Raw genomic sequence first — 288,358 nt, forward strand, 5'->3', positions numbered from 1 at the left:
TGTTGGGAGCCAATTAACCTACCAGTATATCTTTGGATTGTGGGAGGAAACCGGAGTACCCGGAGGAAACCCAAGCAAGCATGGAGAGAATATACAAACTCCACACAGTTAGAGCCATGCTGGGAATCAAAACCATGACTGCAGCGCTGTGAGGCAGTAATGCTAACCATTACTCTGTCTGTGCTATTGCATAAAGGTCCGTGCAGATAGCAAATGTTCTTAATGGGCTGTATGCTATGGTCACCCAGCACTGTTCTGTTGGACAGGGGTCAGTAGGATGTAAAAGTGAGGAAACACAAAATATGTAAGGTTATGTGTGGACTGTACAGAGTGTATGTGTCAAGGTTATGTGGGTGGGTCCGAAACGTATAAGACCTTGCATGCACACTTTCACCTGAAGGATTGGGAAGTGGTAGTTGGGAGGGGGGGGGGGCTGAAGTTTTGCCTAGGGTGCCAAGAAACCTTGCACCGGCGCTGACCGCACACACTGCACCCATTATAGATACGCCAGTGGCAACGAGTCTGATTGAAACACCTTGTATGCTGTGTTGTGTTGAAATACACGTTTATCTTTATAAAGTCTCCGAGTGCAGCCATGCCTGTAACTGCAATATATATATATATATATATATACACATACATACAGGTACAGGTCCCCTGATATTATCTATTTATCTATCTATCAACAAATATAAAACCACAGCACTCGCCACCCCAGAAGCGGGTTGCAGTATCTGCACTCACCACTCATAGGGTGGGGTGCATGTAGCCCATGGCCACCTTCTTAAATACATACAAACAGAAAATTCAGCACTCACCATAGCAAGCTTACTTATCCTCACAACATCAATAAATAAATGATGGGGGTTTAGTTAGTAAATTGGCCAATGCACGAAAGCCTGCAAAAAGCTCGCCAAGGTATCCCACCTTCTTGCAGGTCCTACACTATCACAGAGTCTTAAAAATTAAGGCGAGCGGTTTGCAGGCTTCCGTGCATTGGCCAATTCACTAACTAAACCCCCATCATTTATTTATTGATGTTGTGAGGATAAGTGAGCTTGCTATGGTGAGTGCTGAATTTTCTGTTTGTATCTATCTATAAATATATACAGTCAGGTTAATAAATATTGGGACATCGACACAATTCTCATATTTTGGGCTCTATACACCACCACAATGAATTTGAAATGAAACAAACAAGATGTGCTTTAACTGCAGACTTTCCGCTTTAATTTGAGGGTGTTTACATTCGAATCAGGTGAACGGTGTTGGAATTACAACGGTTTCAATATATGCCTCCCACTTTTTAAGGGACCAAAAGTAATGGGACAAACTAAACAATCCTAAATCAAACTTTCACTTTTTAATACTTTGTTGCAAATCCTTTGCAGCTAATTACAGCCTAAAGTCTGGAACGCATAGACATCACCAGACGCTGGGTTTCATCCCTGGTGATGCTCTGCCAGGACTCTACTGCTAATGTCTTCAGTTCCTGCTTGTTCTTGGGGCATTTTCCCTTCAGTTTTGTCTTCATTAAGTGAAATGCATGTTTAATCGGATTCAGGTCAGGTGATTGATTTGGCCATTGCATAACATTCCACTTATTTGCCTTAAAAAACTCCTTGGTTGCTTTCACAGTATGCTTCGGGTCATTGTCCATCTGCACCGTGAAGCGCCGTCCAATGAGTTCTGAAGCATTTGACTGACTATGAGCAGATATTGCCTGAAACACTTCAGAATTCATCCTGCTGCTTTTGTCAGCAGTTACATTATCAATAAATATAAGGGAACCAGTTCCATTGGCAGCCAGTCATGCCCACCCCATGACACTACTACCACCATGCTTCACTGATGAGGTGGTATGTTTTGGATCATGAGCAGTTCCTTTCCTTCTCCATACTCTTCTCTTCCCATCACTCTGGTACAAGTTGATCTTTGTCTCATCTGTCCATAGGATGTTGTTCCAGAACTGTAAAGGCTTTTTTAGATGTTGTTTGGCAAACTCTAATCTGGTCTTCCTATTTTTGGTGGCTCACCAATGGTTTCTATCTTGTGGTGAACCCTCTATATTCACTCTTGTGAAGTCTTCTCCTGATTGTTGACTTTGACACATATACACCTACCTCCTGGAGAGTGTTCTTGATCTGGGCAACTGTTGTGAAGGGGGTTTTCTTCACCAGGGAAATAATTCTTCTGTCATCTACCACAGATGTTTTCCGTGGTCTTCCGGGTCTTTTGGTGTTGCTGAGCTCTCCGGTGCGTTCTTTATTTTTAAGAATGTTCCAAACAGTTGATTTGGCCACACCTAATGTTTTTTGCTATCTCTCTGATGGGTTTATTTTGATTTTTCAGCCTAATAATGGCTTGCTTCACTGATAGTGGCAGCCCTTTGGATCTCTTATTGAGAGTCGACAGCAACAGATTCCAAATGCAATTGTCACACCTGGAATCTACTCCAGACCTTTTACCTGCTTAATTGATGATGAAATAACGAGGGAATAGCCCACTCCTGTCCATGAAATAGCTTTTGAGTTGGTTGTCCCATTACTTTTGGTCCCTTAAAAAGTGGGAGGCACATATAGAAACCATTGTAATTCCTACACCGTTCACCTGATTTGGATGTAAATACCCTCAAATTACAGCAGAAAGTCTGCAGTTAAAGCACATCTTGTTTGTTTCATTTCAAATCTATTGTGGTGGTGTATAGAGCCCAAAATAAGAGAACTGTGTCGATGTCCCAATATTTATGGACCTGACTGTGTGTATATATATATATATATATATATATATATATATACTCATACATACATATTAGAGCTGGGCAATTTAATACATTAATATCACATTAACGCATTAACTACTTAATGCCGACAATTATTTTATTCCGCGTTAATGCTTGGCGTCCATTGGGGAAGACATGCAGCTCCTCTCCACCTCTCTGCAGTGAAGCTGAAGTCCCGCCCACTCCCCTTCTGTCAGCTGCAATAACGCTCATGTCCCTCCCCCACAACACCGAGCACGCTGATCAGTAGCCTCGTCCTCTCTACAAGCTCCGTCCATCCCCATAATTTGCTCCATTAGCCAGCTCTGCAGCCACATGCAATAATGACAGCAGTCCAGACAGCAGCAGGAAACAGTGCGGCACTGAGAAAATGGGGAGACTGTCCATGCTTCACCTTCATCCAATCTGTGACCAGGAAAATACGAACCTCCGCCCCCTCCGCTGTCACGCCCAATTAGAAGGCAGCAGTGCTCCCTGGGATAGGACAATAATGATCACCGACGGCAGATGTGGGCATTGTAGTGTACAGCAACAGTATAATCAAACTACAGGTTATGTCATTGCACAAAGCGGCATCTCCACGATCTGACACAGTGTTATTCTGCCAGCAGCAGCTCTGTGTCACAGGTGTGTCTGCTGTTCCCGCTGTGCCAAGGCCATCACATGCTCCGTTCTCCCGACTCCTCCATGCACCCATTAATTTAAATACTTACCCTCTGGAGTCCTGCGGCACAGCAGCAACGCTGCTAAAATCACTGGGAAAATGGCGCGGTGCCTTTTTTCCGGTGATTTGCGCATGCGCTGTGGACTCTAGTGCCCAGAGTCTACACAGTGCTGCCGGCTAGAGAGGAGGGGGCCCAGCCGGAGAGTACATGGGCCTCCTGCTCTCTAGAAATGCCCCTGTCCCCAGCCATACGCTATACACACAGCCTGTGCTCCCCAGCCATACACTACACAGCCTGTGCTCTCTATTCATGCACTATACACAGCCTGTGCTCCCCAGCCATACACTACACAGCCTGTGCTCCCTATTCATGCACTATACACAGCCTGTGCTCCCCAGCCATACACTACACAGCCTGTGCTCCCTATTCATGCACTATACACAGTCTGTGCTCCCTATTCATGCACTATACACAGCCTGTGCTCCCCAGCCATACACTACACAGCCTGTGCTCCCTATTCATGCACTATACACAGCCTGTGCTCCCCAGCCATACACTACACAGCCTGTGCTCCCTATTCATGCACTATACACAGCCTGTGCTCCCCAGCCATACACTACACAGCCTGTGCTCCCTATTCATGCACTATACACAGTCTGTGCTCCCTATTCATGCACTATACACAGCCTGTGCTCCCCAGCCATACACTACACAGCCTGTGCTCCCTATTCATGCACTATACACAGCCTGTGCTCCCCAGCCATACACTACACAGCCTGTGCTCCCTATTCATGCACTATACACAGCCTGTGCTCCCCAGCCATACACTACACAGCCTGTGCTCCCTATTCATGCACTATACACACAGTCTGTGCTCCCTATTCATGCACTATACACAGCCTGTGCTCCCCAGCCATACACTACACAGCCTGTGCTCCCTATTCATGCACTATACACAGCCTGTGCTCCCCAGCCATACACTACACAGCCTGTGCTCCCTATTCATGCACTATACACAGCCTGTGCTCCCCAGCCATACACTACACAGCCTGTGCTCCCTATTCATGCACTATACACAGTCTGTGCTCCCCAGCCATACACTACACAGCCTGTGCTCCCTATTCATGCACTATACACAGCCTGTGCTCCCCAGCCATACACTACACAGCCTGTGCTCCCTATTCATGCACTATACACAGCCTGTGCTCCCCAGCCATACACTACACAGCCTGTGCTCCCTATTCATGCACTATACACAGCCTGCTCTCCCCAGCCATACACTACACAGCCTGCACTCCCTATTTATGCACTATACACAGCCTGTGCTCCGTATTCATGCACTATACACAGCCTGTGCTCCCTAGCCATACACTACACAGCCTGTGCTCCCTATTCATGCACTATACACAGCCTGTGCTCCCCAGCCATTCACTACACAGCCTGTGCTCCCTATTCATGCACTATACACAGCCTGTGCTCCCCAGCCATACACTACACAGCCTGTGCTCCCTATTCATGCAGGATACACAGCCTGTGCTCCCCAGCCATACACTACACAGTCTGTGCTCCCTATTCACGCACTATACACAGTCTGTGCTCCCCAGCCATACACTACACAGCCTGTGCTCCCTATTCATGCACTATACACAGCCTGTGCTCCCCAGCCATACACTACACAGCCTGTGCTCCCTATTCATGCAGGATACACAGCCTGTGCTCCCTATTCATGCACTATACACAGCCTGTGCTCCCCAGCCATAAACTACACAGCATGCACTCACAATTCATGCACTATACACAGCCTGTGCTCCCTAGCCATAGACTACACAGCCTGTGCTCTCTATTCATGCACTATACACAGCCTGTGCTCCCCAGCCATTCACTACACAGCCTGTGCTCCCTATTCATGCACTATACACAGCCTGTGCTCCCCAGCCATACACTACACAGCCTGTGCTCCCTATTCATGCACTGTGCTCCCCAGCCATACACTATACAGCCTGTGCTCCCTATTCATGCATTTGTGCTCCCCAGCCATACACTACACAGCCTGTGCTCGCTATTCATGCACTGTGCTCCCCAGCCATACACTACACAGCCTGTGCTCCCTATTCATGCACTGTGCTCCCCAGCCATACACTACACAGCCTGTGCTCCCTATTCATGCACTGTGCTCCCCAGCCATACACTACACAGCCTGTGCTCCCTATTCATGCACTATCCACAGCCTGTGCTCCCTAGCCATACACTACACAGCCTGTGCTCCCTATTCATGCACTATACACAGCCTGTGCTCCCCAGCCATACACTACATAGCCTGTGCTCCCTATTCATGCACTATACACAGCCTGTGCTCCCCAGCCATACACTACACAGCCTGTGCTCCCTATTCATGCAGGATACACAGCCTGTGCTCCCCAGCCATACACTATACAGCCTGTGCTCTCTGTTCATGCAGGATACACAGCCTGTGCTCCCCAGCCATACACTACACAGCCTGTGCACCCTATTCATGCACTATACACAGTCTGTGCTCCCCAGCCATACACTACACAGCCTGTACTCCCTATTCATGCACTATACACAGCCTGTGCTCCCCAGCCACACACTACACAGCCTGTGCTCCCTATTCATGCACTATACACAGCCTTTGCTCCCCAGCCATACACTACACAGCCTGTGCTCCCTATTCATGCAGGATACACAGCCTGTGCTCCCCAGCCATACACTACACAGCCTGTGCACCCTATTCATGCACTATACACAGTCTGTGCTCCCCAGCCATACACTACACAGCCTGTGCTCCCTATTCATGCAGGATACACAGCCTGTGCTCCCCAGCCATACACTACACAGCCTGTGCTCCCTATTCATGCAGGATACACAGCCTGTGCTACCCAGCCATACACTACACAGCCTGTGCTCCCTATTCATGCACTATACACAGTCTGTGCTCCCCAGCCATACACTACACAGCCTGTGCTCCCAATTCATGCACTATACACAGCCTGTGCTCCCCAGCCATACACTACACAGCCTGTGCTCCCTATTCATGCAGGATACACAGCCTGTGCTCCCCAGCCATACACTACACAGCCTGTGCTCCCTATTCATGCAGTATACACAGTCTGTGCTCCCCAGCCATACACTACACAGCCTGTGCTCCCTATTCATGCACTATACACAGCCTGTGCTCCCCAGCCATACACTACACAGCCTGTGCTCCCTATTCATGCAGGATACACACCCTGTGCTCCCCAGCCATACACTACACAGCCTGTGCTCCCTATTCATGCAGGATACACAGCCTGTGCTCCCTATTCATGCACTATACAGTCTGTGCTCCCCAGCCATACACTACACAGCCTGTGCTCCCTGTTCATGCAGGATACACAGCCTGTGCTCCCCAGCCATACACTACACAGCCTGTGCTCCCTATTCATGCAGGATACACAGCCTGTGCTCCCTATTCATGCACTATACACAGCCTGTGCTCCCTATTCATGCACTATACACAGCCTGTGCTCCCTATTCATGCACTATACATACACAGCCTGTGCTCCCTATTCATGCACTACATAGCCGGTGTTTCCTATTTATGCACTACGCAGCGTATGCTCCCTATTAATGCACTATGCAGCCTGTGCTCCCTATTCATGCACTATACACAGTCTGTGCTCCCCAGCCATACACTACACAGCCTGTGCTCCCTATTCATGCAGGATACACAGCCTGTGCTCCCCAGCCATACACTACACAGCCTGTGCTCCCTATTCATGCAGGATACACAGCCTGTGCTACCCAGCCATACACTACACAGCCTGTGCTCCCTATTCATGCACTATACACAGTCTGTGCTCCCCAGCCATACACTACACAGCCTGTGCTCCCTATTGATGCAGGATACACAGCCTGTGCTCCCCAGCCATACACTACACAGCCTGTGCTCCCTATTCATGCAGGATACACAGCCTGTGCTACCCAGCCATACACTACACAGCCTGTGCTCCCTATTCATGCACTATACACAGTCTGTGCTCCCCAGCCATACACTACACAGCCTGTGCTCCCAATTCATGCACTATACACAGCCTGTGCTCCCCAGCCATACACTACACAGCCTGTGCTCCCTATTCATGCAGGATACACAGCCTGTGCTCCCCAGCCATACACTACACAGCCTGTGCTCCCTATTCATGCACTATACACAGTCTGTGCTCCCCAGCCATACACTACACAGCCTGTGCTCCCTATTCATGCACTATACACAGCCTGTGCTCCCCAGCCATACACTACACAGCCTGTGCTCCCTATTCATGCAGGATACACAGCCTGTGCTCCCCAGCCATACACTACACAGCCTCTGCTCCCTATTCATGCAGGATACACAGCCTGTGCTCCCTATTCATGCACTATACACAGTCTGTGCTCCCCAGCCATACACTACACAGCCTGTGCTCCCTGTTCATGTAGGATACACAGCCTGTGCTCCCCAGCCATACACTACACAGCCTGTGCTCCCTGTTCATGCAGGATACACAGCCTGTGCTCCCCAGCCATACACTACACAGCCTGTGCTCCCTATTCATGCAGGATACACAGCCTGTGCTCCCTATTCATGCACTATACACAGCCTGTGCTCCCTATTCATGCACTATACACAGCCTGTGCTCCCTATTCATGCACTATACACCGCCTGTGCTCCCTATTCATGCACTATACATACACAGCCTGTGCTCCCTATTCATGCACTACGTAGCCGGTGTTTCCTATTTATGCACTACGCATCGTATGCTCCCTATTAATGCACTATGCAGCCTGTGCTCCCTATTCATGCACTACACAGCCTGTGCTCCCTATTCATGCACTATACACAGCCTGTGCTCCCCAGTTATGCCAGGGCCGAAACTAGGATTTTTGTCACCTGGGGCAAGGCAGTAATTTGCCGCCCCTCCCCAAAAACAAACAAACAAACAAACAAAAACAAACAAACAAACAAACAAACCCTGTCAGACTAAAATAATCAGATTATCAAACATTTTGAAAAAAGTGGATACTATTGGATAATATTCCCCTGTGTGCCCTAAATGCCCTAAGCATCACATGTCCCCTGAGCAGCATGTTCCACTACATGCCCCCCTGAGTGTCCTCATAGATTGCACAATATCACTGCACTATGGGGGAAATTCAGATCTGATCGTAGCAGCAAAGTTGTTATCAATTGGGCAAAACCATCTGCACTGCAGGTGGGGCAGATATTACATTTGCAGAGTTAGATTTGGGTGAGTTATTTTGTTTCTGTGCAGGGTAAATACTGACTGCTTTATTTTTATACTGCAATTTAGATTTCAGTTTGAACACACCCCACCCAAATCTAACTCTTTCTGCACATGTTATATCTGCCTCCCCTGCAGTGCACATGGTTTTTCCCAACTGCTAACAAATTTGCTGCTGCAATCAGATTTGAATTAGGCCTTATGTCATAACACTTCATCACTGCACTACATCACTATACTATATCCCCTACACGCTGAACTACATCACTACACTACATGCCCTTATGCACTACACTACATACACTATATAGTACATTATGGCCTTCATTCCGAGTTGTTCGCTCGCAAGCTGCTTTTAGCAGCTTTGCACACGCTAAGCCGCCGCCTACTGGGAGTGTATCTTAGCTTATCAAAATTACGAACGAAAGATTCGCAATATTGCGAAAAGACTTCTCTGTGCAGTTTCTGAGTAGCTCGAGACTTACTCTTCCAGTGCGATCAGTTCAGTGCTTGTCGTTCCTGGTTTGACGTCACAAACACACCCAGCGTTCGCACAGACACTCCTCCGTTTCTCCAGCCACTCCCGCGTTTTTCCCAGAAACGGTAGCGTTTTTTCAAACACTCCCATAAAACGGCCTGTTTCCGCCCAGAAACACCCACTTCCTGTCAATCACATTACGATCACCAGAACGAAGAAAAAACCTCGTAATGCCGTGAGTAAAATACCTAACTGCATAGCAAATTTACTTGGCGCAGTCGCAGTGCGAACATTGCGCATGCGCAGTTAGCGGAAAATCGCTGCGATGCGAAAAAAAAATACTGAGCGAACAACTCGGAATGACCACCCATATCCCTACACTACATCCCCCTATAAGCTACACCAAATCCCCCCATCTGGGAGGCAAAGCGGAGGTTGACACTGCTAACTGGAAGTACAGTGCCGATAATAAAGTATGTCTTTAAACTCACCACAAAGCTGCTGTAGTGATACTCGATGAGAGTTGGAGGTTGTCCAGGCTCTTAGTTTCCACTGTCAAGTGGATACAGATGGAGCTGCGCTCATCTGAGGTGTTTCCATCGCAAAGTGCACTCCCGGCGTGTCTAGGCAATCTGTCCGCCTAGTCACGCCAGGAGTGTACAGAGACACTGCCATTCAGAGTGTCTTTGTCCGGGCCTGCGGATGGAGACGCTCTCCATTCAAGTGAATGGGGCGCGTCAACGTTGCGGGCACCCGGCCGGACAGGGACAGGCTTGGCAATAGACGCACCCGTGTGGGCACGCCTAGTCACAGATGGAGCCACGACTAGCGTGGCTCCATCTGTAGCTAGCAAAGTGAGCCTTTGATTTCTGTAACATCAGTGACTTCTCCTGTGAACAAGCAAAAGCGTGGGGCAGCGTGTCCTCTTAATTGTGTGTAGGCGGCAGCTTATCATCGGTGGTTGCTGGGCAGGCAGCCAGGATCATAGACTGCTGAAAAACACAGCACCAACAGCTCTCTTCTATAACTTGCACGGTGCAACGCATGCTAGTCGCAGCACTGCATGGCATAGAAGAGAGTTTAAGACAGTAGCCAGCATAGGAGTGATCCCCAGTACTGGAGCTCACCCGCACAGCGTCTGTGCCAGCTGCGGGCAGACAGGTGGGCCAGAGACACTGCCCTGGGAGTTGTCTGGTGTCTCACTGGAGCAGTAAAGCACTGCCGTTTTAAAAAAACAAAAACCCTATTCCTGTGTAACTCCTCAGTGCCCCTTCAAATTCTGCACCCAGAGCGCATGTCCCCCTTAGCCCCCCCCCCCTAGTTGCGGCCCTGGTTTTGCACTACACAGTCTGTGCTCCCCAGCCATACACTACACAGTCTGTGCTCCTTATTCGTGCACTACACAGCCTGATCCAGTTTTGCACTATAGAATTCTTACATGCTGTATGTATGTGTGTGTATCTTTCTCTCTCTTTCTCTCTAAAAGTGCGCAATACACTACTTTTGAATTCATTATTTAATCTTGTGCATTACAATGCGATTAATTGCAATTTTAAAAATTGCAATTGTTGCCCAGCACTAATATTATATATTGTGCCTGGCTTGTCATTTATTGCCAAACCATAGCTGTGTTAAAACATAATGTTTATTGTTATCCATAAAATAGTAATATTGCACAAAATACAAGACCGGACAGAATGAACAACACAGAAAAACACAATAAACACATAAAATGGGCACGTATGATAGACATTCAAGTTATGCCCATAAATTCTGCCCCTCTTATACCACATTCACATCGCAAATGCCAGGTCGCATCGGGGAAATAAAAACGGGTCCTTCCCGGGTGCGACCCGGCATTCGACCATTTTCATATGCCGAGCGGGTTGCCCTCAGGGGCGGGGACAGAGGCGGCATCGGGGGCGGGTGCGGAAGCGGCGCTGCGAGATGAGATCATCTCCGCGCCGCCTCTCCCTATACTGTGAATATACCGGGTCGATACCAGGTTATTTGTGTGAGGTGAAAGCGGTATTATTGTTGCATCGTACATGAGTATTTACATTCCATAATCCATGTACATAATTTGAAATCCACAGACAAGCGATAAGATATATTGCATGTGTGACAATCTCAATGAGTTTTATAGATCGCAAATGACTACAATAAAAACAAATTATATTGCCTCTGTATCTAATGTACAGTTGCTGTTGCTCAGTTATAGCGGTTTGTACAATAAAGCTTTTCAGCCTGAACATCCACACGTAGTTCTATGCAGGTATAACTTAGAAGACTATACTGTGTCTGAATCCACAGGAGTTTTATGGATGATCTTCAGAGTTGTACTACACGGATACAATGTGTCCAGGAATAATCCACCATTGCATTCCTTTTGCATAGAATTTGAAACAATTTAAACAAAGCGCATGACCCAATATTTGTTTCTTAGCACAAATAATCAATGTTTTCTTGGTAAAGCAATTATATCACATACAAAATAAGGTATATCCTGGGGTGGAAACTATGTTACATGTTTAACTTTCTCAACTAGGTGGATAGAAGGTAATTAAAGGACAATTACACAAATGCTGAACTTACAGGATAAGTCCAAAATATATGAATCGGGGTGCCTTCTGTCCCACAATTTCTCCAACAAAATTTAGAGACCTTGTGACAAACTGCATAGAATATGTATATCAGGAGTATGATACCATGTATTCATTTAAACATAATTTCGGAATGATTAAGACATTTGGACATTTTAAAAATGTTTGTAAATATTTTAGTCCAATCCAATCTGATACGGAAAATTGGAGGTCTGACTCCCACTTGGTTTGTATTGAGAGTCTGTTATCTTCAATAGGGGATAGAATAGTTCCATACCACATAGATATTCCACCCTTCTGTCATGATAGAGTTTAGACATTATATATACAGTATGTTGGTGGTGAAGAGATAGGTTGAGTATGGGATGAATTAGATGTCACCCAGTGCCTTCATTGTAAATATTTATATAAATCTCTTGCAGGAATAGAGAATTGTTCCTGTAGTTGTTGAAATGACTTGAGACCGTCCCCTGACTTCTCCTATTGGTGATCTGAAAAAAAAGAGATTCGACATTTTTACATTTTGGGGATTCCCAAAAAATATTTTTTCAATTATTCAAGAGTGGACTAAGGTAGCAGACTGACGCTTAAATGACAAATTCAGCATTTGTGTAATTGTCCTATAATTACCTTCCATCTACCTAACTGAGAAAATGAAATATATAACATATTTTTCACCCAGGGATATACCTCATTTTGTATGTGATATAATTGCTTTACCAAGAAAACTTCTCTCTTGATTATTTGTGTTAAGAAACAAATATTGTCACACACTCTGTTTAAATTGTTTCAAATTCTATGCAAGAGAATGCAATGGTGGATTATTCCAGGACACATTGTATCCGTGTAGTACAACTCTGGAGATCATGCATAAAACTCCCGTGGATTCAGATACATATATATTGGGACTAATTCTGACTTGATCGCAGCAGCACATTTGTTAGCAGATGGGCACAACCATGTGCACTGCAGGGGGGGACAGATATAACATGTGCAGAGAGAGTTATATTTGGGTGGGGTGTATTCAAACTGAAATCTAAACTGCAGTGTAAAAATAAGATTTTACTTACCGGTAAATCTATTTCTCGTAGTCCGTAGTGGATGCTGGGAACTCCGTAAGGACCATGGGGAATAGCGGGCTCCGCAGGAGACTGGGCACTCTAAAGAAAGATTTAGTACTATCTGGTGTGCACTGGCTCCCCCCCCTATGCCCCTCCTCCAGACCTCAGTTAAGGAAACTGTGCCCGGAAGAGCAGACATTATAAAGAAAGTATTTTGGAATCTCGGGTAAGACTCATACCAGCCACACCAATCACACCGTATAACCTGTGATACACTTATCCAGTCAACAGTATGAACAACAACAGGGCATCAACAATGGATGCCAACATAACATAACCCATTATTAAGCAACTATGTACACGTATTGCAGAAAGTCCGCACTTGGGACGGGCGCCCAGCATCCACTACGGACTACGAGAAATAGATTTACCGGTAAGTAAAATCTTATTTTCTCTGACATCCTAGTGGATGCTGGGAACTCCGTAAGGACCATGGGGATTATACCAAAGCTCCCAAACGGGCGGGAGAGTGCGGATGACTCTGCAGCACCGAATGGGCAAACTCAAGGTCCTCCTCTGCCAGGGTATCAAACTTGTAGAATTTTGCAAATGTGTTCGAACCCGACCAAGTAGCAGCTCGGCAAAGCTGTAATGCCGAGACCCCTTGGGCAGCCGCCCAAGAAGAGCCCACCTTCCTTGTGGAATGGGCTTTTACTGATTTTGGATGCGGCAATCCAGCCGCAGAATGAGCCTGCTGAATCGTGTTACAGATCCAGTGGGCAACGGTTTGCTTTGAAGCAGGAGCACCCAACTTGTTGGGGGCATATAGGATAAACAGCGAGTCAGTTTTCCGGACTCCAGCCGTTCGGGCTACATAAATCTTCAAAGCCCTGACTACATCTAGTAACCTGGAATCCTCCAAGTCACGAGTAGCCGCAGGCACTACAATAGGTTGGTTCAAATGAAAAGATGACACCACCTTCGGCAGAAATTGGGGACGAGTCCGCAACTCTGCCCTGTCCATATGAAAAACCAGATAGGGGCTTTTACATGACAAAGCCGCCAATTCTGACACACGCCTAGCCGAAGCTAATCCCAATAGTATGACCACCTTCCACGTGAGATACTTTAGCTCCACGGTCTTAAGTGGTTCAAACCAGTGGGATTTTAGGAAACCCAACACCACATTGAGATCCCAAGGTGCCACTGGTGGCACAAAAGGGGGCTGAATATGCAGCACTCCCTTAACAAACGTCTGAACTTCAGGAAGAGACGCCAGTTCCTTTTGAAAGAAAATGGATAGGGCTGAAATCTGGACCTTTATGGATCCCAACTTCAAGCCCATAGTCACTCCCGAGTGTAGAAAGTGCAGAAATCTGCCCAGTTGGAATTCCTCTGTAGGGGCCTTCCTGGCCTCACACCAAGCAACATATTTTCGCCATATGCGGTGATAATGCTTTGCTGTCACGTCCTTCCTAGCCTTTATCAGCATAGGAATAACTTCCTCCGGAATTACTTTTTCCGCTAGGATCCGGCGTTCAACCGCCATGCCGTCAAACGCAGCCACGGTAAGTCTTGGAACAGGCAGGGTCCCTGTTGCAACAGGTCCTGTCTGAGAGGCAGAGGCCATGGGCCTCTGTGAGCATTTCTTGCAATTCCGGGTACCAAGGTCTTTTTGGCCAATCCGGAACAATGAGTATTGTTCTCACTCCTCTTCTTCTTACGATTCTCAGTACCTTGGGTATAAGAGGAAGAGGAGGGAACACATAGACCGACTGGAACACCCACGGTGTTACCAGGGCGTCCACAGCTATCGCCTGAGGGTCTCTTGACCTGGCGCAATACCGTTGCAGCTTTTTGTTGAGACGGGACGCCATCATGTCTACCTGTGGCAGTTCCCATCGATTTGTAATCTGAATGAAGACTTCTTGATGAAGTCCCCACTCTCCCGGGTGGAGGTCGTGTCTGCTGAGGAAGTCTGCTTCCCAGTTGTCCACTCCCGGAATGAACACTGCTGACAGTGCTTGTACGTGATTCTCCGCCCACCGAAGAATCCTGGTGGCTTCCGCCATCGCGACTCTGCTTCTTGTGCCGCCCTGGCGGTTTACATGAGCCACCGCGGTGATGTTATCTGACTGAATCAGCACCGGTTGGTTGCGAAGCAGGGGCTCCGCTTGACTCAGGGCGTTGAATATGGCCCTTAGTTCCAGGATATTTATGTGCAGACAAGTTTCCTGACTTGACCACAACCCTTGGAAGTTTCTTCCCTGAGTGACTGCCCCCCACCCTCGGAGGCTCGCATCCGTGGTCACCAGGACCCAGTCCTGTATGCCGAATCTGCGGCCCTCGAGAAGTTGAGCACTCTGTAGCCACCACAGAAGAGACACCCTGGCCCTGGGGGACAGGGTGATCAGCCGATGCATCAGAAGATGCGATCCGGACCATTTGTCCAACAGATCCCATTGAAAGGTCCTTGCATGGAACCAGCCGAAGGGAATGGCTTCGTACGATGCCACCATCTTTCCCAGGACTCACGTGCAGTGATGCACCGACACCTGTTTCGGTTTTAAGAGGTCTCTGACTAGAGTCACAAGCTCTTGAGCCTTCTCCGTCGGGAGAAACACCTTCTTCTGGTCTGTGTCCAGAATCATGCCCAGAAAGGGCAGACGCGTCGTAGGAATCAGCTGCGACTTTGGGATATTCAGAACCCAGCCATGCTGTTGCAACACTTCCTGTGAGTGCGCTACGCTGATCTGCAACTGCTCCCTCGATCTCGCCTTTATGAGGAGATCGTCCAAGTATGGGATAACTGTGACTCCTTGCTTTCTCAGGATCACCATCATTTCTGCCATTACCTTGGTAAATATTCTCGGTGCCGTGGACAGACCAAACGGCAACGTCTGGAATTGGTAATGACAGTCCTGTACCACAAATCTGAGGTACTCCTGATGAGGCGGATAAATGGGGACATGCAAGTAAGCATCTTTGATGTCCAGAGACACCATAAAAGCCCCCTCTTCCAGGCTTGCAATGACCGCTCTGAGCGATTCCATTTTGAACTTGAATCTTTTCAGATAAATGTTCAGGGACTTTAAATTTAATATATGTCTGACCGAACCGTCCGGTTTCGGTACCACAAACATTGTGGAATAGTATCCCATTCCCTGTTGAATAAGGGGAACCTTTACCACCACCTGCTGGAGAAATAGCTTGTGAATTGCCGCTACCACTACTTCCCTTTCTATGGGGGAAGCTGGCAGGGCCGATTTTGGGTAACGTTGAGGGGGCATCACCTCGAATTCCAGCTTGTATCCCTGAGACACAATCTGTATGGCCCAGGGATCCACCTGTGAGCGAACCCACTGGTGGCTGAAATGTCGGAGACGCGCCCCCACCGCTCCTGGTTCCACCTGTGGAGCCCCAGCGTCATGCGGTGGATTTAGTGGAAGTCGGGGAGGACTTCTGTTCCTGGGAACTAGCTGTAAGGTGCAGCTTTTTTCCTCTACCCCTGCCTCTAGCAAGAAAGGAAGCACCTCTGACCTTCTTGCTTCTTTGTGCGCGAAAGGACTGCATTTGGTAATACGGTGCTTTCTTAGGCTGTGAGGGAATATATGGCAAAAAGTTTGACTTCCCTGCAGTAGCTGTGGAAACCAGGTCCGAGAGACCGTCCCCAAACAATTCCTCACCCTTGTAAGGTAACACCTCCATGTGTTTTTCGGAGTCGGCATCACCTGTCCACTGCCGAGTCCACAGGACCCTCCTGGCAGAAATTGACATTGCATTAATTCTAGAGCCCAGTAGGCAAATGTCCCTCTGGGCATCCCTCATATATAGGACAGTGTCTTTTATATGCCCCAGGGTCAGCATAATGGTATCCCTGTCCAAGGTATCCATTTCCTCAGACAGATTATCTGTCCACGCTGCTACAGCACTACACATCCACGCCGACGCAATTGCCGGCCTCAGTAGAGTCCCTGAATGTGTATAAACAGATTTCAGGATACTTTCCTGCTTTCTATCCGCAGGATCCTTCAGGGTGGCCGTATCCTGCGACGGCAGGGCCACCTTCTTAGATAAGCGTGTCAGAGCTTTATCTACCCTAGGGGAGGATTCCCAGCGCACCCTGTCCTCTGGCGGGAAAGGGTACGCCATAAGTAACCTTTTGGAAATCAGGACTTTCTTATCTGGGGAATCCCGCGCTCTTTCACATAACTCATTAAACTCATGTGAAGGGGGAAAAGTCACCTCTTGCTTGTTCTCCCCATACATATAAACCCTCTGGTCAGGGACAGGGTTTACCTCTGATATGTGTAAAATATCCTTCATCGCTATAATCATGTAACGTATAGCTTTTGTCATTTTTGGTTGCAATTTTGCATCATCGTCGTCGACACTGGAGTCAGAATCCGTGTCGACATCTGTGTCAACCATATTGGATAGTGGGCGCTTTTGAGACCCTGAGGGCCTCTGCGCTGTAGGATCAGGCATGGGTTGAGACCCTGACTGTCCCAAGGTATCAGCTTTATCCAACCTTTTATGTAAGGAGTTTACATTATCATTTAACACCTTCCACATATCCATCCAATCAGGTGTTGGCACCGTCGGCGGCGACACGTCAGTCAACTGCACTTGCTCTGCCTCCACATAGCCCTCTTCGTCAAACATGTCGACACACGCGTACCGACACACCACACACACACAGGGGAAGCTCTAAATGAGGACAGGACCCCCACAAGGCCTTTTGGAGAGACAGAGAGAGAGTTTGCCAGCACACACCCCAGCGCTATATAACCCAGGGATTACACAGTAACTTAGTGTTTACCCAGTAGCTGCTGTAATATGATTTATGCGCCTAAATTTATGTGCCCCCCTCTCTTTTTCTCCTTTATACCGTGATTCTGCAGGGGAGAGCCTGGGGAGCTTCCTCTCAGCGGAGCTGTGGAAGGAAAATGGCGCTGGTGAGTGCTGAGGAAGAAGGCCCCGCCCCCTCAGCGGCGGGCTTCTGTCCCGCGATCTCTTGTAAAATAAATGGCGGGGGCTCATACATATAACAGTGTGCCACTGTTTATATGCAGCATTCGCCAGGAGGTATCAATTGCTGCCCAGGGCGCCCCCCCCTGCGCCCTGCACCCTACAGTGACCGGAGTGTGTGGGTTAGTGTGGGCGCAATGGCGCACACCTGCAGTGCTGTGCGCTACCTCATGTGAAGACAGGAGTCTTCTGCCGCCGATTTCGATGTCTTCTCCGCTTCTGCCGGCTTCTGTCTTCTGGCTCTGCGAGGGGGACGGCGGCGCGGCTCCGGGAACGGACGACAAGGTCAGGTCCTGTGTTCGATCCCTCTGGAGCTAATGGTGTCCAGTAGCCTAAGAAGCGCAACCTAGCCGCAGTTAGTAGGTTTGCTTCTCTCCCCTCAGTCCCACGTAGCAGAGAGTCTGTTGCCAGCAGAAGCTCTCTGAAAATAAAAAAACTAACTAAAATACTTTCTTATTAGCAAGCTCAGGAGAGCTCACTAAAAACACCCAGCTCTGTCCGGGCACAGATTCTAACTGAGGTCTGGAGGAGGGGCATAGGGGGAGGAGCCAGTGCACACCAGATAGTACTAAATCATTCTTTAGAGTGCCCAGTCTCCTGCGGAGCCCGCTATTCCCCATGGTCCTTACGGAGTTCCCAGCATCCACTAGGACGTCAGAGAAAATAAAGCAGCCAGTATTTACCCTGCACAGAAACGAAATAACCCACCCAAATCTCTCTCTGCACATGTTATATCTGCCTGCCCTGCAGTGCACATGGTTTTGCCCAACTGCTAACAAACTTGTTGCTGCGATCAACTCAGAATTACCCCCATTCTTCTAAGTTATACCTGTATAGAACTACTTCTGTGGATGTTCAGGCTGAAAAGCTTTATTGCACAAACAGCTATAACTGAGCAACAGCTACTGTACGTTACATACATATGCAATATAATGTATTTTTATTTGTAGTAGTATGTGATCTATAAAACTCACCGAGATTGTCACACATGTAATAAATTTGATGGGTTGTCCGTGGATTTCAAATTATGTACGTGGATTATGGAATGTAAATACTTATGTACGATGCTACAATAAGAGGGGCAGAATATTTAACATACATGTCCATTTTATGTGTTTCTGGTGTTTTTCTGTTTTGTTCACTCTGTCCTGTCTTGTATTTTGTGCTATATTACTATTTTGTAGATACCAATAAACGTTATGTTGTAACACAGCTATGCCTGCACTGCCCATCTTGCCTTTTTAGTGTCACACTGGATAATCAGCGTTGCTGTGGACACTCCCTGATGCTGAGCACGGCTGTCACCTGCCTCCATTCATTCCTGGACCCCCAAAGCAGTATCAGCACACTGATGTAGGTAGGTGGGGTCGCAGCCCCAAAGAGATGGAGAGATTAGGCAGATGTAATCTCACTGTGAGCAAGCAGAATACGGTTTTGCCGGATAGACCTTGTGCTGGATGGCACCCAGAGGCGGAGTCTCTGGCAGTGGCTAGATTAGTGACAGGAGAAAAGGAGATTGGAATCAATAGGAGGACTCTTGCGGGGGGGCCACGGGAACTGGAGTGGGTGTGCCCAATGCATTTCTGAATGCAGCAGAGAGCCCGTGCCTCTGCATAAACTTTTGCTGATCCCACTGCTGCTTCCCCGTTCCGGCAGTCTGCATATCCCCGCTCTGGTGGCCAGTTTTTTCTCCTCCTTCTGTGATGGAATACGGCACAGAGGTCAAATCCAGTTAAGTTGTGATGTATTACAGGGTATCAATTGTGGTCTGATGATATGCATGGAAAATTATACCCCCTGAATTGGCATGACTGTTGGGCAAGAGAATGTGGAATGGTCTGATGGCAATTGGTGAGAACTGAAGGGTATTAAAGGGATTTTGGTGATGTATGGTAAAAATTAAAATAAACATGGGTTTGGTATGTTATGGTGGTATTTATCCTGTTGACATGATTAGAATGTCAACATAACATTCCCAGTGGTTCAGCAATCTCCTTACCTGGTCTGGCGGCTCCAGAGGTGTCCACTGGTCCAGCAGGGTGTCAGCCGATGCAGAACTCCATTGGTGAGTTACTAGCCCTAATCCTACCCCCGCAGCCTAACCCTAATGTTGGCGTTCTTCGGAAGGTTGACTTTTCATATGCCAACATTTTGTAATGTCAACAAGTTCCATGTTGACATTCAACAATGTTTACATTGTCATTGTTGATATCGTGACTGCACCCCATAAATACTGTACCATACAGTATTACCCACAATTCATAGTACACCACAGTTGTAGCAATGCGTTGACACCAAAATTATGCACTTCAAAATTTAAATGTGTCCTCCGTAATCAGCACCCTACCAAAAAAATCCTAAAGTGATCATTAATATGGAGTTTAGCTATAATATATTCTCACTATGGAGCATATTTTTTTTTAACCACTTCTGCCCTAAAAATATGCGGAAACTGCTATTCCCATGTGTTTAAAGGCAGAATTAAGTATCCTTCAGATCAGCAGCAGTGTAGCTGGTGCGTTGCGCTAGGGCCCACCCCAATGACGGGGCCGGCAGCATTACAATGTGTCAGATTGACTAATTATATACTGACGCCGTTGTGTGCTGGGCCAGGCATATAGCAAAGCCTGAGTGTACTGGAGAAGAGCAGTGGGGGAAGGAGTAGGAAGCCGCAGCGATGTCATCACCCTAAATAAAGGGTTATGAGATCAATCACCATAAAGATGCATATACACGGTGCAACTTTAACTACCTATATGGACTATATAGTCCACATCAGTAGAAAACATAGTACATATCGCACTGTGTGTATACAGCTTACATGCCGATGCGCGCGCCTGCAGGGCCGGTATTGCAAGAAAAAAAATACACTGTGCAAGCAGGTCAATTTTGACTAGAAAGTGTACAGTCTAGTTTCTAGTATATTCAAAATTGTACATAGCCAAATTGCACCGTGTGTATAGTCAAAATTGGTGGTTCTGGGCGTCCAGGGAGTTCAAGGGAACTCGCAAAGCCAAAATCGGGCTTTAGGCAGAATCGCACCGTGGGTATGCAACTTTAAAAAGTCAGCACACAGTACTGGTCTAATTCAGTACCCGCTGGCCACACACTACATGAGGGATGCACTGTAAGCACAAGAAAGTATGTTCTGTCATGAAAATTAAAAATGTAAATCCAGGGCACAATAAAAATTTTTTATATATATATATATATATATATATATATATATATATACACATACACACATACATACACACACACACACATACATACACATATATATATATATACACACATACATACACACATACATATATATATATATATATACACACACACACACACACACACACACACACACACACATTAGACGCAGAGGTACCTCTCACTGATGAATACACTCAGGAGAATGTACGACAGATCAATCTGCAGTTAGGAGTATATTTCCCTACTGTTGTCAAGTGGAATAAAATCTTTTCTATAAGACAAAAAGAAGGTGAAGCTGCTTCTGAATATTTCCATCGAGCACTGCAGGAAATGGCTAGATACACAAGGGTCGAGGACATTAAGGAAAATGTACATCATAGAGAGGTAGCTGTGTCCGTATTAATGGACGGCTTGAAAGAAACGTTGAGAACAAGGGTACAAACCACTCAACCTAACTGGAGAGGTATTTCGGTGGTTGCATTAAGAGAGTCCGCTATCGAGCACGATCGGAACATCATTAAGCACAGGGAATCACAGGGGGATAAGCTGATGACCGTAAGTATCAAAGCCCTGACAACGAAGCCACATCAGCCTAAACCCCAGACCCCTGATGGTAAGTCGTATGTAGTAAAATGTTATAATTGCCAGAGGGAAGGACATTACTCACGGAACTGTAATTATAAAAGCAACGTATATCGACCCCCTAGACCAGAACATGACTCACAGCATAACACACGTAATTGGGATCAGGGACCGCATAGGAGGAATTATGAGCCACATGCAGGGGAAACAAGGAGGTACCCACCTAGGAAGGACTGGCAGACCTCTGGAAATTCTCAGCTACCCCCCTCACATATTGTAGCTGCCAGCGCGCTGCGGGAGGGTCACAACATACAATAGGGGTTAGGCCACACCTGTAGTTTGCAGCCAGTGAATTTGATTGCTAGCCTTGGAAATGAACCCGAGGTTACAGTTGACGTAGCTGGTAGATCACTACCTTTCCTTGTAGATACAGGGGTGGCCAGGTCAGTGTTAAATTCAACGGTAGGTATGAAAACCACGGGTAAAACAATTTCAGCAATGGGGGTAACAGGAGTAGTGCAACACTATCCCTTAAGTAGACCAGCAGAGTTTACGATAGGGCCTTTGCAGACCAAGCATTCTTTTTTGCTAGCTGCATCGGCTCCGATTAATCTACTTGGGAGATTTATTGTGCAAGATGGGGTGTGTCATATTGTACTCCTGAGGGTGTCTTCTTAGATATACCCGAGAATCACGTTCAGGAAGTGCAGGATATGTTAGACACCCCACAAAGGTTAATGTCACACTCTGCTGTTATAGACAGGTGTCCATCCAAGGTAGAGGAAATGATCTCCCAGATACCGGAATCCCTCTGGACCAAAGATGGACAAGACACTGGATTGATGGCAAATGTAGCTTCTGTAGTTGTGCAAGTAAAAGATGGTAGGATAGCTCCAAAAATCCCACAGTATCCTCGGAAGCCAGAGGTGGAATTAGGAGTGTACCCAGTCATACAGCGCTTGCTACAACAGGGCATCCTAGTTAGGACGTCCAGCACTGTCAATAGTCCCATCTTCCCTGTGAAAAAGAGTGGGGGGAGGGGTTACAGGCTAGTGCAGGATCTAAGGGGGATAAACAAGATAGTTGAGAGCCAATTCCCCGTAGTGCCAAATCCAGCTGTCATCCTCATGCAAATTCCCCCTACTGCGAAATTTTTCACTGTCATTGACCTCTGTTCCGCTTTCTTTTCGGTCCCTCTGCACCCTGACAGCCAATATTTGTTTGCATTTACATACAGAGGAGTACAGTACACCTGGACTCGTCTCCCCCAAGGTTTCATTGACAGCCCAAGTATATTCTCCCAGGCTTTGCATGACTGTTTACAATCCTTTCAACCTGAGAGCGGATCAGTATTAATACAGCATGTAGATGACTTACTGCTGTGTTCAGATTCACTTGAAGCATCCTTGAAAGACACGAAACAGCTTCTGTTTCACCTTTCTAATACGGGACACAAGGTTTCAAAGGATAAGTTACAGTTGTGCCAGACCAAGGTGAAATATTTGGGACATTACTTGACACAAGGACTGAGACACCTTACCGCTGATAGAATACAGGCAATTCGCGACATGACTCTGCCACAAACCCAGCAGCAGATCCGCACTTTCCTTGGAATGTGTGGGTACTGCCGAAACTGGATCCCAGGGTTCTCCATACTGGCTTTACCTTTGCAGGAAATGGTCTCCTCGAACAAACCAGATCGGATCTCTCACACAGATGAGTCCGAACTGGCATTTGAGAGACTTAAACAATGCCTATCACAGGCACCTGCATTAGGCATGCCAGATTATGGGAAACCTTTTGAGTTGTACGGTACGGAAAGTGCTGGGTGTGCGGCAGGTGTCCTAACTCAGAGACATGGTGATGCCAGCAGGCCGGTAGCTGACTACAGTGCACAGTTGGACACCGTAGCACGGTCTCTCCCCACATGCTTGCGAAGTGTTGCAGCGATAGCATTGCTAGTGAGTAAAAGCGAAGATGTAGTGTTGGGACACAACCATCCATACACCTCATGCAGTATCAGCCTTACTGAACTCTGCCCAAACCAGACATGTCTCATCAGCACGGTTTACAAGGTGGGAATTAGCACTAATGGCACCTGTAAACATCGCCATAAAGAGATGCAGCGCACTAAATCCTGCAACTTACCTCCCGGGTATGCCTGGACAGGCACAAAGGGTGGAGGATGAGAGTGATGGTGAAGGAGGATTTAGTACAGACACTGACACACATGATTGTATGGAATATCTGAACCAAACTTTCACTGCAAGACCCGGCATTAGTGGCAACCCACTGGAAGGCGTAGATTTTACTTTTTACACCGACGGTAGTTGCCACAGACAGACGGACTCGGGAGACTTGTGTACTGGATACGCAGTCGTAGATGACAAAGGTATCATAGAAGCTGAACCCCTGGGCCCACCGCACTCAGCACAAGTTGCTGAGCTGGTCGCCCTAACCAGAGCGTGTGAATTGGCTAAGGGTAAGTCAGCCAATATTTATACAGATGCTAGGTATGCCTTTGGACTAGTGCATGATTTCGGGGCCTTATGGCGCCTTAGAAATTTCATGACGGCAGCTGGCACACCTGTAGCGCATGCATCCCATATAAAAAGGCTTCTAACAGCGATACAGGAACCTGACAGAGTGGCCATTATCAAGTGCAAAGCCCACACTTACAGTCAAGACCCAGTGTCACTTGGTAACAGCCGGGCAGACCCGAAGCTGCTAAATCAGCAGCCAGCACCCCCATACAGACAGATATCACACAACTGATGGTATTCAATACCGTCAACACACAAAAATTAAGTGAAATGCAAAATTTGTGTTCTCCACAGGAAAAGGCAGTCTGGAGGTCAAAAGGATATGGCCAGGAGTCCTCAGGACTCTGGACAGATGGACAAGGTAAGCCAGTAGCCCCCAGAGCATATCTTCCAAGCTTAGCTGAGGCGGCACACGGTCTGACTCATCTGGGCAAAGAGGGTATGTGTAAGCTGGTGAGAGCCTACTGGTGTGCGCCAGGATTCTCTTCTCATGAGGGTAAGAGAGCAATGACATGTCTTACCTGCTTGAGGAAGAATATTGGAAAGTCAATACCAACAGAACCATCCCATATCCCGCCAACAGACGGCCCTTTTCAGGTAATACAAATTGATTTCATACAGTTGCCACCCTGCAGAAATTTAAAGTATGTGTTAGTTTGTATTGACGTGTTTTCAAATTGGGTAGAAGCGTTCCCCGCTGCCACAAATACTGCTACGTTCACTGCAAAGAAAATCGTGCAGGAATTTGTGTGCACATATGGTATCCCTAGGATAATTGAAAGCGATAGGGGTACCCATTTTACAGGTGAAGTCTTTCAGGTAATGTGCAAACTGATGGGAATTAATAGTAAGCTGCATACTCCGTACCGCCCACAGGCAGGTGCGAAAGTGGAAAGAGTAAACAGCACTATTAAGAACAAGCTGAGCAAAGTGATGGCTGAAACTGGATTGTTATGGCCAGAAGCTTTGCCACTTGTATTGTACAGCATCAGAACCACTCCCAGGTCCCCCCTTAACCTATCACCCTTTGAGATTCTTTTTGGTCGACAACCCCATGTAATGATTGACCCCCAGGATGATTTGAAATGCAATAATGAGGTGACTGTAAAATATATGGTTAAGATGAGCCAGCAGTTGAGAAATCAAAACAGAAATCTAAAGCTGGTGATTCCTGACCTACCAAACAGTAATTGTCATGACATTGAACCTGGGGATTATGTAATGATTCTAAATTTTCTACGCTCAGGTTGTCTTATTGACCGGTGGGAAGGACCGTACCAAGTCTTACTGCCCAGCACGACAGCATTAAAGGTTGCCGAGAGAGAGACTTGGGTCCACTCGTCCCACTGTAAGGTCGCTGACCCAGAGAAAGCCCGTGACAAAGAGCAGAGTGTAGAGGAAATCGTATCACTGGAGTGCCTGTTCCAGGAAGGTTGAGAGGCAGGATTGTTGTCACGGCACCTGAGCACAGAGAACTACAAGACCAGAGGCGGTTGTCGCACCAAATTTCTTTTTTCTTTTTATTATTTTCTCCATCTCCCATTACCCTCCTTTTCCCCCCTTCCTTGCTCCATTTTCTCTCCCCTTAGCAAGATGGACTTACCCCAAGAGACTGCATTCCGGGTTTTCCTGTTGACCCTGTTGTTGACCAGAGCAGTCTGTTTCGGTGAGAGTACCAGAGAGGTCGAGAAAGGATCTGGAATGGGTTCTGATGGAAAGGACGGATTTGTAGAATTCCAAGAGCAACACATCCATCGAACAAAGGCGAGTATCAGAAAACAATCTGGTAGTCAAGAAACTAGGAGGCACTTTGAAGGGTTATTGGCTGAGTAAAATTGTATTTGTAGAAACTGTGAAAACATAGTTGAGTACGGGTGCATCCAGAGATGTCAGTCCAGCCTTAATATCAACATGGACCGTCATCCATTGAGTGATTATCACTCATTAGTGGGTAAGGTTTTAAACCAAACAGAATGCTGGGTGTGCTCACAAGTACCTCAAGGTCAGAGCAAGTCAGGACTAGTACCGTATCCTTTAACAATAGATGAGGTACTTGAATTAAGGGGTGGGAGACCGGTGGACAAGAAATTTAATATTTCTAGGCCCCCTAGTTTGAAGCTTCACCAATATCATGTGGATAGATCCTTAGTATGTTTCAACATTTCCAATTCCCAAAAGCTGGGAAATTGGGAAGTGACATGGAATAACCAAACCATGGCATTTTCACACATAGCCGACAGAATACCCGTAGACACTGAACTTATATGCCAATTAGCCGACGGTGGAAGGTATTTTTGGTACAGGTATACTCTAGGAAGTAGGACCATGTGGGTTGGAGAAGTATCACCAGGGTACTGTGCGCATATCATACAGCCTGATACGTGTACTGAACAGATGAGAGAGTTAGGGATAGGATTTTTCACTTGGAAGGTTTGCAATATGGTAATGTCATATTCTGTCCCATATGTTCTCTCCGATGATGCATATTTCATATGCGGGAGGAAGGCATATAAGTGGCTTGCCCCAAACTCAGAGGGATTGTGTTACATTGGAAGAGTGTTGCCAGAAGTTATGACCATAACCCATAATAAGATGAAAGACGTTCACCGCAATGCTCAAGCTCCTTACACTCACACTCACTATGAACACATCGTTAAGAGACACCTTATAGATAGGACAGAGCACGCAGCCTCTAATTTGATCCACGAATCCACCGGGATTCAATTCCTACTCGCGTTAGATATCACCCGTACCGCCAGAGGAATTATAAATTATAGGTATATCCATGCGCTAGCGAACCTGATAGATAATATCACCGAGATGTATGATGACACCTTCAGGTACACAGGGAGGGAATTGCAAGCTTACAAAATGGAACTGATCCAGCACAGGATGGTTCTAAATTATATCACAGCAGTGACAGGCGGGTACTGTATCACCTTAGCAACTCAGTATGGTGTGAAGTGCTGCACATACATTACAAACAGCACTGATAACCCAACTGAGGTCATAGATCAAAAGATGGACGATATCTTGCAATTGAAGTGGGAGTTCCGGAGGAGACACAACCTTACCCTTACTGCTGTGAGTAATGAACTGACCGGCTGGGTCTCATGGTTGAACCCACGCAATTGGTTCTTAGGTTTAGGAGAATGGGCTCAAAATGTTATCGTGAGTGTAGGAAAGTTTCTCCTTTGTATCCTGGGAGTTGTCATAATGATTGGTTTGATATTTAGGTGTGTTCGAATTTTAACGCGGCGCAAGCGCAGTACCAAAGTGATGAGTTTGAGGAGCAGTGGCATTGTTACAACAACTGATTTAATTTATGACCCATCAATAGAGACAATGTTGTGATAAGACGTGATTCCACGGTCCGTTTTTTTTCACCCGTTTCTCCTTTGTTTTCCCTCAAGCAAAAAAAAATACATCCATTCGGAAAAGACTTTGATGAACAATACATCCATTCGGAAAAGACTTTTGATGAACAATACATCCATCCAGAAAGGACTTTGATTAACACTTTCAGCAAAGATACACCCATCCGGACAAGACTTCAACCAACACCTAAGAACGATTGCACAAATGTTATGTGATTGTATTTGTGATACGTGTCTTATCTTCATCTTTACAACCTTCAGGTAGTGACACACATAGTCGACAGGTGATATATATACATATATTAGCATTCACATGTGTTTCCCCCTCCATGTATCATCAACTAAATGTGCACCCCATTTGTTGGAACAAGAAGCCGAAGAGAGCTCGGTAGTGTTTGTTGGCCCACTTACAGACCCTTAATACGGGATGAGAAGGATTTAATGTATACTTCGCAATACCTCGAAGCTTATCTAGAACATGTACGGCACGATGATACATGCCCCTCAGACATGGATTTCATACATACATGCTTTTACTATCCCACTAGGTCATACATTTCCCGCCTACTCCTCTCATCTTACCATCAAATTATTTTATAGATATTGTATTGTATATTTTTCTGTTTAATGTTTAGATAGTGGCAGTTATTGTTGACTGCCAAAGGGTGGACTGTCAAAGTCGAAAAATATTGTAATGCATATGCCTTGTACTAACCCCCATGCACATGCCCGCTGCGCATGCACTCAGTCTGCCGTGCGTGCACATGTCCGCAATTTGCGTAACGGAGCTTTTCACGGCCATGCACCTTAGCGCGTGGTATGCGCATTTACGGTAGAGTTTGTGAACGCATAGACGGTTATTAGAACATTACATATTTAACCCAAATAGTGTACATTTTAGATATAGTTCCCCTAGACCATGTCAACGAGTATTAATAGATAAAACAGTTCCTGGACAGAGAGATTTGCATGATAGGAAGGGTCAGATAAAGGTTGGAAGGTGATGTAAAGTATCCAGCTGTAGGGTATTTTGAGGGTAACATTCCGGTGTTGGTTAGAGAAAGATCGCTTGTTCCTGCGTATAGTTATGTACAAAAGTAGAATATGAACATTAACTGTATTTACTGTATATTATATATGCGGTGGGAATCCAGAGGATACCACCCACAAGAGCAGTTGGGGAAAGACATCGCCCACCCTTTCAAATCCACCTATGACCTCTTCTGTAATGTAAAGACACATCCCTGTGTCCAATGGACAATGAGATTACAGTGACCATTGTATTGTGTATGCATGTTGTGTATAAAAATCCCATTGTTGCCTGGCCGGTCAGAAGACTCTGAACGTTATCTGTATGACCAGCGGAGGACCGGCCGGGTTGCGCTTGCGAACATTCTCACGTATGTACATTCTCTGTAGCCATTATTCTGTTTAGATTTACTTGTTAGCCTGTAGTGTATGATTTGTATTGTTTTACCTTTTGGAATTAATCCACTGTGGCCTTAGAACCCTGTGGTTGCAACTACAAATCAGTGTTGTGTTTTCACTTTCCTGCAAGGGCTTTATAGTGTATTAATCTGTATAAGGTGTATAAGCATTGATAAGGTGTACGCACTGCGGGTACTTTGTACCGCCAGCGCTACTTAATGTTTAAAGGTATTACATCATTACAGCACTTCGCTGTTAAGGGTTTAAAGTGTAAGCATATCATTACATTGTATCATTAACAAGGTTTAAAGGTTATCAATTGTGTGCGCGCTCGCTGTGTGTACTCTGTACACTCAGCGCGGCGTGTGTACGCCAAGTGCGTACCACGTGCAGGACTCTGTACGCAAATAGCATACAAAGTGCGTAGCACGTGTATTCAGTTTAGCGGCCATAGCGGCTCCACGGTAATAGTGTATCTAGAGGTATAGCTTTTCGGTCTAAGATAATATCGACATTATCACAGTGTAGGCGTGGAAGTGCAAGGTGAGGGGAAGTATAGGAAAGCAATGTAGTGTAGGAGAGCACTGTATGCAGGTTGAGGGGTAGTGTAGCAGAGCAGTGTGTATGGGGAGGGGGTGCAAGGTGAGGAGTAGCATAAGAGAGCAGTGTGTGCAGGAAGGGGTGTAGGTTAAGGGGTAGTGTAGGATAGCAGTGCCTTTGAGGAGGTGGAGCGAAGTAGTGTAGGAAAGCAGTGTCTGTGTGGAGATTGGTTACAGGGTGAGGGTTGGTGTAGAAGAGCAATGTGTGAGGGGAGGGGAATGCAGAGTGAGCAGTAGTGCAGAAGAGCAATGTGAACTGGGTGGTTGTGAAGGGTAGTCTAGGACTCCTAGGAGAGCAGTGGGTGCAGCTAGGACTTGCAGGGTGAGGGGCGGAGTAGGAGAGCAGTATGTGCAGGGAGGTATATAGGGTGAGGAGTAGTAAAGGAGAGTGTGGGGTGGGATGGGGTGTAGGGTGAGGGGAAGTGTAAGAAAGCATTGTGTGCTGGGAGGGGGAGTAATTGTCGGGAGGAGGAGGTGCGGATTATTGTAGTAGAGCAGTCTGTGTGTGTGTGCGGGTCAGGTGCAGTGTGAGGGGTGGTGTAGGAGAGCAGAGTGTGAGGAGAGAGGGTGCAGGTTGAGGGGTAGTTTAGGAGAGCAGTACGTACAGGCAGGGGGTTCAGGGTAAAGGGGAGGAGGGAGTGCAGGGTGAAGGATAATGCACTAGAGCAGTGTGTGCAAGGAGGGTGTGCAGGGGAAGGAGTAGTGTAGACCAATGTGTGCTGGGTGGGGGTGATGGGTGGTCTAGGAGAGCAGTGGGTGCCTGGAATGGTTGCAGGGTGAGGGGTAGCGTAGGAGAGCAGTATGTGCAAGGAGGCGGTGTAGGGTGAGGAGTAGTAAAGGACAGCAGTGTGTGGTGGGATGGGGTGCAGGGTGAGGCTTAGTGTAACAAAGCAGTGTGTACTGGGAGGGGAAGCAAGGTCAGGGATAGTGTAGGAAAGCAATGTGCAAGAAAGGGGCGCAGCATGAGAGGTATAGTAGAAGGGACTCAGAGAGAGGTGAAGACACGTTGCCAAAAAATTGGGACTGAGAGGACGACTAAGGAAGAGCTGGAGACACTGAGAAAAAATAGTGATTTAGATAAAGAGGACTGAGGGAGTGGTGGAGACACTGAGAAAAAATAGTGATTTAGATAAAGAGGACTGAGGGAGTGGTGGAGACACTGATGGAAAAATAGTGATTTAGACACAGAAAGGTGGGGCTGAGTGAGTGGTGAAAGGACAGAGGAAAATAATAGGGACTGAGGGGGGTTGAGGGAGTGGTTGAGATACTGAGACAAATAGGGAATCATAGAAAAAGAGGGATGAGGTGGATACACTGAGCTGAGTGGATAACTGAGAGAGCGGGGGAATTGAGAGAGAGGTTGAGACACAGAAAGTTAGCAGAGAGACACAGTGGACAACTTGTGACAGAGAAAATTAGCTATGAGATTTAGAGGCACTGAGGAAAAATAGTGACTCAAAGAGGGATGAGAGAGTTGAATACACTGTGAAAAAAATAAGGACTAACAGAGACGGGTTGAGGAAAGGTGGAGGCAGTTGAAAAAAATAGGGACTCAGAGAAAGGGGGCGGAGACAGAAGTGAATACACTGAGGAAAAAAGAAAAGATTCAGACAGGGGGCTGAGGAAGAAGAGGAGACATTGGGGGAGCTCAAAGAGAGGTGGAGACGGGGTGGACTGGAAAATATAGGGACTTACAGAAAAGGGAGCTGAGAGATTGAGAGACTTAGTAAAAAAAAAAACGGATTCAGAGAGAGGGGGACTAAAGGACACTGACAGAAAAAGGGATTTAGAGTGAGAGACAACTGAGGGAGAGATACAGATACTGTGCAGGAGTTGGGGACACTCACCGGGGCTGGAAGCTGCTGATCCTGGGGCCTGGGCCACACTGCTGGGCAGCGCCACTCATGTCACTGGGCGTCCCTCATTTCCAAGTCGCTGCTAGGCCGGAGTTGCTGCTGCTGTATCCCATGGTGGGGGTACAAGGGCAGTGACTGGGGAAAGGAGGCGGGGCCTGGAGAAGAGTGCTAATGGCTTGGGTGCCGGATCCCATGGTGTGGGTACATACTGTACATGCGAGGTCTGTGAGACTGGGGGAAGGAGGTGGGGCCTGGGTAGAACTGCTGGGGTCCGGATCCCATAATGCATGCGGGTGCAAGGGCAATGGCTGGGGAAGGCGGCGGAGCCTGGAGCTGCTGAGGTCCGGGTCCCACTGTGCAGGTACAAGGACAATGACTGGGTGAAGGAGGCGGGGCCTGGAGCGGGGAGCTGCTGAGGTACAGGTCCCATGGTGCAGGTACAAAACCAGGGAGCTGCTGGGGTTCAATTCAATGGTGGTTTGGGTCACACTGTGGGGCATTGCCACTCATGTCACAGGGCACCCTCCATCTCCATAGTGCCGGTATGAGGGCAGTGTTTGGGAAGGGAGTGATCAGGTCTGCTGTTGTGGGGAATCAAGGATCTGAGCAGGGCTGCTGCAGAGCTAGATAGCTTATTAGGAGTCAGACTGATGTGAAGGTTAGGGCTGCTGGGTTTGTGAGGGAGGGGGGACAGGGGATGCCACCGGAGCTCAGTGTGGGGATGTGAGGGAGGGTGGGACAGGGGATGCCACCGCAGCTCAGTGTGGGGATAGGAGGGAGGGGGAGACAGAGGACGCCACTGGAGCTTAGTGTGGGGATGGGAGGGGGGAGGCGGGGATGCCACTGGAGCTCAGTGTGGGGATGGGAGAGAGGGGGAAGACAGGGGATGCCTCTGGAGCTCAGTGGGGGGGGGGGGGGGGTGGGAGAGAGGGGGAGACAGGGGATGCCACCGGAACTCAGTGTGTGGATGGGAAGGAGGGCAGGGGACGGACGGACAGGGGAGGCCACTGGAGCTCAGTGTGGGGCTGGGGATGCTACCAGAGCTCAGTGTGGGGATGGAGAGGGGACAGGAGAGGACACCAGAGCTCAGTGTGGGGATGGGAGGAGGGCAGACTGGGGATGCCACCGGAACTCAGTGTGTGGATGGGAAGGAGGGGGGGGGGGGGACAGGGGAGGCCACTGGAGCTCAGTGTGGGGCTGGGGATGCTACCGGAGCTCAGTGTGGGGATGGAGGGGGGGAGGGGTAGGGGAGTCCACAAGAGCTCAGTATGCGGATGGGAGGGGTGGACTAGGGATGCCACCGGAGCTCAGTGTGGGGATGGGAGGGGGACAGAGAGGCCACCGGAGCTCAGTGTGGGGATGGGAGAGAGGGGAAGACAGGGGTCACCACCGGAGCTCAGTGTGTGGATGGGAGGGAGGGGGGACAGGGTCATCACAAGAGCTCAGTGTGGGGATTGGAAGGGGCAGACAGGGGACACCATCAGAACTAAGTGTGGGGATGGGAGGGGGGAGACAGGGGTCACCATCGTAGATCAGTGTGGGGATGGAAGGGAGGGGGAGACAGGGGAGGCCACCGGAGCTCAGTGTGGGGAAGGGAGGGAGGGGGGACAGCTTACCCTCCAACTGTACCTTTTTGGCAGGTACAGTACCTTTTTATTATGGTCTGTACTGATTTTTTACTCTCCAAATGTCCATTGAAAGTATAGGAAAGGGGACATGGCCACACCCACTTCCCTAATGTGTACCGATTTTTATGTGTAGAATGTTGGAGGGTATGGGACAGGGGTCCCCATCTGAGCTTAGCTTGGGGATGGGAGGGGGGAGACAGGGGATGCCACCAGAGCTCAGTGTGGCAATGGGAGGGAGGTGGGACAGGGGATGCCACCAGAGCCAAGTGTGGTGAAGAGCCAAGTGTGGTGATGGTGGGGTGGCCCCGGAGCTCTTGCCAGGGATGGGCTGGCTGCGCTGTTACTTACTGCCTGGTGAAGAGCAGTCCGCATATAAAAAAAACTTCCTGTTGTGATGGAGGCATGGGCTGGGTACTATTGCCCAGCAGTAAACAGAGGCAGCATGGAGCTCTGGCCGCCGCCCTAGCCAGGGACAATGTGCCTGCTGTGACTCACTGTGAGGGTAGTTTCTGCCCACCTTCCCCTCCGGATGGTGAAATGTTTATGCTCTGGTGCCAGGCACTGCCTAGATCTTGCAGACGTACCTGGCACGTTTAAAGAGACGATGCTACTGAGTGGAGTCACCAAGTCATCTTCCTCGGCAGCAGGTAGGGGGGGGCATAGCTGGGTGTCACTAGCATGCGGTTGTAGTAATTATACCCAGCCACTGCACGCCCACCCACGCTCTAGCCAGCACCGCACGCTCGCCCATCCACTGCACGCCCTCCCTAACAAGCCACTGCACGCTGGCCCACCTGCCCTAGTCACAGGTCTGCAAGGAGTACGCTTGCTATGGGACCCGGCCACTCAGAGAGCCCCATAGCACCGTTCAGACTCTTTTTTTTTTTGTCACCTTAAGTTGCGTGCAGTGGATGGCAAGTTGAGGTGATAAAAAAAGAAGAATCTAAATGGTGTTATTGGGCTCCCTGAGCAGCTAGGTCCCTTAGCAAGCGTACTCCTTGCACACACTGCGCGGACCTGTCCAGATGCCCTAGGGGCCTAGGCAATTGCCCATTCTGCCGATGGGCTAAGGCCAGCTCTGCCAGCGCAACACACCCAGCTGGCTGCCACATAGAGCACTTTAAGATTTGAATTTCCCGGCATTGCAGTGAATAAATTAGATGACGTCACTTACTGAGCTTACAGCCACCTCTGGCACAGCATGGACCTTATTAAACTCTGTAATTAGAGCAGTGTCAGGGCTAATAATCACACAGCATCCCCCCATCAACCACAAAACTCCCCCACCACCTTGTATAACAAACACCGCTAATTCCACTTACACACAAGAATTTCAGTTTGCGTGCAGGAGTCGGCCACGTTTGTGCACCCAAATGAAGCCACTGTACACCTCCTGCAGGCACGTATGTACTGCGCAGGTGCAACAAATTGAAATGTCCTATCTTTAAAATTGGGCATATTTTACTAAATTAAAAAACAAACTGTAACTTTGTGAAAAACCTTAACCCCAAAAGGCACTACACCAGGACAAGCTCTATCTAACAAAACAAACCCCAAGTCTTAATTCCTCCTTTACCCTGAGTTATGCCTTCCCAAAGATCCTCCCATAGACTACATTATAGAACTGACAAAAAAGCCAAACAGGAAGTGGCAGAAAAAAAAATGACAGTTTAAACTTTAGATTGGTCTCAATTACTCATTTTTAATTATTTTTCCCTATATTTTGGAATGCAGCTCCGGGTGATGACTCTATACGACAGTGGCGTGCTGTGAGGTACTGCAGCCATAATGTCTGCCGAATCCTGATGATGACCCCTGCCGCCAATGCCCGCTGCCTGCCTGCTTATTATACTTGTGATATAGTGTACATTTTCATAGAAAAAATAATAATCATCAGTGTTTGGGACTGGGAAGAGAGTGGGAGGAGGACATGAATGCAATTTTGTTGGCCAGGACTTCCACTAACTTAACAGTACCGTGGATGCTGCGCTATTAAGTTAATGAAAGTCCTGGACAACAAAATAGCCAGCAGTGGATGACAGGGAGAGGGTGACGGCAGAGAGAGGGTGACAGGGAGTGGGTGACACCAGGGAGAGGATGACAGGAAAAGCGTCACGCCAGGATGAGCGTGACACCAGGGAGAGGGTGACAGCAGAGGGCGATGCCAGGGAGGTGATGGGGAGGGTGATGCCAGGGAGAGGGTAACAGCAGTGGGTGATGCCAGGGAGAAGATGATGGGGAGGGTGATGCCAGGGAGAGGGTAACAGCAGTGGGTGATGCCAGGGAGAGGGTGACAGCAGTGGGTGATGCCAGGGAGAGGGTGACGGGGAGGGTGATGCCAGGGAGGGGGTGACAGCAGGGAGAGGGTGATGCCAGAGAGAGGGTGACAGCAGTGGGTGACGCCAGGGAGAGGGTGATGCCAGAGAGAGGGTGACAGCAGTGGGTGATGTCAGGGAGAAGGTGACGCCAGGGGACTAGTGGGTGGGCAGGACGGAGGCGGAACACTTTAATCCCTGAGCGTGGCTCCCTGCTGGCGGCATATTTACTTTTTAAAAAAGGGTGGGTCCCCGGGAACACTAGGACTGGCTACAGGTTTAAAATTAATAAAAATCCCCTGATAGTGATAGGGCAATACACAGATCATAGTGTATGTAGCTAGCTTAGTTGGAGATAATGGGGGGGAAGGGGGGGGGGCAGAGGAGTGTGTAATGGAGTGTGGTTACCAGGAGCACTGCGTGTCCACACTATCTGCCCCCAGGGACTCACCACCTCGGCTGTAGTGTCTGTAGCAGCTCCTAGTAAGCATGAATGCAGCACAGGCAGGGGAGTTACAGCGGGATGCAGCCCACCTCATCACCGGAGACCAGCAGGAGCAGTCAGGACGGCTGCACTCCTAGGCATCACAGCAGCACGTCCTCCACGTCAGAGTCCCGTCGACAGTTCTCCACGCTGGGTGATGATAGCAATGCCAGGTCACCCAGCAGATGCATGAGGCAGCGGGCGGCAGATGCAGGAAGACTCCGGTCCCCAGCTCGCGGTATAGACGCCGCCGCATCCCCTGCAAATTTGAGGTCCCGGCATATTGCAGGGCAGTAGGCCCGCAATCTACACTGCCACTAGAGGTAGGGAAGGGAGGGGTCACCACGTCCTCCCTCAGCCAGCTCACAGCCACAGGTTTAATGAATGATGTCTCCCTTGCCCGATTGGCTCCTCCTTCACTGTTATAGTCCTCTATGCAGCGGACAAGGGAGACATCATTCATTAAACTTAAAGCCAATCGAAGTGGAGCGCGTTCCCGGGGACACACCCTTTTTTAAAATCAGAGTCCCTGCTCCTCAAGATCGAGGTTACAGCGCCGGGGGACAGAGCGACACAGGAGGGGGAAGTGGAAGTCTCCGCATGGCGCACATGAAGGTGGAACCCGCTGGGGTAACGGAGGACGTGGAGGAGAGGGAGGTGAGCACTTATGCCGCATCTTATGGGTGATTGGACCAGCGGATCCAGCCCAGGATCCGCTGTCCAATCACATCTGCCCCTGTCAAAGCGGCACTTATACTAGTGTCGCTTTGACAAGTTTTTCAATGGGCTTTTACAGCCCAGTGCTTGGCCCCGCCCCCCGCTTTAATCTCATTCCCATTCACAACAGGCGGCACTGTTATCTGTGCCTCCTAAGCTCTTTTTAGGTCTTAAAATTAATACAAGAATATAACGAAGATACTTATGACACAGAATGTGTCATAAGTATCTTCCTTGTATTATTTTACTCATTAATGACAGGGGAGGCACTGCCTCCCCTGACTGCATGTCCCTGCTATACGACCATGCCAGATTTAAGCTCAGTTCCTCCAATTACTTTTGAGGTGTAGCCCCTCAAATATGCCCCCATCCCAGAAGTTCCCTATGGGAGAATTCAGTTTGTTTGATTCAGCCTTAATATAAGGGCACGACCTTGCCTCCCCACCGCTATAGAGTGTGAGAATGTGTTGGAAAAATTGGGTGCACTCGCCAGACCTCCGTTAGAAAGTAAGTTTATTAAGCAATTGTGCAAAATACGCCCAACAATGTTTTGGTCCTTTGTTAAGAAGTGACTGGGACAGAATAAATACCCATACAAATACATAAGACCACTCCCCCAACAATTAAACAAATGTGCAATTAATTAAAATCTTACATGCACTGCAAAACGCGGAAGGACCTAAAGTTGTGCTATGTAAACAAACCACCCTACACAGATATATACAAACAAAAGTGGTGTTCACCATAACTAGGTATCTATAATAAAACGTACTATGCTACAGAGCCCGTGATCGGTCTCCGTGAAAGTAGGAGAGTGTAACTCAGAGAACTTTGGGGGTAATTCCAAGTTGATCGCAGCAGGAATATTTTTAGCAGTTGGGCAAAACCATGTGGGAGGCAGATATAACATTTGCAGAGAGATTTAGGTGGGTTATTATGTTTCTGTGCAGGGTAAATACTGGCTGCTTTATTTTTACACTGCAATTTAGATTGCAGATTGAACTCACCACACCCAAATCTATCTCCGCACATGTTATATCTGCCTCCCCTGCAGTGCACATGGTTTTGCCCAACTGCTAAAAATATTCCTGCTGCGATCAACTTGGAATGACCCCCTTTGTTTTATATATGTGTGAATAGCCTTCATGCTAGGCTGTTTTAGTAGCTGAACCCTGCCAGATTTTAAAAATACAAAATGTGCCCTGTCTTTTTAGCGGCACCCTGCTAAACAGCCTGTCCGGTGCCGTGCTGCTGCCACGTGAATACATGCGGTGCACATGCACACGGCATCTATTCACATTAAGGTGAAGCCCAGCACCGCCGTAAGTGCTGCGCATACTCCCAAGATGAGACACTGATGGCTGGGCATGCCCAAATAGTGAAGGAGATAGGGATGTAACACCTCCAGTAGTAATGCAAGCAGGGCCGTGTCCCCATACCCGACCAGTCATGCCCCCTTTTTGGGCATGCTCAGGCTATGCTCTCTCCACACCTCGTGCCCTGCCCACATCCTAGCGGGAACACTATAGTGTTTAATGTTGGTTTTTTTTTTGGAGACCGATGTAATTAGGAGTTTAAGCTGTCTGTATTATATGGCGGTCATTAAAGCTATCTTTAGTATATGGTGGTAATTTATACGGTCTGTATTATATGGCAGTCATTAATTCTGTGTGTAGTACAGTATGTGGGGATAACTAATAATGTCTGCAGTATATAGTGGTAATTTATATACTGTATTACATGGCAGACACTATTGCTGTCTGTATTATATGGCAGTTTTTTTATTTGGTCTATAGCAGATGGCAGTCGCTAAGGCTTTTTGTAGTATATTGCTATCACCTTCATGTATAATGCAAAATAGTCTTACATCAAATCAGCATTATCCTGATTTGATTAAAGACTATTATGCTTTGTACATGCCTCTTTTTTTGGTTATATACCTTTTGGAGTCCCTTATTTTGTAAAAAGGACTGAGGGGGCCCAAAGCACATTTTTGCACCTGGGCCCACCACTCACTAATTCTGCCACTGCTTCAAATGTACAGTACTAAAGAGGATAGCAGGCTCCCCATCCACCGGCTCCTGCAGCAAGCTGCATGGGGAAACATCACATTAGCCCATTACCGGCTATGGGGCTGCCCTGCCAGAGAGGATCTTGTGATCCCTCTCTGATGGACTGTAGGGCATCCCAAAGTGATTTGTGGCTTTGGTGCATTGCACAGCTGGAAAGTCACACATGCACAGTAGAAACAAGGGGGTCTGTAGATAGTAGTAAAGTGATTGCAGATGTGATCACTATATTTTTTCTTGATCTCCAGGACAGGTTCTCATTGGAACCCTTGTCCTGGTGATTAAAACGGATACAAGTCAGGTATCCATTATGGGATCCGGTCTCTAGGTTGACAGTAACTAGGTCAACCACTATTGGTCGACAGTAACTAGGTCGACAGGTCAAAAGGTCGACATGAGTTTATCACAATTTTTTTAACCTTTTTTATACTTAACGATCCATGCGGACTACAACTGGGAATAGTAACCTTGCCTGAAGCATGACGAGCGAAGCGAGCCATGCGAGTGGACACGGTGCACAAATAGGGGATCCCGGTCACTGTACGGAGAAAACGACAAAAAATAAACTCATGTCGACTTTTTGACCTACAGACCCTGTCAACCTAGTTACTGTCGACCAATAGTGGTTGACCTAATAACTGTCGACCTTGCATACCACACCCATCCATTATCAGGATACCTGCTAACCAAAATATTCAGAAAATCGGAATGTTTGGGCCCTGTAGTGACATGACCGACGTCACTGGAATGCGCGGGCAATCACAGACAGGTGGGGGAGTGGCTTTGCAGCCATTCTCTCACAGTCACTGCTGCCAGGATCCCGCCGACGCACCAGACCCGTCCGAAGAACAGGTATATGGATATAGGATGCCCGAACTGTGCAACCGAGCTGAAGAATCCTTATTGCATTGATATACGGCAATAATTGATTAATTTACGGGGAGCGGATTGCATTTTATTAAAATATAAATATGCCCCTAGAGCTATTTATAAGGTAAGGTCTCTTAAAAAAAATAATTATATATATATATATATATATATATATATATATATATATATATATTTAGTTTAAAGAAGCCGCGCATTCAGATCTCATTCAGTCTCTTTGATTAGTTATGTTAATGAACAGTCTGTGTCCCGCTCTGAGATGTATCCTGCCGCTTCTTCCGTGCTGGAACCAGAGCCACTGGCTCAATTGTACATGCAAACAAGAAAAAAATGGAGGGTGCAGGTGTGAGTAAAAATTACAATTCCATTTAATCACAATACATGCTCACATACATCTTAGCTTCTAAAAGCAGGCTCCGTGATCCGTGTAATGGTTCGAGCGTCTGGACCGCTCTCTCCCGCACCAATTCAAACGGCTGGCCTCAGGTGCCGCGAGCACCGCTCGTTGCTAAGTGATGACCAACCAGATGACGTCACAACTTCCAACGTTCCGTTAGCCACGCCCAACGCGTTTCGTCGATGGACTTTGTCAGGGGGGTGTCGTCACCCCCCTGACGAAGTCCATTGACGAAACGCATTGGACGTGGCTAACGGAACGTTGGGACGTCATCTGGTCGGTCATTTTTCTTCATTTGTATTAGGTAAATTACTAAGAGCAAGTACATTTTTCAATGTGCCTAATTCAGATCTGATCGCAGCAGCAAATTTGTTATCTTATATATTTGTAATTGTTAATCATGTCCCTTCTTAATCTTTTTTTCCAATGTTGACATGCCTAGCCTAGCAAGCCTTTCCTAGTATTCTAGAGTCTCCATCCCCTTTATCAATTTGGTAGCTCGTCTCTGAACCTTCTCTAGTTCCAGGATATCCTTTTTGTAGTATGGTGCCCATAATTGTACACAGTATTCAAGATGTGGCCTCACTAGTGATTTATATAGTGGGAGTATAACACTCTCATCCCTTGCATCAATTCCCCCGCTTAATGCATGCCAATACCTTGTTTGCCTTTTTTGCTGCATTCCTACTTTGGGTACTGCTGTTAAGTTTGTTATCTATGTGAACACCTAAATCTTTTTCCAGTTCAGAATTCCCTAGTTTCTCCCCGTTTAGTATGTAGGTAGTGTTCTTATTTTTGCTTCCGAAGTGCATTACCTTACTTTTTTCTATATTGAACCTCATTCTCCATTTTAAAACCCATGCTTCCAGTTTTAATAAGTCGTTCTGAAGAGACTCAGCATCCTCCACCGAATATATAACCTTTCAGAATTTGGTATCGTCTGCAAAAAATAAGAATTTACTCACCGGTAATTCTATTTCTCGTAGTCCGTAGTGGATGCTGGGGACTCCGTAAGGACCATGGGGAATAGACGGCTCCGCAGGAGACTGGGCACATCTAAAGAAAGATTTAGGACTATCTGGTGTGCACTGGCTCCTCCCCCTATGACCCTCCTCCAAGCCTCAGTTAGGAACTGTGCCCGGAAGAGCTGACACAATAAGGAAGGATTTTTGAATCCCGGGTAAGACTCATACCAGCCACACCAATCACACCATATAACACGTGATCGGAACCCCGGTTAACAGTATGATAACAAATGGAGCCTCTGAAGAGATGGCTCACAACAAAACCCGATTTTTGTAACAATAACTATGTACAGGTATTGCAGACAATCCGCACTTGGGATGGGCGCCCAGCATCCACTACGGACTACGAGAAATAGAATTACCGGTAAGTAAATTCTTATTTTCTCTGACGTCCTAGTGGATGCTGGGGACTCCGTAAGGACCATGGGGATTATACCAAAGATCCCAAACGGGCGGGAGAGTGCGGATGACTCTGCAGTACCGAATGAGAGAATTCCAGGTCCTCCTCAGACAGGGTATCAAATTTGTAGAAATTGCAAACGTGTTTGCCCCCGACTAAGTAGCTGCTCGGCAAAGTTGTAAAGCCGAGACCCCTCGGGCAGCCGCCCAAGATGAGCCCACCTTCCGTGTGGAATGGGCTTTTACAGATTTAGGCTGCGGTAAGCCTACCGCAGCATGCGCCAGCTGAATAGTGCTACAAATCCAGCGCGCAATAGACTGCTTAGAAGCAGGAGCACCCAGCTTGGTGGGTGCATACAGGATAAACAGCGAGTCAGTCTTTCTGACTCCAGCCGTCCTGGAAATATACATATTTAGGGCCCTGACTACGTCCAGCAACTTGGAATCCTCCAAGTCCCTAGTAGCCGCAGGCACCACAATAGGTTGGTTCAAGTGAAAAGCTGAGACCACCTTTGGGAGAAACTGAGGACGAGTCCTCAATTCTGCCCTATCCATATGGAAAATCAGATAAGGGCTTTTACAAGACAAAGCCGCCAATTCTGAAACCCGCCTGGCCGACGCCAAGGCCAACAGCATGACCACTTTCCACGTGAGATATTTTAAATCCACAGTCTTAAGTGGTTCGAACCAATGTGATTTCAGGAATGCCAAAACCACATTGAGATCCCAAGGTGCCACTGGGGGCACAAACGAAGGCTGAAAATGCAGTACTCCTTTGACAAAAGTCTGAACTTCGGGCAGTGAAGCCAGTTCTTTTTGGAAGAAAATCGACAGAGCCGAAATCTGGACCTTTATGGACCCCAATTTGAGGCCCAACGTCACCCCTGCTTGCAGGAAGTGCAGGAATCGACCCAGTTGAAATTCCTCCGTCGGGGCCTTCATGGCCTCACACCAAGCAACATATTTTCGCCAAATGCGGTGATAATGTCTTGCGGTGACATCCTTCCTGGCTTTGATCAGGGTAGGGATGACTTCCTCCGGAATACCCTTTTCCTTCAGGATCCGGTGTTCAACCGCCATGCCGTCAAACGCAGCCGCGGTAAGTCTTGGAACAGACAGGGTCCCTGCTGCAGCAGGTCTTGTCTGAGCGGCAGAGGCCAAGGGTCCTCTGTAAGCATCTCTTGAAGTTCCGGGTACCAAGCTCTTCTTGGCCAATCCGGAACCACGAGTATGGTTTTCACTCCTCGCCTTCTTATTATTCTCAGTACCTTGGGTATGAGAGGTAGAGGAGGAAACACATAAACCGACTGGTACACCCATGGTGTCACTAGAGCGTCCACCGCTATCGCCTGAGGGTCTCTTGACCGGGCGCAATATCTTTTCAACTTCTTGTTGAGGCGGGACGCCATCATGTCTACCTGTGGTTTTTCCCACCGGTTGACCAGCATTTGGAAGACTTCTGGATGAAGTCCCCATTCTCCCGGGTGGAGGTCGTGCCTGCTGAGGAAGTCTGCTTCCCAGTTGTCCACTCTCGGAATGAACACTGCCGTCAGTGCTAACACATGATTCTCTGCCCATCTGAGAATCCTTGTGGCTTCTGCCATCGCCATCCTGCTTCTCGTGCCGCCCTGTCTGTTTACATGGGCGACCGCCGTGATGTTGTCTGACTGGATCAGTACCGGCTGGTTTTGAAGCAGGGGTCTTGCCTGGCTTAGGGCATTGTAAATGGCCCTTAGCTCCAGGATATTTATGTGAAGAGAAATCTCCTGATTTGACCACAGTCCTTGGAAATTTCTTCCCTTTGTGACTGCCCCCCAGCCCCGAAGGCTGGCATCCGTGGTCACCAGGACCCAGTCCTGTATTCCGAATCTGCGGCCCTCTAGTAGATGAGCCCTCTGCAGCCACCACAGCAGCGACACCCTGGTTCTGGCCGATAGGGTTATCCGCTGTTGCATCTGGAGATGGGACCCGGACCATTTGTCCAACAGGTCCCACTGGAACATCCTTGCGTGGAACCTTCCGAATGGAATTGCTTCGTACGAAGCTACCATTTTTCCCAGGACTCGTGTGCATTGATGAACCGACACTTTTCCTGGTTTTAGGATGTCTCTGACCAGAGATGACAATTCCTCGGCTTTTTCCAGTGGAAGAAACACTCTTTTCTGGTCTGTGTCCAGAATCATTCCCAGGAACAGAAGACGTGTCGTCGGGACCAGCTGTGACTTTGGAATGTTTAGAATCCAGCCGTGCTGTTGTAGCACTTCCTGAGAAAGTGCCACCCCCACTATCAACTGTTCTTTGGACCTCGCCTTTATCAGGAGATCGTCCAAGTACGGGATAATTAAAACTCCCTTCTTGCGAAGGAGTATCATCATTTCGGCCATTACCTTGGTAAAGACCCTCGGTGCCGTGGATAACCCAAACGGCAGCGTCTGGAACTGATAGTGACAGTCCTGTACCACAAATCTGAGGTACTCCTGGTGCGGAGGGTAAATGGGGACATGCAGGTACGCATCCTTGATGTCCAGGGATACCATGTAATCCCCCTCCTCCAGGCTCGCAATAACCGCCCTGAGCGATACCATCTTGAACTTGAACCTTTTGATATAAGTGTTCAAGGCTTTTAAATTTAAGATGGGTCTCACCGAACCGTCCGGTTTCGGTACCACAAACATTGTGGAGTAGTAACCCTTTCCTTGCTGAAGGAGGGGTACCTTGACGATCACTTTCTGTGAATACAGTTTTTGAATAGCCACCAACACTGCCTCCCTGGCAGAGGGAGTTGCCGGCAAGGCAGATTTTAGGAAACGGCGGGGGGGGGGGAGACGTCTCGAATTCCAGCCTGTACCCCTGAGATACTACTTGAAGAACCCAGGGATCCACTTGTGTGAGAGCCCACTGTGTGATTAAAAACCTGAGACGTGCCCCCACCGTTCCCGATTCCGCCTGAGCAGCCCCAGCGTCATGCTGTGGACTTACCGGACGCAGGGGAGGACTTCTGCTCCTGGGAACTAGCTGTGTGCTGCAGCTTTTTCCCCCTTCCTCTGCCCCTCGGCAGAAAGGATGAGCCTCTAGCCCGCTTATTTTTCTGGGGCCGAAAGGACTGTACCTGATAATACGGTGCTTTCTTTTGCTGTGGGGTAGCCTGTGGCAAAAAAGTCGATTTCCCAGCAGTAGCTGTGGAAACGAGGTCTGAAAGACCTTCCCCAAAAAGTTCCACCCCTTTATAGGGTAAAACTTCCATGTGCCGCTTGGAGTCGGCATCACCTGACCATTGCCTAGTCCATAACCCCCGTCTGGCGGCAATGGACATAGCACTTATTTTTGATGCCAGCCGGCAAATATCCCTCTGTGCATCACGCATGTATAAGACCGCGTCTTTTATATGGTCAATCGTTAGCAAAATATTGTCCCTATCCATGGTATCAATGTTTTCCGACAGGGAGTCTGACCATGCCGCAGCAGCACTGCACATCCAAGCTGATGCAATAGCGGGTCTCAATATAATGCCAGTGTGTGTGTATATAGCTTTTAGGGTACTTTCCAGCTTTCTATCAGCAGGTTCTTTTAGGGCGGCCGTATCCGGAGACGGTAGTGCCACCTTCTTTGATAAGCGTGTCAGCGCTTTATCTACCCTAGGGGGTGTTTCCCAGCGTGACCTATCCTCTGGCGGGAAAGGGTACGCAGCCATTAACCGTTTAGAAATGATCAATTTCTTATCTGGGGAAGTCCACGCTTCCTCACACACCTCATTTAATTCGTCAGATGCAGGAAAAACTACTGGTAGTTTTTTCTCACCAAACATAATACCCTTTTTTGTGGTACCTGGGGTATCATCAGAAATGTGTAATACATTTTTCATAGCCTCAATCATATAACGGGTGGATCTATTGGAGGGTACACTCGTCTCATCATCATCGACACTGGAGTCGGTATCCGTGTCGACATCTGTATCTGTCATCTGAGGTAGCGGGCGTTTTATAGCCCCTGATGACATTTGAGACGCTTGGACAGGCACAAGCTGAGTAGCCGGCTGTCCTATGTCGTCAAACCTTTTATGTAAGGAGCTGACACTGTCACGTAATTCCTTCCATAAGTCCATCCACACTGGTGTCGACCCCGCAGGGGGTGACATCACATTCACAGGCATTTGCTCCGCCTCCACATCACTATCCTCATCATACATGTCGACACAGCAGTACCAACACACAGCAGACACACAGGGAATGCTCTTACAGAGGACAGGACCCCACAAAGCCCTTTGGGGAGACAGAGGGAGAGTATGCCAGCACACACCAGGGCGCTATATAACACAGGGATATCACTATACAGAGTGTTTTCCCCTATAGCTGCCTATAATATATATATACTGCGCCTAAATTGTGCCCCCCCCTCTCTTTTTTACCCTTTCTGTAGTGCAGGACTGCAGGGGAGAGCCAGGGAGCTTCCTTCCAGCGAAGCTGTGAGGGAATAATGGCGCCAGTGTGCTGAGGGAGTTGGCTCCGCCCCTTTTTCGGCGGGCTTTCTCACGCTATTTTATCGTTTCTGGCAGGGGTTAATATACACCTATATAGCCTCTGGGGCTATATATGGTGTTAGTTTTGCCAGCCAAGGTGTTATTATTGCTGCTCAGGGCGCCCCCCCCCCCAGCGCCCTGCACCCATCAGTGACCGCAGTGTGTGGTGTGCATGAGGAGCAATGGCGCACAGCTGCAGTGCTGTGCGCTACCTTGGAGAAGACAGAAGTCTTCAGCCGCCGATTTTCCGGACCACCTTCTTGTTTCTGGCTCTGTAAGGGGGACGGCGGCGCGGCTCCGGGAACGGACGACGAGGTCGGGTCCTGTGTTCGATCCCTCTGGAGCTAATGGTGTCCAGTAGCCTAAGGAGTCCAAGCTACCACCACTTAGGTAGGTTCGCTTCTTCTCCCCTTAGTCCCTCGTTGCAGTGAGCCTGTTGCCAGCAGGTCTCACTGAAAATAAAAAACCTAAACTATACTTTCTACTAGGAGCTCAGGAGAGCCCCTAGTGTGCATCCAGCTCAGCCGGGCACAGAAATCTAACTGAGGCTTGGAGGAGGGTCATAGGGGGAGGAGCCAGTGCACACCAGATAGTCCTAAATCTTTCTTTAGATGTGCCCAGTCTCCTGCGGAGCCGTCTATTCCCCATGGTCCTTACGGAGTCCGCAGCATCCACTAGGACGTCAGAGAAATTTACACTATGCTCTCTAGACATGTTAATAGATCATTTATGAAAAGTACAGACCCTTGTTGCACACCGCTGAATACCTCAGTCCATTTCTAAAAAGTTTCCTTTACCACCACTCGATGCTCCCTTTTATCCAACCAATTACTCACCCAATTGCACAATGTGTTCCCTACCCCAAGTTCTCTTAACTTGTAGATTAGTCTCATGTGAGGTACTGTATCGAAAGCTTTAGCAAAGTCTAAAAAGATAACATCCACCTCTTTACCTTGATCTAGGTTTGCACTGTTTCATAAAAGCCTATTAAGATTGACATGATCTATCCTTCACAAATCTATATTTGATCCTATTAATAACCTTATTGGTTTCAAGGAACTCCTTTATTCTATCCTTTGAAATGGGTGTAGTATGCGATGCCGGCGGTCGGGCTTCCGGCGGCCAGCATACCGGTGCCGGAATCCCGACTGCCGGCATAACGACAGCTGGGCGAGCACAAATGAGCCCCTTGTGGGCTCGCTACGCTATCTATTCTCCCTCCAGGGGGGTCGTGGACCCCCAAGAGGGAGAAAATCTGTCGGAATGCCGGCGGTCGAGATTCCGACACCGGTATGGTTGTCGGGAGCCCGCCCGCCGGCAACCTGAAGATCGCCCCCATGAAATACTTTCCAGTACTTTCCCCACTATAGATGTAAGACTTACTGTTCTGTAATTACCTGGTTCAGATTTACTTCCCTTTTAAAATATTTGCCCTACTTCCGCTATATGCCAGTCTTTGGGAACCATGCCTGATGTAAGTGAGTAAATGAAAAACAAATATAGGGGTCTTGCTAATTTGGAGTGTAGCTCCATGAGAACCCTTGGGTGAATTCAATCGGGACCAGGTGATTTATTAATCTCAATTCATTTGGCAAGGCACCAATGAGACTTTGGATAATTTTATGACATCTCTTAACTCAAATTATTTTAATATTGCATTGACTTTTACTCAAAGCAAAAAAGAATTGGCCTTTTTGGACCTTCGTATATATTTTGAGTCGAGCTCCATTTATACTCAAACCCACCGGAAGCCAACAGATTCCAATGCCTACTTATATATTAATAGTGAACACCATCAAAGGTGGCTAGAAAATATACCTGTGGGCCAATTTAAACGCTTGAAGCGGAATTGCACAGGTCCACAGGTATTAGAAATACAGATGGAAGTAATGGCTAATAGATTCCGGGAAAAGGGTTATAACCAAAACACTCTAACTAAAGCAAGTTAAGTAGTAAAGAAAACTGATAGAAAAGAATTATTAAGGGAAAAAGAAAAAAAACGACTCTGGTGATAATCCATATAAATGGGCTTTTATCACCAAATACGGAGGGTGTCACAGGAAAATTGAGAAATAATTATTTTTGCTCAGTATTTACTACAGAAGAAGGGATGGGGCCACAGTTAAGTTGCAAGAACATTCATAAAAATAAGGTAGATGAAAATACATTTACAGAGGAGAAGGTCCTAACAGAACTTTCAAAACTAAAAGTGGATAAATCAATGGGACCAGATGGGATACACCCAAGGATACTCAAAGAGCTAAAAGATGTGCTGGTTACACCTTTAACAGAATTATTTAACCAGTCACTAAATACAGGTGCTATTCCAGAGGACTGGAAAAGAGCAAATGTAGTTCCACTGCGCAAAAGTGGAAGCAAGGAAGAAGCAAGTAACTACAGACCAGTAAGCCTTACATCAGTAGTAGGGAAAGTAATGGAAAAACTATTAAAAGAAAGAATAGTGGAATATCTTAAATCAAACCACTTACAGGATCCAAAACAGCATGGATTTACTGGTGGGAGATCATGCCAAACAAATCTTATTGACTTTTTTGACTCTGTGATGAAAATAATAGATCAAGGGGGAGCTGTAGATGTAGCATATCTAGACTTTAGTAAGGCATTTGACACTGTCCCACATCGCAGACTGCTAAATAAACTTGAAAGCCTAGGGGTGGATTATAAATCAGTTAAATGGTTAAGAACCTGGTTGCAGGATAGGAAACAGACAGTCGTAGTTAATGGAGTGCAATCTATGGAGGGAAATGTTACCAGTGGAGTACCCCAGGGATCTGTACTTGGTCCAGTTCTCTTTAATATCTTTGTTGGTGACATTGCAGATGGTATTGAATGGAAGATATGCCTTTTTGCAGATGATACAAAGATATGCAACAGGGTAGACACACAGGGAGGGGTAAAACAAATGATTAATGACTTAGGTAGGCTTGAGAAATGGTCAAGAACGTGGCAACTACAGTTTAATGCTAAAAAATGCAAAATCATGCACTTGGGTCTCAAAAACCCAAAGGCTAAATATAGTATCAAGGGTACTATAATGGAAACTACTGAGGAGGAAAGAGATTTAGGAGTCACTATTTCAAGTGACTTGAAGGCAGGAAAGCGATGCAACAAAGCAATGAGAAAGGCAAGTCAGATGCTTGGTTGCATAGGGAGAGGAATCAGTAGCAGGAAAAAAGAAGTGATAATGCCACTGTATAGGTCATTGGTACGGCCCCATCTGGAATACTGTGTCCAGTTCTGGAGACCATATCTCCAGAAGGATATAAATACATTAGAGAGTGTACAAAGAAGGGCAACTAAAATGGTGCATGGCCTACATCACAAAATTTACCCGGAAAGGCTAAAAGATCTTAACATGTATAGTTTGGAGGAGAGAAGGGAAAGGGGGGACATGATAGAAACTTTCAAATATATCAAGGGTCTTAAAGTTCAGGAGGGAAACATTCTTCAAAGGAAAAGAAGTATTAGAACTCGAGGGCATACATTGAGACTGGAGGGGGGGGAGGTTCAGGGGAAATTTAAGGAAAAATTACTTCACAGAAAGGGTAGTGGATTAGTGGAATAGCCTCTCATCAGAGGTGGTAGAGGCTAAGACTGTAGGGCAATTTAAACATGCTTGGGACAGGCATATGAATATCCTTACAAAGAATTAAGGTTAAAAAAGGGTTGAGATTGCCTAAAGGATAAAATAAAAAAGGGGCAGACTAGATGGGCCAAGTGGTTCTTATCTGCTGTCAAATTCTATGTTTCTATCTTTAGGAATCACTGTCCTATCTTATTGGATGATCCAGTATTAGGAAATCACCTACCCCCAAAGCCATTGTTTATATACAAAAAAGCCAAGTCAATAAAAGATCATGTTGTAAGAAGCAGTTTGCCAGAAAATAATAATGGGAGGACATGCAATAAAGGGTTTCACAGATGTGGCTCATGTTTGATGTGCCTCACCAGTACAAGAAAGGATGTGGCACGCAAAATTACAGAGTTTGAAGTCAAAAGGGAGAAAATTCAAAATTAACGATTTTGTTACATGCCATTCTCGTAATGTGGTGTATTTATTGGAATGTAGATGTGGCATGGTTTATGTGGGATAAACATCAAGACCCCTGAAAACCAGAGCAGCCGAACATATTTATAACATACGTAAAGGTTTGGAAATGCACCCCTTGTCGGATCATTTTAAGATAAAACATAATAAATGTGAAGGACATATTGTTCGTTTTCTAGGGGGTACAACAAGTAAAGCCACAGTGGAAAAATAAGCATTTAGAGACACGTTTGGCACAATGTGAGATGCAATGGATTTTTAATCTAGACTCCCTTAAACCAAATGGCTACAATGTAGATTTTGAGCTGAAATGGTTTTTAAAAATAATTATTGTATGCACGTTGTTTATGCTTTTAAATTATAAACTTTTAAAATTCTAACTGGTTGTATATATTCTGGAATAACCCATTTTTATATCCTCTCTTTTTTATGATATCTGAATCTACACTGCAATGGAATTATGTATCCCTGATTAAGAGTTTTTGACAACCCACCATAGTGATAGGGACGGACTGGCTGGGAATGAAGTACCACTAAGCTTTGGTAATGAGTGGGTTGTCATATCCTATACATAAAATGGGCAAAGGTAATAAGGATCCCCCAACAAAGATTGCGTCGGCGGCATCAACAGCTGTGTTCTAAGAATGTACGCTTAAGCTGCTATTAAGCCCAGGATACATAGAGGGACTAAAAGCTTGTGTTGAGATTATCATAAGGAACATGTGGAATGCACAGTAACAGCCGCTGAGCCACAGGAAGTAGCGGCTGGAACGCAAATATGTCACTTCCGGTTTGCGAACTCGGAAGTAATGTCGGAATTGATTGCTTTAGCGTAATTGAAGTAATTAGGAGAGGTATATAAGGACCCTTTGGTTAGAGCACCATATCCAGCTTGAAAAAGGTCATGCCTATGACTGAAACGCATTGCTGATATATGGTGAAGGACTGAGGACTGTGCAAGGTGCCGTGGGACTTCTTGCTGAATGTGCTCAGTGCGGTGGTGCTAGGCTATTCAGCCTAGGACTGCATTTGCGGCTTTCAAAAAAAAGCTAGCACACCGCAATTACCATCATTGGTGAGACACTTTTTGATCTCTGCACTGAAGTCACCTTATGGACTAGACGGCACCTGTTCACATTATGCACTTTATATTTATGTATTTGCTGTTTTTAAATGTGTAATATGTCTTTTAGTGTGATGTTATTAAAGCATTAATTTCTGCTCTCAATATGAAATCTTTATTGTAAGATACCCAATGTGGTTTGTTACATCTATAAGGAAAGAGCGCCAGGAATCCTTTAATTATTCTGGTATGTTCATTGGGAATTGGTGTTTTTCCCCCATCTGATATTGGATTTGGGCTGCACTATCCTTTTTAATGCGCAGTGTTGTATATCCACAATTACCCATATTAATCCTTATAGTACTGGAATGACTCCACCTTTCCGTCTGATTTATACTTTCTGAATGCTCTCCTCTTTTTTTGCCCATTAGTTCCTTAATCTTTTTGTTAAGACACATTGGTTTGAAACTCCTACGTTTGCTGCCCATAGGAATGAACTTACAAGAATAACTAGTGAGGAACGTTTTTAATACATTCCATTTCTCTGTGGTAGTCTTGCCTTGAAACAAAAAATCCCAGTCAATGGGCCTAATTCAGACCTGATCGCTTGCTAGGGTTTTTTTTTGCACTACTGCGAACAGATAGTCGCTGCCCATAGGGGAGTGTATTTTCCCTTTGCAAGTGTGCAAACTAGGGAAGCCAATCCCGGTCCATTTTTTCAATCCCGGGTACCGGGATTGAAAAATGGCCAATCCCGGGATTCCCAGGATTGGCTTTTAACTATGTGGCTGCCCCCTCGCCCTGCACACATAACTCAACATATACCGGGGGCGGGTGGGTGGGGAACATCCTCCGCTCTCTCCTGGTTGCGTGTGACGGCGCAGCATGAACTCTCTCGCTGAGCTGGGGAACCAGAAGGAAGCCGGGCAGCATCTGAGCGTCCTGTGGATGCTCAACACTGATCCCTCGATCCCTGGGTTTGGAGCTTCCAATCCCAGGATTGAATCCTGGCCGTTTTTGGCCCTAAATCCCGGGATCCCGAGATTGGCCACCATAGTGTGAATGCATGTGTAGCAGAGCTGCACAAACAGATCTTGTGCAGTCTCTGAGTAGCCCAGGACCTAATCAGCCACTGTGGTCACTTCAGCCTGTCCGGGACCAGAATTGACATCAGGAACCCTCCCTTCAAACACTTGGACGCGCTAGCGTTTTTCAAACCACTCCCAGAAAACGGTCAGTTGCCACTCACAAATGGCTTCTTCCTGTCAATCTCCTTGTGATCGCCCGTGCGAATGTACAAACCCATCGCTGAGTGGCGATCCGCTTTGTACCTGTGCGACGTGCTTGCGCATTGCGGTGCATACGCATGCGCAGTTCTGACCTGATTGCAGAGCTGCAAAAAATGCTAGCGAGCGATCAGGTCTGAATTACCCCCAATGCCCCTTAAAGCTTCCTTCATCATGGCAAAGTTGGCTTTGCTAAAGTTTAAAGTTTTAGTAGAGCCTATATAGGGCTGTTTGTAAAAACTGATATTGAATGTGACCATATTGTGGTCGCTGTTTCCCATGGGATCCCCTACTGTAATATTCGATATCAATTCCCCATTGTTAGTACCAAGTCTAAGATTACATTGTACCTAGTTGGTTCCTTGATCAATTGAAGTAAGTAGTGATCATTTAGTGTGTTTAAAAATCTATTACCCCTAGCAGTATCACATGAATCATATGTCCAATTAATTTCTGGATAGTTAAAAATGCCCAACACTATTATGTCTCCTAACCCTGACGCTTTTTCGATTTGCTTTAGTAACAATTTATCAGACACATTAATATCAGGCAGCTTGTAGCATATACCTATTAGTAGCTTTTAAATTCCCTTTCCCCCCTGCATGCATTTTCTACCCATAAAGTCTCCACAGTATTTACAGTTCTATTGTGAATGTCATCCTTTATGTCTGGTTTTAAAATGAACGTTATGGTAAGAACTTACCGTTGATAACGTGATTTCTCTTATGTCCACAGGTATCCACAGGATAACATTGGGATATTGTCGAGCGACAGCGAAAATGACACCAACACGGTCAAGAGCTTTCTGGCCTCCCGGGATGCATTGGGGCCTCCCCTATATAGTCCCGTCCACTGACTCAGTCAGATCAGTTCTTTCCACAGCGATTTTAGGCAGGAACATTAGGTAGAGACCTGTACAGGCGATAAGAACACACATGCACACCCATCCATACAAGAAGGAAGAGGTTTTAGTGATTGTCTAGATCCTCAAATCAGATGCGTCCGGGTGGGATCCCTGTGGATACCTGTGGACATAAGAGAAATCACGTTATCAACGGTAAGTTCTTACCATAACGTTCATTTCTCTGGCTGGGTCCACAGGATTATCCACAGGATAACATTGGGATTCCCAAAGCCATTTTAGTGGTGGGGACGCTCATGATTGCATAGGAGGACCTTCCGCCCGAAGTCTGCGTCATCAGAGGCAAAAGTGTCCAAGGCATAATGTCTGATGTATGTGTTTATGGAAGACCATGTGGCTGCCCTACATATCTGTTCTGCTGATGCACCCTGTTGTGCTGCCCAAGAAGGACCTACCTTACTGCATGAGAATAAGCTTCAGATATTACCATTCGGAGCCATCTCGCCAGCGTCTGTTTACTAGCAGGCCATCCTCCTCTTCTATGGAATCCGTAGAGGATGAAGAGGGAATCTGTTTTCCTGATGGCACTAGTACGATCTATGTAGATTTTTTAAAGCCCGGACCACGTCCAGCGACGCTTCTCCCGCAGATAGTCCCGATACCTGAAAGGCTGGGACTACAATCTCTTCATTCAGGTGAAACTTTGACACCACCTTTGGAAGATAACTAGATCTCGTTCTGAGAACTGCTCTGTCTGGAAAAAAACTTAGGAAAGGAGACTTACAAGATAATGCTCCTAAATCTGACACTTTTCTGGCTGACGCCATTGCCAGTAAAAAAAGAACTTTAACCGTTAAAAACTTAAGATCTGTTCTCTCAAGTGGTTCAAACAGAGGACCCTGGAGAAATTTAAGAACTAAATTCAAATCCCAGGGAGCTGCAGGAGGAACAAATGGAGGTTGAATATGTACTACTCCTTGGAAAAACATACGTACATCCTGTAGGTCAGCAATCTTCTGTTGAAACCATACAGTCAACGCTGAGACTTGCACCCTCAAGGAAGCAACTTTCAACCCTTTATCCAATCCTGCCTGAAGGAAATCCAAAATCCTAGCTACTTTATAAGATCTCGGATTTACATTTTTTCCAGTACACCAGTGAATATAGGCTTGCCATATTCTATGATGCACACGGGCCGAAGAAGGCTTTCTTGCTCTAAGCATGGTTTGGATTACTTGCTTTGAAAATCCTTTAGCCTCTAAGATAGAGGTGTCAACAGCCACGCCGTCAAAGACAGGCGATCCAGATGACTGTGACAACAAGGACCCTGCATTAATAGATCTGGACGTTGAGGGAGCAGTATCGGTGCTTCCACGGACATTCTCAACAGATCTGTGTACCAATGCCTTCTTGGCCAAGCTGGAGCTATTAGAATGATTGCTCCTTTTGCCTGTTTTATCTTTCTCACTACTCTGGGTAACAGAGATATTGGAGGGAACAGATACGCCAGCTGTAACCTCCATTCTACTGACAGTGCGTCTACCAGGACCGCTCCTGGGTCCCTTGTTCTTGATCCGTACCTCAGAACTTTGTTGTTTAGACGAGACGCCATAAGGTCTATCTCCGGTAGACCCCATCTGTTCACCAGTGCCTGAAACACTTCTGGGTGTAGTGCCCATTCGGTTTCCTGAATGGTGTGCCGACTGAGAAAATCCGCTTCCCAATTTAGTACACCCGGGACACATACTGCTGACAATGCCGGGAGATGGAGTTCTGCCCATTTTAGAATGGGGGTTACTTCCTCCATCAGACTCTTGCTGTGAGTTCCTCCTTGATGATTGTGGTATGCTACTGCCGTCGCATTGTCTGAGCGGATCTGGACTGGTCTTCCTTGTAGATTGTCCTTTGCCTGAACCAAAGCCAAGTAAATGGCTCTTATTTCTAACAGATTTATCGGCAGGCGACTTTCCCTTGCAGTCCATTTTCCCTGGAACCATAGGCTTCCGAGTACCGCCCCCCAGCCTTGCAGGCTGGCATCTGTTGTCAGGACTTGCCACTCTTTTATCCAAAAGGGTCTCCCCTTGTTTAAATGGTCTGTCTGTAGCCACCATGCTAGAGACCTTTTTACATTTAGTGGAATCTTTATCATCTGCTTCTTTATCTTTTGATGATTTCCATTCCATTTTGTCAAAATGAGATGCTGCAACGGTCTGGAGTGGAATTGCGCATATCAACCATGTCGAAGGTTGATACCATCAGACCCAACAGTCGCATTGCTGCATGGACTGACATTTTACTGGGCTTGCAACGCTTCCTGAGCCATGACCTGCACCTTGACTATTTTTTTCTCTGGTAAGAGAACTCTCTGTAGGTCTGAATCCAATATGGCTCCCAAATGAACCATCCGCTGTGACGGATTCAGGGATGACTTCTCCCAATTTATGAGCCACCTGTGTCTCTGTAAACAAACTATCGTCTGTTGGAGATGGCTCAACAGTAAATCTTGCGACTGTGCTAAGATTAATAGGTCGTCTAGGTATGGGAATATTCTTATCCGTTGTTTGCGCAGACAAGCTGCCATAACCACTATGATCTTGGTAAACACCCTGGGTGCTGTAGCTAGCCCGAAAGGCAGAGCTTGGAACTGGAAGTGTTCCTTGAGGATGGCAAACCTGAGGTAACACTGATGTGATAGTGCTATAGGCACATGTAGGCAAGCATCCCGTACATCCAGAGACACCATGTAGTCTCCCGGTTCCATAGCCAACATTATGGAGCGTAACGTCTCCATGTGGAACTTCGGGATCCATATGTAGTTGTTCAACATTTTTAGATTTAGAATTGGTCGATATGACCCATTTGGTTTCTGGATTAGAAATAGATTGGAGTAATACCCCTGTCCCTTTTGTGATGGAGGTACCGGGACAATCACACCTGACTGCAGTAATTTTTGGACTGCTTCTTGCAGGGCATTGGCCTTCGACTCTATACGAGACGGGCTGGTGCAAAAAAATCTTTGAGGAGGCCGTCTCCTGAATGGGAACCCATACCCCTGAGATACTACCTTCTGCACCCAGGCATCTGTTGTTGACTGTTGCCATATGTGTGCAAATTGAAGGAGTCGGCCCCCAACCCTGGAATCCTCCAGGCGGAGGCCGGTCTCTTCAGGCTGAGGGTTTCTGTTCAGGTTTGGAAGCTGGCTTCTTGCTAGCCCACTGCTTCCTACCCCTGGATTTAAACTGGGGTTGCTTAGGCTCCTCTTTAGCTTTCGCTTTGCCAACGAAAAGAGCGAAATTTTAAACCCTTGGACTTAGGGTTATAAGCAGCCGGAAATCTGACCTTTTTCGATTCAGCCTCTGATTCTAGGATATCCGATAAAGGTTTTCCAAATAATATATTACCCACGAAAGGCAATGCTTCCAATTCTTTCTTGGACTCTGCATCCGCCTTCCAGGTCCGTAGCCAAACTGCTCTGCGAGCGACTACTGTCAAGGCTGAAGCTTTAGAAGCAACAGTGCCTACATCAATTGCTGCTTCTTCTAAATACTGGGCAGATTGTCTTAAATGGCAAAAATGATCCTCTTGCTCCCTAGTAGGAGAGGGGATGTCATTCTCTAGTTCCTCTATCCATTTGCCCATTGCCTTTGCTACCCAGGCCGACGCCATAGCAGGTCTTACCACTGCTCCTACAAGAGAAAAATATTTTTCAATAGGCTCTCTACCCTTCTGTCTGTGACATCATTCAATGAGGTAGATGACAGTGGTAAAGCAGATTTATGCACGAGTCGCAGAACATGTGCATCTACTTTTGGAGGAACTTCTCTCTTCGAACAATCCACAGCAGGAAATGGATAATAAGAATCCCATCTCTTAGGAATCTTATACTTTTTACTGGGCGCTGCCTAAGACTCATCCATCATTTCCGTCAACTCATCTGACGCTGGAAATTCAGCTTTCACTGATTTTGTTTGTTTAAATACAGGTGCTTTTGCTTTTAACACTGTCTTGGCTGGCTCTTCCAAAGAAAGAACAGCCTTCACGGCATTAATAAGTTCAGCTACATCTTCTGAACTAAAGCTCTGCGACTGATCATCATACGGAGTTGAATCTATTGTTTCCGCATCATCATCCGATGTATCATCTTGTGTAGTCTGCCATACAGAGGTATCTGTCTTAGTCTTACCTGCCCCTTGGTTGCTTGTAGAAGCTACTGGAACCAAACCATAGGAAGGGAGCTGCATGTATGGGTTCATAGTGTAACCTAACCCTTGAGGTGGTGCTACCGGAGCTTACCTGTCCGCTATTGAAGACAGAGTCTTTGCGAACATATTCCATGGTGGCTCTACTGGAGGTTGAACTAACTCCTGTTTTTTACGTCGCTGAAAAGCGAAACAGTTTGCACACAAACCCTCATAAGTGACCAATTGATTCATATCAATTACCCCTGACTTACAAGATAAGCATGTTAGGGTTATAGGAGTGCTTGGTAAATTCTCCTCATCACTTTTGCCGCTCATAGACATGGTATTAACCTGTTACCGACTACACACTTTGTGACTGAAAAACACCCTATATGTCAGTATATAGAGGCGAGATCAATCTGACCACAGTGCACCTGATTTGAGGGTCAGAACAGGACTGACATTACACAGAAAAGTCAGCACACATACTAGCAGTCAGTCACATGTTAAAGCATTAGACATTGTCATATGAGAATACAACTTCCATAATAACTTAAACATAAGTAGGAAAATTGTACTTCTGTTTTAACTGGTTCTAATTTCAACATAACATGCAGAAAACACAGTAATATACAGGTCTCATATGCAATAGGTACTAAAAAATTAACAATGCATACTAAGAAGTAGAGAGAATTTTTAGTACTGTATACCCTGCCTCCAGAGAGCGGGATACAGGGAGACTCACCACACTTCCCTATCCAAGCAAATACGCTCGTAAGACGCTGAGTGGATTCAGACGCTACTGGTGTACACTGCCGCTCTTGGTAACTGATAATGGACACGGACGCTCACCAACGGACACGGACGCTGAGCGACTTCCACGTGTATGCAGATGCTAAAGGCCTGCGACTCGGTCTGGGCGGGTTTATATCCAGTGTACACAACCGCAGCGTCTAAGCTGCGACCGAGTACCCTCGTGGTAGCGTCTGAGCCGGAAGTGAGGTCATTCAGTTCATGAAACGAGAGACACGCGGGAACTGGCCATGAACTCGGAGGAGGGGCGGCCAGGGGAGCGTCTGAATCCCCGTTGACTTAAACTCCCAGGATCGCAGCCTCTACCTAGTCCTGGCGCCTATGATCCCCGGAGCGTAGCGCTGTCACACTCGAGATGTTCGGCGCATCAACACACTGTTTGTAGTCTCCACCAAATCAGTGTAGCTGTGTCCTGACCCCTCTAGTAAGAGGAAGTCCATAGACTCACCGTCTCCCCATGCTCCGGCCACAGCCTGGTTACGTCTGCTGGACCTGCTGGAACATCCGACACAGACGCCCGTCGAGACAGCACTGTACCGCGGAGGTAAGCGTTGTTGCGACCCGGTGGGGAGTTGTTGGAGCGACTCTTTCTAATATGCGTTTAAGACGCTGTTAAGAGAAGTCGCTCAAAAAACCAAAACAGTAAGTCCATAAAAATAAATTAATGAAAACAAGGCTGCTTTCACAGCAGCCCTGTGACCATGCGGCTTCCTGCCGCACCAAGCAAAAAACTGATCTGACTGAGTGAGTGGGCGGGACTATATAGGGGAGGCCCCAATGCATCCTGGGAGGCCAGAAAGCTCGTGACCGTGTTGGTGCCATTTTCGCTGTCGTTCGACAATATCCCAATGTTATCCTGTGGATAATCCTGTGGACCCAGCCAGAGAAAAAGGTTTACATAAAGGCATACCCATCCACTCAGTTTGTTAATTCTGTTTCTCCTGAACAGCGAGTAACCCTCCAGATTAACAGTCCAATCATGAATTTTGTCCCACCAAGGTTCAGTAATACTAATAATATCATACTGTTTGCTTGCTGAAAGGACTTCTAGTTCCCCCTTTTTTCCCTGTGAGGCTTCTAGCGTTTACATACATACAATTAAGATAAGTGTTTCCTCTTGTGTTAGGAACATAATTTTCTATATGCATTATTGGTGATCTATAATCATCGTTAATTTGTGTTTTGGTAATACCATTGGTAATACCCTTTCCAGCTTCTCTTTCCCTACCCCCTTCTCCACCCCCATCCAGCTCACTACCTCCATCCTTACTATTCTCACTGCTTGACCCCTAATTTCTAACTAAATCCTCCCCCAGGCACCTAGTTTAAAATCTCCTCCAACCTTCTAACCATCCTTCCCCCCAGCACTGCTGCCCCCACCTCACTCAGGTGCAAACCATCGTGATAAAAAAGATGGCGCCTGGCTGAGAAGTCCTCCCAGTGTTCAAAGAATACAAACCCGTCTTTCCTACACCAGTTTCTAAGGCACACATTTACCTCCCTAATCTCCCTGTCTCCTAGGCTAGCGCGTGGCACAGGTAATATTTCTAAGAATATTACCCTAGATGTTCTTGCTTTTAGTTTCTAGCCTAAGTCCCTATAATCTTTCTTAAGGACATCCCACCTACCACTAACTCTATTGTTGGTGCCAACATGCACCAAGACCGCCGAGTCTTTCCCGAACCCTCCAAACAATCTTTCTACCCGGTCCGCAATGTGTCGTACCCGGGCACCCGGGATAAAACAGACTAAGGTGATTGAGGTCCCAGTTGCAGACTGCCCTATCTGTGTTCCTGATAATAGAATCCCCTACCAACACAATCTGACTAGGTACCTTGCTTTCTTTTACCCCATCTATGCCGGAGGGACCGCTCCTCCGGTTGCTAGAGTGAACAGTCTCCTCCAGCTCCGCCATTTCTTCACTACCATCCACAGTATCTTCATCCAATTGGGTAAATATATTGGGGTTTGGCAGTTCAGAGATGTCCTGACTCCCTCTCTTTTTTCTTCCTTCTGTGACCCAGCTGGCTACCTGGTTGTCCTCCTCTACTAGTGTCACCACCTACAACTCCTCCGACGTTCTATCTAAGCTTTGTTCGAGATTGTGAATATCCCTCAGTCTTGTACAGTTTGCCCCAGATTAGTTACCTGGGCTTCCAGGGCAGCGGTTCGCACACACCTTGTGCAGATGTATTCACACTGGGACGGTTGCTCCAGGTGCGCATACATCTTGCACAACATATACTGAGTGAGATTCTCAATCACGGCCCCACCCATTTTGTTTGCAAGCTTCAACTCCCTGCTACCTTCAGAATACAATATAAACTATGCAATACCCTACGGTACTATATCCTGGCTGTGAAGAGAAATAATACTCAACAACAACGGAACAGTAGTTGATAATACAATGTGTAATAGTGAATTAATGCAAAACAGTCAAATCAGTAATGATGATGATGATACTTGCGTGTCTAGGGGATTCAGGACCTCCTGCAGCAGCTCCTCCTGTAGCAGCACCTGTTCACAGGTCCCTGCTTCCCCTGTGTTGGCTCTGTCCAGCAGCTAACTGCACCTTGTCTCTTTCTCCAAAAGCTCACAGCATCACCTCCTTCCAAATTAAAATAACAAAAAACACATACTCCCCACTTCAATGGGTAAGCGACTCACCAGCACACACTTACCCCCACCACACTCCTGCTGCATAGATGCTCCTCCTCACACTCACCCAGAGCAGCAGTTGTCTCTCCTGCTGCCTGACCCTCACTGTGGGTAATTAAGCTACTTCACACACACACGCACCCAGAGCGGCAGAGCTTTCACATGTTGCCTGCTCCTTTCAGTAGCTGTTCTCTCCCCTCCTCACACTCACACATACACACCTGAGCAGCTTCCTGCTCCTTCCCACCCACACTTTGATCCCCCTACCATAACACACAGAGTGGCTGTCTGCACAGCTCAGCTGCACTCCGTCCCGCTCTCCGTTCAGGCCGGCGACTTCCGGTTTCGGACCTTGCTTCCGGTCTTCTCCCCGCTTGTCAGCAGAACAAAGCCCACGTGCTTTAGAAAAAAATCTGGCTGAACATGTGCATATATAAAAGAGTGTGTATGTACACACACACACACACACACACACACACACACACACACACACACACACACACATCTATATATATATATATATATATACACACACCTACCTATATACAGTGCCTTGCTAAAGTATTCACTCCCCTTTGCATTTTTCATGTTTTGTAACCTCACAACCTGGAAATAAAATGGATTGTATGGTTTGCATCATTTCATTCACAGAACATGGGTACAACTTTGAAGATGCTTTTTTTAATTTTTATTGTGAAGCAAACAAATAGGACAAAATAACCGAAAACTTTGGCGTGCATAACTATTAACCCTCCTAAAGCTAAAGTCAGTACTTTGTAGAGCCACCTTTTGTGGCAATTACAGCTGCAAGTCGCTTTGGATAAGTCTCTATGCGCTTGCCACATCTTGCCACTGGGATTTTTGCCTATTCCTCAAGGCAAAACTGCTCCAGCTCCTTCATGTTGGATGGTTTCCACTTGTGAAAAGCAATCTTCAAGTCTGATCACAGATTCTCAATTGGATTGAGATCTGGGCTTTGACTAGGCCATTCCAATACATTTAAATGTTTCTACTTAAACCACTCGAGTGTTGCTTTAGCAGTATGATTTGGGTCATTGTCCTGCTGGAAGGTGAACCTCCGTCCCAGTCTCAAGTCACAGGCAGACTGAAACAGATTTTGCTCAAGAATATCCCTGTATTTAGCACCATCCATCTATCCCTCGACTCAAAAGTTTCCCAGTCCCTGTTGCTGAAAAACATCCCAACAGCATGATGCTGCCACCACCATGTTTCACTGTGGGGATGGTGTTCTTGGGATGATTGGATGTGTTGGGTTTGTGCCATAGCGTTTTCCTTGGTGGCTGAAAAGTTCAATTTTAGTCTCATCTGACCAGAGCACCTTCCTCCATACATTTGCGGAGTCATCCACATGCCTTTTAGCAAACGCAAAATGAGCAATAAGTAATGGCTTTTTTTCAGGCCACTCTTCCATAAAGCCAAGCTCTATAGAGTGTACGGCTTATTGTGGTACCAGTCTCTGCTGTGGCACTCTGCAGAGCCTTCAGGGTTACCTTTGGTCTCTGTGCTGCCTCTCTGATTAATGCCCTCCTTGCCCGGTCTGTGAGTTTTGGTGGTCAGCCCTCTCTTGGCAGGTTTGTTGTGGTACCATGTTCTTTGCATTTGAAGATGATGGATTTGATGGTGCTCCAGGGGATCATCAAAGATTTGGATATTTTTTTTTTTTTTTTTATAACCCAACCCTGACCTATACTTCTGAACAACTTTGTCCCCGACTTATTTGAAGAGCTCCTTGGTCTTCATGGTGTGATGCCTCTTGCTTAGTGTTGTTGCAGCCTCTGGGGCCTTTCAGAAAAGGCATGTTTATACTGACAGATCATGTGACACTTAGATTGCACACAGGTGGACTTCATTTCACTAATTATGTGACTTCTGAAGGTAATTGGTTGCACCAGAACTTTTAAGGGGCTTCATAGCAAAGGGGGCGAATACATATGCATTGCCAATTTTCAGATTTTTGTTTATAAAAAAAATATATTAATTTTTCTCATTTAACTTCACCAATTTTGACTATTTTGTGCAGATCCATCACATAAAATTCAGATTAAAATATAAAAAATTAAAATTACAGGTTGTAATGTAACAAAATAGGTAAAAAGCCAAGGGAGGTGAATACTTTAGCAAGGCTCTGTATATGTGTGTGTATACCTCCTGTCTTCATGCTGTGAGGTTGTCACCTGTACCTGTCTTGACAAAGGCCCCTGCTGCACATTTTCTTATCTTCTGAATTCGGTGAGTGCCCTCTCCTGACCATAAATGATCGGACATTCTCTCTCTCTATGTATATATATATATATATATATATATATATATATATATATATATTAAGATTTTAATTACCTACCGGTAAATCCTTTTCTCGTAGTCTGTAGAGGATACTGGGGTTCCATTTAGTACCATGGGGTATAGACAGGTCCACTAGGAGCCATGGGCACTTTAAGAATTTTATCGTGTGGGCTGGCTCCTCCCTCTATGCTCCTCCTACCAGACTCAGTCTAGGAAACTGTGCCCGAGGAGACGGACATACTTTGAGAGAAGGATATAAAGGACAGTGGTGAGATTCCGAACCAGCACACACAAGCCAGAGGAAAGCTATGCTAACTTTAAACAGGAACAGCAACAGCTGAACCAAAAATACTCAACCAAGTAACAGTGCAGGAAGAACGAAGCACCGGGTAGGCGCCCAGTATCCTCTACGGACTACGAGAAAAGGATTTACTGGAAGGTAATTAAAATCCTATTCTCTCTTACGTCCTGGAGGATACTGGAGTTCCATTTAGTACCATGTACGGAAGCTCCCAAACCGGGTGGGAGAGTGCTGAGGTTACTGCAGAACTGATTGACCAAACTGAAGGTCCTCAGAGGCCAAAGTATCGATCTTGTAGAATTTAGCAAACGTGTTCGAACCAGACCAAGTAGCTTCTCGGCAGAGCTGTAAAGCCGAGACACCCTGGGCAGCTGCCTAGGAAGAACCCACCAACCTAGTAGACGGGCCTGTACAGATTTTGGATCCGGCAAACCTGCCATGGAATAAGCATGCTGGATAGTGAGCCTGATCCAGCGTGCAATTGTCTGCTTTGAAGCAGGACACCCAATTTTATTGGGATCATAGAGAACTAAGAGCGAGTTGGATTTCCTGTGACGAGCTGTCCTCATTACGTATACCTTCAAAGCCCTCACAATGTCCAAAGACTTTGAAGTAGTAGAAGTGTTGGTGATAACCGGAACCACAATAGGTTGGTTAATGTGAAACGCAGACACCACTTTAGGAAGAAACTGCTGATGAGTTCTGAGTTCAGCTCTGTCCTCATGGAAAATGAAATAGGGGCTCTTGTGAGACAAAGCCCCCAGCTCCAACACACGTCTTGCTGACGCCAAGGTCAACAGTGTGACTGTCTTCCATGTAAGATCTTTTATGTCCACCTCCTGTAATGGTTCAGACCAGTCCGACTGGAGGAACTGCAGCACCAAATTGAGATCCAAAGGTGCCATGGGAGGCACTAAGGGAGGTTGGATGTGCAGAATACCTTTTAAGAACGTCTGGACCTCAGGGAGAGAAGCCAATTGTTTTTGAAAGAAAATGGACATGGCCGAAATCTGGACTTTTATGGAGCCCAGACGTAGGCTAACATCCAAATTTCTGCTCTCACACCAAGAGACGTATTTCTTCTAAATATGGTGGTAATACTTAGACGTTACCCCCTTCCTGGCTTGGATCATAGTTAGGATACCTTTGTTAGGGATCCCTCTTCTGACTAGAATCAGCCGTTCAACTTCTATGCCATCAAATGTAGTCGCGGTAAGTCCTGATAGACAAACGGGCCCTGTTGCAGAAGAACCTCGCAAAGAGGTAGGAGGCCATGGTTCTTCCAGGAGCATCTCGAGAAGGTCTGCGTACCAGGCACTTCTTGGCCAGTCCGGAGCAATGAGTATTGCTTGAACCTTTTCCCTTTTTATTCTTTTTAGAATTTTTGGGATCAGAGGAAGTGGAGAATTCCGAACCTGCGACCCTCGACGAGGTGACAAATCTGTAGCTACCACAGAAGGGAGATCCTGGCTTTTGGCGACAGACGGATCCTCTTGTGCATGTGAAGATGCGATCTGGACCATTTGTCCAACAGAGCTGGAAGGGTCTTGCGTGAAACCTTACCTTCCATATTGAAGCTCCTTGTAAGAGGCCACTATCTTCCTAAGAAGGCGAATGCACAGATGCACCGATATCCGTGTTGGCCTCAGGACATCCTGAACCATCGACTGGATTACCAGTGCCTTTTCCAATGGAAGGGACACTTTCTGCCAATATCATTCCCAGGAATGGGAGCCTCCATGTTGACTCTAGGTGAGATTTCGGAAGGTTCACAATCCACCCGTCATCCTGGAGAAGTTTGGTTGATAGACCAATGCTGTCCAGCAACCTCTCCCTGGACAGCGCCTTTATCAGAAGATCGTCCAGGTACGGAATTAGATCCACTCCCTGTTTGCGGAGTATAAACATCATCTCTGCCATCACTTTGGTGAACACCCTCGATGCCGTGGAGAGACCAAATGGCAGGGCCTGGAACTGGTAGTGACAGTCCTGCAGTGCAAACCGTAGATAAGCCTGATGAGGTGGCCAGATCGGAAAGTGAAGGTACGCATCCTTGATATCCAGAGACACTAGGAATTCCCCTTCCTCCAGACCTGGGATCACCACTCTCAGAGACTCCATCATGAACTTGAACATTCTTAAGAACAGGTTCAAGGACTTGACTTTCAGAATTGGTCATACCGAACCGTCAGGTTTCGGTACTACAAACAAGTTGGAATAGTACCCCTTGTTGTGCAGATGAGGTGGAACTGGAACAATGACTTGAGTCTGTACCAGTTTTTGTATGGCATGCTGTAATAGTATACTTGCCTCTTGTGAAGCTGGTAAGCCTGATTTGAAGAATCTGTGAGGTGGGAGCTCTTGGAACTCCAGTCTGTAGCCCTGGGAAATAAGATCTATGACCCAGGGATCCTGGCACGAACTTGACCAGATGTGACTGAAGAATTTTAATTGGGCTCCCACCTGACAGTCCTCCAGGAATCGCGGTCCACCGTCATGCTGAAGTCTTTGAGGAAGCAGAGCCTGAGCTCTGTTCCTGGGCACCTGCAGTTGCTGGTTTGCGTGGTTTACCTTTTGCGCCTCTGGAGGCCGTAGAAGCACCTCTAGATTTACACTTAAACTTGGCCATCCGAAAGGACCGTAAATTTGAAGCTGAATAAGCTTTCCTGGCTGGGGAAGCTGCGGAAGGAAGATACATACTCGCAGTAGCTTTGGAGATCCATTTGTCTAGTTTGTCTCCAAACAATGCCTCTTCTGTTAAGGGTAGGCCTTCCACGCCTTTCCTGGAGTCAGCTTCGGCAGTCCACTGGCATAGCCACAAGCCCGTTTGCTGACACTGCCATAGCAGTGGTGCGTGCTTTAAGCGGGTGGTCTTCAGTATGCCAGCTGTCGGGATCCCGGCGCACAGTATACCGGCGCTGGAATCCCGACAGCCGGCATACAGACACTTATTCTCCCTCGTGGGGGTCCACGACCCCCCTGGAGGGAGAATAAAATAGCGTGGCGCACGTAGCGCGCCACTGTGCCCGCAGCGTGGCAAGCGCAGCGAGCCCGCAAGGGGCTCATTTGCGCTCGCCACACTGTCGGGTAAGCCGGCGGTCGGGCAGCCGGCGCCGGTATGCTGGTCGCCGGGAGCCCGACCGCTGGCATACCGTACTACACCCGCTTTAAGCAAACCTCTCTTTTATGGCTTCCACCATAAAGTTCGCAAAGTCCTGTATATGCTGCAGGAGTAAAACATCCCCCCCTAGATAAGGAATCTAACCCCTCAATTAGGTTACCTGACCATTTAGCAAAGGCTTTTGTGATCCACGCACATGCAATAGTGGGTCTCTGGGCCACCCCAGCAACTGTATACAATGATTTGAGTGTAGTCTCAAATTTACGATCAGCCGTTTCTTTTAGCGAGGCTGCACCAGGGAGAGGCAAATACAATTTTTCGTGACAGCCTACAGACTGATGCGTTCACTATCGGTGGATTTTCAAATTTTTTCCTATCCTCCAGAGGAAAAGGAAATGACGAGAGCAACCTTTTAGGGATCTGAAATTTATCAGGATTAACCCACGGTTCTTCAAACAGGGTATTCAATTCCTTTGACGCAGGAAAAGTGACTGAGGACTTCTTTTTTACATTAAAATAAGATTCCTCACTCCTCTGACACCTCATTAGGAATTTGCACAACATATCTGATAGACTATTTCTTGTGACAGAGTAGCATCCCTCCCCTCCAAATCCACCTCACCCTCCTCCATGTCTGACCCGTCAGCGTCAGACTGCAGTATATGGGCCAGAGATTGGTTTTGCGGACAAATGGGAGGGGATTGAGACGCTGGTTTGGGGACTGAGTCTCTATTCATAAACTCATCCACAGTCTGTCTTAAGTCCTGCGTCTCTTTCTCATTGCAGGATAATTTCGTAGAAATAATGGAACTCATTCTCTTAATGGAATTTACCCACTCCGGTCCAGCCCTGCTATTCTGGGAAGGTGCACTGACCTGAGTACCCAGTAGTGAGCCCCCTGGTGAAGAGGAACACACCGCTGTACAAGAAACACACTCTTTGCCTGACATAATGTAAATGTGACAGCACACACACACAGGAAAAGGTTAAGCTCAATTTACCCACAAAGAGCCCTTCCGGGAGAGTTATTTGGAGCCAGCGCCCACCGCGCCATATCGCTAATAGTTAGCTTAGCCGGGTCACAGACTAAGTACCCAGTCAGTGTCTATGTCCACTGCAGAAAAAATGGCGCTGGTGAGCTGCTGGATCCGCCTTTTATACTGGCTGAGGTAATCTGGTGCTTAAAATGTAGAGAAAACCATTTTAAGGCTGTTTTTGCCAGTGTGGGTACTGTGTACAGTGTACTGAGACGCAGCTGTGTACTGTGTCTGGAGACGCATTCCGCCCCCGGTTAGAAGCCATGTGTCTCCGTACCCTCATGCCGCCATAATGGCCGGCGCCCCGCTAACCGGGACGTCTGCTTAGTACTCACCACTCTTCATTCTTCCCGCTCTGTTTGGGGTGGCGGCATGCTGTGGGACTGTACGCTCGCCGTGGTGCAGCTTGTGAATAGTTCCCTCATATCTCAGTGTCCTGTCAGCGGGGAACGGGACCGTTAACTCTTCAAGAGGTTGGGCTGTTCCCCCCCCTAAGTCCCATGAAGCAGACAGCCTGTGCCATCCAGCCTTGCCTGAAAATAACAAGCATACAAAATAAATGATGAAAACTCTTCGGCTTCCATAAGCGTGACCGGCTCCTCCAGGCACATTTTCTAAACTGAGTCTGGTAGGAGGAGCATAGAGGGAGGAGCCAGTCCACACTATAAAATTCTTAAAGTGCCCATGGCTCCTAGTGGACCCGTCTATACCCCATGGTACTAAATGGAACCCCAGTATCCTCTAGGACGTAAGAGAAATATATATATATATATATATATATATATATATATATACACACATACATATATATATATACATACATACACACATATATACACACAAACACACATAGAGAGAGAGAGAGAGAACGAGAGTAAGGGACCAAGTGCCATTTTTCTTCATTGTCATATTACAGTCACATTAACATTTAATTTGTTCATTTGTAGACTCTCACATTGCACTATTGATATAAGTGAAGAGCCGGGGGAGAGGATTGATGTTTTTGAAGGTGTTTATATAAATTTTTCTCATTTCACTTCACCAATTTAAGACTATTTTGTGCAGATCCATCACATAAAATTCAGATTAAAAATAAAATTACAGGTAGCCCTGCTATTCTGGGAAGGTGCACTGCCCTGAGTATCCAGTAGTGATCCCCCTGTTGAAGAGGAACACACTGCTGTACAAGAAACACTCTTTGCCTGACATAATGTAAATGTGACAGCACACACACACAGGTTGTAATGTTACAAACTAGGTAAAAAGCCAAGGGGGGTGAATACTTTAGCAAGGCACTGTATGTGCAGATCACACCTTCACAACATTGGTTACAACCCCCGTATCACTAGTAACACCACTACAGCAGTTCATACTTAATACATAATAGGCTCTTCATAATTTTTAGCTCCAGGCCCATGTGGAACTTAGGGGTACATTTACTAAGCAGTGATAAGAGCGGAGAAGTGAGCCAGTGGAGAAGTTGCCCATGGCAACCAATCAGCACTGAAGTAACAGCTCTAATTTGCATACTATAAAATAAAACAGAGCTGCTGATTGGTTGATGAGAAAATTTCTCCACTGGCTCACTTCTCTGCTCTTATCACTGCTTAGTAAATGTTTCCCTTAATATGGCACTGCCTCTGGAGCATAACACAAAGGTATGTGGCACGTGATTTATCATGTTTTTTGTTTTTTTACTTATGGGTAGTTTATTGATTGAAGGTTATATTTCACACAAAGAAAGTTCAAGTGATCTTTTTCACTGTTCTTTAACCCTTTCATGCACAGAGGCCACTACACTACAGTGGACAGCTGTTGTTTTAAGTCATTATCTTCTGTCAATACTCTTTTGACCTCAACAGTGCACAGTGTAATCTTCATGGCAGCTTTTAATTCAAACAAAAATGTAAAAATAAAATGGCTGAGAAAATTTCACCAGCATCGAACACTTTAGGGATTTCTGTAAAATATTTTTACTCCAAGAAAGCAGAGCAGGTAAAAAAAAAAAAAAAAAAAATCATCAAGGAGAGTAACTTTTATGGCATAATATGGTAGATGTTTTGATCAAGCACTCAATTAATTTTTTTCACTGTAAAACCATATGTCCACTTCAGTGGACGTCATGCAATACAAAGATCCATACTGCATTGAAGGCTTATCCAGATATGTACACATATCGTAAATATTTTCCTCATGCAATAGCCATATATGCCAGTTTTTACAGCTGATAGCCTTATACGAATCATTGTATGTTATATTTATTTAAATGATAGATATAAAAAAAATGATGATCATTAGTAGCAGCCGTGGTAGTAGTGATGTATGCTTCATTAGCACTGTTTTTATTTTCTTCAGACATCAAGAACATCTAGCAACAGGGTTAGGTACAGAGTATAGCACGCACAGGGATATCATGGATCAGTGTGTGGCAATGTACCCACACAGATGAAAATGAAAGAACACCTGAATGTTTTTGCCTGCTATGACTTCTGTATCGAATGACAAGAATCAGTTGGATTTCAAAGCAATCATTGATCCATGCTGGCTCTATGGAGTAACGAAGTGGAAGACCAAGCGAAACACCACCTCCAATCAAGTGCAGGGCCATATCAAAGGCACCCGCTGAAGTCAGGTTCAGTGTGGGACACTACTGTCCAAAAGCTTATGGATGCAAAACATGCTAACAACTAAAACTAAGTACATCTGCATGCAGCGTCTTGAGCATGTGTTCAGGGTGCTTTTCAAAATAATGGGTTGACTTGGGGGGAGAGCGCATACCTGCAAAAAGCCGCTTTTCATGGTAGTTTTGCAAGATAGCCGCAAAAACTTAGACTGCGGTAAATTTCCATGTTTTCGGGGATAATTCAATTCACGCCTAAATGTTAAGATTTGTTGAATTCAAGGCAAAATTTCTAGGTATGAAGCAAACCAAGAAGTAAATGAAAATACTTGTGTTCTGAATACTGAGGACATTTTTGTTTCTGGATGAATACAGCCATAAATAGGCATCGAAAAATGTACTGTTTTCAATGTAGAAGATTTTTGGTTTCTGGAGAAAAAAAACCCCAAAACAGTAAGGAACATGATAAGAACAACTTGGAACCATGCCAGACATTTGTTTGTTTTTTTTATTTTACCTTTTACGGTTAAAATACTGCTCCATGATAATAGAGCAATTTTTTTTTGTGTTGCAGAGGCATGATGTCCACTATAATATTTGTATAACTTTAGCTTTATAATTAAACTTTTTTGGAGCGTTTATCAGCTCAGAAGAATAAAACATGTACTTTTTTTAAAATCTTGCATTAGGTTACAATTCATGCATTAAAGGGTTAAATTAAGCAACACATTTGTGGATGTATCATTGGAATTAACATTTACGTTAAACCTGTGCCTAACAAAGTTCAAATAATGAGAAATGTACGTTATCATAACTTACCGTTGATAATGGTATTTCTCCTAAGTCCACAGGATAACAATGGGATATGATGAAGCGACAGCGGATTTGCACCAATTGGTCAATTTTCCTGCCTCCCAACATGCAACGGGCCTGTCCATATATCCCCACCTCCTTGCTCAGGCAAATTAGTTGTATTCCAAAGCTCAAGGCAGAAGCATCATAGATAGCCCTAATTAGAGATGAGCGGGTTCGGTTCCTCGGAATCCGAACCCCCCCGAACTTCAGCCTTTTTACACGGGTCCGAGGCAGACTCGGATCTTTCCGCCTTGCTCGGTTAACCGAGCGCGCCCGAACGTCATCATCCCGCTGTCGGATTCTCGCGAGACTCGGATTCTATATAAGGAGCCGCGCGTCGCCGCCATTTTCACACGTGCATTGAGATTGATAGGGAGAGGACGTGGCTGGCGTCCTCTCCGTTAGAATAGATAGAGACACTTGAGTTGATTTACTACTAACTTAGTAATTTTGGGGAGCATTAGGAGTACTCAGAGTGCAGAGTTTTGCTGATAGTTACTAGTGACCACCACCAGTTTTATTTATTATTTAATATAATCCGTTCTCTGCCTGAAAAAAAACGATACACAGTCACATACCATATCTGTGCTCAGCCTCAGTGTGCTGCATGATAATATCATCTATGTATATCTGACTGTGCTGAGTGCTCACTGCTCACACAGCTGAATTGTGGGGGAGACTGGGGTGCAGTTATAGCAGGAGTACAGTGCACACTTTTGCTACCAGTGTGACTGACCAGTGACCACCAGTATATTGTCTGCCTGAAAAAGTTAAACACTCCTGTGTTTTTTTTTTTTTATTCTACAAACGCATTCTGCTGACAGTGTCCAGCAGGTCCGTCATTCATTATATTATATAAATATTTACCTGCAGTAGTGTTATATTTTTTTTGTTCATCTCTATCATCTTTATCATCTCTATATTAGCAGACGCAGTACGGTAGTCCACGGCTGTGGCTACCTCTGTGTCGTCAGTGCTCGTCCATAATTGTATACCTACCTGTGGTGGGTTTTTTTTTTCTATCTTCTTCATACTAGTAGTTTAGGAGTCTGCTGACAGTGTCCAGCAGGTCCGTCATTATATTATATATACCTGCAGTAGTGATATATATATATTTTTTATATCATTATCATCTCTATACTAGCAGACGCAGTACGGTAGTCCACGGCTGTAGCTACCTCTGTGTCGTCAGTGCTCGTCCATAATTGTATACCTACCTGTGGTGGGGTTTTTTTTTTCTATCTTCTTCATACTAGTAGTAGGAGTCTGCCGACAGTGTCCAGCAGGTCCGTCATTATATTATATATACCTGCAGTAGCGATATATATATATTTTTTATATCATTATCATCTCTATACTAGCAGACGCAGTACGGTAGTCCACGGCTGTAGCTACCTCTGTGTCGTCAGTCACTCGTCATCCATAAGTATACTAGTATCCATCCATCTCCATTGTTTACCTGAGGTGCCTTTTAGTTGTGCCTATTAAAATATGGAGAACAAAAATGTTGAGGTTCCAAAAATAGGGAAAGATCAAGATCCACTTCCACCTCGTGCTGAAGCTGCTGCCACTAAGTCATGGCCGAGACGATGAAATTCCATCAATGTCGTCTGCCAAGGCCGATGCCCAATGTCATAGTACAGAGCATGTAAAATCCAAAACACAAAATATCAGTAAAAAAAGGACTAAAAAATCTAAAATAAAATCGTCGTCGGAGAAGCGTAAACTTGCCAATATGCCATTTACCACACGGAGTGGCAAGGAACGGCTGAGGCCCTGGCCTATGTTCATGGCTAGTGGTTCAGCTTCACATGAGGATGGAAGCACTCAGCCTCTCGCTAGAAAAAAGAAGAGACTTAAGCTGGCAAAAGCACAGCAAAGAACTGTGCGTTCTTCGAAATCACAAATCCACAAGGAGAGTCCAATTGTGTCGGTTGCGATGCCTGACCTTCCCAACACTGGATGTGAAGAGCATGCGCCTTCCACCATTTGCACGCCCCCTGCAAGTGCTGGAAGGAGCACCCGCAGTCCAGTTCCTGATAGTCAGATTGAAGATGTCAGTGTTGAAGTACACCAGGATGAGGATGATATGGGTGTTGCTGGCGCTGGGGAGGAAATTGACAAGGAGGATTCTGATGGTGAGGTGGTTTGTTTAAGTCAGGCACCCGGGGAGACACCTGTTGTCCGTGGGAGGAATATGGCCATTGACATGCCTGGTGAAAATACCAAAAAAATCAGCTCTTCGGTGTGGAAGTATTTCAACAGAAATGCGGACAACAGGTGTCAAGCCGTGTGTTGCCTTTGTCAAGCTGTAATAAGTAGGGGTAAGGACGTTAACCACCTCGGAACATCCTCCCTTATACGTCACCTGCAGCGCATTCATCATAAGTCAGTGACAAGTTCAAAAACTTTGGGCGACAGTGGAAGCAGTCCACTGATCAGTAAATCCCTTCCTCTTGTAACCAAGCTCACGCAAACCACCCCACCAACTCCCTCAGTGTCAATTTCCTCCTTCCCCAGGAATGCCAATAGTCCTGCAGGCCATGTCACTGGCAATTCTGACGAGTCCTCTCCTGCCTGGGATTCCTCCGATGCATCCTTGAGTGTAACGCCTACTGCTGCTGGCGCTGCTGTTGTTGCTGCTGGGAGTCGATGGTCATCCCAGAGGGGAAGTCGTAAGACCACTTTTACTACTTCCACCAAGCAATTGACTGTCCAACAGTCCTTTGCGAGGAAGATGAAATATCACAGCAGTCATCCTGCTGCAAAGCGGATAACTGAGGCCTTGGCATCCTGGGCGGTGAGAAACGTGGTTCCGGTATCCATCATTACTGCAGAGCCAACTATAGACTTGTTTGAGGTACTGTGTCCCCGGTACCAAATACCATCTAGGTTCCATTTCTCTAGGCAGGCGATACCGAAAATGTACACAGACCTCAGAAAAAGACTCACCAGTGTCCTAAAAAATGCAGTTGTACCCAATTTCCACTTAACCACGGACATGTGGACAAGTGGAGCAGGGCAGACTCAGGACTATATGACTGTGACAGCCCACTGGGTAGATGTATTGACTCCCGCCGCAAGAACAGCAGCGGCGGCACCAGTAGCAGCATCTCGCAAACGCCAACTCTTTCCTAGGCAGGCTACGCTTTGTATCACCGCTTTCCAGAATACGCACACAGCTGAAAACCTCTTACGGCAACTGAGGAAGATCATCGCAGAATGGCTTACCCCAATTGGACTCTCCTGTGGATTTGTGGCATCGGACAACGCCAGCAATATTGTGTGTGCATTAAATCTGGGCAAATTCCAGCACGTCCCATGTTTTGCACATACCTTGAATTTGGTGGTGCAGAATTATTTAAAAAACGACAGGGGCGTGCAAGAGATGCTGTCGGTGGCCAGAAGAATTGCGGGACACTTTCGGCGTACAGGCACCACGTACAGAAGACTGAAGCAACACCAAAAACGCCTGAACCTGCCCTGCCATCATCTGAAGCAAGAAGTGGTAACGAGGTGGAATTCAACCCTCTATATGCTTCAGAGGTTGGAGGAGCAGCAAAAGGCCATTCAAGCCTATACAACTGACCACGATATAGGAGGTGGAATGCACCTGTCTCAAGCGCAGTGGAGAATGATTTCAACGTTGTGCAAGGTTCTGCAACCTTTTGAACTTGCCACACGTGAAGTCAGTTCAGACACTGCCAGCCTGAGTCAGGTCATTCCCCTCATCAGGCTTTTGCAGAAGAAGCTGGAGACATTGAAGGAGGAGCTAACAGAGCGATTCCGCTAGGCATGTGGGACTTGTGGATGGAGCCTTTAATTCGCTTAACAAGGATTCACGGGTGGTCAATCTGTTGAAATCAGAGCACTACATTTTGGCCACCGTGCTCGATCCTAGATTTAAAACCTACGTTGTATCTCTCTTTCCGGCAGACACAAGTCTGCAGGGGTTCACAGAACTGCTGGTGAGAAAATTGTCAAGTCAAGCGGAACGCGACCTGTCAACATCTCCTCCTTCACATTCTCCCGCAACTGGGGGTGCGAGGAAAAGGCTCAGAATTCCGAGCCCACCCGCTGGCGGTGATGCAGGGCAGTCTGGAGCGACTGCTGATGCTGACATCTGGTCCGGACTGAAGGACCTGACAACGATTACGGACATGTCGTCTACTGTCACTGCATATGATTCTCTCACCATTGAAAGAATGGTGGAGGATTATATGAGTGACCGCATCCAAGTAGGCACGTCAGACAGTCCGTACGTATACTGGCAGGAAAAAGAGGCAATTTGGAGGCCCTTGCACAAACTGGCTTTATTCTACCTAAGTTGCCCTCCCACAAGTGTGTACTCCGAAAGAGTGTTTAGTGCCGCCGCTCACCTTGTCAGCAATCGGCGTACGAGGTTACTTCCAGAAAATGTGGAGAAGATGATGTTCATTAAAATGAATTATAATCAATTCCTCCGTGGAGACATTCACCAGCAGCAATTGCCTCCACAAAGTACACAGGGAGCTGTGATGGTGGATTCCAGTGGGGACGAATTGATAATCTGTGAGGAGGGGGATGTACACGGTGATGAATCGGAGGATGATGATGAGGTGGACATCTTGCCTCTGTAGAGCCAGTTTGTGCAAGGAGAGATTAATTGCTTCTTTTTTGGTGGGGGTCCAAACCAACCCGTCATTTCAGTCACAGTCGTGTGGCAGACCCTGTCACTGAAATGATGGGTTGGTTAAAGTGTGCATGTCCTGTTTATACAACATAAGGGTGGGTGGGAGGGCCCAAGGACAATTCCATCTGGCACCTCTTTTTTCTTTCATTTTTCTTTGCGTCATGTGCTGTTTGGGGAGTGTTTTTTGGAAGGGCCATCCTGCGTGACACTGCAGTGCCACTCCTAGATGGGCCAGGTGTTTGTGTCGGCCACTAGGGTCACTTATCTTAGTCACACAGCTACCTCATTGCGCCTCTTTTTTTTCTTCTTTGCATCATGTGCTGTTTGGGGAGTATTTTTTGGAAGGGCCATCCTGCGTGACACTGCAGTGCCACTCCTAGATGGGCCAGGTGTTTGTGTCGGCCACTAGGGTCACTTATCTTAGTCACACAGCTACCTCATTGCGCCTCTTTTTTTTCTTCTTTGCGTCATGTGCTGTTTGGGGAGTATTTTTTGGAAGGGCCATCCGGCCTGACACTGCAGTGCCACTCCTAGATGGGCCAGGTGTTTGTGTCGGCCACTAGGGTCGCTTAGCTTACTCACACAGCTACCTCATTGCGCCTCTTTTTTTCTTTGAGTCATGTGCTGTTTGGGGGGTGTTTTTTGGAAGGGCCATCCTGCGTGACACTGCAGTGCCACTCCTAGATGGGCCAGGTGTTTGTGTCGGCCACTTGGGTCGCTGAGCTTAGTCATCCAGCGACCTCGGTGCAAATTTTAGGACTAAAAATAATATTGTGAGGTGTGAGGTGTTCAGAATAGACTGAAAATGAGTGGAAATTATGGTTATTGAGGTTAATAATACTTTGGGATCAAAATGACCCCTAAATTCTATGATTTAAGCTGTTTTTTTAGGGTTTTTTGAAAAAAAAAAAACACCCGAATCCAAAACACACCCGAATCCGACAAAAAAAATTCGGTGAGGTTTTGCCAAAACGCGTTCGAACCCAAAACACGGCCACGGAACCGAACCCAAAACCCGAAAAATTTCCGGTGCACATCTCTAGCCCTAATCAGGCGATAAGAACACACATGCACACCCTTCCGTACAAGAAGGAAGAGGTTAGTGAGTAAAAGGATCCTCAAATTAGGTGCGTCAGGGTGGGATCCCTGTGGACTTAGGAGAAATGCCGTATATTTAAATATGTATATTTCTCTGGCAAGGTCCACAGGTTATCCACAGGATTACAATGGGATTTCCCAAAGCAATTTAGTGGTGGGGACGCTCCTGATTGGACTGGAGAACCTTTTAGCCCAAATTCAGCGTCATGAGAAACAAAGGTATCCAAGGCATAATGTCTAATGAATGTGTTAATGGAAGACCATGTGGCTGCCTTACATATCTGTTCTGCTGAAGCACCACATTGTGCTTCCCATGATGGACCTACCTTACGAGTAGAGTGAGCAGAGACATTAGCCGGAACCGGAGATCAACCTGAGAATATGCTTCTGAAATCGTAATCCGAAGCCATCTTGCCAGCGTCTTATCAGCAGACCATCATCTCTTGTGAAATGCGTAGAGAATGAAGAGAGAATCTGTCTTTCTGATGGCACTGGTACGATCCACGCAGATCCTTAATGCACGGACCACATCCAGCGATACATCTCCCGCAGAAAGGCCCGATACCTGGAAAGCCAGGACTACAATTTCTTCATTAAGGTGGAATTTAGACACCACTTTCGGAAGATACCCAGATCTAGTTCTGAGAACTGCTTTATCTGGATAAAAAAATCAGAAATGGGGAATGACATGATAATGCCCCTAAATCTGATACTCTTCTAGCTGAAGCCATAGCCAGTAGAAAGAGAACTTTAGCTGTCAACCATTTAAGATCCACTTTATTAAGTGGTTCAAACGGGGCAACTGGTAGGGCTTTCAGGACTAGACTTTAAGTCAAAAGGCACTGTAGGAGGAACAAAAGGAGTTTTAATGCGCAGCATTCCCTGGAAAAAAGTACGCACATCCTGTAAATTGGCAAATTCAAACCTTCACCTTCAAACCTTTATCCATTCCTGCCTGAAGGAATGCTAAGACCCTGGAAACTCTGAAAGATTTAGGGTCCATTTTCCGTTCACTGCACCAATGAATATAGGTTTGCCATATTCGGTGATAAATGCGAGCCGAGGAAGGTTTCCTTGCTCTGAGCAAAGTTTGAATTACCTGTTGTGAGAATCCTCTTGACTTCAGGATAGAGGTTTCAAGAGCCACGCCGTCAAAGACAGTCGATCCAGATGTCTGTGATAACAAGGACCATTCATCAGTAGATCTGGACGTTGAGGGAGCAGAAGTGGAACATCCAGCGACCTCCTCTGCAGATCTGTGTACCAATGTCTCCTGGGCCGAGCTATTAGTATCACGGCACCTTTTCCTTGCTTTATCTTTCTCATCATCTGGGTAATAGGGTGATTGGAGGAAACACACAAGCCAGATGAAAATCCCATCTCACCAACAGGGCATCCACAAAGATCGCTCTAGGATCCTTTGTTCTTGAACCAAATGCGAGCACTTTGTTGTTCAGACGGGATGCCATGAGATCTCTCTCTGGCAACCCCCACTTGTCTACTAGAGTCTGGAAGACCTCCAGGTGTAGAGCCCATACGCTTGCCTGAATGGCGTGTAGACTGAGCAAGTCTGCTTCCCAGTTTCGGACTCCAGGAACGAACACTGCAGACAAGGCTGGATGATTAAGTTCTGCCCACTTTAGTATGTGACTTACCGCCTTCATCGCTTTTCGGCTGCGAGTTACTCCTTGATGGTTGAGGTACGCTATTGCCATCGCAATGTCCGAGCGGATCTGGACTGGGTTTCCCGAAGAATGTCCTTTGCCTGAATCATGGCCATGTATATGGCCCGAAGTTCCAATATATTTATTGGCAGGCAACTTTCTTCCTTGGTCCATTGCTCCTGAAAATACAACCTCCCCAGCCCTCGTGTCTGTCGTCAGAATTTCCCTATCTCATATCCAAAAGGGTCACCCTTGTCCAGATGGGATGTCTGTAGCCACCAGGCTAATGACCTTCTTACTTCTATTGTAAGAAATATAGTCTGTGTTTTTATCGTCTGATGCAACCCACTCCATTTGGCAAGAATCAGACGCTGCAGAGGCCTCGAGTGGAATTGTGCATACTGCACCATGTCGAATGTTGACACCATCAAACCCATCACGTGCATTGCTGCGTGAATTGATACCTTTTGACTGTGTAACAAGTCCTGACTCCTTGTCTGGACCTTGGATATCTTGTTCAGAGGTAAAATTACTCTCTGAAGACCTGAATCCAGTACAGCCCTCAAGTGAGTCATTCCTTGTGACGGAACCAGAGACGATTTTGCCCAATTTATGAGCCACTCGTGGTTCTGCAGACACGTTATTTTCAGATGACATAAGAGCAATTTCTGCATGTGTGCCAGGATTAAAAGATCGTCGAGGTATGGAAATATTCTTATCCCCTGCTGGCGGAGATAAGCTGCCATTACCACCATAATTTTGGTAAATACTCTGGGAGCTGTGGCTAACCCAAAAGGTAGGGCTTGGAACTGAGAATGATGTTGGAGGATAGCGAACCTGAGATAGCACTGATGGGACAGTGCTATAGGAACATGTAGGTAAGCATCCTGTATATCCAGGGATACCATATAATCCCCTGGGCTCCATGGCCAAAATGATGGAACGCAACGTCTCCATGTGAAACCGGGGTACCCAAATGTATTTGTTCAGTACTTTGAGATTGAGAATGGTCTGAAATGACCCATTTGGCTTCTGAACTAAAAACAGGTTGGAGTAAAAACCCTGTCCTCATTGTGCAGGTGGAACTGGAATGACTACTCCTGACTGATGCAATTTCTGAACTGCTTCTAACAAAGCCCTGGCCTTCGTCTCTATCCGAGAGGGGCTGGTACAAAAAAACCTTCGAGGAGGGTGCTTCTTGAAGGCGAAAGCATAATCTAGAGATACCGCTCCCTGCACCCAGGCATCTGTTGTAGACTGCTGCCAGATCTGTGCAAACTGAAGTCGACCCCCCACCCTGGGGTCCTCCAGGTGGAGGCCCGCACCATGAGGCTGATGGCTTATTATGTTTTCCCAACCGGTCCCCTGGTAGCCCAATGCTTTTTAGTCTTACCAGACTTCTTGTATTGGGGCTGCTTGCCATCACATTTTTCCTTTAGCTTTTCCTTGAGACCAAAAGGGCCGAAAAGCCGGAATTTTAGGTTTGAAATTGTATGTGGAAGGAAACTTGACCTTCTTGGAGTCTGCTTCTAACTCCAGAATATCTGTCAATTCTTTACTAAAAAGAATATCTCCAGAAAAGGGCAAAAATTCCAAAATCTTCTTAGATTCCAAATAAGCTTTCCACGTACATAGCCAAACTGCTCTGCGAGCAGCTATTGTTGAAGCTCATGCCCTGAAGGCAATAGTACCCATATCCAATGCTGCTTCTTCCAAGAACATTGCAGCCTTTTTTATGAGAGCTATATGGGATTTTTGCTCTCTTGCTATTGAAAAATCCCCCTCCAATGTATCAGCCCAGGCAGCAACTGCCTTTGCCATCCAAGCTGAAGCCATGGCTGGCCTTATGACTGCCGCAGACAGGGAAAAAAATGTTTTTTTTGAAAACCATCCACTCTCCTATCCGTGACATCATTTAATGATGTTGAAGGGAAAGGTAATGTAGATTTTCGCACTAATCGAATTACATGCATATCTACTTTAGGAGCCACCTCCCTTTTTAAACAATCCCCAGCTGGAAGAGGATAATTGAAATTCCATTTCTTAGGAATTCTAAACTTCTTATTGGGCGTAGCCCAAGCCTTTTCCATAATTTCAGTCAGCTGATCTGACCCTGGAAATTCAGTCTTAACTGTTTTGGGACGTTTAAACACAGATGCCTTGGTTTTTAACACAGGCTCTGCTGAATCCTCTAGGGATAAAATGACTTTCATTGCTGTTATTAACTCAGCTATATCCACTGAGCTGAGACCTTCCTCCTCCTCTTCGTATGCCTAAGTAGAATTGAGCTTTTATCTTCCGATGAATCCTCATCTGAATCATGTGTAGCCTGTGAGGGTGAAGATTTACTTACCACCGGCTTATCATCTTGTTTCTTTTGAAAAGCTGCTGCTGGAAGTGATACACCATAGGTGGGGAGCTGCATGTAAGGATTACTAGTGTAACCTATCCCTGGTACAGGAGTTGGAGGAATTATCCATTCAGCTATACTGGATAAAGTCTGTACAAACATAGCCCAAGGTGGATCCATCTGCACCTGAATCTGCTTTATATTTTTCTTTTTTTTAACAATAATATTTATTGGGATTTTAACATTACATAGAAAAATTACAAACAAACAGACATGCTGTAAGTAAGAAAAAACACAAAGAAACATAGGGAAGGGGGAGTTACCAGATTAGTCTAGCATCAATCAGAACCTACTGACAGTCACATACCAAAAAAATAAACAAACAAACAAACAAACAAACTGAATAACACATAGAAAAGCAATGAGGAAATATCTGCTCAGGAATCTGAGAAAAGTATAGGGTAGTTTCCCAGACACCCTTTCTGAGAGCATGTACTGATACCACCAGGAGACATTACCTCTCTGTGCCGAGGAGTTAAGTTTGGACAGAAGCAATGGAGGGAATATCATTATGTTTAAGGGGGACGAGACCTAACTCTGTAGCCAATGTCTCAATTGTAAATATTTGTAAAAGTCACGGGGTGAAATATTAGTCTGACTCTGTAGTACAGAAAAGGGAACCATACCATTTGCCTGAAACACATCTTTCAATGATTTCAAGCCCTGTCCAACCCAGGAGTCAAATTGTAGAGACAGAATTAAGGCAACTATGGCAGTTAGGGAAAGCTCTAAAGATGGTAACACAATTCCTGTTCCAGAAGATACAAATTTACGCCATACTTGAAGTGTCATAAAAACTGCTTAACAAGGACGAGTACAAGGGGGAGTCACCGTAGTAGGTAGCCATAAATGATCTGGGAGACTAAATGGTGACATCATAGCACGTTCAATAAGCATCCACTGTTTGAGAGAATCAGTTTGAAACCAGTCTTTAACTTGGCTCAATATACAGGCGGAGTGGTATACCTCAGCGTCCGGAAAAGCAGCACCTCCTCTAAGTTTCGGAAGGGAAATAGTGGTTCTAGCTATTTTAGGTTTAGAACCTTTCCAAACATATTTTATAAGAGTTTGATTAAATCTGTTATAAAGATGTCTGGGAAATAGCCTCGGTATAGTACGATAGAGGTACATTAATTTAGGTAACAGCACCATTTTAGCAGCCGCTATGCGGCCCAACCAAGAGACTTAACGCATCATCCATTCCGTAGTCAGATTCTCGAAAGCCGACAACAAAGGTGTATAATTGCAATCTATCCAATCACATTCTCTGGCTAAGTTAACACCTAAGTACTTGAGAGACTTAACCTGCCAAGCATATCTAAAATTTTCTTTCAAGTCCACTAATAAATCCGCAGGAAAGTGAAGAGGTAGGGTCTCAGTCTGGGATGTATTTAGTCTATAGTATGATACGTCTGAGTACTGCCTCAAAACTCGGTGCAGATGGGGGGGGGGGAAATCTCAGGTTGCAATAGACATAAGAGAATGTCATCCGCAAAGAGACTGATTTTATGAGAAATATCACCAATGATAGGGCATGAATACAGTCAGAAGATAGAATTCTCTCAACCAAGGGCTAATGTAAAGATGAGAGGTGATAAAGGGCATCCTTGTCTCGTACCATTGGTGATATCGAAGCTCGTCGAAAGGCAACCGTTGACATAAACCCTAGCAGATGGGAAAGAGTAAAGCGCAAGAATAGAGTCTAGTATGCCGCCTTGGAAGCCAAAACAACACAACGTGGCCTGTAAGAACCCCCAATGAAGCCTATCAAACGCCTTCTCTGCATCTAAAGATAAAACTAGAAGGGGGGACTTAGAGGAGTCACAATAATCTATAACATCAAGAACCAGACACACATTGTCTGGAGCCTGTCTGCCTGGTACGAACCCCACCTGGTCCGATTTAATAAGACAAGGTAAAAAGGGACAAATGCGATTGGCAATCAGTTTGGCGTAAATCTGGACATCCACGTTCAACAAGGCTATGGGCCTATCATTTTGTACCGAGGAAGGAAGTTTCCCCGGTTTAGGGATATTCACAATTTGTGCAGCCAACATTTCCTTTGGAAAAAACTTAGCAGCTGAAGATTCTTTAAACACAGATGCCAATACCGGTGCCAGATCTGCTTTAAACACTTTACAGAAATGCTAGGGAAATTCATTATGGCCAGGGGCTTTGTCAGATGGCAGTGAATCAATAGATGCCATTATTTCGTCCATTGACCAGGGAGAGCTCCGGTATAGGCAGGCCTCAGAGTCCAACGATGGGAGCGATAAAGTTTGTAAAAAGAGGTCAATATTCGCCGTCGTTGGCTGAGGGGTGTTTAAATCATCTTTCAAGTTATAGAGGTTTGAATAATAGTCTGCAAACTCGTTGGCAATTGCCTTGTATTTTTCATTAACCCCTGGTGAAAGCTAAAACAATTTGCACACTAGCCATCCTGAACCAGATCCTGAGAGGATAACACAGCTTTGCAAGACAAACATGATATGAGTGTTGGTGTTGCTGTGAGTGTACCTTCCTCACCTTTGCCGCTGTTAGACATGATAAATAATCGACACTTCCACAGTGTACTACACAATTTGTGACTGTAATCACTTTAAACTTCTGAAAGTGATATACAATCCGACCCTACCCATGCACCAGCATTGAGGATCGAAATAAAACAAACGGACAGAAATATAGTAAAGTCTACAATCACATTAGCAGTCAGTCACGTTATACATTAGTATATTAAGCAATATGAGCACATCATCAACTACAACTACATTTTAAGTATGTAGGAGAACATATTACTGCATCATGTTTAAACAGATCTAAAGTATTCAGACGCAATGCGAAAGAAACAGTAAATGTATACAGACTCATATGTAATAGGCACTTATCAAACTATTCGTACTCATAGGGTAGATAGAGACTTAGTGCTGTATAACCCGTACTCAGTAGAGTAGGATACAGGGAGACTCACCTCGCTTGCAGGACCGATCAATACGTTAGCGAACGCAGAGTGGTTCCAAACGCTACTAGTGTACACTGCTGCTCCATGAACCTATAGTGAACATGGACGCACCAGTCACAGGCACCTATGTTGCGACTGGGTCCCCTTCGTGTACAGTGTCTCAGATGGAAGCGGGAAACAGTTCATGGCGGGAGACTCGGAGGAAACTGGTCATGAGCCGGGGAAGGGTGGCCGACCAGGAGAGCGTCTGACTCCCCACTGCTGACAACCCTAGGGATCGCGGGCGCATACTATTCCTGGAGCCTCTGATCCCTTAGGCCTAGCGCTGGTGCACCCATGGTGGCAGCAGCATCAGCGACCGTTCGGTGATCTCCTCCCAAAACAGTGCGGCTGTGTCCGTATTCCCCTTCTAAGTGGAACCGATGCCTTACCTTCTTCCCGTGCTCCGGCCACAGCCTGGTCACGTCTGCTGGACCTGCTAGTATATCAGACACAGACGCCCGACGTAACAGCACTGTACTCGTGGGTAAGCGTTGTCACGACCCGGCGGAGAGTTGTTGGAGTGACTCTTTCTAAGGTAGGTATAAGACGCTGTTTAGAAAGATCACTCAGAAAAATAGTAAGACTATAAAAAATAAAATTAGAAAGCTTAGGGCTGCTAAAAACCAGCAGGATTTATGGACGGGCCCGTTGCATCCTGGGAGGCCGGAAAAGCTTTGACCAATTGGTGCAAATCCGCTGCCGCTTCATCATATCCCATTGTTATCCTGTGGACCCTGCCGGAGAAAAAGGAACTATGCCTTAAGGACCAGACCTGCGGGAGTTAAAGATGAATGATACTACATAATCTGTACTGGTTTAAATGACAATGTTACAATTCCTGGGAATGAGTCTGAACATGCAAGACGGTGAATTGTATAATTAGCAATAGAAACAGCACTCATCCTTTTTCCGTTCGTCACAGATTCTGTATAATGAGCATGATGAAACCATGTGTATGTGAAATGCTCTCCAGATACAGGACTAAGTAATTGCCATTCTCACTCCACAGAAGTCTGCAGAACTTCATTTCTTCAACACATGCAAAGATTAAGGTCCTGATACGTGGGAGTAAAGCAAAAAGAACAGTACTGTAACTGTGTACCTGGACAAACAGTACTCACCTAAAGTCGTTATAAGATATTGAGTCTGTTCCATACCTGAAATTATTTCACTGATTTATTCATGTTTTCACAACTTGTTATACATTTTTATTTTTTTTAAAGTGTAGGTACTGCATTTGATGACTATCCCCAGGAAAAAAACAGGCAGCACGAGCTACCGGTTTATACCAAATTCACAGCTACATTCTTTCAGCATTTGTTCAGCCTGAAAAAAAAAGTGCTGGCCTCCATGGCAACCTTTTACATTAAATAATCTAAAACCAAAATGTTATAATCACAAGATTTGTTGGGACACCTGAGGTCAAGAGTACTACAATATAGTCCAGAGGTTCCCAAACTGTGTGCCGTGGCTCCCTGGGGTGCTTCGGGACACTTGCAGGAGTGTCCTCGGTCGGTGGTCCAGGACTAATTCAAATTATTCATGGTCAATATAATCGGTAAAACCAGTGCTGGTGGCTGCCAGTCATAAAATATGGGGACAAACAGAAGCAAATCTTGTCCCTCACCACACAACTGACCCTAAGGATGACATATAAACGCGATCTACTTAATGTAATATTTATTTCTAAAATTTCTCAATAAGAAATTTTTGGCCTAGGGGTGCCGTGAAAAAAATTCTGATATTCTAGGGCGCCGTGATTCAAAAAAGTTTGGAAACCACTGATATAGTCACATCACCTTTCTTCAGTCCAGTCACACCTCTTCTCTGTGTTTGTGTTTTTCAGTAAAGAAATAATCTCAAGCCATCGGTCTAGTTACTAGGTACAGTAATGTAGGAAACCATTTACAGCAATTGTTTTTACTTTTTAGATGAAAGCAGATGGAAGAATTTTGCAAAGTGGACTTAAGTTGTTGACCGCATCCCAGTTTATTATACAACTCCATGTATAAAAATATGCTTTGCAATGCACTGTTTACAAATACATTTATAAATATTGACAGTAAATGTGTGCGCGCGCATGTTTTACTTGATTGTACACATAAAATAACAATTCTTTTGTTTTCACAATTTGCATCTCTTATTTCCATAGGAATGTGCTGAGATTTACACAGATAAGGCACACTTTTATTGTGTTCAATTTTATATGGTAACACATTAAGGGGGACATTTACTAAGCAGTGATAAAAGTGGAGAAGCGAGCCAGTGGAGAAGTTACCAATGGTAACCAATCAGCATTGACGCAACATTTATAATTTGCATACTAAAAAAAGGATACAAAGCAGCTGATTGGTTGCCATGGGCAGCTTTTTCACTGACTCGCTTCTCCACTTTTATCACTGCTTAGTACATGTCCGCCTAAGGAATCCATGATAACCTAGTTAAATTAAGCACAAAACCCATAGCAACAACTATATTTTATCCAGCAAATTTGAACTGAGATATGGTAGTTACCCTCAATGCCTCCATCCCACATACTGTATACTCTTGCTCACAAACTAATAATTATTCTTGCATAACTAAAACATCAGTGGTTGTCAACGACACAGAGTACATCACATAAAATAGAAGACACAAAACTAAGTCCCAGAGATTTCCATAAAGCACTTTTCATTTTTTTCAAGAGATTGCAGCATTGAAGAGATATGAAGGGCGTTCTATGTGGCAGACTGAATACTTTACACCAATTTATCCTCACGACATCAGGAGCTGCAAGTAAAAATCTGCATTAAGTACACCCTCTGGAGCTTACCGCGCAGGATAACGCCATAGATCCAGGTACTTAACCCAGAATCTGTGGATGAACATGCTTCAGTTGATGGAAGACTGCGCAGGGAAATTGGCCAGTAACGGAATAACTCCGGGCATTAAACCCGAAGCTACAGCCACGCGGTAAGCTCCGTGGGTAATTGAGCCTGCCCCTATGTACGATAGGAAAAGAGTATATGTCACATGAGTTAAATATTTAATAAAATAAGAGCTAATAAACTGCTTCATAAATAGCTTGTGTGTGTTTTTCTAGACAACGGAGAGACAATACAAGGTACTCTGATCTGCAAAAAGAAATACAATTCCAAAGCTAATAGAACATAAAGGAAACTTATACTGTTACTACCATGAAGCTGCATGCTTGCAAGCAAAACCAAGCAACATTTGCAAAGGTACTTTGGCCTGAATTAATAGACAATTTGTGCAATCATACATTTACCTGAATAATATGAATACAATTTATACACTAAACATTCTTTACTAAATAATTATTTCAATATGCAAAACATCAAAAACATCCAAGCCATAAAAAAAATGTGTCTTTTTTTCAGTCACCTTAAGGCTGCAAATCTTTCTTCATCAACAGGTTAGGGCCCAAATTACTAAAGGTTTCTGGGAAGTTAAGGAAGATCTTAAAAGCATTAAGCCTGATATGTAGTTTCCGGGCGAATCGGAACACATCAGCCAGATCGTTCAGTGTGCATGCCCAATATGTGCACACCTGCCCTCGTTAATGATATCTCCTGGTTGGCTGTGCTGCACTGCCAACCAGACGAAATCGCTAGTGATGCCATGCTGCTCCCTCATCGCTGCGTCACCTCTCTGCATCGTAACATCGCTCTAGTGTATACCCGGCATTACCGACAATAAATAAAGTAGATCTTTGGATACTAAATTAGTGATGGGTAGTTCATGAATAATTAGTTCAAAATGAAGAAATCTTCAAAGTGAACCAGTTCGTTCAGTTCACAGCTCTGGCAAAGATTAGTTCATCAGGGAGGAGGACTTAGAAGAGCCATTAGGCTACTCACTGTCTCACTCACTGGATTTTCACTTCCTGAATCTGATGCTGTAAAATGAAAGTTAAAAGTACAACACAGCCCACAATACAGATTTAATAAAAAATAGCATCTGCACTGCCTAACCAGAGTCTGTGTGTGTCTGTGAGTGAGCATTTGTGGTCATGCTGCTCACCTTTAAGTGATACAATCACTGTCCTATCAGTCCAGATGTCCAAACACTTGCTGTTGCTCCTGAGCATACTGCTGTGATAAATCTTCTGCTGGGTGTTGTGTAGGTGCTGCTGCAGCAGGACTGTTATTCAGCTCTCACTCAGCAATACTCATGAGCCAGTACATCTCTGCTGCCACAGGTGGCACTGCTGTGCTCAGACATGGAGTGGACTCTGTGGGGCTGATTGTGCTACATTGTCCTGACGACTCATGAGTCAATTTCCTTGCAAGTAGCTCAGCAGTTCAGTGATTCATACAGATCACTGATCAGCTCACTTACTCAATGACTCATACAATCATATGAGTCAGCACAGTACCTCTAAGCTACTATGTGTGGCACTGCTGTACTCAGGCATATGCATTGATTGTATGGAGCTGATTGAGCTACATTGTCCTGACAACTCATGAGTCATTCTCCTTACAGTTCAGTAGTTCACCGATTCATACAGATCACTGATCGGATCTCTGACTCAATGACTCATACAGCCATAACAAGTCAGTACAGTACTTCTAAGCTACCAGGTGTGGCACTGCTGTACTCAGGCATATGCTATGTAGCCGATCCTGTACTGCATATAGCCATGATTAATTAACCTAGCATATGATATTAGGTCACAAGGTACACTGTGTCACTCCCAATAAGCCAAAGACACAGTACTGAGTACTGCATGCAATCCTGTAGGGTCTGATTACTCCACACAAGACAAAGGGGGATATGTACTACGAACCTTCAAGTGACAAAGTAGAGCAGTTGCCCCTAGCAACCAATCAGCTTCTGTCACGTTATATACTGTTGAAGATTAATGACAGAAGCTGATTGGTTACTTTGCAACATCTCCACTTTATCTCTCTCTAAGGTCTGATACATTGGGGCAAAGGGACATTTTTTTTTCTTTTAATTACTGTATTTTAAAAGCAGAAAAAAGTGACTTATTATATTACTCTGAATTTGGGTATTTCACTTACATATTATGAAGTAAAAATTAGTACCAACAATGGGATTAATATTGCAGAGATAAACATGTCACTATAAGGTTGCTATATAACTTATTGCTTTTCTTAAATATAAAAAAATCTAACATTAAACATATCTGATCATTTGAACAAGACTATAACTCCTACAATGAGCTAATATCAGAAATACCTACTCTATGTGTAATAGTCTAGACTAGTTCTAAATCCATTCACTCCTTTCAGTCTCAGAGTGAGTGTGGGGAATTCAAATGTTTGAAAAGTCGGTTGGGTGTCTGTTTTTTTCTGTCTATTAGACAGGAAAAATAGGATTTTAATACCTACCGGTAAATCCTTTTCTCCTAGTCCGTAGAGGATGCTGGGGTCCACTTCAGTACCATGGGGTATAGATGGTTCCGCAGGAGCCATGGGCACTTTAAGACTTTTCAAGGGTGTGAACGGGCTCCTCCCTCTATGCCCCTCCTCCAGACCTCAGTTTTAGGAACTGTGCCCAGCGAGACGGACATTTCGAGGAAAGGATTTACTTTTATACTAATAGTGAGATTCATACCAGCTCACACCTCAACCATGCCGCACAACATGGCATTCAACATGACACACGCCAACAGGCATGAACCATTTACAGCATCATGCTGAAAACAAATGAAACACAACTTGTGTAACTATAAAGAACAAACTGCAGGTAAAGTACGCACTGGGTCGGGCGCCCAGCATCCTTTACGGACTAGGAGAAAAGGATTTACCGGTAGGTATTAAAATCCTATTTTCTCATACGTCCTAGAGGATGCTGGGGTCCACTTCAGTACCATGGGATTATACCAAAGCTCCAGTATGGGCGGGAGAGTGCGGATGACCCTGCAGCACCGATTGACCAAACTTGAGCTCCTCATCGGCCAAAGTGTCAAACTTATAAAAAAAAGCAAATGTGTTTGACCCTGACCAAGTAGCTGCTTGGCAAAGTTGTAAAGCCAAGACGCCCCGGGCAGCCACCCAGGATGAGCCCACTTTCTAAGTAGAATGGGCCTTCACCGACTTCGGTACCGGCAAGCCTGCCGTAGAATGAGCGTGCTGAATTCTCCCTCTGAACAAGCGCGCAATAGTCTGCTTAGAAGCAGGACACCCAATCTTGCTGGGAGTATACACGACAAACAGAGCCTCTGTTTTCCGTAACCGAGCTGTTCTTGTGACATAAATCTTCAAAGCTCTAACCACATCTAGAGACAGTGACTTAGTGAAAATGTCAGTAGCTACTGGCACCACAATAGGTTGGTTTATGTGGAAGGACGAAACCACCTTTGGAAGAAATTGTTGACGAGTTCTTAACTCTGCCCTATCTTCATGGAAGATCAGGTAAGGGCTCTTGTGAGACAAGGCCCACAACTCAGACACCCGCCTTGCGGATGCCAAGGCCAAAGGCATCACCACTTTCCAAGTGAGAAACTTTAATTCTATCTCCTGCAGAGGTTCAAACCAATCTGATTGAAGGATCTGCAACACCACATTAAGGTCCCATGGTGCCACTGGAGGCACAAATAGAGGCTGGATGTGCAGAATCCCTTTCACGAACGTCTGAACTTCTGGAAAGGAGGCCAATTGTTTTTGAAAGAAAACTGATAAGGCCCAAATCTGGACCTTGACTGACCTTAATCGAAGGCCCGCATCCACACCAGCCAGCAGAAAATGGAGAAAACGTCCCAACTCAAACTCTTCCGTAGGAGCCTTCTTGGATTCACACGAAGACACATTTTCTCCAAATACGGTGGTAATGTTTAGACGTTACTCCTTTCCTGGTCTGAATAAGAGTGGGGATGACTTCCTTGGGAATACCCTTTCGGGCTAGGATCCGGCTCCCAACAGTAGGTCCTCTCGAGGAGGAAGAGGCCGAGGATCTTCTATGAGCAACTCCTGAAGATCTGGATACCAAGCCCTCCTTGGCCAGTCTGGGGCAATGAAGATTGCTCGATCTCTTGTTCTTCTTATTATTTTGAGAACTTTTGGAATCAGTGGAAGTGGAGGGAAAACATATACCGACCGAAACACCCACTGGGTCACCAGTGCATCCACTGCTATTGCTTGAGGGTCTCTCGACCTGGAACAATATCTCTGAACCTTCTTGTTTAGACGAGATGCCATCATGTCTACTTGAGGAACCCCCCACTTCTACGAAGACTTCTTGGTGGAGGCCCCACTCTCCTGGATGGAGATCGTGTCTGCTTAGGAAGTCTGCTTCCCAGTTGTACACTCCAGGAATTAAAATTGCTGACAGAGCTCTTACATGTCTTTCTACCCAGAGGAGAATCCTTATCTCTGCCATTGCCGCTCTGCTTTTCGTTCCGCCTTGCCTGTTTATGTACGCGACTGCCGTTACATTGTCCGACTGGATCTGCACGGGATGATCTTGAAGAAGATGTACCGCTTGTAGAAGGCCGTTGTAAATGGCTCTCAATTCCAGAACGTTTATGTAAAGGCAGGATTCCTGACATGACCATTTTCCTTGGAAACATTCCCCCTGTGTGACAGCTCCCCAGCCTCGGAGACTTGCATCCGTGGTTATTAGGACCCAGTCGTGAATCCCAAACCTGCATCCCTCTAGTAGGTGAGAACTGTGTAGCCACCACAGGAGCAAAATCCTGGCTTTGGGGGACAGGATTATTCCGGTGCATGTGTAGGTGGGATCCGGACCACTTGTCCAACAGGTCCCACTGGAATACTCTGGCATGAAATCGGCCAAACTGTATGGCCTCGTAGGCCGCTACCATTTTCCCCAACAACCGGATGCATTGATGGATCGACACGCTTGTTGGTTTCAATATTTGTTTGACCATTTTCTGGATTTCCAGAGCCTTTTCCGCTGGAAGAAATACTCTCCGTACTTCTGTGTCCAGAATCATCCCTAAAAAGGACAATCTTGTCGTCGGTACCAACTGTGACTTTGGAAAATTCATGATCCAACCGTGTTGTTGGAGTATTGACAGGGAGAGTGCGATGTTCTGCACCAACTGTTCCCTGGATCTCGCTTTTATCAGGAGATCGTCCAGATAAGGAATTATACTGACTACTTTTTGACGAAGGAGGACCATCATCTCCGCCATCACCTTGGTGAATACCCTCGGTGCTGTGGAGAGTCCGAACGGCAACATCTGGAACTGGTAATGGCAATCCTGTACTGCGAATCTCAGATAAGCTTGGTGAGGAGAATAAATGGGAACATGCAAGTAAGCATCCTTTATGTCTACTGACACCATGAAGTCCCCCTCCTCCAGACTGGAAATTACTGCCTTCAGGGATTCCATCTTGAACTTGAACCATTTCAGGTAGAGATTCAGATTTTTCAGTTTTAAAATCAGTCTGACCGAGCCGTCAAGCTTCGGAACTACGAAGAGGCTTGAATAAAAACCTTCTCCTTGCTGTGACAAGGGTACCAGGACAATGACCTGATCCTGACATAACTTTTGAATTGCCATTGTTACTGCCTCTCTTTCTGGAAGAGAAGCTGGCAAGGTCGATTTGAAAAATCGGCATGGGGGGACGTCTTGAAACTCTAGTTTGTACCCATGGGACACTATTTGTAAGAACCATGGGTCCAGGCCAGATTGAGTCCAGATATGACTGAAAAGTTTTAGACGTGCTCCCACCCGAGCGGACTCCCGCAAGGGAGCCCCAGCGTCATGCTGTAGATTTGGCAGAAGCAGGGGTGGACTTCTGCTCCTGCGATTCGGGAGACGCTGCGGATTTCTTTCCTTTTCCCCTTCCCCTACCTGCAAAAAAGGGGGAGCCTTTGGCCTTTTTGTATTTGTTGGGCCGAAAAGACTGCATGCGAGAGTGATGTGTCTTTTTCGCCGGTGTAGGAGCATAAGGCAAGAATGTCGACTTACCTGCGGTAGCCGCCGGGACTAACGCATCCAGCCCCTCACCAAACAAGGCCTCACCTTTATACGGGAGAGCCTCCATATTTCTTTTGGAATCTGCATCAGTATTCCACTGGCGAATCCACAACGTCCTCCGAGCCGATACTGCCATGGTAGCGGTTCTTGATCACAAGAGACCAATATATTTCATGGTTTCTAGTATGTACGCAGCAGCGTCTTTGACCTAACGTTAGGAGTATCTCGTCTCCATCTATTGTGTCAATGTCTAATGACAAGTTTTCTGACCACTTCTCAATAGCATTACTCACCCACGTACAGACAATGGTAGGCCTGAGTAGTGTCCCATTGGCCACATTAATAGATCACCTCACTCACTTGCGCCTGTCGGCTCCTTAAGTGAAGCCATTCCAGGCGCAGGGAGAAACACCTTTTCTCTTTTATGACAGGGCCCTGTCTAAAATGCGGGGTAACTCCCACCTTTTGGAAAAAGGTAAGCTGCCTGAATTCCTTTTGGGAATCAGAAATTTATTTTCAGGTTAAATCAGACTCCCTCCAAGAGACTGTTCAACTCTTGAGGTGGAGGGAAAACGACGTTACTTCTTTACTAAAGTAAACCCCCTCCTTGTGGTAAAAGAGGGGGCTTCGTAACTTCTAACACCACCTTTATAGCTAAAACATGTTTTGAATGCTTTTTTGCTAACTTAGCACCTATTCCCCTGGAATCACTAGTGTCGACACAGGAATCAGAGTCCGTGTCGGTATCAGTTTGTACTACTTGTGCAAATTTGTATGTGACCCAGAGGGGTTCCTGTGGATGAAAGGCAGAACTATTAAAAATCACATTTTCAACAGATTATTTCCAGTTTTCTGTATGAGATTCAATCCAACCTCTTACTGATATGATTCACAATATCATGTAACCTTTCACCCAGTCAGGCTCTTGGCGTCATATTACACCTCTGTGTCCCTAACATGTCTCCCACAGAGGAAGAGTTCCCTGCCACAGACATGTCACACACGTGCACAACCACACCACAGACACTCCAAGACTTATAGGGTACAGACCCACAGTAAAATCTGTCGGAGGGACACAGATAGGATTTGCCAGTTCACAACCCAGCACCAGTAACACAATGTCTGTGAACACAAAATGCCCACTGACATGCAGCGCTTTTATAATATTAATCACACAATTATATAGCACCAAATTCACTGTGACCCCCCCTGTTTTGCACCCTGATACTTGTTCAGCAGTGGAGGAGGACCAGCAATGTTATCTGCAGTCTGGAAGAGAGAAAATGGCGCTGAGCAGCGTGCTGGCTGACTGAGGAGGAAGCTCCACTCTTCAATGGCGTGTTTCTACTCAGCTTTTATGAGGTAATTTATTATACTGGCGGGGGTAGGACTGTGCCTCAGCAACTTATGCCCCTTATTTATGCTAGTTTCCATAGGTTTCATGCTGCCCAGGGCGCCCCCCCCTGCACCCTGCAGTGCCTGTGTACGTGCGGGCAACATGACGCGCTGCGCTCCAGCCAGCCGCGCGGTACCTTTAGCCGTCACTTTCTTGATTGAAGATCTGTCTTCTAACACTCACCTGTCTTCTGACTTCTGGCTCTGTGAGGGGGGTGACGGCGTGCTGTGGGAGTGAGCATCTAGGCACGGCTAGCGTTCAGTTCCCTTCAGGAGCTAATGGTGTCCTGTCAGCCAGAAGCTGAGCCATGAAACTCTTTAGGAAGTTGGTTCCTACTTCTGCCCCCTCAGTCCCACGAAGCAGGGAGACTGTTGCCAGCAGTTCTCCCTGAAAATAAAAAACCTAACATAAGTCTTTAGAGCTCCCCTGGAGTGCATCCAATCTGCCTGGGCACATTTCTAAAACTGAGGTCTGGAGGAGGGTCATAGAGGGAGGAGCCAGTTTACACCCTTGAAAAGTCTTAAAGTGCCCATGGCTCCTGCGGAACAGTCTATACCCCCATGGTACTGAAGTGGACCCCAGCATCCTCTATGACGTATGAGAAATACAGACACCCAACACACTTTTCAAACAACTGAATTCCACCCAGTGAGTGAAATGATGAACTAAATGAACTACATGAACTAATCTTCTGAACTAATCTTTTCAGTGAACTAGATCATAATGAACTAATCACCAATGTGAACTAGATTGCACATCACTTTACTGAATATACTGAGAGTGACATTAAAAACAATTTTCAACTAATATACGGTAATTAAAAAGACGACATCTAAAGTTTAAAAAGAAACCACTTGAAAGTAACAAAATAAATCCTTAAAATAGACCAATTATATACTTATGCAAATGTGTCCCCTGCACTGACACTTCTTCAGCAAAAACTAATAATGACGTCTATAAGACTCTGTGGGACATGGATTTTTTTTTTCCATCCAACCCCTCCTCCTCCCACGTTACACAGCATATGAATGGATTATATTTTATTGTTGTGACACAACAGTGGTTGTAAAATGTGCATTACTATCTTGTTTTTACCTCAATGCTATGTGTCAGCTGTTTTTATTTTTGTTGCATTAGAAATCAATTGTTCGACAGTATATGACACCATCCACCATATTCCAAAAAATAGGTTTGTAACATTTTAGGAATTATTTGTTTGACCAACTCTAAATAATTTATGTACAGTAACATAAAATACAATACAGATCTTACATTTTTAACTGAAACCTATAAAAAAATAGAAGCATTCAATGTAGATTTAAAAAAAGGTGCATGAATATACTTTGGCTCACAGACTGTGTCCTGTTGGAACGGTCACATATTTAACTAGAAGTTTTAAGGCAACCAAGTTTGTAAACATCCAAAATACATAGCAGCATTGTACAGTAATATATTCAATTGAAGAACTAGGGCCTAATTCAGACCTGATCATAGCAACAAATTTGTTAGCAGATGGGCAAAACCATGTGCACTGCAGGGGGGCAGATATAACACGTGCAGAGAGAGTTAGATTTGGGTGAGGTGTGTGAAAACTGAAATCTAAATTGCAGTGTAAAAATAAAGCAGCCAGTATTTACCCTGCACAGAAACAAAATAACCCACCCAAATCTATATCTCTCTACACGTTATATATGCCCCCCCTGCAGTGCGCATGGTTTTGCCCATCTGCTAACAAATTTGCTGCTATCAGGTCTGAATTAGGCCCCTACTTCAAAATATACACTGAGCCTGAAGTGAACTTTGATCTCCCCCCTCCCCTCCCAGACAGCAAATAGATTTGTACAGCACAACCAGATTAAATAGCCTGTGTGTGCCTAAGATGAGGCTGTATATTTGTAAAAAGTCTTTTTAAAATCTGATCTGGATTTTTTTTTAAAAAGTTGCTCTCGAGGATTTTTGATGTTACTATCATACCAGTATGATAGGAACAGTCAGAGAATCAGTCACAATGTGTTAGCTTGGCATAGGACCAATATCCACTGTTATTTTTGTGTACAAAGGAAACTTTTCAGTCTTTTTTACTGTGTATGTAAGAGTGTTTATTCCATCTGATTTCATGGTTTGTCTTGTATGTGCAATCAGATCAAATCTGCAAAATATAAAAACAGCAAAATTATTGTTTGTGAAAATTTTAAAATTCTATATAAAAGAATACATACTATTACACATTTCTATTGTACATGTCAGTTAAGTCCTCATGCGATTAGAATGCCTTCTATCCACTACATGAGAATTCAATATTTGAGGATTGGTGTGACTGAAATCTGTGGGGAATTGCTCTCATGTATACAAACAACTACTGCAGCAGCACTAATCAAGACAAAGGCATAGGCTGCCTGGATGATGAATGCAAACAAAGGTCCTCCTGCAACTGACGCTGGTTATCTAGAACAGTCTCAGCCATTAATGGGTTATGTATTTTGCATCATTATAGTGCAAAGCCAAAGTCTTACATTAGGTTATATTGTGTTGGCGAGATGAAGGGGACACTTACTTCTTTCTACGCAACCCTCATATGAAGGGAAATGGGGTTACTGCTGCAAAACAGATACAGCCCATCTTGCTTAAAGGATAATTTATTGAAAAAAAAAAAAGAAAAAAAAAAGAAAGAAAAAAAAGGATAAAAACAGCAGCGACTGCCAAGTCCAAATTCAGAGCAGGTATGTTGTGTGTATTAGAACAAAAAAAGAAAAATCCAAACATCTTTCTTTTTCAAATTTATATTGGTCTTTAGTTCCTGTTAACACGGAGTCTTTCCTCACTAATCTGACTGCCTATTGGGCACACTAACATCAATGAAGATTTTGTGGTATGTAAGAAAACACAGCTTGGCGCAAGGGAAAGCAGCCTGTGGGGTAATTTATTCAATTGGATTCACCAAAATACGAATAGAGAAACAAAACAAAAAAAGGAATAAATAAACCACCTCTAGCACTGGGGAAAGGGGAATTTTTTTTTTTACTAAATAGATAAATTACTTCCCTTTACTGATTAACTCTAAACAGATAGAGATTTTGCTGTATAGCGTACCCCCACTCACGTAGATAGGGAGTGGGGTATGCACATAAAGGATTCATCTGACCCCCATATCTGTGAGTTGGGGTATGCCCACAAATCTTCTAATTATTTGGAAAGATATTGTGATAGAAGTTATTCATCTGATGATTATGGTAGTCGGGGTACGCTACCACTCTTGGAAGTTAATGGGATACTAAAGTCCTGCTGGGGCAAGATCACCCTGTAAAGAAACCTTGATATATTTATGATACTCTCATTTTGTGTATGTGAGGTGCGCATGTACTAGTTTAAAATAATTAGTACTTTTTGGTTTGACCTCTGAAAGCATTACTACACATCTGCTGTCTTTCTTTATTTCCGTTTGTTGTACGAGTTGACCAGGATATCTGAGAAGTATATTAAGATCTTCGTAGGACACTTCCGGAACTGATAAAAGATACCTTGATGAAAGTCAACATCACTGACACGGTGTGAGTTGGGGTACGACACCCAGTCTTTGGATCATTTTTTATACCTGGTCGATGGAACATTAAGTGCTTTCTAGTTAAGACAGCTAAAGAAACCTTTATGTGCATACCCCACTCCCTATCTACGTGAGTGGGTGTATGCTATACAGCAAAATCTTTATCTGTTTAGAGTTAATCAGTAAAGGGAAGTAATTTATCTATTTAGTAAAAAAAAATTCCCCTTTCCCCAGCGCCATAGGTGGTTTATTTATTCCTTTTTTTTTTTTTTTGTTTCTCTACACTAACCTCAATGAGCCGGATTCAAAGCTGCATGCAATGTCCATTTCCTATGCAGTGTTTTCCCACTGCGCCCGTGGCGGCATGGTCTTGGGGCAGTGGCCGCATAGAGGATTCATTTGCAAAGAGAGTGTCAGGTAGCCAGCGTTTGGGGGGGGGAGTTAACAAGGGGTGTGGATAGGAAAGCGCAGGCGTGTTGGGGCTGTTTTCTGGGTGTGTAAGTGTTGCTCTGTGAATCTGTCTGCAGCAAGAGAGGGCCAGGTGAGGTTGAGACGGCTTTGACTTGCTCAGAAGTCTGATGTGTGAATGAGGTTTCTGATGTTGCGTCTTTTGTATGCAAGGGGTAAATGTGAGATGCCGGCAGTGAGTGTCTCTGCACATTAGCAGATTGTTGCACTTGCACAGCGAACGCAGCAGCACGGTGCATTGCGTGCACCTCTGTGTAAGATCCAATACCAGTAACTTATTCCTGCAGCGCTCACAGAAATGATACCTTATTTTACAGAAAACATTCTTCGTTTACATACAACTTGTGACACGGCAAAGAAAATGTACCCAAACGGCTCAAACACTTTTCTTTCTTGAAAAGCGTGAAAGTGAACATTAATGAATACTGGTATATATAAGCAAATTAAGGATGTTGGGATTAAGTTTTATAGTTTCTAATTTCATTTACAGCATGGTCAAAAATATTGGTACCATGTACATAAAATACAATACATAGAGGTTTTTAACATCTCCATACATCCCAACACAAGTAAGCATGTGTGTAATGTACACAGCCAAAGAGCAACATATCTTGGGCACATTGTGCCTTAGGGGTATATTCAATTAGTGACAAATTTTCCGACTGTCGGAAAATCAGCACTAATTCGACGTCAGTGTATTCAACAGCGGGCGTTTTCACCCGTTTTTTAATCCATTTTCGCCCATGCCTTTTCTGTTCTTTGTTGAATCGGCATGGGCGAAAACGGACCCAAAAACTGTCAAACGCACGCAAATACGACAAAACACGTTGATCAGCGCCAAATTCGCAGATCCATGTGATTTTTAGCCCATGCGGATTTTTCGACCAGTCAAAAAAAAAAAAACGCCACGGGCATTGAATAGGTTGAATGTAAATTCGACCTAAAACCAGGCGAAAAGTGCCGTTTTTTGGACCAGCACTAATTGATTACCCCCCTTAACGTCTATTCCCCTTTTCAAATTTTAGTCCGTTAATGAAAACAAATTTCTAATGAATTCAAAATACAATTTGCATCTATCATTATAATCCTGGAACTGTAAAGCTCATCCAGCAAGTGCATCCCTGCTATGTATGTACAAAAATAAAAAATCTTTCAAGACAAGTTCTAAATCAAGCGAGTGGTCCACACCCAAACCACACCCTTTCTTAGCATTTGGATGCCATAAACAATCAAGGTCACACACTTTTACTAGAGAATACTTGTTTAAAAACATTAAGCTCTTCCATGGCAAACCCACCTCGTTTGTATTGAGGTGGTGCTTGTAATGCAGGTAAGGAAAAATAAAAGGGGAGAACCATGTATTCCAACATTATCACTACATTTGCAGCTAAGATGTTGGGCAGTGCAACAAGACTGAAGCAGTAAAGGGTATTAAAGTGAAGATGTATGACCTAAGATTCACGATAAAAACAGCATTTTGCTCAATGCTCTGTACAATAATATGGAAACTTGCCAAATTTCACAAAAACATTGATGAACCCTTCAAAAATCAAATTATTATGTTCCATTTTAGTAATACGCTAGTGGTTCCCAAACTGTGTGCCTAGGCACCCTGAGCTGCCACAAGGCTCTTGCAGGGACCTTGGGTTGGTAGTCCGGGACCAAATCAAATTATTTATTGTCAAAGTGATAGGCAAAACTAGCACCACATAACTAACCCTAAGGATGACAGGTAGACAATTTACTTAATTTAATATTTTTTCCACATTTATCAATAAAAAAAAACTTATATCCTAGGAGTGGTGCGAGAAAATTGGCACCGTGATTCGAGAAAGTTTGAGAACCATAAACTACCTTTTAGGGTTTGGATCATTTTTTGCATCTCTGTCATGACGAATCATACGGCATTTTCCAGTAACACTATCCGGCCGAGATACTGACATCCCGCTAGCGATTATCCTTTATAAATGAGACAAGACAAGAGAAAAACATTTGTTATGTCCAATCGATGGCTGAATTCCTATCTCCAGTGTAGATTATCTACAGATATTTACTATTTAAAACTAGTTACCCATGCTCCCTTTTGCATCATTAACACACATGCACAATACATAAAAATAAAACCATTCTATCCAATATGTCATATTCACGAATGGACCTGTGTCTGAGTGTTAGTGGGCATGCCTGGTCTATACCAGTGTCCACTGATCTCTTAGAAAGCATGCTGTGGTGTCAAATAACCGGCACTGTGCTGTCAGGGGTGGTGAATGAGGAGGGAGTCTATGGGGGTAATTCCAAGTTGATCGCAGCAGGAAAGTTTTTAGCAGTTGGGCAAAACCATGTGTACTGCAGGGGGGGGGCAGATATAACATTTGCAGAGAGAGTTAGATTTGGGTGGGGTGTGTTCAATCTGCAATCTAATTTGCAGTGTAAAAATAAAGCAGCCAGTATTTACCCTGCACAGAAACAAAATAACTCACCCAAATCTAACTCTTTCTGCACGTTATATCTGCCTCCCTTGCAGTGCACATGGTTTTGCCCAACTGCTAACAAAAATCCTGCTGCGATCAACTTGGAATTACCTCCCATGTGAAGTCTCCATGACCCCTCTCTAACTTGTGCTGTTGCCAGAGTCCACTGCGCATGTCTCCGGGAACATGGTGCCCGCGACCGGTTCCCAGTGATTGCTCCACTGACTGTAACAACTGCATTCTTATGAAAAACATAACATTTATTTGGCTACTATAGTATCTTATGTCAATTCAATCAGGGTGGAGTTAGAAAAAGCAAACTTGCTTCATAAAACTTGTAAATATTCTGGGAATGCGCACTCGAATAATGCAACATGCAATTAAAAATGCCAATTCGCAGGAATCGCAGTGATGTTGCACAACTTATGTACAAAATGCAACCTTGGAGAAGTGCATGAAAAAGTTGAGAATTCACCCTGGACCCCAGAGGAGTGGCAATTGAGATAGCAGGACCAAATGGAAGGCTGTCAGTGGCCATAAGAAAAGTTCTGGAGGTTTTTAATGTCAAATGGCTTATTTTGTTTTTATTAATTTTGGATAAATGATAGTTAGCAGGTAATCTTATTCAGTATTTTAGAGTATAAAAAAAAAATGGGCTGCATGTCATTTTTTCGTGTTTTTAAAGGTGGAAAAAACACTATTGGCGCCCACCTGCAAGTTCAAAAACCCCTCTCCCACAACACCTCCACATACCTGTACCACGTCATATAACCCGTTAATGGGCTTTTTAGAGAAATTCACCAGGAAATGGATAGGTCTTTATTGGCTAAGTTTTACTAGTCAACCCCCCCCCCCCCCCACACACACACACACACACACACACACTCACACTCTTACACACCCCCTTAAGTTCATAATTATTCATTGAGATGGGTGAACCAGAGGTGTGCACTGTGTACCAAATTTTTTTTTTAGCATAGATGCTTTCACTACTTTTTCACGTGTCAGGGGCGTGCGTATAGAAAAACAAAAACTACTTAACATTTTATCTGGGAATGTTTGGAGTTTGGAATTTAATTCCAAATGACATTTACGTGGTCATTTTGCTGTGAAAAGGGTTCACAGGATCCAACTTGCACCATACTGTAACAGCCCCTATCAGTAAATGTGTTTGTTTTCTTTTTATGTCTTCACCAGCATGACATCTAATCCTTTGAGCTGGATAAGAGATCACAAAAAGAATTTTTAACAATGATAAAGGTCTCTCTATCACGCACATTCAACACTTCCTGGTGACATTAGGTTAATATTAAGAACTGAGCAAACAGCTTTTCTTTTAGACATATACATTTCAAAGTACAGCCTTAGAAGGAATACACTTTCAATATGACCTTTCAATACATTCTTAAAAGCAGAACATGCACACAAGATAAACGGGTGGTCTTCTGTATGCCGGCGGTCGGGCTCCCGGCGCTCAGTATACCGGCGTCGGGAGCCCGACAGCCGGCATACCAACACTTATTTTCCCTCGTGGGGGTCCACGACCCCCATAGAGGGAGAATAAAATAGTGTGGCGCACGTAGCGTGGCGAGCGCAGCGAGCCCGCAAGGGGCTCATTTGCGCTCGCCACACTGTCGGTAAGCCGGCGGTCGGCCTCCCGGCGCCGGTATGCTGGTCGCCGGGAGCCCGACTGCCGGCCAGCCGTAGTGAACCCAAGATAAACACAGACTGAAGACTAAAGCCCAGTACCCACGGGCCGATTAAGGAGAGATGTGTGCTGAGCGAACCGCTCAGCACACATCTCTCCTGCCACTCAGCACAGCGCGATCTGTGCTGAGCGTGCGGGGGGAGACGGGGGAGCAGCTCATTTCACCCAGCGGGTGAAGTGAGCGACCCGCTAGATTGGCCTGCATGCAGGCCAATCTAGCAGCAGCGATAGCGATGTGCAGGGCCGCGCATCGCTATCGCTGAGGGGGCTACACACGGAGCGATCATGCTGATATTCTAAGCAATCTAGTCAGATTGCTTAGAATATCGCTCCGTGAGTACCCCCCTTAAGAACGGTGAAAGATGGTGAAAGATTAATATAATGAAGGCTTGTTTGCGGGGTGGAAAGGAGATGATGTGCAAATATATTTCATAGCAATTTTACCCAAAGCAGCAATTGGGACACTGTAAATACTGCCTTGAAATAACAAAATGGATTTTTGTTTTATTGTTTGTTTCTTTTGCCAAGTGGGCTTAAAATACATCTTATCGGTCATCATAGAAGGAGCCAAGGAATGAACAGGCTACTAAATTCTCGAAATGGCAACACTTAATTTTGCCCAAGATAATCTATATAATAAAAGGATAACGCTGCTCCTCACCTCTATGGGTGAAATTCAAGTGTTTTGTGCACCGGCGGCCATTAGATGGCGTCCGACGGAGCAATTCAACTGTTGCGCTGTTTGGGCATGCACAGTAACAGGCGCTGATACTACGGATATGTCGTTCCGTCATTCTGTCGGGCCAGTAACTAGTACTGTATAGTACAGAAACACTTCCATACACTAAAATGTCATAGCTGCCCCTAAAGCCACATGCAATATGGATTCAAGAGGGATAAAACAAACTGATAAGCTCACAGGGTCTCTGCAGTTTCACCTGCAACGGAATGTTAAAATCACAGTCCAATTCGAATACAGCCAGGCCAAAGCAATCAAATCAGTGTCATCAAGGTCTGTAAGGACTGTCAGACAATAACAGCACACAGATGCTGGCTGATTGCGGTTATTTTCCTTCAGCTTTCACAAACAGATGACGATCATGCAGATTTCAGATACATATGTACATTTTTTATTAAATAATTCATACCGATTGTATATATCATCATCTTCTCCCCCCCATCCCCAATAATTATTGGGAAATCCATTTATTCTTTCAAACTGCTGCTTGCTTAAAGCAGATACCCCTCCAAAATACTGAGTGTATGGTAATCTGAAAAGAAACACAAGTGAAATAGAAACAATGTTTACATGCTATTGTAAGATGCAATATAGAACATACAGTGCCTCACAACATTGCCCAGCATAAAAGTGAGATCTCTTGCACGCCGAAGATGCATGCCACCAAAACGGGCGGCGGATCCTCACATTGAGGGGTAGGGTTTCACAACAGACCCCCATTTCCATAAATGTGGGGTGTGCCCAGCACTTTTCTAGAAGCTGGGACGCCCCAGGGCAGCTATTCTATTCACACGCTGCCCTGCTATGCAGACCACCAGTGACAGCGCAACCTTGGGGTGGGACAGCCCAATAAAAACGGGACGTTTGGAGGTAGGATATCATACACATAAGACTCACCTCTAGTCTCCAAACCTGTAAACGTTCCCTGAAAACGCACCTCTTCAGACAAGCCTATTAAATTCCAGACCCACCCACATAACCTTAAGTGCTTCCCTATCTAATTACATCCTCTCTGTACAGTACACATAACCTCACATATCTTGTCCTTCTTTACTCTCACACCCTCCTGACACTTGGCCAACATTGCGGGGTGATCATATCATACAACCCATTAAGAATCTAGCAATCTGGGGGACCATTATGCAATAGGTAGCATCTATCCTTGTGTATCTATGCCTATTTCCCTATAGATTGTAAGCTTGCGAGCAGGGCCTTCCTACCCTGTATGTCTGGCTGTTTTTACCCAGTTTTGTTCTATTACTGTTGTTCTAATTGTAAAGCGCAACAGAATATGCTGTGCTATATAAGAAACTTACTAAATAAATAAATTCACATCACCCAATGCATACATAAATTGATGTTTTGTGAATGTGTCAGTGTGTAACATACTGTGGATCTTACATTGACAATCCAAGGATTAACTTTTTAAATTTAGGTAACATGTAACCAATTTTACTTTTCTCAATACAGTATAAACTGTAGTGTTTCAGGGTGTTAAACTCTCAAAAGTAAGATATGTGGTATGAGTTATTCTGATTTACAGTAAGCCTCAGACTACACGACACAAATGTAATGGCAATCCAAGATTTTGAAATTGAAGAAAGATCAGTGATTTAGCCAAGTGCACAGTAAGATATTTAAAGGATACAGAAAATGAACAAAGGAAAACGTAGAAATCACAATAATAGTGTAGTATGTTTAACATTTGTGACTGCTACATTTTATGTATGGGAAAACTACAAGGGGAGTATCCATCCAACCTACGTTGTTCATTTTCAGTATCCTTTCAATACAAAATATCTTCCGCTGTTTAAAAGTTTTAGCGATTATTACCTCACATACCTTTTCTTTTCACTTCTGGTTCTTTTTGGGTAGAACCTGGTTTGGATCAGGCTGCTAATATAACTTCAAGAAATGCCAGTACTACATCTAACTATAGAGAGAGAGATGGGAAATGGGCTCTCCAGCGTCCAAGGGTGCCAGGATATATTAGATGCAGCGTAATATGTGGAATAGGGCGCTCCAAATTGTGATACAAAGCTTAAGAAAGTGCACTTATTGGCCCAAAACGTCACTGTATATTTCATAATGCTGTACATAAATGCATTGGTGTTTGAATCACATGTCCCTTGAGTAATGTACGCCAATTTTACTTCTATCTTTGCTTCCGCCCCATAGTATAAAATTCTGGAATATCACCTCAATTTACTGTTGACACTCAGGCAAGTCAACACCTTATGTGAAATGTAGTTTACAGCTTTATACATTCTAGAGTCAATCAACCATTACAGAAGTCATATGTGATGGAATGCATGGCATGCATAAAGCTACAGAAATAATAAGCAAAACAAACAGCTCTGCACCCAAAACAACTGTGCCAGTCCCTCCTGTTCTTTAAGGGTACCGAAAGCCTAGAAAAGTGGTAACAAGTAATGCGCCAATGTAGAGCAGATGAGGCAAGTGTAGGCCTTTTGCATACTGCAGTCTATTTATAATCCAGCCCAAATCAGCCAAATAGAGCCACTCCCAGATGAACAAATGGTAAATAGGGGATTTATATTCCTCCTTAACGTGAGCTTTCTATATAGTCTGCAGTTAGGAAAAGATGACCTACCTCAGGGGCTACAGACACTGTAAATCCATAAATGCATTGCCTAAGGCACTGAAAAGGAGGAATTCATGTATCTGACCTTACAAAACCACAATACTGGCCTGGATATTACACACACTTATACAAAAACTATATACCCTCATACAAAAACTATAAAAAAAATCATTTTGCAGAATTAGGAGATAAATATTTCTGCAAAGTTAGTAGCAAACAGATTGGGCCCTCTGCTTCTATCACTAGATTAGCAAGATGGTGGGTTTTGTGGTTGGTAGAGAGGGTCGTCATATAGCCGAGGTGTACTCTTGCATAAAGACTCTGCTTTTATTGTTATTACTAGATGTGGAAAAGCCCTTTGACAGGCTCCACTGGTGCTATGTAATCAGAGTTCGTACGCAAGTTTGGACTCAGTGGGTGATTTTTATACTCCATTACACTGTATATCCTATTCCCACCCCTCAGTAAGGATCTTTATTAATGGTAACCTATCCACCTTCTTTCAAGTTAAGGGGTTACACTATATGTGTAGCGATCTCCACATTGTTTTATCATATATTGTATAACGTATGTTTATTTCAATGTACCTGAGATGCATGTATACCCCATATACCTGTATGTTCTGTCCCCCCTTTTTTTCTGGACCCCAACTGATACTTCAGAATTCAATAAATACAAATCCCATAAATATATCACCTATGTCAGAGAAAGCGAGGAATTAATTACTCTTACCTTTTGAAACCTCAATACTGGCCTGATTAAAAACAAAACAAAAAAAACCCTCTATACCTACATATACACACAGACACAAACATTGATTTTCCTTGCACATACATATGTATATACGAATTTCACGACTACAGTTTTATCCCCACAGCTTCAAATTCGGAAACTGGAATTACGAATGAACTCTTACCTGAACCCAAACTTATCCATCGATACAGACAGATGCCTGGGTTGGCTGTAACACTTGTAGATATTTTTATCATCCATTGGAATCAGGTCAACATCACTGAAGACAAAGCATTCATAATCATACTCCTTCAAAGCTTCCACATATCCAATGTTCAACAGCTTGGCACGGTTAAAAGTAGCATCTCCATCCTTGAGATGTGGAAAGAAAGTATAAAAAGCATGCCGGTTGAGATTTTTTTTTTTCTAACAATAAATTGCATAAGTAACTATTTTTCATAAAATCGTAATACAAAAGAAAAAAAAAATTGCTGATATATAGCGATGGGGAACATGCAGCGTTGCTTGTTATCTGCATGTCCCTAGCAGACTAGGGGAAATTATACAATCAACACCGCTTCCATGTACTTTATATTACAAACTGTTACTAGCTGCATAACCAAATATAAGAGGATATAAGGCTACATACAGTGTGTTCCAATTTTCACTCATAGAAACCTAATTTATAAAATGGTTATTTTCACAGAATGTAGGCATCTGATGAAGATGCACAGTGAGGTTATGAGTATAAGATGTCAAAGATTTCAGTAGTTTTATTGGCGATAAGCCCAAATGAAGACACAGGTTATAGATGGAAGAAACGTTAGGTTAGACAGGAATTCTGGTATTCAGTTTCACAATTATGGGTTTCCCGAATATAAATTTGCTGTATGCAATGGAAGAGAGCAGGCATGCTGACATTTACAATGCAGGAATACTGTCAGCAGACATCCCAAATGGAGGGGGAGGGGGCGGGGGAGGGGGGTTAGGCTGCGGGAAGGAAGGGTGAAGGTTGGGATAGGGTTAGTATACTTACCCACCAGGTGTGGGGATTATTTGTGTCAGGATACCTCAGCTGGTCATCTGACCGCCACAATTCTAAGCACAGTCTCCTGTACCCGACCCTATGCAACAACTATCATTCTCTTTAATATTAAAGAGCTCATTCACAAGGGTCCCACTGTCAGATCTGCTCTGCTCCATTCAGTGGGTCAACGTAGAACAGGTGATATGCCAGATCCAAAGTAGATGTGCAAGAATGTGTGTGTTCTTTTGTGTCTGAAAAAATATTCAAGAACATAGGGGGTAATTCCAAGTTGATCGCAGCAGGAAATTTTTTAGCAGTTGGGCAAAACCATGTGCACTGCAGGGGAGGCAGATATAACATGTGCAGAGAGAGTTAGATTTTGGTGGGTTATTTTGTTTCTGTGCAGGGTAAATACTGGCTGCTTTATTTTTACATTGCAATTTAGATTGCAGATTGAACACACCACACCCAAATCTAACTCTCTCTGCACATGTTATATCTGCCCCCCCCCCACCCTGCAGTGCACATGGTTTTGCCCAACTGCTAAAAAATTTCCTGCTGCGATCAACTTGGAATTACACCCATAATTCCATAAGAAAAAAAAACCCTACCACATGTCCTCAAACATTTCCACTTGCCTACTTAAAGCATTTAGTAGTTAGCCTCTACAGGAATTTGTAAATATTCAGCATTAACAAGTAACTGCTGTGTCTTCCATGGCATTACAACCTGTCTGTGGGAAAACCAAATTGGGCATCATTTCCAGATCTCCTTTCAGATGCTTTAGTATCTTGTAACGAATGGCAACGCCAAAGAAAATACTACAAATATAGAACAGCATAAGGAATTGCCTACAAACATCCCAAGGGACAGACTCTCACACCTTGTAATTACATGTTTCTAAGAAACAAATTCTTTAGAGACCTCTTCTTACAATAAGCAACCATCTTAAAAGGTCCCTTTATTGAGTTTACATGCAAGCATTACAGGCTATGTTAACAGGTATTCCATTGCAATAGGCAAGTATTTGTAGTAAAACTTATTTCTGCTTAAATGTGCCTGCAAATGCACTGTGTGTTTGTGTGTGTGTGTCAGTGACGTGCGGTGGGGTGAGGCAGAGCCTTTCCTGTCATACTAACGTTTGCATCAGAGTTTTTACTGTATAAAGTATATGTAAAATACAAAGAATATGTTTGAAATATCTTTTTTGTATTATTCTAATAATTTTTATATAGCCAAAACTCTGTAGTAAAAAGTCTATGGCACGTGAGGCAGTGCCTCACCTTGCAATCTTTTCCGCACCTCTTAGATCAAAACTCACAAAATTTCCAGTGGTTTATACTGCTGCACCTGTGTATAATGCCTACATGTACCCTTTGGCTCATATATTGCGTTTTGCTATAGTCATACCAAACAGCCCATCTTGGCATGCCAGGTCACATGAGAATCTTCTAGCATCAGGCGTCTTTTTCCAAAACGCAATACGACTAGGATGTACCAAGAGACTGTGCTGATTCATTAGATATGTAACACTTGTACATAGTGGCGGACTGAGTCTTTGAATCTGTATATGAAGTGCTACAAAGTAGCAGCTACATCTTTTTTCCAATACAAGTTCTGCTCTGTTCCATATACAGACTCACACACAAGCTACAAGTGTCATATATCAAAATGTATCAGCACAGTCTCCTTGCTATCCGGTCTTTAGGTCGACATCACTTAGGTCGACACTCATTAGGTCAACCACTACTGGTAGACATGCATTAGGTCGACATGGTCACAAGAGCAACATGAGTTTTTCACATTTAAAAAAACAAAAACCTTTTTCATACTTTAAGGCCCACTTTACGAAGAAAACAATTTTTTAAAAACTTATGTCGACCTTTTTCCGTGTTGACCTAATGATCACGTCGACCTATTTCAGGTGTCGACCTAGTCACTGTCGACCAATAGTGGTCGGCCTAATGACTGTCGACCCAACGATCCACACCCAATCTCCTTGTGGGTCCTAATTGGCAGCTCATTCATGCCAGGCATCTCGCGCTGCATGGCGTAATCAGGCTGGATGTATGAGGATGCACCTGTATATGAATGGTAAGTGTACAATGATCAATTTAAGATGGAAATAAGGAAAGAAATAGTTTTATCATAATGGACGTTAAAGATAAGACAGAAAGGAATATTCATATAGAGGTCCCAGGCTTATGCAATGATCTGCGGCAGGTGCAGACAGACAAATCATGTGTTCTACATTAGTAGAAAATATATAAATAGTATTGTGCATTTCAATTCTGTAATTCCCTCTTCCCAATTCACTTTACGTAGAACACTCACAACTATCTCCAAATAAAATACTGTTCCTTTTACACAAACATACAAATTTCAAAGGTGTTATAATTTGCAGGTTTTTTGTTTTTTTCCAGCTCTACCATTCTGTTGCCACTTGTGTAGCAGGTGTACTGGAGAGAGAACCCACCTGGTTAAGGCTGATCTCTTCAGTGTCTCTTCAGCATTTGTGTATCTATGGAAAGGAGAAGCAGGGGAGAGAGAGAGAGAGGGAGAGAGAGAGAGAGATTGGAAAAAATAAAGATGAGGAAATGCTAGAAAGAAAGTCAGTACAGCAGAAAAAAGTACCAGATATACAGGACGTGTAATTGATAATTTAAGCACCCTAGATAGATAATGACTGCCTCCATCATCTCACTGGTTCCAAGTGATTTCACAGACTATATTCTCACAAGTATTTGTTCAGCCCATAAAATTCCTAATTTTACAATTTACAGGAAACATTTTTATTCCAGGGAAAGTGTTGGTAAAGAAATGACTTATCAATCAATCAATCAATCAATCAATCAATCAATCAATCAATCTAATAGGGGGTTGATGTATCAAGCAGTGAAGAGTGGTTAATTGGATCAGTGAAGAAGTTGCCCATAGCAACCAATCAGCTTGTACCTATCATTTTATGGAATGTACTGTACTTGATAAGTGCTACCCATAAGCAATTGTTGCCCATGGCAAAAACTCCCATAGAGGTGAAATGCACCAGTGCAGCCTACATTGGTCATCCACTGGTCCTGAATGTACGATTAGCATATACTGTAGGCGTTGCAAAGGGGCCCTAGTGCACTTGATATAACTCTACCCTATTCCACAGGTACTGTGCTAGGTATCTGTTTGGATGGTCGACCATGTTTTGGTCGACAGTCATTAGGTCGACCACTGTTGGTCGACATTGACATGGTCGACATATGACAGGTCAACATATGGAAAGGTTGATATGGCTTTTTTTTTTTTTAAATGAGATTTTTTTTAAATTTTCATTCTTTACCATCCACGTGGACTATGATTGGGAATAGTAACCTGTGCCGAGTGCAGCGGCAGTGGAGTGAGGCACCTTGCCCGCAGTATGGCAAGCGAAGTGAGCCATGCAAGGGGATGCGGTACACTAATTGGGGTTCCTGGTCATGTTACAGAAAAAAAAAAAAAAACAGTTCAAAAATACATGTCGACCTTTTCATGTGTCGACCTGCCATGTGTCCTTGTCAATGTCAACCAATAGTGGTCGACCATTCATACCGGAACCACTGTGCTAAGCCCAGTGAAGCTTTGGTGCAATTACTTCTGTTACCCCTACTGCTAGGCGGATCGGTATGATATACCGGCAGACAGGATGCTGGCTGTCAGAATAGCGACAGCAGCATCCCATCTGCCGGATTCCCGGCAGCAAGTCCCCTTGTAGGCTTGCTGCACTCACCGCGCTTCAGGCCCGGTGGTGAGCTTTGCTCGCCACAGGTTCTACTCCCTCTCGGTTGGGGGCGTGGATCCAACATGGAAAAACGGGGCGGGTGTATGTAAAATGCCGGCTGTCATGATTCCGGCATTTTAACTGCATCCCTGCTAGGCTACTGGTGCAGTGTGGGACAGAACAGGTATGCGGTCTGTTGTGGGTTGATGAAATCTGGAGAAGGATGATGAAGACTGAGAGTAATTTTAATAAGGTAATTAGCCACAAAAGGATAACAAGCTTAACATTAATATTACAATTTTAAAAAAGGCTTTCAAGAACATACTTTCAAGAACATACAAAACAAGGAGCGCTACTGAACACACTTTAAAAAAATGAAGATAAAATCAATTAAAATAACCTGGTGCTACTTTTCATAATGGTCACAGGGTGTCTTAACAGACCAACCAGAATGTAGTGTTTATTCAGCCACCAGTTCACAATTGCAGTTATAAAAGGGATCCGGAGTAGATGCCTTGTTAGTGTTACTAGGGCCAGACTGCACAATGTGTATTAGTGCATTTACGTTTGTGTGTGTGTGTGTATATATATATATACACACACACACATATATATATATATATATATATATATATAGTGGGGAAAAAAGTGTTTGGACAGCCATTTCTATCATAGGTACACTTCAACTGTGAGAGACAGCATATGAAAAAACAAAACAAAAAATAAGATTTTACTCACCGATAAATCTATTTCTCGTAGTCCGTAATGGATGCTGGGGACTCCGTCAGGACCATGGGGAATAGCGGCTCCGCAGGAGACAGGGCACAAAAAGTAAAAGCTTTTGGACCTAGGTGGTGTGCACTGGCTCCTCCCCCTATGACCCTCCTCCAAGCCTCAGTTAGGATACTGTGCCCGGACGAGCGTACACAATAAGGAAGGATTTTGAATCCCGGGTAAGACTCATACCAGCCACACCAATCACACCGTACAACTTGTGATCTGAACCCAGTTAACAGTATGATAACAGAGGAGCCTCTGAAAAGATGGCTCACTACAACAAAAACCCGATTTTGTTAACAATAACTATGTACAAGTATTGCAGACAATCCGCACTTGGGATGGGCGCCCAGCATCCACTACGGACTACGAGAAATAGATTTATCGGTGAGTAAAATCTTATTTTCTCTAACGTCCTAAGTGGATGCTGGGGACTCCGTCAGGACCATGGGGATTATACCAAAGCTCCCAAACGGGCGGGAGAGTGCGGATGACTCTGCAGCACCGAATGAGAGAACTCCAGGTCCTCCTCAGCCAGGGTATCAAATTTGTAGAATTTAGCAAACGTGTTTGCCCCTGACCAAGTAGCTGCTCGGCAAAGTTGTAAAGCCGAGACCCCTCGGGCAGCCGCCCAAGATGAGCCCACTTTCCCTGTGGAATGGGCTTTTACAGATTTTGGCTGTGGCAGGCCTGCCACAGAATGTGCAAGCTGAATTGTACTACAAATCCAACGCGCAATAGTCTGCTTAGAAGCAGGAGCACCCAGCTTGTTGGGTGCATACAGGATAAACAGCGAGTCAGATTTCCTGACTCCAGCCGTCCTGGAAACATATATTTTCAGGGCCCTGACTACGTCCAGCAACTTGGAGTCCTCCAAGTCCCTAGTAGCCGCAGGCACCACAATAGGTTGGTTTAGGTGAAACGCTGAAACCACCTTAGGAAGAAATTGAGGACGAGTCCTCAATTCCGCCCTATCCGAATGAAATATCAGGTAAGGGCTTTTATAGGATAAAGCCGCCAATTCAGATACTCGCCTGGCAGAAGCCAGGGCCAACAACATTACCACTTTCCATGTGAGATATTTTAACTCCACCGTGGCAAGTGGCTCAAACCAATGTGATTTTAGGAATCCCAAAACTACATTGAGATCCCAAGGTGCCACTGGGGGCACAAAGGGAGGCTGTATATGCAGTACCCCTTTTACAAAAGTCTGAACTTCAGGAAATGAAGCCAATTCTCTCTGAAAGAAAATCGACAAGGCCGAAATTTGAACCTTAATGGACCCTAACTTTAGGCCCATGGACAGTCCTGTTTGCAGGAAATGTAGGAAACGACCTAGTTGAAATTCCTCTGTCGGGGCCTTCTTGGTCTCGCACCACGCAACATATTTTCGCCAAATACGGTGATAATGCTGTGCGGTTACATCCTTCCTAGCTTTAATCAGGGTAGGAATAACTTCATCTGGAATGCCTTTTTCCTTCAGAATCCGGCGTTCAACCGCCATGCCGTCAAACGCAGCCGCGGTAAGTCTTGGAACAGACAGGGTCCCTGCTGAAGCAGGTCCCTTCTTAGCGGCAGAGGCCACGGGTCCTCTGTGAGCATCTCTTGAAGTTCCGGGTACCAAGTCCTTCTTGGCCAATCCGGAGCCACTAGTATAGTTCTTACTCCTCTCCGTCTTATAATTCTCAGTACCTTGGGTAAGAGAGGCAGAGGAGGGAACACATACACCGACTGGAACACCCAAGGTGTTACCAGAGCGTCCACAGCTATTGCCTGCGGGTCTCTTGACCTGGCGCAATACCTGTCTAGTTTTTTGTTGAGGCGTGACGCCACCATGTCCACCTTTGGTTTTTCCCAACGGTTCACAATCATGAGGAAGACTTCCGGATGAAGTCCCCACTCTCCCGGGTGTAGGTCGTGTCTGCTGAGGAAGTCTGCTTCCCAGTTGTCCACTCCTGGAATGAACACTGCTGACAGTGCTATCACATGATTTTCCGCCCATTGCAGAATCCTTGCAGCTTCTGTCATTGCCCTCCTGCTTCTTGTGCCGCCCTGCCTGTTTATGTGGGCGACTGCTGTGATGTTGTCCGACTGGATCAACACCGGCTGACCCTGAAGCAGAGGCTTTGCTAGGCTTAGAGCATTGTAAATTGCCCTTAGTTCCAGTATATTTATGTGAAGTGAAGTCTCCAGGCTTGACCACACTCCCTGGAAGTTTCTTCCTTGTGTGACTGCTCCCCAGCCTCTCAGGCTGGCATCCGTGGTCACCAGGATCCAGTCCTGAATGCCGAATCTGCGGCCCTCTAGGAGATGAGCACTTTGCAGCCACCACAGAAGAGATACCCTTGTCCTTGGAGACAGGGTTATTTTCTGATGCATCTGAAGATGCGATCCGGACCATTTGTCCAGCAGATCCCACTGAAAAATTCTTGCGTGGAATCTGCCGAATGGAATCGCTTCGTAAGAAGCCACCATTTTTCCCAGGACCCTTGTGCATTGATGCACTGACACCTTTCCTGGTTTTAGGAGGTTCCTGACTAGCTCGGATAACTCCCTGGCTTTCTCCTGCGGGAGAAACACCTTTTTCTGGACTGTGTCCAGAATCATCCCTAGGAACAGCAGACGTGTCGTCGGAATCAGCTGCGATTTTGGAATATTTAAAATCCACCCGTGCTGTTGTAGTACTTCTTGAGATAGTGCTACTCCGACTTCTAACTGTTCTCTGGACCTTGCCCTTATTAGGAGATCGTCCAAGTAAGGGATAATTAATACGCCTTTTCTTCGAAGAAGAATCATCATTTCGGCCATTACCTTGGTAAAGACCCGGGGTGCCGTGGACAATCCAAGCGGCAGCGTCTGAAACTGATAATGACAGTTCTGTATTACGAACCTGAGATACCCTTGGTGAGAAGGGCAAATCGGGACATGGAGATAGGCATCCTTGATGTCCAGAGACACCATATAGTCCCCTTCTTCCAGGTTCGCTATCACTGCTCTGAGTGATTCCATCTTGAATTTGAACCTTTTGATATAAGTGTTCAAAGATTTTAGATTTAAAATCGGTCTCACCGAACCGTCTGGTTTCGGTACCACAAACAGTGTGGAGTAATATCCCTTCCCTTGTTGTAGGAGGGGTACTTTTATTATCACCTGTTGGGAGTACAGCTTGTGAATGGCTCCCAATACCGCCTCCCTGTCGGAGGGAGCTATTGGTAAAGCAGACTTCAGGAACCGGCGAGGGGGAGATGTCTCGAATTCCAATTTGTACCCCTGAGATACTACTTGCAGGATCCAGGGGTTCACTTGCGAGTGAGCCCACTGCGCGCTGAAATTTCTGAGACGACCTCCCACCGTACCTGAGTCAGCTTGTAAGGACCCAGCGTCATGCTGAGGACTTGGCAGAAGCGGAAGAGGGCTTCTGTTCTTGGGAAGAAGCTGTCTGCTGCAGTCTTTTTCCCCTTCCTCTACCCCGGGGCAGATATGACTGTCCTTTTGTCCGCTTGCCTTTATGGGAACGAAAGGACTGATGCTGAAAAGACGGTGTCTTTTTCTGTTGAGAGGTGACTTGAGGTAAAAATGTGGTTTTCCCAGCCGTTGCCGTGGTTACCAGGTCTGATAGACCGACCCCAAATAACTCCTCCCCTTTATACGGCAATACCTCCATGTGCCGTTTTGAATCCGCATCACCTGACCACTGTCGCGTCCATAACCCTCTTCTGGCAGAAATGGACAGCGCACTTACTCTTGATGCCAGAGTGCAAATATCTCTCTGTGCATCTCGCATATATAAAAATGCATCTTTTAATTGCTCAATAGTCAATAAAATACTGTCCCTATCCAGGGTATCAATATTCTCAGTCAGGGAGTCCGACCACGCCACCCCAGCACTGCACATCCAGGCTGAGGCGATTGCTGGTCGCAGTATAACACCAGTATGTGTGTATATACTTTTAAGGATATTTTCCAGCCTCCTATCTGCTGGCTCCTTAAGGGCGGCCGTTTCTGGAGACGGTAACGCCACTTGTTTTGATAAGCGTGTGAGCGCCTTATCTACCCTAGGGGGTGTTTCCCAACGAGCCCTAACCTCTGGTGGGAAGGGATATAGTGCCAATAATTTTTTAGAAATTAGCAGTTTTTTGTCGGGGGTAACCCACGCTTCATCACACACTTCATTCAATTCCTCTGATTCAGGAAAAACTACGGGTAGTTTTTTCACACCCCACATAATACCCCTTTTCGTGGTACTTGCAGTATCAGAGATGTGCAAAACCTCCTTCATTGCCGTGATCATGTAACGTGTGGCCCTACTGGAAAATACGTTTGTTTCTTCACCGTCGACACTGGAGTCAGTGTCTGTGTCCGTGTCGACCCACTGAGGTAACAGGCGTTTTATAGCCCCTGACGGTGTTTGAGACGCCTGGACAGGCACTAACTGAGCTGCCGGCTGTCTCATGTCGTCAACAGTTTTTTGTAACGTGCCGACACTGTCACGTAATTCCTTAATTACGGCCATCCATTCAGGTGTCGACTCCCTAGGGGGTGACATCACCATTATAGGCAATTGCTCCGCCTCCACATCATTTTCCTCCTCATACATGTCGACACACACGTACCGACACCCAGCACACACACAGGGAATGCTCTGATAGAGGACAGGACCCCACTTAGCCCCTTGGGGAGACAGAGGGAGAGTTTGCCAGCACACACCAGAGCGCTATATATGTATAGGGACAACCTTACAATAAGTGTCTATCCCTTATAGCTGCTTATATCTGTTATTTTGCCAAATAAGTGCCCCCCTCTCTTTTTTACCCTGTTTCTGTAGTGCAGGATGCAGGGGAGATTCTGGGAGCCTTCCTACCAGCGGAGCTGTGTGGGAAAAATGGCGCTGTGTGCTGAGGAGATAGGCCCCGCCCCCTTCTCGGCGGGCTCTTCTCCCGCTTTTTTCTGGAAAACTGGCAGGGGTTAAATACATCCATATAGCCCAGGAGCTATATGTGATGTATTTTTTGCCAAATAAGGTAAATTCATTGCTTCCCAGGGCGCCCCCCCCCCAGCGCCCTGCACCCTCAGTGACCGAAGTGTGAAGTGTGCTGAGAGCAATGGCGCACAGCTGCAGTGCTGTGCGCTACCTTATGAAGACAGGAAAGTCTTCTGCCGACGATTTATGGACCTCTTCTTGCTTCAGCATCTGTAAGGGGGCCGGCGGCGCGGCTCCGGGACCCATCCATGGCTGGGCCTGTGATCGTCCCTCTGGAGCTAATGTCCAGTAGCCAAGAAGCCCAATCCACTCTGCACGCAGGTGAGTTCGCTTCTTCTCCCCTTAGTCCCACGCTGCAGTGAGCCTGTTGCCAGCAGGACTCACTGAAAATAAAAAAACCTAAGTATACTTTTACTTCTAAGCAGCTCAGGAGAGCCACCTAGATTGCACCCTTCTCGGCCGGGCACAAAGATCTAACTGAGGCTTGGAGGAGGGTCATAGGGGGAGGAGCCAGTGCACACCACCTAGGTCCAAAAGCTTTTACTTTTTGTGCCCTGTCTCCTGCGGAGCCGCTATTCCCCATGGTCCTGACGGAGTCCCCAGCATCCACTTAGGACGTTAGAGAAAAAACAGGAATTTACATTGTATGATTTTTAAACAATTTATTTGTATATTCTTTCAGAAAATATTTGGACAATCAAAAAGTTTAACTCAATACTTTGTAATATAACTTCGGTTGGCAATTACAGAGGTCAAACGTTTCCTGTAGTTCTTGACCAGGTTTGCACACACTGTAGCAGGTATTTTGGCCCACTCTTCCATGCAGATCTTCTCTAGATCTGTCATATTTTGGGGCTGACGCCGGCCAACACGGACTTTCAACTCCCTCCACAGATTTTCTATTGGGTTGAGGTCTGGAGACTGGCTAGGCCACTCCAGGACCTTGAAATGCTTCTTACAGAGCCACTCCTTAGTTGCCCGATCAGTGTGTTTGGGGTCATTGTCATGCTGGAAGACCCAGCCACGTTCCATCTTCAATGCTCTTACTGAGGGAAGGAGGTTTTTGCCCAAAATCTCACGATACATGGCCCCATTCATCTTCTCCTTAGTACGGATCAGTCGTCCTGTCCCCTTTGCAGAAAAGCAGCCCCAAAGCATTATGTTTCCACCCCCATGCTTCACAGTGGGTATGGTGTTCTTGGGATGCCATTCTTCTCCCTCCAAACACGGCAAGTGGAGTTTAGACCAAAAAGTTTGATTTTGCTCTCATCTGACCACATTACATTCTCCCAATCCTCCTCTGGATCATCCAGATGGTCACTGGCAAACTTCAGACGGGCCTGGACATGTGCTGGCTTAAGCAGGGGGACCTTTCGGGCGCTGCAGGATTTCAATCCATGATGATGTAGTGTGTTACTAATGGTAACCTTTGTTACTGTGGTCCCAGCTCTCTTGAGGTCATTGACCAGGTCCCCCCGTGTAGTTCTGGGCTGATTCCTCACCGTTCTCAAGATCATGGATACCCCACGAGGTGAGATCTTGCATGGAGCCCCAGGTCGAGGGAGATTGTCAGTGATCTTGTATTTCTTCCATTTTTTAATAATTGCGCCAACAGTTGATCTCTTCTCACCAAGCTGCTTGCCTATTGTCGAGTAGCTCATCCCAGCCTTGTGCAGCTCTACAATTTTGTCCCTGGTGTCCTTAAACAGCTCTCTGGTATTGGCCATGGTGGAGAGGTAGCAGTCTGACTGTTTGAGAGTGTGGACAGGTGTCTTTTATACAGATAACCAGTTCAAACAGGTGCCATTAATACAGGTAACGAGTGGAGGATAGAAGAGCTTCTTAAAGAAGAAGTAACAGGTCTGTGTGAGCCAGAAATCTTGCTGCTTGGTAGGTGTCCAAATATTTATTTTCTACAAGAATATACAGGTAAATTGTTTAAAAATCATACAATGTGATTCCTGTTTTTTTTTCTTTCAGATTCTGATTCTCGCAGTTGAAGTGTACCTATGATGGAAATTATAGACATCTCATCTTTTTAAGTGGGTCAACTTGCACAATCAGTGGATGTCCAAATACTTTTTTGCCCCAGTGTGTGTGTGTGTGTGTGTGTGTGTGTGATATGTGTGTCTGAATTTTCTGTTCATTCAGATCTAATACCCCTGAAGAAGTCCCATGGGACGAAACGCGTTGGGTTCTACATCTGATTAAAACCTGATTGGTTTATATTTGAATTGGGTATTGTAACTGAGCAAAAAACCTGATTGGTGTATATCGAAATCTTTTGATGTTGTATGCATCTTGTATGTTAACTATGGTATTGGAAAAGATGAAGTAATGATATATATCGAATTTTAATAAATTTTAAATTATACTGATTGTCTGAATTAAGTGACTAGCGCCCTCAGATTCTGTATGTATATATATATATATATATATATATATATATATATATATATACACACACATACATACATACTGCAGAAAATATTAACACCCACACCATAATTAATCCAGCTGCTCTGATCTTGGGATGCAGCCTACAGTATATCCTTGTCCTTATACCTACCAATGTCCATAAGTGGATCAGCAGCTCTGTCCAGCTGTAACTGTTGAAATATTTAAGCCGCTGAACCTTTAAAATACACTGTATAGTTAAGTGTTACTGCATAATGTTGTGTAATTTACATCTGCTGCTTGTTGAAGTGTCACAAAACATAATAAAAAACATGCAAATAGTAGCATTAGTTTTTAGCTTCAACTGTGCATGTGGAATTGAGATTGGTGTCCCATGCCTTTGCATGTATAAAACTTTGTTTTATCTAACTTAGCATTACACCTGTGTTTCTTTGAATGCCACAGTTCCATATGTGGAACATACGTTTATCTCCCATTCTATACTACATAGCAGATTCAAATGTTGCATATAACCTTAGACTCAGTCTAAATCCACCACATTAAACTTTCAAAGCAATCTGATGAGTGGTTCATGGTGCTGCTAAGGGTTAGGTTAATGTACTTGAAACAGTCAAACCGGATTGCTCGGGACAAATGATCCTGTCCTGCAGGCTCGAGGGATATACGAGACCATTTGCCTAAAGAGACTCTGTGACCATTCTCAAGGTGCATACACACTGGGTATGCACAGCGATGATCGTGAACATCAGTGGCAAAAAAAAAAAAGCTCACTGCATACACACCGAGCTATTTTCCCTGTGCCCAGCGATGTTCACGGGGGAGTGAAGCACTTTCCACAGTAGAAGACTGTGGAAAGTGCTTCACTCGGCTGTTCAAACAGCCTGACGGACGGCGGCGGCTAGCGATGAAGCGGGAGCGCGCATCAGCGCTCACCGCCAGCCATACACACTGCCGAGTTTGAGCTCAAAGTAGCTGAAAGCGCCAAAAGTGAGCTACTTTAATCGGCTAGTGTGTATGTGCCTTAATTCGGTATTCTGCTTGATGGTGCCAAATTAGCCACAGCAGAATTTCCATGAAACATTTGAATGACTTTTTGAAGGCTTGGGGTCAAGAGTCTATGGGGTATATGCAATTCCGGGCGAATTGCGGCACTTTTTCGCCCGTTTTTAAATTCGACACAATTCGACCGTCGAATTCCGGCAGGTGGGTGCCGGAATTCGACATATTCAATAAAAAACGAATTCGACAGTCCCGCTGTCGAAAAACGGCCGATTTGCCGGATTTGATTACATTTTTAAAAATGTTGAAAAAAACGGTAAAAAACCCGAAAAAAATTTGCGTGTGGTCCCCCCTCCTAAGCATAACCAGCCTCGGGCTCTTTGAGCCGGTCCTGGTTGCCAAAATACGGGGAAAAAAAATGACAGGGGATCCCCCGTATTTTAACAGCCAGCACCGGGCTCTGCGCCTGGTCCTGGTGCAAAAAATACGGGGGACAAAAAGAGTAGGGGTCCCCTGTATTTTTTGTACAAGCACCGGGCTCCACTAGCTGGACAGATAATGCCACAGCCGGGGGTCACTTTTATACAGCGCCCTGCGGCCGTGGCATTAAATACCCAACTAGTCACCCCTGGCCTGGGTACCCTGGGGGAGTGGGGACCCCTTCAATCAAGGGGTCCCCCCCCCTGCCACCCAAGGGCCAGGGGTGAAGCCCGAGGCTGTCCCCCCCATCCAAGGGCTGCGGATGGGGGGCTGATAGCCTTGTTGAAAATGGAAGAATATTGTTTTTTGCAGAAGAACTACAAGTCCCAGCAAGCCTCCCCCGCAAGCCGGTACTTGGAGAACCACAAGTACCAGCATGCGGGGGGGGGGAAACGGGCCCGCTGGTACCTGTAGTTCTACTGCAAAAAAATACCCAAATAAAAACAGGACACAGACACCGTGAAAGTATAACTTTATTACATACATGCCGACACACATATGTTGACACGCCGACTCTGGCCACGTCTCCAATGTCGACGTCCGGGGGTGGAAACTAATGGAGGGAGCTGTGCGATGCGCGTCTGACAGCTCCGACGCGCATACAGCCAATCAGGAGAGTGCCACGAAGTGGCGCTTCCTGATTGGCTGAAGGGGCCTTTCTGTGACAGGAGTCACGGGGGGTATCTGCATTCGGGGAAAGGGGTCCCATGTGTAAACATGGGACCCCTTTCAGTCCGTCTGGTTCGGGTAAATGCGTTTTTTTTGTTTTGCCAAGTACGTGGATTACAATAAAAGAACTGGACACTGGATTAGGGGAGTATAATTTTATTTTCAGGTACCCCAGACGTTGACATTGGAGACGTGGCCAGAGTCGGCGTGTCAACATAGGTAAGTATGTATGTGTCGGCATGTGTGAAATAAGTTGTATTTTCACGGTGTGCGTGTTCTGTTTTTATTTGGGTATTTATTTTGCAGAAGAACTACAGGTACCAGCGGGCCCGTTTCCCCCCGCATGCTGGTACTTGTGGTTCTCCAAGTACCAGCTTGCGGTGGAGGCTTGCTGGGACTTGTAGTTCTTCTGAAAAAAACAATATTCTTTAATTTTTACACATGGCTATCAGCCCCCCATCCGCAGCCCTTGGATGGGGGTGACAGCCTCTGGCTTCACCCCTGGCCCTTGGGTGGCTGGGGGGGGGGACCCCTTGATTGAAGGGGTCCCCACTCCTCCAGGGTACCCCAGCCAGGGGTGACTAGTTGGGTATTTAATGCCACGGCCGCAGGGCGCTGTATAAAAGTGACCCCCGGCTGTGGCATTATCTGTCCAGCTAGTGGAGCCCGATGCTGGTACAAAAAATACGGGGGACCCCTACTCTTTTTGTCCCCCATATTTTTTGCACCAGGACCAGGCGCAGAGCCCGGTGCTGGTTGTTAAAATACGGGGGATCCCCTGTCATTTTTTCCCCCGTATTTTGGCAACCAGGACCGGCTCAAAGAGCCCGAGGCTGGTTATGCTTAGGAGGTTGGGCCCCACGCAATTTTTTTTCGGGTTTTTTTACTGTTTTTCCACAAATAAAATAAATAAATATTTTTTTCCCCAAAAATATATAAATAATACTTGTGCCTCCTAAATAGACAAACCAAGTACCTAATCCCTTCTAATATAAATAGATATGCTATTACCAATAAAAAAAACAAAAAAAAACATGTTTTACATTTTTTTTTATTAGATTCCGCCAGCAAAGTGTGGCGGATTGAAAATGACGAATTTACTGTCTAAAAGCACTGTTGTCGAATTTACAATCTTCAATTGAATATACTTTTGTCGAAATGCCGCATTTGTACCATTGCAGAAATGTCGAATGTGACAAATGTCGAATTTTACAAAGTCGAATTTGGAATGGCCGTTTTTTTGACGAAAAGTACTGTATTGCATTGTTGAATTTTTTTTGGGGGGCGAAAATGTCCCGTTTTTCGACATTTTCGGGAATTCGACCGCAATTGCATATACCCCTATGACCGCTTATACTGGACTCAATCAGGAACATGGTCAGTACAAAAGCAGTTTTAACTGAATATAGGTTTTAAATACATTGTGAGCAGCAGTGCTGTTCCTTGTTTTGTTATATTCTTTTTGAAAATTGTTAGGAACCAGTACCCTTTGCTTGGGAGCTGCAGCACTGACATCACCATGGAGTGGAAGAGAGCATAAGATGGAGGGTAAGACAGGAACTGCAGAGAGAAGATGTATAATAATGTCATATGTAAGATATGTTGCAGGGTACAGGTGGCTAACGGCTGAGGTAATTATAGAATTAGTTTAATAAGCTAAAACATGTATGTAAAAACAAAAATGTAAACGGGTAAGCCATGTGTATATGTGTAGACTTCAGAGTGACGGACATTATATGAGTGAAAAGACTAACACAATATAAGACAGACGAGAGTAAGTGTATATACAGTGCATCCAGAAAGTATTCACAGCGCTTCACTTTTTCCACATTTTGCTATGTTACAGCCTTATTCCAAAATGGAATAAATTAATTTCCCCTCAAAATTCTATACAAAATACCCCATAATAACAACGTGAAGTTTTTTTGTTGTTGAGATTTTTGCTAATTTATTAAAAATAAAAAACTAAGAAATCACGTGTACATAAGTATTCACAGCATTTGCCATGAAGCTCAAAATTGAGCTCAGGTGCATCCTGTTTCCACTGATCATCCTTGAGATGTTCCTACAGCTTAATTGGAGTCCAGCTGTGGTAAATTCAGTTGATTGGACACGATTTTGAAAGGCACACACTTGTCTATATAAGGGCCCACACTTGACAGCTTTGGTTTGAGTACAAACCAAGCATGAAGTCAAAGAAATTGTCTGTAGACCTCCGAGACAGGATTGTCTCGAAGCACAAATCTGGGGAAGGGTACAGAAATATACGTTATGGTAAGAACATACCGTTGATAACGGTATTTCTCCTAAACCCACAGGATTACAATGGGATACGATGAAGCAACAGCAGATTTGCACCAATCGGTCAAAGCTTTCCAGCATGCAACGAGCCTGTCCATATATCCCCGCCTCCTGGCTCAGGCAAATCAGTTGTATTCCAAAGCTCAAGGCAGGAGCATCATAGAGTCTCCTAATCAGGCGAGAAGAACACACATGCACACCCTTCCATACAAGAAGGAAGAGGTTAGTGAGTAAAAGGATCCTCAAATCAGGTGCGTCAGGGTGGGATCCCTGTGGATCCTGTGGACTTAGGAGAAATACTGTTATCAACGGTAAGTTCTTACCATAACGTATATTTCTCCGGCAGGGTCCACAGGTTATCCACAGGATAACAATGGGATTTCCCAAAGCAATTTAGCGGTGGGGACGCTCCTGATTGGACAGAAGAATCCTTCGTCCGAATTCAGCGTCATGAGAGGCAAAGGTATCCATGGCATAATGTCTAATGAATGTGTTAATGGAAGACCATGTGGTTGCCTTACATATCTGTTCTGCTGAAGCACCACATTGTGCTGCCCATGATGGATCTAATTTACGAGTAGAGACATTAACCGGAACAGGGAGATCAGCAGGCCATCCTCTCTTGTGAAATCCGTAGAGAATGAAGAGAGAGAATCTGTCTTTCTGATGGCACTGGTACAATCCACGTAGATTCCTAATGCACGGACCACGTCCAGTGATGCATCTCCCGCAGAAAGGCCCGTTACCTGGAAAGCCGGGACTACAATTTATTCATTAAGGTGGAATTTAGACACCACCTTCGGAAGATACCCAGATCTAGTTCTTAGAACCGCTTTATCTGGATAAAAAAAAAATCAGAAATGAGGAACGACATGATAAAGCCCCTAAATCTGATACTCTTCTAGCTGACGCCATAGCCAGTAAAAAGAGAAAACTTTAGCTGTCAACCATTTAAGATCCACTTTATTAAGTGGTTCAAATGGGGCAACTTGAAGGGCGTTCAGGACTAGACTCAAGTCCCAAGGCACTGTAGGAGGAACAAAAGGAGGTTGAATGCTCAGCACTGCCTGGAAAAAAGTATGCACATCCTGTAAGTTGGCAATTTTCTTTTGAACCATACAGTCAATGCCGACACTTGCACTCTCAAGGAACCCACCTTCAAACCTTTATCCATTCCTGCCTGAAGGAATGCTAAGACCCTGGAAACTCTGAAAGACTTAGGGTCCATTTTCCGTTCACTGCACCAATGAATATAGGTTTGCCATATTCGGTGATAAATGCGAGCTGAGGAAGGTTTCCTTGCTCTGAGCATAGTTTGAATTACCTGTTGTGAGAATCCCCTTGACTTCAGGATGGAGGTTTCAAGAGCAACGCCGTTCAAGACAGTAGATCCAGATGTCTGTGATAACAAGGACCCTGCATCAGTAGTTCTGGACGTTGAGGGAGCAGAAGTGGAGCATCCATCGACATTCTCTGCAAATCTGTGTACCGATGTCTTCTGGGCCAAGCCGGTGCTATTAGTATCACGGCACCTTTCCCTTGCTTTATCTTTCTCACCATCCTGGGTAACAAAGTGATTGGAAGAAACACAGAAGGCAGATGAAAATCCCATCTCACCAACAGGGCATCCACAAATATCGCTCTGGGTCCTTTGTTCTTGACCCATATGCAAGCACTTTGTTGTTCAGATCTATCTCTGGAAACCCCCACTTGTCTACTAGAGTCTGGAAGGCCTCAGGGTGTAGAGCCCATTCGCTTGCCCGAATGGCGTGTCAAATGAGACAGTCCGCTTCCCAGTTTAGGACTCCCAGAACGAACACTGCGGACAAGGCTGGATGATGAAGTTCTGCCCACTTTAGTATGTGACTTACCTCCGTCATCACTTTTCGGCTGCGAGTTCCTCCCTGATGGTTGAGGTACGCTACTGCCGTCGCATTGTCCGTGCGGATCAGGACCGGTTTTCCCCAAAGAATGTCCTTTGCCTGAATCAGTGCCATGTATATGGTCCAAAGTTCCAATATATTTATTGGCAGGCAACCTTCTTCCTTGATCCATCGCCCCTGGAAAGACAACATTCCTGACACTGCTCCCCAGCCCTGGAGACTGGCATCTGTCATCAGAACTTCCCAATCTGATATCCAAAAGGGTCTCCCTTGTCCAGACTTCTATTGTAAGTACCATAGTCTGTGTTTTTATCGTCTGATGCAACCCATTCCATTGGGCAAGAATCAGACACTGCAGAGGCCTCGAGTGGAATTGTGCATACTCCACCATGTCGAATGTTGACTCCATCAAACCCATCACACGCACTGCTGCGTGAATGGATACCTTTTGACTGTGTAGCAAGTCCTGAATCCTTGACTGAACCTTGGATATCTTGTTCAGAGATAACATTACTTTCTGAAGCCTTGAATCCAGTACAGCCCCCAAGTGAGTCATCCGTTGTGACGGAACCAGAGACGATTTTGCCCAATTTATGAGCCACCCGTGCTTCTGCAGACACGTTATTGTCTGTTGCAGATGACATAGGAGCAATTCCCGAAATTGTGCCAGGATTAAAAGATCGTCGAGGTATGGAAAAATTCTTATCCCTGCTGACGGAGATAAGCTGCCATTACCACCATAATCTTGGTAAATACTCTGGGGGCTGTGGCTAACCCAAAAGGTGCGGCCTGGAACTGAAAATGCTGTTGGATGATAGCGAACCTGAGATAGCACTGATGGGACAGTGTTATAGGAACATGTAGGTAAGCATCCTGTATATCCAGGGATACCATATAATTCCCTGGGCTCCATGGACAAAATGATGGAACGTAAAGTCTCCATGTGAAACCGAGGTACCCAAATGTATTTGTTCAGCACTTTGAGATTGAGAATGGGCCAAAATGACCCATTTGGCTTCTGAACGAAAAACAGGTTGGAGGAAAAACCCTGTCCTTGTTGTGCAGGAGGAACTGGAATGACTTCTCCTGACTGAAGCAATTTCTGAACTGCGTCTTGCAAAGCCCTGGCCTTCGTCTCTACCCGAGACATGCTGGTACAAAAAAACCTTCGAGGAGGGTACTTCTTGAAGGCGAAAGCATAATCTAGAGATACCGCTTCCTGCACCCAGGCATCTGTTGTAGACTGCTGCCAGATCTGTGCAAACTGAAGAAGTCGTCCCCCCACCCTGGGGACCCCCAGGTGGAGGCCTGCACCATCAGGCTGATGGCTTATTATCTGTTTTACCAACCGGTCCTCTGGTAGCCCAATGCTTTTTAGTCCTACCAGACTTGTTGTATTGGGACTGCCTGCTATCACTTTTACCTTTAGCTTTTCCTTGAGACTGAAAGGGCCGAAAAGCCGGAATTTTAGGTTTGAAATTGTATGTGGAAGGAAACTTGACCTTCTTGGAGTCTGCTTCTGACTCCAAAATATCTGTCAATTCTTTACCAAAAAGAATATTTCCAGAAAAGGGCAAAGATTACAAAACCTTCTTAGATTCTGAATCCGCTTTCCACGTACATAGCCAAACTGCTCTGCGAGCAGCTATTGTTGAAGCTTATGCCCTGGAGGCAATATGCCCTGGAGGCAATAGTACCCATATCCAATGCTGCTTCTTCCAGGAACATTGCAGGCTTTTTTATGTGTGTTATATGGGAGTTTTGCTCTCTAGATGCTATTGAAAAATCCCTCTCCAATGCATCAGCCCAGGCAGTCACTGCCTTAGCATCCAAGCTGAAGCCATGGCTGGCCTTATGACTGCCCAAGACAGGGAAAAAATGTTTTTTTCTTTTAGAAAACCATCCACTTTCCTATCCGTGACATCATTTAATGAAGTTGAAAGCAAAGGTAATGTAGATTTTCGCACTAATCGAATCACATGCGTATCTACTTTAGGAGCCACCTCCCTATTTAAACAATCCCCAGCTGGAAAAGAATAATTAGAATTCCATGATTTCCGTCAGCTGCTCTGACCCTGGAAACTCAGTCTTAACTGTTTTGGGACGTTTAAAATACAGGTGCCTTGGATTTTAACAGGCTCTGTTGAATCCTCTAAGGATAGAATGGCTTTCATTGCTTTAATTAACTCAGCTATATCCACTGAGCTGAGACCTTCCACAGGTGGGAAGCTGCATGTAAGGGTTAATCGTGTAACCTAGCCCCGGTACAGGAGTTGGAGAAATTATCCATTCAGCTATACTTGATAAAGTCTGTGCAAACATAGCCCAAGGTGGATCAACCTGCACCTGAATCTGCCTTGTATTTTTCAAGAACCCCTGCTTAAAGCTAAAACAATTTGCACACAAACCATCCTGAACCAGATCCTGAGAGGATAACACAGCTTTGAAAGACAAACATGATATATGAGTGTTGGAGTTGCTGTGAGTGTATCTTCCTCACCTTTGTCGCTCTTAGACATGATAAATAATCAACACTTCCACAGTGTACTACACAATTTGTGACTGTAATCACTTTAAGCTTTTTAAAGTGACATACAATCCGACCCTACCCATGCACCAGCATTGGGGATCGGAATAGAACAAAACTGACAGAATATAGTAAAGTCAGCAATCACACTAGTAAACAGTCACATGTTATACATTAGTATAATAAGCAATATGAGCACATCATCAACTACTTTTGAAGCATGTAGGAGAACATATTACTGAATCATGTTTAAACAGATCTACCATATTCAGACACATTGCAAAAGAAACAGTAAATGTATACAGACTCATATGCATTAGGCACTTATTTAACTATTCATACTCGAAAAGGTAGGATTAGTGAGAGACTTAGTGCTGTATTACCCGTACTCAGTAGAGTGGGATACAGGGAGAATCGCCTCGCTTCCAGGACCGATCAATACATTAGCGAGCGCTGAGTGGATCCAGACGCTACTAGTGTACACAGCCGCTCCATGAACCTATAGTGAACACAGACGCTCAGTTAACACAGATGACCCAGTCACACAGCTGCCTATGCTGTGACTGGGTCCCCTTTGTGTACTGTTTCCCCAGCGTCTTAGACGGAAGCGGGAAACAGTTCATGGCGGGAGACTCGGAGGAAACTGGTCATGAACCAGGGAGGAGGGGCGACCAGGAGAGCATCCGACTCCCCACTGCTCACATCAACCCTAGGGATCGCAGCCTCATACTATTCCTGGAGCCTATGGTCCATAAGGCCTAGCGCTGGTGCACCCGAGGTGGCAGCCGCATCAGCGACTGTTTGGTAGTCTCCTCCCAAAACAGTGTGGCTGTGTCCGTATTCCCCTTCTAAGCGGAACCGATGCCTTACCTTCTCCCCGTGCTCCGGCCACAGCCTGGTAATGTCTGCTGGACCTGCTAGTATATCCGAGACAGACGCCAGCCGAAACAGCACTGTACTCGTGGGTAAGTGTTGTTGCGACCCGGCAGAGAGTTGTTGGAGCGACTCTTTCTATGGTACGTATAAGACGCAGTTTAGAAAGATTGCCCAGAAAAATAGTAAGACTATAAAAATAAAATAAGAAAGCTTAGGGCTGCTAAAAACCAGCAGCCTTCTGACCATGGTCTGGCTCCTGCCTCACCAAAAAAAAACTGATTTTCCTAAGCATGCTGGGAGGCCGGAAAGCATCGACCAATTGGTGCAAATCCGCTGTCGCTTCATCATATCCCAATTCTTATCCTGTGGATAACCTGTGGACCCTGCTGGAGAAAAATATCTGCTGCTTTGAAGGTCCCAATGAGCACAGTGGCCTCCATCATCCGTAAATGGAAGAAGCTCGGAACCACCAGGACTCTTCCTAGAGCTTGCCGGCCATCTAAACTGAGCGATCAGGGGAGAAGGGCCCCAGTCAGGAAGGTAACCAAGAACCCGATGGTCACTCTGTCAGAGCTACAGCATTCTTCTGTGGAGGAGAACCTTCCAGAAGGACAACCATCTCTGCAGCAATCCACCAATCAGGCCTGTATGGTAGAATGGCCAGACAGAAGCCACTCCTTAGTAAAAAGCACTTGGCAGCCCTCCTGGGGTTTGCCAAAATGTACCTGAAGGACTCTCAGACCATGAGAAACAAAATTCTCTTGTCTGATGAGACAAAGATTGAACTCTTTGGCTAGAAGGCCAGGCGTCATTTTTGGAGGAAACCAGGCACCGCTCATCACCAGGCCAATACCATCCCTACAGTGAAGCATGGTGGTGGCAGCATCATGCTGTGGGTATGTTTTCCAGCGGCAGGAACTGTGAGACTAGTCGGGATAGAGGGAGAGATAAATGCAGCAATGTACAGACACATCCTGGATGAAAACCTGCTCCAGAGCGCTCTTGACCTCAGACTGGGGCGACTGTTCATCTTGTAGCAGCACAACGACCCTAAGCACACAGCCAAGATATCAAAGGAGTGGCTCAGGGCAACTCTGTGAATGTCCTTGAGTGGCCTAGCCAGAGCCCAAACTTAAATCAGATTGAACATCTCTGGAGAGGTCTGAAAATGGCTGTGCACCGACTATTTCCATCCAACCTGATGGAGTTTGAGAGGTGCTGCAAAGTGGAATGGGCGAAACTGCCCAAAGATACTGTAGCTGTGCCAACCTTGTGGCATCATATTCAAGAAGACTTGAGGCTGTAATTGCTGCCAAAGGTGCATCACCAAAGTATTGAGCAAAGGCTGCGAACACTTATGTACATGTGATTTCTCAGTTTTTTTATTTTGAATAAATTTGCAAAAATCTCAAAATAACTTTTTTCACATTGTCATTATGGGGTACTGTGTGTAGAATTTTGAGGGAAAAATGAATTTATTCCATTCTGGAATAAGGCTGTAACATAATAAATGTGGAAAAAGTGAAGCGTTGTGAATACTTTCCGGATGCACTGTATAAAAAATGCAATGATAAACTCCCATCCTAAAGCATCCCAGCAGATCAAGTTCTGAGGACTTTTCATCAGTCACACATGAATGGGCCGGCAACTAGCATACTTGTATCACACAGAGCATATTCCCCAAGGTATAATTTGGTTTAAGAAATCCTGTTCTAATCCCTACATGGCAAAGCCTTCAACAGCAATATCACATTTTCATACATTTAGCATATCACACATACTGACATATTTACTGGTCCTATGGGCCCACATTCTGGATATACCATACATCTCACAAAGTGATATATTTTCTTCCAATGTTAGCTTATGAAACACACCAACACAAACGCAGAAAGATACAGAAACAAGGTTAACAGACAAGGATTTTGGGTTTATTTATGGGTTTTGGGTTTTTCTGAACTGGAACAAATAGGAGCACTCATTACTTGCCTGGAAAAAGGATTCATGAGGGCTCTTTTCACACACAGCTTATTCATAAGATTGTATGGTGATGGTGCATTACTAATAACCCAGGGTTTGTTCACACATCATCTGGAAATTAATTTATCTTTTAGACACATTTTTTTCAATCCTATCTATTGCACTGGCAGAATACCTTAATGCAAGTGAAACAGAGCCAGCCACATTTGAAAATCAAAAACATGGAGATAAAACTTCACAACAAAGTATTTTGAATGACAATTGACTAAAGAATGCAACGTCTTTTTAAGGTGCTTTTAACCAAACACTATCATGTAAAAAGTGAAAAAATCAAGTGTATAGGTGCTAACAAGCTCACAATGAAGTATTTTTGGGAGAAAGATGTACAGAGTTGCCTGCTATACTTATGGACTCAAGGATTACTGCAGCTCACTTTGGGGTCTATTCATGTAGAAAACGAAAACATAATTGCTACTTATCACTCTACATCGCATCTCTTCGATGCGATGTATAGCTGTGATAAGTAGCAATTCATGTATACTCACCCTTCCGACGATGCGCTGCGGTGTCTGGGGCTCCTGCGGTGAGGTCTTCTCCAGCGGTCCCTCCCTGCGATGCGCGGAGTCCAGCGGCGGGTCCCTTTGCGCATGCGCAGCTTGATGACCTCCCGGCAGGCCGCAGTGGTTGCTGGGAGGTCGGGGGGCGGAGCCAGCACGAGGTGCCGAGTAGCGATCAGGGAAGCATTGAGCTTCCCTGACGTCTCCGCACTGCAGTTCAGGTTACGCCGTCCTCAGATGGCGAACCTGAACTCCATGGAGAAGCGGAAAGCAGAGCTTTCCGCACCTTCATGAATTGCACTCACCATACAAAGGTATGGTGATGCGATTCAGGCACAGAGCGGGGGTACCGCTGGAGAAGTCAGAGACTTCTCCACGGTAACCGGCTCTGTGAATTGCGGTAAGCAGAGAAAAGCCCTGTTTAACGCAAAACAGGGCTTTTCTCTGCTGCATGAATAGACCCCTTTTTATGACAGACTGACGTTGAGCATCCATCTTTTACCTTGTACAGTAGTATTACACAAACATGTATGCAAGCAAATACACACTGTCTATATCATAAGCAGATACTTTCCTGCAAGGTAAATAGCAAAGAAACTGAATCATGATATGGTGTGCGAGGTTTCTGTACATAATGGAAACCAAGCTGTGGAACGCTTTACACCCTTAATGAGAAATACAGATATGGGACGTCTCCTGCGTGGGAGTCCTGCTTAACATCGATTAAAACTAATCATATAGAAACATTATTACAAATACAATTGGGTCTGAGAATAGATATTTAATACCAAACATGACACCGTCACTATACCAATGGGTTTGTATACATACTGCACATGCTCTGCTAATTTTACCAGTACTGATGTAGTGTTTATTAAGCTTATTTTTTGTTTCCACATGATTTCATTACAAGAAGGGAAGAAAACAGTTAATATATCCAGAAAGACAAACACATGCAAGGCAGCTGCCAGCAAAAGGAATGGTGATACCATTTGTGTGTCTGAACAATCACATTTAACACATGACTGTACGGACAGCTGCACTGGTTTCTGTGCCGCTCTGCTGCAATACTCTCAGAAGATTAGGTCTACAAGACAGGACTTGCATGTCTATTAAGAACAATCTTTCAGAGGCCCAGTGAAAGACATTTTTTACAGAAGCCAGGTTACCATCAACCAGATGTTAACAATGCCAAATAACAGGCTATTGCAGGCATGGCAAAATTTACTGGCGCTTAGAAAATTACCAAATCCACTCCCCCGTTCCCCCCACTACTGTACACACATCAACATACCCACTTCTCTTGTACAAGAGCAGATAGCAATGCCGTAACTAGGCATTTGAACGCTGTGTGCAAGAAACGGCATTGGTGCCCCCCCCCATGCAAGACAAGGGCAGTGCGCGCCATAGGCGTGCAAAAAATATATAGGGGCGTGGCTTCATGGGGAAGGGGCGTGGCCACAAAATAATACCAATTCATACTACGGTGCACAGTAGTCTCCATTATTCAAATTACGCTGCACAGTAGCGCCACTACACCAGGTAGAGCCCCTTTTACACATTACGGCAGGCAGTCCCCCTTTTTACACATTGCGGCAGACAGCGTCACCTTTTTACACATTACGGCAGACAGCGCCTCCTTTTTACACATTATGGCAGACAGCGTGCCCTTTTTACACATTACGGCAGACAGCGTCCCCTTTTTACACATTACGGCAGACAGCGTCCCCCTTTTACACATTACGGCAGACAGCGTCCCCCTTTTTACACATTATGGCAGACAGCATCCCCCTTTTTACACATTACGGCAGACAGAATAGAGAGAGAGAGAGAGAGAGACAGATAGATACTTACCATCTCTCCCCGCTGGCAGTCAGGTTCCTCGGTGCTGACAGATCCCGGGCAGGAAGGAAGGAGGAGGAGGGAGGGGGACTGGAGCAGCAGCAGCGCTATGTAATTGGTAGAGGCGCCTCTGCCGCTGTCCCTCTGCTTCTGCATTGGCTGCCCGCCTGGCACACACGTAGTTACGGCACTGGCAGATAGTATAACACTCAGCATCACCAACCAGCTGTGAGCAGGGAGCTCTGGAATAGTTATGCTGAAGCTGTTCACAGACAATCAATGGGTTGGAACACGGTATGGATAAGATAAGAGCCAGGAAAAGTATAATGCATTACAGGGGAGGGGTTTAAGGAGAATAATATGTGGGAATTAATTACAGAAAGGGGCACTTGGAAAGACCTGAATTAAAAGGGTAGAGGAAAGCTAAATTAATGGACTGTCAATTACTTTAAAATAAATCCGCAGTTCAAGCGACATCGCTAAGATACTTTGCGTGTGTGCAGTGTGATTTAGGACACGTAGATTGCTGATCAACTGAAAAAACATGGACATATCATACAACTCTCAATCAGGCCATATTGAACACCTTCCAAAAAGACATACTTTAGAGAAGCAGAAACGCTTAGGGAGGAATTCGGCTGCTGGCATCTCCACGATGGTCGGCTGCGCCAATATCAGCCAGTTAAGGTAACCCCTACATCCACCAGTTTTCATATGCACTTGTATATGGGGCTATGCAGAACTTGTGATGTAGATAAAGTGATCTGACGTTCAGAAACCGCAAATTGCATCCAGCTTGCTGAATTCCCCGGTTAAAATGGACTGTAATCTCTTTTGAAGCTGTGAAATCACTTTATTAAGTTGAGTGGCTTAATAAAACTGTTTTTACCCTCAAAAAGTTACAAATATATTGGAAAAAAATTCTAGAATAGAAACTGAATGGATTTATAGGCTAAGTATTCTATCCAGATGGCCTTAACTTAGATTTTAACTTGGGTTCTTTCCTTAAACTGTAAACCTTGCTATTTTTATTCCTATTTCAATTGAAGTTGAAAGCTGTCGGCTGTCGAAAAGACGGCAGTTTTTGACTTTTTTTTAGGTCGGAAGGGGTTCTGACCTAGTCAATCTAACCCCAAATTATTCGACAAGTCGAAAAGCACGTGGATCGGCGGAATAGCTGACGATCTGCGTGCTTGTGTCGAAAAAGGGGGCCAAAACCGACAGGTTTTGGCCCCCTTTTCGACCATCTCAATTCGACTTTAAAAAAAGTCGAAGTGAGATGCGGGAGCAGAGACAGGGAGAGCCGCGGGCAGACGGGGTAGAGCAGCGCCGGAGGATGTCACAGCCGCCGCTCACGGCAGCGTCCACCCGGCTCCAGCAAGCAAGACCTCGCTTGCTGGAGCCGGGTGGACGCTGCCGTGAGCGGCGGCTGTGATGCGGGAGCAGGGGAGAGCCGAGGGCAGATGGGGGAGAGCAGTGCTATAGCAGCGGGCAGCGTAGCCGGAGGATGTCACAGCCGCCGCTCACAGCAGCGTCCACCCGGCTCCAGCAAGCGAGACCTGGCTTTATGGCTAAAGATTTTTTTTTTTAATTGATGGAAGAATCCTAATTTAGCACAGTGGAACTTTAACCAGGAGACTCTCTAGCAGATATAAGATATTAAGCTAGGATGGCGAAGAATCCTTGAAAAAGTTGAATGACAAAACACGTTTGACCTATGACCACTGACTATATATAATTCATCCGGAGAACATAAAGGGGACAGAGAGAGACGCCAGGCAGCCAGCCTCCCTGTTCATACCCGCATTGTGGCTCTGAGATTGTGCTGCATGTATGCGTTTTGTATTGTATGTATTGCGTACATCTCTGAATCAGGCCAAGAATCAGAAAAGCTGCTTGGAGAGAGAGAGAGAGAGAGAGAGAGAGAGAGAGAGAGAGAGAGAGAGAGAGAGAGAGAAGCGCAAGATAAATTTGTTGGATTGGGCTCTTGCCCAGAATATCTCAAATAAACAATAAAAGTACAGTCATAGTTTATATAAACAATGACTGAAGCTGAGTTTCTAATATAGTTAAGTGGAATTTATCATTTCCTTTTGGTGTGCAGTCTGGCACTACTTGAGCATAAACATTCTATTTATATTTTAGCACTTCTATAATCCTCAAATATACACACGCACACTTATTTATTTATTTATTTATAAATCAAAGAGGACCTGCACTCACAAGGTAGGATAGATTAAGTTCAATTGTTCAAATCTAATGTGGCAGCAATTGCCATGTTTATAATCTTGAGTAGGACTTGCAGAAAAATTGGGGTTCCTTGCCGGGGGCTGCAAGCTTAAATGCTTGCACACGCACATATACATATATATCTATCTAAAACAAAAACAAATGCGGCGCTCCACAGTGCATATAATTTTAGTCATAAATGCATTTATAAAAACATTTTGTTTTTAACCACAAAAATTTTGCTCGTACCAAATATTATAAAATAAAATATTATATTTGTGTGGGCTTAGTACCACATGATTTTACATATATCTGCACCATAGCAAACTCCTCTACGTCACCCGTCTCTCCTCGGCCGGGACCACACACTGTGTCGCCTGACTGGATTACAGCCGCCAAAACCTGGCACACCACTGTCGCAAGTAGCAGGGAAGGAGATCTGGAGCAGGATCAGAAACAGTTACCAGGACACACCCCTACGCGTTTGGAAACGCGTAGGAGGGTGTCCTTGTGTCCTAAATATTTGGTACTAGCAACAGCTTTATGACTAAAAACTGAATGTTTTTATAATTGCTTTTATGAATAAAATGATATGCACTACGGAGTGCCCCATTTGTTTTTGCTTTTAATGTTTCAAACCCATGGAAATCCAGGGGCGTTCTATACTTTTGGGAGCTGCAGTTCATACTCTAAAGAGGATCAAGTGCTACTATTCCTTGGAATGAGGATTTGGACTGAGAGACTGTTTTTTTTTCTTGACTGTGCATTGCTAATCAGCTGCAGGTGATATCTAGCGCACCTATACTTAATTGTATGTATGTATACACATATACATACACACACACACACATTAACAAATAGTGGTATATGAATAACATTGAGAGAGAGAAAATGATACACCGATTGTGGTGCATTATATATATATGTATGCAAAGGTGCGGCACTCGATCCAAAAAAAAGGCAAATGCAGCCAAACAGCTTTGTGTCACTAACGTTTCAATGTTTCTTATTCCTGATGACAATGTGATAAGAAACATTAAAACGTTGATGACACAAAGCTGTTTGGCTGCATTTGCCCTTTTTTTGGATTGAGTGCCGCACCTCAAAAGTCGCATTACGCCCTTTTGTTTCAAAAACTGTGCAGGAAATGGGAAAACTGAATACTCCAGTAATGTATGGGTGAGGTGGGCTATCTTTTAGGTTATGTACTGAACATGGGCGCCATCTTGAAATCTGTCATCCTGAATCTAAGTCAGTTTTTTGAAATGTAAAGGGGGTCGTGTAACATGTCAAACAATATCAGAATTTGCTGAAAAGTTTATTGCTGCAAACATATTTGAAATAGCAGTTATGGTTCAAAAGTTACAACACTTTTTGTTGCAAGTAACTGAAGATGGCTTTGACAAAAGGGGAGAGAATTTAGGAAATTTTACGTGACATAGCTGCAGATTTTAACAACTGGCACCCAGAAAGACCTCCAATTTCACATAACACTGTCAGGTGCCTAATTTCCAAATTCCGAGAAACTGGGACTGTGGCTGACAAGTTAAGGAGTGGTTGTCCAAAAAGTGCTACTGACGAGACAACCTCAACAATGGTTTTGGCATCCTTCGTGAAGAGCCCACACATTAAATGACTGTCCTTTATGGAGAACAGTTCAGCCTACAATTCCAACAACAACAAAAGTGTTTTAACTTTTGAACCATAACTGCTATTTCATATCTGTTTGCACAAATACACTTTTCAGCAAATTCTGATGTTGTCTGATATGTTACACAACTCCCTTTCCATTTGAAAAAATGGACTTAGATTCAAGATGGCGTTTATGCTCGGTATACACCCGAAAAGATAGCCCACCTCACCCATACCTTAGTGTGGTATTCAGTTTTCCCATTTCCTGCACAGTTTTTGAAACAAAAGGGTGTACTGCGACTTTTGAATCACCTTGTATATAAATAAGCAACAGCCTCTATAAGGTATAGTCTAAAAACAGCCAAATAATAACAAAAAGTGGGAATTTCTCTTGCTCAGGTGCAGGAAGTAGATCATTATAGAATGACTATAAATATGATGCACTTGCATGGTCATAATATCTATGCCCCCCTGAAGAAGTCCCCCAGATGCAGTAAGATGGGCTAAATGTGTTGGGGTCTTTCTGTGTCACGTCAAGTCGTTAAGCAGATATGCATATTTTCTAAATTTTTATTGTATAAGTCCATTTATGTTATTGTTATTAAATTGTGTATAGTGGCGCTAGGTGTTTCCCCAATAATAAAAACTGTGGATTAATTTCAATAAAATAACATGTAATTTATTAATTACTTAACTAAACATGACATGCTAAAAAACAGGAATAAATTCCAATAAACACAAGTGGTTAGGGCATTGATGGAGCTCAAAAAAATATTTTTCAATGATGGCTGCTAATGAGTGTCCACAAAGGATCCCGGACTGAAATGATAAGCAGAGTTCCCTGGGGAGAAGAAATGCAAACAGCTGGTGTTACCCTTTTCGATGGAGGCTTCCAGAAAGTTGCAATTGTCAGCAGGCAAGCTGTGCTGTTGATATGAATACTGGGTCCCTCCAATCGGTGCTGTATAAGGTCAATCCCACAAAGGAAACTTTTCAAAGTAGTTTGTTCAAAAGTCCATATCTGGATCCATTTGAAGAGCAGGATACTGATGTAGTAGCAGCATACACACTTAACGCGTTTCCCTAGGCTCGGTCACCTAGCTTCATCAGAAGTAAAGAACTTTACTTCTGATGAAGCTAGGTGACCGAGCCTAGGGAAACGCGTTAAGTGTGTATGCTGCTACTACATCAGTATCCTGCTCTTCAAATGGATCCAGATATGGACTTTTGAACAAACTACTTTGAAAAGTTTCCTTTGTGGGATTGACCTTATACAGCACCGATTGGAGGGACCCAGTATTCATATCAACAGCACAGCTTGCCTGCTGACAATTGCAACTTTCTGGAAGCCTCCATCGAAAAGGGTAACACCAGCTGTTTGCATTTCTTCTCCCCAGGGAACTCTGCTTATCATTTCAGTCCGGGATCCTTTGTGGACACTCATTAGCAGCCATCATTGAAAAATATTTTTTTGAGCTCCATCAATGCCCTAACCACTTGTGTTTATTGGAATTTATTCCTGTTTTTTAGCATGTCATGTTTAGTTAAGTAATTAATAAATTACATGTTATTTTATTGAAATTAATCCACAGTTTTTATTATTGGGGAAACACCTAGCGCCAGTTTACACTTTTTCTTTGCAATTTTTATTGGGACTGACAATCCCTACTGGCAGCTGTGACAGCGCGTCTGGGCCTGTTCCTTTGTTTTGATTAAATTGTGTATGTTTTTATACTACACTATTGGAGTCTGTTCTTTTTTTCTCCTTTTTATATATGAGCTCCACAATCTCTCCAGATTTCTGGAATAACATCCATGTGCTGAGAGAACTTTCATAAAGTATACATTGGTGCGGAATAAATAATACCTTGGGAGTTGCTGGTACATACGTGCACTGTGAATTAACGCATGCTGATTTTATTTTCTATATACTTTTTATTCAGCACTACATTTTTGCATGGGAGCACATCAACTTACACTAATTTTTATAAGTTTTTCTCCCCTCCAGGTGTACTTCGGGCTGAAAAAGTCCTAGGAGGAAAGTCCTAAAGAAAAACATTTGCTAGCTTTGTATAGTAGTCGAAGAGGAAAAAATAAATAAATAAATAAATAAATATATATATATAAAATAAGATTTTAATCCTACCGGTAAATCTATTTCTCCTAGTCCGTAGAGGATGCTGGGGACTCCGTAAGGACCATGGGGTATTGACGGGCTCCGCAGGAGATAGGGCACCTAAAAATAACTTTGACTATGGGTGTGCACTGGCTCCTCCCTCTATGCCCCTCCTCCAGACCTCAGTTAGAGAACTGTGCCCAGAGGAGATGGACAAAACAAGGCAGGATTTAGCAATCCAAGGGCAAGATTCATACCAGCCCACACCAATCATACCATGTAACCTGGAACATACATAACCAGTTAACAGTATGAACAAACTACAGTAACGGTCCAAGACCGATGTCAACTGTAACATAACCCTTATGTAAGCAACAACTATATACAAGTCTTGCAGAGTTTCCGCACTGGGACGGGCGCCCAGCATCCTCTACGGACTAGGAGAAATAGATTTACCGGTAGGTTTAAAATCTTATTTTCTCTTACGTCCTAGAGGATGCTGGGGACTCCGTAAGGACCATGGGGTTTATACCAAAGCATCCAATCGGGCGGGAGAGTGCGTATGACTCTGCAGCACCGACGGAGCAAACGCTAGGTCCTCATCAGCCAGGGTATCAAACTTGTAGAATTTAGCAAAAGTGTTTGACCCCGACCAAGTCGCCGTTCGGCAAAGTTGTAAAGCCGAGACGCCTCGGGCAGCCACCCAAGAAGAGCCCACCTTCCTAGTGGAATGGGCCTTAACTGAATTTGGTACCGGCAATCCAGCCGTAGAGTGAGCCTGCTGAATCGTATCACAGATCCAGCGAGCAATAGTCTGCTTCGAAGCAGGAGCCAATCTTATTGGCCGCATACAGGATAAACAGAGCCTCTGTTTTCCTAATTTTTGCCGTCCTGGCTACATAAATTTTTAAGGCCCTGACTACGTCCAGGGATCTGGAATCCTCCAGGTCACTTGTAGCCACAGGCACCACAATAGGTTGATTCATATGGAACGAAGAAACCACTTTAGGCAAAAATTGCGGACGTGTCCTCAATTCAGCTCGATCCACATGAAAAATCAAGTAGGAGCTCTTGTGTGACAAAGCCGCCAATTCTGACACTCGCCTTGCTGATGCTAAGGCCAACGACATGACCACCTCCCAGGTAAGAAACTTCAAACTCAACCTTGTTAAGCGGTTCAAACCAGTGTGATTTTAGGAACTGCAACACCACGTTCAGGTCCCATGGTGCCACTGGAGGCACAAAAGGGGGCTGGATGTGCAGCACTCCCTTTACAAACGTCTGGACTTCTGGAAGAGAAGCCAATTCCTTCTGAAAGAAAATCGAGAGGGCCGAAATCTGTATCTTAACAGAGCCTAATTTCAGGCCCATATCCACTCCTGTCTGTAGGAAGTGGAGAAGACGACCCAGATGAAAATCTTCCGTAGGTGCGTTCTTGGTCTCACACCAAGACACATACTTTCGCCAGATACGGTGATAATGTTTTATCGTCACCTCCTTCCTAGCCTTTATTAACGTAGGGATGACCTCTTTCGGAATCCCCTTTTTCGCTAGGATTCGGCGTTCAACCACCATGCCGTCAAACGTAACCGCGGTAAGTCTTGAAATACACAGGGCCCCTGCTGCAACAGGTCTTCCCTCAGAGGAAGAGGCCAGGGATCTCCTGTGAGCATCTCTTGTAGATCCGAGTACCAGGCCCTTCGAGGCCAGTCTGGGACAACGAGTATCGTTCGTACTCTTCTTCGTCTTATGATCCTCAACACTTTTGTGATGAGAGGAAGAGGAGGAAACACGTAGACTGATTTGAACACCCACGGTGTTACCAGAGCGTCCACTGCTATTGCCTGAGGGTCCCGAGACCTGGCGTAATACCTCCAAAGTTTTTTGTTGAGGCGTGACGCCATCATGTCTATTTGAGGAGTTCCCCAAAGACGTGTTACGTCTGCGAAGACTTCTTAATGAAGCCCCCACTCTCCTGGATGGAGATCGTGTCTGCTGAGGAAGTTTGCTTCCCAGTTGTCCACTCCCGGAATGAAGACAGCTGACAGAGCGCTTACATGATTTTCCGCCCAGCGAAGAATCCTTGTGGCTTCCGCCATCGCGACTCTGCTTTTTGTCCCACCTTGGCGGTTCACATGAGCCACTGCTGTGACATTGTCTGATTGAATCAGAACCGGTAGGTTTCGAAGAAAACTCTCCGCTTGTCGAAGGCCGTTGTAAATGGCCCTGAGTTCCAACACATTGATGTGTAGACAGGACTCCTGGTCTGACCAAAGACCCTGAAAATGTTTTCCCTGTGTGTGACCGCTCCCCATCCTCGGAGGCTCGCGTCCGTGGTAACCAAGATCCAATCCTGAATTCTGAACCTGCGACCCTCCAGAAGGTTAGCACTTTGCAACCACCACAGGAGGGACACTCTGGTCCCTGGGGACAGAGTTATTTTACGATGTAAGTGCAGATGGGACCCGGACCACTTGTCCAGAAGGTCCCATTGAAAAGTCCTTGCATGGAACCTGCCGAAGGGAATGGCCTCGTAGGCCGCCACCATTTTCCCCAGAACTCGAGTGCATTGGTGAACTGAAACCCTTTTCGGTTTTAGCAGGTCTCTGACCATGTTCTGTATGTCTTGGGCTTTCTCTATTGGGAGGAAGACCTTCATTTGTTCCGTATCCAGTATCATACCTAGGAACGGTAGTCGAGTTGTCGGAATCAACTGCGACTTCGGTAGATTTAGAATCCAACCGTGTTGCTGGAGCACTCTCAGAGAGAGCGCCACACTGCTCAGCAATTTCTCCCTTGATCTCGCTTTTATCAGGAGATCGTCCAAGTATGGGATAATTGTGACTCCATGTTTGCGCAGGACCACCATCATTTCCGCCATGATCTTGGTGAAAATCCTCGGGGCCGTGGAGAGTCCAAACGGCAACGTCTGAAATTGGTAATGACAATCCTGTACAGCGAATCTCAGGTATTCCTGATGGGGGGCATATATGGGGACATGAAGGTACGCATTCTTTATGTCCAGAGACACCATAAACTCCCCTTCCTCCATGTTGGCTATTATCGCTCTGAGAGATTCCATTTTGAATTTGAATCTTCTTCAGTGATCGCGCTGAGCCAAAAAAAAAAAGTGGGTCCCAGGGACCCTTCACTTTTAAAAATTGGGGTCCTACCGGTATGAAGGTTCTTATTAATTTTAATCTTGTTTGGACACTACAAAAGTGTTGCAAGATGGGGGGATGGGGTGACAGCGCTGCTGGGCTGTGTAGCATGCAGGACACCCTGCACCAGAGGTGTAACTAGACATTTTGGTGCCCTTAGGCAGAAAGTGAATTGGTGTTCCACCACTCAGAACATAAAGTACAGGTAGTGCGCGCTGCAAAATTTTAGGGGCGTGGCTTCATAGGGAAGGGGCGTGACCACATAATAGTGTCAATTCACATTACACCACACAGTAGTGCCGCTTATACAAATTGCACCAGGTAGAGCACATTATACACATTATGCCAGGTAGAGCACGTTATCATACACATTGCGCCAGGTAGAACACGTTATACACAATGCGCCAGGTAGAACACGCTATACACAATGTGCCCGATACAGCACGTTATTATACACATTGCGCCAGGTAGAGCACGTTATCATACACATTGCGCCAGGTAGAACACATTATACACAATGCGCCCGGTACAGCACGTTATTATACACATTGAGCCAGGTAGAGCATATTATACACATTGCACCAGGTAGAGCACGTTATACACATTGCGCAAGGTAGAGCACGTTATACACATTGCGCCAGATAGAGCACGTTATCATACACATTGCGCCAGGTAGAACACGTTATCATACACATTACTGCTAGGTAGAGCACGTTATAATACACATTGCGCCAGCTAGAGCACGTTATCATACACATTGCGCCCGATAGAGCACGTTATCATACACATTGCGCCAGATAGAGCACGTTATCATACACATTGCGCCAGGTAGAGCACGTTATCATACACATTGCGCCAGGCAGAACACATTATACACATTCCGCCAGGTAGAGCACGTTATCATACACATTGCCACTAGGTAGAGCAAGTTATCATACACATTGCGCCAGGCAGAGCAAGTTATCATACACATTGCGCCAGGTAGAGCACTGAGGCACATTGCAGTAACCACTTATGACTTCCAGTTGCACGAAGGGGCCGTTTGACACATGTGGCTCCGCTCCCAGCAGCGCAGTAGCCAGCCGGCGCCTGTAGTGGCCGCAGCCTCGAGGAGCTCTATGTGAAATCGCAAGCAGAGGCTGTTCTCTGATAAGAAGGAGCTCGTCCAATTGCTTCCTCTGACGGGCTGGCCACTGCTAAATATACAGACAATCCGTTACAACTGTGTCAAAGTAGTGGAGCCCCAGGTGCAATGGGAAAGTCAGTGTCACTGCACAGTTGTACTGATTACTGGTATATTTAGCAGTGGCCAGCCCGCCAGGGGAAGTGATTGGAGGAGCTCCTTTTTGCCAGCCTCTGCTTGTGATTTCACAGATAGCTCCTTCAGGCTGCGGCCACTACAGGCGCCGGCTGGCTACTTGTGCCAGTGCACTCACTGCACTGTGCTGTCAGAAAAATGGTGTCAGTGAGTCGCTGCTGGGTGCGGAGCCATATGTGTCAAACAGCCCCTTCGTGCATACCGGTCATTTACATCTGCCGCCCGAGGTCAGGACCCCGAACCTTACATTCTATCTCCCTGCGTGCCCGGCTCCCGCCGCCCGAGGTCAGACCCTGACACTCTGGGCGGCCTCACATTGCACACACGGAGCTTGCAGCCCCCGGACATCCCGCATCTGCACCAGCTACTCCAGGTGAAGCGGGGCGACGCAGCATTGTCTACTGCTTACCTACAGCGGGAGCTGCGCAGCCCGGGCGGCTCCTGCTGCTTACACTGCCCTATCAGGGAGCTGGAAGGTGATTGTCGGGTCTCGGTGGGGCGTTGAGTGGGTCCCGGGTAGGGGGGTGGCGGCGGGCAGATCCGGAGCGGTACTCACAGTCGCAGAGGAGGGTGCTGGCGGCAGAGCGGAGGTGGAGCCGGATGAGCGGGGCCAGTCTGTCAGCCCTGCAGCACAGATTCATGTGCTGGCGGGGAGCAGGATTCAAAGCGGGAGATGATGCAGGCTGTGATTGGATGAAGACTACAGGAGGTGATTGGCTGAGGAAACAGCCAGTCACCTCAGGCGTTCCGCTGACTGGCTTAAGACATGCAAACACATTCAGATGAGCGCGTCCTGTGGGACCCTCTCATCTTCTAAATGTGAGTCCCGGGCGGCTGTTTCTGGGTAAAATACGCACCATAGCGCGTTTTTGCGATCACTGCTTCTTGGCCCTCATTCCGAGTTGTTCGCTCGCAAGCTGCTTTTAGCAGCATTGCACACGCTAAGCCGCCGCCTACTGGGAGTGAATCTTAGCTTAGCAAAATTGCGAACGAAAGATTCTCAAAATTGCGAATAGAAATTTCTTTGCAGTTTCTGAGTAGCTCGGGACTTACTCTGCCACTGCGATCAGTTCAGTCAGTTTCGTTCCTGGTTTAACGTCAGAAACACACCCAGCGTTCGCCCAGACACTCCTCCGTTTCTCCAGCCACTCCCGCGTTTTTCCCAGAAATGGTAGCGTTTTTTCACACACTCCCATAAAACGGCCAGTTTCCGCCCAGAAACACCCACTTCCTGTCAATCACATTACGATCACCAGAACGAAGAAAAAACCTTGTAATGCCGTGAGTAAAATACCAAACTTCTTAGCAAATTTACTTGGCGCAGTGCGAACATTGCGCATGCGCAATTAGCGGAAAATCGCTGCGATGCGAAGAAAATTACCGAGCGAACAACTCTGAATGACCACCCTTATGTACAGGTTTAGGGATTTCAGATTCAAAATAGGTCTGACCGAACCGTCCAGTTTCGGGACCACAAATAGGGTTGAATAGTAACCTCTTCCCTGCTGGTGCAGGGGAACCTTGATTATCACTTGCTGTATACACAGCGTTTGAATTGCAGCTAACACTACATCCCTTTCCGATGTGGAAGCTGGTAGGGCCAATTTGAAAAATCAGCGCAGGGGCACCTCCTCGAATTCCAATTTGTAACCCTGGGAAACTATTTCCAACACCCAGGGATTCAGTTCCGAACTGACCCAGGCCTGACTGAAAAGTCGAAGATGTGCCCCCACCGGTGCGGACTCCCTCAGGGGAGCCCCAGCGTCATGCTGTGGGTTTTGGAGCAGCCGGGGAGGACTTTTGTTCCTGGGCACCTGCCGAAGCAGGTGCTCTCTTGCCTCTGCCCTTACCTCTGGCGAGGAAAGAGGATCCCCGACCTCTTTTGGACTTGTGCAACCGAAAGGACTGCATCTGATAGGGTGTTACTTTCTTTTGCTGTTGGGGAATATATGGTAAAAAATTTGATTTACCTGCTGTAGCTGTGGAAACCAGGTCCGTCAGCCCATCCCCAAACAATACATCACCCTTATAGGGTAGTACTTCCATATGTTTCTTGGAATCCGCATCACCCATCCACTGGCGAGTCCATAAGGATCTTCTCGCTGAGACAGACATGGCATTGGCCCTAGAAGCTAGCAATCCAATGTCCCTTTGAGCATCCCTCATAAATAAGACTGCGTCTTTAATATGGGCTAGAGTTAGGAATATAGTATCCTTATCCATATTATCAAATTGATCTGTCAGCTCATCTGTCCAAGCTGCAATTGCGCTACACACCCATGCCGATGCAATTGTCGGTCTTAGCACAGCACCCGTATGAGAATAAATACACTTTAAGGTAGTTTCTTGCCTGCGATCTGCAGGGTCCATAAGGGCTGCTGTGTCAGGAGATGGTAGCGCCACTTTCTTGGACAAACGCGTCAGGGCCTTGTCCACAGTGGGGGGTGATTCCCAAATCTCCCTGTCCTGCTTAGGGAAAGGGTATGCCATATAAATTCTTTTGGGAATTTGCGGTCTCTTATCCGGAGTCTCCCAAGCTTTTCCAAAGAATTAATTTAATCCATGAGATGTGGGAAAGTTAATAATCTGTTTCTTTTCCTTAAACATGTGTACCCTTGTGTCGGGGACCGAGGGTTCATCCACAATATGCAACACATCCCTTATTGCCACAATCATACACTGAATGGTTTTAGTCACCCTAGGGTGCAATTTTGCTTCGTCATAGTCGACACTGGAATCAGAATCCATGTCGGTAGTAGTGTCTTGTGTTAAGGGACGCTTTTGAGACCCCGACGGGCCCTGTGAGTCGGTCCAATCTGAGGATTGACCCCCTGATGTCCCCCCTAAATCAGCCTTATCAAGCCTTTTATGTAAAGATGCCACACTTGCATTCAACATATGCCACATGTCCATCCAATCTGGAGTCGGCACAACCGACGGGGACACAACACTCATTTGCTCCACCTCCTCCTTGGAGAAGCCTTCCGCCTCAGACATGTCGACACACACGTACCGACACCCCACACACACACACAGGGATTAACCCATAAGGGGACAAAAGCCCAACCAGGCCCTTAGGAGAGACAGAGAGAGAGTATGCCAGCACACACCCAGCGCTTAATAACACTGGAAAAATATGACCAGATAGCGCATATATATATATATATATATATATATATATATATATATATATATAAAATTAAAATGACCAGATTCCCACTCACTGCGCTCAAAATGCCCCCCTCCTCTTTTTTCCAGCCTGAATGTTCAGCAGGGTAGAGACCAGGGAGCCAGCGTTTTTCTCATGCAGCTTCTGTGGAGAAAATGGCGCTGGTTAGTGCTGGGGATCAAGCTCCGCCCACCCGACGGCGGGCATCGGTCCCGGTGATTTTTTTTATAGAAAATGGCGGGGGATCGTAGAATTACTGCCCAGCAGCCTAATCTACCTTGTTAGTGCCCAAATGTGAGGTTTATTGCTGCCCAGGGCACCCCCCCCCCCCTGCGCCCTGCACCCTTCAGTGCTGCTGTGTGTGTGAATGGGAGCAATGGCGCGCAGCTTACCGCTAGCGGTAAGCTGCGCGCCTTAGCTCATGAAGATCTGTTGTCTTCTGCTGCCTATGATGTCTTCTGCCTTCTCATACTCACCCTGCTTCTATCTTCGGCATCTGTGAGGAGGACGGCGGCGCGGCTCCGGGACGAACCCCAGGTGAGACCTTTGTTCCGACTCCCTCTGGAGCTAATGGTGTCCAGTAGCCTTAGAAACAGAGCCCAACTTGACAAGCCAGCTCTGCTTCTCTCTCCTCGGTCCCACGATGCAGGGAGCCTGTTGCCAACAGGACTCCCTGAAAATAAAAAACCTAACAAAATTCTTTTTCCACAGAAAACTGTGGAGAGCTCTCTGCAGTGCACCCATTCTCCTCTGGGCACAAGATCTAACTGAGGTCTGGAGGAGGGGCATAGAGGGAGGAGCCAGTGCACACCCATAGTCAAAGTTCTTTTTAGGTGCCCCATCTCCTGCGGAGCCCGTCTATACCCCATGGTCCTTACGGAGTCCCCAGCATCCTTTAGGACGTAAGAGAAATATATATATATATATATATATATATATATATATATATATATATACACACACACACACACACACACACACACAGTTGTGCTCATAAGTTTACATACCCTAGCAGAATTTGTGATTTTCTGGCCATTTGTCAGAGAATATGAATGATAACTCACAAACTTTTCTTTCACTCATGGTTAGTGGTTGGGTGAAGCCATTTATTGTCAAACAACTGTGTTTACTCTTTTTAAATCATAATGACAACAGAAACTACCCAAATGACCCTGATCAAAAGTTTACATACCCCAGTTCTTAATACCTGTACCGTGTATTGCCCCCTTTAACATCAATGACAGCTTGAAGTCTTTTGTGGTAGTTGTGGATGAGGCTCTTTATTTTCTCAGATGGTAAAGCTGCCCATTCTTCTTGGCAAAAAGCCTCCAGTTCCTGTAAATTCTTGGGCTGTCTTGCATGAACTGCACGTTTGAGATCTCCCCAGAGTGGCTCAATGATATTGAGGTCAGGAGACTGAGATGGCCACTCCAGAACCTTCACTTTATTCTAGAGATGAGCGCCTGAAATTTTTCGGGTTTTGTGTTTTGGTTTTGGGTTCGGTTCCGCGGCCGTGTTTTGGGTTCGACCGCGTTTTGGCAAAACCTCACCGAATTTTTTTTGTCGGATTCGGGTGTGTTTTGGATTCGGGTGTTTTTTTTAAAAAAACACTAAAAAACAGCTTAAATCATAGAATTTGGGGGTCATTTTGATCCCATATTATTATTAACCTCAAAAACCATAATTTCCACTCATTTTCAGTCTATTCTGAATACCTCACACCTCACAATATTATTTTTAGTCCTAAAATTTGCACCAAGGTCGCTGGATGACTAAGCTAAGCGACACTAGTGGCCGACACAAACACCTGGCCCATCTAGGAGTGGCACTGCAGTGTCACGCAGGATGTCCCTTCCAAAAAACCCTCCCCAATCAGCACATGACGCAAAGAAAAAAAAGAGGCGCAATGAGGTAGCTGACTGTGTGAGTAAGATAAGCGACCCTAGTGGCCGACACAAACACCGGGCCCATTTAGGAGTGGCACTGCAGTGTCACGCAGGATGTCCCTTCCAAAAAACCCTCCCCAATCAGCACATGACGCAAAGAAAAAAAGAGGCGCAATGAGGTAGCTGACTGTGTGAGTAAGATTAGCGACCCTAGTGGCCGACACAAACACCGGGCCCATTTAGGAGTGGCACTGCAGTGTCACGCAGGATGTCCCTTCCAAAAAACCCTCCCCAATCAGCACATGACGCAAAGAAAAAAAGAGGCGCAATGAGGTAGCTGACTGTGTGAGTAAGATTAGCGACCCTAGTGGCCGACACAAACACCGGGCCCATTTAGGAGTGGCACTGCAGTGTCACGCAGGATGTCCCTTCCAAAAAACCCTCCCCAATCAGCACATGACGCAAAGAAAAAAAGAGGCGCAATGAGGTAGCTGACTGTGTGAGTAAGATTAGCGACCCTAGTGGCCGACACAAACACCGGGCCCATTTAGGAGTGGCACTGCAGTGTCACGCAGGATGTCCCTTCCAAAAAACCCTCCCCAATCAGCACATGACGCAAAGAAAAAAAGAGGCGCAATGAGGTAGCTGACTGTGTGAGTAAGATTAGCGACCCTAGTGGCCGACACAAACACCGGGCCCATTTAGGAGTGGCACTGCAGTGTCACGCAGGATGTCCCTTCCAAAAAACCCTCCCCAAACAGCACATGACGCAAAGAAAAAGAAAAGAAAAAAGAGGTGCAAGATGGAATTGTCCTTGGGCCCTCCCACCCACCCTTATGTTGTATAAACAAAACAGGACATGCACTTTAACCAACCCATCATTTCAGTGACAGGGTCTGCCACACGACTGTGACTGATATGACGGGTTGGTTTGGACCCCCCCCAAAAAAGAAGCAATTAATCTCTCCTTGCACAAACTGGCTCTACAGAGGCAAGATGTCCACCTCATCATCACCCTCCGATATATCACCGTGTACATCCCCCTCCTCACAGATTATCAATTCGTCCCCACTGGAATCCACCATCTCAGCACCCTGTGTACTTTGTGGAGGCAATTGCTGCTGGTCAATGTCTCCGCGGAGGAATTGATTATAATTCATTTTAATGAACATCATCTTCTCCACATTTTCTGGATGTAACCTCGTACGCCGATTGCTGACAAGGTGAGCGGCGGCACTAAACACTCTTTCGGAGTACACACTTGTGGGAGGGCAACTTAGGTAGAATAAAGCCAGTTTGTGCAATGGCCTCCAAATTGCCTCTTTTTCCTGCCAGTATAAGTATGGACTGTGTGACGTGCCTACTTGGATGCGGTCACTCATATAATCCTCCACCATTCTTTCAATGGTGAGAGAATCATATGCAGTGACAGTAGACGACATGTCCGTAATCGTTGTCAGGTCCTTCAGTCCGGACCAGATGTCAGCATCAGCAGTCGCTCCAGACTGCCCTGCATCACCGCCAGCGGGTGGGCTCGGAATTCTGAGCCTTTTCCTCGCACCCCCAGTTGCGGGAGAATGTGAAGGAGGAGATGTTGACAGGTCGCGTTCCGCTTGACTTGACAATTTTCTCACCAGCAGGTCTTTCAACCCCAGCAGACTTGTGTCTGCCGGAAAGAGAGATCCAAGGTAGGCTTTAAATCTAGGATCGAGCACGGTGGCCAAAATGTAGTGCTCTGATTTCAACAGATTGACCACCCGTGAATCCTTGTTAAGCGAATTAAGGGCTCCATCCACAAGTCCCACATGCCTAGCGGAATCGCTCCGTGTTAGCTCCTCCTTCAATGTCTCCAGCTTCTTCTGCAAAAGCCTGATGAGGGGAATGACCTGACTCAGGCTGGCAGTGTCTGAACTGACTTCACGTGTGGCAAGTTCAAAGGGCATCAGAACCTTGCACAACGTTGAAATCATTCTCCACTGCGCTTGAGACAGGTGCATTCCACCTCCTATATCGTGCTCAATTGTATAGGCTTGAATGGCCTTTTGCTGCTCCTCCAACCTCTGAAGCATATAGAGGGTTGAATTCCACCTCGTTACCACTTCTTGCTTCAGATGATGGCAGGGCAGGTTCAGTAGTTTTTGGTGGTGCTCCAGTCTTCTGTACGTGGTGCCTGTACGCCGAAAGTGTCCCGCAATTTTTCTGGCCACCGACAGCATCTCTTGCACGCCCCTGTCGTTTTTTAAATAATTCTGCACCACCAAATTCAAGGTATGTGCAAAACATGGGACGTGCTGGAATTTGCCCATATTTAATGCACACACAATATTGCTGGCGTTGTCCGATGCCACAAATCCACAGGAGAGTCCAATTGGGGTAAGCCATTCCGCGATGATCTTCCTCAGTTGCCGTAAGAGGTTTTCAGCTGTGTGCGTATTCTGGAAACCGGTGATACAAAGCGTAGCCTGCCTAGGAAAGAGTTGGCGTTTGCGAGATGCTGCTACTGGTGCCGCCGCTGCTGTTCTTGCGGCGGGAGTCCATACATCTACCCAGTGGGCTGTCACAGTCATATAGTCCTGACCCTGCCCTGCTCCACTTGTCCACATGTCCGTGGTTAAGTGGACATTGGGTACAACTGCATTTTTTAGGACACTGGTGAGTCTTTTTCTGAGGTCCGTGTACATTCTCGGTATCGCCTGCCTAGAGAAGTGGAACCTAGATGGTATTTGGTAACGGGGGCACACTGCCTCAATAAATTGTCTAGTTCCCTGTGAACTAACGGCGGATACCGGACGCACGTCTAACACCAACATAGTTGTCAAGGCCTCAGTTATCCGCTTTGCAGCAGGATGACTGCTGTGATATTTCATCTTCCTCGCAAAGGACTGTTGAACAGTCAATTGCTTACTGGAAGTAGTACAAGTGGGCTTACGACTTCCCCTCTGGGATGACCATCGACTCCCAGCAGCAACAACAGCAGCGCCAGCAGCAGTAGGCGTTACACGCAAGGATGCATCGGAGGAATCCCAGGCAGGAGAGGACTCGTCAGAATTGCCAGTGACATTGCCTGCAGGACTATTGGCATTCCTGGGGAAGGAGGAAATTGACACTGAGGGAGTTGGTGGGGTGGTTTGCGTGAGCTTGGTTACAAGAGGAAGGGATTTACTGGTCAGTGGACTGCTTCCGCTGTCGCCCAAAGTTTTTGAACTTGTCACTGACTTATTATGAATGCGCTGCAGGTGACGTATAAGGGAGGATGTTCCGAGGTGGTTAACGTCCTTACCCCTACTTATTACAGCTTGACAAAGGGAACACACGGCTTGACACCTGTTGTCCGCATTTCTGTTGAAATACTTCCACACCGAAGAGCTGATTTTTTTGGTATTTTCACCAGGCATGTCAACGGCCATATTCCTCCCACGGACAACAGGTGTCTCCCCGGGTGCCTGACTTAAACAAACCACCTCACCATCAGAATCCTCCTGGTCAATTTCCTCCCCAGCGCCAGCAACACCCATATCCTCCTCATCCTGGTGTACTTCAACACTGACATCTTCAATCTGACTATCAGGAACTGGACTGCGGGTGCTCCTTCCAGCACTTGCAGGGGGCGTGCAAATGGTGGAAGGCGCATGCTCTTCACGTCCAGTGTTGGGAAGGTCAGGCATCGCAACCGACACAATTGGACTCTCCTTGTGGATTTGGGATTTCGAAGAACGCACAGTTCTTTGCGGTGCTACTGCTTTTGCCAGCTTGAGTCTTTTCATTTTTCTAGCGAGAGGCTGAGTGCCTCCATCCTCATGTGAAGCTGAACCACTAGCCATGAACATAGGCCAGGGCCTCAGCCGTTCCTTGCCACTCCGTGTGGTAAATGGCATATTGGCAAGTTTACGCTTCTCCTCCGACAATTTTATTTTAGGTTTTGGAGTCCTTTTTTTACTGATATTTGGTGTTTTGGATTTGACATGCTCTGTACTATGACATTGGGCATCGGCCTTGGCAGACGACGTTGCTGGCATTTCATCGTCTCGGCCATGACTAGTGGCAGCAGCTTCAGCACGAGGTGGAAGTGGATCTTGATCTTTCCCTAATTTTGGAACCTCAACATTTTTGTTCTCCATATTTTAATAGGCACAACTAAAAGGCACCTCAGGTAAACAATGGAGATGGATGGATACTAGTATACAATTATGGACGGACTGCCGAGTGCCGACACAGAGGTAGCTACAGCCGTGAACTACCGTACTGTGTCTGCTGCTAATATAGACTGGTTGATAAAGAGATGTCGTAGTATGTATGTATGAAGAAGAAAGAAAAAAAAACCACGGTTAGGTGGTATACAATTATGGACGGACTGCCGAGTGCCGACACAGAGGTAGCCACAGCCGTGAACTACCGTACTGTACTGTGTCTGCTGCTAATATAGACTGGTTGATAAAGAGATGTAGTAGTATGTATGTATAAAGAAGAAAGAAAAAAAAACCACGGGTAGGTGGTATACAATTATGGATGGACTGCCGAGTGCCGACACAGAGGTAGCTACAGCCGTGAACTACCGTACTGTGTCTGCTGCGACTGGATGATAAATAATGATATAAAAAATATATATATATCACTACTGCAGCCGGACAGGTATATATATTATATAATGACGGACCTGCTGGACACTGTCTGTCAGCAGAATGAGTTTTTTATAGAATAAAAAAAAAAACACCACACAAGTGAAGTCACACGACGAGTGTTTAACTTTTTCAGGCAATCACAATATAGTATACTACTAACTATACTGGTGGTCAGTGTGGTCAGGTCACTGGTCAGTCACACTGGCAGTGGCACTCATGCAGCAAAAGTGTGCACTGTTTAATTTTAATATAATATGTACTCCTGGCTCCTGCTATAACCTATAACTGGCACTGCAGTGCTCCCCAGTCTCCCCCACAATTATAAGCTGTGTGAGCTGAGCACAGTCAGATATATAATATATACATAGATGATGCAGCACACTGGGCTGAGCAGTGCACACAGATATGGTATGTGACTGTCTTGTACTCCTGGCTCCTGCTATAACCTATAACTGGCACTGCAGTGCTCCCCAGTCTCCCCCACAATTATAAGCTGTGTGAGCTGAGCACAGTCAGATATATAATATATACATAGATGATGCAGGCATGCAGCACACTGGGCTGAGCAGTGCACACAGATATGGTATGTGACTGAGTCACTGTGTGTACCGTTTTTTTCAGGCAGAGAACGGATATATTAAATAAAACAACTGCACTGCTGGTGGTCACTGTGGTCAGTCACTAAACTCTGCACTCTCTTCTACAGTATCAGCCTCAGGTCAATCTCTCTCTCTCTCTTCTAATCTAAATGGAGAGGACGCCAGCCACGTCCTCTCCCTATCAATCTCAATGCACGTGTGAAAATGGCGGCGACGCGCGGCTCCTTATATAGAATCCGAGTCTCGCGAGAATCCGACAGCGTCATGATGACGTTCGGGCGCGCTCGGGTTAACCGAGCAAGGCGGGAAGATCCGAGTCGCTCGGACCCGTGAAAAAAAACATGAAGTTCGTGGGGTTCGGATTCAGAGAAACCGAACCCGCTCATCTCTACTTTATTCTGCTGTAGCCAATGACAGGTCGACTTGGCCTTGTGTTTTGGATCATTGTCACATTGGAACGTCCAAGTACGTCCCATGCGCAGCTTCCGGGCTGATGAGTGCATATTTTCCTCCAGTATTTTCTGATAACATGCTGCATTCATCTTGCCGTCAATTTTGACCAAGTTTCCAGTGCCTTTGTAGCTCACACATCCCCAAAACCTCAGCAATCCACCTCCGTGTTTCACAGTAGGAATGGTGTACATTTCATCATATGCCTTGTTGACTCCTCTCCAAATGTAACGTTTATGGTTCAATTTTGGTCTCATCACTCCAAATGACTTTGTTCCAGAAGTTTTGAGGCTTGTCTCTGTGCTGTTTGGAGTATTGTAAGCGAGATGCTTTGTGGCATTTGCGTAGTAATGGCTTTCTTCTGGCGACTCAACCATGCAGGCCATTTTTCCTCAAATTACTCCTTTTTGTGCATCTCGAAACAACCATACCACTTTTTTTCAGAGAGTCCTGTATTTCAGCTGAAGTTATTTGTGGATTTTTCTTTGCATCCCGAACAATTTTCCTGGCAGTTGTGACTGAAATTTTTGTTGGTCTACCTGACAGTGATTTGGTTTCCACAGAATCCCTCATTTTCCACTTCTTAATTAGAGTTTGAACACTGCTGATTGGCATTCTCAATTGCTTGGATATCTTTTTATATCCCTTTCCTGTTTTATACAGTTCAATTACCTTTTCCCGCAGATCCTTTGACAATTCTTTTGCTTTCCCCATGACTCAGAATCCAGACACGTCAGTGCAGCACTGGATGAAAGATGCAATGGTCTTTCAGGAGTCCAGCAACTCACTGACCTTTTATACACACACTGATTAAAAGCAAACAGATCACAGGTGAGGATGGTTACCTTTAGTAGCCATTCAAACCAGTTTGTGTCAACTTGTGTGCATGTTATCAGGCCAAAATCTCCAGGGTATGTAAACTTTTGATCAGGGTAATTTGGGTAGTTTCTGTTGTCATTATGATTTAAAAAGAGTAAACACAGTTGTTTGACAATAAACGGCTTCACCCAACCACTAACCATGAGTGAAAGAAAAGTTTGTGAGTTACCATTCATATTCTCTGACAAATGGACAGAAAATCACAAATTCTGCTAGGGTATGTATACTTATGAGCATGTATATATATATATATATATATATATATATATATATATATATATATATATATATATATACATACATATATATATATATATACATATACACATACATACATGCATACATACATATACACACTACTAGGCAATTGTCCTTCACTTGCATCTTTAACCACAAATTATTGTTTTGGATACAAGAATGTAAACCTGCTTGACATACCAGGGAGGCCATCCAGAAAAAAAAAAACATTTCATGCCATTTGTTATTGTAAGAGATAAGTGACTATTGTTATTGAGGGTTGTTCACATTGTGCAAGAGTCTGCCATTTCAGGTTGCTAATAGTGGAAAAACACCTGATATGCATTTGTTATTATTAGCTGTGCCCAAAGAATGCAGGCTCACTAGTGAAGCAGCTTTTTTTTTAACTCTTCCTGGCAAGGTATTTAACTGGAAACAAGTAAAAACTGGTAACACTGTCAAGGTTCAAGAGCTGATTGAGTCTGCACTAGTGTATATCGATAAATGAAGATAAAGTTAAACCAACATAAAGGCTTGTCAATTTTAAATTATTATTAGAAAACACTAGACTTATGGTGCTCCCAGAGTTTTGTAGATAAACAGCTACACAATTTTACAAGGACAAAAATACAAAAACTCTTTTTGGGGCACTCGTTAAGTAAATATAGGGGTATATTCAATTAGGGTCGGATCCATTCCGACATGCATTTGTCGGAATGGATCCGACAACCTCTATTCAATCTCATCTCAATTCGACTTTTAAAAAGTCAAATTGAGATGAGGGACCCAGGGGAGGAGAGGGGGGGAGCCGCGGGGAGACCAGCGGGGACAGCCACGGGCAGATGGAGGAGAGCAGCGCTACAGTAGCGCTGCAGGAGGACCTCACTTGCTGGAGCCGGGTGGACACTGCCGTGAGCAGCGCAGCTGTGAGACATCCTGTTGCAGCGCTGTGCTGTAGCGCTGCTCTCCCCTGTATGCCCGCGGCTGTCCCCCATCTCCCTGCGGCTCCCCCTCCCTCTCCTCCTCTGGGTCCCACATCTCAGTCCGACATTTTTTTATGTCGGACTGAGATGGTTGGAAACGGGGCAAAATCCTGTCGAATTTGGCCCCGTTTCACTCAAAAGTACGTGAATCGGCAGCTATACCGCCGATTCACGTACTATTCGACAAGTCGAATTCCACAACTTGTCGAATAAAGGCTGCTGGGACTGAATAGGTCGAATCACGATTCGATCTTAAAAAGTGGAAACTGCAGTCTTTTCGACAGACGGCAGTTTTCAACACCAATTGAATATACCCCATAGATGGTGAAAATATAATACTTAACCTTTATTGTATACCATTTTAAAAAAAAAAGTACAAAGTACTTTCATCTCTCATCCAGTGCTTGTAAAACCATAGAAAGCAGAAGTATTGATGTATTCCTCATAATCCTGGCCATTTTCTATTACCACATTAACTGGTTACTCACATTATACCTGTTCTGACTAGCATTGTGCACAAATGAGGACATCTAATTTATTTTTGCTTTCTTACCTGTGCATTTGGAATGGTTTACACTCTGCCCATGATTACTTTTCAGTGTAACTTGAGGATGCCATTGTTTGCCATTTGTTATATGAAGTGTGGGTGTGATAGTTTCGATATGCATTAACCACTCAACTACTGACTCTACTAATTAATAGCAGCCATATGTCATTCATCTGACATGGTTATCACAACAGACCTGCTATTTAATGATATAATTGTATTTATTTCAAACTGATATGGGTTACTAACTAAATTCTAAGGATTACTACTTTGGGACCGAACTATTGGTAGCTATACGAGATGATATGGGAGAATGGCCTTTGCGTCAGAATATTTCCCTTCAGTAATTCTTGAAAAAATAGTTACTTTACCTACACATAAGGGACCCTGATACAAATAGAATGCTAACTTGTTTATTGCAGAATTTGTAATTATTTGGCCTTTGTTGTTTGTATATACAGTAAGTATCATTATATTTTATCACATTTATGTCCCATCGCAGATACTAGAATGTCACTCCTCTGTACAAACAAGGAAACTACTCACCTGATTTATTACATAAATGCCATAGTCAAGTTGCTGTCTCTGTAAGATGGGGTGCAGGTAATGTAACCAATACTTCAGATGTTCATCACGTTTTCTGAATGGTATAATAAGGGCTACTTTCTGTAATGCCTTGCAGTCCTTGGGCCTGTATCGACCACCTTCGCTTACACTGGGGTTGCTCTTCCTATCTTCTTCCAGATCCACCACTATAGAAAACTCAACTCTTAGAGGACCAACTGAAATGCAAGACCATATGTTTATATATCGATGTCACACGATTTTGAGTGTGTTCAAAAACAAACTATAAAATTCTTATTTAAAAGTCAAATAAAATGGATTTACATTTAGTATGCAGTAAAAAAAAATAAAAAAATTTGTTTGCCATTTCAGAAGTTAAATATTTGGTTTACAAATTTAGTCCAGATGACAAATATCCAGTTTCGTTCATCTCTTTAATAGATTCTACGTCATTGTTAATCCTGTAGCAACAAATAGTGATTTATACCTCAATAACCACACTACTTTTCACATTTTCAGTTGCTAGAGTTGTGTTTTTATTATTGTATTACATTTTTAGGGTGGTGATGGGTGTTTATTGTTGTACTATATTGGAAGAATATGCTAAAATTGGGAAATGGGGTCCATTTTTTTTTTTTTTTTTTTTAATGATGTGGCGTTTTAAATGTACATTTTGTTATTGATACTGCTCTACAGTTTGATAAAACTAAACATTGGTACTTAATACATGGTCAACTTAAATAAGAAAAATACAAAGAAACAAAAGTGAGTTCATATATTGCAATGTAATGGGGCTAAAAAAGTTCATAAAATATGAACTCTTTATTGATACTACAGTATTTAAATGAGCAAATTACTGAATCAGTAAATCAATCATCTGTATCTTTATATAGTATTAATAAAGATTTAATATTTGAATAACTTTCTTCGTGTAACCCCCTTTTCTTTTCTCTTGGGGAATTCACGACCTCTATTGTGCCTCTACCACAGCTTGGTAAAAATATTATACAGAAAAGGCTGACTTGGGTAAGCACAACTAGAAAACCAACACTAGTACTTTATATGCAGTACACTGAACATCATATACTGTACTGTTACTGTATATACCTGTAGTTTTAACAGAACCCTACTTTCTCATTGGTACTGTCCAGGATGTCTTCACAATATATGTTGCAATTTATAAGTAAATCACACTTTATTATTATTATTAATAATAATAATTTTATTTATATAGCACTCTTTCTCCAGCAGGATACAAGGCGCTTTACAGACATAAAAAAAACAATGCACATAATACTTTAATATGTGTTGCATAAATTCAAACAGAATAACATCTATTTAACTTGGCATAAGTATAATTGCATAAGTATAATTATGACTTACTTAAGTATGATGGGAAGAAATTCTCCCAACCCAATAACTCAACCCTAAAGACACAATACAAATCATATAATTGCATACATGAGCAATAAAATAAACAGATATAAGGATAAGAGAACGTAGCTCAGGCTACCATATTCCCTTTATAATGCTGTCTTGTTGGTGCACTTGTGTCTCCTATTGAGTGTATAGTGGGAAATCCAGGAAATATAGGGGGTCATTCAGACCTGATCGCATGCTAGGATTTTTCGCTGCACTGCGACCAGGTCAGAACTGCGCATGCAACGCAATGCGCAGGCGCGTCGTACGCCTACAAAGCGGATTGTTGCTGGGCGATGGATTGTACAAAGAATCCATTCACACAGCCGATCACAAGGAGATTGACAAGAAGAGGGCGTTTCTGGGTGTCAACTGACCGTTTTCTGGGAGTGGTAGGAAAAACGCAGGAGTATCCAAGCGTTTGCAGGGCGGGTGTCTGACGTCAATTCCGGTCCCAGACAGGCTGAAGGGATCGCAGCGGCCGAGTAAGTCCTGAGCCACTCAGAAACTGCACAAAACTTTTTTGTACTGGTCGGCTGCACATGCGTTCGCACACTTGCTAAGCGAAAATACACACCCCTATGAGCGGCGACTATCTGCTCGCAGCAGTGCAAAAAAACGCCTAGCGAGCGATCAGGTCTGAATGACACCCAAAGTCTGTGTTTAGTAGTCAAGTAGAAATCGCTGGTGGGTGTGCTGAAAATGGCTTCACCTGAGTGGACCAATAGGTCTGACTTTTCCCTGCATCCAGTTTTTATTCAGCAAAGTGGAGGGGAAATAAAACACTTGGTCAATACAGTGGGAAGGGGGGAGTTTTTGGGGTTGGTGAGGGCACATTGAGTAATTAGCCCTGGCACCGCTCTAATAAAAAGTTTATTATTTATTTATTACCAGTTATTTATATAGCGCACACATATTCTGTAGTACTGTACAGAGAATATTTGGCCATTCACATCAGTCCCTGCCCCAGTGGAATTTACAATCTATATTCCCTACCAAGTTTACACATTCACGCTAGAGGAAAAAAAACATTTTGTTGGGATCCAATTAACCTACCAGTATATTTCTGGATTGTGGGAGGAAACCGGAGTACCTGTAGGAAACCCACGCAAGCACGGGGAGAATATACAAACTCCACACAGTCAGGGCCATGGTGGGAGTCGAACCCATGACCTCAGTGAAGTGAGGAAGTGAGGCAGTAATGCTAACCATTACACCATCTATACTGCCCTCCCAGTGTGAGGGGTGCCAGAGGCAGCTGTTAGTGCATGAGATCAGTGACATCATTTAATTTATTCATATAGTCCCTGCATTGCAGTCACATCATAGCAGCGACGGCAGTCAGCAGCATGTTGTGGGAAGCCTGCACAGAGCAGTCTGAGCAGGCTTCTCTGTGTTAAAAATGTAAAAAAAGGTAGAAAGAAAAGAAGGACAAGGGGTCCCCCCAAGCATAACTAGCACTGAGCTCTTTGAGCTGGCGCTGGTTCTAAAAACACAGGGATCATCATGTGTAGGGGTACCCTGTATTTAATTAACCAGGCAACTGGCTTTTGGAGCTAGCCCTGGTTCTAAAAATACAGAGGGGGAAAAAAATTAAGTAGGGGTCCACCATATACATTTTTTTTTTTCAGAACAAGCACTGGGCTCTACTAGCAGGGGGTAATATCACAGCCAGAAGACACACTTGATGGGGTCCCCTGGCCAAAGTATTCATCCCCCCTAACTATTTAGCCCAGGCCCCCACCTCAATAAAGAGGTCCCCCCTCTCCAGGTAACCCTAGGCCAGGGCTAAAGCCCGGGATATCCCTGGACTCCTGGGCGGAGGGTGTGGGGTTGATAGCAGTTTTGTGAAAGATAGATTTAAAGTAATATTGTCCTTTACAGGGGGACTATAGGTCCCAGCAAGCCTGCCCCACATGCCGGTACTTGGAGAACCACAAGTACCAGCACACGGGGCATTAAGGGCCCACTAGTACCTGTAGTCCTCCTGTAAAAAGAGGATTTTGGTACTTACCGATAAATCCATTTCTCTGAATCCTCTAGGGGACACTGGAGCATCCTTAGACATTAGGGGTGTGAAGCTTGCAACCGGAGGTGTGGCACAATCTAAAATTAGCATTGTCTGCACAGCCGGTTCCTCCCCCTTCACATCCCTCCTCCCTCAGTTTGGAAAATTTGACTGAGAGAATAGGACATGACACTATAGCCCCTGGCGAGGAACCGAACCGTACAACCTATCAAACAGCCCCCAAGAAACTCTTAACTGAAAAACTAACGCTGTTTGTACAAACTTTGTGAACAGGAAGTTTGAACGCAGCAGGTTGACAGCACCGAAGTGGGCGTCCAGTGTCCCCTAGAGGATTTATCGGTAAGTACCAAAATCCTCTTTTCTCTTTCATCCACTAGGGGACACTGGAGCATCCTTAGACATTAGGGGACGTCCCAAAGTTATCCCCCAGGGAGGGAGTGCTGTCGGTGGACTGCAAAATGAAACGTCCAAACTTAGAGTCCCTGGACGCAAAAGGTATCAAATCTGTAAAATTTCGCGAACATGTGGGCTGAGGACCACGTTGCCTCTCTGCAAAGTTGAGTAGTGGAAACACCACTGGCCGTCGCCCATGAGGCACCCACTCTGAACCGGACACTGTTCACCACAGGAAAGATAGGCTTGCCGAATGGTAAATCTAATCCAGCTAGACAAAAATTGCTTAGATGCTGGCCAAACCTTCTTTGGCCCATCATAAAGACAAACAAAAGGTCCGACTCTCTGAAGGACGACGTAACTTGTATGCATATCCGTAACGCTCGGACAACATCCAAGGACACGTCTCTATCTGCGAGACCCTGGAATTATGGTACCACAATTGGCTGGGTTACGCGAAACCCCGAAACAACCTTAGGAAGGAAAGCTGCTCATGTACGAAGTTCTGCCCTATCCTCATGAAAACGTAAAAAGGGACTCTTACACGATAAGGCTCCCAACCCAGAAACCCGCCTGGCCGGAGCCAAGAAAAGTTTTAATGTGGCCATCCAAGAGAGATATTTCAGGTCTGTTCTTGCTAACGGCTCAAAAGTTGGATCACCAAAAGTCCAACCCCAAATTTAAGCTCCAAGGCGCAGTAGGAGGACAAAAAAGGGGGTTGGATCCCCTGAGCCCCTTGTAAAAAAGTTTGAACCTCTGGTAAGGAATCTAACCGCTGTTGAAATAGAATGGAGAGAACCGAAACTTGACCCCTCAGAGAGCCCAGCCTCAGTCCTACCCCCAGACCTGCCTAAAGGAAAAATAGAAGTCTGGAGAAGTGGAAGTTCGTTGAATTCCACCCATGCCCTTGACACCAGTCCAAGTACCTCTTCCAACTCCTGTAGTAGTGTATGGCTGTGACCGGCTTCCTAGCGGCAATCATCGTAAGAATGGCCGTTCTTGGTATTCCTCTGTTTCATAAGATCCGGGTTTCAATAACCACGCTGTTAAATGCAGCCTGTTCAGGTCTGGGTGTTGGAACGGTCCCTGAGATAGCAGGTCCTCTGAGGTGACTTTCAAGGATCTTCCGTTAGTAACCCACGCCGGTCTGAGTACCAACTCCTGCGGGGCCAATCAGGTGCGATTAGAATCGCCGACACTCGTTTTCGTTTCAACCCTTTTCAGAACCCTTGGTATGAGTTGGAAAGGTGGAACAATGTAAACCTTCCTGTAACACCAAGGAAGTGTTAATGCGTCCACTCCTTCTGCTGCTGGATCTCTTGTTCTGGACACATATCTGGGCAGCTGATGGTATTGTCGAGACGCCATTAGGTCGACTTGAGGTAGACCCCATCTCCTTACCACCCTGTCGAAAATCCGTGGATGGAGGCATCACTCTCCCGGAAGCATGTCCTGGTGACTGAAATAATCCGCTTCCCAGTTCTCCACACCTGGAATGAACCTGCCGAGAGGATAATGTTTCGCCTTTCTGCCCAAAACAAGATCTTTGTGGCTTCCTTTAACGCCATCCCGCTCCTTGTTCCTCCTTGACGGTTTACGTATGCCGTCGTCGTGACATTGTCCGACTGTAACCTTTCGTGTTGACCCATGACTTGTCCTTTGGCCAAGAAACGCGCATTGTAAACTGCTCTTAGTTCGAGAATGTGTATGGGTAGGTTGCTCTTTAGTAGCGTCCATCTGCTCTGAAACTAATGCTCCTCTAAGACGGCACCCCAACCTCTGAGACTGGCGTCTGTTGTCGGGATCCTCCAATCCCAAATGCCGAATCTCTTGCCTGCTGCGAGATTCTTGTGACCTTGCTCCCTGAGCAATGAGGTTCATCGGTAATGGTCGGGAATGAAGTCTGCCGTACTGGAAAGCTTTGAAAGACGCCACCATCTTCCCGAGAAATTCCACACAGAGGTGTAGAGAGACCATTTGTGACCTCAGTACCTGAGCCAGTAATCTCTGTAGGTCCTGGACCTTGTTCTTTGGTAGGAATACCCTCAATTTTACCGTGTCCAAGATGAGACCGAGGAACTGAATCCATTCAGTTGGCATGAGGTTGGATCTCTGGAAATTCTCAATCCCCCCATGGTGAATGAGAAATGGATGAGATGTCTGAACATCCCTGATCAACTATTCTGGAGAGGATACCTTGATTAGCATGTCGTCTAGATAAGGACTAATCGTGTCTCTCAACAGTCCTGATTCTGCAACCATGAATGCCATGAACTTCGGTAAAGATTCTTGGGTCGATGATAGACCGAATGGCAAGGCTCTGAATTGTTAGCAATCCATCAGCAGTGCGAACCTTAAGTAAGCCTGGTGACGGGCCCAGATTGGGATATGCAGATATGCATGTTCTAAGCCTGTAATGACCGAATGGATTGATTCCAGCTTGAATTAGTAGACACTTAGGGGTATATGCAATTGTCGGCGAATCGCGGCAATTTTTCGCCCGTTTTTTAAATTCGACACAATTCGACCGCCGAATTCCGGCAGGTGGGTGCCGGAATTCAACATTTTCAATAAAAAACGGATTAGACAATCCCGCTGTCGAAAAACGGCCGATTTGACGGATTTTGATTAGATTTTAAAAAATGTTTAAAAAACGGGTAAAAAAACAGAAAAAAAAATTGTGTGGGGTCCCCCCTCCTAAGCATAACCAGCCTCGGTCCTGGTTCTAAAAATTCGGGGAAAAAACTGACAGGGGATCCCCCGTATTTTTAAAACCAGCACCGGGCTCTGCGCCTGGTGCAAAAAATACGGGGGACAAAAAGCGTAGGGGTCCCCCGTATTTTTTACACCAGCACCGGGCTCCACTAGCTGGACAGATAATGCCACAGCCGTGGGTAACTTTTATACAGCGCCCTGCGGCCGTGGCATTAAATACCCAACTAGTCACCCCTGGCCGGGGTACCCTGGAGGAGTGGGGACCCCATCAATCAAGGGGTCCCCCCCCCAGCCACCCAAGGGCCAGGGGTGAAGCCCGAGGCTGTCCGCCCCCCATCCAAGGGCGGCAGATGGGGGGCTGATAGCCTTGAGTAAAATGAAAGAATATTGTTTTTTCCAGAAGAACTACAAGTCCCAGCAAGCCTCCCCCGCAAGCTGGTACTTGGAGAACCACAAGTACTAGCATGCGGGTGGAAAAACAGGCCCGCTGGTACCTGTAGTTCTACTGGAAAAAAATACCCAAATAAAAACAGGACACACACACCGTGAAAGTAAAAGTTTATTTCATACATGCCGACACATACATACTTACCTATGTTGACCCGCCGACTGCCACGTCTCCAATGTCGCCGACGATCCGGGGTACCTGTGAATAAAATTATACTCACCTCAATCCAGTGTCCTGTGATTTGTAATCCACGTACTTGGCAAAACAAAAAAACGAATACCCGGACCACACGGACTGAAAGGGGTCCCATGTTTACACATGGGACCCCTTTCTCCGAATGCAGAGACCCCCCGTGACTCCTGTCACAGAAAGGTCCCTTCAGCCAATCAGGAAGCGCCACTTCGTGGCACTCACCTGACTGGCTCTGCGCGTCTGAGCTCAGACGCGCATTGCACAGCCCCCTCCATTACTTTCAATGGTGGGAACTTTGCGGTCAGCGGTGAGGTCACCCGCGGTCAGCGGCTGACCGCGGGTAACCCCACCGCTGACTGCAAAGTTCCCACCATTGAAACTAATGGAGGGAGCTGTGCGATGCGCTGTCTGCCAGCTCAGACGCGCATACAGCCAAACAGGAGAGTGCCACGAAGTGGCGCTTCATGATTGGCTGAAGGGACCTTTCTGTGACAGGAGTCACGGGGGGTCTCTGCGTTCGGGGAAAGAGGTCCCATGTGTAAACATGGGACCCCTTTCAGTCCGTGTGGTCCGGGTATTCGTTTTTTTGTTTTGCCAAGTACGTGAATTACAAATCACAGGACACTGGATTGAGTTGAGTATAATTTTATTTTCAGGTACACCGTGGATTCTACTTGGACAAGTGGACAGAGGTCGGCGTGTGAACATAGGTAAGTATGTGTGTGTCGACATGTGTGAAATAAAGTTTTACTCTCACGGTGTACGTGTCCTGTTTTTATTTGGGTATTTTTTTTCCAGTAGAACTACAGGTACCAGCGGGCCCGTTTTTCTCCCGCATGCTGGTACTTGTGGTTCTCCAAGTACCAGCTTGCAGGGGAGGCTTGCTGGGACTTGTAGTACTACTGGAAAACACTATTCTTTCATTTTTCAAAAGGCTATCAGCCCCCCATCCGCAGCCCTTGGATGGGGGGGGGGGGGGGACAGCCTCGGGCTTCACCCCTGGCCCTTGGGTGGCTGGAGGGGGGGGACCCCTTGATTGAAGGGGTCCCCACTCCTCCAGGGCACCCCGGCCAGGGGTGACTAGTTGCGTATTTAATGCCACGGCCGCAGGGCGCTGTATAAAAGTGACCCCCGGCTGTGGCATTATCTGTCCAGCTAGTGGAGCCCGATGCTGGTGTAAAAAATACGGGGGACCCTACTCTTTTTGTCCCCGGTATTTTTTGCACCAGCACCAGAGCCCGGTGCTGGTTTTAAAAATACGGGGGATCCCCTGTCAGTTTTTCCCCCGGATTTTTAGAACCAGGACCGGCTCGAAGAGCCCGAGGCTGGTTATGCTTTGGAGGGGGGGCCCTACGCATTTTTTTTTCTGATTTTTACCCCATTGCATTTAAAAAAATAAAAAATATATATATTTTTAAAAATATATAAATAATACTTGTGCCTCCTAAATAGACAAACCATGTACCTAATCCCTTCTAATATAAATAGATATGCTATTACCAATAAAAAAACCACAAAAAAACATGTTTTTAAAAAAAAATTATTACATTCCGCCAGCAAAGTGTGGCGAATTGAAAATGACGAATTTACTGTCTAAAAACACTGTTGTCGAATTTACAATCTTCAATTGAATATACTTTTGTCGAATTGCCGCATTTGCACCATTGCAGAAATGTCGAATTTGACAAATGTTTAATTTCAAAAAGTCGAATTTGGAAAGTCCGTTTTTTTTACGAAAAGTACTGAATTGCATTGTCGAATTTTTTTTTTTTGCCAAAATTTCCCGTTTTTCGACATTTTCGGGAATTCGACCGCAATTGCATATACCCCTTAGAGAACGGTTTAAAACTTTTAAATTGAGTATCGGGCTGACCGTCCCGTCTGACTTGGGCACAACAAAAAGATTGGAATAGAGAGCCGTTCCTCTCTGAAAGGCGGCCACCGGAATAATGACCTTTGACTATAGCAATTTTTCAATTGCTGGCAGTAGCACTTATGCTTTCTGAGGGCACCGAGGCAATCTCCAGACTTTCGCCCACCAAGGGGGATCCCAGGTGAGCCGGGAGACCATCCTGCCACGGTCTTGTCAGCAGGTTTATCCCGCTTTCTGGCTGCTGCATGTTAGCAGCCTCTACTTCTGCCCCCACGTACTTGTGTACCGAAACCTCTTCCTCGGGCTCGCAAGAACTGAGATCTAAAGGAATTACACGCTAGTCCCGTATAAGCTCTCCTAACCTGTGGATTGGCTCATGTATAAGGAGTAGGCAGAAAAGTGGACGTCCCTGCTGTAGCTTGCGAAATCCACTTGTCCAACACTGGACCGAAAAGCATATCACCCTCAAAGGGGATGGATTCCACGCCGTTCTCAGTCCGTCTAGCTGATATGGCTGATGCAGAGATGCGCGATGCTATACTGTGAATATCCCTAGAGGCTTGACACAAGTATGAAGCTGATTCTCGAATGTGCGCCGCCAGTTGGGTAATTTCTTCCAAGCCATTTTCCCCCTCAATAGCCTGTACTATGCGTCCAGACCATGCTCCCATGGCCTTGTTAACCCAAGCGCAGACGACCGTAGGTCTCTGTGTTGCACCTGCAAAAAAAAAAATAAATGTGACTTTAAAGCTGTGTCAACCTCATAAAGGCGTTACAGTAGGTAACGGTAAGATTGTCTTCTTCGACAACCTTCCTAGGAAAACATCCACTACCGGCGGAATCTCCCACTTATCCATTACACCCTCAGGTAGGGGATAAGTTACTGGAAACCCCGTTTGGAAATTGAAAGCGTTTGGCAGGTTGTTTCCAAACCTCCTCCATTGGAGACTGGTGGGATTTAGGAATAGGAAACGCTGCTGAACGCGGTTTTTGGGATTCGCACAATTCGAATCTACTGGCTTCATTACTTATTCTACCTTAAAGTTTAGGATCTCAGTTTGTTTTGATTAAAGAAACAAGACCCGAGATTGCTGTGTCCTCTTCTGGAAGATCGGCGACTAGGTTAGATTCAATTACCTCACCTTTTGTATCAATGAGAGGACCCTCTTCCTCTTCTGCTTCCGGTACAAGAGGAAGAGGCCTTTTAACCGCCCTGCACATTGTTACTGCTTGTGCGGGAGGCGTTAACCTGATGAGAAATTCTTCCATCATCTTTGAGAATCCCGCAGCACTGATTGATGCGTGTGGGATTCCGCCATCTCATTGGAGATTCTATCTACAAGGTTATCCTTGATCTAGACAGAGCATTGCTCCCAGGTGGAGCGTCCTTGTCTAAGCCGGTATAGCACCCCCCGGAGCCGTCATCCGCGTGTTCTTCTTGGTACATTACGTACAAACATAACAGGTCTTTGCTTTATACCTGTCATTTAAACCCCCCTACCAGGGTACTTCACGGCGCTTTCACCCTTTAAATTAGGAAGAGAAAGGCTGTAATAGATGACGGAAGCAAAGTTATCGGATCTGGCTGGAATTACTGTTCCCTCCTTTATATAGAAACCAGAACAGGACAAAAATATTATATATATATATATATATAAAAATTAAAAATAAATAAATAAATTAAAACACCAGCCGACATGCAACCCACGCACCTCAACTGTAATTCAGCTACGATGGTAGCGTTGGTATCCGCTTGCTTCCTTGTATTTTCTTCAGGATCTTTATAATAGAAGTCCTTTGAAAAAATAAATAGTAAGGTAGAATTATTTTGTTCAGGATCTTTTATATTTTTGGATTGTGGGAGGAAACCGGAGTACCCGGAGGAAGCCCACGCAAATACGGGGAGAATATACAAACTCCACACAGTTAGGGCCATGGTGAGAATTGAACCCATGACCTCAGTGTTATGAGGCAGTAACCATTACACCATCCACATTTCTGAATATATGCGGTCACCGGTAGAGGGAGCTATTGCTACACATGAAACGTCCTCTTGATATCTATACAAGGGTGAGGGCTTACCCTTCCCCGTAGATGGCGCCAGGTAGGGAAATGGACGACACTGAAAAATTTCACTTCATAATTTTTTCTTAAAGCTATCCGTACTGGCCAGCACTTTTCTGCTCGAAGACTATGCTGAGCGGCCTCCTTTCTGTAGTGGTACTTGAACCCGGGCCTTTACGGTTGTGTTTAGGGGATTAGTGTGCTGAGCCACACTGTCCCATTTCCCCTCACGCGGCTGAAGGATCTCCTCAGCCGCGCTGAAAACTGCAGCGTCTATGGCGCACACGTGCTACGGGACCGCTTCTCACTAAGTCCCGTAGCGACGCTACTCCGTGTCTCCCCATGCGGCTCTCTCCTCTGGCGTTGCACGCTACGAGACCCCTCTCACCAAGTCCCATAGTGGCGCTTCTGTCTCCTTGGTGATGCACGCTACGGGACCGCTCTCACTCAGTCCCGTATCGGCGCCTCTCCTGATTGCCTTGCCGCTGAAGGGATCCTGGGCTAACACAGTGATCGCTGTGGCGTGCCGCTGTGGGGAGCTAAGTGACCATTTTAAAACAATTAGTACTCACAGTTGGCGCCTTAATCGAGATGCAGACCCCTTTAGCCGGAATCATTGTCTCCAATCCTGAACTTTGTCCCCCTTTTATTAGGGGGACACAGCCTTTTCGTCTGGTAAAGCCTGCACCCCCTTTCATTTAGGTGGGATCGGGCATTTACCATCTTTTCTTTTAAAAACCTGCACCCTCCCTTTAGTTAGGAGGGATTGGGCCAGTATAGTGAAGAGAGAAAAATAAAAATAAATAATTTAATCTGCATGGAGCAGGAGCTCCCATCTGTGCTTGTACCTCCTAGGCACAATTTTCCAAACTGAGGGAGGACTGATGTGAAGGGGGAGGAACTGGCTGTGCAGACAATGCTAATTTTAGATTGTGCCACACCTCCGGTTGCAAGCTTCACACCCCTAATGTCTAAGGATGCTCCAGTGTCCCCTAGTGGATGAAAGAGAAATATATCTTAAAATAACAGTATACACACACACACACACACCTTACACAATACAACTTTACTACATAACCGCACACTCACACTCCTATACTTACCTTGACCCTGGAGCCGGTTGGTCCTTTTCTCCAGTAGTATCCAGGATGAAAATCTTTCTCTTCTCCAGTAGGCAACCCAGGGTATGTAAAACTAGGAAACGCAAAACCCGATCTAGCGTATACAGCAGCACTGCATGTACAGTGACAGGACCCACAGGCGCCAGCCAATCAGCAGCCAGTATCGAGGGATTTGCCAGCTGATTGGCTGAGAGCAGATTGAGTAAAAAATGGTGTCACAAGCATTGTATACATACATAAGTATACACACACACACACATGGCTTGTGTAAATAAATTAATTTTCAAGACATTTTGTACGGCGGTGATGGATTTCCATTGCCACAGTTTTGCTATTAAAGCATGCTAAATCTGAGGCAGGGCATGCTGGGGTGTGTTTCCTTACTAAATGTATACTTGATACTCTGTGCAAAACATATTGGGAATAGAGTAAAGCTATTGCTACCAGTTTTGGTCCATACAGACCAGGTGGGTTCTTGTCCTAAGTCGGACATAACACTACCAAAATGATTAAATTGATTAATTTAGCGCCCCAATCACCCAGCGGCTTCGATGCTTTTGTAAATGGATGCAGAATAAAAAACCATTCAACCACATTAGTTGTGCAGTTAAGTGAGGTTTGTTAGTACACAAGGGGCTGAAGCCAACCTCTTTGTTTAAGATTTTAGCATGGTATAGGGGACCCACTGCCAGGAATTAGGTTAAAGATTATCTTTCAGACCCTGTTCTGATCTTTAATGGGATAAGACAGAGTTGACCACTGTATCCTATGGTGTTTGTGTTATGTATGGAGGCTTTAGCACTGGCCATACAGGTCATAAGGGCAAACACAAATATTTCTGGCATACGGAAGAAACTCGATACATAAACTAGTCCTCTTCGCCGACTATCTTCTAGAAATTACACGAACCCCATAATATCCCTTCCCAATTTGATGAAAGAATTCCACATCTTTGGAGAGCTATCCTTCAAAATTAATTACCCTAAGTCGGCGGCATTGAATCTTACCATTTCTCCCAATGTTCTTACTGGCTTTTGCCTTTATGTGGTATCTTTATTACCTAAAATACTTAGGCGTGCTTTTTCCCAAGGATCTCTCTAAAGTGCAATCTCTAAATTTTGTTCCTATTCTTAAAAAAATCCGGTATGATCTTACTTCATGGTCATGTAAGGACATTTTGTGGAAGGATTGATGTAACAAAAACCAATATTTTGCCTTGGGTGCTTTATCTCCTACACACTTTACTGGTGCTCATCTCACACAGCAAGTTTGTGGATCTCCATCGCATAGTAAAAATGTTTGTGTTAGGTGTGAGAACTCGATTTAAAGATTATGTTTTGTTTAGACGACAGCTTCTGGATGGTCTTTAGCTTCCTCATTTCCGTACTTCCAAAGATGAAGTTATGCTTAGTAGAATCTTGTTTTAATCTAGGCAGAGTGCTGCTTGGCAGTGGGTATTAATTGAGCGTTTACCATTGGGTATTGAGAACTCCTAAGCAGTGGGTATTAAGCAGGGGATATTAATTGAGAGCTCCTTTGTAAAGTCTCCCTTGGCTACTATGCCGTAGCTTTCCTGTTTGCCTACTATTTCTCATCCGACTCTTGGTCCTACCTTAGTGATATGGCAACGATTTAGGGGTCTGAAATGCGTTTCTTCAATTTAATCTCCTCTGACCTAGTTACATGATAATCCAGCATTTCCTCCTGGTGATTCAAGGCAGACTTTAAAATTTTGGTTCCAGGCAGGCATATGTCGGATTAGTCAACTGATGGGGCACTCCGGGATATTGTCCTTTTGTGATACAACAGCTAAGTGGCTCCTGCTCAATAATGAAATCTGGCGGTATCTCCAGATGAAACAATTTCTGCAAACAAAAGACCTTCTTTCTGTAGGGACCAGTGATCTAATACCTTTTGAGCAACTGGCTATGGCCTATCACACCCACGTCCTACCCACAATATAAACATTTCTGATTGAACACCATTTCTGTGTTGCCGAAATTGACAGAAAGCTGGGGGGGGGGGGACCTTGGAACGGATATAAGGGATACCCAGTGGTCTTCTATTTTGAAAAATCCTGGTGTACCTCCACGAATATTTTAACTGTTGAGGTGCATTTTAAGGTCATCTCTAGCTGGTATCGATGTCTGGCCATTTTATATAAAATGTACCAAGGTGTGTCTGCGAGTTGTTGGAGATGCGGTACAGCTCTGGGTACTCCCCTTCACATCTGGTGGTCCTGTCCAGTTTTGAAGGCCTTTTGGGATGGGGTGATTTCAGTCACACGGGAGATCTTGGGCTCAGATATTCCAGATGGGCCTGAGCTTTCACTCTTGAATTTGTATGCTATGGTGCGGTCTGTGTACAGGGGGGTACACACAGATATGGGCAAAACCATGTGCACTGCAGGGGGGCAGATATAAAATGTGCAGAGAGAGTTAGATTAGGGTGAGTTATATTTCTGTGCAGGGTAAATACTGGCTGCTTTATTTTTAAACTGCAATTTAGATTTCAGTTTGAACACACCCCACCAAAATCTAATTCTCTCTGCACATGTTATATGCACCCCCCTGCAGTGCACATGGTTTTGCCCATCTGGTAACAAATTTGCTGCTACGATCAGGTCTGACTTAGGCCCTGAAATTCTAAGCAATCTGACTAGATTGCTTAGAAATGAAGCTCGGATCTCTCCATGTATAGGGTGCCAGCGACAGCTATGCGCGGTCCCGCGCGTCGCTATCGGCGGCTCTAGATTTGGCATGTCCCCGCCCCCTCGCTAAGCATACACCGCGCTGAGCAGGGAGAGATGTGTGCTGAGCGGTCTGTGATCGATCGCTCAGCACACATCTCCCCTGTGTGTATGGGGCTTACAAGAAATCACTTTTGAAATATCTCAACAGTGCAAGCTAAGGACGTGATTCTGGTGGGATGGAAGACCACTTTGCCCCTGACCCTTAGTGATTGAACCGGAGGATAGAATTATAAAGGTCAATGGACAATGTTTTCCTGTCTTCTGCTGACAAGCTTAAGAACTATTCAAAGCTATGGTTTAGTTGTTTGGAATTTTGTGAATCTCATAAGTCCCTTATAGGTGCATCGCAGATCCTGAGCCAGCTATCACATGATGGTGGCTGTCTTTTGGTGATCTGGAGCCTGGTGGCCACTCCCCTCCCCCCTCATGTTCTCTTCTCTTTACTTGGCTCTCTCTTTACTTTAGCTGTCCTTCTGCCTCTATTCCTTTTCACAGTTGAGCTTTATGTTTAATTTTGATAAAAGCCATGTTCAAAGCACACACAGTGGCTTGTTATTCATATTGATATGGTCTGTGGGGATCCATTCAATTTGTCAGCTGTCAGGATCCCGGCGGTCAGGATACAAACGCCAGAATCCCATCAGCCAGAATCCCAGCAAAACAGGACTATTCTCACTCATGGCTGTCCACGAAACCCATAGAGTGGGAATACATCCTGGGGTGAGCGCAGCGAACCACAGAGCCCGCAAGGGGACTCTTTACGCTCGGCCCGCTGCCGGCATTCTGACAGGCAAGATGCCGCTATCGGGGTATGAACAGCCGGCATCACGCTCATCGGTAAATCGTATGTATTCCCTCCTGTGGCTCTTAACCATTTTCTTTGTTACTTTACCATTTTGCTTTGAGCCTCCTGCTGCTATGTTTGTTGTGACCTTTTTAGGCCACTTCACTTTTTTCCTGCTTATGTGTACTGCTTATCTGCTGTCATCGTATATAGTTATTCTTTATGTTTGTGATTTAAAATCTTAATAATCTTTACTTGCAAAAGAAAAAAAATCCCCTTGTCTCATTTTCTGATCTCTAATTGAATAGCAAAACTCTGCGCCGCAGGATTTTTAAAATTTCCCTCCTTCAATTGAATTCCCCCAATAAAGACTGACTGCCAATAGTACTAAAAGGAGTACAAGGTTGAAAAATGATGGGACCTTGTCGTAAAATAACACATACAAGGTTGTAATTCAATGGAAAAATTCCTGGGGGAATGTACATTCCGAGAACTTTCGAAAATGGGTTCCTGCCAGCCTGTGGACACTGTGCCAAATGATTTATAAAAATCTTACAAGGATTATTTGGGTCTGTCTGAAGTTCAAACTATGCTGCATTGAATAAAGAGTCAGAATGTTGTCTAACATAAATTCACAGCTGTTGTGACTATTTGGTTCACTCTTCACCTATGTTACCAGACAAATCACATTTAAGAACACAAAAAAAAAAAAAAAAAAGGAAAGGCTTATGCGCATTTAATGCTCAACTTCGTGTTAACAACATGGTTAATGTTCAACCATGAGCAGCTTGGACAGGAATTTCACCCAAGGTGTTAATGTCTTAATCACTGTGGCATAACATGCTCAATTGTTCAGAGCATTAGCAGCTCATTTTTTAAAATAGACCAACTATTGGTTAGCAGAACAGCAAGAAGTGTCTGTTATTACAAAACAGTTTAAAAGAAGGATGCCATGAGGGCGGCAGGGCATGAAGGATTTAAAGCACATCTGCCAACGTGAAAGAGCAGTACGACAGCATGAAGTTGCTTTTAGAAAAAGGTTCAGCATCAGAAATGTAAGTAGAATATCTGTGGAGCTCTTCAGGCCATTACACTTTGGCTAGCCTTGCAGGGGATACGGTCGTTAGGTCAACACAGCTTAGGTGACAAGCATTAGGTCAACATGGTCATTAGGTCTACATGTACTAGGTCAACAGGTCAAAAGGTCGACATTATTTATTTATGTTTTTTTTTTTTAAATCATTTTTTTGGTTTTTCCCATACTTGACGATCCACGTGGACTATGATTGGAAAGGTAACCTGTGTCGAGTGAAGCGAGCCATGCGAGGGGACACGGCGAACTTTACGAAGAAAATGACACCAAAATAGTCCAAAAACTAATGTCGACCTTTTCACCTGTCGACCTAATGCCCATGTCAACCTTCGGTGGTCCACCTAATGACTGTCGACCTAAGTTGAGTCGGCCCAACGACCCATACCCCCTTGTAGCTAGTTACACCAAGTACATTTGTTTTTTTATGTGGGACTACGTTAAGAAGAATAGGCCAAAACATACCACACTTGTTTCAGGCAAGAAAACTGTTGTGAACAGGTCACTTGTTGACTGTGATAAGGTATACCCTCCTCCTTTGCACGCCAAGCTTGGACTTGTGAAAAACTTTGTTAAAGCGATGGATAAAAGACAAACTGGATTCACATACTTGAGAAATAAGTTTCTCTGGATCAGTGATGCAAAGATTACAGAAGGCATTTTATTGGCTCTCAGATCAGAGAAAGAACAGCAGGAAATCAGATTTTAACGATATGGGTTAACAAAAACAAAACAAAACACATTGCATGTCACTTAGTGGCAGATATATTAATCTGGAGACGGCATAAGGAAGTGATAAACCAGTGATATGTGCAGCACGCTAGCCAATCAGCTCCTAACTATCACCTTAATCCCTCCCTTGTGCCTTCTCCAGGTTAATACATCTGCCCCTTGAAACCTTACCACAAAAAAATACTACCAGAATCAGGTATTTCAACACTGGGACGCACAAAAAATAGGATTTTGGTACCTACCGGTAAATCATTTTCTCCCAGTCCGTAGAGGATGCTGGGGACTCCAAAAGGACCATGGGGTATAGACGGGATCCGCAGGAGCTTGGGCACACTGAAAAGACTTAAACTGGGTGTGAACTGGCTCCTCCCTCTATGCCCCTCCTCCAGACCTCAGTTATAGGAACTGTGCCCAGGAGAGACGGACATTTCGAGGAAAGGATTTTTGTTTAAACTAAGGGCTACAACATACCAGCCCACACCACAAACATACCGTACAACCGGAGTAACAGTAAACCAGATAACAGTATGAAGTAACCACAGCAACAAGCTGAAAACAAGTAATACACAACCCGTGTATAAACTAATTTTACCAGCAAGAAAACACTGCAAGTAACAGTCCGCACTGGGATGGGCGCCCAGCATCCTCTACGGACTAGGAGAAAAGGATTTACCGGTAGGTACCAAAATCCTATTTTCTCTTACGTCCTAGAGGATGCTGGGGACTCCAAAAGGACCATGGGGTTTATACCAAAGCTCCAGAATGGGCGGGAGAGTGCGGACGACTCTGCAGCACCGACTGAGCAAATGCAAGGTCCTCATCAGCCAGGGTATCAAACTTATAGAACTCAGCAAAAGTGTTTGAACCTGTCAAAGTCGAAAAATATTGCAGAACACACATCACGTAAAAACTGCACACACATGCCCACTGCGCGTGCACTTGTTCTGCCGTGCGTGCACATATCCGCAATTTGCGTATGGTCGCTCCCACGGTCCTGCGCATCGGCGTGTGTTATGGGTATTCACGGCAGAGTTTGTGTACGCATGGAGAGCCATCAGAACACATTACATATTTAATCCAAATAGTGCACAATGTACACATAGTCTCCTTGCACCACATCAGAAAGTTATAGCTGTTTAAATGGATGCAGAACAAAGGGATTAACCTTTACAGGATAAGAGTGGACAGACTAAGGTTAAAAGGTGGTATTTGGTATCCAGCTGTAGGGTATTTTAAGGGTAACATTCCGGTGTTGGTCTGCGGAAGATCGCATGTTCCTGCGGATAGTTATGTGCAGCAGCAGAATATAGGTATAAACTGTATTTACTGTATATTATGTATGCGGCGGGAATCCAGAGGAGACCACCCACAAGAGCAGTTGAGAAAGACATCGCCTACCTTTTCAAATCAACCTATGACCTCTCCTGTACTGTAAAAGTGCATTCCTGTGTCCAATGGACAAAGGGATTACAGTCTCCATTGTATTGCTTTTGGAAGAAGTGTATAAATAAAGCCTGCTGCAGCCTGGCCTGACACAAGACTCACAACGTTATCTATTTGATGACGGAGGACCGGACCGGGAAGCACACGCGAATATACTCACGTATGTACATTGACTGTAGCCATTATTCTGTTATATTGTCTTGTATTGTAGTGTATAAATAAGATTTTACTCACCGGTAAATCTATTTCTCGTAGTCCGTAGTGGATGCTGGGAACTCCGTAAGGACCATGGGGAATAGGCGGGCTCCGCAGGAGACTGGGCACTCTAAAAGAAAGATTAGGTACTATCTGGTGTGCACTGGCTCCTCCCTCTATGCCCCTCCTCCAGACCTCAGTTAGGATACTGTGCCCGGAAGAGCTGACACAATAAGGAAGGATTTTGAATCCCGGGTAAGACTCATACCAGCCACACCAATCACACCGTATAACTCGTGATACTATACCCAGTTAACAGTATGAAATATAACTGAGTCTCAACAGATGGCTCAACAATAACCCTTTAGTTAGGCAATAACTATATACAAGTATTGCAGACAATCCGCACTTGGGATGGGCGCCCAGCATCCACTACGGACTACGAGAAATAGATTTACCGGTGAGTAAAATCTTATTTTCTCTGACGTCCTAGTGGATGCTGGGAACTCCGTAAGGACCATGGGGATTATACCAAAGCTCCCAAACGGGCGGGAGAGTGCGGATGACTCTGCAGCACCGAATGAGAGAACTCAAGGTCCTCCTCAGCCAGGGTATCAAATTTGTAGAATTTAGCAAACGTGTTTGCCCCTGACCAAGTTGCAGCTCGGCAAAGTTGTAAAGCCGAGACCCCTCGGGCAGCCGCCCAAGATGAGCCCACTTTCCTTGTGGAATGGGCTTTTACTGATTTAGGATGCGGCAATCCAGCCGCAGAATGCGCCAGCTGAATTGTGCTACAAATCCAGCGAGCAATAGTCTGCTCAGAAGCAGGAGCACCTAGTTTGTTGGGTGCCTACAGGATAAAAAGCGAGTCAGTTTTCCTGACTCCAGCCGTCCTGGAAACATAAATTTTCAAGGCCCTGACTACGTCCAGTAACTTGGAATCTTCCAAGCCCCTAGTAGCCGCAGGCACTACAATAGGTTGGTTCAAGTGAAAAGCTGATACCACCTTAGGGAGAAACTGGGGACGAGTCCTCAATTCTTCCCTATCCATATGGAAAATCAGATAAGGGCTTTTACATGACAAAGCCGCCAATTCTGACACACGCCTGGCCGAAGCCAAGGCCAATAACATGACCACTTTTTTCCACGTGAGATATTTCAGATCCACAGTTTTAAGTGGCTCAAACCAATGTGATTTCAGGAAACTCAACACCACGTTGAGATCCCAAGGTGCCAAAGGAGGCACAAAAGGGGCTGAATATGTAGCACTCCCTTTACAAATGTTTGAACTTCAGGCAGTGAAGCCAGTTCTTTCTGGAAGAAAATCGACAGAGCCGAAATCTGGACCTTAATGGAACCCAATTTTTAGGCCCATAGTCACTCCCGACTGTAGGAAGTGCAGAAAACGACCCAGCTGAAATTCCTCTGTAGGGGCCTTCCTGGCCTCACACCACACAACATATTTTCGCCAAATACGGTGATAATGGTTTGCGGTTATTTCTTTCCTGGCTTTTATCAGCGTAGGAATGACTTCCTCCGGAATGCCCTTTTCCTTTAGGATCCGGAATTCAACCGCCATGCCGTCAAACGCAGCCGCGGGAAGTCTTGGAACAGACAGGGCCCCTGCTGTAACAGATCCTGTTTGAGCGGTAGAGGCCATGGGTCCTCTGATATCATTTCTTGAAGTTCTGGGTACCAAGCTCTTCTTGGCCAATCCGGAACCACGAGTATCATTCTTACTCCTCGCCTTCTTATTATTCTCAGTACCTTTGGTATGAGAGGCAGAGGAGGGAACACATAAACCGACTGGTACACCCACGGTGTCACTAGAGCGTCCACAGCTATCGCCTGAGGGTCCCTTGACCTGGCGCAATATCTCTTTAGCTTTTTGTTGAGGCGGGACGCCATCATGTCCACCTGTGGCCTTTCCCAACGGTTTACCAACAGTTTGAAGACTTCTGGATGAAGTCCCCACTCTCCCGGGTGTAGGTCGTGTCTGCTGAGGAAGTCTGCTTCCCAGTTGTCCACTCCCGGAATGAACACTGCTGACAGTGCTAAGACGTGATTTTCTGCCCATCGGAGAATCCTTGTGGCTTCTGCCACGCCATCCTGCTTCTTGTGCCGCCCTGTCGGTTTACATGGGCGACTGTCGTGATGTTGTCTGATTGGATCAGTACCGGCTGGTTTTGAAGCAGAGGCCTTGCCTGACTTAGGGCATTGTAAATGGCCCTCAGTTCCAGAATATTTATGTGTAGGGACGACTCCTGACTTGACCAAAGTCCTTGGAAATTTTTTTTTCCCTGTGTGACTGCCCCCCAGCCTCGAAGGCTGGCATCCGTGATCACCAGGACCCAGTCCTGTATGCCGAATCTGCGGCCCTCTAGAAGATGAGCACTCTGCAGCCACCACAGCAGAGACATCCTGGTCCTTGGAGACAGGGTTATCAGCCGATGCATCTGAAGATGCGATCCCGTCCAAGAGGTCCCACTGAAAAGTTCTTGCATGGAACCTGCCGAATGGAACTGCTTCGTAGGAAGCTACCATTTTTTCCAGGACTCGCGTGCAGTGATGCACCGACACCTGTTTTGGTTTCAGGAGGCCTCTGACTAGAGATGACAGCTCCTTGGCTTTCTCCTGCGGGAGAAACACTTTTTTCTGTTCTGTGTCCAGAACCATCCCCAGGAACAGTAGATGCGTCGTAGGAACCAGCTGCGACTTTGGAATATTCAGAATCCAGCCGTGCTGTTGTAGCACTTCCCGAGATAGTGCTACTCTGACAAACAACTGCTCCCTGGACCTCGCCTTTATAAGGAGATCGTCCAAGCACGGGATAATTATTTCGGCCATCACCTTGGTAAATACCCTCGGTGCCGGGGACAGACCAACGGCAACATCTGGAATTGGTAATGACCATCCTGTACCACAATTTTGAGGTACTCCTGGTGAAGAGGGTAAATAGGGACATGCAGGTAAGCATCCTTGATGTCCAGTGATACCATGAAATTCTCCAGGCTTGCAATAATCGCCCTGAGCGATTCCATTTTGAACTTGAACCTTCGTATATAAGTGTTCAAGGATTTCAATTTTAGAATGGGTCTCACCGAACCGTCTGGTTTCGGTACCACAACATTTTGGAATAGTAACCCCGGCCTTGTTGAAGGAGGGGTACCTTGATTTCACCTGCTGGAAGTACAGCTTGTGAATTGCCGCCAGTACTACCTCCCTTTCTCCGAGGGCAGCAGGCAAGGCTGATGTGAGGTAACGGCGAGGGGGAGTCGCCTCGAACTCCAGCCTGTATCCCTGTGATACTACTTGCAGAACCTAGGGATCCACCTGTGGGCAAGCCCACTGGTCCCTGAAGTTTCCGAGACGCGCCCCCACCGCACCTGTCTCCACCTGTGGAGCCCCAGCGTCATGCGGTGGACTCAGAGGAAGCGGGAGAAGATTTTTGATCCTGGGAACTGGCTGTCTGGTGCAGCTTTTTCCTTCTTCCCTTGTCTCTGTGCAGAAAGGAAGCGCCTTTGACCCGCTTGCTTTTCTGAAGCCGAAAGGACTGTACCTGAAAATACGGTGCTTTCGTAGGCTGAGGAAACCTGAGGTAAAAAATTTTCCTCCCAGCTGTTGCTGTGGATACTAAGGTCCCAGAGACCATCCCCAAACAATTCCTCACCCTTATAAGGCAGAATCTCCATGTGCCTTTTAAAGGCAGCATCCCCTGTCCACTGCCGGGTCTCTAATACCCTCCTGGCAGAATGGACATTGCATTAATTCTGGATGCCAGCCGGCAAATATCCCTCTGTGCATCCTTCATATGTAAGACGACATCTTTAATATGCTCTATGTTAGCAAAATATTATCCCTGTCTAGGGTATTAATATTATCTGACAGGGTATCAGACCACGCTGCAGCAGCACTATTTATGCTGAGGCAAATGCAGGTCTCAGTATAGTACCTGAGTGTGTATATACAGACTTCAGGATAGGCTCCTGCTTTTTATCAGCAGGCTCCTTCAAAGTGGCCGTATCCCAAGAGGGCAGTGCCACCCTTTTTGACAAACGTGTGAGCGCCTTATCCACCCTAGGGGATATCTCCCAACGTGACCTATCCTCTGGCGGGAAAGGGTACGCCAGCAGTAACTTTTCAGAAATTACCATTTTCTTATCAGGGGAACCCACGCTCTTTACACACTTCATTCACTCATCTGATGGGGGAACAAAACACTGGCTGCTTTTTCTCCCCAAACATAAAACCCCTTTTATGTGGTACTTGGGTTCATATCAGAAATGTATAACACATTTTCATTGCCGAGATCATGCAACGGATGTTCCTAGTGGATTGTGTTTATGTCTCAACCTCGTCGACACTGGAGTCAGACTCCGTGCCGACATCTGTGTCTGCCATCTGAGGTAACGGGCGTTTTTTGAGCCCCTGATGGCCTTTGAGACGCCTGGGCAAGCGCGGCCTGAGAAGCCGGCTGTCCCACAGCTGTTACGTCATCCAGCCTTTTATGTAAGGAGTTGACATTGTCGGTTAATACCTTCCACCTATCCATCCACTCTGGTGTCGGCCCCACAGGGGGCGACATCCCATTTATCGGCCTCTGCTCCGCCTCCACATAACCTTCCTCATCCAACATGTCGACACAGCCGTACCGACACACCGCACACACACAGGGAATGCTCTGACTGAGGACAGGACCCCACAAAGTCCTTTGGGGAGACAGAGAGAGAGTATGCCAGCACACACCAGAGCGCTATATAATGCAGGGATTAACACTATAACTGAGTGATTTTTCCCCCAATAGCTGCTTGTATACACATATTGCGCCTAAATTTAGTGCCCCCCCCTCTCTTTTTAACCCTTTGAGCCTGAAAACTACAGGGGAGAGCCTGGGGAGCTGTCTTCCAGCTGCACTGTGAAGAAATAATGGCGCCAGTGTGCTGAGGGAGATAGCCCCGCCCCTTTTTCGGCTGACTTTTCTCCCGCTTTTTTCATGGATTCTGGCAGGGGTAATTTATCACATATATAGCCCTGGGACTATATATTGTGATGATTTGCCAGCCAAGATGTATTTTATTGCCCTCAGGGCGCCCCCCCCCCCAGCGCCCTGCACCCATCAGTGACCAGAGTGTGAGGTGTGCATGAGGACCAATGGCGCACAGCTGCAGTGCTGTGCGCTAACTTGTTGAAGACAGAAGTCTTCTGCCGCCGATTTTCCGGAACACTTCTTGCTTCTGGCTCTGTAAGGGGGCCGGCGGCGCGGCTCCGGGAACGAACACCAAGGTCGGGTCCTGCGGTCGATCCCTCTGGAGCTAATGGTGTCCAGTAGCCTAAGAAGCCCAAACTACCACCAGTTAGGTAGGTTCGCTTCTTCTCCCCTTAGTCCCTCGCTGCAGTGAGTCTGTTGCCAGCAGATCTCACTGTAAAATAAAAAACCTAAAATATACTTTCTTTCTAGGAGCTCAGGAGAGCCCCTAGTGTGCATCTAGCTCAGCCGGGCACAAGATTCTAACGGAGGTCTGGAGGAGGGTCATAGTGGGAGGAGCCAGTGCACACCAGGTAGTCCTAAAGCTTTCTTTAGTTGTGCCCAGTCTCCTGCGGAGCCGCTATTCCCCATGGTCCTTACGGAGTCCCAACATCCACTTAGGACGTCAGAGAAATGATGGGAAAACAGTTAGCTCCAACCTATACAACACCTCCAGGTACATGCCTCATTTGTATCTTTTAATCCATATATGAGCCTTTTAGAGAAAATCGGCTGAAAACTGACATGTATTTATTGGCCAAATTATACTATTTAAACCCCTCCAAGAGGATAATTATTCATTGGGAGGCATACAACAGAGGTTCTGCTCTGTGCCCCAGCATTTATGCCTTAAAATAAGAACCACACCTTTTACCCCTGTATAGGTTAAAGGTGTGGTTCTTATTTTAAGGCAAATTTCACTTCCAATAGCCAAATTCCCGACACACTGTGCTGAATTGAATCGATCCCAAAGTAAGAAAAGCTCTGTTAATTCACCACATAGTTCAGAAGGTGCGAAGCGTACAACACAATATTTCTGTCTCTATGCTTTGCTATTAGGCATTTCATAAAAACAAATAATTTACATGATCATAGCAATTCTTTCCACAACACAATACAGAATAGAATACTTTCACATATATGAATATACAACTAAACCAGTGGTTCCCAAACCTTTTTGAATCACGGTGCCCTAGAGTATCAGAATTTTTTTCATGGCACCCCGAGGCCAAAAGTTTCTTATTGAGAAATGTAGAAAAAATATTGCATAAAGTAAATTGTGTTATATGTCATCCTTTGATTCAATTATGTGGTGAAGGATAAGATTTGCTTCGTTTGTCCACATATTTTATGATTAGCAACCACCTGAGCTCGTTTTGCCTATTACATTGATATTAAATAGTTGGTCCTGGACCACACACCCGAGGCACCCCTGCAAGTGTCCCGCAGCACCCCAGGGTGCCACAGCACACAGTTTGATAACCACTGAGCTATACATTTAAATATTCTCTCTCTTACGTCCTGGAGGATGCTGGGGTCCACATTAGTACCATGGGGTATAGACGGGTCAACCAGGAGCCATTGGCACTTTAAGAGTTTGAGAGTGTGGGCTGGCTCCTCCCTCTATGCCCCTCCTACCAGACTCCATTTAGAAAATGTGCCCGGAGGAGCCGGTCACAGCTAGGGGAGCTCTCCTGAGTTTTCTTGATAAATGTTTTTTTTTTTTTTTTAGATTATTTTACAGGGAGGCTTCTGGCAACAGCCTCCCTGCAGCGAGGGACTGAGGGGGGGAGCAGTATCCGCCCTGCGGGGTCTGAGCCACTGTCTCCGCTGACTGGACACTGAGCTCCAGAGGGGTCTGATCGTTCTCTGCCACAGGGGACCGCTCGCCCCAGCAGCATGCCGCCACCCCCTTGCAGAGCTGAAGAATCGGTGGCGAGTGAGACACCGACCCCCTTAGCCAGCGGGGGATCGGTGTGAAGATGGCGGCACAGGGTAGGAGCGCAGTATTAACTGCGCTCCGGGGACGGCTTAGCAGTACATGGTGCGGCGCTGTGAGGGGCGCCCTGAGCCAGCGCGACACCCTACACTGGTCCAGAAGCCTGTCGGGGTCCCCGGATCTCAGCCAGCACTAACTCCTCAGGCCAGTATAATCCATGAAGAGCGGGAAGACAGCGCCATTAATGGGTCGGAGCTTCTCCTCAGAGCGGACCCAGCAGCGTTTCAGCGCCATTTACCTGCCTGCACAGCGCTGAGAAGTAGAATCGGGTCCCTCCACAGCAACTCCAGCTATCTGTAAACGGTACCAGGGGGTTGTAGAAGGGGGGGGGGGGGGGGGGGGGCTATAATATGACTGTGTCCTATTAAGGTGCACAGTCAGCACTGACAAGGGGACTCCCTTTGGTAAAAGCGCTGTGTGTGGGTTGGCTCCAATCTCTGTGTCTCTCTTGCCATTCTTGGGGGGAAAGTGTGTGTGTGTGTGTGTGTGTGTGTGTGTGTGTGTGTGTGTGTGTGTGTGTGTGTGTGTGTGTAACATATATATATATATATATATATATATATATATATATATATATATATATATATTGTTTGGTGGTCTCCTTTAGCTATGTCCAGGGACACTGTGTCATATGCTGCAGTGGATTTGTCCTCCCAGGATGATCCCATTCCATGTAATCAGGATAGCACTGGTTTAGCTCAGATACCAGCAAGGGAGCCCGAGTGGTTTTCCTCTATCAAATCTTGGATTTCTCAGATTTCTGACAGGGTTGCAAGGAATGAATCTGCAACCCAGGTATTACAGAGCTCTATGACAGTATGGCCGGTTTCTGGTACCTCAGGACGCTCCGCTATATACCTCCATAAGCGTGCGCTTGTGCATGTCACACAAGATGACATGGATACCAATTCTTACACCAGAGACTGTGATGGGGATGTGTTGCGGGGGTCCGTATCTCTTGCAAAGGGGGTGCAATTGATGATAGAGGCTATCAGGGATGTGTTGAATATTAATGATACCACACCTGAACGGGTGGTCTTCAGTATGCCGGCTGTCGGGATCCCGGCGCTCAGTATACCGGAGCCGGAATCCCGACAGCCGGCATACCGACACTTATTCTCCCTCGTGGGGGTCCACGACCCCCCTGGAGGGAGAATATAATAGCGTGGCCGCAGCGTGGCGAGCGCAGCGCGCCCGCAAGGGGCTCATTTGTGCTTGCTACACTGTCGGTATGCCAGCGGTCGGGCTCCCGACGCCGGTATGCTGGTCGCCGGGAGACCGACCGTCGGCATACCATAATACACCCCACCTGAACAGGTTGAGAAAGCTTTTTTCACTGAAAATAAAAAAGCCTTCCTAACCTTCCCTGCAAGGAATTGAATGCTATATTTGAGAAAGCATAAGAAAACCCTGAGAAAAAATTCCAGGTCCCTAAAAGAGTACAGGTGGCGTTTCCTTTCCCTGAGGATAGGAAAAAATGGGAAAACCTGCCGATTGTTGACGCATCTGTGTCCAGGATCTACCGCCTTAAAGGAGCCGGCTGATCGAAAAATTGATAACACACTTAAATCAATGTACACTGCTACAGGGGCCATATTACATCCCACTATTGCTACTGCATGGATTGCAAAGGCTATAGTAAAGTGGTCGGCTACCTTACTTGAGGATTTGGATACGATTGATGAGGATGATATTACATTATTTTTATGCAACATACATGATTCAGCAGGTTTTATGGCTGCAGGAATCTCTTCCATGTCTGTTTCAGCTCGTCGGGGGACTGTGGCTGCGCCAGTGGTCGGCTGACGCGGAATCCAGAAAAAGTGTGGAGTCCCTACCCTATACAGGTCAGGCTCTCTTTGTGGAAGCTCTAGACACATGCATATCTACGGCTACAGCAGGGTAAGTCTCCATTTCTTCCCTCAGCAGCACTTGCTCCGAAGAAATCCTTCTCTTCATCTGCAACACAGTCCTTTTGGCCTAACAAGCCTAGAAAGGCCAGACCGTCCAGTACCTTCTTTAGGGGAGGTCGAGTTTAGTCCAAGAAACCTGCCGCTGCAGGATCACAGGAACAAAAGCCTGCTTCAGGTACGCCAAAGTCCTCCGCATAACGGTGGACCGCGCAGCCTGGAGGTGGGGCCGATGGGAGTGAGACTCAGACACTTCAGTCACGTCTGGGTATCATCCGGCCTGGATCCCTGGGTGATAGATATTGTATCCCAGGGATACAGGCTGGAATTTCAAAGTCTCCTTCCTCATCGTTTTTTCAAATCAGGCTTACCAGCTCTGTTGACAGACAGCACTGTACTACAAGAAGCTGTCCAAAAGCTGGTGGAGGCACAGGTCATTGTGCCAGTTCCTCCTCCTGCGCAGGCCACAGGTTATTATTCGAACCTTTTCGTGGTACCGAAACCGGATGGTTCGGTCAGACCCATTCTGAACCTAAAATCATTGAACCCCTTTCTAAAGGAGTTCAAGATGGAGTCTCTCAGGGCGGTGATATCAGGTCTGGAAGAGGGGGAATTCCTGGTATCCCTGGATATCAAGGGTGCGTACCTCCACATTTCGATATGGCTGCCGCATCAGGCTCATCTCTGTTTCGCATTGCTGGACTGTGATTTCCAGTTCCAGGCCCTGCCATTCGGCCTCTCCACAGCACCAAGGGTGTTTACCAAGGTGATGGCAGAGATGATGGTTCTCCTCCGCAAACAAGGGGTGAACAACATTCCATATCTGGACAATCTGTAGATAAAGGCATCGTCAAAGGAAAAGCTGCTGCAGTCCATTGTTCTCACAACACGCCTCCTCAAGAGTCATGGTTGGATTCTGAACCTTCCAAAGTCACATTTGGAACCAACCCAGAGGTTGTCCTTTCTGGGAATGATCCTGGACACACAAGTGCAGAAGGTGTTTCTTCCGCAGGAAAACGCGTTGGCGATACAAACTATGGTCCGGGATGTCCTGAAGCCAGCCCGGATGTGGGTTCATCAATGCATTTGCCTGTTGGGAAAGATGGTGGCCTCCAGTACGGGAGGTTCCACGCTCGGACCTTCCAACTGGAACTTCTGGACAAGTGGTCGGGATCTCATCTCCACATGCACCAGAGAATTTATCTGTCGCCGAAGGCCAGGATTTCGCACCTCTGGTGGTTACAATTACCTCACCTTCTGGAGGGCCGCAGGTTCGGGATTCAGAAATGGGTTCTTCTAACCACGGATGCTAGCCTTCGGGCCTGGGGAGCAGTCACTCAAGGAGTAACTGTCCAAGGACGGTGATCAAGCCTGGAAGCTGGCCTGCCCATCAACATCCTGGAACTAAGAGCCACCTACAACGGTCTTCTTCAGACGGCCCTTCTCAGAAATCGGGCCATTCAAGTGCAGTCGGACAATGTAACAACAGTGGCTTACATAAACAGACAGGGCGGAACGAAGAGCAGAGCGGCAATGTCAGAGGTGACAAGAATACTCCTCTGGACAGAAAACCACACTTTGGCGCTGTCAGCCATCTTCATTCCGGGAGTAGACAACTGGGAAGCGGACTTCCTCAGCAGACACGATCTCCATCCAGGGAAGTGGGGTCTCCATCCAGAGGTGTTCAAGGAAACAACAGACCTGTGGGGATTACCCCAAATAGACATGACGGCCTCTCGTCTCAACAAGAAGCTTCGGCGTTATTGTTCCAGGTCGAGGGACCCACAAGCAGTGGCAGTGGATGCTCTGGTGTTTCCGTGGGTGTTCCAGTCAGTGTACGTGTTTCCACCGCTCCCACTCATCCCAAGAATCTTAAAGCTCATAAGGAGAACAAGGGTTCAAGCGATCCTCATTGCTCCAGACTGTCCGAGAAGGGTTTGGTACGCGGATCTTCTGAATCTACTGCAAGAAGAACAGAGGCCTCTTCCCCTTCGGGAGAATCTGCTGCAGCAGGGGCCAATCGCCTATCAAGACTTACTGCGGCTACGTTTGACGGCATGGAAGTTGAGCGCCTGATACTTGCTCGGAAGGGCATTCCAAAGAAGGTAATTCCTACCCTGATACAGGCTAGGAAAGGGGTAACGTCTAAACATTACCATCGTATTTGGAAGAAATATGTCTCTTGGTGTGAATCCAAGAAGTTTCCTACGGTGGAGTTTCAACTCGGACGTTTTCTCCTCTTCATGCAAGCAGGTGTGGATATGGGCCTGAGGTTGGGTTCTGTGAAGGTCCAGATTTCGGCCCTATCCATTTTCTTCCAGAAACAATTGGCTGCCCTCCCTGAGGTTCAGACTTTTTTGAGGTTGTGTCGGCATTTCATATCAACCAACCTATTGTGGTGCCAGTGGCTACTGACTCCTCAATTACATCAAAGTCCTTGGATGTTGTAAGGGCTCTGAAGATATGTGAAGAGAACTTCTCATCACAGAAAGTCGGACTCTCTGTTCGTCCTGTATGATCCTAAGAAAATTGGGTGTCCTGCTTCTAAGCAGACTATTTCTCGCTGGATTCGGTTCAATATCCAGCATGCTTATTCTACGGCAGGACTGCCGTGTCCAAAATCTGTTAAGGCCCACTCTACCCGTAAGGTGGGGTCTTCCTGGGCGGCTGCCCGGGGTGACTCGGCATTGCAACTTTGCTGAGCTGCAACTTGGTCTGCGTCGAACACGTTTGCAAAGTTTAACAAGTTCGATACTTTGGCCACTGATGATCTGAAGTTCAGTCAATCAGTTCTGCAGGAGCCTCCGCGCTCTCCCTCCCATTCTGGGAACTATGGTACATCCCCATGGTACTAATGTGGACCCCAGCATCCTCTAGGACTTAAGAGAAAATACGATTTTGGCTACCTACCGGTAAATTCTTTTCTCGTAGTCCATAGGATGCTGGACGCTCGCCCAGCACTTCGTTTTCCTGCAACCGTTATTTGGTTCGGTACTACTTTGTTTAGTTATGCACTGCATTGTTACTTGGTAAGTAATGGTTCAGCAGTTGCTGAGTTTTCAAGCTCGGTTAGCTTGGTTTGCCTTGTATGTGTGAGCTGGTATGAATCTCACCGCTATCTGTGTTAAATCCTCTCGAAGATGTCCGTCTCCTCAAGCATAGTTTCTAGACTGAGTGTGGTAGGAGGGGCATAGAGGGAGGAGCCAGCCCACACTCTCAAACTCTTAAAGTGCCAATGGCTCCTGGTGGACGTCTATACCCCATGATACTAATGTGGACCCCAGCATCCTCTACGGACTACGAGAAAAGGATTTACCGGTAGGTAACCAAAATCCTATTTTATAAGACTATAGATCTTGTACCAGTAATCAAACATGCTTGAGCTGCTCATTGTGGGGGAAATCAATTGATATCGCGGCCAAATCTACGGTCTAAAGTGACGGGAGCTGGCAAGGGCAATATTCAATTGATGCCCATTATCGTGCCTATTAGTGTCAAGTTTAGCTGCATAAAGCAGCGAAACCAGACTAAACTAATGGGTGCGATCGCAAAATAGTGCCATTTGGGTGCCAAAATGGGACAGTTTTCTCATATTTCAGCTTGCCAACACCGTGGGGCTGCAAGCTGAAATGTGTCTCCCCACGGCTCAGCGCTTCCAAACTGATCAACAATTCAATTGCTCCACTAAACACCATCTAGTGGCGGCTGCGGGGAGAATCAATCGAATCCCCTCCCCACTGAATATAAAAAAAAAAAAAGAGAAAAAAAAACCCCAATAATAAATAATAAAATATTTTAAAGAATGAAATGTGTTCTGTCTCTCATGCCTTTTGGTGAAAAGTATGCAATGATATGAAACAGTTAAAACAGCTGGGCAATTGTGTAACGCACACATAGCCTGGACAAGGTCACTTTTCTGCACTCCTGAATATTTTCCAAGGTCAGTTAATTATTGTGAAAGCAGCAAAGGCATGCCATTAAGCAGTTGCTCTACAGACTGAAACATACACATATGTAATCTTTTGAGAATGTCAATATTGGGTTCATACATACATTCAATCCATGAAAATACAACTGAGTAAAGGACACAGCACAACATTGTAATAATAATGTAATAATGGATACTCTAGTGGCAGGGTGCTGTTAACAGTGAGCAGGGCATATTTACATTTAACAATGTATAACATAAAAACAGAAAAAGATTATAAGGACATACTAATATTTAGACTTCAACAATCTGTGGGGGGGGGGGGGGGGGGGGGGGGGGGCTTTCTGTTCTAATCAGACAGACACATGCATCCATATCAGCTCCTGTTAGGGGCCCTATACACGGGAGAGATGTGTGCTGAGCAATGCGGGGGAGGACGGGGAGCCGCTCATTTCACCCAGCGGGTGAAATGAGCGACCTGCTAGATTGGCCTGCATGTAGGCTCAATCTAGCACCGGCAATAGCGATGTACGGGGCCGCTGAGGGGGATACACACGAGTGATAGGTGCTTAAAATCTAAGCAATCTAGTCAGATTGCTTAGATTTTAAGCATGGATCTCTCCGTGAGTACCCACCTTTACAAAGGCCAAGATGTGTCACACATGCACATCACAACCTTTTATTCCTTTTGAGATTAGGGACGGTGTCTCCCCAGAAATGTATGCAAACTATATGAAGTCTATACAATGGGCTTGATTCAATTCAGCCCGGATTGAATAGCGCTGAGAGCGAGCATCCGGAGCGATTCAATTGGATTTCTTCTTGCACCCCTCTGGTCCGCGATGCTGTTTAATGCCACAGCGCGCATAAAACTGCATGGGGTACATTGCAGCTAATGTCAGACACAAAGCTTTTGGCGAGTTAAGTCAACTTCTGTTATTAGCCAAAATACATATCTATTAACACTATGGGGCCAATTCAATTGTGGCATGCGCAACTTGCTGGCCATCTGAAGGAATGGGCATCTATTGGAGATACTGAATTGTTGCTCCAATAGACACCCATGAGCCGCACCGGTCACATTATTTCTCCTCCCCCTCCCCCGAGATGCAAGAAAAAAAAATGTGTTAAGAAGTCCATAGTTTGGGCGCCCAAAGTGCCAGTGTAGACGGATTTAGCCGTTTTAGACAGCTAATCCTAGTCTGCTACATGCGTGTACGCCCAAACAACAACAACTGAACAGTGATAACTGTTTGGGCATCTAAACAGTCACATTTAGACAGGATTTTTAGATGCCCAAAACAATTGAATTGTCTCCTATGTCAGGCAGGGCATGCTAGGAGAGTTTACGTCTATGGTAGAGCAATCAGCACTGCAATGGCAGAGCTTAAGAGAGCTGCAATTCATCTTCAGGAAGGAGAAAGGGACAATGAACTGGGGAAGTGATGTATCTTATCTCTGGTTATTTCTTTTAAAGGATATACAGGACATAAGCATTTGCAATTAAAGGAAATAGGAACCAAATTGTGCTGAAGCCTGGACATTTAAGATGGCCATATACTAGGTTTGATATCGCGTACAAATACACGATTTTGACGCCTCATCCGATGCATCGTGTGCTCATCGTGCATGCTTCAGGTACGTATGTGATGCAATGCATGGTCCTGCGGGTTGAATGTTGCATCCTCTGATCACACATGCAGCCCATATTATCCATCGTAATCGTATGCAACTCGTACAATGCTTTATGCACATACGATGTATCATATGATTTTGAGTGGCATTTCCCTGGACTTGCGACGCACACGACTGATCGATGAACGACAGGTCATTAGCACATCATGTGTCATTCCTGTGTCCGGGACTGCCAGGAAGTTCTAGAGAAATCGTCATATGACTTGCAACGAATGCGGCTCGTTCTGATGTATGGCCAGCATTAGTATCACATTTGACAACTGTAATAAAGGCACAATATAAACCTATGTTGCAACTGAAAAAATAAGATTTTAAACCTACCGGTAAATCTATTTCTCCTAGTCCGTAGAGGATGCTGGGGACTCCGTAAGGACCATGGGGTATGGACGGGCTCCGCAGGAGATAGGGCACCTAAAAAGAACTTTGACTATGGGTGTGCACTGGCTCCTCCTTCTATGCCCCTCCTCCAGACCTCAGTTAGAGAACTGTGCCCAGAGGCGATGGACAATACAAGGCAGGATTTAGCAATCCAAAGGCAAGATTCATACCAGCCCACACCAATCATACCATGTAACCTGGAACATACATAACCAGTTAACAGTATGAACAAACGACAGTAACGGTCCAAGACCGATGTCAACTGTAACATAACCCTTATGTAAGCAACAACTATATACAAGTCTTGCAGAGTTTCCGCACTGGGACGGGCGCCCAGCATCCTCTACGGACTAGGAGAAATAGATTTACCGGTAGGTTTAAAATCTTATTTTCTCTTACGTCCTAGAGGATGCTGGGGACTCCGTAAGGACCATGGGGTTTATACCAAAGCATCCAATCGGGCGGGAGAGTGCGTATGACTCTGCAACACCGACTGAGCAAACGCTAGGTCCTCATCAGCCAGGGTATCAAACTTGTAGAATTTAGCAAAAGTGTTTGACCCCGACCAAGTCGCCGCTCGGCAAAGTTGTAAAGCCGAGACGCCTCGGGCAGCCGCCCAAGAAGAGCCCACCTTCCTAGTGGAATGGGCCTTAACCGAATTTGGTACAGGCAATCCAGCCGTAGAGTGAGCCTGCTGAATCGTATTACAGATCCAGCGAGCAATAGTCTGCTTCGAAGCAGGAGCGCCAATCTTATTGGCCGCATACAGGATAAACAGAGCCTCTGTTTTCCTAATTCTAGCCTTCCTGGCTACATAAATTTTTAAGGCCCTGACTACGTCCAGGGATCTGGAATCCTCCAGGTCACTTGTAGCCACAGGCACCACAATAGGTTGATTCATATGGAACGAAGAAACCACTTTAGGCAAAATTTGCGGACGTGTCCTCAATTCAGCTCGATCCACATGAAAAATCAAGTAGGGGCTCTTGTGTGACAAAGCCGCCAATTCTGACACTCGCCTTGCTGATGCTAAGGCCAACAACATGACCACCTTCCAGGTAAGAAATTTCAACTCAACCTTGTTAAGCGGTTCAAACCAGTGTGATTTTAGGTACTGCAACACCACGTTCAGGTCCCATGGTGCCACTGGAGGCACAAAAGGGGGCTGGATGTGCAGCACTCCCTTTACAAACGTCTGGACTTCTGGAAGAGAAGCCAATTCCTTCTGAAAGAAAATCGAGAGGGCCGAAATCTGTACCTTAACAGAGCCTAATTTCAGGCCCATATCCACTCCTGTCTGTAGGAAGTGGAGAAGACGACCCAGATGAAAATCTTCCGTAGGTGCATTCTTGGTCTCACACCAAGAAACATACTTTCGCCAGATACGGTGATAATGTTTTACCGTCACCTCCTTCCTAGCCTTTATTAAAGTAGGGATGACCTCTTCCGGAATCCCCTTTTTCGCTAGGATTCGGCGTTTAACCGCGGTAAATCTTGAAATACACAGGGCCCCTGCTGCAACAGGTCTTCCCTCAGAGGAAGAGGCCAGGGATCTCCTGTGAGCATCTCTTGTAGATCCGAGTACCAGGCCCTTCGAGGCCAGTCTGGGACAACGAGTATCGTTCGTACTCTTCTTCGTCTTATGATCCTCAACACTTTTGTGATGAGAGGAAGAGGAGGAAACACGTAGACCGATTTGAACACCCACGGTGTTACCAGAGCATCCACTGCGATTGCCTGAGGGTCCCGAGAACTGGCGCAGTACCTCTGGAGTTTTTTGTTGAGGCGTGACGCCATCATGTCTATTTGAGGAGTTCCCCAAAGACGTGTTACGTCTGCAAAGACTTCTTGATGAAGTCCCCACTCTCCTGGATGGAGATCGTGTCTGCTGAGGAAGTCTGCTTCCCAGTTGTCCACTCCCAGAATGAAGACAGCTGACAGAGCGCTTACATGATTTTCAGCCCAGCGAAGGATCCTTGTGGCTTCCGCCATCGCGACTCTGCTTTTTGTCCCACCTTGGCGGTTCACATGAGCCACTGCTGTGACATTGTCTGATTGAATCAGAATCGGTAGGTTTCGAAGAAAACTCTCCGCTTGTCGAAGGCCGTTGTAAATGGCCCTGAGTTCCAACACACTGATGTGTAGACAGGACTCCTGGTCTGACCAAAGACCCTGAAAATTTTTTCCCTGTGTGACCGCTCCCCATCCTCGGAGGCTCGCGTCCGTGGTAACCAGGATCCAATCCTGAATTCCGAACCTGCGACCCCCTAGGAGGTGAGCACTTTGCAACCACCACAGGAGGGACACTCTGGTCCCTGGGGACAGAGTTATTTTCTGATGTAAGTGCAGATGGGACCCGGACCACTTGTCCAGAAGGTCCTATTGAAAAGTCCTTGCATGGAACCTTCCGAAGGGAATGGCCTCGTAGGCTGCCACCATTTTCCCCAGAACTCGAGTGCCTTGGTGAACTGACACCCTTTTCGGTTTTAGCAGGTCTCTGACCATGTTCTGGATGTCTTGGGCTTTCTCTATTGGGAGGAAGACCTTCATTTGTTCCGTATCCAGTATCATACCTAGGAACGGTAGTCGAGTTGTCGGAATCAACTGTGACTTTGGTAGATTTAGAATCCAACCGTGTTGCTGGAGCACTCTCAACGAGAGCGTCACACTGTTCAGCAATTTCTCCCTTGATCTCGCTTTTATCAGGAGATCGTCCAAGTATGGGATAATTGTGACTCCATGCTTGCGCAGGACCACCATCATTTCCGCCATTATCTTGGTGAAAATCCTCTGGGCCGTGGAGAGTCCAAACGGCAACGTCTGAAATTGGTAATGACAATCCTGTACAGCGAATCGCAGGTATTCCTGATGGGGGGCATATATGGGGACATGAAGGTACGCATCATTTATCACTTGCTGTATACACAGCGTTTGAATTGCAGCTAACACTACATCCCTTTCCGATGTGGAAGCTGGTAGGGCCGATTTGAAAAATCGGGGCGGGGGCACCTCCTCGAATTCCAATTTGTAACCCTGGGAAACTATTTCCAACACCCAGGGATTCAGGTCCGAACTGACCCAGGCCTGACTGAAAAGTCGAAGACTTGCCCCCACCGGTGCGGACTCCCTCAGGGGAGCCCCAGCATCATGCTGTGGGTTTTGGAGCAGCCGGGGAGGACTTTTGTTCCTGGGCACCTGCCAAAGCAGGTGCTCTCTTGCCTCTGCCCTTACCTCTGGCGAGGAAAGACGATCCCCGACCTCTTTTGGACTTGTGCGACCGAAAGGACTGCATCTGATAGGGTGTTATATTCCCCAACAGCAAAAGAAAGGATGGTAAAAAATTTGATTTACCTGCTGTGGCTGGGGAAACCAGGTCCGTCAGCCCATCCCCAAACAATACATCCCCCTTGTAGGGTAGTACTTCCATATGTTTCTTGGAATCCGCATCACCCGTCCATTAGCGAGTCCATAAGGATCTTCTCGCTGAGACAGACATGGCATTGGCCCTAGAAGCTAGCAATCCAATGTCCCTTTGAGCATCCCTCATAAATAAGACTGCGTCTTTAATATGGGCTAGAGTTAGGAATATAGTATATTTATCCATATTATCAAATTGATCTGTCAGCTCATCTGTCCAAGCTGCAATTGCGCTACACACCCATGCCGATGCAATTGTCGGTCTTAGCACAGCACCCGTATGAGAATAAATACACTTTAAGGTAGTTTCTTGCCTGCGATCTGCAGGGTCCTTAAGGGCTGCTGTGTCAGGAGACGGTAGCGCCACTTTCTTGGACAAGCGCGTCAGGGATTTGTCCACAGTGGGGGGTGATTCCCAAATCTCCCTGTCCTGCTTAGGGAAAGGGTATGCCATATAAATTCTTTTGGGGATCTGCGGTCTCTTATCCGGAGTCTCCCAAGCTTTTCCAAAGAATTCATTTAATTCATGAGATGTGGGAAAGTTAATAATCGGTTTCTTTTCCTTAAACATGTGTACCCTTGTGTCGGGGACAGAGGGTTCATCATACACTGAATGGTTTTTGTCACCCTAGGGTGCAATTTTACTTCGTCATAGTCGACACTGGAATCAGAATCCGTGTCGGTAGTAGAGTCTTGTGTTAAGGGACGCTTTTGAGACCCCGACGGGCCCTGTGAGTCGGTCCAATCTGAGGATTGACCCCCTGATGTCCCCCCTGAATCAGCCTTATCAAGCCTTTTATGTAAAGATGCCACACTTGCATTCAACATATGCCACATGTCCATCCAATCTGGAGTCTGCACAACCGACGGGGACACACCACTCATTTGCTCCACCTCCTCCTTGGAAAAGCCTTCCGCTTCAGACATGTCGACACCACGTACCGACACCCCACACACACAGGGATTAACCTATAAGGGGACAAAACCCCAACCAGGCCCTTAGGAGAGACAGAGAGAGAGTATGCCAGCACACACCCAGCGCTTAATAACACTGGAAAAATATGACCAGATAGCGCTTTTATATATATATATATATATATATATATATATATAAAATGACCAGATTCCCACTCACTGCGCTCAAAATGCCCCCCTCCTCTTTTTTCCAGCCTGAATGTTCAGCAGGGGAGAGACCAGGGAGCCAGCGTTTTCCTCATGCAGCTTCTGTAGAGAAAATGGCGCTGGTTAGTGCTGGGGATCAAGCTCCGCCCACCCAACGGCGGGCTTCTGTCCCAGTGATTTTTTAATAGAAAATGGCGGGGGGTCGTAGAATTACTGTCCAGCAGCCTAATCTACCTTGTCAATGCCCAAATGTGAGGTTTATTGCTGCCCAGGGCGCCCCCCCCCTGCGCCCTTCAGTGCTGCTCTGTGTGTGTGTGACTGGGAGCAATGGCGCGCAGCTTACCGCTGCGCGCCTTACCTCATGAAGATCTGAAGTCTTCTGCCGTCTATGATGTCTTCTGCCTTCTCATACTCACCCGGCTTCTATCTTCGGCATCAGTGAGGACGGCGGCGCGGCTCCGGGACGAACCCCAGGTGAGACCTGTGTTCCGACTCCCTCTGGAGCTAATGGTGTCCAGTAGCCTTAGAAGCAGTGCCCAACTTGACAAGCCAGCTCTGCTTCTCTCTCCTCGGTCCCACGATGCAGGGAGCCTGTTGCCAACAGGACTCCCTGAAAATAAAAAACCTAACAAAATTATTTTTCCACAGAAAACTCTGGAGAGCTCTCTGCAGTGCACCCATTCTCCTCTGGGCACAAGATCTAACGAAGGTCTGGAGGGCATAGAGGGAGGAGCCAGTGCACACCCATAGTCAAAGTTCTTTTTAGGTGCCCTATCTCCTGCGGAGCCCGTCTATACCCCATGGTCCTTACGGAGTCCCCAGCATCCTCTAGGACGTAAGAGAAATAATTAAACTTCTAGATCTACAGAATGCTCAAGCAGAATTTCAATGTCCAGCAATAAAACACAGTGGTAAAATATACTGTACAGTGTGCAGTAGTTTTCATCACAACTTATAAATACATAGTTTTTCCTAAAAACACTGAAGCGATTACAGCACAACTCTCCATTTATACAACTATTATACACAGGAGATATTTATTAATACCTACAAAGTTTAATTCAATTTAACCTTTACCTTTCCTTATCAAGCATTCCTACTACTCACTGAATTGCAAGTATAGGACCTTTCAGTATTTCAGACAGGTGGATGCATGACAATATTTATAAAGGTAGAATTACAATTGTACTCTGTGAATAGATAGCAGTAAATGACAATATATGCCATCATGTTTAGTCAGAATACATCTGGTATGAGTCATCGGAACTTGCTCATATAAGACCACAAACCCGGCTCATATCTGCCTATTGAGCAAAGATGCAGATTTTTTTTCTAGGTAATGTAATTTGATCCCCACTGGTATCAGATTTCCAAAACTCCAGTTTCTCTAACCCACAATGCAAAGTAAACAATTCGTAGAGAAAAGATCATAAATAACCACAAAGAACTACAGCAGACAAGTTATAAATATGATTTCATGTTAAGCAGCCTCTAGGCAGGCAGGTAAGAGGGGTGCTATTCTGAGATTCGCTTTATGCTGTAGCTCTGCATACCGTGTCATTTCTTTCCTTAGCCTGCAATATTTACAGATACCCCATCCATCTATTTTGTGAGCATTACATATAGAACAGACATGAAGACACTCTCCTGGATATACAAAAAACAATAATATCCTGAGTTTTGTGTGCTTTCAAACAGGGCTTATGGTTTTCCATTTCTGTGCACCCTGTGGAGTAAAACAGTTGTGCACATGCACAGAATGGCCATGGCACAGAGGCCAGTCACTGGCAGTGATAAGCTGCCAGATGCAGATCTGAGAACACAGCTGAAGGGCAGGGACATCACTGGGACACGCTGGGGAGGTAAGTAAAATTGAATACCAGCGACGTATTAGCTGCAGTACTAAACGACAGGACGAGATGCACCATTGTTAAAAATACGGTCATCTGCTGCCATACATTACAAGATTTTTATTCCAATCAGCCAACTACAGATAATCTTTAGAGCAGAGAAGGGAAAGGGGGAGCACGATAAAACCTTGATATATTTGAAAGTTTCTAACAAAGTCCAAGAGGGAAATATTCTTCAAAGGAAGAGAAGTATTAGAACACAAGGACATGCACTGAAACTGGAGGGAGGGAGGTTCCGAGGGAATCTGTGAAAAAATGACTCCCAGAAAGGGTAGTGGATAATTGGAATAGCCTCCCATCAGAGGTGGTAGAGGCTAATACAGTACAGCAATTTAACCACTTGCCTGGCATGGTCGCATCAGATGCAACCACACCAGGCTGGGCTTTCCGAGACATGGTCGCATCTGATGCGACCAGTCAGAAAGCTTCCTGGTTCCCTCCCCTAGAGTGCCTGCCGTGCTGCCGATCACTGCTGATCAGTCAGCCTGGCAGCACTCCCCATCCAGCGGCTGCAGACATTAGCAGACGCTGGGGAAATATTTAAAAAAACAACAACACAAAACAGCCCGTCACCTTCCTGAAGGGCTCCGGGGGCTGAGAAGATCTCACGCCTAAAACAGGAAGTCGCACTGGTCATTGATGGCCACGATGTTTCGACCATCGATGTTTTCACCAATTTTTTATTTTTTTTTATGTTGGTTTTGTTTTAAGAAAATCATTTTGGATAATTTATTTAACTATTCTTTACCTAAATCAAACATATAAAAAAAAAAAAAACAATTTCGTAGCGGTTTTTGGAGAAAACAAAAATTGTCAGTTAAGTGGTCAAGCATGCATAAGAATATCCTCACAAAAACTATGGACAGAATAGGATTTGAGGTTATTTTAAGGCTAAAAAAGGGGCCAAGTGGTTCCTATCTGCCATTAAATTCTATGTTCAGATGTCTGGGCAGCCTAACAGTACATGTTTTACAGACCTTCCAGTTGGTGCACAGGTATATTTAGTACAGTTTGAGCCTCCCATATCCAGACACCTTTGCTTTCTGATAGATCAATGTGCACAAACTTTGTTTAATGCACAACATTATAAAAAATATTGTTTGAAATTATCTTCAGGCTATGGAGAGAATTCAATTAGATGAGGTAATTTACTGTGCAGAATTTTTTGGGGTGAAAAACAAAGTGGCTCATCTACGTAGTCTAGTCTTCACGCTAGGCTGTTTTTGTCAAATTATTAAAGGGTAAAATGTGCCCTGCCCTTTTAGGGGTACCCAGCTAAAACAGCCTGCCCAGTACCAAGCTGCTGCTGCCACCGCGTAAATAGATGCCGTTTGCATGTGTAAGGCATTTATTCACATTAAAGGGAGAGCTTAGGGGAAGCCCAGCACCTCCTTAAGTGCTGAACATGCCCCCCATTAATGACACAGACGGCTGGGCATGCTCCTTTTTCAAATGCGCTTGCAACGGCTGCCCCTGCACCTCTGTGCCCTGCCAAATCCCAGGAACACTGGCAGGAACACTATAGTCTGCCCCAAACATATGCACACATTCATATTTTGCCAGGAGTCCATTAACCTACCAGTATATTTTTGGATTGTGGGAGGAAACCCACGCAAGCACGGGGAGAATATACAAACTCCACACAGTTAGGGGCATGGTGGGAATTGAACCCATGACCTCAGTGCTGTGAGGCAGTAATGCTAACATTACACCAACCGTACTGCCCACAAACTTTGTTTAATGCACAAAACTATGAAATATATTGTCCTGGGTAACACATTTTTACAAGATCTACAGGAGCTGCTAATTATTTCAATTGTGACAGAGGGATCAGTATGAAATGCTGGCGCATGGTACACCCCTTCTCACCCCTGTCGGCTTTTTCACCAGCGGGATCCCTGAGTCTGTATTTCGACGCCGGGATCCAGCTGGTGAAAAAGCCAACAGGGGTGAATAAGGGTGATCTCCCCACCCCCCTAACACTCCCGCAGCCTAACCCTAACCACCCCCCGGAGGTGCCTAAACCTAACCCTCACCCCCCACAGCCTAACTCTAACCCTCCGAGGGGGTTGCCTAACCCCCCCCCCCGCAGCCTAACCCTGCCCCCCCCGGGACACAGCCTAATCCTAACCCCCTGGGATGCACCCTAAACCTAACTTAAAATACTCTGAAATTATCTTTTTTTTAATGATTGAATTAATTGAAGAACATCTATTCAAAACATACTGTATTGAACATGATTTTATAAACAAAAACAAAAAATAAATAGGATTTTAATTACCTACCGGTAAATCCTTTTCTCGTAGTCCGTAGAGGATGCTGGGGTCCATTTTAGTACCATGGGGTATAGACGGGTCCCTTGGGAGCCATGGGCACTTTAAGAGTTTAATAGTGTGTGCTGGCTCCTCCATCTATGCCCGTCCTACCAGACTCAGTCTAGAAACTGCCTGAGGAGACGGACATACTTCGAGAGAAGGAAATACACAGATAGCGGTGAGATTCACACCAGCTCACACATAGCAAAAGGGAAGCCAAGCTAACCAACTTGAAACGATTCAGTAACGGCTGAACAACAATACTTAACCAAGTAACAATGCAGGAAAACGAAGCACTGGGCGGGCGCCCAGCATCCTCTACGGACTACGAGAAAAGGATTTACTGGTAGGTAATTAAAATCCTATATTCTCTTACGTCCTAGAGGATGCTGGGGTCCATTTTAGTACCATTGGGGATGTACCAAAGCCTCCAGTAAGGGAGGGAGAATGCGGAGGTTCCCGCAGAACGGATTGGCCTCTGGGGACCTAAAGTTTGGTCAAAGTATCGAACTTGTAGAACTGAGCAAACGTGTTCGACCCTGACCAAGTAGCTTCTTGGCAAAGCTGTAACGCCAAGACACCCCGGGCAGCCGCCCAGGAGGAACCCACTTTACAAGTAGAGTGGGGCTTAACAGATTTTGGACACGGCAAACCTGCCGTAGAATAAGCTTCTCCCACTATACTCTGATCGTCGACTCGTTCATATTGGCACTGCTCCAATTTACCAGAGACTGCTCCGGCTAGCGCTTTCACTCAGCGCCTCCTCTCCGCTGCTAGCGGCCGTTACTGCTTAAGTAGACTCCAGCCTCAGCCAGAGGACTTGTCCTGTTACACACGGCAGCCCTGCTTAGCGCCGATCCACGGCGCCTCCAGCTACTAATGATAGCAGCATAATTGACGGCACCTTGGTTAGCGCCGATGCATGGCGCCTCTAGCTACCAATGATAGCAGCATAATTGACGGCACCGGACGGCATACCTTTCTCCGTATGTGAGTGGGCACATCAAAGGATTTCTACCAGCCCCCTGGAGATTTTAGGAAAAAGCCTCTTGATATAAAGATACCTCTCACCACACGGGAACAGCCTTCATCAGAGCAATTTGCTCAATTACCATCTTTCATAATCCAAATAGAGGGCTATAGTGGACTGCACCAAGGACGCTCGGTGCTAATAGCCCAGGAGAGGTAACTATACAATTTTCTTGAATTAAGCCATCTGTTGCCGGGACTTCCATCAATCTTAAGTGCACGTTGCCTCTGCACTTATAGAAAGCTTGCAGTTTCACATTTTATGTGAATGATACAATTCTAGTGAGCAGCCATATGAATGTCACATGGATGTTAAAAATGTTTAACATTATTACCAATAACAAACTCACTTTGTGGATACTGTTATATGTTTATTGACAACTATGGTCCTTTCAGAGTATATATAAACGTATAACCTTGCTATACATTGTGCATACATTTTTATTGGTGTATTAATATTTTAATAAAAATTCCTTTATATATTATTGTGTTTGTCAGCTCTCCAATAACACGGTATTTTAACAACATTATAAGCGCAGCCAATCTTTCTTCTTTTTTCTTGTTAACTCTTAAGCACATACACAGTGCTTTTTTTGGCAGCGCTCTTGATGTTGTTTTAAAAATAACCTGTCATTAGGCACTTATAGCAGATTTGTTGTAGCTCTATGCTGGATAGTAAACCTGAACCAGCAAGAAATAGTCTGCTTAGAAGCAGGACACCCAACCTTGGGGTATATTTACTAACATTCGTAATTTTCGGAAAAAGGTCAAAGTTCAATCACGAATGACATCGACAGTGTAAAATTGCAACTTTTTGAATCGATTACGACTAATTTACTAAGCTGCCGTATTTTGCCTTTTCGGGTTTTCCGATGTCGATGTCATTCGTCTTTTTTTTCTGTTTTTTACGGCAGTGATTTGCAAAACACTGCCGACTTTTTCAAAATGAATCTCGGCCGGATCTGTGTGATCCGTGCTGGGGTTCATTTTTTTTTTTTTTTAAATAAACACTGTAAAACTTTAAAAAAAATTGCGTGGGGTCCCCCCTCCTAAGCATAACCAGCCTCGGGCTCTTTGAGCCGATCCTGGTTGCAGAAATATGGGGAAAAAAATGACATGGGTTCCCCCATATTTAAGCAACCAGCATCGGGCTCTGCGCCTGGTCCTGGTTCCAAAAATACGGGGGACAAAAAGCGTAGGGGTCCCCCGTATTTTTAAAACCAGCACCGGGCTCCACTAGCTGGACAGATAATGCCACAGCCGGGGGTCACTTTTATATAGTGCCCTGCGGCCGTGGCATCAAAAATCCAACTAGTCACCCCTGGCCGGGGTACCCTGGGGGAGTGGGGACCCCTTCAATCAAGGGGTCCCCCCCCCCCCAGCCACCCAAGGGCCAGGGGTGAAGCCCGAGGCTGTCCCCCCCCATCCAATTGGCTGCGGATGGGGGGCTGATAGCCTTTTGTGAAAATGAAAAGATATTGTTTTTAGTAGCAGTACTACAAGGCCCAGCAAGCCTCCCCCGCATGCTGGTACTTGGAGAACCACAAGTACCAGCATGCGGCGGAAAAACGGGCCCGCTGGTACCTGTAGTACTACTACTAAAAAAATACCCAAAAAAAGACAAGACACACACACCTTGAAAGTAAAGATTTATTACATACATCCACACAAACATACAAACATACTTACCTATGGCCCCACGCAGGTCGGTCCTCTTCTCCAGTAGAATCCAAGGGGTACCTGTTGAATAAATTATACTCACCAGCTCCAGGGTCCCAGGCTCCTCGTAGCATCCATTTGTAATCCACGTACTTGAATAAAATAAAAAAACGGACACCCGAGCCACGCACTGAAAGGGGACCCATGTTTGCACATGGGCCCCCTTTCCACGAATGCCAGAAACCCACGCTGACTTCTGTCTAAGTGGGTTTCTTCAGCCAATCAGGGAGCGCCACGTTGTAGCACCCTCCTGATCGGCTGTGTGCTCCTGTACTGTCTGACAGGCGGCACACGGCAGTGTTACAATGTAGCGCCTATGCGCTCCATTGTAACCAATGGTGGGAACTTTCTGCTCAGCGGTGAGGTCACTTTCGGTCAACCGCAGGGCAGAAAGTTCCCACCATTGGTTACAATGGAGCGCATAGGCGCTACATTGTAACACTGCCGTGTGCCGCCTGTCAGACAGTACAGGAGCACACAGCCGATCAGGAGGGTGCTACAACGTGGCGCTCCCTGATTGGCTGAAGAAACCCACTTAGACAGAAGTCAGAGTGGGTTTCTGGCATTCGTGGAAAGGGGGCCCATGTGCAAACATGGGTCCCCTTTCAGTGCGTGGCTCGGGTGTCCGTTTTTTTATTTTATTCAAGTACGTGGATTACAAATGGATGCTACGAGGAGCCTGGGACCCTGGAGCTGGTGAGTATAATTTATTCAACAGGTACCCCTTGGATTCTACTGGAGAAGAGGACCGACCTGCGTGTGAACATAAGGTAAGTATGTTTGTATGTTTGTGTGGATGTATGTAATAAATCTTTACTTTCAAGGTGTGTGTGTCTTGTCTTTTTTTGGGTATTTTTTTAGTAGTAGTACTACAGGTACCAGCGGGCCCGTTTTTCCGCCGCATGCTGGTACTTGTGGTTCTCCAAGTACCAGCATGCGGGGGAGGCTTGCTGGGCCTTGTAGTACTGCTACTAAAAACAATATCTTTTCATTTTCACAAAAGGCTATCAGCCCCCCATCCGCAGCCAATTGGATGGGGGGGGGGACAGCCTCGGGCTTCACCCCTGGCCCTTGGGTGGCTGGGGGGGGGGGACCCCTTGATTGAAGGGGTCCCCACTCCCCCAGGGTACCCCGGCCAGGGGTGACTAGTTGGATATTTGATGCCACGGCTGCAGGGCACTATATAAAAGTGACCCCCGGCTGTGGCATTATCTGTCCAGCTAGTGGAGCCCGGTGCTGGTTTTAAAAATACGGGGGACCCCTACTCTTTTTGTCCCCCGTATTTTTGGAACCAGGACCAGGCGCAGAGCCCGATGCTGGTTGCTTAAATATGGGGGAACCCCTGTCAATTTTTCCCCCATATTTCTGCAACCAGGATCGGCTCAAAGAGCCCGAGGCTGGTTATGCTTAGGAGGGGGGACCCCACGCAATTTTTTTAAAGAAAATAACCACTTTCCCACCCCTTCCCACTAATATACATGCACGGATCTCATGGATCCCTGCATGCCTATACAATCACGGATTAAAAAAGCAGGTCTGTTTTTTTTTAGCACTTTTTTACGAGTTGTAATTTTCCACGGCAGTGTTTTATTTCTTTTTGCTTTGCACTTCTTAGTAAATGACCGAGATTCATACTTAAACAGCCGCGTTTTGACCGATGGTGTATTCATTCGTAATTATTTTCATGGACTACCCAAAAAATACGAATGCCCTCATCACTGCCGTGATTTGAGTTTAGTAAATTACCGAGATGACACTTTGAAGAAAAAACGGCATCTCGGTCAAAATCGGGACCTTAGTAAATATACCCCCTTGTTGGGATCACAAAGGACAAACAGATTGTCCGACTTCCTGTGACGAGAAGGTCTCTTCACATAAATTTTCAAAGCCCTCACAACATCCAAGGACTTTGAGGTGTCAATAGCCACTGGCACCACAATAGGTTGGTTGATATGAAAAGCTGACACAACATTTGGAAGAAATCGCTGACGCATTCTGAGCTCAGCTCTATCTTCATGGAAAATCAAGTAGGGGCTCTTGCAGGACAATGCCCCAAATTCTGAATACGCCTAGGATGCCAATGCCAACGGAGTGACCGCTATCCAAGTAAGAAACTTGACCTCTACCTCCTGTAAATGCTCGAACCAATCCGATTGCAGGAACTGCAGCACCACATTAAAATCCCAAGGTGCCGTAGGAGGCACAAAGGGTGGCTGGATGTGCAGAACCCCTTTCAAGAATGTCTGAACCTCAGGGAAAGCAGCCAATTGTTTCTGGGGAAAAAATGGACAAGGCCGAAATTTGGACCTCTGGATGGAGGCCCCATTCTCCTGGATGGAGATAGTGTCCTGTTCTTGGAGAAGATGTGCCGCTTGTAGAAGGCCGTTGTACAAGGCCCTCAGTTCCAGAATGTTTATCGGAAGGATGGATCCAGACTTGACCACTTTCCTTGGAAGGTTCCCCTTGAGTGACTGTGCCCCAGCCCCGGAGGCTCGCATCCGTGGTTAGAAGGACCCAGTCCTGAATCCCGAAGGACTGCGGCCCACTAGAAGGTGAGACAATTGGAGCCACCAGAAGAGTGAAATCCTGGCCTCTGGCGACAGACGAATTCTCTGGTGCATGTGGAGATGAGATCCTTACCACTTGTCCAGGAGATCCAGTTGGAAGGCCCGGGCATGGAACCTCCCGTACTGGAGAGCCTCGTAAGAAGCCACCATCTTTCCCAAAAGGCGAATGCATTGATGAACCGACACCCGGGCTGGCTTCAGGACACCAACGCCTTTTCCTGCGGGAGAAACACCCTCTGCACTTCTGTGTCGAGGATCATCCCCAGAAAGGACAATCTCTGGGTTGGTTCCAAATGTGATTTTGGAAGGTTCAGAATCCAACCGTGGAGTCTGAGTAGTTGGGTTGTGAGAATAATGGACTGCAACAGCCTCTCCTTGGACGATGCCTTTATTAGCAGATAGTCCAGAATGTGGAATGATGTTCACCCCTTGTTTGCGGAGGAGAACCATCATCTCTGCCATCATCTTGGTGAACACCCTTAGTGCTGTTGAGAGGCCGAATGGCAGGGCCTGGAACTGGAAATAACAGTCCAGTAATGTGAAACAAAGATAAGCCTGATGTGGCAGCCAAATCGGAATGTGGAGGTACACATCCTTGATATCCAGGGATACCAGGAATTCCCCCTCTTCCAAACCTGATATCTCCGCCTGGAGAGACTCCATTTTGAACTTGAACTCCTTTAGAAAGGGGTTCAGTGATTTTAGGTTCAGAATGGGCCTGACCGAACCATCCGGTTTCAGTACCACGAAAAGGTTCGAATAGTAACCTGTGGTTTGCAGATGAGGAGGAACTGGTACAATGACCTGTGCCTCCACCAACTTCTGGACAGCCTCTTGTAGGACAGTTCTGTCTGCCAGTAGAACTGGCAATCCTGATTTGAAAAATCGGTGAGGAGGGAGATTTTGAAATTCCAGCCTGTAACCCTGGGACACAATATCCATCACCCAGAGATCCAGGCCGGACGATACCCAGACGTGACTGAACTGTCTGAGTCTCGCTCCCACTGGCTCCACCTCCAGGCCGCGCGGTCCACCGTCATGCGGAGGACTTTGGCGTACCTGAAACAGGCTTTTGTTCCTGAGAACCTGCAGCAGCAGGTTTCTTGGATTTAACTCTACCTCCCCTAAAGAAGGTATTGGACGGTTTGGCCTTTCTAGGTTTGTTAGGCCGAAAGGACTGTGATGCTGATGAAGAAAAGGATTTCTTCGGAGCAGGTGCAGCTGAGGGAAGAAATGGAGACTTACCCACTGTAGCCGTGGATATCCACGCATCCAAAGCTTCCCCAAAGAGAGCCTGACCTGTGTAGGGTAGGGACTCCACGCTTTTCCTGGATTCAGTGTCGGCCGACCACTGGCGCAGCCACAGTCCCAGATGAGCTGAAACAGACATGGAAGAGATTCCCGCAGCCATGGAACCAAAGTCTTTCATGGATTCTACCATAAAACCTGCTGAATCGTGAATGTTACGCAAAAACAATTCAACATCACCCTTATCCATCGTATCCAAATCCTCAAGTAAGGTGCCTGACCACTTTACTATAGCTTTTGCAATCCATGCACTAGCAATAGTGGGATGTAATATGGCCCCCGAAGTGGTGTACATTGATTTAAGTGTATTATCAATTTTGCGATCAGCCAGCTCCTTTAAGGCGGTAGATCCCGGAACAGGCAAAACCACCTTTTTTGAGAGTCTGGACACAGATGCGTCAACAATTGGCGGGTTTTCCCATTTTATTCTATCCTCAGGGAAAGGGAACGCCACCTGGACCCTTTTAGGGATCTGGAATTTTTTCTCAGGGTTTTCCCATGCTTTCTCAAATATAGCATTTAATTCCTTTGACGCAGGGAAGGTTAGCGAGGCTTTCTTATTTTCAGTGAAAAAAAGCCTCCTCAACCTGTTCAGGTGTGATATCATTAATATTCAACACATCCCTGATAGCCTCTATCATCAACTGCACCCCTTTGCAAGAGAGGCAGACCCCCGCAACACATCCCCATTACCGTCTGTGGTGTCAGAATCGGTATCCGTGTCATCTTGAATGACATGAACAAGCGCACGTTTATGGGGGTATATAGCAGAGCGTCCTGAGGTACCAGAATCGGGCCATACTGCCATAGAGTTCTGTAATACCTGGGTTGCAGATTCATTACACTTGCAACCCTGTCAGAAATCTGAGAAATCCAAGATTTGATAGAGGAAAACCACTCAGATTTCCTTGCTGGAATCTGTGCTAAATCAGTGCTATCCTGATTAGATGGAATGGGATCATCCTGGGAGGACATATCCTCCGAAGCATTTGACACCGTGTCCCTGGACATAGCTAAAGGAGACCACCAAACACTCCACCAAACACTCCACACACACAGGGAAGGGCAGACAGAGTTTCCCCCCCAGGAATGGCAAGAGAGAGACAGAGATTGGAACCAACCCACACACAGTGCTTCTAACCAAAGGGAGACCCCTTTTCAGTGCGGACTGTGCACCTTAATAGGATACAGTCGTATTGCAGCCTCCCCCCCTTTCTACAACCCCCTGTACCATTTACAGATAGCTGGAGTTGCTGTAGAGGGACCTGTTTCTCCTGATCAGCGCTGTGCAGACAGGTAAATGGCACTGAACGCTGCTGGGTCCGCTCTGAGGAGAAGCTCCGCCCCCAAAATGGTGCTGTCTTCCCGCTCTTCATAGGATTATACTGGCCTGAGGATTGAGGGCTGGCTGAGATCCGGGGACCCCGACAAGCTTTTGGACCAGTGTAGGGTGTAGCGCTGGCTCAGGGCGTCCCTCACAGCACAGCACCACGTACCGCTGAGCCTTCCAGAGCGCAGTTAAATACTGCGCTCCTACCCTGCTGCTGCCATCTTCACACCAACCCCCCGCTTGCAAGGGGGGGGTCGGTGCCTCACTCGCCACGGATTCTTCAGCTCTGTAAGGGGGTGGCGGCGTGCTGCTGGGGCAAGCGATCCCCTGCGGCGGGGAACGATCTGACCCCACTGGAGCTCAGTGTCCTGTCAGCTGAGTAAGTGGCTCAGGGCGGACACTACTCCCCCCCTTAGTCCCACGCTGCAGGGAGTCTGTTGCCAGCAGCCTCCCTGTACAACAATAAACTCTAAAAAATAACTTTTACTAAGGAAACTCTGGAGAGCTCCCCTAGCTCCTCCGGGCACATTTTCTAAACTGAGTCTGGTAGGAGGGGCATAGAGGGAGGAGCCAGCCCATACTCTCAAACTCTTAAAGTGCCAATGGCTCTTGGTGGACCCGTCTATACCCCATGGTACTAATGTGGACCCCAGCATCCTCTAGGACGTAAGAGAAAAAGGAAAGAAACTTTTTTTTTTTATATAAACAATTATTTGAACATCAATGCCAATTGCAGCTTTACATTTTCCCTGGCAGCTGCTCCTCTCTACAGCTGCTGCGTGTACAGGTACATAGGCAAAGTGAAGGTAGCTACTTTTACATCTCCCCGTGGCTTGTAATTTCTGCAGCCCCACGGTGGGGGTGCTCCCAGGATACCTGATCAGCAGTGATCAGCTGCACAGCAGGCACTGGGTGGGGAAAGAACAAGGAAGCAGAGGCGCCAGGAGGTACCTATGAGATTGGCAGCTGCTGGAAGATTATCTTCCAGCAGCTGCCCAGTGGTTGTTCCGGACTAGTTACAACAGATGCGATCATGTCAGGGAAAACCCAGCATGGTGTGGTCACAAATGATGTGACCTTGCCAGGCAAGTGGTTATATTTAGATGATCAGCGAGGGTGCAGTATGAGTGGCCGGCGGCCGGGATCCCGGGGGCCAACATACCGGCGCCGGGATCCCAACCGCCGGCATACCGACAGCTGGGCAAGCGCTAATGAGCCCCTTGCGGGCTTGCTGCGCTCGCCATGCTGCGGCCACGCTATTTATTTTGTGGACCCACAAGAGGGAGAATACGTGTGTCAGTTAACAGCGCGGTTTCATCCGATACTCGCATGCTAATAGTTGGGAACACTGCTTTAGAGTATCGCTGATCGGGTGGTATTCAGTATGCCGCCGGCCGGGATCCCGGCAACCAGCATACAGGCATCGGGATCCCGGCCGGCGGCATACTGAATGCCACCCGATCAGCGATACTCTAAAGCAGTGTTTCCCAACTATTAGCATACGAGGATCGGAACGAACCGCGCTGTTAACTGAATCTCCCCCTTGGCCTAGTGGTGCCATGAAAATATTGCTCAGGACAAAGAATGTTTAGGAAACACTACCTAAAAGGCATTAGAAAAATGTGAATATGCCCTCTAAGGAAATCTAGTCAGCAACTAGGGGAGGGTACACACGTGGAGATGTGTGCTGATCGATCTATCACAGACCGCTCAGTTCACAGCGATGTGTGCTGAGCGGAGGGGGCGGGGGAAGACGGGAGGGCCACTCACTTCACACAGCGGTGAAGTGAGCAACCCGACTAGATTGTGACAATCTAGTGCCAGCGATAGCGACGCACGTGGTCACGCATCGCTATGAGGCATATAGTATTCACTCTAGAAATAATAATAAGCAGGGCGCCGGACTGCGGGGGCATTTCGGGCCTGGCCATGTAAAATAGGGGGCGTGGCCATAAAATGTCATTTAAGTGGGCGGTGCGGCCCACAAATGTTTCTGCAGGGGGCGCGGGCAGCCAGCGGCGTCACTGTAGGGGGCTTCCTTGAAGCTCTCTTCCCTAGTGTGAATGGATGCCGCATCTTTATATGCTGAGAGGGCAGGAAGTGGACGGCTGTTTTAGCAGGGCGCAGCAGAAAGGGTAGGGCGAAATTTGCTATTTAAAAAAAAAAAAAAAAAAACGGGCAGGGTGTGGCGTCCTGCTAAAACAGCCTAGCGTGAATACTAGGCATACACATGAAGCGATGTATGCTTCTTTTCTAAGCAATCTAGTCAGATTTCTTAGAAATTAAGCAAAAAAATTGCTTCAGGTGTACTCCCCTTTACTGTTACTCCTACCATACTGCACCCTGGAACCTGCAACCTAAATAGATATTAATGATCCAGAAAACTATGCTTTCAAGAAGAACTATGGGGATAATTTAATTGGCAGCGAACTGTTTGCCCGTTCGAATCTGTGTGGCACCTGCTGCACTTTACAGCACTGGGATCTCGCACAAAAAGTGTTCGCTACCCTATAGGATAGCGAGCATTTTGTGTGAACTAGCCAGGCGAAGGGTGCGAGATGTGGTGCCGTTGCAAACATTTGCATGCCTCAGTAATGGCAATTCAAAGGGTGCAAGACATGGTGCCATTGCAGGCGTTTAAACGCCTCGGCAACAGCGATTCTGACCCGTACTCCCTCCAACATCTCCAATTCCGAACATGAAAAAAAAAAAAATGTCCTCTTTTCTCAACTGTACTACAGATGGTCACTTGTAATTTTAATGACACAGTGCATAGTTGAGACACCTGGCATACAGGAGACAAAATGTATTTGTGTTTTTCACTTAACACAAAGCGGTTTTTGAGGTCAGTAGCTTAAAGCAGTAAGCAGGAATAATATTATTTGCTTTCTCTTTGTCTTAGTTTCATCCACGTTGCACCTGCAAGGCTTGTTATTACGTGAGACGTGATTTAAAGGTTTTGGGGGTTTTGCCATCACTATATGGGAAGATTTTCTTTAAAAAAAAAAAAAACCATAACTTCAGATCACAAGACATCTGCCTTTTGCCATGTAAGAACAGGGCTACAGTATATTAGAGGATTACACTGAATTTAGCTAGATGGAAGGACCCAGAATGCTGAACCATAGCTGTCGTATAAGAAAATACAGGTTGAGTATCCCATATCCAAATATTCCGAAATACGGAATATTCCGAAATACGGAGTTTTTTGAGTGAGACGGAGATAGTGAAACCTTTGTTTTTTGATGGCTCAATGTACACAAACTTTGTTTAATACACAAAGTTATTAAAAATATTGTATTAAATGACCTTCAGGCTCTGTGTATAAGGTGTATATGAAACATAACTGAATTGTGTGAATGTACACACACTTTGTTTAATGCACAAAGTTATAAAAAATATTGGCTAAAATGACCTTCAGGCTATGTGTATAAGGTGTATATGAAACATAAATGCATTCTGTGCTTAGACTTAGGTCACATCACCATGATATCTCATTATGGTATGCAATTATTCCAAAATACGGAAAAATCCCATATCCAAAATACCTCTGGTCCCAAGCATTTTGGATAAGGGAGACTCAACCTGTACTTACCTGAATATCCATGACAAAGTTTAAAATGGAGATGTGCACCAACTGCAATAACCCTTCCACTGACAGGGGAATGCAAAGGTTAAAAAGTTTTAAACATGCATTTTAATCTCTCTCTCTCCTTATGGCAATAACAGAAATGTCATACCCTGGATCTGCATAAGTTGCTGTATTTAACAGGGCAACTATGTTGTTCACCTTTGGCGCTGCTTGACACTCTGTTAGTGGGAAATCCTACACAGCGGTTTTTACGGTGCCCATACAATCAACAATCTGTCGGCAAAATCCTGTATTTTGAAGACGATTGGCAAAATCCAATATATTGGAAATCCTCGATTCCATCCCCAAAAATGATCAGAATCTGAGAGTCAGGAATTTTTAACATGTTATATTTTGCCAATCATCAGAGGATCGGAGATATCCAAATCGATTGGCTATCGGGGAATCAGGGATTCACCAGATTTCTGTATGGGCCCCTTAAGGCTATGATTCCTGCCACTTTGCCAGATCTCACTGATATGTACTGTAGATAGCCCGACAGTGCCAAATGAGAACATTACGGTTCCCAGATACGCAAGTCCAGGTACCATGCTTAATATACCAAATTGTAGAGACCACAGTAAATTATTATTAGTGAATGTAGCCAGATATAGTAAAACTGATAACGTAGATGGCACTTAAAATTCTTACAACTCATTTTATGGATAGATCTTTCATAGGTCACACCTATAAAACAGCTGCAAATGACTTCTCTCAAATGGGGGGAATTCAAATTATTTTGCCAAAGGCTGTAATTAATGGGCGCACAATATAGCAATTAATTTGTTGCTCCGGTCAGACGCTAATGCCGCGGCTGGACACATTTCTGCTTGCAGACAGAATTATGCAAAAAGTCAGTGGTTTGGGCACTCTAACCAGGACTTTAGATGCCCACTAATTAGTGCAGCACCCAAAACAATTGCATTCCTCCTAAAAATGTCATCTACCACACACAAAAGGCACACTTGTGATGTTAGCATAAAAAGAAGACAAACATGGACTGCACAAACTACTTTAGTCCAAGGACTTTGCATTTTTGAGACCCGTATGGCTTATTATGGTAGGGAAAGTTTTTGGCTGTGGATATTTGAAATCCCGGTGACATAAGATAAATGGGTATGGGTCGACATTTCCATTAGGTCGACATGCATTAAGTCGACATGGGCGTTAGGTTGACGGGTTCAAAAGGTCAACATGAGGTTTTTGACTGTTTTTGGTGTCGTTTTCTCCGTAAAGTGAGGGGGAATCCAAATTAGTGCACCATGTCCCCTCGCATGCTTCGGGCAAGGTGCCTCGCTCCGCTACTGCTTTGCTCGGCATAGATTACCATTCCAATCATAGTCCACGTGGATCGTTAAGTAAGAAAAAAATCCAAAAAATGATAGAAAGAAAAAAGTGAAAAACTCACGTCGACCTTTTGACCTGTCAACCTAGTACATGTCGACCTAATGCCCATGTCGACCTTCAGTGGTCGACCTAATGAGTGTTGACCTAACGACCTTACCCCAGATAAATGAAGTGGAAACACGGGGACATTTAATAAACTGCATTTCCTTGCAATTCCAATGGTGTTCATTCTAAACAGTAAAAAGTGGTAGTACAAAATGCCTGAATAACGAATAAAGGGTTTTTAGCATTTATAAGTGTTTAAAATGTTAATCATTTAAAAATTACATAAGTACAGTAAATTTTGTTTCACTTGTTTAGGACAGTGTTTTGCAAACTCAGTCATCATGGAACCCTAAAAGTGTGAGTATTTTAGGCATCCCCAGGAATAATTAGTACCACCTGTAGACCTACTGTTAGTAAATTTACACATCTGTGCTCCAGCCAGATAATCTGGAAAACATGCACTGTTAGGGTTCCATGAGGATCAGTTTTGAGAAACACGGTTTAGAAAAAGAAGCTTTATATTGATACTGATTTGTCGACTTTCGAGTTAAACTGTAAATGTCACACCACTACACATACGCTCTGTAAATAGAACCAGTCATTGTGCTGTAGAAGACTTTGTACGACAAAGTCACAAAAACAGGAAATGAACAGTCATATTTTACAGACTAAAAAGTCTTTACTGGTTTCTTGTTTAGATTTTCAAGCAAATGAACACCCCTCCCAAAGTACAATTATTGTGCTTCCATCTCAGTGATTACTGTGGTTCCAGTGATGCTCTCCCATCACGCCCTTTGGCCAGGTACACATCAGAGAAATGCGTTCCCGGCTGATACAACGTGCAACGGGATCCTGCATCGTGCTGTGCAAACACTTGTGTAATGCAGGGGATGGCGCTATGCTGCTCACATCGTACACGATATCTTCTAGTTAGCCGTGCAGCACGACCAACCAGAAGATATCGCATGCAACCCACGGAAGCATGCAATTGGGCACACACCATGTCTGATTTATCGTTCTCATTTGGCCAGAAACAACTTATTGTATCGATATCGGCCAGGGATGTGCGGTTAGGTAAATGGCTGGGGAGGCACTGGCTAGTAACAGAGCCATATTTACACACAATGGTTCATGTGGGCATTATATGAAGATGCAGCAGTATATACTGCTGCACATTTGAAGAGTTTTGATCAGAGATGTGCTGAAAAGGTAGGCAGGGAAGGCACTGCCACACCTGTCATAGACTTCTTACTCCAGAGATTTGACTATAAAAATTATTAGAATAACACAAAGAAGATATTTTTCATATACTCTATATCTAGTCAAAACTCTGGTGTATACGTTAGAATGACAGGAAAGGCTCTGCCTCACCTTAACACAGGCCACTGACATCAGCGTAGTGTGTACCCACCCTTACACTAAAGGGCCCTACACACTGGCCGACATGACTGCACGATATGAACGATCTCGTTCATTAATGAACGAGATACCGTTCATATCGTGCAATGTGGAGGCTCCAGCGATGAACGATGCGCGGCCCCGCGCTCATTCATCGCTGGTCCCCCGTCGGCTGTACATGCAGGCCAATATTGGACGATCTCGTCCATATTTGCCTGCACATCAATGCAGCCGGGTGACGGGGGGAGTGAAGAAACTTCACACCCCCCCCCCCCCCCCCGGCCGCCGGGTCGCTGGTCGGCCGTTTCCGCCGTCGGGCAACTCGGCGGCGGATCGGCCAGTGTGTAGGGCCTATAAGTAGTTTGAAAGCAGTCACATTCCATTTCAAGGCAGTCACACAAGGTAATAAGAAAGGACTGCAGCTGTCTAATCAGCTTCTTGACAAGCTTATAATGAATGCAATTTACTCAGCAGCTTCTCAGAGCTGACCTCTACACTTCAACAAGAAAAGGGCAATAAAATGATCCACACATCCTATTATGTACCTGTATTTTAAACCAGATGTCATTCCCATAGGAAACATAAGATCTCGGACAGGGCTGCTTAAGCTGATGAAGAGACTACCAATAGACTGATGATGGCAGATGTTTAATTTATGTATTAGAGATTATTATAGACTAGTAATTCTAATAAAGCATGATGTCTAAAATTTGGGGTCTTTTAAATTAATTCCCTTCTACAAAGCAAAATGATCACTTAAAACACCAAATGTATGGGCAACTTACAAACTTTGCATGTCTTGATCATGTACCAATGGTAATTAAGTTCTTAACAGCAGCCCCAATATTTAAAAGACTGTCCACTCAAATGTAATCTCTTAAATCAGCTCTCAATGGTTCCTCTTTAAGTGGCATTCGAGGACAAATTAATTGGATTAAGCCCACAGTGTGAGAAATAATGCAATTTGCCATTTGGATGGGGGGGAAGGGGGTTTATATGGGCCCACACATCATATAACATTAATTCATAGGGGTCTAGTCATGTAAAAACAAAAAAATTACTTATCACTATACATCACGTCTTCGATGCGATATATAGCTGTAATAAGTAGCAATTCACGTATACTCACCTCTCCAGTGATGCAATGTGGTATCCTGGGGTCCAGCGATGAGGTCCTCTCCAGTCAGCCCCCTCTGCGATGCCTGGAGTCAGCCGATGGGTTCCTCTTGCGCATGCTCCACCGGCTGACGCCTCGGGATGCTGCTGGGAGGTCAAAGGGGCGGAGCTAGCACGGGTGCCGGGCAGAGAGCAGTCTGATGTTCAGGTTGCGTCATCCTGAGATGGCAAACCTGATCTCCATGGAGAAACGGAAAGCTGAGCTTTCCATTCCTTCATGAATCGCACTCACCATACAAAAAGTATGGTGATGGCTGTTTTTCTCAAAACAAGGCTTTTCTCTGCTACATGAATAAACCTAATAGTCATATACTTTTCAGCATCTTAAGAACAACTTGCTTTTGGGTTGTGTAAAAAGGCGACTAGAAAGTATTTCCCCCAGCATTCCCTATATACAGTAAGTTAAAGTACAGAAACATAACTAAATGTAACGGCATTTAGCTGACAGGGTAATTTGCTGTATATACCAACAGCAAGTATAGTGTTTTTTTTTGTTTTTTTTATATAGAAGTGGAACTAGACTTCAAAAAACTAGTCTGCTAAAAACAGCTGTCAGCATTCAAATCTAAGTGCCTATTTATCAAGTGGGTCTTTTTTCCATAAAATGATGTATAAACTGCAGGTTATGTATAATTTTATAAATCGTTGTTATGTACTAATAACCTAATGTAGGAGATTTTACAGAAATAGCCTGCAGAAGGCTAATTAGCACTGCAGATCCCAGTCCCCACTATTATCAGCTTTATTATAAAGCTTTTGGAAGTTTGGCCCCATTAGTCTACCACCTTCATGTGATGTAAAGCCTATGGAAGCTTACTTGCAGGAGGGGGATCTTCCGATCCCTCTAGCGCAGCCTACATCCAGCGGCGGAAACTGACACTGTAAGCATGTGCAGAGTCAGATTCTCCCAGAGAAGTCTTTCGCAAACGTCCAAAATACCGGGGCAGTAACCTGCAAGGATAGTATTGCTACTGCTGCCCTTGAAAACTTTAGTACATAGCAGTAGGGATGGCCATCGGCCTTCAATGATTCGAAATTATCGATGGTCTATGACTGATGGTAATTATTTTTACCATCAATGGGGGAGAACCAGATGGTTTCCCACCATCGAAGATAAAGAGCTATCACATATTTTATTTTTCTCCAGAGTCTCAGTGACACAGAGCATAGCTCCACCCCCTAACACCCACAGGCCCTGATTGGCCCACGACCAACTCAATATTAAAGGGTGAACATTGACGGGCAAAACCATCGATGATTCCCTTACAGATGGGTTTCCACCAACAGTACGATCGATGGCCATTCCTACATAGCAGTATATCTCCTCACAAAATAGCGTTCACTCTAGGTGCAGAGTGCTAATTAGTGAGGCATATTTTAATTTTGCTGGACCTAATAATTAGATGTGATGTATCGCTACAGCAGCTGTGCATTTTTGCCCTTTAAAATTATATATATCCTCCCTGCACCTACAATGAACATTACAAAATTAAAATATCTGTTGCGATAATATATAGGCCCCATAGTCAGTCAGATGACCGTCTTTCTAATATCATAGTATCAATTGGCCACTAAGACATTGCTTTAAATTAAGAGTTGTGCTGATCATGCATTTCATCCTATATTACACAATGATTGTATTATCGTTAGGCTTATTTCACCTAATTAGGAATGCTTAGAAAACCTGATGAGCTGTCTTTCTGGGCTTGACTGCTAACAAATGTACTGTTTTATGACTCATATGGGCTGGGAGTGCAATTGTAATGGTTGGGAAATACATACAATATACAGTTTGTTTAAAACACCAATAGAACACAAAACAGGAAATGCGCTGTATTAAAAAAAACAAAAAACATTTGAATGGTAATTAACAGATTAAAAAATAAAATAAAAGATTACAACACGCAAGCTTTATAGAATTATATGGGAAGTATTAAAAACAATTGGCAGGATCACAGTAACCAGGACAGACTTACTAATGGTGTGTCAATATACATTTTGTTTTGGGACTATTCATTATACAGAAGTACAGTATGAGCTGAACTTTTAATTGAATGTGGATATAGTAGGTACATGTACTATTGAAATAGCACACAAGACAATGGGTATTTCTGCATGATAATAAGAATTTACTTACCGATAATTCTATTTCTCGGAGTCCGTAGTGGATGCTGGGGTTCCTGAAAGGACCATGGGGAATAGCGGCTCCGCAGGAGACAGGGCACAAAAAGTAAAGCTTTACGATCAGGTGGTGTGTACTGGCTCCTCCCCCTATGACCCTCCTCCAAGCCTCAGTTAGGTACTGTGCCCGGACGAGCGTACACAATAAGGAAGGATCTTGAATCCCGGGTAAGACTCATACCAGCCACACCAATCACACCGTACAACCTGTGATCTAAACCCAGTTAACAGTATGATAACAGCGGAGCCTCTGAAAAGATGGCTCACAACAATAATAACCCGATTTTTGCAACTATGTACAAGTAATGCAGATAATCCGCACTTGGGATGGGCGCCCAGCATCCACTACGGACTCCGAGAAATAGAATTATCGGTAAGTAAATTCTTATTTTCTCTATCGTCCTAGTGGATGCTGGGGTTCCTGAAAGGACCATGGGGATTATACCAAAGCTCCCAAACGGGCGGGAGAGTGCGGATGACTCTGCAGCACCGAATGAGAGAACTCCAGGTCCTCCTTAGCCAGGGTATCAAATTTGTAGAATTTTACAAACGTGTTCTCCCCCGACCACGTAGCCGCTCGGCAGAGTTGTAATGCCGAGACCCCTCGGGCAGCCGCCCAAGAAGAACCCACCTTCCTTGTGGAGTGGGCTTTTACCGATTTTGGCTGTGGCAGGCCTGCCACAGAATGTGCAAGCTGAATCGTACTACAAATCCAGCGAGCAATAGTCTGCTTAGACGCAGGAGCGCCCAACTTGTTGGGAGCATATAGTATAAACAGCGAGTCAGATTTCCTGACTCCAGCTGTCCTTGAAGTGTATATTTTTAAAGCTCTGACAACGTCCAACAACTTGGAGTCCTCCAAGTCGCTTGTAGCCGCAGGCACTACAAGAGGTTGGTTCAGATGAAATGCTGACACCACCTTAGGGAGAAAATGCGGACGAGTCCGCAGTTCTGCCCTGTCCGAATGGAAAATCAGATATGGGCTTTTGTAAGATAAAGCTGCCAGTTCTGACACTCTCCTGGCCGAAGCCAGGGCTAGTAGCATGGTCACTTTCCATGTGAGATATTTCAAATCCACAGTTTTTAGTGGTTCAAACCAATGAGATTTGAGAAAGTCCAAAACAACATTGAGATCCCACGGTGCCACTGGAGGCACCACAGGGGGCTGTATATGCAGCACTCCCTTAACAAAAGTCTGGACTTCAGGAACTGAAGCCAATTCTTTTTGGAAGAAAATCGACAGGGCCGAAATTTGAACCTTAATAGATCCCAATTTGAGACCCATAGACAATCCTGATTGCAGGAAATGTAGGAATCGACCCAGTTGAAATTCCTCCGTCGGAGCACTCCGATCCTCGCACCACGCAACATATTTTCGCCAAATGCGGTGATAATGTTGCGCGGTTACTTCCTTCCTTGCTTTAATCAAAGTAGGAATGACTTCTTCCGGCATGCCTTTTTCCTTTAGGATCCGGCGTTCAACCGCCATGCCGTCAAACGCAGCCGCGGTAAGTCTTGAAACAGACAGGGACCCTGCTGAAGCAAGTCCCTTCTCAGAGGTAGAGGCCACGGATCTTCCGTGATCATCTCTTGAAGTTCCGGGTACCAAGTCCTTCTTGGCCAATCCGGAACCACTAGTATCGTTCTTACGCCTCTTTGCCGTATAATTCTCAATACTTTTGGTATGAGAGGCAGAGGAGGAAACACATACACCGACTGGTACACCCAAGGCGTTACCAGCGCGTCCACAGCTATTGCCTGCGGATCTCTTGACCTGGCGCAATACCTGTCCAGTTTTTTGTTGAGGCGAGACGCCATCATGTCCACCATTGGTCTTTCCCAACGGGTTACCAGCATGTGGAAAACTTCTGGATGAAGTCCCCACTCTCCCGGGTGAAGGTCGTGTCTGCTGAGGAAGTCTGCTTCCCAGTTGTCCACTCCCGGGATGAACACTGCTGACAGTGCTATCACATGATTCTCTGCCCAGCGAAGAATCCTTGCAGCTTCTGCCATTGCACTCCTGCTTCTTGTGCCGCCCTGTCTGTTCACATGGGCGACTGCCGTGATGTTGTCCGACTGGATCAACACCGGTTTTCCTTGAAGCAGAGGTTCTGCCTGGCTTAGAGCATTGTAGATTGCTCTTAGTTCCAGAATGTTTATGTGAAGAGACGTTTCCAGGCTCGACCACACGCCCTGGAAGTTTCTTCCTTGTGTGACTGCTCCCCAGCCTCTCAGGCTGGCGTCCGTGGTCACCAGGATCCAATCCTGTATGCCGAATCTGCGGCCCTCCAATAGATGAGCACTCTGCAACCACCACAGAAGAGATACCCTTGTCCTTGGAGACAGGGTTATCCGCTGGTGCATCTGAAGATGCGACCCTGACCATTTGTCCAACAGATCCCTCTGGAAAATTCTTGCGTGGAATCTGCCGAATGGAATTGCTTCGTAAGAAGCCACCATTTTTCCCAGGACTCTTGTGCATTGATGTACAGACACCTTTCCTGGTTTTAGGAGGTTCCTGACAAGCTCGGATAACTCCTTGGCTTTTTCCTCCGGGAGAAAAACCTTTTTCTGAACCGTGTCCAGAATCATCCCTAGGAACAGCAGACGTGTTGTCGGAATTAACTGGGATTTTGGAATATTCAGAATCCACCCGTGCTGTTTTAGCACTTCTTGAGACAGTGCTAATCCCATCTCTAGCTGTTCTCTGGACCTTGCCCTTATTAGGAGATCGTCCAAGTATGGGATAATTAATACGCCTTTTCTTCGAAGAAGAATCATCATCTCGGCCATTACCTTGGTAAAGACCCGAGGTGCCGTGGACAATCCGAACGGCAGCGTCTGAAACTGATAGTGACAGTTCTGTACGACGAACCTGAGGTACCCCTGGTGTGAGGGGTAAATTGGAACGTGGAGATACGCATCCTTGATGTCCAAGGATACCATAAAGTCCCCTTCTTCCAGGTTCGCTATCACTGCTCTGAGTGACTCCATCTTGAACTTGAACTTCTTTATGTACAGGTTCAAGGATTTCAGATTTAGAATAGGTCTTACCGAGCCATCCGGCTTCGGTACCACAAATAGAGTGGAATAATACCCCTTTCCTTGTTGTAAAAGGGGTACCTTGACTATCACCTGCTGAGAGTACAGCTTGTGAATGGCTTCCAAGACCGTCACCCTGTCGGAGGGGGACGTTGGTAAAGCAGACTTCAGGAAACGGCGAGGTGGATCCGTCTCTAGTTCCAACCTGTACCCCTGAGATATTATCTGCAGGATCCAGGGATCTACCTGCGAGTGAGCCCACTGCGCGCTGAAATTCTTGAGACGACCCCCCACCGCCCCCGAGTCCGCTTGAGAAGCCCCAGCGTCATGCTGAGGCTTTTGTAGAAGCGGGGGAGGGCTTCTGTTCCTGGGAAGGAGCTGCCTGTTGCTGTCTCTTCCCCCTTCCTCTGCCTCGTGGCAGATATGAATATCCCTTTGCTCTCTTGTTTTTAAAGGAACGAAAGGGCTGCGGTTGAAAAGTCGGTGTCTTTTTCTGTTGGGGAGTGACTTGAGGTAAAAAGGTGGATTTCCCGGCTGTAGCCGTGGCCACCAAATCCGATAGACCGACACCAAATAACTCCTCCCCTTTATACGGCAAAACTTCCATATGCCGTTTTGAGTCCGCATCGCCTGACCACTGTCGCGTCCATAAACTTCTTCTGGCCGAAATGGACATAGCACTTACCCGTGATGCCAGTGTGCAGATATCCCTCTGTGCATCACGCATATAAAGAAATGCATCCTTTATTTGCTCTAAAGACAGTAAAACATTGTCCCTATCCAGGGTATCAATATTTTCAATCAGGGACTCTGACCAAGCTACCCCAGCACTGCACATCCAGGCTGTCGCTATAGCTGGTCGTAGTATAACACCTGTATGTGTGTATATACTTTTTTGGATATTTTCCATCCTCCTATCTGCTGGATCTTTAAGTGCGGCCGTCTCAGGAGAGGGTAACGCCACTTGTTTTGATAAGCGTGTGAGCGCCTTGTCCACCCTAGGAGGTGTTTCCCAGCGCGCCCTAACCTCTGGCGGGAAAGGGTATAAAGCCAATAACTTCTTTGAAATTAGCATTTTTTTATCGGGGGCAACCCACGCTTCATCACACACCTCATTTAATTCATCTGATTCAGGAAAAACTATAGGTAGTTTTTTCACACCCCACATGATACCCTGTTTTGTGGTACCTGTAGTATCAGCAATATGTAACGCCTCCTTCATTGCCAAAATCATATAACGTGTGGCCCTACTGGAAAATACGGTTGATTCGTCACCGTCGCCACTGGAATCAGTGCCTGTGTCTGGGTCTGTGTCGACCGACTGAGGCAAAGGGCGTTTTACAGCCCCTGACGGTGTTTGAGGCGCCTGGACAGGCACTAATTGATTGTCCGGCCGTCTCATGTCGTCAAACGACTGCTTTAGCGTGTTGACACTATCCCGTAATTCCATAAATAAAGGCATCCATTCTGGTGTCGACCCCCTAGGAGGTGACATCCCCATATTTGGCAATTGCTCCGCCTCCACACCAATATCGTCCTCATACATGTCGACACACACGTACCGACACACAGCAGACACACAGGGAATGCTCTTAACGAAGACAGGACCCCACTAGCCCTTTGGGGAGACAGAGGGAGAGTTTGCCAGCACACACCAAAAGCGCTATATATGACAGGGATAGCCTTATAATAAGTGCTCCCTGTATAGCTGCTTTAATAATATAGTTTTGCCACAATTTTGCCCCCCCTCTCTTGTTTTACCCTGTTTCTGTAGTGCAGTGCAGGGGAGAGCCTGGGAGCCTTCCTGACCAGCGGAGCTGTGTGAGGAAAATGGCGCTGTGTGCTGAGGAGATAGGCCCCGCCCCTTTTTCGGCGGGCTCGTCTCCCGCTCTTTAGTGGATTCTGGCAGGGGTTAAATATCTCCATATAGCCCCCGGAGGCTATATGTGAGGTATTTTTAGCCAAAAAAGGTTTTCATTTGCCTCCCAGGGCGCCCCCCTCCCAGCGCCCTGCACCCTCAGTGACTGCCGTGTGAAGTGTGCTGAGAGGAAAATGGCGCACAGCTGCAGTGCTGTGCGCTACCTTAAGAAGACTGAGGAGTCTTCTGCCGCCGATTCTGGACCTCTTCTCGTTTCAGCATCTGCAAGGGTGCCGGCGGCGAGGCTCCGGTGACCATCCAGGCTGTACCTGTGATCGTCCCTCTGGAGCTAATGTCCAGTAGCCAAGAAGCCAATCCATCCTGCACGCAGGTGAGTTCACTTCTTCTCCCCTAAGTCCCTCGTTGCAGTGATCCTGTTGCCAGCAGGACTCACTGTAAAATAAAAAACCTAAGCTAAACTTTTCTAAGCAGCTCTTTAGGAGAGCCACCTAGATTGCACCCTTCTCGGCCGGGCACAAAAATCTAACTGAGGCTTGGAGGAGGGTCATAGGGGGAGGAGCCAGTACACACCACCTGATCGTAAAGCTTTACTTTTTGTGCCCTGTCTCCTGCGGAGCCGCTATTCCCCATGGTCCTTTCAGGAACCCCAGCATCCACTAGGACGATAGAGAAAACATAATATACAGGTGAATACAATTTTTGCAGCCACAACAATGAGGTCAATACAATTAGCCACAATGATCTTGTGGGTGCGAGTTGTCACGGCAGCACTTTACGGCGACCAGAACTCGCCCAAAAGTGCTTACTACCCCACAGGGCTCCAAACCATTTTGTGCTGAAACCTGCAAAGGGTGCGAGATTGGATGCTGTTGCCAGTGTTGAAACGCAGCGGCATGGCACATCGCACCCTTCACAAGCAATTGGATTGACCAAAATGTTTTAAGGCAGCATAGGTTCTTATTTGTTTATACAAGAACATAACTTTCCACGTTGTCCCACGAACCCACAGAAGAGTGGGTGGATCTCCCTCATACCGCCCAATTACTAGTGAAGTGAGCAGGATGGGGACATAACACCCGAATCGGAGCTCCATATGGAGGGGGCATGGCCAATTTTACACGAGTTGCTTCATTTTGGCCCCACCCGCATGGACCTGCAAATCACAGGATTTCAACATGATGAGTGCAGGACTCAATAACTAAAGAGCCTAGCCCCACTACCAAGTGGTCATCTTCAGCTCATCTGGCAACCTTTTCCTTGAGTAAGGATGAGGACTCCGAACAGTTCACGTTTTCCATGCCACCTAGCTAGTATACACAGTGCCAGATTATAGGCCGGGAGGACAGGGCGGTCTCCCAGGGGACCCCACACTGTGGCAAACATTGTCCTGACCCTGCCCACTCTGCACCCTTCCAGTGAGTGGGTGTGGCTGACTAGCAAAAACCCTACCCCCCCCCCCCCCCCCCCCACACACACACACACACACACACACACACACACACACACCCATGGACATAATGCAGTGATTTACAGATATACTAGGAAGGATCAGGGCCTAATGCAAAGAAATTCCGGCCCCCAGCACAGACCTCATGCTGTAACAGGCAGTTTCTCTCTCTCCCACTTTTCTATCGCTTTCTTACTTACTTACTTGCTCCCCCTCCCTTTCTCCCCTTGACACCCTCTCTCCCAGTTGCTTCTCCCCCCCCCCGTCTCGCTCCTCTTCCCCATGACACCCTCTCTCTCTGCCTATCTTTCTAGCTCCCTGAAACCCTCCCTCTCTTGCTCATTTTTTCTCCTTGACACCCACTCTTCTCCTTTTCATCCACTCTCTTGCTCCCTTCTTTCTCCCTGACAACCTCTCTATCTCATGCTCACCTCTCTCTTTCCATAACATCTTCTGTCTGGGTGGGATGTATTAAGATACCGGTTACCGCAGCGATGTTGATCGCATATGTACTAACATATGCAATCAATATCACGATGCGGTGACGGAGGCCCCCCCGCGATACCTGTTAGGTTGGTCTGCAGGGGGTCTCCGTCACCTCCCAGGGGTACCCACACTGGCTAGACGCCGGGAAGCAGCAGCAGGCTGCCCCCGGCGCCTCCTCCTCTCTCCTGCAGCCGGAAGGACCTCCGGCTGCGTTGCTAGGGGGAGGAGGAGATTACCTTCCGGGTCCAGGGCAGCCTGGAGGAAGGTAATCCGGGGGGGTGTGGGGGAATCGGCGTCTGCGGCGGGTTGCGGCGGTCGGAGATAAGAAGCCCATAGGCTTCTATAGGGTATTGCCATCCAGAGATGGCGATACCCTGGACGGCGATAACGCTGCGGTACGGTCTTTGTAAATTTTTAAAATGCGGTAAAACCCCTGTTTTCGGGAGTTTTACCGCATTTTTGCTTTAGTACATCCTGCCCATCCGCTAAGGGACATAATAAAGTCAGTGGTGGGGGGTAGAAACAATTTTATTGGTGTTGGCCCTCACAATTTAGTTGCCCCTGGGCACCCACTAGCCTTAATCTGGCCTTGGTGCGGTGTAGTCATTACGGTCACATTCTACAGATCCACAGGTGGTCTGGAAAACATGATCAATGATTTTAATTGTAAGGGGTGTTTGTCTAGTTTGATTGTGAAGGTGCATGCATTACTAGTTGCTCCCATTAGTTAATTCAATACACGGAGATAACAAGAATAGGATATGAATAGAAATGAGGAGATTAATTCCATGAGAATTGAGGAAGTAAAGAGCAACAAACTGGTGAAACGCATGTGAACCGCAAAAGCGTCATAAGAGGGCGCGGGACGCAACATGTCATTAGTGAGTCATAGAGTGGAGCCGGACGTGACACGCAAATGAGTCTAGCGTGACACGTGACCATAGCGGGGGTGTTTAAAGCCCGGACATGGAGGAAGTGTGTAGACATGCGCAGCTGGTTTGGAACGCACGCCGGGGATCCGGCTATGGCAGGTAGTTGATGTGAACTTCTGAGTGAGTACTACGAATGGATGCACCTATAACAAATCTTTATGTAATGGTTCGTTTTTGTTTATTATAGATGTGAGTCTAATAAGGCACGTAAGCGGCCGAAGTCGACAGACATATTAAAGAAACAGGATGTATCTTAAAATGGAAGAGCATGTTGGCCTAATATTTGGAGTCACAGAATGGAATATATAATAAGAGGAAGTTTTTTCCCGATGATTATTGAAATGCATTTGAAAAAGTGATGTATATGATAAGTTGAATCTTGTGACCCTGAGCTAATGAACATACTTTATTGAAACAGCGAATTGATACAGCTGTGCCTGAAGATTGAACATTAATAAAAACAATTGTGTGTTGCTGAAATATGAAAATAGTAGTGAGTGCCTTTACTTTTGTGGATATGGACAATTCCGGTGAGGAATAATTAAAGAGCACCCTACATGGTGAATAAATTAAGAGGAGAGTGCATCTATGCAATACTATGTATATATATATATATATATATATATATATAGGCGAAAAGAAAGGACCGGCACTCCTCTTCCCGGATTCAATGCTTGGGTGCCCTCCTAGATTGAATTGGATAAGGGGTAACAAAAGCAGGCGGCACTCCAAGTCTGTGGTAGATTTCAAGTGTATTACACACAAAACTTAATCCAACGTTTCGGGGTCCAAGCGCCCCTTTGTCAAGGTGAACAGTGAATATAGGTGATACAATTCATACCTTATATAGAAGAAGAAAGCCCGCCAGGTGTCCCGTTCACGCCCGCCCGGCCGCCTGCATCGCGTCTCTCCGTCTGTCTCTGGATGATGACGTCATGGATGGTGCGCCTCCGTGCGTACGTGGTTGTCAAGGTTACAGGACGCTGCAAGTTGCTTTTTTATTAACTATTTATCTCCCTTGTCTTGATTGAGGTGATATCTGAGAGTTCCCACACTAGACAGGACTTATTCTAATAATAATCACGATGATGTCTTTAATATTCAACCTTTATATACACAGCCTTAGCCCCCTGCTTTGGTGGTCCGCATACAAAGCACTAGGTATCCCTTATTGCAAGGTCATAGCATAGTGGACAGTCAGATTTCTCCAGATCACCCTCTGCAATGTCATAATATCTTTTTTGCGTTCCTAAAATCTCCCTTTTTTGAGTTTTTATAATCTTTTGTCAATCACGTTTATATGCACGATTCTAGTGCCGGTGTTTCTGCAGATATCACCTTAATGAAGCTTTATGCAATTTTTCCCATTGGAGCACTTTATTTATGTTTGTATTTTGGTGTGGGGTTCTGTATTTATGCTTAATACGACACTATCTGTTTTCTTCTATTCACGCCGCAGCCCGGCCTGCTTACAGCGTCCTGTAACCTTGACAACCACGTACGCACGGAGGCGCACCATCCATGACGTCATCATCCAGAGACAGACGGAGAGACGCGATGCAGGCGGCCGGGCGGGCGTGAACGGGACACCTGGCGGGCTTTCTTCTTCTATATAAGGTATGAATTGTATCACCTATATTCACTGTTCACCTTGACAAAGGGGCGCTTGGACCCCGAAACGTTGGATTAAGTTTTGTGTGTAATACACGTGAAATCTACCACAGACTTGGAGTGCCGCCTGCTTTTGTTACTATATATATATATATATATATATATATATATATATATATATATATATATATATATATATATATATATATATATATATACACACACACACACATATACACACATATACACACATACATACACTTTTTTGTAACACAATTATGTTAATAGGGGCCCCTACAAGTTTGTTGTCCAAGGGCCCCCTCAAACCTTAATCCAGCCCTGCTGGGGCAGGACGCTCGCCAGTCGCCACTACCGCGTGGAGCAGAGAGCAGAGGAGACCCGTCTGAGTGGGTGGCCCGCTCCCTGCCTCCCCATTGCCGCCATTTGAAGCTCCCATCTTTAGGTATAAACAGTATATATTGCTTGGAAACATATACTGTTTGTACCAAGGAAAAACAGTATATGTGGCATAATTGGAAACATATACTGTTTGTACCAAGGAAAAACAGTATATGTGGCATAATGTGAATTTCGGCTCATACCGTGTGGTATAATGTGAATTTCGGCTCATACCGTGTGGTATAATGTGAATTTCGGCTCATACCGTGTGCTATAATGTGAATTTCGGCTCATACCGTGTGTATGTTTGTTTCCCCAGTGAATCTTTCCCTTCATGCCTCTGTAAACCTCACTACAAATGTCTCACTACTCCCTCCTACAGAGACCTTAGGTACCCACTGCCTCTCCCTGACCCCCTCTCCTTGTTACCCACTGCCACCTCCCCCTGGCATCACCCACTTTTTCCTCGTCACCCTTTCCCCAGTGTTTCCCACTCTGCCTCCCACTGCCTCTCCGTCTCCCACTATGTTTCCTTCATCCACTGCCCCTCCCCTGCGTCACTATAAACCCATCACCCTCTCTCTCCTGTCACCCGCTGACTCTCCAAAATGTCACCCTCTTCCCGTCTTACGAATACGATGTTCCCTTTGAGGCCAAGACCCTTGTTGCTAGGTTATGCCCTTGTTGTGAGGCCACGCACACCTTCATGGGACCGCACGCCATTCGGCATGCACAAGGTGCCCCCCCTGTCATTTTTTTCCTGGATCCGCCCCTGGGTGTGGCCACCCTTGCCCTAACAACTTGGCCACAATACAAACACGTATATGCATTCATTTACTATGTCGACATACATAAGCATGTCGAATGTTATTATATTGACTAGGTTGAAATGGTGACATTGTAGCAGCGTTGACAAGTCACAAGCCAACATCCTGAACACGGCAACACGCATTCTGTAGACATGATGTAGTGGAGATACTGTGTGACTAATGTCGACATAACCTATTATGCTGATGCAAGTGGTGACATCTCTTACCTAGCAGTGGTGAGGTGTCTGGGCACTGTGCGAGATCCTCCGGGCTGCTGGGCTCCGGCATAGCAGCTTGCTCCGCTTTGGCCAGCACAGAGACCAGGGGGCCGCTGGTGGAGTTCGTCTTCTCCCTATATTGGAATTGCTGCTTCTGAAAGTACTGGAAAAGTTTCAGATCCCCGCCGGACACGTAGTAGACCAGGGTAACAGTGAGGTGAAGGGCGCAGAAGAGCACCAGAAACTTGCAGGCTTTCTGCAGCGAGGCGCCGGGCAGGACAGCGCTGGCGCCCGGTAATAGCGGATCTTTCATCATCATCGTCGTCGTCGTGCGGAGAGCAGCGAGCGGAGGAAGCGAGACCCTGCTCACACAAGCCGTCCCTGGCTTCCCATAGTAAAATAACAGCACTTTCCAAGGCTAGGGTTACGTGACCACCTCGGGCTCATACAGCAACGGGGAGCGGATAAGCTGCTCCAAACATCGCAGTCACCGGCCGATGTTCCTGAATCCTGAGGAGTTATTACACCGCCAGCGATGCCCTGCGCCCCGCACTGTACATGCTACATCAATGTAGCAGCGGGACGGGGGAGAGAAGAAGGCACGTGACGTCACGGCAAGGGTGTCATGGAGGAGGAGGGGGTGAGGAAGGGCAGGTCCGCACAGAGACCCTAGGCGCCTGGCGGTGGTGTAACAGCTGTACCGCCCCTCTCTGTGTTTCCTGAAATGTTTGCAGCCTGCTCTCATTTTACAACCCAGCTCAGCAGTCTCTTATCCGAAACAGAAAAGCGATGCTGCCGCTGCGTCTCTACAGATAACACAGTGTCATCCTCTCTCCTTCCTCAGCGTGGCAATAGTACATATTTAGGGGTGTGGTTCGTTTTATCGACAGTATCTAGGTCGACCACTATAGGTCGACAGTCACTAGGTCGACATGGATAGAAGGTCGACAGGGTTTCTAGGTTGACAGGTCTAAAGGTCGACATGAGGATTTTTTATTTATTTTTTGTGTTGTTTTCTTCGTAAAGTGACCGGGATCCCAAATTAGTGCACCGCGTCCCCACGCATGGCTCGCTTCGCTCGCCATGCTTCGGGCATGGTGCCTTCGCTCCACTACCGCTTCGCTCGGCACACTTTACCGTTCCAATCGTAGTCCACGTGGATCATTGAGTATGAAAAAAAAAAAATGTGAAAAACTCATGGTGACCTTTAGACCTGTTGACCTAGCACATGTCGACCTAGAAACCATGTCGACCTAGTGACTGTCGACCTATAGTGGTCGACCTAAACATTGTCGACCTAGACACTGTCGATCTTCAGACCAGATCCCCATATTTAGGCCCTCATTCCGAGTTGTTTGCTCGCTAGCTGCTTTTAGCAGCATTGCTCACGCTAAGCCGCCGCCTACTGGGAGTGTATCTTAGCATAGCAGAATTGCGAACGAAAGATTCGCATAATTGCGAATAGAAATTTCTTTGCAGTTTCTGAGTAGCTCGGGACTTACTCTGCCACTGCGATCAGTTCAGTCAGTTTCGTTCCTGGTTTGACGTCACAAACACACCCAGCGTTCGCCCAGACACTCCCCCGTTTCTCCAGCCACTCCCGCGTTTTTCCCAGAAACGGCAGCGTTTTTCCGCACACACCCATAAAACGGTCAGTTTCCGCCCAGAAACACCCACTTCCTGTCAATCACATTCCGATCACCAGAACGATGAAAAATCCTCATTATGCCGTGAGTAAAATACCTAACTTTTGAGTAAAATAACTAAGCGCATGCGCTCTGCGACCCTTGCGCATGCGCAGTAAGCGACTAATCGCAATATAGCCAAACTCGGCAACGAGCGAACAACTCGGAATGAGGGCCAACGTGTACACCGGGGGCATGATCCGGGAGTTGTTACATGAAGTATTTTAAACTGCTGCTTTCTGGTTGTACTAGAGTTTTATATTCTTGCAGGAACTTGTCATTTTAGGTGGTAGCTGTACCTCTGTTCCATAGACATTAAGCACTGGTCATTTACAACATTATTATAATGTACTTATTCACATTTCATATTGTGCCAGCAGTTGGGTTCAAAGTTATTGGGAAGTTACTTGTTTGGTTAATAAAATGGGGCCCTATGTCCTGTACAAGACATAAAGAAAATAAACTTCTACTTGATAATTTATCTCAACTCTGTATTAAGGTGTTGGGTATAATATCCCGGCACACGTGATGTCCGCACTCAGAATACTGACGCCTGCATCCCGATGTTGAAGAGACCGACAGGGGTGTTAAGCTTTCTAACTCACCCCCATAACCCTACCTTACTGCAGCCTAATCCTAACCTCCCGCATTGGTGCCTAACCCTAACCTCCGATTAGTGTCTAAACCTAACCCCACAGCCTAACCCTAACCCTCCCACCTTAGTGCTTAAACCCCCCCTTGGTGGTGCCTAAAGGTGCATACAGTACACACGGTGCAATGTTTTCTTACTATTTTGACTATATAGTCAAAATCGTAAGAAAAGCTAGCACATATCGCACAGTGTGTACACAGCTTGCAATACCGATGCGCGCTCTTGTGGGGTTGGTATCGCAAGAAAAAATAGACTGTGCAGGCAAGGCAATTTTGACTATATTGTGTACAATCTAGTTTCTAGTATAGTCAAAATTGTATAGAGTCAATGCCGCACATAGTCAAAATCGCAAGTAAAGATAATCAAAATTAGTGGTACTGGGCTCCGGGGAGTTCTAGAGTAATCGCAAAGTCAAAATCGGCACTTATCTTACTGTATATGCCAGGGACGTGCATGCAGGGGAGGCAGTGCCTCCCCTGTGATTAATTATTAAAATAATACAAAGAAGATACATATGACACATATTCTGTGTCATAAGTATCTTCTTTATTTAATTCGAATAATTTTTTTCCTTAAATGACTTTGGGAGGCACTGATAGCAGTGCCTCCCATAGATAATGGGAACGGAGAGAGAGCGAGGGGCGGGGCCAAGCACTGGGCTGTAAAAGCCCATTGAAAAAGATAGGGAAAGCTGCACTGAAAAAAGTGCCTCGCTGACCGGGACACCACAACTATGTCAGCGAGGCACCTGTGATTGGACAGCGGATCCAGTGCTGGATCTGCTGCCCAATCACCCACACGCGGCGCTGGAGGCGGAAGTGGTGGCGGGTCCCGGCAGTGACTGCCCTTGCAACTAGCCGGGAGGCCGGGTACAGCAGTGGTGGCCCTGGCAGGATTGAGTGCGGCTCCGGTGGCCCTGGCAGCAGTGAGTGCGGCTCTCCCCTCTCCTTCCTCCTCCCGCAGCAGCATAATAACCAGGTTGGTGACACACACACTCTCTCTCTCTCTCTCTCTCTCTCTCTCTCCTTTTCCCCCTCCTGTGGATTACTTCAGGAACGAAGTTTGTAAGTATAATTTTCATTTTTACAGGTACCCCTATTGGATTCTACATGGACAAGTGGATGTGATCGGCGTGTGATGTAGGTGAATAATCTCTCTCTCATTTTTACAGGTACCCCTATTGTATTCTACATGGACAAGTGGACGTGATCGGCGTGGGATGTAGGTAAGTATGTGTGAGTGTGTAAAGGGCCCTACACACTGGCCGACATGACTGCACGATATGAACGATCTCGTTCATTAATGAACGAGATACCGTTCATATCGTGCAGTGTGGAGGCTCCAGCGATGAACGATGCGCGGCCCCGCGCTCGTTCATCGCTGGTCCCCCGTAGGCTGTACATGAAGGCCAATATGGACGATCTCGTCCATATTTGCCTGCACTTCAATGCAGCCGGGTGACAGGGGAGTGAAGAAACTTCACTCCCCCCGTCACTGCCCCCCCCCGCCGCAGGGTCGCCGTCGGCCGTATCCGCCGTCGGACAGCTTGGCGGCGGATTGGCCAGTGTGTAGGGCCTATAAGTGTGTTTTAATATATTTTTACTTTCAAGGTGTGTGTGTTGTGTTTTTATTTGGGTATTTTTTTTGCTGTAGAACTACAGGTACCAGCGGGCCCGTTATTTCCCTGCATGCTGGTACTTGAGGTTCTCCAGTATCAGCAAGCGGGGGAGGCTTGCTGGGCCTTGTAGTTCCACAACGAAAAACAATATTCTTTTTTTACACACTTATGGCTATCAGCCTGGCACCCACCACCCAGAGGTGCTGGGGACAGCCTCTGGCTTCACCCCTGGGCCTTGGGTGCCTGGAGGGGGGGGGGGGACCCCTTGATTTAAGGGATCCCCACTCCTCCAGGGAACCCCGGCCAGGGGTTACTAGTTGGGGGGCTAATGCCACGGCCGCAGGGAACTACATAAATGTATCCCCTGGCTGTGGCATTATGTCCTTGGCTAGTGGAGCCCGGTGCTGGTTGTCTAAATATGGAGAACCCCTGTCCAATATTTTTCCCAGTATTTAAACAACCAGAACCGGGTCAAAGAACCCGAGGCTGGTTATACTTAGGAGAGGGAACCTCACGCATTTTTTTTTTTTTTACATTTTTTAACCCATTCAGACCCTTCTCCATTAAGTTAATGGAAGCCCTGGGCAACAAAATTGCATTCTTGTCCTCCTCCCACTCCCTTCCCAAACACTCATTTTAAAAAAAAATTCTATAAAAATGTACAATATATCACAAGTATGATGAGCAGGCACGCTGCGGGCATTGGCGGCATCGGACTGAGATGCAAATTGATCCAAATCGCCCAAAATGATGGTGGGCGAATTTGTAAGCCATTGATGGTGGCAGCAGACATCGGCTCAGAGGCAGTAGCGGGCATTGGCTCGGCGGCGGTAGGGGTCATCGGCAGGATTCGGCTGACATTATGCCTGTAGTGCCTCACCAGCCACTGACCTCACCGCATGCCACTGGTATATGCATCTTAACACTGTCTGCAGCCTAACCATAACCTCCCCACCCCGTAGCCTAACCCTAACTTCCCGGCTATACTTACCCTTCAGAATCCTGGCTTTCGGGATCCCAATGTTTTGTCGATGCCGGTGTTTTGATGGGTGGTGGGATTACGGCAGATACCAGCAAGGGAGCCTGAATGGTTATCCTCCATCAAATCTATGATTTCTCAGATTTCTATTAGGGTTGCACAAAATGAATCTGCAACTCAGGTTTTACAGACCTCTATGGCAGTTTGGTCTGGTTCTGTTACCTCAGGGCCTCCCTCTGTAGGTTCCCACAAACGTGCTCTTGCCCAGATTATGCAAGATGATACCGATTCTGACACAGCAGACGGTGATGGGGATGTGCTCAGGGGGGCCGCATCTCTTGCTAAAGGGGTGCAGTTGTTGATAGAGGCTATCAGGGATGTGTTGAATATTGCTGATACAACACCTGAGCAGGTTGAGGAGGCTTACTTTACTGTATTGATTTATGGAATCTTATTTATGAATATTAATATTCAATATAACATATATGGTTATTAATATATGGATATATTTAAATTAATATGCGTTATCATATATATCTGCAAATATATTATGTCAGGCTTACAAATTAATTGGCTGATAAATATATGCAGTCCTTATATATATATGACTTATGAAATTATGAAGTTAAGATTCCTTAAAGAGAGTTCAAGCTTGAATATTACCGCTCTTTTTATATGATTCTTTATTTACAGGCAGATCAAATCGTACAGAATAAGATATACACAGTAGTGATATATATACTAATTATAATTATATTAAGCTATGCTATGTTTCCTTCGTTACATAACATAAAACAACATGACATAAGTTTCACAAACAGTTTCAATTGCTAACATAAAATGTATACTTGCAAGTTAAAGATTGCCATCCCAAGAATCATTCCTTCTGCATGTTCTCCATGACTTCTCCTCCTGACTGACTTCCTTCCTTCTGTCCTTCTCCTCCTTCCTTCTCCCTCCTCTCCTTACTAACTCCTAACTACAAGTCTGGTCCTTTTATCTCATATTTTACCAATTCAAACTATCATATTCTCATAGTTTCCAATGGAATAGGTAATTATAGGTTTGTCAGATTCCAAGGTGTAATAAAACAAACATTGAACTGGGCTGTCGTGTCCTGTTCACGGAGGCATGGTGTCATAAAAGTGTGGTGTCCACACTGCCTTAAGCAAGTATAGTATTGTAAAATCTGGAATGTCTTTTCATCCAAAGTTCTGTTGTATTGACAAGTTTTCCTGGGGTCGGTTACACAATGTTTTATCAATGGATGTGATCTCTTTTCATAGTAGTTAATTTATACTCCCTAGCTTTTAACCTTCACTGGACAATAGACAAACCAGTAGATTCTGATCTACTGTAAGCACACCTGTGAATTCCAATGACCAACAGAGCTCTGTCACATACCTATTATCATTTATGGCCTAATACCTTTTCTCTACAATGACTCTTGATCTTACTGTAACCTCTCTGGCCTTATTTATGACTAGAGCAGAATAAACCTGTTCCCTACACTAATATACAGTATATCTATATAAACACATACACAAACCTAATTTCTTAAATCAGCTAAACATTACCTCATACATTCAAACTTATTTCATATCTATTCCTTACTATATATATCCAGTATACTGTCCACTATGGTAACATCGCCTATTTATAATGAATTATATTTTGATTCAGACAATATCCATTGCCCTAATATTATACTAAGTGCAGACAATTACCTATAAGGCAACAGTCGCCCCCTTGTGGCCATGAGAAATTCTTTTGATTGGCCACACATTAAACTAGCGTAATTGCTTCCAAATACATTTCAAAATATTCCTTCAAACATAACTTTCGTTGTAACCATAATATATACCATAAGTGTAATAATAATAACCATTATGATTTTAAAAATCTCTAAAAATTCTTAGCTTACCTAACCTTATTCTACTTTTAACTAAAGCAGACAAAACTGAGGTTTTTATTCAGTATTCATGAGGAAAACTAATTTCTACAGACATTTGGAATACCATAGCCCAATTGTAGACCTTTTTTCTGTATCTGGATCAGTACGTTTGGACATTTTTGCTGTTCTTGTATGTAGCAATTTACTGGGATAAGACTGTCATCTGCGTGGTTTGCTTGCAATTGGAGATGCCTTGCGTTTGCATTATGGCCTTGCGTTTGCAACATTTGCACCATTACTAGAAGTAGAATTCTTCGTAGCAGCTGCTCCTTTGCTTGCCATTTCGCTGTTTGAGGCAGAGGGCTGTGTACGTCGAGTGCTGTGTCTTGAACATTCAGTACTTGTGACGACCCTCAGTAATAGTAATAGTCTTTATACAGTCTTTAGCAGTTCTGTTTCCTTTGCGTTTATCCAATGCCGCAGTTGTGACCAGTGTCCATATTGCTTTTGCACAAACAGGTTGTGATTTTGAATAGAACAGGCATATATGAAACAGTCTTTTTTTTTTTTTTCTTTCTTTCTTTCTTTCCTTGCTTGTTAATAGTAGGTCTTAATTGTCTTCGGGCAATAGTACCACAAATGGCTGTGAGTAGTACACCTACTCTGTTCTGTATTTCCTCACTGAATAAATTACCATGCAGTCTTAAATCTCCTTATTCTACCTTGTACCTATTTATACATCTCAATCTTACATAAACTTATACCAGTTTAACCCATATAAAGGCGTTTTCTATCCTACCTATATTTTGACTAATAATTATTTAAAATGCTTTTGATGTGTATATAGTAACATCCTATCAATACAATAAATGAATATAATTTTGCTTCAAACAGATATTAAATATCATTTAGGAATGGCTTTAAATATATCTAATTCCATCCAATATTATTTTATATGCAGCCATGTGCATATACAGTGACCCTGTTATGCTACAAATAATTATCTTAGACTTGTGACAGTCTTTATTAAGAGAATTATTCATCCCACTTAATAATCTCGGCCCAATTTGTTATAACGTGGTATACCATCCTGTATTAGATATTTAATTACTTTTGAAGCTTTTACGAAGGAAGCATAGGTAGTATCTATTGTGTAATATATAAAAAAAACATAAAATATTTACAAGGTATATATGCAATGATATAAAATATATCTCAGACAAATGTTTACATATATGTGATTAAGGTATATGAAGGGATGAGACAGTTCTGTATAATCACAGTGATGAGATGTGCTGTACACTGTTGTGGGAGTGTACATGTAGTTTGAAAGACAAGTAAATGATTACTTGTGATGAAAGGGTTAATGAAAACCTTCCCCTTTCTTGTGAAACTGGAAAACTCCTTGAGGATTTGTCCATATATCAGTCTTTAGGGATGCTATGTAGATTTTGCTGGATAGCAGCGATGAAAGGGTTAATGAAGACCTTTTCCCTTGTAAATTGGAGTCTTTTTGGAGTCTTGCACCATTCTGTATACAGGTTGCCAGGATTACTATGAATCAAACAAAAATACATACAATGACTATCACAGATATTTATACAGTGATTTAACATAGCTTGCTATGCATTCTGTCCTATCTGCTGCATGTTATCAGGTACAGAATTTACAAATGTGTCTTTTAACGATTGAATAACAAACAAACAATTGTTTCTGGCCTGTGCCAATCTTTCCTGTCACATTGTGTGTCAATGACAGCACAATTGTCGCTGCAGATATGATGCAGGTTTAATTTGGAAACTGTGGCTGTTTGAACATCAAAGCAAACAATGGCTTCATTGGATCTAACAAGTAAAGGAATGATACTACCGTATTCACTTGTGACCATACTCCCTTGTGATGCAGCCTGGTCCCAGACTGTCTTTAACCATAGCGTTTGCTGCTTGGTGTGGCTCCTTAGTTTGGAAGAATCTTGGAGCTTCTGAAAAAACCTACTTTTGTGGGGAGAGAAACTTGTTAAACTTTGCCAAATATGTATTGCAGGTCCCAGGGCTTTCTGTCTTTCCACACCTGTAATAAAATGGTTATGGCACCAGGGCATAAAAACATTTTCATCCTGGTGATCCTTTTTGTCATTGTTAATTGGTGTGTGGTTTGCAGAATGACACTCTGCATGTGGTCTCTCTGAGAGCATGCAAACATTTGCACCATCACTAGAAGTCTCTGAGTGCTCTGTGGGGGTTACATAAGTTTGGGAACTTTGTTTGTAAACATGCATTCCTGAATTAATTTCATGGATTTTCCCTTTAAACATGTTTCCAGGTGAATACATTTCAAGGTTTGCAACTCTGGTTGCCATGGGAGTTTTCACCATGGGGAACTTCCCCACCCCTGTGTGCACTGTACTGCTGCTATCAGTGTTTAAATCTGCTGACAATTCACCTTTGCCTAAGGGCATAACAAATTCTTCATTTACATTGGGAACTCTGAGAGTGTATTCAGCAGAATACTCATAATCTGAGTTACAATGATCTTCCCCCTTACTAGACACAGTATAGGGGACATCTCCTATTGCTGCTACCTCCTTTACATTAATGTGCTGTCTGATGATAGACACATCCGGCACATTGCTACTTTCTTCCTTTACCACAGAGGCTGTTCTGCTGGTGGTCTGTGTGACCATAGCAGACTCCATGCGCTGCACATTGATGCAGTCCTGCAACATGTAACTTTCCTTAATTTTAGGATCTTGACTGATTAAGTCATTTCTGACTCCTGTAGACTCTGTGTACAGAGTTTCACATACCTCAACACTATTCCTGTTTGGTGTTTCTATCTCAGCTTGCTTGCTGGATGTTATCTCTTCATCAGAGATCTTGACAATTTGATTACAAACTGTCAGGCTTTTCGCTTCTGCCCCAAACTTTTTCTGTTTATTTTTCTGTTTAAGGGACTTAAATAACGAATGCATTTTTGCATTAATGGTCAGGCACGCCTTACGAAGACGTGAACCTGATTCTTCTTTACATTTCTGTTTGGCTTCTAGAGCCGCAGTTCTGCGCATTTTTCTAAATGCTACAGAAAACTTTTGCATTTTTAACATTTCAATGCTAAATTTATATATTCTTTGTTTTTAGTACTGAAGGTATCCTCTCCTTAAGATTGACCGGTGTCTTAAGGTTAAACTCTAATACCTGGTACATTTATACATTTATTTGGAAATACTCTTTTCCACTGTGCACATTTTCTATTCTAGGCCTTTAAATTCTTTATTCTCATTTGTAACCTATTCCACTGTGATCTTGTATTTTGCCAGCAGGCTTATAGCCTTTGGTGCTGCTTCCTAATAGATATTATGTTAGTTAAAATAACGTATATTGCACTAACACATTTATCCTAGGTTATACAGAATACAAAATTGACATTACACAATGGTAATAAATTTTCATAGATACATCCCCACCGTGATTCTGCAGATTTGGTAGCCAGCTTATAGCATCTGCTACTCCTCATAAATATTATAGATCAGATAATCAGATTCAGTAATAACAAGTCCCTTCATGGTCGCCAATATTGATTTATGGAATCTTATTTATGAATATTAATATTCAATATAACATATATGGTTATTAATATATGGATATATTTAAATTAATATGCGTTATCATATATATCTGCAAATATATTATGTCAGGCTTACAAATTAATTGGCTGATAAATATATGCAGTCCTTATATATATATGACTTATGAAATTATGAAGTTAAGATTCCTTAAAGAGAGTTCAAGCTTGAATATTACCGCTCTTTTTATATGATTCTTTATTTACAGGCAGATCAAATCGTACAGAATAAGATATACACAGTAGTGATATATATACTAATTATAATTATATTAAGCTATGCTATGTTTCCTTCGTTACATAACATAAAACAACATGACATAAGTTTCACAAACAGTTTCAATTGCTAACATAAAATGTATACTTGCAAGTTAAAGATTGCCATCCCAAGAATCATTCCTTCTGCATGTTCTCCATGACTTCTCCTCCTGACTGACTTCCTTCCTTCTGTCCTTCTCCTCCTTCCTTCTCCCTCCTCTCCTTACTAACTCCTAACTACAAGTCTGGTCCTTTTATCTCATATTTTACCAATTCAAACTATCATATTCTCATAGTTTCCAATGGAATAGGTAATTATAGGTTTGTCAGATTCCAAGGTGTAATAAAACAAACATTGAACTGGGCTGTCGTGTCCTGTTCACGGAGGCATGGTGTCATAAAAGTGTGGTGTCCACACTGCCTTAAGCAAGTATAGTATTGTAAAATCTGGAATGTCTTTTCATCCAAAGTTCTGTTGTATTGACAAGTTTTCCTGGGGTCGGTTACACAATGTTTTATCAATGGATGTGATCTCTTTTCATAGTAGTTAATTTATACTCCCTAGCTTTTAACCTTCACTGGACAATAGACAAACCAGTAGATTCTGATCTACTGTAAGCACACCTGTGAATTCCAATGACCAACAGAGCTCTGTCACATACCTATTATCATTTATGGCCTAATACCTTTTCTCTACAATGACTCTTGATCTTACTGTAACCTCTCTGGCCTTATTTATGACTAGAGCAGAATAAACCTGTTCCCTACACTAATATACAGTATATCTATATAAACACATACACAAACCTAATTTCTTAAATCAGCTAAACATTACCTCATACATTCAAACTTATTTCATATCTATTCCTTACTATATATATCCAGTATACTGTCCACTATGGTAACATCGCCTATTTATAATGAATTATATTTTGATTCAGACAATATCCATTGCCCTAATATTATACTAAGTGCAGACAATTACCTATAAGGCAACAACTGATAATAAGAAAGCCTCGCTAACCTTCCCTGCGTCCAAAGAATTAAATGCTATTTTTGAAAAAGCTTGGGAAAACCCTGAGAAAAATTCCAGATCCCTAGAAGAGTTCTGGTGGCTTCCCCCTTCCCTGAGGAGGATAGAAAGAAATGGGAAAACACACACATAGTGTACGCGTCTGTATCCAGATTCTCGAAAAAGGTGGATCTACCGCCTTAAAGGAGCCGGCTGATCGCAAAATTGATTCTACGCTCAAATCCATATACACGGCTTCAGGGGCGATACTGTGTCCTACTATTGCCTGTGCATGGATTTCCAAAGCTATAGTAAAGTGGTCAGGCACATTACTTGAGGATTTGGATACAATGGATAAAAATGACGTTGAATTGTTTTTACGTAACATTCAGGATTCTGCAGGATTTATGGTGGAATCCATGAAAGACCTGGGTTCAATGGCTGCAGGAATATATTCCATGTCTGTCTCAGCTCGCCGAGGCCTATGGCTGCGCCAGTGGTCTGCTGACGCGGAATCCAGGAGAGGTGTGGAGACCCTACCCTACACAGGTCAGGCTCTCTTTGGGGAAGCGTTAGATGCATGGATCTCCACGGCTACAGCGGGTAAGTCACATTTTCTCCCCTCGGCTGCACCTGCTACGAAGGAACCTTTTTCTTCGGCTACATCACAGCCTTTCGGGTTGCTAAAACAAGAAAGGCCAAACCGTTCAACACCTTCTATATAGGAGGTCGCCCAAAATCCAAGAAACCTGCTGCTGCAGGTTCCCAGGAACAGAAGCCTGCTTCAGGTACCCCAAAGTCCTCAGTATGACGGTGGACCGCGCGGCCTGGAGGTAGGGCCGGTGGTGGCGAAACTCAGACATTTCAGTCACGTCTGGGTGTCGTCCGGCCTGGATCCCTGGGTTCAAGATATTGTGTCCCAGGGGTACCAGCTGGAGTTTCAAGATCTCCCTCCTCACCGGTTCTTCAAATCAGGCTTGCCAGCTTTGCCGGCAGACAGGGCTACCCTACAGGGAGTCATCCAGAAGTTGGTGGAGGCACAGGATATTGTACCAGTTCCTTCCCAGATGCAAAACAAGGGTTACTATTCGAACCTTTTCGTGGTACCGAACCGGATGGTTCGGTCAGACCCATTCTGAACTTAAAATCACTAAACCCCTTTCTGAGGGAGTTCAAGTTCAAAATGGAGTCTCTAAGGGCGGTGATATCAGGTCTGGAGGAGGGGGAATTCCTGGTATCCCTGGATATCAAGGATGCGTACCTCCACATTCCGATTTGGCCGCCGCATCAAGCTTATCTCTGATTCGCACTGGTGGACTGTCATTTTAAATTCCAGGCCCTGCCATTTGGCCTCTCCACAGCACCGAGGGTATTCACCAAGGTGATGGCAGAAATGATGGTTCTACTCCGCAGACAGGGGGTGAACATAATTCCATATCTGGACGATCTGCTGATAAAGGCATCATCCAAGGAGAAGCTGTTACAGTCCATAGCTCTCTCGACCCAGCTTCTCAGGGAACATGGTTAGATCCTGAATCTTCCAAAATCACATTTGGAACCAACCAGGAGGTTGTCATTTCTGGGAATGGTCCTCAACACGGAAGTGCAGAGTGTGTTTCTTCCAGAGGAAAAAGCGTTGGTGATACAAACAATAGTCCAGGATGTCCTGAAGCCAGCCCGGGTGTCAGTTCATCAGTGCATTCGCCTTCTGGGAAAGATGGTGGCTTCTTACGAGGCTCTGCAGTATGGGAGTTTTCATGCTCGGTCCTTCCAACTGGATCTCCTGGACAAATGGTCAGGATCTCATCTACATATGCACCAGAGAATACGTCTATCGCCAAAGGCAAGGATCTCACTCCTCTGGTGGCTGCAATTGCCTCACCTTCTGGAGGGCCGCAGGTTCGTGATTCAGGACTGGATCCTTCTAACCACGGATGCAAGTCTCCGGGGCTGGGGCACAGTCACTCAAGGGGAAACCTTCCAAGGAAGGTGGTCAAGTCTGGAAGCCTGCCTACCAATAAACATTCTGGAACTAGGAGCCGTCTACAACGGTCTTCTCCAAGTGGCCCATCTTCTGAGAAATCGGGCCATTCAAGTGCAGTCGGACAATGTAACGACAGTGGCTTACATAAACCGACAGGACGGACCGAAGAGCAGAGCTGCAATGGCAGAGGTAACAAGAATCATTCTCTGGGCAGAAAAATACGCATTGGCGCTGTCAGCAATCTTCATTCTGGGAGTAGACAGCTGGGAAGCGGACTTCCTCAGCAGACACGATCTCCATCCAGGGGAGTGGGGACTCCATCCAGAGGTGTTCATGGAGGTTACTGATCTTTGGGGTGTACCTCAAATAGACATGATGGCCGCTCGTCTAAACAAGAAGCTTCGGCGGTATTGTTCCAGGTCGAGGGACCCACAAGTCATGGCGGTGGACGCCCTAGTGACTCCGTGGGTGTTCCAGTTGGTGTACGTGTTTCCTCCACTTCCACTAATTCCAAGAGTTCTAAAACTCATAAGGAGTACAAATGTTCAGGCAATCCTCATTGCCCTGGACTGGCCAAGAAGGGCTTGGTACGCGGATCTTCTGGATCTACTGCTAGAAGAGCCGAGGCCTCTTCCTCTTCGGGAGGACCTGCTGCAGCAGGGGCCGTTTGCTTATCAAGACTTACCACAGCTACATTTGATGGCATGGAGGTTGAACGCCAGATACTAGCTCAGAAGGGCATTCCGAATAAGGTTATTCCTACCCTGAAACAGACTAGGAAAAGAGTAACGTCTAAACATTACCATTGCATTTGGAAAACATATGTGTCTTGGTGTGAATCCAAGAGATTTCCTACGGTGGAGTTTAAACTTGGACGGTTTCTCCTCTTCCTCCAAGCAGGTGTAGATATGGGCCTGAGATTAGGTTCCGTTAAGGTCCAGATTTCGTCCCTATCTATTTTCTTCTAGAAACAGTTGGCTGCCCTTCCTGAGGTTCAGACATTTTTGAAGGAAGTTCTGCACATCCAGCCTCCCTTTGTGCCACCTACAGCGCCCTGGGATCTTAACGTGGTGTTACAGTTCCTCCAATCGGAATGGTTTGAGCCTCTACAGGAGGTTGAGGTCAAGTTTCTCCTCTGGAAGGCTGTCACTTTGTTGGCCTTGGCTTCTGCTAGACGTGTGTCGGAGTTGGGGGCTTTGTCATGTAAAAGCCCATACTTGATCTTTCATGAAGATAGAGCTGAGCTCAGAACACGTCCGCTTTTCCTTCCGAAGGTTGTGTCGGCATTTCATATCAACCAACCTATTGTGGTGCCAGTTGCTACTGACTCCTCCATTCCATCAAAGTCCTTGGTTGTTGTAAGGGCTCTGAAAATCTATGTGAAGAGGACTGCACATCACAGAAAATCGGACTCTCTGTTTGTCCTTTATGATCCCAAGAAGATTGGGTGTCCTGCTTCTAAGCAGACGATCTCTCGCTGGATCAGGTTCACTATCCAGCATGCGTATTCTACGGCAGGCCTGCCGTGTCCTATGTCTGTTAAGGCCCACTCTACTCGTAAGGTGGGTTCTTCCTGGGCGGCTGCCCGGGGTGTCTCGGCTTTTCAACTATGCCGAGCGGCTACTTGGTCAGGGTTGAACACGTTCGCAAGGTTCTACAAGTTCGATACTTTGGCCTCTGAGGACCTGATGTTTGGTCAGTCAGTTCTGCAGGAGCCTCCGCGCTCTCCCTCCCATTCTGGGAGCTTTGGTACATCCCCATGGTAATAATATGGACCCCAGCATCCTCTAGGACGTAAGAGAAAATAGGATTTTAATTACCTGCCGCTAAATCCTTTTCTCGTAGTCAGTAGAGGATGCTGGGCGCCTACAAGTGCTTCGTGATCCTACAGTGGTTACTTAGGTGGTCATTCCGAGTTGATCGCTAGCTGTATTCGTTCCCTGTGCAGCGATGAGGGAAAAAAACGGCACTTCTGCGCATGCGTATGCGGTGCAATGCGCAACGTACTATTACAGCGGAAGATGTAGTTTCACACAAGGTCTAGCGAAGCATTTCAGTCACAGTGCTGGCCGCAGAGTGATTGACATGTTTCTGGGTGTCAACTGACCATTTTCAGGGAGTGTTCGAAAAAACGCAGGCGTGCCAGGAAAAACGCAGGGCGTGTTTGTGACGTCAAAACAGGAACTGAACAGTCTGCAGTCATCGCAAGCGCTGAGTAGGTATTGAGCTACTCTAAAACTGCACAAAAACTTTGCAGCCGCTCTGCGATCTTTTTCGTTCGCACTTCTAAGCTAAAATACACTCCCAGTGGTATGCGGCATAGCTTTTGCATGGCTGCAAGAAACTGCTAGCGAGCGAACAACTGGGAATGACCACCTTAGTTCAGTACTGCTTAGTCCTTGGTAAGTACTGTTTCGTTACTTGGTAAGTAATATTCAGCCGTTGCTGATGTTTCAAGCTAGTTAGCTTGGTTTGCCTTGTGTGTGACCTGGTGTGAAGGTAATTAAAATCCTATTTTTTATTTATTTATTTAGTATCACATATATGTACATATGAAACATTTCATGGAATGGCCCAAATACCCTCCATCTGAAAGTGGAAATTATTATTGAAATAATAGTTGCCAGTGGTGCAAGTAGACAAAATCTCTCAGTGGTACAGTGTCTCTTATAGCCCTTTTATTATTTTAGACCCCTTTTCCACTGACATAAAAATCATGGGTGTTTGCAAATGAACATGCATCAACACAGGTTTTTGTTCAGTGGAAAAGGTTCCAAAAAAAAACCCCGAGTCCAGATACTCTGTAATTCACCCTGGGAAGCTTGCAGGTTTGGACATGAGTTATGAGGCAGTGTACAGCGCACAGAGAGCCTATATCTCCCGAACCCCACCGTCACGCTCGCGCTCCGCCATATTAATTTAATCTATACTTCAGTGGGGATGCAATCAATTTGCCGGTAAATAGTATTTAACTCCCTCAGCGGCAGTGCTGCTGCTGGTAAGCTCTTCTCTTCCCTCCCACCTTCCCAGAATGCCGGTGTGGGTACAACATCTTTGTGCAAGGCATTATGGGAGTGGGCCGTGGGGAAAGAAGACTGAGGAGCAGCAGCACAGCTTTGGGCGATAGCGCATGGTACTACATGCGGCCGCCCACCCACTCACAAGGACTCCGGTCTGCAACCTGCATGTCTGATCCTCTGGCCCTGAGGAAAAGACCCATCACCCAGGCAGTCCCGGGTCCCAGCAGCAGCACAGCACAAGGCCAGCTGCAGTAGCAGCACTGCAGGGTGAATGCAGGTGTATACTTGCCCAGTTGGCTGTCTGCCTCTCTCTTGTCCTCACCTCTCTCTCGGCCTCACCTCTCTATCCTCTCCTCTCTCGTTTATCCTTGCCTCTCTTTCTCTCTTGTCTTCATCCCTTCTCTCTCTCTCTCTCTCTCTCTCTCTCTTTTATCCACCCCCTCTCTTATCTCCTAATTTCTCTCATTTGTCCTCCTTTCTCTTATCCTCACATCTCTCTCTCTCATCCTTACCTATCTCTCTTGTATTCACCTTCCTCGCTGTCGTCCTCACCTCTTTCTCTCTTGTCTTCACTCTCTCTCGTCCTCACCTTTCTCTCTCTCTCTTGTCCTCACCTCTCTGTCTCTCATCCCCACCTCTTTCTCTCATCCTCACCTCTCGCTCTCGTTCTTGTCCTCTCTCTTTGTCTCTTGTCCTCACCTCACAGCTACTTCCATAGTAGCTCTACCGTGGTTTAATGTGTATAAGGTGCTCTAGCATGCCATAATGAGCATAAGCAGCTCTACTTTGGTGTAGCATGTATAATCGGCTGTACTGTGGTGCAAACCCCTGTTTCCTCGCTATATATTGTACTCAAGCAATATTGGGCAGCTTATTGTATGTATTCACAATATCTGCCATCTTTGCAAGTGCGCAAGAGGAATTTATCAAGACACCTGAGCATGGTTTTCAATATCAAAGGTACATATTCAGAGCTGGATTAAGACCTCACGGGTCCCTAGGCAAGATACTGGTTTGGGGCCCACATCCCAATACAATGAATACCTTTTCTTGACATACTTATTTATTATTATTTATTAGCAGTTTCTTATATAGCGCAGCATATTCCGTTGCGCTATAAATTAGAACAACAGTTATAGAACAAAACTGGGCAAAGACAGACAGACAGACATAGAGGTAGGAAGGCCCTGCTCGCAAGATTACAATCTATAGGGAAATAAGCATTGATACACAAGGATAGATGCTACCTGTTGCATAATGGTCCACCAGATTGCTAGGTTCTTAATGGGTTGTATGACATGATCACCCAGCAAAGTTGGAAGCGCTTTCTTAAACTCAACATGTCTAAGACTGAGCTGATCATCTTCCCACCCTCCCGCACAACCTCACCTCCCACAATCTCAATATCCATTGATGGCACGACTATCTCCTCTAGCCCACAAGTACGCTGTCTTGGTGTAATCCTTGACTCCTCCCTCTCCTTCAAACCACACATTCAGCACCTCTCACAAACCTGTCATTTTCATCTCAAATTTTTTTTCCAGGATCAGACCTTTTCTCACCCAGGATGCCACTAAGATCATTATTCACTCACTGATTATTTCCAGACTAGACTACTGTAATCTCCTCCTAACTGGCCTCCCTGACAATTACCTCTCTCCACTCCAGTCTATCCTCAATGCTGCTGCTCGGCTCATCTTCCTCACCAAACGCACTACATCCACCTCCCCTCTCCTACTAGCCCTTCACTGGCTTCCCTTCCCTTCAGAATCCAATTCAAACTTCTCACTCTCACTTACAAAGCTCTCACCCAATCTTCTCCCATTTACATCTCTGACCTTATCTCCCTTTACTCTCCCACCCGTCCTCTTCGCTCTGCTAATGCACGCCGCCTCTCCTGTCTCCTGATTACTTCCTCCCACTCCTATCTCCAAGATTTTTCACGTGCTGCTCCCTTCCTTTGGAATTCTTTACCTCTCCCCCTCAGACTCTCCACCTCTCTACAAAACTTCAAACGGGCTCTCAAGACCCATTTCTTTACCAAACCCAGCCAAATCTCATCCTAACCCTCTGTTCCATGCTCTCTATGTACCCCATCTGTGTCACCCCTGTCTGTCTACCCCTCCCCCTAGAATGTAAGCTCTCACGAGTAGGGCCCTCTTCCCTCATGTGCTCACCCTTTTCTTACTTTAATAATTCTCAACTGCCCAAATCACAGTTTTTGGGCCACCTGGAACTTATCTCTGTCATTTACTGGTGTAGTTATGCTTAGTTACCCTGTACTTATCCAAAATTGATTTCAACTGTAAGTCACTGTTTTGATTATGTGCATATGTACTCTGTAATTGGGCACTGCGGAACCCTTGTGGCGCCATATAAATAAATGATAATAATAATAATAAAATGTGGACTGTACAGAGAGGATGTAACTGGATAGGGAAGCATTGAAGGTTATGTGGGTGGGTCTGGAATTTGGTAGGCTTGTCTGAAGAGATGAGTTTATAGGGGACGTTTAAAGGTTTGGAGACTAGGGGGTACATTTACTAAGCAGTGATAAGAGCAGAGAAGTGAGCCAGTGGAGAAGTGCCCATGGCAACCAATCAGCATTGACGTAACATCTATACTTTGCATACTATAAAATGATACAGAGCTGCTGATTGGTTGATGGGGAAATTTATCCACTGGCTCACTTCTCTGCTCTTATCACTGCTTAGTAAATGTACCCCTAGAGGAGAGTCTTATTGTGCGTGGGAGGGCATTTCACAGAGTGGGTGAAGCCTGGGTAAAGTCCTGTAATTTTGAGTGGGAACAGGTAATACATGTGGATAAGAGATGCAGATCTTGTGCAGAGCGGAGAGGTCTGGTAGGGAGATATTTTGAGATGAGTGAGGGGATGTATGATGGTGCAGTTTGGTTAATAGCCTTGTATGTAAGTAAAAGTATTTTATATTTAACACGATAGAATACCGGTAACCAATGGAGGGACTGACAGAGCGGATCAGCAGACGAAGAGCATCTAGCGAGGAAGATTAACCTCGCAGCTGCTTTTAAAATGGATTGTAGTGGCGAGAGCCTATGTTTGGGAAGACCAGTTATGGGCCCTACACACTGGGCGACATCACTCCACGATATGAATGATCTCGTTTATTAATGAATGTGATAACGTTCATATAGTGCAGTGTGGAGGCACCAGCGATGAACGATGCGCGGCCCCGCGCTCGTTCATCGCTGGTGCCCCGTCGGCTGTGCATGCAGGCCAATATAGACGATCTCGTCCATATTTGCCTGCAGTTCTATGGAGACATGTGACGGGGGGAGTGAAGTAACTTCACTCCCCCCGTCACTGCCCCCCGCCGCCGGGTCGCCCGTCGGCCGTATCCGCCGTTGGGCAGCTTGGCGGTGGATCGGCCAATGTGTAGGGCCCATAAGGAGACTATTACAATAATCAATGCGGGAGATGATGAGTGCATGGATTAGAGTTTTTGCAGTGTCTTGTGTAAGATAAGGACGTATTTTGGATATGTTTTTTAGGTGCATGTAACATGATTCAGAGACAGATTGAATGTGTGGAACAAAGGACAGTTCACGTTCAAGGGTGACACCTAGGCAGCAAGCTTGTGGGGTAGGGTGGATAGTCGTATTGTCAACAGTTATGGAGATATCAGGTTGGTAACTACTCTTGGCTGGTGGGAAAATAAATTAATTCTGTTTTGGAAATGTTGAGTTTGAGATGGAGATATGTCATCCAAGATGAAATGGCAGACAGGCATCCAGTGACACGAGCCAATACAGATGATGATAATTCTGGGGAGGATAGGTAGATTTGAGTATTATCAGCATACAAATGATACTAAAATCCGAAGAAGCTGATTAGTTTACCAAGATATGAGGTATAGATTGAGAACAGCAGAGGACCCAAGACTGAGCCTTGCAGTACTCCAACTGATAGAGAAGAAGAGGTAGAATCAGAGAAGTGAACACTGAAAGAGCGATTATATAGGTAGGCTGAGAACCAGGTAAGGGCTGTGTCCTGAAGACCTAGGGATTGTAGTGTTTGTATGAGAAGAGAGTGGTCAACAGTGTCAAAAACATACTTAAGCTGAAGCAAAATCTTACAAAGGACACCCACTACAAAAAAAAAAGTTAATTACAAACCAAACTAACACATGATGAAATAAAACACACAGGGATCTAGGTAATGATAAGCAGTGATAGGTAAAAAATTTCAATCAGCAGTGCCTGCAATTTTATCATGTCCTAGTACACCTATCCTGTTGCTGCCCAGTAACACCCACCCAGTCGCAAGTAGAGTTAGGGCTGTTTCACACTAGCCGGTTTTCACCGGCTGGCAAAAAGCTGATCGGCTTTTTTGCCTTGCAGTGTTATCAGTGATATATGAAAACATACTGCTCTTTTCGCACAGCACGGCCCGGCTGCCGGGTCGCAGCCGGAAATATCCATGAAGGGTCCGGCTGCCGGGCCGGGGCCGTGCAGTCTTTGTAGGCAGAGAACCGTGTGTGTGAATGGGAGCTTTCACACACAACTTTTTTTTAACGGCTGCTGCTGCGCGTGCGCACAGCATTAAACACGGCTCAAAGCCGTGGTGTGTGAAAGACCCTGCTGGATGGCAAAAAGCTGGGCAAAGTTTGCCCGGCTTTTTGCCATCTGATGAAAACTGGGTAGTATGAAACAGCCCTTAGGATTGAGATACATATGGTTCTGACAAGGTATGCACCACCCCCTTCCCAATTTTGTGAATGCCGTACAATCCTGAGAACATTTTTGTGACCGCTATATACTACATAGAGCATTTTTGTAACAGCCATGCACAGCAGAGACCATTTTTGTGGCCACCAAACACTATTTGTGACTTCCTTATAATACAGAGAGCATATGAAAGTCTGCCATATAATACAGAGAGCACAGACCACCATATAATACAGGGAGCGCTGACCGTCGTATAATACAGGTTGAGTATCCCATATCCAAATATTCCGAAATACGGAATATTCCGAAATACGGACTTTTTTGAGTGAGAGTGAGATAGTGAAACCTTTGTTTTTTGATGGCTCAATGTACACAAACTTTGTTTAATACACAAAGTTATTAAAAATATTGTATTAAATGACCTTCAGGCTGTGTGTATAAGGTGTATATGAAACATAAATGAATTGTGTGAATGTAGACACACTTTGTTTAATGCACAAAGTTATAAAAAATATTGGATAAAATTACCTTCAGGCTGTGTGTATAAGGTGTATATGTAACATAAATGCATTCTGTGCTTAGATTTAGGTCCCATCGCCATGATATCTCATTATGGTATGCAATTATTCCAAAATACGGAAAAATCCCATATCCAAAATACCTCTGGTCCCAAGCTTTTTGGATAAGGGAGACTCAACCTGTATAGAGAGCACTGTCCACCATATAATCCATATAATAAAGAGAGCATGTGATTGGCTGCCATATAATACCGAAAGCATGTGATTTGCACAGTGGGGCTAATTCAGACCTGATTGGTGCTCAGCTGATCCTGGGACTGTTGGGGCAAATCCTCCTCTGTAAAGCCACCTGATCGCCAGCGCTGTGCATTTTACAGGACACTTAAGTATTCTACCTGTCACTGGGACAGTGTTAGTTAAGAAAGAGTGCATACATTCAGGGTTGTGTGGTACAAACGCCTTGTGATATACATCCAGTATCTATTGTGCTTTGCTATATCTATTGTTGACACATATAGCTTTACTGAGTAGTACTTTATATTGCTAGAGTCTTAAAGAACGGGTACACAATGCCAGAACACAATGGGGTATATTTACTAAGGTCCCGATTTTGACCGAGATGGTGTTTTTTCTTCAAAGTGTCATCTCGGGAATTTACTAAACTCAAATCACGGCAGTGATGAGGGCATTCGTATTATTTTGGAAGTCCTAGGAAAAAATTACGAATCAATACACCATCGGTCAAATACGCCAGGAATTTGGTAGAAATCGGTCATTTACTAAAAAGTGCAAATCACAAACACTGCCGACAATAGCCAAACACTGCCGTGCTAAAATACAAATCGTGAAAAAGTGCTAAAAAAAACCAGACCTGCTTTTTTTTACCGTGTTCGGATAGGCATGCACGGATCCATGAGATCCGTGCATGTTTTTCAGTGGAAATGGGTGGGAAAGTGTTATTTTGTTTAAAAAAAATTGCGTGGGGTCCCCCCTCCTAAGCAAAACCAGCCTCGGGCTCTTTGAGCCGGCCCTGGTTGAAAAAATATGGGGGAAAAAATGTCAGGGGTTCCCCCATATTTAAACAACCAGCACCGGGCTCTGCGCCTGGTCCTGGTTCCAAAAATACGGGGGTCAAAAAGCGTAGTGGTCCCCCGTATTTCTGAAACCAGCACCGGGCTCCACTAGCCAGATACATAATGCCACAGCCGGGGGACACTTTTATATAGGTCCCTGCGGCCCTGGCATTACATACCCAACTAGTCACCCCTGGCCGGGGTACCCTGGAGGAGTGGGGACCCCTTCAATCAAGGGGTCCCCCCCCTCCAGCCACTCAAGGGCCAGGGGTGAAGCCCGAGGCTGTCCCCCCCATCCAAGGGCTGCGGATGGGGGGCTGATAGCCTTTTTGTCAAAAAATGAATTTTGTTTTTAGTAGCAGTACTACAAGTCCCAGCAAGCCTCCCCCGCAAGCTGGTACTTGGAGAACCACAAGTACCAGCATGCGGTGGAAAACCGGGCCCGCTGGTACCTGTAGTACTACTACTAAAAAAATACCCCAATAAAAACAGAAGACACACACCTTGAAAGTAAAAGTTTAATACATACATCCACACCTTCATATACACATACTTACCTATGTTCACACGAGGGTCGGCCCTCTTCTCCATGTAGAATCCATGGTGTACCTGTTGAAAAAATTATACTCACAAAATCCAGTGTAGATGGCTCCTCTTCTTTTCTATTTGTAATCCTGGTACTTTGCAAAATAACAAAACGGACACCCGACCTCGCACTGAAAGGGGCCCCATGTTTTCACATGGGACCCCTTTCCCCGAATGCCAGGAACCCCCCCTGACTTCTGTCTAAGAGGGTTCCATTAGCCAATCAGGTAGCGCCACGTTGTGGCACCCTCCTGATTGGCTGTGTGCTCCTGTAGTGTATGACAGGCAGCACACGGCAGTGTTACAATGTAGCGCCTATGCGCACCATTGTAACCAATGGTGGGAACTTTGTGGTCAGCGGTGAGGTTACTTTCGGTCAACCGCTGACCACAAAGTTCCCACCATTGGTTACAATGGAGCGCATAGGCGCTACATTGTAACACTGCCGTGTGCTGCCTGTCATACACTACAGGAGCACACAGCCAATCAGGAGGGTGCCACAACGTGGCGCTCCCTGATTGGCTGATGGAACCCTCTTAGACAGAAGTCAGGGGGGGTTCCTGGCATTCGGGGAAAGGGGTCCCATGTGAAAACATGGGGCCCCTTTCAGTGCGAGGTCGGGTGTCTGTTTTGTTATTTTGCAAAGTACCAGGATTACAAATAGAAAAGAAGAGGAGCCAGCTACACTGGATTTTGTGAGTATAATTTTTTCAACAGGTACACCATGGATTCTACATGGAGAAGAGGACCGACCCTCGTGTGAACATAGGTAAGTATGTGTATATGGAGGTGTGGATGTATGTATTAAACTTTTACTTTCAAGGTGTGTGTCTTCTGTTTTTATTTGGGTATTTTTTTAGTAGTAGTACTACAGGTACCAGCGGGCCCGGTTTTCCACCGCATGCTGGTACTTGTGGTTCTCCAAGTACCAGCTTGCGGGGGAGGCTTGCTGGGACTTGTAGTACTGCTACTAAAAACAATATTCATTTTTTGACAAAAAGGCTATCAGCCCCCCATCCGCAGCCCTTGGATGGGGGGGGACAGCCTCGGGCTTCACCCCTGGCCCTTGGGTGGCTGGAGGGGGGGACCCCTTGATTGAAGTGGTCCCCACTCCTCCAGGGTACCCCGGCCAGGGGTGACTAGTTGGGTATGTAATGCCAGGGCCGCAGGGACCTATATAAAAGTGTCCCCCGGCTGTGGCATTATGTATCTGGCTAGTGGAGCCCGGTGCTGGTTTCAGAAATACGGGGGACCCCTACGCTTTTTGTCCCCCGTATTTTTGGAACCAGGACCAGGCGCAGAGCCCGGTGCTGGTTGTTTAAATATGGGGGAACCCCTGACATTTTTTACCCCATATTTTTTCAACCAGGACCGGCTCAAAGAGCCCGAGGCTGGTTTGGCTTAGGAGGGGGGACCCCACGCATTTTTTTTTATTAGATTTTAACAATGATTTCTATTTTAATAAAGGTGCACAATGAAGCACAGCACGGATCTCTCAGATCCGGCCGAGATTCATTGTGTTAAAGTCGGCAGTGTTTTACAAGTCACTCACGTAAAACACTGCAAAAAAAAGCCAATGACATCGACATCGGTAAATACGAAAATGCAGAATACGACAGCTTAGTAAATTAGTCGTAATAAATTCAAAAAGTTGCAACTTTACACTTTCGATGTCATTCGTGATTGAACTTTAACCTCAGTTGGGAAAATACGAATTTTAGTAAATATACCCCAATGTGAGAAGTTTAACTGCGCTCTACCCCTGATGTTCATATGTCTCAATCTGTTTATATCGGAAATACCTGTGCTGTTTCTTAGCTTGAGATCAATAATACCAGTGAGTGGAAAAGTATAACTGTCACGAACCGGTCTCTTACCTCTGCGGGTTCTGGGGTTCATCCGTTGCCAGTGCGGTTGCTCGCGGTGCTGTGCGCCCGTGTGGGGACACGGCGTGATCAATGGCACAGGTAATGCAGAGTCTGGGAACTGTGAGTGCGGGGACCAAATGGCCTAAGGCACTGCGGTGTGTCTGCTGTATAGGAGGTGGCCATGTTGGAGACCAAATAGCTAATACAGAGCACTTGTGAAAACACCTGTGGGCAGGTGTAAGCCAATCCCGTGCTTGTGCTGCCTTTAAGTAGGCTGGGATTATGTTACTCTGGGCCAGTGCTTTGTTGTATCAAAGCTGTGCTCTAGCTCTGAGCTCTCTCCGTGCATTCCTGTGTGATTCCCGTGGTCCAGATATCGCCTCCGTTCCCAGAGGTCCGTCTGCAGCCTTCACTGCTGAAAGATCCACCGGCTCTCCGCTGTGCTGTCAGTTAATTGCACTCCTATTGGAAATAGTTGGATTCCCAGTGTCCTGCATGAGGTTACCTTGTCAGTCTGTCTATCATTCAAAGTCTGGAGGATTCCGTTTCTCTCAGCTGTTCGTTTGTTCAACCCTGCATTTAACCCATTCATCACCTTGTCATCTACTACAGTTTCACAGTGATCTCCGGAACCCGCAAGTAACCCAATTCAGTACTTTTATTTGCTATGTTGTCATTACAAGGATAATTCATCACAGTCTCTCAGTTAACTCTCAAAGCTCCATTGCCAATTCTTACAGTTAATTCTCCATGTCTGCATTAACCAGTTAAACACAATCTGCAGTTCAGCATCAAAGCTTGTTTATATTTGCTATGTTGTCATAACAAGGATAACTCTTCAGTCTCTCAGTTAACTCTCAAAACTCCATTGCAAATCCTTACAGTTATCTCTACATGTTTGCATTATCCAGTTAATCACATTCTGCAGTTCAGCATCAAAGTTTGTTTATATTTGCTATGTTGTCATAACAAGGATAATTCTTCGCAGTCTCTCAGTTAACTCTCAAAACTCCATTGCAAATCCTTACAGTTATCTCTTCATGTCTGCATTATCCAGTTAATCATATTCTGCAGTTCAGCATCAAAGCTCGTTTATATTTGGACAATCCAACATTTATTCATCAGCTTGTTTTGCATATGTTTCCATGAACATTTCTTTTATGTATTTTTGAATTTTCTCTTGCATATTATTCCTGCAATACTTCAGTATAATATGATGATTAACAACTTGTCAGTTAACTCTTTACTGAATTGTTATTTTGAATAAATATATGAATCGGAACTTTCTTCGTCCTCCCTGCTTTCTTCATAGCCCAGCACCTACACCTGTGGTTGGTCCCGGGTTAACGGATTCACAAAAACACCCGGACCTGACAGTAAGCACTGGCCACATGGATCCGTCAAGTGACCAATTCGCAGGAGGCGGTGCTACGTCAGATATCCTTTCCCGTCTGGAAAACCAGGAGTCTATACAGACACAAATAGTGCAGTTTATGCAAACTATGGCAGACCGTTTAGAGACTCTTCATACGGCTATTAAAACGTCCCAAGTCCAGATTCCAACCCCGGATGTCCCAGTTACCACTACAGCTTCTCCTGTGACGCTGCCTACGTCCCGCTTGCAGTTACCCTCTCCGAGTAAGTTTGACGGAACTCCAAAACTTTGCAGAGGATTCCTGAATCAATGCGAGATCCAGTTTGAACTGATGTCTGCCAGTTTCCCATCAGCTCGTTCTAAGGTTGCATATATTATTGCCCTCCTCTCCGGTCAGGCTCTGGAGTGGGCATCACCATTATGGGAGAGAGGTGATCCTATCCTCTCTAATTACAAAGAGTTCGTATCTTCCTTCCGGAGAATCTTTGACGAACCAGGCAGGACCACCTCAGCATCCTTGGAGATTCTCCGTCTACGTCAAGGTTTACGTCCTGTCAGTCAATATATTATTCAGTTTCGCACGTTGTCTTCAGAGTTAAACTGGAATGAGGAGGCCCTGATCGCCGCGTTTTGGAATGGACTTTCAGAAAGAATCAAGGATGATTTAACTATCCGGGATGTGCCAATTAAACTGGATGAATTGATTTCTCTCTGTAACAAACTTGACCTACGCTACAGGGAGCGATGTTTAGAGAAATCCAGGGCAGAGCGATCCAGTCCACGTGATCATCCTAGACCTCGACAAGATTCTTCATCACAGTCTCTAGTAATGACTGAAGAACCTATGCAGATTGGGCGCTCTCGCCTCACAGAGGAGGAACGACTTCGTCGTCGACAGGGTAACCTCTGCATGTACTGTGGGTCCTCCAAACATTTAGTTAAATTCTGCAAACTCCGACCGGGAAACTCTCGCCTCCTAGCTTATTCAAGAGAGGTTAAGCTAGGAGTTACTTTAGAATCACGTTCTGGGAAAGAGCCAACCATGTCTATTCAATTAGAAGTTCCAAGTTCTACAGTGAAAGTTTCAGCCCTCCTAGATTCCGGGGCAGCCAAGAACTTCATCTCCTCAGCCTTTGTCATACGGTCTAAAGTTCAAACCATGCCCCTGGAAGCAGCAGTTGCTGTTACAGCAGTGGATGGAAGTCGAATTCCAGATGGTATAATTACTCATCGAACCGTATGTCTCAAGATGAAAGTTGGTGAGCTCCATTCCGAATACCTCTCCTTCTACGTGATTCCCAAAGCCTCTCAAGATGTGATACTTGGTTTACCTTGGCTGCAGAAACATAATCCTCAACTTAATTGGCAAACCATGGAAGTCCTTTCATGGGGTAAATCTTGTACCAAGGACTGTGTAGCTGCAATTGTACCTCTTCGGTCAATTAGCCTTTCCGATCTACCTCCGGTGTATCAATCCCTTGCGGATGTTTCCAGTAAGCAAGCAGCAGACTCTCTACCTCCTCATCGTGAATGGGGCTGCCCAGTCATCCTGGTTCCGGGCAAGACCCCTCCTAGGGGACAAATTCATCCGCTATCCATCCCAGAGACGCGAGCTATCCGGGATTGGTCCACTCCTACAACTCTCAAGGGGATTCAGCGATTTCTTGGCTTTGCTAATTTCTATAGGAGATTCATTAAGAATTATTCTACGTTAGCTGCTCCTATCACAGCCCTAACTCGTAAGGGAGCAAATCCTACGAACTGGTCTTCTGAAGCAATCAAAGCCTTCTCTGATTTAAAGCAAGCCTTTGTGTCAGCCCTTATTCTTCGACAGCCTGATTTGAATCGTCCCTTTCTACTAGAGGTGCATGCATCTACAGAAGCAGTAGGAGCTGTGTTGTCACAAGTCTTTGAAGATAAAAAGGTCCATCCCTGCAGATATTTCTCCCGTAAGTTCCTCCCGGCAGCACGTAATTATGCAATCGGTGAGCAAGGGTTACTTGCCATCAAGTTGGCATTTGAGGAGTGGAGATATCTTCTAGAAGGAGCTCAACATCGCATTACAGTTTATACTGATCATAAGAATCTTCTGTATCTGCAGTCAGCTCAGTGTTTGAATCCACGACAAGCTCGATGGGCGCTTTTCTTCTCACGATTTGATTTCAAATTCACCTATCGTCCAGGGTCTCAGAACAAAAAGGCAGATGCCCTTTCCCGGTCCTTTGCTTCTTCTGAATTAAATGATGCTACCACGAATCAAGCCATTGTGAATCCTACGTCCTTTTTAATGACTCGAACCTCTCCAGTTCCTCCGCCTGGCAAGACCTTTGTCGCCACAAGTCTTCGAAAACGGCTGCTTACCTGGGCTCACTCCTCTTCCTTCATGGGTCATCCTGGGGTTCTAAAGACTCTCAAATTTATTCAACAGTCTTATTGGTGGCCACGTCTCAAAGCCGATGTCCAAGAGTTTATAGCAGCATGTCCTAAATGTGCCCAACATAAGAGTCCAAGAAGTTCTCCACCAGAGTTTCATCCATTGCCAGCCCTAGAGGTTCCAGCAGCAGATCAAGAGCTTCAACGTCTATCTAGCATCTGGAGTTGTGTACGTAAGTCCTTGGTCAAAACTTCCGCTCGTTATAAATCTTTTGCAGATAGAAAACGTAAAGCTGTACCGAGTTACAAAGTGGGAGACCAAGTTTGGATTTCTACGCGCAATCTCAAGTTCAAAGTTCCTTCTAAGAAATTTGCTCCCAAGTTTATTGGTCCATTTCCCATTGTTAAGGTACTCAACCCTGTGTCATACAAAGTCAAGTTGCCACCGTCTTTGAGAATTCCTAACGCCTTTCATACATCTTTACTGAAGCCTTTGATTCTCAATAAGTTCCGTACTACCCAGTCCAAATCTCCTAAAGTTCACTCTTTGCAGAATGAGGAATTTGAAGTTAAAGAGATTGTGGACTCACGTTCCCGATATGGACGTTTACAGTTTCTGGTCGACTGGAAGGGTTACGGTCCAGAGGAAAGATCCTGGGTTTTCTCTGAAGATGTTCATGCTCCAAGACTGGTACAGAAATACTTCTCCAAAAATCCTGATAAGGTTCAAAGGTGTTCGGAGACCACCCTTAGAGGAGGGGGTACTGTCACGAACCGGTCTCTTACCTCTGCGGGTTCTGGGGTTCATCCGTTGCCAGTGCGGTTGCTCGCGGTGCTGTGCGCCCGTGTGGGGACACGGCGTGATCAATGGCACAGGTAATGCAGAGTCTGGGAACTGTGAGTGCGGGGACCAAATGGCCTAAGGCACTGCGGTGTGTCTGCTGTATAGGAGGTGGCCATGTTGGAGACCAAATAGCTAATACAGAGCACTTGTGAAAACACCTGTGGGCAGGTGTAAGCCAATCCCGTGCTTGTGCTGCCTTTAAGTAGGCTGGGATTATGTTACTCTGGGCCAGTGCTTTGTTGTATCAAAGCTGTGCTCTAGCTCTGAGCTCTCTCCGTGCATTCCTGTGTGATTCCCGTGGTCCAGATATCGCCTCCGTTCCCAGAGGTCCGTCTGCAGCCTTCACTGCTGAAAGATCCACCGGCTCTCCGCTGTGCTGTCAGTTAATTGCACTCCTATTGGAAATAGTTGGATTCCCAGTGTCCTGCATGAGGTTACCTTGTCAGTCTGCCTATCATTCAAAGTCTGGAGGATTCCGTTTCTCTCAGCTGTTCGTTTGTTCAACCCTGCATTTAACCCATTCATCACCTTGTCATCTACTACAGTTTCACAGTGATCTCCGGAACCCGCAAGTAACCCAATTCAGTACTTTTATTTGCTATGTTGTCATTACAAGGATAATTCATCACAGTCTCTCAGTTAACTCTCAAAGCTCCATTGCCAATTCTTACAGTTAATTCTCCATGTCTGCATTAACCAGTTAAACACAATCTGCAGTTCAGCATCAAAGCTTGTTTATATTTGCTATGTTGTCATAACAAGGATAACTCTTCAGTCTCTCAGTTAACTCTCAAAACTCCATTGCAAATCCTTACAGTTATCTCTACATGTTTGCATTATCCAGTTAATCACATTCTGCAGTTCAGCATCAAAGTTTGTTTATATTTGCTATGTTGTCATAACAAGGATAATTCTTCACAGTCTCTCAGTTAACTCTCAAAACTCCATTGCAAATCCTTACAGTTATCTCTTCATGTCTGCATTATCCAGTTAATCATATTCTGCAGTTCAGCATCAAAGCTCGTTTATATTTGGACAATCCAACATTTATTCATCAGCTTGTTTTGCATATGTTTCCATGAACATTTCTTTTATGTATTTTTGAGTTTTCTCTTGCATATTATTCCTGCAATACTTCAGTATAATATGATGATTAACAACTTGTCAGTTAACTCTTTACTGAATTGTTATTTTGAATAAATATATGAATCGGAACTTTCTTCGTCCTCCCTGCTTTCTTCATAGCCCAGCACCTACACCTGTGGTTGGTCCCGGGTTAACGGATTCACAAAAACACCCGGACCTGACAATAACTAAAAGGTGTTTTATTGATTGCTAATTGGACAGGGTATGCGTTCCAAACAAAGTCCAAATGCCGTCCTTCTCTTAAGTGAATGTTCAACAAGCTCTTTCTATTACTGAAAGTGCCCTTTTTGATGCAAGGAGTAATAACTTCAAAACGTCCTTTTCCTAGTAATAGTTCGCATTGAATTGACAGTCTTTGATCCTTAATGAAGTAACAGAGACCGGCGTCCCGTGTCTCTGTTGAGGTCTAGTGGATTAAAGTCCTTACCTTTTGCGGCCGTGTTCGTGAGGAGTCCAGGTGCGGGTCTGCGCTGGGATTCTGGAGCGGCTCTGGACCGGTCAGCGGACGGCGGTCAGCACTTGCTCGCTCGGTTCGTCCTTGTACGGATTCACCGTGAGCCTGCTGCCTTCACCGTGCCGATCCTGTGTCCGTGGAGAGGGTGCGCCAGTGTGGAACCTGTCTGGGAATCCACAGCGTGGCACACCAGTCCACTTGTCGAGCCGCACCTGCAGTCTCCCTCCTCGCCGCCTGTCCACCTGCACTCACCCGTCTTGATACGCTGTTACGGCAAGCTCGTCGTCGGTGCTCAACAAGGATGACTACCTCACTGTCGGTCACCGTCCCCTCCTCTCCTGCAACCCATCACCTCCACTGAAATGTGTCGTGGACAATGTTGCCAACTCTAAATAAAAAACAAGCAGCTGATGTGTGAAAAACAAACCCAGCACCAGCATCCTCCATTGTATTGCTAGTCCAGTGCAGTTTTATGGTGCATAATTTCTGCATGGTACGTTTGTGACTATATATGTGTGTGCATATAGCTGCTGCGTGGTTGCCATATCTGGTATTTCACTCAGCGTGCTACTCCTATATTCCATAACCTTAGAGGGCTAAGTGTATCAGGTTTTCCGTATAATATAGGTTTGTCACAAGTTATACTTGCTGTGTATTTTTCCTTGTGATTTATAGTCACCATATATCTGTTGGATTTCCCGGTTCGTGCTGACACAGTCAAACTTCACTGGGAGTTCTTGCTAGGTATATCGCTGCTAAGTATTGTACCAGGTCGCTCAATATTGTGCTTACTGTTATGTCGACTACACGAGGCGACGGAGCTGGGGCTTCTCCCTGTTGCCTTATAGGTAATTGTCTGCACTTCGTCTAATATTAGGGCAATAGATGTTGTCTGAATCAAAATATAATTCATTATAAATAGGCGATGTTACCATAGTGGACAGTATAGTGGATATATATAGTAAGGAATAGATATGAAATAAGTTTGAATGTATGAGGTAATGTTTAGCTGATTTAAGAAATTAGGTTTGTGTATGTGTTTATATAGATATACTGTATATTTGTGTTTTACTGCAAGATGGTAAAAAATAGTGTAGGGAACAGGTTTATTCTGCTCTAGTCATAAATAAGGCCAGAGAGGTTACAGTAAGATCAAGAGTCATTGTAGAGAAAAGGTATTAGGCCATAAATGATAATAGGTATGTGACAGAGCTCTGTTGGTCATTGGAATTCACAGGTGTGCTTACAGTAGATCAGAATTTACTGGTTTGTCTATTGTCCAGTGAAGGTTAAAAGCTAGGGAGTATAAATTAACTACTATGAAAAGAGATCACATCCATTGATAAAACATTGTGTAACCGACCCCAGGAAAACTTGTCAATACAACAGAACTTTGGATGAAAAGACATTCCAGATTTTACAATACTATACTTGCTTAAGGCAGTGTGGACACCACACTTTTATGACACCATGCCTCCGTGAACAGGACACGACAGCCCAGTTCAATGTTTGTTTTATTACACCTTGGAATCTGTCAAAACCTATAATTATGTACTTCATTGGAAACTGTGGGGATATACTAGGTTTGAATTGGTAGAATATAGGATAAAAAGCAGCAGACTTTTTAGTTAGGAGTTAGAGGGAGAAGAAGTTAGAGGAAGAAGGAAGGAGGAGAAGGAGAAGGAAGGAAGTCAGTCAGGAGGAGAAGTCATGGAGAACATGCAGAAGGAATGATTCTTGGGATGGCAATCTTTAACTTGCAAGTATAAATATGATAGTAATTGAAACTGTTTGTGAAACTTATGTCATGTTGTTTTATGTTATGTAACGAAGGAAACATAGCATAGCTTAATATAATTATAATTAGTATATATATCACTACTGTGTATATCTTATTCTGTACGATTTGATCTGCCTGTAAATAAAGAATCATATAAAAAGAGCGGTAATATTCAAGCTTGAACTCTCTTTAAGGAATCTTAACTTCATAATTTCATAAGTCATATATATATAAGGACTGCATATATTTATCAGCCAATTAATTTGTAAGCCTGACATAATATATTTGCAGAGATATATGATAAACGCATATTAATTAAAATATATCCATATATTAAATACCATATATGATATATTAAATATTAATAGTCATAAATAAGATTCTATAAATCAATATTGGCTAGTTTAATGTGTGGCCAATCAAAATAATTTCTCATGGCCACAAGGGGGCGACTGTTGCCTTATAGGTAATTGTCTGCACTTAGTCTAATATTAGGGCAATAGATGTTGTCTGAATCAAAATATAATTCATTATAAATAGGCGATGTTACCATAGTGGACAGTATAGTGGATATATATAGTAAGGAATAGATATGAAATAAGTTTGAATGTATGAGGTAATGTTTAGCTGATTTAAGAGATTAGGTTTGTGTATGTGTTTATATAGATATACTGTATATTTGTGTTTTACTGCAAGATGGTAATAAAATAGTGTAGGGAACAGGTTTATTCTGCTCTAGTCATAAATAAGGCCAGAGAGGTTACAGTAAGATCAAGAGTCATTGTAGAGAAAAGGTATTAGGCCATAAATGATAATAGGTATGTGACAGAGCTCTGTTGGTCATTGGAATTCACAGGTGTGCTTACAGTAGATCAGAATCTACTGGTTTGTCTATTGTCCAGTGAATGTTAAAAGCTAGGGAGCATAAATTAACTACTATGAAAAGAGATCACATCCATTGATAAAACATTGTGTAACCGACCCCAGGAAAACTTGTCAATACAACAGAACTTTGGATGAAAAGACATTCCAGATTTTACAATACTATACTTGCTTAAGGCAGTGTGGACACCACACTTTTATGACACCATGCCTCCGTGAACAGGACACGACAGCCCAGTTCAATGTTTGTTTTATTACACCTTGGAATCTGACAAACCTATAATTACCTATTCCATTGGAAACTATGAGAATATGATAGTTTGAATTGGTAAAATATGAGATAAAAGGACCAGACTTGTAGTTAGGAGTTAGAAGGAAGAGGGAGAGGGAGAAGAAGAAGGAGAAGGAAGGAAGTCAGTCAGGAGGAGAAGTCATGGAGAACATGCAGAAGGAATGATTCTTGGGATGGCAATCTTTAACTTGCAAGTATAAATATGATAATAATTGAAACTGTTTGTGAAACTTATGTCATGTTGTTTTATGTTATGTAACGAAGGAAACATAGCATAGCTTAATATAATTATAATTAGTATATATATCACTACTGTGTATATCTTATTCTGTACGATTTGATCTGCCTGTAAATAAAGAATCATATAAAAAGAGCGGTAATATTCAAGCTTGAACTCTCTTTAAGGAATCTTAACTTCATAATTTCATAAGTCATATATATATAAGGACTGCATATATTTATCAGCCAATTAATTTGTAAGCCTGACATAATATATTTGCAGATATATATGATAACGCATATTAATTTAAATATATCCATATATTAATAACCATATATGTTATATTGAATATTAATATTCATAAATAAGATTCCATAAATCAATATCCCGCATTGCGTGGTGGTGATGCCACAGACGTTTTGGAGGATAATATGGCAGCAGAGAGTTCAGGTTCAGGGGGTTCCTTACCCCCCAGTGGTTCTGTAGCACCGGGGGCAACTAATGACCCACCTTGGGCTACCTTTTCCATGCTGTTAAACATGCTTGTAACTAAATTGGTGCTCCCTGTGTGACCACCTGTGCCAATGCAGCCGTTTATGGTCCCTTCTATTAATCCACCATGGGCAGATCAGAGCTCCACTCAGTTACAGCATTTGAACCGGTCACTGACTAAATGTAAGTGTCACTCTCGCCCGCCTAAGACTAAGTCATCTTCTAAACAGGCCATTACCTCCTCCCAATCCACTGCTATCCTATACACATCCTCTGAGGAGGATGGTGCATATACTGATCACACTGACACAGATGTTTCTGATGGGGAAAGGAAGTCATTGGTGGATGTCCCGGATTTGATTGAAGCAATTAGGCTCATTCTTCAGGTGTCTGATGATCCTGAGCCTGAGGCTGTCTCCAGGAAACTGGATAGGTTTAAACGTAAGAAGGTGGTTAAACAAGTTTTACCTCATTCTGAACACCTGGTTGGCATACGTCAGGAATCCTGGGAAAATCCGGGGACAAAATTCACACCGAATAAGAGACTGTTGGCTCGCTATCCTCTCTCTGCAGAGATATGTAAGAATTGGGAAACTCCTCCGCCCGTAGATTCTCATGTGGCACGTATGGTTGTTTCCTCTGCTCTTCCTGTAACTACCGTCACCTCTCTGAAGGAACCGACGGATAGACGCGTGGAAGGTTGTTTGAAAGCGATTTATACCCTAACGGGGGCTGTGCATAGGCCAACCATTGCAGCAACATGGGCTGCTGAAGCTGTTGAGGCGTGGGCTCAGGAGCTTGAGCTGGAACTGCCTTCCAACGCATCTGAGCATTCTCGACAATGTCTCTCGTATATTCCCACGGCTTCTCTGTACCTTAAGGAGGCGGCCTCCGATGCCGGGGTGCAGACGTATCCTTTGGTTGAGATCCTGGTCGGTGGATATGGATTCCAAGAAAACCCTGGAGGTGCTTCCTCTTTCAAGGGAGACATTCTCTTTGGAGAAGACCTCAATAAGATTGTGGCTGATCTGGCTACTGCTAAAACAGCTTGCCTACCTAGTACGGCTAATTCCACACAGAAGGCTAAAAGGACTTTCCCTCTGCCCTTTCATCCTCCAGGAAAAGCAAAAGGTCAGGCGTACCCAAAGCAAGCTTGTGCTTCCAGACCTGCCAAGCCCAGACCGAAGCGTGCCTAGGCCTCCCGCCAACCAGCTTCCAAAACTGACAAGCCTACCGCATGACGGGGCGGGCTTCCTTCTGGGAGATCCCAGGGTGGAAGGCCGACTTCTAGGTTTTGCCCAGGAATGGTTGAAGACCACTTCAGATACCTGGGTGAGGGAAGTCGTCGCTCGAGGTTACGCCATACCCTTCAAGAATCGTCCCCCTCATCGATTTTGCCTGACAGGTGTGCCTCTGGATCCAGCAAAAGCAAACACTTTGCACTCGGTGGTACATTCCCTCCTGACCACAGGAGTGGTAGTACAGGTGCCGCTGGCTCAGAGAGGCAAGGGGTACTATTCACTGCTGTTCCTAGTCCCGAAACCGAACGGGTCCTCGCGGCCCATTTCAATCTGAAGTCCTTGAACAAGCATGTGCGGGTCTCCAAGTTTCGTATGGAAACACTGCACTCTGTTGTTCTGGCCTTGGAGCCTGGGGACTATATGGTCTCCCTGGACTTACAGGATGCCTACCTACATATTCCTATTGCGGTATCTCATCAGCAGTACCTGAGGTTTGCGGTGGGCAACCTTCATTACCAATTTCGGGCATTACCCTTTGGTTTGACAATGGCTTTCCGAGTTTTCTCCAAAGTTATGGCGGTCATGACGGCTACACTCCGCCGTCAAGGGGTCAGGATCCTACCGTACTTGGATGATTTGTTGATCCTGGCAAATTCCCCAGAACTTCTCCTGTGTCATCTCGATCTGACGGTCCAGTGCATGAAAGCCCACGGGTGGCTGATCAACTGGAAGAAACCCTTCCTGGTTCCTACTCGGAGCAAGTATCGATACATTCGGCAATGCAAGTGCTGGGCCTCATGGTGTCGGCTTTCGACATGGTGGAGTATGCTCCATTCCACTCTCTCCCTTTGCAGAAGTTAATTCTGACCAAGTGGGACGGCCTGCCTCACCGGATCAGATCTCATATGATCTCATTGTCTCCGGAGGTCCGCCTGTCACCAAGCTGGTGGCTTCAGGACCAACAATTGAGCAGGGGCCGTCCCTTCTGGATATCCAGCTGGGTCCTTCTGACAACGGATGCCAGTCTGAGAGGTTGGGGCGCGGTGTTGGAACAACGCTCTCTTCAGGGTCGGTGGACCAAGGAGGAGTCTCTGCTCCCGATCAATATTCTGGAACTACGGGCAGTGTTCAGTGTGTTGACAATGGCCCAGCATCTAATACAGAACAGACCTGTTCAAGTATAGTCGGACAACGCCACCATGGTGGCGTACATGAATCATCAAGGCAGCACTCGAAGCCGCATGTCAATGAGGGAAGTATCACGGATTCTTCAGTGGGCGGAGCGCCATCTGCCGGCCATATCCGCAGTGTTCATTCCGGGGGTCCTAAACTGGGAAGCGGACTATCTCAGTCGTCAGGACATACACGCCGGAGAGTGGAGCCTCCATCCGGAGGTGTTCCAACTTCTCGTGGACACGTGGGGTCTTCCAGATGTGGATCTGATGGCGTCTCGACACAATCACAAGGTTCCGGTCTTCAAAGCAAGGACAAGGGATCCTCAAGCTGCGTTCGTGGACACTCTGGCAATTCCATGGAACTTTCAGCTGCCGTATGTGTTCCCTCCGGTGTCACTCCTGCCCAGAGTAATACGGAAGTTCAAGCAAGAAGGAGGAAACCTGCTTCTGGTTGCTCCAGCGTGGCCCAGACGGCACTGGTTCTCCGATCTCCTGGGTCTCTCGTGGGATCGTTCCCTTCTACTTCCACAACGACCAGACCTCCTCATTCAGAGCCCTTGTGTTTACCAGGATTTGGCCGGTCTGGCTTTGACGGCATGGCTCTTGAAGCTTCCGTACTGAGGGCCAAGGGTTTTTCTGAGGCGGTTGTTCAAACTATGTTGAAGGCCCGTAAGCCAGCTTCTGCTCATATCTACCATAGATTCTGGAATGCTTACCTTACTTGGTGTGCGTCTCACAATCATGACGTTTTCAAGTTTAGTACGGCCAAACTATTGGCCTTTCTACAACAGGGCCTGGACTTAGGCCTGCGTCTGGCCTCCCTCAAGGTTCACATCTCTGCCTTGTCGGTTTGGTATCAGAGAAACATTGCTACCCTAACTGATGTCCATACATTCACTCAGGGTGTGCTGCGGATTCAGCCTACTTATGTGCCACCTGTGGCCCCTTGGGACTTGTCGGTGGTTTTGGAGGCCTTGCAAGAGTCTCCGTTTGAGCCTTTTGCCTCTGCTGACCTTAAGTGGCTTTCCCTTAAGGTCCTATTCTTGCTGGCGATTGCTTCAACTAGAAGGGTCCCGGACTTGGGTGCCTTATCCTGTAAGTCTCCCTATTTGATTTTTCACCGTGACCGGGCGGTTCTTAGAACGCGGCCAGGTTATTTACCTAAGGTGGTGTCTTCCTTCCATTATAACCAGGAGATTGTGGTTCCGGCCTTTAACTCTCCTGAGTTGTCTTCCAAAGAGCGGTCTTTGGATGTGGTATGGGCTCTCCGTATCTATGTGAAGAGAACTTCGTCCATAAGGAAATCTGATTCTCTTTTTGTATTGTTTAGTTTTCACAAACGTGGCTGGCCTGCTTCCAAGCAGACTTTGGCCAGATGGATTAGAATGGTGATTGCACATGCTTATGCACAGGCTGGTCGTCCGGTTCCTGCTACAATTAAAGTCCATTCTTCTCGGTCGATTGGAGCTTCTTGGGCGGCCCACCGTGGTGCGACCCTTGAACAATTGTGCAAGGCTGCAAAGTGGTCCTCAGGGAACACGTTTATAAGGTTCTATACCTTTGATACCTCCGCCTCCCAGGATGCTTCCTTTGGACGCCGAGTTCTTGTGCCCGCTACAGTGCGTCCCCTCCCATAAGGAACTGCTTTAGGACATCCCCGATGTTAATCCTTGTGGAGCCCAGTGTACCCCGCAGCAGAAAACAAGATTTATGGTAAGAACTTACCGTTGTTAAATCTCTTTCTGCTAGGTACACTGGGCTCCACAAGGCGCCCACCCTGACGCACTTAGCTTCTTTGGGTTGGTATTGGCATAGCCGCTGACACCCTCTCCTGTGGTGAGTGTGTGTTGTAATTGGCTGCGAGCGATTGTCGTCTCTGGTACCTGCTACTGCATTGTGCTGGTTAACGAAACTGAGCTCCTGTGCACGGAGGCGCGGTTATAGAGGAGGCGGCGCTGTGCATCTTGGGAACAGTCAAAGCTTTGAGCCTGTTGGTTCCTCGGATCAAGATCCTACTCTACACCCCGATGTTAATCCTTGTGGAGCCCAGTGTACCTCGCAGAAAGAGATTTAACAACGGTAAGTTCTTACCATAAATCTCGTTTTTACCTACATCCCACTCCCTGCACCTGGTTTTTATATACACCCCATTCCCTGCACCCTGGCTTTTATTTGCATCCCAGTCCTTGAACCCTGGCTTTTATTGGCATCCCATTCCCTGCACCCTGGCTTTTAGCTGTTTTATGTAATGCATGTACTATGCTATCTTCACTCTCTCTTCAATATATTCTCTCTTCTGTCTATCGCGCGCTCTCTCTCTCTCTCTCTCTCTCTCTCTCTCTCTCTCTCTCACACACTCACACACACATACACACATACACACACACACACACAAAAATACAGACTCCAATATCTATATTGCCCTTAGATGTTTCTTTAGATAAATGTTCTCCAGCACTAGATAATAAATCTAGGATTTGCCGTAGTGCATGAAGTTACATTTCCCCTGTAATAAAGAAATCAGGCCCCTCTCCGCTGCTGTTTCCAACCCGACATATTGCCAGGTTGGTGACGTCATTGGAGATGCGGCGGGAGCGGCGTTTAGAGATCACATGATTACACTGCATGATTACACTGCACAGCGAGTCGGGTTGAACAAATGTTAAATTCTGCTTGCTACCCGATTTGGAATACTGTGTCGCTCGACCTGGATTATTCCAACTTGGCCCTTGTACACCACACAGCAACACGGGTTATGCACACTCATGTGCAATAACCCGTGTTCAAAGCTGGCGGTGTAAAAGGGGTATCACTGAAAAGGGGTGGATTTACAGTGCACGAGATTCCAGATAATAGGGATGTATGTCATACAATAGCATTACTGAGCACTTGTAATACTATATAGACTATTGTTAGTGACTGAGAATACAATATGAACCTGATTTAAGAAGTAAAAATAGGGACAATCTGCCTGTGCTTAATGGCCCTCATTCCGAGTTGATCGCACACTAGCTGTTTTTAGCAGTTGTGCAAATGCATAGTCGCCGCCCACGGGGGAGTGAATTTTCGCTTTGCAAGTGTGCGAACACCTGTGCAGCCGAGCTCTGAAAAAACATTTTGTGCAGTTTCAGAGAAGGTCTGAACTTACTCAGCCCTTGCGATCACTTCAGTCTTTTTGGTGCCAGAATTTACATCACACACCCGCCCTCCAAACGCCCGAACACGCCTGCGTTTTCCCTACCACTCCTAGAAAACGGTCAGTTGACACCCATAAACGCCCTCTTTCTGTCAATTGTCTTGCGATCAGCTGTGCGTATAGATTCTTCGTTAAATCCATAGCTTTGCAACAATCCGCATTGTACCCGTATGATGCGCGTGCGCATTGCGGTGCATACGCATGTACAGTAGAGACCTGATCGCAGCGCATCGAAAACCGTCAGTGTGCGATCAACTCGGAATGACCCCCAATGTTCTAACGCTTTTTCACTCTAGTTGGGCAGGATGTTGTAGTAGTATGTTTGATTGTGTACTAAATGATGATTTTTTTAATGATGGTTTGACCATGAATAGCACAAAATCCATTAAAGGCGGAAATTCATCTATGAGAGTTGTCAGGCAGGTACGCGCTTCGGTGACGCCTTGGAATTCTGAGTAGACAGCGTGCACTGGTCACCCCGTATAGCTATTATTTGCTATTTTGGCTGGGTGCATACTGGTCTACAAGACAAATTCCTTCTACTTAATTTCCTCGCAACAAACAAGGGAGTATTTACACAGGTATAGATGTTTGATACTTGCGTGGTAAAGAATCTGATTGAACAAAGGACTTACGCAAGTAGCTCTTACATATTTCTAGTTGTGATGCGTTAGCATTGCAACTGAGATTCCTTGTTTATGGTTGCAGGGTACAAGATGAATTTCATGCCTCTGAAGTACATATAAGATGTCACGGGTGCATATTATTCGACTTGACAAAAATGGTGGGAAAAGTCGCAAAGTATATTGGCCCTCATTCCAAGTTGTTCACTCGCAAGCTGCTTTTAGCAGCTTTGCACACGCTAAGTCGACGCCTACTGGGAGTGAATCTTAGCATAGTAAAATTGCGAACGAAAGATTAGCAGATTTGCGAATAGACAGTTCTTAGCAGTTTCTGAGTAGCTCCACACTTACTCGGCAACTGCGATCAGTTCAGTCAGTTTTGTTCCCGGTTTGACGTCACAAACACTCCCAGCGTTCGCCCAGACACTCCCCCGTTTCTTCAGACACTCCCGCGTTTTTCCCAGAAACGGCAGCGTTTTTTCACACACACCCATAAAACGGCCAGTTTCCGCCCAGAAACACCCACTTCCTGTCAATCACATTACGATCACCAGAACGAAGAAAAAACCTCGTAATGCCGTGAGTAAAATTCCTAACTGCATAGCAAATTTACTTGGCGCAGTCGCAGTGCGAACATTGCGCATGCGCAATTAGCGGAAAATCTCTGCGATGCGAAGAAAATTACCGAGCGAACAACTCGGAATGACCACCATTGTGTCCAAACAATTATGTGGCTCTTCTGAGGAATAGGTTCAGGTAATGACAATGGAATTGTGGACACTTGACATTTTTTTCTCAAGGGTGTGTGGATATGTAAGGATATCACACAGGCTACTAACATGGGGCCTAATTCACTATGGATCACTATTGAGGCTGAGATAGCGATTTTCTCAAATTTGCTCTTACTAAAAATCGCATGTGAAGAGCCGCCCAGAAAGGATAAGATGCCCACCGATGCATTCATAGATCTGTGTATGCATTAGCAGAGTTGCAATGCATACGCAAAAAAATAGCACCATCGACAGTAGCGGTTGACTCCAGCATACTCAAATCAATGAGTTCAAAACAAAAAGAAAGGTACACAATCTATTATATATGCGCTCACTACTTCTTCACATTCATTGAACCTTATGTATACAGTCTCTATTTCATTGGATACTTAAATAGGTCGGACTTTTATTACCCTCCGGATTATTCCAGACGTTTCCAGTTATTCCAGATGAAGCTTCCTCTGACCCATATGTCAAAAAAAACAGAAAAACAATGGGGGTCATTCCGAGTTGTTCGCTCGCAAGCGGATTTTAGCAGATTTGCTCATGCTAAGCCGCCGCCTACTGGGAGTGAATCTTAGCATCTTAAAATTGCGAACGATGTATTCGCAATATTGCGATTACACACCTCATAGCAGTTTCTGAGTAGCTCCAGACTTACTCGGCATCTGCGATCAGTTCAGTGCTTGTCGTTCCTGGTTTGACGTCACAAACACACCCAGCGTTCGCCCAGACACTCCCCCGTTTCTCCGGCCACTCCTGCGTTTTTTCCGGAAACTGTAGCTTTTTTTCCCACACGCCCATAAAACGGCCTGTTTCCGCCCAGTAACACCCATTTCCTGTCAATCACATTACGATCGCCAGAACGATGAAAAAGCCGTGAGTAAAATTCCTAACTGCATAGCAAATTTACTTGGCGCAGTCGCAGTGCGGACATTGCGCATGCGCATTAAGCGGAAAATCGCTGCGATGCGAAGATTTTTACCGAGCGAACAACTCGGAATGGCCCCCAATATTGGGGGTAATTCTGAGTTGATCGCAGCAGGAATTTTGTTAGCAGTTGGGCAAAACCATGTGCACTGCAGGGGAGGCAGATATAACATGTGCAGAAAGAGTTAGATTTGGGTGGGTTATTTTGTTTCTGTGCAGGGTAAATACTGGCTACTTTATTTTTACACTGCAAATTCGATTTCAGATTGAACACACCACACCCAAATCTAACTCACTCTGCACATGTTAAATCTGCCTCCCCTGCAGTGCACATAGGCCCTCATTCCGAGTTGTTCGCTCGTTAGTGGTTTTCGCAACGGAGCGATTTGTTGCAAACTGCGCATGCGCAATGTTCACAGTGCATCTGCGCCAAGTAAATTTGCCAAAAAGGTAGGTATTTTACTCACGGCTTAACGAAGAAATTTCTTCGCTCTGGTGATCGGAGTGTGATTGACAGGAAGTGGGTGTTTCTGGGCGGAAACTGGCCGTTTTATGGGTGTGTGCGGAAAAACGCTGCAGTTTCTGGGAAAAATGCGGGAGTGGCTGGAGAAACGGGAGAGTGTCTGGGTGAACGCTGGGTGTGTTTGTGACGTCAAACCAGGAACGAAACTGACTGAACTGATCGCAGTGGCAGAGTAAGTCCCGAGCTACTCAGAAACTGCAAAGAAATTTCTATTCGTAATTATGCGAATCTTTCGTTCGCAATTCTGCAATGCTAAGATTCACTCCCAGTAGGCGGCGGCTTAGCGTGTGCAAAGCTGCTAAAAGCAGCTAGCGAGCGAACAACTCGGAATGAGGGCCATGGTTTTGCCCAACTGCTAACAAAGTTCCTGCTGCGATCAACTTGGAATTACCCCCATAGTGTAGTATGTTTGTTTACACCCGAAGTCTTATAGGCAAAAAAGAGGTGTTCCCGAAGGGTATTCCTCCACCATAGAATCTAAAGATTATCGTACCGTACTCACACCCAAGTGTAGTAAGAACCACTCATAAAGGTTTCTTTATATTCCACCACCTTCCATGGTCTCAATCTTTCCCTCTATCTCCAAGATGAATCAAACAGAAATGGCAATATATGTGAGTAGATAACATACCCAACTTACAGTTTGTTGGACTTTAACTTGCACATAAAGGTTTCTTTTTCTTTACTGCAGTTCCTCCTCATATATTCATCCCTAATTATCTTTCTAGCTCTCCGAGCCAGTTATGGGATATAAAGGGATAAATAAACCCCAATCAGTGAACTCAGAGATATAAAAAGTATGTTTTTTATTCAAAACTATTTTAAAATTATTCATAATTACGTAATCTACTCACATATATTGCCATTTCTGTTTGATTCATCTTGGAGATAGAGGGAAAGATTGAGACCATGGAAGGTGGTGGAATATAAAGAAATCTTTATCAGTGGTTCTTACTACATTTGGGTGTGAGTACGGTACGATAATCTGTAGATTCTACGGTGGAGGAATATCCTCCGGGAACACCTCTTTTTTGCCTAGAAGACTTTGGGTGTAAACAAACATACTACACTATATTGTTTTTCTGTTTTTTGACATATGGGTCAGAGGAAGCTTCATCTGGAATAACTGGAAACGTCTGGAATAATCCGGAGGGAAATACAAGTCCGAGCTATTTAAGTATCCAACGAAATAGAGACTATATACATAAGGTTCAATGAATGTGAAGAAGTAGTGAGCGCATATGTAATAGATTGTGTACCTTTCTTTTTGTTTTGAACCAATTACGGTACGTTAGGGGAACGCTCTCACACAGTTTATCGTTTGTAGCTCCAGTGTGCGCAGTGGTAGATATCCAATTGTTATTCTTTGCTCAAATCAATGAGTGCTTTAGCTCTGGGCACCATGTTTTTGAATGCAGCATTCGCAGATGATGTCAGACATACTCCCTAAAAACTACCATGACACGCCTGCATTTTTCCAACCACTCCCCATAAACGCAATGTTACCACCCACAAATGCTCACTTCCTGTCAATCAAAAAGCATTCTCTTTAAAATTAGGCTGCATATGCAGTGCAAACACATTTTACCCTTGGCGCATGAGCAATGCGTTTGCAGTGCATGCGCAGTCTGCCGATAATCACTTACTGTGTGCAAACTCACATTTGCAAAGGGTAGTGAATCTGGCCCACAGTCAGTTAACACCATACTTTCACACTAACATATGGATTTCCTTTAATATTTTATTCTGTCCACAAATTTATAGTATACTCTGGTAAGAAGCTTATAATGAAGAGCCTAATTCAGACCTGATCGTAGCGCTGCAAAATTTTGCAGGGCTACGATCAGGCAGGACATGCGGGGGGACGCCCAGCACAGGGCTAGTCCGCCCCGCATGTCAGGCCCGCTCCCTCCGCAGAAGTACAAAAGCATCGCACAGCGGCGATGCTTTGGCACTTCAGGAGTAGCTCCCGGCCAGCGCAGCATTTGGCCAAGAGCTACTCGTCGCTGCCCAGGTCGCAGCGGCTGCGTGTGACCACGCAGCCACAGCGGTCCAGGCACGCCTGCGTTGGCCGGACCGTGCCCACAAAAAGCCGCCGTGCCGCCCCCTCCCACCCAACAACCGCCTCTGTCTGTCAATCAGGCAGAGGCGATCGCTAGGCTACGACAGCCGTCGGCTGTCAGCCATGCGCTGGCCTGATCGCTGCGATGAACGGCAGCGTGTGATCACTTCGGGGGTCATTCTGACCTGATGTATTGATAAGCAGATTAGTGATTAGTGAACCAAATACAAGGTTTGCAGTGAGTCCTATAATAATCATACTATATACTGGTAAGCAGAACAGAAAAAGGCTAAAACGCAGAATGGTGAAGTCTGTAACAATAAGGGTAAAAATGGATATTCAAATAATTTAACGTGACACAGATGTTAGGATGTCTAAATGTTTCTTTCCTTATGTAAACCGGTAATATGGTAAGGATATATATGACTGCAGAAAACATAAATTCTTAGACAGCTATATACATTACATTATAAATTATGTGAAACGGTGCAATATATGTAATATTCAGAATGTTGTACATGTAATATGTACTTCGTACTAGGCATGTTATACAGTATTATACGCAAAAATAATGAAATCTGGATCTTTCATGTGTATGTACATAAGGAAATGTGCTTCTTGTTACTGTTAACAGATGATAACAGATTTAGGGGGACATGTACTAAGCAGTGATAAAAGTGGGGAAGTGAGCCAGTGGTAAAACTGCCCATGGCAACCAATCAGCACTGACGTAACATTTATCATTTGCATACTATAAACATATACAGAGCAGCTGCTTGGTTGCCATGGGCAGTGTCAGATTAAGGTCCTCATGGGCCTGGAGCTGTAATTTATGAAGGGCCTATTGTGCGCCGCTGCAGGGGGTGTGACCAGCGTGGTGGGGGTGTGACTACCGATATGGGGGTGTGGTGTGGCTAGCACCATGGAGGGCATAGCTACCCACTTACCTAACTATGGTTTATTTTTATGCTGCGAGCTAACGTACCGGTATATACGGTATTTGGATTGTGGGAGGAAACCCACGCCAGTATGGGGAGAATATACAAACTCCACGCAGTTAGGGACATAGTGGGAATCAAACCCATGACTTTAGTGCTGTAAGGCAACAAAGCTAACCATCACACCATCCGTAGACCTGTTAGTGGTGGCAGTCCAATCCACATGGAAATTTTTCCCCCAGAACATTTACAAAATACTATCCTATGACTAAACTCATTAATGAGCATGCACTGCTATGGTTTTTCTAATATGCATTTTCAGTTTCTTTTAACATGCCACTACCATGTAAAAAAAAAAAATATGCATTAACGAATATGGTAAAAACCAGGATACAAAAAACAAAACAAAAACAGACAGAATATAATTTGAAGTTTCCAATTAGCTTCATTAGTCACACCAGCTCCCCGCACACACTACACTACCCCTAACCCTGCACCCGCTCCCCGTACACACTATACTACCCCTAACCCTGCACCCGCTCCCCGTACACACTACACTACCCCTAACCCTGCATCCGCTCCCCGCACACACTACACTACCCCTAACCCTGCACCCGCTCCCCGTACACACTATACTACCCCTAATCCTGCACCCGCTCCCCGTACACACTATACTACCCCTAACCCTGCACCCGCTCCCCGTACACACTACACCACCCCTAATCCTGCACCCGCTCCCCGTACACGCTATACTACCCCTAACCCTGCACCCGCTCCCCGTACACGCTACACTACCCCTAACCCTGCACCCGCTCCCCGTACACACTACACTACCCCTAATCCTGCACCCGCTCCCCGTACACACTACACTACACCTAACCCTGCACCCGCTCCCCGCACACACTACACTACCCCTAACCCTCCACCCGCTCCCCGTACACACTATACTACCCCTAACCCTGCACCCGCTCCCCGTACACACTATACTACCCCTAACCCTGCATCCGCTCCCCGCACACACTACACTACCCCTAACCCTGTACCCGCTCCCCATACACACTATACTACCCCTAACCCTGCACCCGCTCCCCGTACACACTACACTACCCCTAATCCTGCACCCGCTCACCGTACACACTATACTACCCCTAACCCAGCATCCGCTCCCCGTACACACTACACTACCCCTAATCCTGCACCCGCTCCCCGTACACGATACACTACCCCTAACCCTGCACCCGCTCCCCGTACACACTACACTACCCCTAATCCTGCACCCGCTCCCCGTACACATTATACTACACCTAACCCTGCACCCGCTCCCCGCACACACTACACTACCCCTAACCCTGCACCCGCTCCCCGTACACACTATACTACCCCTAACCCTGCACCCGCTCCCCGTACACACTATACTACCCCTAACCCTGCACCCGCTCCCCGTACACACTACACTACCCCTAATCCTGCACCCGCTCCCCGTACACACTACATTACCTCTAACCCTGCACCCGCTCCCCGTACACACTACACTACCCCTAATCCTGCACCCGCTCCCCATACACACTACACTACCGCTAACCCTACCACTGCACCCCGCGCACACTATACTACCGCTAACCCAGCACCCGCTCCCCGTACACACTACACTACCACTAACCCTGCACCCACTCCCCACGCACACACTACACTACCTCTAACCCTGCACCAGCTCCCCGTACACACTACCGCTAACCCTACACCTGCACCCTGCGCACATTATACTACCGCTAACCCAGCACTCACTCCCCGTACACACTACACTACCGCTAACCCAGCACCCGCTCCCCGTACACACTACATTACACTACCGCTAACCCTGCACCCGCTCACCGCACACACTACACTACCCCTAATCCTGCACCCGCTCCCCGTACACACTACACTACCCCTAACCCTGCACCCGCTCCCCGTACACACTACACTACCACTAACCCTGCACCCACTCCCCACGCACACACTACACTACCTCTAACCCTGCACCAGCTCCCCGTACACACTACCGCTAACCCTACACCTGCACCCTGCGCACATTATACTACCGCTAACCCAGCACTCACTCCCCGTACACACTACACTACCGCTAACCCAGCACCCGCTCCCCGTACACACTACATTACACTACCGCTAACCCTGCACCCGCTCACCGCACACACTACACTACCCCTAATCCTGCACCCACTCCCCGTACACACTACACTACCCCTAACCCTGCACCCGCTCCCCGTACACACTACACTACCCCTAACCCTGCACCCGCTCCCTACACACACTATACTACCCCTAACCCTGCACCAGCTCCTCGTACACACTACACTACCCCTACTCCTGCACCAGCTCTCCGTACACACTACCCCTAACTCTGCACCCGCTCCCCGTCAACACTACACTACCCCTAACCCTGCACCCGCGTCCCGTACACACTACACCACTCCCTACCCTGCACCTGCTCCCCACACACACTACCCCTAACCCTGCTGGGGGCGTATTAATGAGCAATAGGGGCATGGTCACCTATGTAATCTGTGAAGGGTGGGTCAGGGTGACAAGGCCGCTAGCAGGATGGTGGCTGTGTCACTAATATACTGAGCACAGTCAGTACCTCACTCCTGCTGCCGCCACCCCCGCCACTTGCTGTACAGTGCACAGAGCCATAGCAAACAGTCCCCTCGTGTGATATGGCCGCCTATGCACAGCAGCGTACAGCCGTATCACAGATTGCGTATCTTTTAATTGTGTCCTACAGGGCTTCCGTAGCCCTGGAGGACACACAGTAAGAGAGCCCACATGGCTGCCGCCGCGCACACTGGACCACCTGTGCCCTTTTGCAATGGAGTAGGCTGCGTCCCGTGGCGATAGCACAGCCCAGGGGGCACCTGGCACTCTGCCCCCCTGGCCAGCCCGCCACTGGACTGGACTGAGGGTTCTAGGTGGGAGGGTACTGGGATGGGTGCAGTGGGCTGTTTGGGGAGGGAAGGCAGGGAGACACTGGGATGGGGATCAGTAATGGTGGGGACACTGAGCTGGAGAAGGGGCAGACACTGGATGGGTACACTGACCTGCTGCACCTGCGCATTCACGTGCACAACAGCCTCTTGAGCAGCTCTTCCTGCATCATCTGCCATACAGTGTGGGACGGATACAGTGTGGGACCGATACAGTGCGGGACAGATACAGAGCGGGACCGATACAGAGCGGGTGGGATACAGTGTGGGACGGATACAGTGTGGGACCGATACAGTGCGGGACCGATACAGAGCGGGTGGGATACAGTGTGGGACGGATACAGTGCGGGAGGGAGACAGTACGGGTGGGATACAATGTGGGATGGATACAGTGTGGGACGGATACAGTGCGGGTGGGATACAGTGCGGGTGGGATGGATACAGTGCGGGACCGATACAGTGCGGGTGGGATACAGTGTGGGACGGATACAGTGCGGGAGGGATACAGTACGGGTGGGATACAATGTGGGACGGATACAGTGCGGGTGGGATACAGTGTGGGACGGATACAGTGCGGGAGGGATACAGTGCGGGAGAGATACAGTGCGGGACCGATACAGAGCGGGTGGGATACAGTGCGGGACCGATACAGTGCGGGTGGGATACAGTGTGGGACGGATACAGTGCGGGAGGGATACAGTACGGGTGGGATACAATGTGGGACGGATACAGTGCGGGTGGGATACAGTGTGGGACGGATACAGTGCGGGAGGGATACAGTGCGGGAGAGATACAGTGCAGGTGGGATACAGTGTGGGTAGGACACAGTGTGGGTGGGATACAGTGCGGGATGGATACAGTGCAGATCAGATACAGATGCTGTGTGGGACAAAGGGAAGCAAGCTCTCCCCCGACGCACACCTGATTTAAATTGTAAAGCGTTATGCTATGCGTTGGTGGGCAGAGAGGGGAGGACGTTGGTCTCAGGCAGCGATTGGATAAGATCGCTGCCAGCGGTGAGAGACTGACTGCACAGCACGTCCTGCAGGGCCCACTCATTTTTTAAAACCGGGTCAAAAACTGCCTATCACTGAATCTCTGATATCACATGCTTGTCTTCTTTGCTAATCTCTCACAGTATCTTTCTTTACTTTTCTAACATAATTTAATCACCTACCTGTCTATCTCAGGTGCATTACTGTTACTCAACTGCACTCCTTCCTTACATTCCCCCTTTCACTTTCCCTCCCATGTTAATTCTCTCTCTCTTACCTTTTCCTGCCTCTGCAGTGCTCAGTATAGTAGTGTGTGACATGGATGGCAGCAGTGTCGAGTCCTGGCCCCGCCCGCTGCACGGCAGTGGGCGGAGCTTGCAGTATCAAGAAGTGCTGCACAGCCCACTGACTGAGCCCAGCCACCGAGCACCAGCACAGGCTGCAGCATCAGGGATACTGGCTGCACGGGGTGCTGTTACCATACGCTGCCTGATCGGGGTTGAGCTCCGATCACGGCAGCCGGACCAGTGGAGGGGTAAGCGCAGTCCTCTGTGGGGACAACACTATGCAGCCAATGTTTTTTTTTACTGTTAACACTGGCTGCATTGCAGGAGATCCTGTGGGCCTATTTTCAATGGGGGGCCTGGAGCTGCAGCTCCATCCGCCCCATTGTTAATCCGGCCCTGGCCATGGGCAGCTTCTCCACTGGCTCACTTCTCCACTCTTATCAATGCTTAGTACATGTCCCCCTTAATCTGTAAGTTTATAACAATGTTTGAGATATACTATATGTAATTGTTCTTAAAACTGTATATAGTAATGTAAGGGGGAAAAATAGAAAGGTGGTATTAAAAAATTGCTCATTGTAAAATCCAAGGTATATACAGGTGATTATAATAGTATATGTATGTATATTGAACTAAAATAATCTGTAATCCTGGTGTTTGAGGTTTCATTCACCAGAACAGGAGTATGGCTATAGGTTATAAAAATATGAGCATTCTGATGATTGAAACGGCAAGATGTAAATTTTTCTTAAAACACTTATGGTAATTTTGATGTTTTTTAACTCTGGGAACGCACATGCTCACATGGATATACACTACCCAGCAGAGGTGGTAATGCCTGGAATTTCTTGGGGTTTTAAATGGGAAAATGCATCAGCTGGAAATGTTTTCTCTTGCAGACAGTCCTACAAAAGCTATTTTGCCCTCTCCCCACAAGAATATTTTGCAGGTTCACAAGATTCTTCAAGGCTAAAGGTGCATACACACTGGGCGATTTTGAGCTCAAAGTAGCAAATTTTTGGCGTTTTGAGCTACTTTGAGCTCAAAATTGCCTAGTGTGTATGGCCAGATGATGAGCAGTGAGCGCTGATGCACACTCCCGCATCATCACCGCCCGCCTCCGTCCGTCGGCCTGTTTTACCGGCTGAGTAAACCACTTTCCACAGTCTACTACTGTGGAAAGTGGCTCACCCCCGTGAAAAACGCACAGTGTGTGCACCTTAAGAAATAGCACTGAATGGCAAGCTCCACAGGTGAAGAAACCCTAGAACCTGAACATTTCACCAGGGAGTATAATCACACCATTTAAGTCAAACAGTAGTATTGTTCCTTTTACTTGTTAGATCAGACAAGGCAGCTACCATTAATGTGGATTGGAATCAGATTACCTTATAGACCTCCCACATGATCAAATAAGCACTCGTTCCCAATATCTCCAACCTGCATTGTAGCTCCAACCTGCATTATGTTGTAAATGTCACCCAAGGGGTCAGATGTATTAAGAAGAAGGCATAAAGAAGTGATAATGCGGTGATAAGTGCAAGGTGATAGCGCACCAGCCAATCAACTTCAATATGTAAATTAACAGTTATGAGCTGATTGGCTGGTGCGTACATCACCTTGAGAAAAGACTGGCATAGACCAGTGAGTTTATGATCTTTAAAACAAAGGGGCAGATGTATTAACCTGGAGAAGACATAAGGAAGTGATAAACCAGTGATAAGTGCAAGGTGATAAACGCACCAGCCAATCAGCTCCTAACTGTTTATTTACATATTGGAGCTGATTGGCTGGTGCGTTTATCACCTTGCATTTATCACTGGTTTATCACTTCCATATGCCTTCTCCAGGTTAATACATCTGCCCCAAAGATCGTAAATGTGTACCTTTTTATAGCATGTAAAAGTCAGGACAGAGGTGGTCATTCAGAGTTGTTCGCTCGTTGCCGATTTTCGCTATGCTGCGATTTGTTGCTAAATGCGCATGCGCATGGTACGCAGAGCGCATGCGCTTAGTTATTTAACTAAAAACTTGGCAGTTTTGCTATTGATCCTGCGGCGCTTTTCAGTCGCACTGCTGATCGGTGAGTGATTGACAGGAAAGGGGCGTTTCTGGGTGGTACCTGAGCGTTTTCCGGGAGTGTGCTAAAAAACGCAGGCATGTCAGGGAAAAACGCGGGAGTGTCTGGAGAAACAGGGGAGTGGCTGGCCAAACGCAGGACGTGTTTGTGACGTCAAACCAGGAACTGAACAGACCGAGCTGATCGCAATCTAGGAGTAGGTCTGGAGCTACTCAGAAACTGCAAGAAAATATTTAGTAGCAATTCTGCTAATCTTTCATTCGCTATTCTGCTAAGCTAAGATACACTCCCAGAGGGCGGCAGCCTAGCGTTTGCAATGCTGCTAAAAGCAACTAGCGATAGAACAACTCGGAATGAGGGCCAGAATGGGTAGCAAACAATGGGGCAGATGTATTAACCTGGAGAAGGCATGAGGAAGTGATAAACCAATGGTAAGTGCAAGGCAATAAATGCTCCAGCCAATCAGCTCCTAACTGTTAATTTACATATTGGAGCTGATTGGCTGGTGCGTTTATCACCTTATCACCTTGCACTTATCATTGGTTTATCACTTCCTTATGCCTTCTCCAGGTTAATACATCTGCCCCAATGTTTGTAAATGACTTTGATATTCATTGTATTTCTTTTTGTTTGAATTTCAGCGTACAAGTACAGCTTTCACCGCATAGTCCATGATGCAAGTGATCGTCACCACAGCAAAAGTCACAGCAGCTTAAATACTGACACATGGACAATTCCAAAGAAGTTTCCCAGCCACAACAAAGGGGAAAGCTTCCATTAACCCCTTCATCACTGCATTTATGTTGTGAAGATACTTTCAACACATATACATGTAAACATCTATCATACCCCTTGCACACAGAAAGTCAAATTACCGGGTGAAGAAGTTCTACCCCGTAATTTGACGATTAACACGGGTCTTTTTTTTGTGTGAAAGGGTCAACTTGGTTTGAATTTCTCGGGACTTTGACCCAGGAATTTTCCAGGATCAGAGACCTGGGAATTTCGACCCGTGTTGACCCTGTAGGAGCGCGCATCGTTAACATTGCGTGTACACACGGACGAGATTGTGCGAAAAAATCTATGATCAATAACTCTGACATGCAGGGGGACGCCCAGCACAGGGCAAGTCCGCCCACATGCCGTATCCAGCCCCCCTCCCCCCGCAGACATACGAAAGCATTGCACGGAGGCCATGCTTTCGCATCTGTCGAGTAGCCCTTTGCCTACGCAGTCTAGCTGTGAAGGCAGACAGCTACCACACCATGTTTAGGGGTCACGTAGCCGCTGCGGCCCGCCCCGCAAATAGTCCAGACCGCACCCCCCCAATGTGGCCGACATGCCCCCTCCCACCCCGTGACCACCTCTGCCTGTCAATCAGGCAGAGGCGATCACACAAGTGAGATGCCATCGCAGGGGCCCTGTCTTCATCCACAAATAGTGCAGCTGTCTTTGATGGCATGGCACTTGAATCATCAATCCTAAGAGCAAAAGGTTTTTCGGACTCGTGATTCAGACAATGCTTAAGGCACGCTAGCCTGCCTCAGGAAGAATATTTTATAGGGTATGGCATATTTATTCCACATGGTGCACTTCTAAGCATTATGATGCCTCCATCTTCAAATTATCTAGATTACTAGCTTTTCTTCAAAGAGGTTTGTATTTAGGCCTGCGCCTAGTTTCACTCAACGTGCACATTTCAGCAGTTTGATTTCAGCGCAGAATTTACGTACTTTCCTGCAGGGGGTAATTCATGTATAACCTCCATATGTTCAGCCTGTTCCACCATGGGACCTGTCACTGGTACTGAAAGCTCTTCAGGAGTCTCCCTTTGAACCCTTAGAGTCTGTTGATCTCAAGTGGCTAACAGCTAAGGTGGTATTTCTACTGGCTATAGCATCAGCCAGGAGAGTGTCGGACTTAGGAGCTCTGTCATGCCATCCTCCCTTCTTGCTTTTACATCAAGATAGGACGTTCTTAGGACAAAGCCAAGTTACCTTCCAAAAGTAGTTTCAAAGTTCCACCTTAACCAGGAAATTGTGGTTCCAGTCTTCACCTCACCTGGATTGTCAAGGAAGGAACAGTCTTTGGATGTAGTCCGTGCCTTACGGATTTACGTGGATCGCACTGCTTCTGTTAGACGTGGTGATACCCTGTTTGTTCTCTATGGTTTTCACAAGCAAGGATGGCCAGCTAACAAACAAAATCTGGCTATATGGATTAGACTGGTCATTGCCCAAGCATACATTCAAGCTGACCTGCATGTGCCAGCTTCGCTTTCAGCCCATTTTACTCGGTCTGTTGGACCTTCATGGGTGGCACGCTGTGGGGCGTCCTCTGAACAATTGTGGAGGCGGCTACATGGTCCATTCACACATTTTGTAAGGTTTTATGCCTTTGATACTTCTGCCTCCCAGGATGCTTCCTTTGGACACCAGGTTCTTCTATCCTCTCAGACGCATCCCCTCCCTTAGAATACTGCTTTAGGATATTCTGATGTATTCCCTGTAAACCCTATGAACTCTGCAGAAAGAAATGACAGTTATGGTAGACTTACCATTTTTTTTAACTCTCTTTCTTCTAGGGTCATAGGCTCCTCAGGGCGCCCACCCTGATGCACCTGGCCTCTATGGGTTTGTATGGCATTGGCCACAGGTTACTTTCTCCTGTCAGTGAGTGTGTGTTCTGGTGTACCTAATGTTGTTTCTTCTCTCCTTTCCTCTTCCTGCTTTGGACTTGGCGACAAAACTGACTAGCCTGACCTGGAGGCGGGGTTATAGGGGAGAGGGCCAAGCATTCTGGGATAGCTGAAAGCTTTGCTGTTGGTGCCCGGACTCCGCCAACCACCTATAACACAATGTATTTCCTGTGGACCTTATGACCTTAGAAGAAAGAGAGTTAGCTACAGTAAGTCTACCATAACTAATTTTTATTGATAGTATGTTGCCAAATAAGTCACATTATAGGTTAAACAGAGAAATATTTTATATGGTATTAAATTAGTATATGCTTATTTTAGTTCAAGGTATAAAGATTTATATGGTACATAGGAATATAGTAAAATTAGGAATAATACCTAACTATGGTGATTTATTCAGTAGGGGTAGTGACATGGAGTGATGTTGTGAGTTTTTCTTGCTCGGCCATTTGAGATACCATTGCCCAAAAGCAATTAATATATATTATCTACAAGCAAGAAAAGACTAATTGTTCCAGATAAATCTGCTCTTTGTTCAATGTCAAACCCTGTTTTGGAACAAAATAAAGAAATATGGATTTAAGGATATGGACACCTGTCATAACAGTTGCTTTGGATAAACTTAAAGGACGCACAGCGCACAACTGCAAAAGACTGTTTAACTGAGGGCAATATTAGAGGTACCAAGTTCCAGCGTTATGTTGGAAAAATTAATGACGACCAAAGAACTCACAAAGTTACCAACCCTCTGCACAGCAAGCAAATTGGCAGCTTCTACAAGAAATCCAACTGCCTCCATACAGCAAATTTAATGCATCTCCAATAGCAAAGCATGCAGATGACAGTCCTCCCACAGCAAATTCCTGATGGACACAGATAAAGATATACCTATAACTATAATTTGGCTGTGGTATGGTATTTCGGATGGCTAGGTGGGAAGGTCTGTGGTGTTGCTCGGTGCCACTTTCCTCATAAATGCTGAACCATCAATAATGGTCATAATAAATGAACACAAATATATGCTAAAATGGACAAATACATATATGTCAATTAAATCTGTCAAATGCGAGATAACGGACACGGGGACTTGTAAGAGGATATTTAATATCAACCATTTTAGATATATATATTTGTCACAGACTTCATAGTTGTACAATATAGCCAAGAAAGTTCATTCACTGAATATGTTAAAAGAATAGATAATTAAGTGAACCAGTTTACATATGTGTTTTAAGATTGAATCTGTTTAGCTTTGGGAAACAGATTGTCTTTGAATAGACTAGCATGTATGAAAATATAGGAATTCAAGTCAGAATAATTACTGTATGTTAATCAGAACTGGTTGACATTTGTTCTACACTGAGGGTCATACAATAGGTCCATTTATTGACAACAAGATGCTAACTTTGATTAAATCACCTAGATTTGTGGAAGTTCAATAAGTAAAAAAAAAAAAAAATCTGGCAAGCCCTCAGTGCACTACAAAGAAGTGAAGGCTATTATCATAAAGCCTTGATCTAAATTAGGGTTCCCTGTAGCAATGGACTGGATACTCGTTTGAGTATTTTACAAGTCTGTCAATAGCCAGAGTATTCTGGTATTATCTGGATTTCAACACACTGAGAAAAAGACAGTTATATATATATATATATATATATATATATATATATATTCCATAGACAAAAAACCTTACGGTTTCACATGTCCCATTAAGGCTTCTTAGACATGATCGAAATTTCAGAAACCTGTTGTAACTCTTCCACTCAAACTCCAAAAAGCAATGAAATTCCGATCATTAAGGCTGACGCCTTAATGGACGTGTTCCTTGCGCAATACAGATATGGTATGCCATCACAGCCTGTGGGTAAGTGCAGATTCAGCACTCTCACAGAGTGAGATTGCTGTGGAGCTGCTAATTCACAGATTTGTGTGCTCATTGTAATACACACATGCAGTCTATGCAACTGAAGGTCTGAGCAGTTATGTGGTGCTCCCATCCCACACAGTGCCCACAACCATCCCATTCGGTCACCACAACAATCCCACCTTGTTACAACAGCCTTCTCACTCCGAACATCCATCTCATTTAGTATACACATTTCGCTCCCTCAAACATCTTGGTTAATTGCTAAAACTATAATACCCCATCTACGGTCTACGCATCTACACTTACTTCCCCTATACACCCCCATGCTGCTCTGTTTTCCCCAATCCCTACTGCTGTGCTCTCCCACCTGTGCTAGTCTGTACTAACTTATCTGCACCATCTGTCTTTCCCCACCTGTGCCTTGTCTGTACCACCGTTTCCTTCTCTCTGTGCTGCTCAGTGTTTCCCTCTTCAACATCACTCTGCCTCCTCCAATACATGGCACACTGTCTTCTCTCCCATCTGCACCAGCTTTCTACCCATCCGTGACAGTGTTTTCAACCCATCTGCTTCGTTGCCTTCATCCGCACCACTTTGTCTCCCTTCCCATACTTGCTGCTTAATCTACCCCCTATCCAAACCACTCTTACCCCATTCATGTAGCTAACATCCTGAAGGTAAATATTGTGGGTCACTATTGGGGGGGGGGGGGGTTGCCCTATCCAACCCACCCAAGGATTAGGCCTAGCTGCCTCTCCCCAAGGGAAGGTACAAATACTTATCCCCTCCGATGTTGGGACTGTATTCCCTTCATCCATGCTGCTCTGCCTTCCTCATCCGTGCTGTTTCTTTCCATCTGTACTGCTCTTACCCCTCCCACATCTGTGCTGCTCTTTCCCCCTCATCCACACGGCACTGTCCACCCATCCACACAGCTCTGTCTCCCCACCATCTGTGCCACTGTCTTTCCCCCATCTGTGCCACTGTCTTTCTCCCATCTGTTGCACTCTGTCTTACCTCCCCCCATCTGTGGGGGTAATTCAGAGTTGATCGTAGATGTGCTAAATTTAGCACATCTGTGAGCATTTACTCTAACATGTGGGGGGACGCCCAGCACAGGGCTAATTTGCCCTGCATGTCAGGCCCCCCCCCCCCACGGGTAGCAGCTCTTGGCAGGGGGA

At 45.7% G+C, this 288,358-nt stretch overlaps 1 protein-coding gene across 2 annotated transcripts; it reads right to left on the bottom strand.

Moving 5' to 3' along the window:
- Positions 1 to 10,866: 10,866 nt before the first annotated feature.
- B4GALT1 (beta-1,4-galactosyltransferase 1) lies at positions 10,867 to 230,219 on the bottom strand. Of its 2 annotated transcripts, none has more exons than XM_063920061.1 (6): positions 229,486 to 230,219; positions 157,955 to 158,190; positions 106,703 to 106,890; positions 103,591 to 103,713; positions 100,118 to 100,222; positions 10,867 to 12,295 (listed from the first exon to the last, which is right to left on the bottom strand). In XM_063920061.1, exons 1-6 carry the CDS (start codon positions 229,793 to 229,795, stop codon positions 12,208 to 12,210), a joined length of 1,050 nt encoding a protein of 349 aa, XP_063776131.1. In that variant the 5' UTR covers positions 229,796 to 230,219; the 3' UTR covers positions 10,867 to 12,207. The 2 variants fall into 2 exon arrangements, with proteins under 2 accessions (XP_063776131.1, XP_063776130.1); XM_063920060.1 differs by lacking the exon at positions 10,867 to 12,295 and adding an exon at positions 94,871 to 96,403 and having other exon boundaries at positions 229,486 to 230,217.
- Positions 230,220 to 288,358: the final 58,139 nt, after the last annotated feature.

This window comes from Pseudophryne corroboree, chromosome 1, assembly GCF_028390025.1.
Source record: "Pseudophryne corroboree isolate aPseCor3 chromosome 1, aPseCor3.hap2, whole genome shotgun sequence".
NCBI lineage: Eukaryota > Metazoa > Chordata > Amphibia > Anura > Myobatrachidae > Pseudophryne > Pseudophryne corroboree.

Bases quoted from the DNA above. Each gene is read 5' to 3' on its own strand.
- B4GALT1 (XM_063920060.1), bottom strand. From the start codon at position 229,795: ATGATGATGAAAGATCCGCTATTACCGGGCGCCAGCGCTGTCCTGCCC. The intron at 158,191-229,485 runs GTAAGAGATGTC...CTTGCATTTCAG, and splicing joins AGACACCTCACCACTGCTAG to TTGGTCCTCTAAGAGTTGAG. The intron at 106,891-157,954 runs GTGAGTAGTTTC...CCACATCTCAAG, and splicing joins GCATTTATGTAATAAATCAG to GATGGAGATGCTACTTTTAA.